The following is a 236,358-nucleotide window of genomic DNA, read 5'->3' on the forward strand; positions in this document are numbered from 1 at the left end:
TACCACTTTAGCTAATGGGGCCTCCCGCTGCCGCTGCGCCACTGCCACGCGATTTCTGTTCTCATCCTGAAGCAAAGTTCTTAACCCGAGGTACTATTTTTGGGTTAGCGGAGTCTGTAACCTGAAGTGTCTGTAACCCGAGGTACCACCGTATAGGCATTCTAGGGTTGTCATGTTTTGAAGAGCAAAAAAGAGGACACATTTGCCGACTTCTACTTGTAACTATACGGGACGCGGGTGGTGCTGTGGGTAAAACCTCAGCGCCTAGGACTTGCCAATTGTCAGGTCGGCGGTTCCAATCCCCGCGGCGGGGTGCACTCCCGTTGCTCGGTCCCAGCGCCTGCCAACCTAGCAGTTCGAAAGCACCCCCGGGTGCAAGTAGATAAATAGGGACCGCTTACTAGCGGGAAGGTAAACGGCGTTTCCGTGTGCTGCGCTGGCTCGCCAGATGCAGCTTGTCATGCTGGCCACATGACCCGGAAGTGTCTGCGGACAGTGCTGGCTAGAGTCTGTCAAGACTGGCCCGTACAGGCAGGGGTACCTTTACCTTTACCTTTACTTGTAACTATGGATCACTAGGACAACTCTTATCATGAAAAAGAGGACATGTCCTGGGGAAAGAGGGCATATGGAAACCCTAGACAGCACCATCTTGATATGTGGACATGATTTAATGAAAGCTTTGTCAGGAGGCCTCTCTAAAGTATTACCAGTTTGCCATGCCAATACCAAACAAATATATGGCCTAAATGCTGAGACATTAACCAATTTCACTTCTATACAGGTACAACCCATTTCATGGTGTAATGATGTCTGTCAACCAGGTTATAGCAAGAGAAAGAAGGAAGGGAAGCCATTTTGCTGCTATGATTGCCTTCTATGTCCAGAAGGGAAGATTTCAAACCAGACAGGTAAGAGAAGTCATGCCCATATTATTTTTCCCTCTAGGACATAGTTTTACATTCGTGTTTACAGACCCCCATTTCCTTCATATTTAAAAGGAATAGTTCACATGAGTGGATAGAGTATAATATGGCAAGTGAATATGGCAAGTGTGCTCTCATGCACAGCACCTAATTTCACCAGGACAAAATGAAATCAAATGAAAATAATTGCAAAAAATCCAAACATCAGAATGGAGGTTATGCTAATTCTTTTTGTAATGTCTAATAAAAGTTTGGCGAAAAACTAGATAATTTTCTTAAAAAAATTAACCAAACTCCAGACATCTACCGAGCTTCAGGTTAACTTTTCCTGTCTTCATACCCCTAAATTCTGGATTCTTCTTAAATCTTTGCTTTGTGTAGATATTTTAAAAAAGAAAAAGTAACATTGCTTGAAAATTATGTGAACTGATTTTGAGTTAGCAGTTCTCATTCAGAGTTTTAAAGAGATGTTTCTGTAATGCACTGAATGCAAACTTCACTGCAATGAAAAAAATGTTTCTTTCCTTAGACATGGAGTACTGTTTGATGTGTTCAGATGGTCAATATCCAAACAAAGGCCAAGATTTATGCATTCCAAAGAATATCAGCTTCTTGTCCTTTGAAGAACCTTTGGGGATCACTTTAGCTGCTTTTACTCTTTCCCTTTCTTCCATCACAGCTTTGGTGCTGGCAATCTTCATTCAGCACAAAGACACTCCCATAGTCAAAGCCAACAACCGGAGCCTCACCTACACTCTCCTCATCTCCCTCCTGTTCTCCTTCCTCTGTGCTCTGCTATTCATTGGCCGACCTGAGAAAGTGATATGTCTGCTTCGACAAACCACTTTTGGCATAGTCTTCTCCGTTGCAATTTCATGTCTTTTGGCCAAAACCATTATTGTGGTGCTAGCTTTCATGGCCACCAAGCCAGGGTCCACTATGAGGAAATGGATAGGGAAAAGACTGGCTGCTTCTGTTGTTCTTTCCTGCTCCCTCATTCAAGCCACTCTTTGCACTGTGTGGCTAGCAACCTCTCCTCCATTCCTAGATGTAGATATGCACACAATGGCTGAAGAGATTGTTTTGGAATGTAATGAAGGATCTGCCATCTTGTTTTACTCTGTCCTAGGCTACATGGGTTTCTTGGCCACTGTCAGTTTCACAATAGCTTTCTTAGCCAGGAAGTTACCTGACAGTTTTAATGAAGCCAAATTTATCACCTTCAGCATGTTGGTCTTCTGCAGTGTTTGGGTGACCTTTGTCCCAACTTACCTTAGCACAAAAGGGAAATACATGGTGGCTGTGGAGATCTTCTCCATCTTGGCCTCTGGCGCTGGGTTACTCGGCTGCATTTTTGCCCCTAAATGCTATATCATTTTGATTAAACCTGAGTTGAACAACAGGGAGCTACTGGTGAGAAAAAATTCAGGCATTAGAAACTAATAACCCCTAATTGTGATATTAGTTATTGCTGGGCTTGAAATGCCTCCTGAACTTTGTAGCCCTATTCTGTTGATGTGAAAGGTTTTGAGGGAGAACCACTTCTTCTTTTCATCATGTACACAGTAAAGATAAAGATAGATTGTGTTAGCTATGCTTTATTGAATCTACATGCAATGTTTAAATCTTGGTAATGCACCCCATTTTTTTCAATCCAATTCAAATCATTGTTTCACATTATCATTTATAGCTGCCAATTAGTCCTTTTTAAAAAATTGATTTTTATTAGATTTTACAAAAATGAGTTTATAACAATACCAAATACATATCCATATAAAGAGATTTCTCTGAATCTCACGACACCTCCCATCCCTTCCATGTGAACATTTTCAACTACAGTGGTACCTCAGGTTACATACGCTTCAGGTTACATATGCTTCAGGTTACAGACTCCGCTAACCCAGAAATAGTACCTTGGGTTAAGAACTTTGCTTCAGGATGAGAACAGAAATTGTGCTCCGGTGGCACTGCAGCAGAAGGAGACCCCATCAGCTAAAGTGGTGCTTCAGGTTAAGAACAGTTTCAGGTTAAGAACGGACCTCCGGAACAAATTAAGTACTTAACCCGAGGTACCACTGTACATATTATTACATAATCTATATTTTATATCCATCCATATTGTCCATATTACCAGCTTCAAATTAGTCCTGATCTGCTGATAGGCACTGACTTCAAGCTTGCTGGTATTGGCTGAACTGCTGAGTTTTGGGTGAGGAGTTCCACATTGCGATCGACCCCTGATGAAAGCAAAACTAACACTGAGAAATGGAGCAAGTGTCACCATATATTTTAAGGACACCTCGCAGCCAAAGCCTTGGGTGCATGTTTACCACTTTCAAGGTGCCTAGCACCACTGGCTATGATGATTAGGAAGCACACCCTGATTTTATTCAGCCAGTCTCCTGTGGTTTATTTTATGAAAGGATCAAGAGGGCCAGACTTCCTCCAAGCACCTTATCCTTGTTCTCACACTACATAAGCTGAAATCAATTTCTCCAGCAGTGCAGATTTTCCAGGGAATATTTACTCATACTTTCCCTGTTTGCTACCGGAGCTACTGGTGGGCACATTTGTACTAATAGGCACCACACTTGGAGGTTCCTTTTGTCACTCTCAGCCCTGGGTGAGAAGTTGGGTACTTCTAAGGCTGTGTAGGTGCTACTGAACACATGGACATGCATTACAGATGTTTTTTTTTAAAAAAAGCAAGACATGGTTTAGCATGACATCTTCATGAAGACCCTGTTTTGCCTTTCCCCGTAAAAGTACTATGGTGTGGAGTTTGCCAAGATAGTTGGCTATCCACCAGGAAGGATACCAACTTACAACTTTATTCCGCAAAGCTGAAGAAAAACATGCCACCTTTTTCATTTTTTTTTTAATAGTATTTTTTATTGCGTTTCTTTCCAAATTTTGTACATTGCAAGCAAATGAGGAGTTTACAAGAAACCATTTTTTTTTTTTTTTTTTTTTTTATAACAAACCAATAAAAATCAAAACAAAAATAAATCCCGACTTGGACTTCCCCACCCCTTCCGATTCTGCGTTCTTTATATTAACCTTGTCAGCAATTTATTACCTTATGTCCTACCTTATTGTAACTTTTACATGTTATGTATCTAAATTCAATATATTATATCACAATTTTTATACCTTTAAAATAAACGTAACATGTTCAATTCATATTATCTCCTTTTCTCTTTTATCACTTGATTTACTATTTACTTAATCATGATTGCTAAAGCGTATCCTTTCCAAATCATGCACAATCTTAAGATTCATACAGTTTATAATACTTTTGCAGGTAGTCTTTAAACTTTTTCCAGTCCGCCTCAATTGTTTCTACATCCAAATCTCGGATTCTGCCGGTCAGTTCAGCTATCTCCATGTAGTCCATCAACTGCGTCTGCCATTCCTCCAGCGTGGGTAAATCTTGTATCTTCCAGTTCTTTGCAATGAGTATTCTTGCTGCTGTACTAGCATACATAAACAAAGCTCTGTCCTTCTTTAACACTTTCTGGTCCACCATGCCCAACAGGAAGGCCTCTGGTTTCTTGGGAAAGGTATACCTAAATACCTTTTTCAACTCATTATAAATCATTTCCCAGAAAGCCTTAACCTTTGGGCATGTCCACCAGAGGTGAAAGAAAGTCCCCTCTGCTTCCTTACACTTCCAACATTTATTGTCAGACAGGTGATGTATCTTAGCTAACTTGACTGGGGTCATGTACCACCGGTATATCATTTTCATAATGTTTTCCTTCAAGGCAGTACTTGCCGTGAATTTCATTCCGGTGTTCCATAACCTTTCCCAGTCTTCAAACATAATGTTGTGTCCAACATCCTGTGCCCATTTAATCATAGCAGATTTAACTGTCTCATCCTGTAAATTCCACATAAGCAGCAAGTTATACATTCTAGATAACAGCTTTGTCTTTGGTTCTAACAATTCTGTCTCTAGTTTCGACTTTTCCACCTGGAAACCAACTTTTTTATCCATTTTGAAAACCTCTTGAATTTGAGCATAATGTAGCCAATCTCGCACCTTATTTTTTAGTTTATCCTGGCTCTGCAACTTCCAATTGTCTCCAATTTTTTCAGTTAGTTCCCAATATTTCGGCCAGTAGGCCTCCATATTGGGTCTTTTTCGGGCCTTGGCCTCCACTGGTGATAACCACCTCGGAGTTTTACTCTCTAGTAAGTCTTTATATTTCATCCAGACTGCAAAAATTGCTTTTCTGACAATGTGGCTTTTAAACAATTTATGTGCTTTAACCTTGTCGTACCATAAGTATGCGTGCCAACCAAAAGCATTATTAAAACCTTCCAGATCTAGGACATCAGTGTTTTCCAACAAGAACCAATCTTTCAACCAGCAGAAGGCTGCAGCTTCATAGTACAACCTCAGGTCCGGCAGGGCAAACCCCCCTCTTTCTTTTGAATCTGTTAATATTTTGAACTTTATTCGGGGCTTTTTGCCCTGCCAGATAAATCTAGATATATCCTTCTGCCATTTTCCAAAGCAATCCACTCTGTCCACGATCTGTAAGGTTTGAAACAAAAATAACATTTTCGGCAACACATTCATTTTTATAGCTGCGATTCTTCCCAACAAGGAAAGTTTCAATCTTGACCAAATTTCTAAATCCTTTTTAACTTCCAACCAACATTTCTCATAATTATCCTTAAATAAATTCAAATTCTTGGAGGACAAATAGATCCCAAGGTATTTCACTTTTTTAACCACATTCAGCTCTGTTTCTCTCTGAAACCCCTCTATTTCTGTAATTGTTAAATTTTTGGTCAGAACCTTAGTTTTTTGTTTATTCAACCTAAATCCCGCCACCCGACCAAATTCAGATATAAGTTCAAGAACTTTTTTTGTACTGGATTCTGGCTCCTGCAGTGTCAAAACTAGGTCATCTGCAAAAGCTTTCAGTTTATATTGTTTCACTCCGACCTCTATCCCTTGTACCAACCGGTCCTCTCTGATCATATTCAGTAGCACCTCCAGGACTGAAATAAATAACAGAGGGGATAGAGGGCACCCTTGTCGTGTCCCTTTTTCAATTTTAAATTCCTCCGTCACCACATTGTTCACTATTAATTTAGCTTTTTGTTCTGAATAGATTGCATGTAATCCATTCTCAAACCCCCGTCCTACTCCCATCCCTTCCAAGTTCTTCTTCATAAACATCCAAGATATGTTGTCAAAAGCTTTCTCCGCATCAATAAAAATTAACACCGCCCTTGTGTTCCTGTTAGTCTGCAAAAGTTCTAAAATGTCAATGATGTTTCTAGTGTTCTCATATAAATGTCTACCAGGGAGAAAGCCTGCTTGGTCTTTATGAATTACTTCATTTAAAACTTTTTTAAGTCTATTTGCCAAAATGTCTGCAAATATTTTGTAATCCACATTTAGGAGTGAGATGGGACGGTAGTTTTTAAGCTGAGTCTTTTCAGATTCTGACTTAGGTATCAATGTGATGAAGGCTTCTTTCCACGTTTCTGGTGCCCTCTTCCCATCCATGATCTGGTTGCATACCTCCAACAAAGGTTGTATCAAATAGTCCTTCAGAACCTTATAATATTTGGAGGTAAGCCCATCCGGGCCTGGAGATTTGCCTAGTTGCATGTTCTGAATGGCACCTTCAATTTCCTGTGAGGTTATTGTAGAGTTCAAGATTGATCTTTTATCTTGAGTTATTTTTGATAGTCCATTTATCTTTAAAAATTGATCTATCTCTGATTCTTTCTGGGGCCCCTGTACATACAGTTCTTTGAAGTATCTGTGGAAACACTTCCTAATTTCTTCTGGTTTCTGTACTATCCTTCCATCAATCTCTAGATTTGTTATCGTATTTAGCTTTTGTCTTTTTTTCAGCTGCCAAGCTAGCAGCTTTCCACATTTATTTGCTGATTCAAAGGATCTTTGCTTCATCTGTTTTATTTTCCATTCAATCTCCTGATTGATCAATTTTGAGTATTCTGCTTGGTGGAATTTAATTTCTCTCAGCACCTCCTTGGACTTTGGTTTGGTTCTCAGTTTTTTCTCTCCTTGGTGTATTTTCTCCAGTATTTTGTCCTTCTTTCCTTTCCAGAGTTTTTTCTTAATTATATTCTGTTGTATCAGAAACCCTCTCATAACAGCTTTGCTTGCATCCCAAATCGTTCTTTTTTCAACTGTAGTATTCAGATTTATCTCAAAATAATCCTTTAATGTTTTTTGGGCCTTTTTCACAATCTCTTGATCTCTTAGTAGTGTGTCATTCATTCTCCATCTGAAGGAACCGGGTTGAGTTAATCTAAATTCTATTTTCAAGGCGTTGTGGTCGGAGCATGTTTTTGGGCAGATTTCCACCTTTTTAGTCTTAGGTGCCAGCCCCCTGGAAGTCCAGATTTGGTCGATCCTTGACCAGGACAGGTGGGCCTCAGAGAAAAAAGTTCCTTCTTTACCTAGGGGGTTCTTTGTCCTCCATATGTCGATCAAATCCAGATTGTCAGTCAATTCGAAAAAAGTTTTAGGCAGTCTGCCGTCTGATGTTAAGTTCTGGTTGTAAGACTTATCCATATGTGTAGACACCACTCCATTCATATCTCCCATCATTATGATGTTAGCATAATCCAGATAGTCCAGCAGCGTCTCATGCAGCTTCTTGAAAAATTCTAATTTCCCGTCATTTGGGGCATAAATTCCTAATATCAATATTTTTTCTCCTTGGGTTTGAATTTCAATTGCCAAAATTCTTCCTTGTTCATCCTTAAATAAAAATTTAGGTGTCAGGCTCTCCTTGGCATAAATCACCACTCCTCTTTTCTTTACTTTGTCAGACGAAATAAATTCTTGGCCTAGTCTTTTATTAACCAAAACCTTCCTGTGGAGCCTGGTCACATGGGTTTCTTGTAAGCAAATAATGTCCAATTGTTCTTTCTTCAATATGTGAAATAACCTCCTTCTTTTCTCCGGGGAATTTCCGCCATTTATATTCCAACTGAGTAGCCGCAGAGACATCCTGAACTATTCTGCCACACCTAGAGCGGTGTGTCTTCTTTCTCCTCTGGTTCCGAAGGTGCAGGTGTTGCTCCACCTGGGTTGAGTATAGGCCAATTAGCTGCTGCTTCTTTTTGGAGATCTTCTCCGTGGTCGTGCAGGAACTTTTGTAGGTCCTCTGGTGATCTTATTTTAACCTTCTTCTGTTTGTAAGTAAATGATAGCCCTTGTGGGGACTCCCACCTATAAGGAATTGTGTTGAGTCTCAGCAACTTAGCCAATTCTGAATAGGTGGCTCTCAAGTCCAATAACTGTTTAGGAATATCTCGGTAAATTTCCACCCTTTTCTCTTGTATCACAATTGAGTTTTTGAAATGTAGGCCTAGTATTTTGTCTCTCTCTTCCCTTGATCTCAAAGCTATTAAGCAGTCTCTGGACCTGTCTTTTCTTACTAATCTTCCCAACCGAAAAGCCGATACAATTTTGAAATCACTTTCTTCTTTTAAGTCCCAGAACTTTGTAAACTCTGTTGTCAAAAGTCCAATCAGATCTTCTTGTTCAATTTCTGGGACTGCCCTTAGCCTGAGGTTGGTCTCGCGATTTTTCAATTCCACCAACGAGAGATAGGTTTGTTGGTCCCCTATCTGTTTATGGAGAGGCTTGACTTCCGCTTTAACTTCCTCGACTTCTTTTTTAGCTGATGTTGCAATTTGAGCGGCTTCCCCTGCCAGTTTACGATTCTCTTCTGTTGCTCCTTGCAATTTTTCAATTGCTAGGTTATGTTGGGAAACCTGATCTGTCAATTTCTGGATCGAGGATGTTGCTTGATCAATTTTTATTGATTGGTTATCAATTTTTTGATTTATTGCTGACAATTGTTCCAAAACTTGTTTCAGTATTCCCTCAGCTCCTCCTGCTGCCATATCTTCCTCTTCAGATCTTTCAGGCTTTTCGGTTTCTACTTTTTGTGTCGCAAGCACAGCTGGAACTGATAATCTACGTCCCTGAGTTAAAGTTGTTTGCAAAAGCTGTGCTTGCTTTTTTGCTTTCTCTTTCTCCTTAGCTTCTTTAGCTTTGGCTGCTCTTGTCTTTCCTGTGCCACTCATCAGTCAATGTTCAAGGTCAAATGTTGTAGTCCCATGGGAAAGGCAAGCCCAAAATTAAAAACAGTCTATTGAGAGAAGATAAACAGAAAAACTTTTCCCAGGCCTCTATATTCCCAATGTCCTCTAGGGGGAGTGCCACCAAAGTTTTAGTAAGAAGAAGATAACTTTTCCGCCATTAAAGTCCCTTTGTTCCAACTTTAAAAACAATTTTAAAGGCAAATTAGTTCCAGCACACTAAGAAAAAAGTCCTGCAGAGCACTTTTAAACATGTAACAAAGTTCCAGCAAGGTGCCTGCAATTGTATCCACTTCAGCTAAGTAAGCTCAAAATTACACTCTCCAGTTACAAAAGTATCTGGAAGTTTGCAACAGTTCCGCAGTTTAAACAACTTTACCCGGCCACCCGGGAATTTGGGGTTAGAATCTTCCCTTGCCCCTTGGGGGACCGCTCCAGGTCAAATTTATGCTGTATTTATTCTTTAAAAGGAAAATTCAAGTGTGCACGAAAGTCCCAGTTTAAAGCTTTAAAGCTTCCCTGTTCACAGCGCTTTCCGCTCTTTAGACCGTCTGCTTTGATCTTGAAAGCAGTGCCGGAAGACGGACTTCCTCTTTCTCGTCTCCCGTTTTTAGCCAAATTTTCCAAATTAATTTGTAGGATCTTGGGTCCTTACTCACGGGTTTGATGTTTCAGCCCGATGTTTCTTGGAAGAAAGGTCAGCGCTCATCCGTGACAGCCGCGCGGCTTCGCCTCCGCAGAAAGAGCGATGAACCCACAGCACCGCTCCCCCTCCTTCACTCCGGAGCCCCTTACGGGGTTCCTTTTGTGATTTCGGGGTCGCTCCAGGTGCCCGCCGGGTCCCACGGCCACGGACTCACTCTGCCCGTGGTTTATCTTGATGGGTTGCCGCTGCGCCGTCGCGAACAACCCTTTTCTGCGGTGCCCCTCTTCAGAACTCGAAGAGGTCCGCCATCACGGTTTCGCGCCGCCTCCGGAAGCATCAACATGCCACCTTTTTCAGTTGGCAATACAAGATGGGGAAAATGTTGAAGAAGAAGAGGAGTTTGGATTTGATATCCCGCTTTATCACTACCCGAAGGAGTCTCAAAGCAGCTAACATTCTCCTTTCCCTTCCTCCCCCACAACAAACACTCTGTGAGGTGAGTGGGGCTGAGAGACTCTAAAGAAGTGTGACTAGCCCAAGGTCACCCAGCAGCTGCATGTGGAGGAGCGGAGACGCGAACCCGGTTCCCCAGATTACGAGTCTACCACTCTTAACCACTACACCACACTGGCTACTCTATGGACTAACTACTCTATGGAACTGGAAGCTTCTGTCTGCTTTTTGAACCTCCTTCTTTTGCCAACAGCCTGATTTAGAAATTCTGCCCAGTTTCATGCCATGTATAGAACTAGAAACTATGCAAAACTTTTCTTCTTTTATACCAGTGTCTTCCTTACTTTAAGGCCTCCTTGACTTGATGGCCTCTTCTTGATGGCCATTAAATAAGAGGCTGCCCTATACCAAGCCAGAACATTGGTTCATCAGACTCTGTACCGTCTACACTAACTGGTAATGGCTCTCCATTGTTTCAGATGGGGATCCTTCATAGCCCAGCTTTGAGATAAAGGTGTTGGGACCAATGACATTGTGCACCCCTCCCTCTAAGTCTCTTGTTATTACAAATAATTTGCTATAAAAAAACTTTTTATGCAATATTATAAACCTTTTTTCTTATTCCCCCGAGTCTGATCATTTACCTATCTATCTGTCATCTGCACAAGGTTTCCCAAACCTGGTATTCTCCAGATGTTTTGGACTTAAACTGCTATCATTCCTAATCATCAGCCATTCTGGCTGAGGCTGATGGGAGGTGGATTCCAAAACGCCATTGGGGAAGGCTCTCTACACGATACTGGCAGTAGCAATCCATGGTTCCAGACAGGAACCCAGCTGTAACTGGAAATACCAGAGACTGAACCTGGAATCTTGTGTATGCAAAACATGAACTACTATCTTTCCCTTCTTTGCCCAACAGACCGATAATTGGATTTCAAGGCTGAACAGAGAATTGATATGACATGTGAATGCCAGACGTAAAAATCAATCCCTCTCAGCCCTTGGATAACATCCAAGCCAAATAAGCAGGATGGCAACATTCATCCTTTCTTCTTCCAAGACACTCTTTGTAGCAATTTGGCCACTGCCCCGTGGACATCCTTGTTCCTCAAGGTATAAATGATAGGGTTGAGAAGTGGGGTGACCACAATGTAGAAGAAAGCAATTTTCTTGTCACTGTCTGGAGTTGTCCCTGACCTGGGTCTCATATACATAGAAATAACAGTGCCGTAGAACAAGGTGACCACTGCCAGGTGGGAAGCACATGTAGAGAAAGCTTTGCTCCGACCTGCAGCTGACTTCATTTGTAACACAGAAGACAGAATGAGTCCGTAAGAGGTCAGGATAACAGAAAGGGGCACTAGAAGGATAATCACAGCTGCTCCAAAAACGACAGCCTCCGTAACACGGGTGTCAGCACATGCAAGTTTCAACACTACTGGCATCTCACAAAAGAAGTGATTAATGAGGTTGGGGCCACAGAAGGGGAAGCGAAGAGTGCAAGCCACATTCATCAGGGAGAGCAGGAAGCCACCTGCCCAGGAGCCTGAGGAAAGCTGCAACTGGTGCCACTTATCCATGGCAACAGCGTAGACCAAGGGCTGGCAGATGGCCACATAGCGGTCATAAGCCATGGCACCAAGCAGAAGAGCTTCAGTGCTCCCCAGGGACAGCCCAAGGTACATCTGGGTCACACAACGGGCAAAGGAGATAGCTCCATTCCCAGACAAGAGATGAGCCAACATCTGGGGCACAGTGCAGGTGACATAACATATCTCCAGGCCAGAGAGTTGAGTCAGGAAGAAGTACATAGGTGTATGGAGGCGGGGGTCGGCCAGCACCAGCATGATGATAACCAGGTTCCCCAAAAAGGTAAATGAGTAGAATATGAGGATGACCACAAAGAGGAGAATCTGTGTCTTGCGGTGGTTGGAGAGCCCCACCAAGATGAACTCTGTGACGGAGGTGAGGTTCTCAGATTCCATTCTTGCCTCCTCCCTGTCAAGAAAGGACAAATGTAAGAGACCAGGCACAATGGGACAACCATAAACTATCATCTCTCCCACAAAGCAGAAGGTTCTAATATGTTTTTAAATAATACGTTTTATCATTGATGTTCTGTAATGTGTTTTTAATGTTGTACACTGCCTTGGGATCCTTGGGATAAAGGGTGGTATATAATTTGAAACTGAAACAACAACAACAACAACAACAACAACAACAACATCACAGGTGAATGCTCTTAGTTGTGAGGACCACCCCTCATTTGACTCTCAAATATTCTTAGGTATTATTCTTTTGCATGATGATTTAGATAGTTTAAGCTCCGTGCACCAAGGTACCATGTAATACAATTTGGACCATGATGCTGATTATGTGAAGAGAAAGATTTAGACTGCAATCCCAACCCCACTTACCTTGGAGTAATTCCTACTTTATTCTGTAGAGCTTGCATCTGAGTAGGCATGGCTAGCATTGCTCCTTTTATTATTTCAGTTGAAACATTTCAGGTAAACAAAAATACATAATAACAAACAAGACACCTATAACAAAACTTGAATGTACAATTAGTTCCAGCCCTGCTTCTAAATGCACATGAAGTATGGGGGGAAATATTGAAGATGAAGAAACAGCAATATGGAAGGTCAGCAAAGATAATGTATAGATTTTAAGTTACAGACCAAAAATCTTTAGATACAATACCAGTCCATAATGGACAGTGGAGATCTGGAGGAAGGACTGCTGCCTGTTTTCGCAGGGAGAAAAAACCTGAAAAATGGGAACCAAATAACTGGGAATTGTTTTAGATTTAACCCCTCTAAGCTGCCTATTATGTTCCATGGCACAGAGTGCATTTATCAGCTTCAGCTGGTGGCCCAGCTGTGTCCCTATCTGGGATAGGTGATAGCCTAACTTCTACCATCTATGCTCCGGGAACCTCTAGGTTAGATTACTGCAACATGTTATATGTGGGGCTGCCTCTGAAGATGGGTTGGAAACTTTAGATGGTGCAGAATTCAGCAGCCAGTGCTCACATGGGCAAGACTTATTCAGCATATAACGCCAATGCAAACATGTGTCCTTTTGGGGGTGGTGTATTTCCTTTCTTTTTTTCCACTGTGAGGTGTGAGTAGCCACTTAACAGTTTCTATTTTGGGGGGCCCTCCAGATTTAGGTAATCCAATTCCTGTTTTCATCTGTCCCTGGTTTCTTCCTTTCTAAAGCTGAACTCTGTTGTGCTTATCTTAGAGTAGATCTGCCTAAGATTGCTCTTCATAGCCTACTCATTCATATATATGTATATGATGTGTGGGGGGGGCACACACACACAAGCTGATTCAGTGGCTTGAAAGAAAAAGGGTGTTATCACCACTCTCATAATGTGCTGCCTGAGCACACTTTCCATAGTGATGGGGCTTCGAGTACTAAAGTACCGGGACAAGCATTAGCACATATACTGTACGTCTCTGTGGGTTTTATTTAATTTCATGGCTACATTGTTCCCTTTATAGTTCTCAGATTCCGAAGAGCCTTTACTCCCATGCCTGGGTCTATCTGGAGGGCCACAGGTTCCCTAACTCCGATTTAAAGGGTAGAATTGTGTCCTGAATTTTACTTCTAGAAATATGGCAACCCTACCACAACAGTCATCTAGTCCAACCCCTGACCTATCATGAAATGCTGGGGGAAAAACCTGTGCCAAAGCATTTGGCAAACTGTACCTCCAACTCAACAATTCTACCAAGGGTTCAGCTTACCTTCCTTTGTCCTCAGCCAGTCTGCACCTGCCTGCCTGCCCACTTAACAACCAGCCTAGCGGATTGCACCACCTGTCAGCTTCTTCCTTGAATGCAGAAGAGAGAAGGCTGGAACAAAACTGGAATTAGTTGGCTCTGCCTGTCATTGGCCCTGGCTCCATATACCATTGGCCTCCCTGCCTTTTGCCCTAAGAGTCTTAATGGGCACCAATCACCAGTTTCTCACATGGAAAAAGAGAAGTCAGAACAAAACAGGAATATGAGAAAATTCCAAAGTTAATTTCCTTGAGATTTGCACTGAGGCACGTTGTCTCTCTCACAAGAAGTGAAAATAAGCGAAAATTGAGAAACTGAATAGAAGGATATATTTTTAGAACCCTCCTGAAGGTGAAAACAAAAGGGAAGATGAAAAGTTGCATGTCCAAACAAAACATACACCCCCTTTCATTCAGCACTAATTGAAAGTAACAAGCTTTCAAGGTGGAAAATATTAACATTAGTGACATACCAAAGAATCATAGAATTGCAGAGTTAGAAGGGACCGCGAAAGTCTAACCCCCTGAAATGCAGGAATCTCAACTAGATCATATAAAACAGACTAGAATCATAGAATTCTGAAGCAGATAGTACTACCAAGCAGGTAAATTTCATCTTAAACAGTGAAATGAGTTTCTTTTCTCCCCTCAAAATAACAGAATATAATCTTACCTTCATGCTGTTCCCAGGTGTTCCTGGTGTGGTGAGTTTATGTTAAGTCGTACAACAGTTGGCTGAGTTAGGGTCAAGCTTCTAACGCCACATACAGAAGGTTCACAAAGATGGATATTGCAGTGTCAAGGGGCTATTGGTGGAGGTCTTCTCTGTGCTGCTTTGAAATGGATGCCTGTGGCACAATCGTGGTGGCCATACTTCTCATGGCTAATCCCTCCAATAGGAGGAGGCAGGGAACATCTAGATTTTACTAGCTTTAAAGTGGCAAGAACTGTCTGAAGATACTCTGATCTTTAAGTACACTGGGAGTCACAAACATATGTAGCACATACATCAGGGATGCTGCTGACCCTTAGCTGGTTGTCTGTTAGAGTCTCCGCTGGGAAGAGGTTGGAAGGAAATCGTGATGCCCAGATTTTTAAAGTAGAGTCCCTGAACTCTAGAGTTGGGAGAAAAGCTGCTTTGTATCAGGTTAGATCACTGGTCCATCAAATAACTGTGGTGTTGCAAATTTGATTGAAGCGTCTTCTACTGCCCTACCTGTGAGGTGTCTGCTCAAGTCTAGCATTGGCTATCTCGACTGGCAGCCAATCTCCAGACAGATGACCTATTGCCACTTAAAGGAGATGCTAGGGATCTTAGACCTGCAAGGCATGTGCCTTTCCACTAAACTCCTGCTTTCCAATCCATTTGGATAGGTGCCCCCCCAGCTTTTAATGCTTTAAATGGGAGAATGAAAATCATCTGGCTTGTTCAGCTGCCTATTCTAAGTGTTAGGTGGTGGCTGTTGTTGCTGTTTCCCCTTGAACACATCAAGAGACTGAGGATTCGGTATAATAATGAAGACTGTGAGTCTACTCCACAGAGACTCCTCAGATTCCTTTGGAGATTTCTTCAGGATTTGTAATAGTCCCTTCTCTCTTGGGCTGCAAGCAGTTAACATACAAAAATGGAAGAAGGCTCTTTGAAACAGGTAACAAAGATGGTGGAAATAAAGAAAGGCAGTAATGTACATTTTTTTAGCCTGCAAGTGAGGTTGTGCACATTCCAAAGCAGGAAAGCGTTTGAGTAAGGATCATTGTTTTTAAGCAAATTATGTTGCATGCATACTGAAAAGTATTCACAGTGCATTTCCTATGTTTTTCATATACAGAAATATTTAATAATTTCTTAGCAAATAGGGGAGGAGCATGAAGAGGAATAAATACATTATCCATAAGGATTCTCTTCTAATCAGGCAGAATCTTCAGCCTCATTTTCATACTTTTCATCTCTTTTGAACTACCAACCACCCAGTGAGGTAGATTAAGCTAAGAGTTAGGGCCTTACCAGACATCATTTTATGTCACATCCATGATGATTTGTGTTCATGAGGTTATTGGAGTGATCACATATGTCCCGCTTTCAATACCATTTGTGCCTGCCAAACTTTTATAACAGCCACACTTTCCATTCTGATCAGTGCACAACCCTTAACTTCCAGTCAGCAACTATAACATTTTATGCCTGGCTTGATTTTCCCCACTGATGTGGATATGAAGTATGAAACCAAATACTAGTTGTGTGAAAGGGTAGTGAAATATACTCAGAGTTGCAAAGTGATTTCATGCTCTTTATTCAGCTCATAGTGGTGAGGAGGAATGAAATGAAAGTCCCCTCAAAGTATCTGCTTTATATACATTATTTACACAATGGGCTGCACATGATTGGCTAATTCCAGAATTCTACTGTAAGCCAATCAGGTTGTGGATTCACTTCTATCTGGAGCATGATTGGGTGGTTCCTGCCAACCAATCATACTGCTGCATTGTTCTAGGACCAATCAGACTGCTGCATTCTGAATCCTATTGTTCTAGGACCAATCAGACTGCTGCCTTTTGGATCCTATTGTTCTAGGACCAATCAGACTGCTGCAGTTTGGATCCTATTGTTCTAGGACCAATCAGACTGCTGCAGTTTGGATCCTATTCAACTCAGTACATAACAGGTAGTGACCCTTTAAGCCTGGCAAAAAACACAGAAAACCACACCTGTCAATGTGAAGAAGTTTATTAGGTTCCAAAAGGGAATTGGGAGAATGATGCTTTAAGAATATAAAGAAAACAATTTACTTCATGTCTACCTATCCTATTGCAGTGCCTTACAAACAGGCTACTGGTCTCCTCGCAAGAAACAAAAGCAGCATTGCCTGTCAGATGAAGGTTGAGGGACAAGTGGCAGTGTTGGCAGCAGTCCATCTTTTAAGGGTTCTTGACCCAGCCAGGTAGGCTCTGATTGACAGATAGCATTTAAAGGACTGCCACATCCATCAGGGAGAAGTTTTGCAGAAAGCTTTACCAAACCTGGTGCTCTCCAATTCCCTTACCACTGGATATGTTGATAGAACATATCTATGTTTTGGACTCCAAAACATCGGAAGCGTGGTAGGTTGGGGAAGGCTGCTCTAAGCCATACTGGCAGTAGCTCTCAAGGGTTCCAGCTGTGACTGGAAATACCCGGGGTTGAACTTGTGTGTTGAAAACATGAGCTACTGCCACTGTGCTAATATCCTTCCATTCTTTGCCCAACACTTCCCAAAGAGCAGAGGTTGGAGTATGCTATCATCCCAGAAAAGGTCCCCAACTTGGGATATAAGCCATCATACCTGAGGCCACTATCTGGAATTCAAGGCTGAACAGAGGTTTGATACGTTGTTTTAATGCAACACTTAAGAATCAGACCAAAGCATCCCTTGAATAACATTGAAGCTAAATAAGCAGAACATCAACAGCCATACTGTTTTCTTCCAAGACCCTCTTTTCAGCATTTTGGCCACTACCCCATGGACATCCCTGTTTCTCAGGATGTAAATGATTGGGTTGAGAAGCGATGGCAATTTTCTTGTCATGATTTGGAGTTGTCCCTGACCAGGATCTCATATACATAAAGATTGGCCATTGGACTGACCCAGTAAAAGCCAAATCCCATTCCCCATCTCATTCTGCTGGATATACATATCCATCCTTAGATTGTGTCATCAGTTCTGCCCCAGCTGTAATTAAGGTCTATTTGAGTCTTTCCATTCTAATCTACTCCTCTGGGATGAGAGCTGGATCTGGCAAACGGAGGCAGTGGTACAAATTTCAATTCCAAATTTTCTGAGAATCAAATGCAATGGCAATAAGATGGTCTTATTGGTTTACCCGACAGCTTCCCCATTTTGCAAATAGTCCCATGTGCCCCAAAAGGCAACTGGCAGCTCCTAGTCAACATGACCACTTAAGCAAGGTGGTGACACTCATTTGTGTTTCAAACCCCATCTTTGCAGAACCTTAGCTGCTGCCCTATGGACATCCTTGTTCCTAAGGGTGTAAATGATAGGATTGAGCAGGGGGCTGACCAAAATATAAAACACTGCAATTTTCTTGTCAAAATCAGAGGCTGTGCCCAACCCAGGTCTCATGTACATAGTGATGACAGTGCCATAAAACACGGTGACAACCATCAAATGAGAGGTGCATGTTGAGAAGGCCTTTTGCCTGCCAGAGCTTGACTGCATTTTCAGTACAGTGGACAAAATGAGCCCATATGAGGTCAAAATAACTGAAAGAGGGCCCAGGAGGATGATAGCAGCTGTCATGAAAACTACAAACTCAGTGATGTGAGTGTTGGCACATGCAAGTTTCAGCACCACAGGTAGCTCACAGATGAAGTGGTTGACACGATTGGGGCCACAGAAAAGGTGGCTGAAAGTGCAGCCCACATTGATTGTTGCAAGAAGGATGCCTACCAGCCAGGAAACCAAAGCCAGTTGCAGTTGGCGCCACCTGCCCATGAGGATGGCATAAAGCAAGGGGTGGCAAATGGCCAAGTAACGGTCATAGGCCATGGCACCTAGCAAAACACATTCAGTGCCACCCAGGGTCAATACCAGGTGCATCTGGAGTGCACAACATGTTAAAGAAATGGCACCATTTCTGGTCAGGAGGTTGAACAGCATCTGGGGCAAGGTGCTGGTGACATAACATATCTCCACCCCTGCAAGGTGAGTCAGGAAGAAGTACATGGGTGTGTGGAGGTGAGAGTCAGTCCGAACAAGCATGATGATCACCAGGTTCCCCGCAATGGTAAGCAAATAGATGTTGAGGACAACCACAAAGAGCAAAATCTGGGTCTTGCGGTGGCTGGTGAGTCCCACCAAGATGAATTCAGTAATAGAAGTGAGGTTCTCAGCCTCCATTCTGGCTTCTCCCCCTACATTGATGGATAGAATAAGCAAGGAGAAGTTAGGATGAATGCAGTCATTTTCTTAAAAAAACAAAACCAAACCAGAGATGGTGTAGTTTTTTCTCCCAACACATACTTGGTTTCACCAGGAACCAACAGTATTCATCCCCACTATCAACCTGAGCCTGTACTAGTTTAAAGAGCAGGTGCAATTTCTGGAAACAGATACTATTGTGAGACTATGTAATGGACTTATAGAGTGGTACTTTGGTTCTCAAACTTGATCTGTTCCGGAAGTCCATTCCAAAACCAAAGCATTCCAAAACCAAGGAGCGCTTTCCCAAAGAAAGTAATGCAAAATGGATTAATCAGTTCCAGATTTTTAAAAACAATCCCTAAAACAGCAATTTAACATGAATTTTACTATCAAACGATCCATAAAATGAAAGACAGTATCGTACATAGATGATAAAAATTATTTTTTTTTCTTACCTGCACTGATGATAGTCATTGTTTGGATGGGTGGTTTTTAAAATCCATTTCCACAGTCACACAATCAGTCAACCAGTAGCTAAACTGGGTTTCACACAGTCACAAAAACAAATTAACTGAAAAAGTCTCAAAGGCAAAACTGCAAAATAAATAGCAAAAACAAAAGCGCCAAACCTAATCCATTCCGAATGTCAGTTTGACTTCTGAAATGTTCAAAAACCAAAGCGCAGCTTCTGATTGGTGCAGTTCCCCCGAAACAATAGCTGACAGCCGCATTGGATGTTCGGCTTCTGAAAAACATTCGAAAACCGGAACACTTAATTCTGGGTTTTTGGTGTTTGAAAACCAAGGTACCACTGTAACGACCACTTTATATTGGAAACTTTCTTATTGAAAGTCTGTAATATTTTTATGAATCCAGCTTCCACCCAGAACACACCACAAAATCCATTGTCTACAGGTAAGTCCTGCAATACAACAGCATCTATCCTGACCCTTCAGACAGAGATTCACAACAGGATTTACACCAGACATTTCTTAGACAGCAGTACCAACCTAAGAACATGAAAAACAAATTAAAAAGAAAGACTGAAATAATCAGTCTGCTATAAGAGAGACCTACAGTGGTACCTCGGGTTACAGACGCTTCAGGTTACAGATGCTTCAGGTTACAGACTCCGCTAACTTTGCTTCAGGATAAGAACAGAAATCGTGCAGCGGCAGCGAGAGGTCCCATTAGCTAAAGTGGTACCTCAGGTTAAGAACAGTTTCAGGTTAAGAATGGACCTCCAGAACAAATTAAGTTCTTAACCCGAGGTACCACTGTAATAGATGAAGTCACATGACACCACTTGATGTCACTTATAGCTCTCAGCTAAAACTTCTTTGATATATATCACCTATAGTTGGGGTAGCCAACATGGTGCCCTCCGTATGTTGCTGGGCTCCAGTTCCCATCAGCCTTAGTGAGCATGGCCAATGGTCAGGAATGCTGGGTGTTCTAGTCCAACAAATGGAGGGCATTACATTGGCTTCCCCAGAGCTACAGGATGTGTGGCTCATCCTGGACAATATTACTTCCCTCTCTGTCTTAGGTCAAGTGTGGGGAACTTTTGGCCCTCCAGATGTTGTTGAATTATATGAGCCCCAGAAAACATGGCCATTGGTCAGGGATGATGAGAGTCATGGTTCAGCAACATCTGGAGGGCCAAAGGTTTCTTCACACCTGACCTAAAGAACACAAGTTCATCCCAACCACCAAAACTGGGAGTGGGAAACATTTATATCCTGCCTTTCCAAAAAGATCAATGTGGTTTAATGAAGAAACAAAAACAACATGTCTATACATAAAGAATACAGTAAAGATACAATCACAATGTAATAAATCATGAAAACGTTATTACATAACAGAAGATACAAGGAAGCGAAGTCAAAAACGTAAGAAGAGCAGTAAAAATTCATTAGTCTCACCTTACTAACAACTGACGACTATCCAACAAAGGGAAGTGTCTACACCATGTGAGAGAAGCATCAAGGAAAAGGAAAAGTGGAGCTCTCTGGGTAGGGAATTCCAAAGTCTGCTTGTGATCACATCTAGGCTTCTGATGAAAGGGGTGTTCACACTGCAGTTAAAAGAGCAAAAATCATGTTGTTCTTGTTCTTCTTGTGCCTCCGTGGGTGAAGTCAAACTGCTGGAGAATCATAGCACCTGCTGTGGCTGGTAACTCGCAACTGCTGCTTCCTGCATTGTTTTTCTGTGTTAGCAGTGCCAAAGAGACCTCCTGGGGCACAAGCCCAGGCAGTGTGTATGGAGGTCCTGGACTGCCCAGACTAGAAGACCCCCCATTTTCTTGTCCTTGTTGATGTGGTCCAAAGGAAGCAGAGCAATACATTTAGCACCAGCTAGGCTGCAGGAGTTGCCAGAAGGAGGCATACAAGGCACCTGGTCATCCAGCCGTCTTATGGACTCCACTCCAAATTTCTGCAGGCTTTACTCCTTAGCCTTTACTTCTCTCAAAGATTTACTCCTGAAGTCTTTCTCAGGAATGATGCTCCTCCTGGCCAATCAGGGAGCGGGTCCTCCCGCTTCCTGATTGGCCGAAAGGCAAACCTCACGCCATTGGCCGAGGAGGAGGCGCCACAGGAGGACTGAGGACTCAAGGTCGGAGACGCGGGGACTGAAGAGAAGCTGCCGTGCGGTAAGTGCACGGAGGGGGGGACCCAGCTCAAAGCAAGCGGGCCACGGAAAAATTATCAAACATTTACCGGTCCGCGGAGATAAAAAGTTTGGGGAGCACTGCCCTAGATGAGCTGCCTTCCCAGACTGACAAGCCCCATCTGCCCCTTCTTTGCCTCTGCTGCAAGTGCAGTGTTTTCTTGACCATTGGAACCACAATTGGTCTTGTATGTTCAATCCACCAGAGCCTGTCTTCAAGTGCAGGGGAAGCCCCTAATGCACTGAGGGTATGAGACCCATCGGCTATCCTCATCTGTTATAGCCAGCCAGTTGAATCCATTCCTGGGTTGTAGCCACTGTCACAGGTGGGAACTGAGTGCAAGGTGGAGACCAAAGGTAGACAAACTACCCCAGAAGGAACACGACGTGTCCCCCCACCTCCCCTAACACCCCTCCACTAACACCCCATGCACCCTAAAAGCATGTGACAGTCCACATTTCCAGTGAGTTCCATCTTATAGACTGAGATGGAAAGAAATGGCTTTCTGCTGAATTGGATGAATAGGCAATCTAGCCTAGCAATCTTTCCATCTTTGACTAGCAACAGCTGTCCATGACCTCAGGTAGATGTCTTTCTATTACCGGAGATCCTTTAATGCCAGATGCATTGGACATGCAAAACATGTGCTCTTACACTTAAGCTACCTGTATAGGGCTCCGCCAACTAATTTTTGATGATCTCCGTGGTTAGACAAAACCACCTGCTCCATCTGCCTATATTTATGGTATCAGAAGATGAACACCATCCTTGCTCCCCCCCCCCTGCAATTTATCAAAGGTCTGAGGTCCCAGTGAAAAAATAAAGATGTTTATTTTACTCTGCAGATCCTGCAATCCCCTTGGTGGTTTCCTGTGGATCATTAACAGCTTGTTGTTTCTTGCGCCTTCTGGGTCCCAAAGCAATTAACATAGCAAAATGCGGAGGGGGAAAACATTCTTCAAACTTTTCAACACAGAAAGTTGTGATGAAGAACGTAACACACAATTCATTCATCCGTTGATCTGTACGCCACTTTCCTGCAAAATTGTGCCTAAAGCAGATCAATTAGTATAACCATTCATATTAGGAATGTATAGGGGAAATCATAATATCAATAAGTATGAAAACAAAATGAATTCATACAGTATTATATGAAACAGTACAATGCAAACAAAACAATAGAAACATGCTAACCTAATTTAGCAATTCAAAAGCAAATATGAAAGAGAATAATGCCTAATATAAATAAAATAGTAATATATGAGTCTGGGAGGGAGGGGTCCACCATTCCAAAAATACATTCTATAGAGAGTCACCACAAATTACTTACCTGCGTGGGATGGTAGCCACACCCCTCACTTTTAGGAGCCATCTTCCCAGCTTTCCCCTGGATCTCCTCTCACAATCACTTTCCCCGTCCATACCTGTTCATGAGCCATGTTTGTGCACTATTCATGTGTACAGCAATTTGGGAGTCACTCGGGAGCAGAGCCGCACATTTAGCCCTGCAACTAACATTACTTGTTGAACTACAACTCCTATCACCCCTAGCTAGCAAGGCCAGAACTCAGGGATGATGGGATATGTAGTCCAACAACACCTGGGGACCCACAGGTTGAGAACCGCTGCCCTAGAGCTTCCTACTAAGCTCACTTTTCACCATCCCAACTCCATTTCTGGAGCCAGTTTTCTCTTACATTATATAGCCCCATTTCACACCCTTGTTTTCACTCCCATGCCTCCTCCCATCTCCTTTGGTGCAATCCCACTTATACCAAACCCTCTGGTGATCTCTTCCATGGTTGATGATCTTCAGTAGCCTAGGAACAAAGGAGAAAGCTATTTCCTTGTTCTGCTGGATCTCTCAGTGGCTTTTGATACCATTGAGCATGGTATCCTTCTGGATTGTCTAGAGGAGTTGGGAGCTGCAGGCACTGTTATGCAGTGGTTCTGCTCCTTCCTCCTGGACCACATCTAGAAAGTGATGTTGGGGGATGAGTATTTGGATCCTTGGGTGTTCACTTGTGGAGTGCCTCAGGGCTCTGTCCTCTCCCCCATGCTTTTCAACATCTATATGAAGCCGTTTGGATAGATCATCAGGGGGGTTGGGATGGGTGTTCACCTGTATGCAGATGATACCCAGTTCTACCTCTCCTTTAAAACAGAACCAATGAATGTCCTATGTGAGTGTCTGTAGGTGGTTAGAGGACGGATGGTGGTTAATGGGCTTTGAAGACACTCAAACTCAGAACACAAGGGGAAAACGTGCCAAGAGGAAGCCACGCTTGGCAAATCCACACCGTGATCAATTTCCACCCAGAAACCAATGTCCCCACTGTGGAAGGACGTAAGGATCCAGAACTGAAATCCACAGTCACTTACGGACTCATTGTTAAAACCGTGTTTATGGAAGACAATCTCAGCTGGGGCTGCATGCAGACGAACGAGAGCCAGTGAAAGGGCTCTTGCTTTGGAGTAAGATCTGCCCCTCCCTGCCTTCTCTCTTTCACAGAAACACAGATTCTGGAATGGCAGCTGCTTGCATCTCTTCTCTGATATACTTCCAATAGTCTTCTCTCTATGCACACGAGTGCTTGTTATGGTTATCTGACTAAATGTTCATTGGGCACTTTAGAGATATAGATTCCCCCCCACCTCTCATTTGCACATTCACATTGTCTTGGGGAAGTGGAGAAATGTGGGGAACATAAGGTGGCTTACTCTCCAGCTCCAGGGCCTGGCCAATCAGTCATCCAGCCCTGCAAAAATCCAGCTTCTCCTGAGGCAGCAGATGGAGAGAACTCAATCAATTATGGGGGAAAGAATACAGATATGGTGTTGAGTTTCCACACCTTTTAGTTGTAAAGTCCTTTGGGCACACATAAAAATGCACCAAACAAAAGCATAATTTGGACCTGTTGTGTGTTCAGTCCTTTAAACCTTCCCCTTAAATAAATTCAGACAAGACTCAAATTTTGGTTTGGTTTTTGGCAGAATTTTTGCCACAACTTTATTGATTACAGCACATGAGTGGTTACATAGGCTCTGGTTCAACTAGCTCCCTGCACAGTTGCAGGTAGCGCTGACCCAGGGCACCAGCATAGATCAGCCTAGGGTGAACACCTGGATAAGCCTAAGGCCAAGAACAGGCTATCTCCACCACCCAGATGTCCCCCTGGACTCAGGCACGGGCACAACCCCCTCTCAGGGGTTAACCAAACCATCGAGTCCCTGGAACAGGTGTGAGTGGTTGGTGGCGAGCGCGGTGCTCGTGTGGTGGATAGGCTCTGGTTCAGGTGATAGGGATGGGAGAACGCTCTCGCCATCCCTATGTGAAATCACATAGGGATGGCGAGAGCGTTCTCCCATCCCTATCACCTGAACCAGAGCCTATCCACCACACGAGCACTGCGCTTGCCACCAACCACTCACACCTGCAACCAATCCCCGCTGACATGGAGGTCAGCCACAAATCATTCCCAATTACAGACAGATGAACCCCATCAAGCCTCTAAAGGGATGCATCACAGAAGGTAATGCCTGGGTGACGGATCACCATCCCGCCCAAGGCCAGAACCTTCTTGACCACGGTGCTCTGGAAGCACCTCCTGGCCCTCTCGGTGGCAGCTGGGCATCAGCTACCACACCACATGCATCACTTCAACAACTGCGACCAAAAAGTTTTGAGTCTAGCAAGAGCTGCCTTCAACTCTTCCAAGTCCTCCTGCATGTGGGTCCGCAGGCTCAAGCGGGAGCTTCTGGCTAATCGTTCTCGCCCAGCTGCACCACCATCGTGAATTTATTTAGGGGGGAGGTCTCTGGACGCAAAAGCTGGGTTTTCCTCAAGAAAACCAATAGCTCTCTGGAGGGCCTCATCCATCGCCCATGCTTGAGGGTCACCAATGCTGTACTCTAGTCTTCTGCTGTACTACCTAGGCTTATGAACATCTTACCTACTGTCCCCCCCCCCAGCCACATCCTGAAATTCCCTCCTTTGCTGATTCCCCTACTTCACTCCACTGAACCACAAGACTGAAGTCAGCTTGTTAACTCTTTTGCTAGTCTGTGTCAAAGATTCAGTTTTAATGGGTGGCAGGTAGATGCCTCTTTACTTAATGAGTGCAACTCACACAACATTCACCTGTAACTAGAAAAATATTCAATGTTTGATACAGGAGACGAGTGGCTAAATAAAGTATGTGACCAATTGACCAATATGATTCAAGTGAGAGAAGGCAGACAGGGTTATGATCAGTTTGTTGAAAAAATAATTATTATTATTGTATATTGGGGTAGTAAGGTGCAGGAAAATATAAATCCATATGCATTGCTGGGAGGCTTTGAGATTGCATGCTACACTCAATTTAGTGAACTTCATTGGAAAACAAATTATAACAGTATTTTTTTCCACTCTTTTTTCCTCCCCTCCCCCCACCTTATTTTATTGGGATCTTTCCTAATATATTATGTTGTGTTATTGTTGTATGATATCAAAAAGATTAAATATTCTTGTATTATGCAATATAACACCTTGTATTCTTTGGAGGAAAGTCAGGATACAAATATAATAAAAAAGTTATATAAACAAGACATTGATTCCATAAAACATATTTTGTTGCACTGTGCAAAATATGAGCAAGCCAGGGCTGAACTGATACTACCCTTGCTGGTACCTTTCCCGGGAAAATCAGAGGCTCACTATGTCAGGTTCCTATTGGAAGACCGGACAAATGCTAGAACATTAGCAGTGGCAAAGTTTTTATCGGTGGTTGTAAGAACCAATGATCCCTATTATTCTGAACAAAATGCTTGTTTGACCTGGAGGTAGGCTGTATGAATTGTGTATTGCTTTGTAACGATTTGTTGGGTCTCTGGACCGTAATAAAGATTGTTGTTGTTGTTGTTTTAGAACTCTCTTGCCTGTTCGTGAACCAGAAGCAGCTCCTCATCATGGACAAAGAAGTAAGTTCATGACCCAGTAGACAATGCAAAAAATCATGAAGTCTGAGCAACATTTGCACATTACTCACACAAGTAGGCAACTCTCAACTCTTTTTCAAAATGGCCAGTCTTCTCAGTGCCTTGGCTGTTGCACCATGAATATCCTTGTTCCGCAGAGTATAAATGATAGGATTAAGCAAAGGGGTGACCACAATGTAAAAGACAGCAATTTTCTTGTCACGATCAGAAGTTGAACCCGACCGTGGAATCATGTACATAGAGATGACGGTGCTATAGAACAAGGTGACCACGATCAGGTGGGAGCCACATGTGGAGAGGGCCTTGCGCAGTCCAGTGGTTGATCTCATTTGCAATACTGAGGAGACAACAAGCCCATAGGATATAAGGATAATCGTCAGAGGAATTAATAGCAATACTACTGATGCCAAGAATATGAAAGCCTCCGTGAGGTGTGTGTCAGCACATGAAAGTTTCAGCACCACCGGCAGCTCACAAAAGAAGTGGTTGATGTGGTTGGCATGGCAGAAGGGGAGACCAAGGGTGCTCCCCATGTTTATCGAAGCAAGGAGGAAGCCACCTGCCCAACAGAGCGAGGCAAGCAGGACTTGACGCCCCCAGCCCATGATACTGACATATAATAGAGGATGGCAGATAGCTAAGCAGCGGTCATAGGCCATGGCACTGAGAAGAAGACATTCACTCCCACCCAGGGCCAATGTGATGTACATCTGTGTCATACAGCATGTGAAGGAGATGGCACCATTGCCAGACAGGAGGTGAGCCAGCATCTGGGGCAACGTGGTGGTGACATAACAGATCTCCAGGCCCGAAAGGTTTGTCAGGAAGAAGTACATGGGTGTGTGGAGGGAAGAGTCTGCCCACACAAGCATAATGATCACCAGGTTCCCCATAATGGTGAGGGAGTAGATGATGAAGATGACCACAAAGAGTAGAATCTGTGTCCTTCGGTCATTGGTGAATCCCATCAATATAAAATATTTGACAGAGGTCAAGTTCTCATCACCTATTCTGACCTCTTCCCTGCAGAGAAAGGGAAACAGTGAAAGAGCAGCGGCACGCTCAGGAAATGGGGCATGTCTCAAACAAGCTATGTTCCACTCATCGCAATATCGGATTGATCCCAGAACAAACTAATCCAAGAGTGCAAGTGCACAATTGTCTCATTCCAAACTGATGAAAAGCTTCCCACAGGGCATGAATAGAGAGATGTTCACTCCATTTGTGTGTCACTTTCAAATAAGAAAGGCTACCAGGTAACATACACTGCTTATCATTGAGTCATACAGGCCATAGTTGGCAAATATAGTTCAAACCATGGTGTCACATCAGAGTTTTTGTGGTTTATATTTTGATTTTGTCCTGTGAATTGCCCTGAGACCTCCAGGTATAGGGCAGTATATAAATTGATTAAAAAAATAAATCATAGGTGCCAACTCCTAGGGGCCGAGGCCCATTCGGCTCCCCCAATAAAATATTTGAGGGGACTGGGACCCCCTAAGTCAGTCATAGGCAAACTCGGTCCTCCAGATGTTTTGGGACTACAACTCCCATCATCCCTGACCACTGGTCCTGTTAGCTAGGGATGATGGGAGTTGTAGTCCCAAAACATCTGGAGGGCCGAGTTTGCCTTTGCCTGCCCTAAGTTGATGGGCATTACCATTCAAATAGTGTGTATAAACCATGTCATGTCATGAATTATGAAGGGTGGAGCTTACCTCCCCTCCCCAATATTTTATTCCAGTTGACACCCCTGGAGAGAATAGTTTACTGGGATAAAATAGATGTTTTAAGGGAGACCACCATTGTATGTATGTAGCCCTTCTTCACACTATCCATTAAAACAAGAAAATAGGCTACATTCACACACACACACACACACACACACACACAAATATCCCATTTCCAAATTGAAGAACATGATCTTACCACTGCTCTTCTCTTTGTTGTTTTTCAGCAACCCCCAAATAGTTATCCATGTCACTGGTACGTGCAACTGTAAATGATAGCTGAGGGGGTTCCAGTCAGCTGTCTTAACGTGAGACGTTGAACAATCAAAGGAATTGTCAGTAATCTCAAGGAGGAACTTGCTGCATCTCTCCTAAAGGGGCTTCTGCTGAGGGAGGGCAGCTCTGTGCTGCTTGGAAAGACTGCCTGTTGCAGGGCACTCAGTAGTCTAATGCCTTGGGGTTTACTTGCAGTTTGCTTCTGCTAACCTTTCTGAAATCAAATTGGTTGTGGGGGAAATTGATCAACACATGGCCCAGCCAATCAGTGCTGTGCCTCCCTGCTCTGAGCAAGTGGGGCTGGTTGCTCTAGGGCTGACACAAGGTCCAAACAATCAGTGCTATGAACATCTAGATTCATCTCAAACAGGAAAATGCATGTTTTCCCTGCCTCCCATCCTAAAGAAAAGGTTATATGTATGTCCTCAGGTCATCAGGTAGTTGTCCTTCTCTGTCCTGTGAACTGGGTTCCTTTAACTGGAGATGGACCACAGATAGACCACAGAAAAAGTCTTGCTCTCCTTCTGATATGCTTCTTCAAGTACCTGGCTAGATGCTTGATGATCCTCCAACCTAGTTTTAATGCCTACTAAGGTGGGGTTCAACACAACCTGGCTTGCTCAACTGCCTATTCCTAACGTTAGAAAATTGGACAGCACACCAGTATTTGTATTCTCCCTATGACTTTTTGCATTCTTTTTCCCTTGTTTGGTATTCATTAAGATAATGAGGACAGTGCATCTACTCCACAGGGACTCCCTTGGTGCCTTTCTTCTCTTCAGCCATTAATAGGTGTTTATTTCCTGAACCTCATGGGGCTTCATGTTCTTAACATACCACAGATATGGAAGAATAATTCTATGCTGGCTTTGAATCAGAATTGTATGCATTGTAATAAAAACAAATAAGCACATTTCACATTTGTTATCTGAATGTATGCAAACTGAGTATATTTGAATTCGTCTCTGTGGGTTTCATGTTTTCCTTAGCATTTAGGGTGCATGGTATGCTCTTGGGAAGTTGCCTTATACTGAGTCAGATTATTGGTCCAACTAGCTCAGGGTCACCTATGCTGAGTAGCAACTGCTCTCCAGAATTTCAGAAAGGGGACATTTTCAGAGATATTTAGTTTGCAGGTTGCAATCCGGATTTGGCTCTGGGGTGAACTGGAATGGGTGCACACCAGACCAGGCCCAGTCCAGATTTATCAATTATGCTGTGCCCACTTGCAATTCCCAAGCAACTGGTATCCAGAGGAACAGTGACTCTGACAATGGAGATGTAATACAGACATCAATATCATTATCCTCTATGAATCTGTCCAATCCTCCTTTAAAACCATTGTGGGAGCATGTTCATTATGAGTTGTTGCTGCCAGCCCTAACTCCCTGTCGGCCTTGCAAGCATTTGTGCCAGACAGGGATGGCATGAGTATCTGATCTGCCTTAGCATTCACCCAATTCTAATTTAGGAGGGTCCAGATTTCCTCCTAAAGCAGCTGTGAAGGTAGATTCTGCCACTGTGTATGCATGCTCCTTCAACCCAATCCCCCTAAAGTTAAAGGTAAAGGCACCCCTGACAGTTAAGTCCAGTCACGAACGACTCTGTTTTTTTTATTGTTAAATATTTATTGGTATTTTCAAGAAACACACAACAAACAAAAACAAGAAATACACAAAACAAAACAGAAAAAAAGCACAAAAATACATAATATTCAAAACTAAACAAAGAAAAAAAATAGAAAAAACCACATAAAATTTCTGATACTTATTATTCTTAACCTTATTTCTCAGACCTCCTCACACCTCCCCTTCTTGTATTCCAATTTAAATTGTCAGTTCAGCAAGTCCTTAACTTATTTCTTTACCTTAACTTAAACATTTGTTCTAACATACTATTGTTTTACTTTACTTCTTTTTTCCATTTCCTCAATTTATTTCTAACAGCCTTATTTTCAATTAATTTAAAAAGAAAAAACCAATTTTACCTTATTAAAATCACACATCAATACTTATACCTCATTAATTATTCTTAAGCCTTTTTCCTAAAGTCGACCAAAATTTCCCTTCCACGATTTACCCAATTTCCTTACCACTAACAAAATATAAAAAGCAAATTATCCTTATGTACCCTTTGGATTCCCAACCTCCACCCACCCTTCTCCCGGTTCCAGTCCCCAACCAATATCCATCAGTCTTTATGTTATTTATTTAGCCTGGAGATCTCACGTCCGAGGCCCTTATATCTCTCTCAGTTCCTTTCTGCCGGTCTCTTTGATAGTCCTTGATGTTAAGCCCCAAGTCTCGGAGGGGCTCCGGCCCAACAGACTCCATGTTGCTTCCAGCCAGTCCTCCATACTTAAAAACAAAGCCTATGGGGTACTCCAACTCTTGTTTCAAATTTCTTTCAGATCCATATGTCCCCAAAGCTCCAGCTTTCACCTTCAACAAATTTGTAATCCTCAGGTCTTCCGATCTCCTCCAAAGGGGATCTCTCCATTTTCCAAAGTCCCATTCAGACCAGGCTTTCCACATCCAATTTTTATTATCCTTTTTTATCATCATGTCAGGCCTCATATTGTAACTCTCCTTTGACTCCTGCAAATCTCCTGCTCCTCCTTCATTTTCTTCAAAAACAACATATTGCTCCATCATATCTACACTTTCAGTTTCATTTATTTGTTCAGTTGAATAGGCTTCCTGTTTCAAGTCCTTATCAAGCTCAAAACTGTTGTTTACTGTCCAGTGTAGTAATGATACCTCTGTAGACAAAGCATTGTATTCATCTTGCAAATTTCCCAAGAGAACGAGTGCTCTGTCCAATTCTGCTTGGATTTTACATACTCCAGCCATTTTTGTGGTGTAGTGTCCCTATTACCCCTCTAGGGGGATTTTAGTTCCTTAATGTTCCTTTCGGCTCAAAACCAAAAGTCCAGTTATTTTGTATCAGCCCTCCTTATTTTCAACAAGTTGTACCAAATAAACCAGCAAAAACAGCAGAAACAATGTTCTCTTTTTCCAGCTGACAGCTCACTTGACAGCTGTCAAAATCCTCAATACAACAGGCTTTCTCATAGGACGTTCCCGGGTCTCGGGGGGGTGAAATTTCAGCTCCCAAAATTCTTTTTATCCTCCAGTAAATCTTCTTATAATGTCAAAACCGTGAAGTCAGGATCTTTCATAAAAAGAAACAAGAAACAAATTCTCTCGACCTTAGCTGCCCAGTCCTTTGCTTTAAATTGTTTACAAAGAGGGGGGGTGGACTTCCTTTTTAGCCCCTTCCTGCTCGTTCCAAATCCAAAATTAAAAATTTTTAAAATTCCAATCTCTGTATTACTCACGGGTTTATGTTTTAGAGTCCAATCGGTCTTGGAAGAAGTTGGCGCTCTCTGTCAATGGCTTGCGGCTTCACTCCGTAGGCGAGGGAGTACTCTCAGCACCACGCCCCACCCTGCCTCCGTTCCGAAGCCTTTAAAAAGGCTCCGTCGCGGATTGGGGGGGCGCAAATGGTGCCCGCCGAGTCTCTGTGTTCACAGGCATCCGCGCCTGTGATTTTAAGGGTCTCCGCTTCGCCGCAGCGGCCAGACCCAGACGCTACGGAGCCGATTCCCTCCGGAGCTCGGAGGGAATCCGCCATTAAACAATGGCGCCAACCCGGAAGTCAGGATTAAGCAAAGGGGTGACCACAATGTAAAAGACAGCAATTTTCTTGTCACGATCAGAAGTTGAACCTGACCGTGGAATCATGTACATAGAGATGACAGTGCTATAGAACAAGGTGACCACAATCAGGTGGGAGCCACATGTGGAGAAGGCCTTGCGCAGTCCAGTGGTGGATTTCATTTGCAATACTGAGGAGAGAACAAGCCCATAGGATATAAGGATAATCATCAGAGGAATTATAAGCAATAGTACGGATGCCACGAATATGAAAGCCTCCGTGAGGTGCGTGTCAGCACATGAAAGCTTCAGCACTATCGGGAGCTCACAAAAGAAGTGGTTGATGCGGTTGGGGCCACAGAAGGGGAGGCGAATGGTGCTACCTGCATTTATAGAACCTAGGAGGAAGCCACCTGTCACGAACGACTCTGGGGTTGCGGCGCTCATCTTGCTTTACAGGCCGAGGGAGCCGGTGTTTGTCCGCAGACAGTTTTTCCAGGTCATGTGGCTAGAATGACTAAGTGAAACTAGAGCAGTGCATGGAAACACCATTTACCTTCCCACTGGAGTGGTACCTATTTATCTACTTGCACTTTGATGTGCTTTCAAATTGCTAGGTTGGCAGGAGCTGGGACTGAGCAACGGGAGTTCACCCCGTTGCGGGGATTCGAACCGCCAACCTTCTGATCGGCAAGCCTCAGTGGTTTAGATCACAGCTCCACCCGCATCTCTCAATCTCCCTAGATGACTTCAGAAATATGACGTTCTCCTTGTCAGTGCCACTCTCCAAAAACAAATCTTTTATTAATATTCTGAGCCATTTCTGTTCTCCATAAATTCCCTTTCTATGCAAGCACTTATAGTTGAAACTCTCCCTTTGGGAGGGTCAAACTATTTTCTTAAGCTCCATCCACAATGTCCTATCTGGCATGGCATCTGTGACTAATATTGCCCTTTTCCAGGTAAAACTTTAAGAGGATCTTTTATGTATCAAAACCTTTGGTTCAATGGTTGACGTAGCATCTTAGATTATCCCAGAATCATGTACCATGTTTTGGGGGGGGGTTGTCTATGGTCACCCTCCATATCAACACACATAATATTGAGGGTATAGTGAAGAGTCTCAGTATCTTATTTTTAGCCAATGTATTTCTTTACTTAAGCCAATATAGTTCAGGGTTACAGAAGAGGAAAAAAATAAGGTTAATCAATCACATATAGAATATATCACCTGACAAGGGAATACAAAAATAAGGCAATATAATCAAGTGTATTCAATTGTAGAGTTGAAGCAAATATATTTAATTACCTGGGAATACAAGTGTGAGGTTATTTTTTTAAGAGAAGACTGAGTTGGTACCAAAAGGGAGCAATGTCTGTACCTCATCTCTCCTTTGAAGAGACAAGACTTAAGATACACACCTAAATTCAATTGCTAACTTCACTACTGTGAAGGGAAGATATAGCTTGGCCCTAAAATCCTTGAATTTCTGCAGGTGCTGCTGGTAAGATCGCCTAGTGCCCTAAACCCACTAGGGCAGAAGTGATGGCATACTGGGAAGTCAAATTCCAAAGTTCCACAGAACGCACAGAATCCACTGGGTTCCAGCTCCCAGAATAACTCCATCAGGAACCAAGAAAGGGCATCAGCAATGCAATTCTGCAGGCCTCGGATGTGATGGGTCACAAACAAGATATTAAAGCATGCCTTAATAACTCTCCAAACCTGTTCTTTGTAGGCATGGGACATGCAGAAGTGTGGGTAAGCCCTGAGTGGGTATAGCATTGCAAATGAAATCTGAAAACAGCCCTCTATCTTGGCTACTGTACCTTGGCTTTGGTGTTCCAATAAAGAGGAAATTATTTTTGTTGTGGGGGTGGAATATTGAAGTCAGAAGGAGGATCTGGTGGGAATTCCCAGCATTCCTGTCTCCCTTCCAGGAGGATTTGGTGCTCAGAACTCCTCATCAGCAGTTATCAAGATTTGGCTGTGAACAATGACCCGTGAAAGGACTAGCAAGTTGAGGAGCTGGCACTGAGGACAGAAGCTGTTCGGTTCTCCTTGATTTTTCTGGGCCTAAGAGTTCCATGCTGTCTAGAGTTTTCTTGGGTTGGTCCTTTAGAGCATGGGAAGACAATATGGTGCTCTGCAGAGGATGCTGAGTTGTTCTGAATGGGGAATGAAAGAACCATCTATGCCACCTTGACTTGTTTGGAGGAAAAATTGGGCATAGAATAAATAAATCAATGGCATAAACTTGCTCTACAACCTTCTTAGAAGCTCCTGCTCCAGAAACAGCTCCTGGTCATTGACAAAGAGACAGCTCCATGTCCCAGGAGATATGTATCTCCTGTGCCAAAACCTGATGCTCAAGCAACATCTCCATATTATTCATACTAGTAGGCAATGATCAACTCTTTTGCTTAATGTCCAGTCTTTGCAACACCTTGGCTATTGCATCATGGATATCCTTGTTCCGAAGAGTGTAAATGATAGGATTAAGCAAAGGGGTGACCACAATGTAAAAGACAGCAATTTTCTTGTCACGATCAGAAGTTGAACCCGACCGTGGAATCATGTACATAGAGATGACAGTGCCATAGAACAAGGTGACCACAATCAGATGGGAGCCACACGTGGAGAAGGCCTTGTGCCATCCAGCAGTTGACCTCATTTTCAATACTGAGGAGATAACAAACCCATAGGAGGTCATGATAACTGAAAGAGGAAGTATGACCCCAAGTGAAGCTGCCAAAAAGATGGCGGCCTCTGTAATGTAGGTGTCAGTGCATGAAAGTTTAATCACCATTGCCATCTCACAGATGAAGTGGTCAATACGGTTTGGGCCACAGAAGTAGAGAGAAGTGGCACTGCCAACCATTAGAGAACCAAGGAGGAAGCCACCAACCCAAGTGACTGAGGCAAGCAGAAATTGTCGCCACCAGCCCATGACACTAGTATATATTAGAGGATGACAGATAGCTAGGTAGCGATCATAGGCCATTACACCTAGAAGAAGGCATTCACAGGATCCAAGGGACAATGTGATGTACATCTGTGCCATACAACGGGTGAAGGAGATGGCTCCATTGCCAGACACGAGGCTTGCCATCGTTTGGGGCAAAGTGGTGGTGACATAGCAGATCTCTAGCCCTGCTAAGTTGCTCAAGAAGAAGTACATTGGTATGTGAAGTGAAGACTCAACCCACACAAGCAAGATGATCAACAGGTTCCCCACAATGGTCAGGGAGTATATGATGAGGACTATCACAAAGAGAAGAATCTGTGTCCTTCGATCACTGGAGAATCCGACCAATATAAACTCTTTCACAAAAGTGACGTTTTCTTCCCCCATCCTCATCTCCTTCCTGCAGAGAAAGGGCAACAGGGGAGACCAGAGAAATTATCTGAGAAACCATAAGTATAGCCTTGTTTAGGGCCCTACAAGACTGGGGTCAAACCATGAACCAACCATGAGCCTCAATTTCATTTTTTTAAAAATCCCAGCAAGTGTCCCATTAATTGAAATTTCCTTTCACTACTGCATGTCTTTGAGTCATTGTGATTGGGAGAACAGCTTGTTTATTCTTTATTTAACAATCTATTGAAGTACAGATAATTTTATTGTGGTTTTTTTTGGTAAACCACTTTGGGTTTTCTTACAATAAATGCTGTATAAATTTATATAAAAGTATATATTTCTTGATGTTCATGGTTTTATTTACTTATTTATGTTAGAGCAGGCATCCCCAAACTCGGCCCTCCAGATGTTTTGGGATTACAATTCCCATCATCCCTGACCACTGGTCCTGTTAGCTAGGGATGATGGGAGTTGTAGTCCCAAAATATATGGAGGCCTGAGTTTGAGGGGTGCCTGTGTTACAGGAATCATAGTGCTGGGACACCATCTTGTTTAGTGACATCAACACCCCGCTGATACGTTGACTTTAGTTCTGTGGATTCGTTATTTTTTGTGGTATATGGTTGCAAGAACTGCCCTGGGATTTATTTATTTTATATTTTTACGAAAAGAACTGTGCAAAGGTGATGATAAAGAAACACATAAGAGTTTTATTTTCTTTGAGGGTCTATTTGGGCTATGTGGAAGGGTATGAGTGGAAAGAAAATGGTTCTTCATTCATAGTAGTGGTGATTTGGTCTGATAAGGTAGAAGGCAGGGGAACCAGGAATAGGAGACCAACTGATTCTAGTTTTGTCCCCAACCTCCTCTTAGATAAGTTTTACAAGGACAACATTAAGACTAACCAAGGGGGAGGAAGAATAAAACAATAGAAATAGTCAACTAACTGACTATACCTGAAGGAGCGTCTCCACCCCCATCATTCTGCCCGGACGCTGAGGTCCAGCGCCGAGGGCCTTCTGGCGGTTCCCTCATTGCGAGAAGCAAAGCTACAGGGAACCAGGCAGAGGTCCTTCTCGGTAGTGGCGCCCGCCCTGTGGAACGCCCTTCCAGCAGATGTCAAAGCGATAAACAACTACCTGACATTCAGAAGACATCTTAAGGCAGCCCTGTTCAGGGAAGTTTTTAACGTGTGATATTTTACTGTATTTTTGGTTTCTATGGAAGCCGCCCAGAGTGGCTGGGGAGGCCCAGCCAGATGGGCGGGGTATAAATAATAAATTATTATTATTATTATTATTATTATTATTATTATTACTACTAACTGACCAGTCTTCATGGCTGCAGCTTAAAGAATTTCAGAGTGATGCCTTTGAGAAATTTGAAAAAGAAAGAAAAAAGAAAGAGGAACCCCTTTAAAGAAGAAACTAAAGACCCAAAACTACATATAATTCTCTGCATACAGCAGAGTAACTTTTCAAGAATGGATAGTGCCCACAAACATTAGGGGTTTCCTCCCCACCCCACCACCAGTTGACTTACAAATTACTCAATATTATCTGACCTTTGTATGCTGCACAGCGTTCACCAGCAGCTGTTAAGAAATTTCTCTTGCAGCAGTGTTTTCTTAAGGCATATGAAAGCTGAATAGTTTTCTCTTGAGGGCTGCAAAAAAACGACAAGGAAGTTCACTGTAATACTGTAATACTGGTGAAAGAATTCTTGCTTTGGAGTAAGATCTGCCTCTATCTGCCTTCTCTCTTTTACAGATGACACCCAGTTCTACCTCTCCTTTAAAACAGAACCAATGAATGGTGGTTAATGGGCTTTGAAGACACTCAAACTCAGGACGCAAGGGAGAAACATGCCAAGAGGAAGACACACTTGGCAAATCCACACCGTAATCAACTCCCACCTGGAAACCAATGTCCCCACTGTGGAAGGACATATGGATCCAGAATTGGCCTCCACAGTCACTTACGTACTCATTGTTAAAATCGTGTTTATGGAAGACAATCTTACTCAGCTGGGGCTGCATGCAGACGAACGAGAGCCAGTGAAAGGGCTCTTGCTTTGGAGTAAGATCTGCTTCTCCCTGCCTTCTCTCTTTTACAGAAACACAGATTCTGGAACGGCAGCTGGTTGCATCTCTTCTCTGATATACTTCCAATAGTCTTCTCTCTATGCACACAAGTGCTTGTTATGGTTATCCGACTAAATGTTCATTGGGCACTTTAGAGATATAGATTCCCCCCACCTCTCATTTGCACATTTACATTTTCTTGGGGAAGTGGAGAAATGTGGGGAACATGAGGTGGCTTACTAGCCAGCTCAAGGGCCTGGCCGATCAGTCATCCAGCCCTGCAAAAATCCAGCTTCTCCTGAGGCAAGAGATTGAGACAGCTTAATCAATTATGGGGGAAAGAATATAAATATGGTCAGTGCTTTTCTTGGGTGCTGCCCCAACAAGTTTGGCAAGTCTTCCAAAATGAGGGTTAATCACAGCCTAGCTTATTCCACTACCTAACTCTTCTCAGGTTTAAAACAGAGAAAGCAGTGGTGAATGATTTCTCTCTGCCATTTTTCAAAGGCATGGTGATTCATTAAGTTAATAAAGACTGTGAATCTCCCACACTGGATCTGCTCCAATTCCTTTTGTCTCTCTGGCCCCTCAGCTCATTAACAATTCTTTACCTTTACCTTCAGCCACTTGGGCCTGAAACTTTTGACATAGCGATTAACAAGACACAAGGGAAAGATTTTCCAAGAAATGAATGGAATGGAGTATTCTAGTAACCTAGCTATGCCATGTGCTCTACTGGAATACTCCATTCCCCCATATCTTTTCTCTCCTGCCACCAACAAATACTCAGTAATCTGTGAAAACTGAGCATGCTCTCTCCATGTCAGGTTCTTTTAGGGTTTATATCCCCCCCCCCTCACCAGTTTCCCTTCCACACAAAAAAGATGCAGATTCCTGCAAGAGCTAGATTTTCCACAAGCTGGTCAATAGCTCCCTCATGTTCATGGGAGGCAACATTTTGCGTAAATAATTACAGTGGTACCTCAGGTTAAGTACTTAATTCATTCCGGAGGTCCGTTCTTAACCTGAAACTGTTCTCAACCTGAAGCACCACATTAGCTAATGGGGCCTCCTGCTGCTGCTGCGCCGATGTAGCATGATTTCTGTTCTCATCCTGAAGCAAAGTTCTTAACCCGAGGTAATATTTCTGGGTTAGCGGAGTCTGTAACCTGAAGCGTATGTAACCTGAAGCGTATGTAACCCGAGGTACCACTGTATTGGCATTCATACCCAAAACACTGGTAGTGTAGAAAATGATACTGCACCCACCATCAGAGGTGAACAAAGTAGGTATAGAACTGCAAATGTGGTTTGAAAACAACCCTATATCAGGATTCCATATTATGTGTTGATTTTAAAAGACTTATTTGCAGCTATCTTGCAAAATATCAGAGTCGTGTACAGCAATATAAAGCAAGGAGGATGTTGCATCACACTTTAAGGATGCATTCCAGCCTGGGAAAGGAAGTATAGGAGGGTGCAGAGTAGGGCCAGTGAAAGAGGAGGCCTTGGCAAACGGCGTTTCCGTGTGCTGCGCTGGTGCTGGCTCGCCAGAGCAGCTTCGTCACGCTGGCCACGTGACCCGGAAGTGTCTCCGGACAGCGCTGGCCCCCGGCCTCTTAAGTGAGATGGGTGCACAACCCTAGAGTCGGACACCTTTACCTTTACCTTTAGTATGCCCTCCACCTTTGACTGAGGCTGAATGGACTTTATTTAAAATTATTCCTGGGCTGGACTAGGAGTTCTGTTGGAAAAATACTGTTTAAAAAGTATGAACTGCTGCTGAACAGATCTGGCAAAGAGGCTGAATTTGAGAAAAGATCTTGTTTTTAACTGTGTGCTGAGGAAGAACTCCAGAGCGGAATTTTCATGGTGGAGTTTGGATATTCACTCTGTCAGTTATTTACAGCTGCAGCTCATACTGTAAACAGCGGGAGGAATCGAATGTGACCTTGTACCATCCAGAAAAAGACTGCAAAGAACTGAACAATGGAAGATAGCAATTAACTCTCCCAGCACACCAGGTCCGGGATAATAATGTATATGAAGGACTACACACGTGAAAAGCATTATTTATAACATGTAACGGAGGTGCTGTCTGTAAGGTGAAAAAAGCAGCCAGCTGGAAGAATGGTTTAATGGCAAGTGAAGGATGTCAACTGGATTCTAAATAAGAAATTATGTGGCTATAAGAGGAGATGATGGTCATATGTTTGGAACAGGATTTTTTTAAAAAATATTTAAATAATTTGGAAAATTAATCAAAAAATAAATTGGAAAAAAGACAATGCAAACCAACAACAACACGTGAAATGTTGGGTTTTTTGTATATAATTTTATTCAGCTTTCTGTTTTACAATTTAAAATACTCATTTTACATCCTTACGTCAATGATTTCCTTTCTCATGGCTCATTTTACATATCATAAATCCCTGCATATTTTACAAAAACGATACCATTCCCTCCCCCTCTTCCTTTTTCCTTTCTCCTCCTGTGATGGAACTCCTATTTGGGGACTTCCCTGGCTTTTTCTGGCCCATGTAGGACCAGTCTGGATAGTTAGCCTTGGTGAAGATTTGACGTTTTCATCCCCAAAAAGGTGTTTGATTTGAGTTTCCATTGAAATGAGGCTGAATTTTAATGTTTTAATGTTGTATTTTAATCTTGTTTTTAAGTTGTATTTCAATAAATTTGTTTTTATATCGGGTATTAGCTGCCCTGAGCCTGGTCTTGGCTGGGGAGGGAGGGGTATAAATAATTTAGTAGTAGTAGTAGTAGTAGTAGTAGTCAGTATTCCATTATTGCATCCATCAAAACTTGTGCACACTGTTGAATTTATCTTAATGCTGGCAGTGTTTTCAGCTGCAACATACATAATGTTTGCGCAACATTTGCACATTATTCATTCTAGTAGGCAACTCTCAACTCTTGCAAAATGGCCAGTCTTCTCAGCACCTTGGCTGCTGCACCATGAATATCCTTGTTTCGCAGAGTGTAAATGATAGGATTAAGCAAAGGGGTGACCACAATGTAAAAGACAGCAATTTTCTTGTCACGATCAGAAGTTGAACCCGACCGTGGAATCATGTACATAGAGATGACGGTGCTATAGAACAAGGTGACCACGATCAGGTGGGAGCCACATGTGGAGAAGGCCTTGCGCAGTCCAGTGGTGGATTTCATTTGCAATACTGAGGAGAGAACAAGCCCATAGGATATAAGGATAATCATCAGAGGAATTATAAGCAATAGTACGGATGCCACGAATATGAAAGCCTCCGTGAGGTGCGTGTCAGCACATGAAAGCTTCAGCACTATCGGGAGCTCACAAAAGAAGTGGTTGATGCGGTTGGGGCCACAGAAGGGGAGGCGAATGGTGCTACCTGCATTTATAGAACCTAGGAGGAAGCCACCTGCCCAACAGAGAGAAGTAAGCAGGACTTGGCGCCCCCAGCCCATGATGCTAGCATATAACAGAGGGTGGCAGATAGCCAAGTAGCGGTCATAGGCCATGGCACTGAGAAGAAGGCATTCGGTACCACCTAGGGACAACGAAATATACATCTGGAGAGTGCAGTGGGTGAAAGAAATAACTCCATTTCCAGACAGGAGGTGAGCCAGCATCTGGGGCAAAGTGCTGGTGACAAAGCAGATTTCCAGGCTTGACAGGTGTGTCAGGAAGAAATACATGGGTGTGTGGAGGGAAGAGTCAAGTCGGACAAGGATGATGATCACCAGGTTCCCCATAATGGTGAGGGAGTAGATGATGAAGACCACCACAAAGAGTAGAACCTGTGTCCTTCGGTTATTTGACAGTCCCACCAATACAAAATATTTGATCGAAGTAAAGTTCTCGTCCCCCATCCTAACCTCTTCCCTGCAGAGAAAGGGCAACAGTGAGTTTAAGGCAAGCCATGTGTTACACATCACAATGTCCCCAAACCAACCAATCCAACGCTGTGTGTGTATACTTATCTCATTTCAAATAAATGCAAAACTTCCTACAAGGCATGAATTGGGTGACACGTGCTCCATCTGCTGGTCACCTTCCAAGGCAATAAAATTGTGTCAACCAATTAACATGCAATGCTTAAACCAGGTTCAACCAAACCTTGGTTTATAAATATCAGGGGTCAGCAAACCTTCTTAGCAGAGGGCTGGTCCACTGTCCCTCAGACCTTGTGGGGGGGCTGGACTATATTTTTTTGCGGGGGGAGAATGAACTCCTATGCCCCACAAATAACCCAGTGATGCATTTTAAATAAAAGGACACATTCTACTCATGTAAAAACACGCTGATTCCCGGACCATCCGCAGGCTGGATTTAAAAGGCGATTGGGCCGGATCCGGCCCCCGGGCCTTAGTTTGCCTACCCATGATAAATATAGTCTAAATCATGAGTTCACATTAGAGTTAACAGCTAAACATTGGTGCTGTTTTAGTTTTTTGTTGACTCTCAGTTGACCTATGGAAACCCATGAGCCTACCTTGGCCATGTTCATTAATATCAATATAGGTACACAGAATAAAAGTTAATTGAATTTCACCCATAATGTGCAATCAGGGTTAAGATAAGTAAAGCATGATTACACAGGTCTTATATCTAATTTTTCGCCTCATCCAGTCAACCCTCTTTACTTGGGTGTCATCAGTTCAATAGACAACTTTGTCAATTCCTGACTGTGACCATTTTCTTTTTATCAAATTATGGATCAAATATGACTGAGGCCAAACAGTGATTTTTACTTCCTTAAAGCTAGAAGTACTGCTTTCTTTGTCCAGATTTCTAACCAAATTTTATTGTGTGGTGTGTATTTTTCTGTTCTCACATTTTATTATTTATCATACATTGCCACACATTCATTTTAATTTTAGTTATTGATATGGGAATATATTTTAGCAGATAGATAGATGATAGATAGAGATGATAGATAGATATGTGCAACATTCACACACAGGCAAAATCCCAATTCCAAGTTGAAGAATATGATCTTACCTTTGCACTTCATTTTGTTGCTCCTCAGCAACCTCAAAAGAGTTTTTCATTCTTGTGCAACTGTGAATTATAGCTGAGTGGGTTCCAATCAGCTTTCTCATGTGAGACGTTGAACAACCAAATGAACTTTCAGTGATCTCATGGAAAAACCTGCTCTACCTCCCCCTAAGGGGCTTCCACTGAGGAAGAGCTGCTTTGAAAAACTGCTTGCTGCAGGGTACTCAGTAAACTAACGCCTTGCAGTTTACTTCCTCCCAGAATTATGAACAAGAAGGAGGTAGATTTTCCTAGATAATGCAAGGTACAGACTGAAAAAGAACAGGAGCCACTGTGTGCATTCTTGCCTTCTGCCAAAATCTGCTTCTTCCTGCTTTTGCTCCTATGCTGATAATTGGCTCCCAAGTTAAAGCTGTTTCCTCTCTCCAACTGGCTTTCCTGCTGGGCCACAGAATTTTCTCTCTCTTGCTCTCTGTCGCTCTCACACATGCAATCTTCTGGCCTTATTTAGCACTTGTTAAAGATTTCTCCCACTTTTAAAGAATCAAATTGGTTGGGGAGGAAATCTACCTCCTGATCAACACATGGCCCAACCAATCAGTGCTGTGCCTCCCTGTTCTGAGCAAGTGGGGCAGGGTGATCTATGACTGATACAAAGTCCAAACAATCAGTGCTGTGAACATCTAGATTCATCTCAAACAGGAAAATGCATCTTCTCCCTGCCTCCCATCCTGAAGAGAAAGCTGTATGTATGTCGGCAGGACATCTGGTGGTTGTCCTTCCCTGTCCTATGAACTGGGATCCTTTAACTGGAGATACCAGGGACCACAGACAAAGGTCTTGCTTGCTTTACCAGACTGTGGATGATTCTCCAACCAAGTTTCAATGCCTTCTAAGGTGAGGTTCACCACAACCTGGTTTGCCCAACTGCCTGCCTAATCCCAACATTAAAAGCTAGACAGCACAGCATCGTTTTTATTGTCTCTGGGATTTTTTGCATTGTTTTTCTGTTGCTTGAGATTCATTAAGATGAATCAACTACACCACAGGGACTCCCTTGGTGCCTTTCTCCGAGCCATTAATAGTTGTTTATTTCCTGAACCTCATGGGGATTCAAGCTCTTAGCAAAGAAATATGGAAAGATAATGCTGAATCAACATAGAGTTCTATGCATTCTAATCTAAAAAACAAAACAAAATACATTCCTCATTCTATTATTTGAATGCATGCAAACTGGGTATATCTGAATGCGCATCCATAGGTTTTATCTTTTACTTAGCTTTTATGATGCAAGGTATTCTCATAGGAACACAGGAACCTGTCTTATAGTGAGTTAGACTAGTGGTCCATCTAGGTCAAGTCTGTCTACGCTGAGCGACGGCAGCTCTCCAGAATTTCAGAACAGGGACATTCCCAGGCACAGCTGAAAATATATGGGATTGAACCTGGGACTTCTGATGCAGAGCAGAAGCTATAGCCTTTCATAGCCAACAGTTTATTGATGACAGTGAAGAATGGGGGAAGATTAGTTTTGGTGTTTATTTAAGAATTTTGGTATTTCTTCATTGGCTGATCCTGTGTCGTCTTCCCCCCCCCCCCCCGGTCACTCCCCATTGCCTGGTCCCACCGCCTGCTACATGTTGGAGTCCAAAGGTCTTCACCATGGAGCTTGCTCCATGCGCAAAGACTCCCTGCACAATTTAGAATGCTGATAGTGTAAGTGTTCTGAATTCTACAGTTCTTAATCTTGTGGGTTAAAGACTCTCCTCCCTGCAAGAGAGGGGAGTGGTTGTGGGCGGGAGCCGAGCACCGCCCCTAGCAGGGGGCATTAGCCCCCTGCCTCCACCTCACCCGGCTGGCGCCCACGCCCCCTCGGCAGGCATCCAACCAGGTGCCTGGGAGGAGGCGTGCTTAGAAGCCTTTTGCTGCGGTGCCAGCCTCTCCCCAGCCTCATTCTTCGTCGTCTCACCGCGAGTCACCCACCCTCCACTCCCTTGAGTTAGGGCTTAGGGCATTGGCCTTGCTATGGACCTTAGGTTGGTCGCCCTGGTTGTCTAGGGGGCCTGGTAGGAGTTTTTCCATTTGGCATTAGGCTTTTTGGTTTTTTCGCCTACCTCGTAGCAATCGTCACAACTTTTGTGGTATTGGTGGGTAGGTTAGGCATTGGAATAATGTGTTGTGGTGTGTTGAAGAGCTAGGTGTGGCCATCGCCTATGCCTTCAATTTAGGGGTATTCTGTTAAGGGAATCTGGCGGTCGTGTATTTCTGTCCGATGCCTGCTTGGCGGGAGGCCATGGCACGACCCCCGGTGACATCAGGGGAGAGCCTATAGTTGGATGAGCATCAACAGGCTCCACCTCCTGGTGAATAAACCCATTTGCTTGAGAGATCCAATGCCTAAGCCAATACCTTTTCACTGCTGTAATCAATAAAGTTGTGGCCTTTCCTTGCCCATTAACCTTACATAACGTGTCCTTTTGTATTTCTTTCCACACTGTGGGGTCGGGTCCTTGAACCACAAGCTGATTTATTCTGATCTAACTGCTACAATCTGCATTAATAAGGTAGTATCAGAGAAGTAAGGTCGTGGACTATCCTTCATTGGTGGTTTTCAGACATAGGTTGGATGGCCATTCTTTAGCTGTAATTCCTGCATTGCAGAGGTTTGGACTAAATGAGCCTTTTGGGACTCTCCCAACTCTGCAATTCTACAGTTCTCAGTTGCAACTATGTCTGTGAGGCACAAAGCAAGGATTCCCATGGTTTCCGGTACTGTCTGGCTTCTCACCAAATCCACCTGCAGAAGCAATTAGAAAAGAACAGAAAACTCTAGGGGTGGAAGTGTATGTGAAAATGATGTATTAATACTAAAGGATCCTGGTAAGCCATTTGAAATTGCTTTAAATTTACTTAAATTATTTTGCCAAATTTGAAAGTTATAAAATAAAATTACAACAATCAGAATGGATTTGATACCACATACCAAAATAATAATAATCAAAAGGACATAATAGGGTGGGGTGGAATTTCCATAGAGAATTCCCATAACATATCAGATATATGAATTGTTTTCATGACTGGAGAATAGAAAATCAAATTCCATGGACAGAAGTCCCTAAAAGGTATATGGACCACTCAAAATTTGGAGGAGCTAATTCAATTTAATCATTTAAAATCAATGTGAGATGTTAAGAAAGGTGTAACCACTGCTTAGGGGGGGGTGGGAGAAATATCTGCCACCTCTTTGTGTAACTATGTGGTGAATACCAACACTTGAGCCATCCCATTCATATCACAGGCAACATTTAGTTTCGCTGCTCAAAGCTCCATCTTCCCAGCACCTTGGCTGCTGCCCCATGAACATCCTTATTCCGCAGAGTATAAATGATGGGGTTGAGCAAGGGAGTGACCACAACGTAAAAGACTGCAATTTGCTTGTCCCGGTCAGGAGCTGACCCTGACTGGGGGATCATGTACATAGACATGACAGTGCCATAGAACAAGGTGACCACCACCAAGTGAGAGGCGCAGGTAGAGAAGGCCTTGTGCCGTCGGGCAGTTGACCGCATTCGCAACACTGAGGAGAGAATGAGTCCATAAGACGTTAGGATAACAGAAACAGGAATTAGCAGGGCCAGCACAGATGCAACGAAAAGAATGGCTTGTGTAACGTGCGTGTCGGCACATGCAAGTTTCAGCACCACGGGCAGCTCACAGAAGAAGTGGTTGATGTGGTTTGGACCACAAAAGGGGAGCCTGAAGGTGCAGGCCACGTTTATCGAACCCAGGAGGAAGCCACCCATCCAGCAGACTAAGGCGAGCTGCAATTGACGCCACCTGCCCATGGCAGTGGTGTACAGCAGGGGGTGACAGATGGCCAGGTAGCGGTCATAGGCCATGGCAGCTAGGAGAAGGCATTCCGTGCCACCCATGCCCAGTGCAATGTACATCTGGATAGCACAATGGGCAAAGGAGATGGTCCCATTGCCAGAAAGGAGGTGAGCTAACATTTGAGGCAAGGTGCTGGTGACGTAACAGATCTCCAGGCCCGAAAGGTTTGTCAGGAAGAAGTACATGGGCGTGTGGAGGGAAGAGTCAGCCCACACAAGCATAATGATCACTAGGTTCCCCATAATGGTGAGGGAATAGATGATGAGGATGACCACAAAGAGTAGAATCTGTGTCTTGCGGTGACTGGTTAGTCCAACCAAGATGAACTCTGTGATAGTGGTGAGGTTCGCCAACCCCATCCCAGTCTCCTGCCTGAAGAGAAAGGGCAACATTGAGAAACCAGAGATGTTCTCTGGGAATGGGACAACCTTAAAAACAGGTGATGTTTCACTTCCTGCAACACTGGAACAAATCCCAAACCAATCGACTTTGCATAATCATCTCAGCAGCAAGATACTGATGGACTACAACTCCCAACACCCCTGACCATTTGCTAGGCTGGCTGGAACTACAACTTCTGGAAGGTTTTATCTCAAAGCACATAAGCCCTGCTTATTCCAATTGTTCCATTTATAACCTGCCTTTCTTCCATTATTCAGCCCAAGGTGATGGAACATGGTTCCCATGTGATCACTCATGCAGGCACAGGCCTGACCCAGACCTTCTTGGCTTCAGCAAGGTAGTGGTCTAGTGTGCCTGCAGACCATACAAGCCATGGCTAGAGAGAGACAACAGCTCCATCTGCTTCTCACCTTACAAGCCAAGGAGCAGAAAATGGCAAGGAAACTGCCTTTGCCACGTTTACGTGATTAATATGCAATTCTTAAACCAGGATTGGGGAACCTCCAGCAGCAAGAGACCCCATGACAAACAGGGCTATTTCTGGATGCTTTTGTTAAGTATAGTTGTTTAACTGATGCTGAAATGGGAATGCCTATGTGTGTAAACAAAGGTTTAACATGGAGAATGGCGAGATGTGTATTGCTAACATTGTGGTTTTTCCACAGTAGTTTTCTAAGTGGTCTCTGAATTTCTTAATGGGTTGATAATTAACTAACTGTTGGTTGTTCTCTTAAACTGAATGCAACCTTTGATCATGTGATGAGGCTACTGAGTTGCCAATTCGTCATCTTGGAAGGGTGGTGGCCGGATTCTTTGCTCTCCCAGGGGCACACAGTCTTGGGGGCTGGAATGCAGGCCATGAAGCCTGTGTGTGAGAAACAGAGCTATGTTTGTCAGCTTTGATTATAAGTTTGCTTAATTTCTAAGATGCTGAGCCTGCGCTGGACAGCACAATATATTGTATGGACGTATCGTTTATGCTTTTGTTCTGTTTTTGAAGAATGTTCTGCAAGTAAATTTTGAATAATATTTTAATGGGTCTGGACAATGTTTCATTCCAAAAGAACCCAGTTTTTTATGCATCCAGTCATTTCAAACTTCACAGTATTAATATCTGCAATAGTTCTGCCCAGGTTTCTAAGCTGTGGTAGGAAGCCATTTAAACCAATTTTGGCATTGTCTCTCCAGATGCGTCTCAGGAGCAAATGTTTTGAGCAAAAAGGAAATGAACTTTAACAGGACTCCCTGTTCATGGCAACTGTTGAATGGACAGGTGTGTGCACAGCATGAGATATAAGGATTTAACCCACCAGAGAAGGCAACAATGGCTGGATTGAAAAGAGGTGCTGAGGGACATGTCAAAAGACCTGAAATCTATAGAATAAAATATTGCCTTTAAAAAACCACCAAAAACACCAATGAGGCAACTTGTCAACTTGGACAGGATACCAAGCAGGCTTAGCTACACAATATATATTTAAGATCTACACTGAAACCAAACATTGCAGTTATGCCAATAGGAGGTTCTCTTTTCTCTTCTCCACACTCTCCCACATCACAATCAGCACTGTGTACAGCCAGGTTTTACTGTACACCAGGTGTGGGGAGCCTTTGGTCCTCCAGACCTTGCTGAACTACAACTCCTTGGCCATTGAGCATCCATATTGAGGCTGATGGACTTTGAAATTCAACAATGTTTAGAGGGTCAAAGGTACTCCATCCCTGCTGTAGACCAACAGAACTGGTCTTCCCTAAGCTTCCCTGGGGAGGATTAGATACATCAGACAAGAAACTAGAAACAAATTAAAAGGGAAGAGGCAGAATTGCTGATATTCTGCACATATGACCAAATGCGTTAAAATCTGTAACTTTTCAAAATAGCAAATGCCCACCCACAGTGTCAGTGACTGGAAGGTGAGGATGAACACAATTCAGAGAACTATGAATTTTGAAGGAAATTGGTTTGGGAAGTGCAAATTGGGTGGGTTAGAGCTCCTGTCTAACACCCTTATTACAGAATATCATCTTACCTTTGTGCCTCTCCAAAATGTTCCTGCTTGACGGGTTCCTGCATGGCACTGCCTTATAGGAAGGTGTGCATCAGGAGTTGGATTAGTTAAGGCAGTTCTCTAATGCAAAATTTTGGGAAATCATACAGAAGGTTCCTAGAGACTGTCAGTGACTTCAGGAGAAAACCTGTATTTCAAATGAGGGCAGCTGATGGAATGTTGCTCTACACAGTTTAGGAAAGCTCCGCAACCAAAGCAGGGTCTTCATAGTCAAATATCTAATGGCTTCTTCCTTGAAGTTGAAATCTGGAACCATGTAGCTTTTCCAAGCTGTGAAATGTCCAGGTCCGAATATCATCCAGAACTAATTATAGACTTTGCATGGGCACAAACACAATGAGCCATTGTAGTATTGGTTGGAAATGGACATCTTAGCTGGGTATTTTTGCCCATTATAGTCTGAATTAGGAAGAGTTTGGAAGGAAATAATCGTGCCTGGCATCTTCCAGTGAAGTCCCTGGATGATAGTATAGTATAGCGATGGGAGCTAGTTTACTCAGTGCTATTTTTCTAGAAAATGAGGTGCTGGAACTCACTATAAACACCTCCCTTGTTCTCTTATAATGGCAATGGGGCCCACCTGAGAGGTGCCAGAACTGAGTTCCGGTGAGTTCTGGCTGAAAAAAAAGCCCTAAGTTCACTCTTAGTTAAAAAGCCCTTTATGTCTAGCTCTATGGATCTTGCTTTCTGGAGCCTCACATAGATGCCCTTCCAGGTTTGTTCATGCAGGTCCTTTAACTATAGATCTTGGAGATATTTTGCATGCAATGCTAGTACACTGTCACTAAGTGCTGGTTCTTCAACCACCTTGACATAAGCGCTACCAAGCAAATCTGTAAAGCTTTCAAAGCAACCATTCTTGTCTATTCTTATCAAAAGAAGATAAACAACAGATTTGCTTTCTCCCCCTGTAACTTGCCAAAGCTCTGAGGGACAGTAAGGCAATGAAGAGTGTGGATGCACACCATAGGGATTGCTTTCATCTCTTCGGAGTTTACCTCTGGATCATTATCAGTTTGTTGCTAGTTACCTCATCATTTTGAGTCTCGAGAGGTTAATTTAGCAAAATTGCGAGAACTTTCCAGCAACAAAGGAGCATAACTTGCTAAACATTATTCTGGCCTGCAGCCAGTACCAGGTGCATTCTAAAGTTTGGATGGCATGCATATTTATGGTATAATAAAGGGAAGGTACATAAAGGATTTCATAATCATATAATTAGGAGATCATTAATTAAAGTATGGGAAAGATATAAAGACCTATTAGAACAAAAAAATGCCATCGTGGGTGGCCCCCACAGAAGTAATTTCAATTAAAAGGACAAATATAGAAGGAAAATGGCCTACATATCGAGAGCTTTTGGTAGAAAGAGAAGGCAAATTAAAACTTAAGGATTATGATCAGATAAGAGAATATGTTTATGATTGGCTGCAACATTGTCAATTAAATGGGGTTTTTAAAGAAGACCAAAAAAAGGGGGGGGATTTGGCTATACCATATCTAGATTCCAAAGAGAAATAGTAGATAATAATAAGCTCTTAAAGAAAATGTATAATCTATTGTTAGAATGGGAGACCAAAGACGAAGAGGTTAAATCTGTAATGATTAAATGGGCACATGATATAGGACACAACATACAAATGGAAGACTGGGGAAAACTATGGAAAGTAAATTTAAAATTTACTGACTATATACAGTGGTACCTCGGGTTAAGAACTTAATTTGTTCTGGAGGTCCGTTCTTAACTTGAAACTGTTCTTAACCTGAGGTACCACTTTAGCTAATGGGGCCTCCCGCTGCCGCAGCACAATTTCTGTTCTCATCCTGAAGCAAAGTTCTTAACCCGAGGTACTATTTCTGGGTTAGCGGAGTCTGTAACCTGAAGCATCTGTAACCTGAAGCGTCTGTAACCCGAGGTACCACTGTATTGTTAAAAGAGAATTATATGAAGATGATGTACCGATGGTATATTACACCTGTAAAAATGGCAAAGATGTATAGAACAAGCGCTAATAAGTGTTGGAAATGTAAAGAAAAGGAAGGTACATTTTTTTCATATGTGGTAGAATTGTAAAATAATTAAAAACTACTGGGAAATTGTGTTAAATATAATGTAAAATCCAATAAAAACCATTGAAAAGAAGGTGCATTTTAAAGTTTGGTGTAGATACCTGCGTTTCAGGCAAACATCACAAAACACATTACATTTAAAAGAGAGAGAGAATAAATACGATGGTAAAGACATGATTCCAACTAGGAATTTCTTCTGCTGCTTCTTCTTTTGAAAGCCAGTTCTTTTCTCTGCTTAAGGCAGGTCAGTTCTTAAGAAACCCTCTGGTGCTAGCCTGGAATGAAAGGACCCACCTCAACTGGAACACCAGAAGCTAAATGGTAGGTATCTCTTCATGCAACTCTCACCACCACCACCCCAACCCCTGCTCCTACCCTCAGGTCCTTGAATGATCCTGTCATTGCTAAATACAGGAGATCAAGAGACACTTTCTATCAGATTTTCTGAGGTCCTATAAATCTATGAGCTTCAGTGAGTTCCCTCACGCCGTCCTGTTCGACCTTCAATATCATAGATTTGTTTGGACAACCACAGTTTGCTAAACACAATGCTGCCTCTCAAGACCACTCAGGCCTTGTGTTTATCAGCTCTATCTTGAAGACTTTAGCCACTGCGGCATGGACATCCTTATTCCGCAAAGTGTAGATGATCGGGTTGAGGAGAGGGGTGATGACAACATAAAAGATGGAAACGTGTTTGTCATGGCTGGGGTCTGTCCCTGACCGAGGCCTCATGTACAGGCCAATGAGGCAGCCATAAAACATGGTGACCACCATCAGGTGGGAGGCGCACGTGGAGAAAGCCTTGCTCCGGCTCTCGCCCGAGCTCATGCGCACGACAGTCGCCATGATGAGTCCGTAAGAGATCAAGATGGTGGCCAGAGGGACTATTAGTATGAAAACCCCCACCCCTAAGATGATGGCCTCTGTGAAGCTCGTGTCGGTGCATCCCAGCCTTATCACCATGACAAACTCGCAGTTGAAATGGTTGATCTCATTGGGGCCGCAGAATGGGAGCTGCATGATAAAAGCTGTGATGAGCCCAGAGAGAAGGAAGGCTCCTACCCACGAGATGGCCGCCAGCATCAAACAGCGTGCCCGGCTCATGGCTACAGCATACACCAGGGGGCAGCAGATCGCCATGTAACGGTCGTAGGCCATGGCTCCCAGCAAGAGGCCTTCGGTGCAACCCAGAGAGCAGGCCATGTACATCTGGAAGGCGCAGCGCCCAAACGAAAGCCTCCCATCCCCGGCGAGCAGGTGAGCCAACATCTGGGGCACGACGGTGCTGGTGAAGCACATCTCCAAGAGTGAGAGGTTGGTGAGGAAGAAGTACATCGGGGTATGGAGGCGGAAGTCCATTTGGACCAGCAGGATGATGAGGAGGTTGCTCGCCATGGAGATCAGATAGGCAACAAGGATAATCACAAAGAGGGCAAGCTGTGTTCTCCGGTGGCTGGTGAGTCCCACCAGGTAGACCTGGGTGATCATGGTGTAGTTCCCAGGCACTGTTCTGTCTTGCATCCTGCAGAGAAAAGAGGAACAGGGAGGGTTAACAAACAAGTTCCCAGATGGCATAACTGGACAGGATTGGCTGGTATATTTGTGTTGTATTTGGTTGATTATGCCCCTCCACATTCCACCAGCTTTGAGGGCAGCCTTCCTTCATGGCAGGGCCCCAAGTGTGCTGTTAAAGGACAAGAAAAATGACACCCACAAAGTAGGAGGCCAGCTGGATATCCAATACTTGGGTCACCTCCAGACTGTCAGTATTTTGCAAACACATACCAGAAAATTTTGTTGCTCTAAAGCAACAAAATCTACTTTACAAAAAAAAATAGACTTTATGTGATTAGGAAAGTGAAGAAGAAATGCGCTGAAAATTATACATGGCATGGAGGAAGTGGGTATAGAAAAGTTTTTCTCCATCTTTCGTAACTCTAGATCTTCTGGACATCCAAGGAATCTGAATGCTGGAAGATCCAGGACAGATAAAAGTACTTCTTCATGCAATGCATAGGGCTCATCTACACTTCTGCTTGTCCTTAGTGGTTTTTCATTTGTCCCATGCTTTGGGGGCCCTGGGTCTGAGCGGTTTTCCATTTGCCCTGCTGCTTCCCCCTGGGAAACCCACTATTTAGCGCTAAATTGGAGCAAACATCAGTCTGGTGCAAAACCCACTTGACAGTGGTAAACAGCAGGCTTTCCCAGGGGTAAGTGTGGACAAGCCCTTAGTTAAACTATGGAACCCACTCCCATAGGAGGCAGTGACAGCTTGAAGTGAATTTTGAAATTCCACAGAAACCACTCAGCATCGGAAGTTAGGGCTTTTATGATGTGTGTAGAATTCAGAAAGCAACGTTTCTACCCCCCAAATCCATGACTATGTGTGGTTCCAATAGGGCAGATCATTTAATCAAGCTGAGATAAGAATATGGGCTTTTATAGTTAACAGAAGTTACAGGGACATGGCAAGCTGTGTTACATTGAATCAGAGTTTGGGTCCATCTAACTCAGTGCTGCCTGCAGTGACTGACAGCAGCTCTCCTGCCCAAAAGAGGTGGGATTGAGCCTGGGACCTTCTGCATGCAAAGCAGATGCTCTCACATGGAGTCATGGTCCTTCTCCATAAGGGAAGGTTCTTCATCCATGATGTGAATCTAGCATTTCCAGGTTTTGCAGCTTCTATGGCAGACAAACAAATCAGTGAAAGTCAACTGAACTTCCTTACCATGTTAATTCAGAGCAGTGGGAGAAAGCCAGAGGCATTCGTTAAATTGCAGAACTGCTCCAGAGCAAGGAAGCTATGAATGTTTAGTTGACGTCATGGGAGCTAGCCCAGCAGTGCCCATCATAGGATATGCTGCAAATTTGTAGGGCTGTGGGGTGTTTTCCCTGCCCCTGCCGCCCCCACCCCCTGATGCTCATTTCCAGAGTTCAGCTCTACTGGGGAGGAAAAGGTATTGTTGTAAGACTGGGCATCTGGACAGCAGAGGCATAACACAGCCAGATGGAACTTGGTTAATTGTATGTTGCCAAGTTGCCAAGTACATCTGTTGCTAGGGAAGGTGCTGGTGATTGATCTCAATAGCAAGGACTTCCCCAAATCTCCTGAATGGGACATAAAGGCATATGTTCCTCTTTCAAGTATGACATAGGCAAAAGGGTGGCATAATCTAGGTCTCTCTCTCTCTCTTTAAAGAAACAGCTGTTTGAATGGGGAAGTGAGACAGGGCATTCCCAGGCCATTGCCATTTCTGGCAAATTCAGGTTGTTCACTTAAAGATGATTTATCACCAGTGCAACAAAGCTGCTTCACTGCAAAACAGACTTTTTGCAAACAGGGAAGTGAAGGGAGAAACATGTGGTTTCTTGATGCAAACTTCCCGCAGACAAGACAGATTGAATGCTCAGTAAATAGCTGTGGCCATTTAACCTCCCTTCAAACTTTGTGCAAACAAATCAGGACAAATACTCAACAGGCCAAGTGGAAGCAACCTGGGAGAAATTCATTTAAGGCTCTGAAACCTCTGGAAAGTGTATTTAGGACTGCTGACTCTAGTTGGGATGTGCTGTTGGACAGTTCAAGCTGTAAATAAGTTCACTCTGTAAATAAACACAATCATTACTCAATCCCATAAGCCTTCAGTGATCTATTTATACAGGAAACTTAACCTGGTCTAAGCAATGGACCTCTGGAACTTCTTGTTCCTCAGGGACCTAGGGGTGAGCCTAAGAGCATGTTTAATCAAACTGGGAACAACTTCTAAGGTGATCCTTTAATTTAGGGATAGCCAGTGTTATGCCCTCCAGATGTTGTCGAGACTACAACTCCCATCAGCCCCAGCCAGCATGGCCAGTGGTCAGGAATGGTGGGAGCTGTGGTCCAACAATATCTGGAGGCACCATATTGGCTTTCCCTGCCTCAGGTATTGTGTTGCTCCCTCCCTGTATAACCCTGCCTTGGATAGTAAGACTTGCAGGGAATAAGCAGTAACCAAAGGATGCTTCAATAGCAACTGTCTGGATTGAGTGTGGATTTCTGGTACACATTGAAGACCTGATTTACAGATCCTGGTTCCTCCTGGATCCCACTGTAAAGGGATCACGTGAGTCTCACAAACCACAAATATGGAGGGCTGGTGTGGTTCACATCAGTATGGAGGAGGGGGCTAGACCCAAGAAGATTCTACTCTCCACTTTTTACACTCAGTAAGAATCCCATCAGATGTTGCTTGAAATGAGACCTTCAGGGAATCCTTCCTACTTTTGACTTGTATTGCCTACATTGATGTGACGAAGAGCTGCAGCTCTGATTTACGTGCAAAAGGTCCCTGGGTTCAATCCCCTGTGGTGGTTCGACCATTACTACCATGCAGATATATGTTAAATGACTTAGAAATCTGTTCCCAAGTGCATATTGGAGTTAAAAATGAGTCTGAAAGGGCTGAAGATGCCTGCTCTCAGGTGCACACCCTCTTCATGCCAGGCACACTGAGCAGACCCATTCGGGCCTCACCGCTACCCCTTTCCACCCATGACCTGAGAGTAGAACCAAGAATGCACATGACACATTGCAAGGTGAAGATCAGCAGGATTGTTGGGAAATCTCGTTTTCAGGGAACCTCATCTGCTGTTGACAGATGTTCCCATTAATAGACACACACACACCTCGCAAAGCTTCTCAAGAACTGCAGGGTTCTTCCAGCACACAGTTTGAAAAGCTGCCACTTCACATCAATCCCAGTTCATTGCAAGACAATTGCATCCCTCACACTAGAGAGAAAAACTTGTGAAATGTGTCTTCCCACCCATGATGGAGATACAATGGACTCAACAGTTTGAAATGCTCTAAAGAAGGATGGGCTGGAATCCTTAAAAGTGGTGCCTTAGACTACAAAGCACATTTCCCCCCCCCCCCTTGGAATTCTGCTCTATGAGGTGCAAACTGTGGCGCCCAGAATTCTTTAAGGTATAGTGGTTGCACAGCCCTGGACATTAGCCATAAAGCTAATTTTACTTTTAACCATTTTTGTGAGAAGGGTGGCATAGAAGAGAAGCAGACATATAACAGAGAGAGGTGATCAGACATACAGATCAAGAGGCAGTCACTGCACTGTTTTATTTCATTCAAGTTCTGTGTTCGGATCAGCCCACCTGAGACCACCACACCTTGCACCTTGGATAATGTCGCCGAGCACTGCCAGGATTCTCTAAGCTTCAAGCTCCTTCAAGATATCTCTATGACGAGTTCTTAAAGCCTTCTAAAGGGAGGGAGACCACCGTCTGTTTCCAGTCATGGATTCTACTGGCCCATTGTTGACCCATGAATTTAGTACAGAATGAACACTTTCTTTCCATGGCTCCTTGCCTAATGTATTACTCTCATCTATTTAAGAGCTCGGTGCAATAATAAACTTTCTAGTTCTGCTCCATGCGGGATCCATCATCTTGCCCCCCAAAGACCATTCCCCTATTTCCATCTGGATTATAAACAACTAATTATTGCACTTAAATCCCCCTGTGTGTGACTTCTGCCTTTGTCATTTGGGAATGGTGCTTTTTATGCTCAGAATGTATTTGAAAGATGATGCAACTGTGGCAAAGATTAGATGCACCCACAGCCAAAGAAGCTTAATTAGCCATGAGTAGGGATAGTGGACGCGGGTGGTGCTGTGGGTTAAACCACAGAGCCTAGGACTTGCCGATCAGAAGGTCAGTGGTTCGAATCCCCGCAACGGGGTGAGCTCCCGTTGCTTGGTCCCTGCTCCTGCCAACCTAGCAGTTCGAAAGCACGGCAAAGTGCAAGTAGATAAATAGGTACCGCTCCAGCAGGAAGGTAAACGGCGTTTCCGTGCGCTGCTCTGGTTCGCGAGAAGCGGCTTAGTCATGCTGGCCACATGACCCGGAAGCTGTATGCCAGCTCCCTCGGCCAATAAAGCGAGATGAGCGCCGCAACCCCCAGAGTCGGTCACGACTGGACCTAACGGTCAGGGGTCCCTTTACCTTTACCTTTAGGGATAGTGGAGAATTTTGATTCAGCTCACGCTGAAGGCAAACCTACCAAATCTGAAACAATATGCAAACCATATTTCTGAAACAATATGCAAACCATATTTCTGAAACAATATGCAAGCCAAAACACAGCCACACTTCATAATTTTCAAGCCTCCAGATTTTACAGGTGCAGGTCTGAAGCCAAGTATTGTGTACAAAATGGCAGCTATTGTGGTAAAGTGTGCATAAAAATGCATGTACTGTATATAATTAAAAACCACATAAAATTAAAATTGAAGACCATCAATCAAGCATTATAGAAATGTGTTTTCTTTTCTTTTCTTTCCTTTTTATATATATTTTTATTAAGTTTTTCTATTTTACATTTTAGAATATTCATTTAAACAACCTTAAAATATCAGTGACTTCCCTTCTCCTCTTTCCATGGTTCATTTTGCATACCATAAATCCCTGCATATTTTACATAAACTAAACCATTCAGTATTCCATTATTATATCCATCAAAACTTATTTACACTGTTGAATTTATCTTAAGGCTGCCAACGTTTTCAAATGTACACAATTTTCACCCATATATTCAATAAACATTTTCCAATCTTCTCTAAACGTATGTTATTCTTGTTTTCTTATTCTATATGTTAAGTCTGCAAGCTGTGCATATTCCATCAGCTTAAGTTGCCATTCTTCGTTAGTTGGGACCTTGTTTGTTTTCCACTCTTGGGCTAACAAAACATGGACCGCAGTAGTGGCATACTTAAATAATCTTTTTTGACACCTGGGAATTTCCATCTGAATTATCCCCAACAAAAAGGACTCTGGTTTTCTTGGGAAACAACTTTTAAACTTTTTTTAAAAAAAATCATTATAAATTATTTCCCAATTCTCTTTTACAAGTCCACCACATATGACAGAATCTACCCTCAGCCTCGTTGCATCTCCAGCAATTATCTGTTTCAGTCTTATACATTTTAACAAGTCTACTCAGAGCTAAATACCATCTGTAAATCGTTTTCAGGTATGTTTTCTTAATCGCCTGCATTTAATTCCACCTCGTCTAAAGGCTGAAACGGAAGGGGCCTCCTGAAAAACAGAATAATGGGGGAAATATTTTAAATGGAGAGTGGGGTGAGAAAGAGAGAAAAAGAGAGTCACCGCTTTGATGGCTATGCTGTACTTTTGTATTTAATTGGACAGAGGCTAGCAAGGGTTAAGATCCTGCCAGAGAGTTGAAACAGGAGCCAGTGGGAGGTGCTCTGTCTGTATCTGTGTGTTTGTGAATGTGTGGTGTATATCCATGGTCACATGATATCCCTCATTTCCTTTCTCTCTCTCTCTTTCCACATAGCAAAACAACTGCTGGCTTTTGCATACGGAATCGAGGTGCTTTTCCAGAGAAGTTGAGCTGAGACCAGGCCAGCAAGCAGGACTGTGGTGAGAGCCAGGATTCCTGGGTTCCCTGAGCTTGGAAAGGGGTTCGGAGCCGTATATGTAGAATCGGAAGATCCATTCACAGCAGCTCAGGGGTGAGGATCCTCCCCGAGTTTTAACCTCGCTGGAATGTGCCCTTGAACTCTGCTTAATACCTCTTTCTTGCATGCGAGGCTGCCGCACAGAGAGAGGAGTGTGTGCAGAAACCAGCTAGCCAAATATATTCTGCCCCTTTCCATCTCTGGCTCTGCTCACATTTGGCTCTCCACCATAAACATGTGGAAGATTGCAGGGAAGGCAATATAACCCTCTGTGTGGAAAAGGTCTCCCACCTGCGAGCTCTGGGAGCGGAAAGAATAGGAATCCCGATCTACCTCCTCATCCTTCCTCATCTACTTCCTGAGTCCAGTACAGAATGGACATTGGACATTACCTGCAACGGATCGGGTACCAGGGCCCCACACAGCCTTCTCTGGAGACCCTGTGCGGCCTCCACCGGTGCCACCTCCTCTCCGTGCCCTTCGGGAGCCTCAGTATCCATTCCGGGGAGCCCATAGTCCTGGAAGTGTCCTCCCTCTACAACAAGATCGTCCGGCAGCATCGGGGTGGCTTCTGTTTTGAGCTGAATGGCCTCTTCCTGTGGCTGCTGCAGGCATTGGGATTTGATGCCAAAGCTGTGGCTGGGCGTGTCCGGAACCGTTTCACCGGCTGCTATGGCCCCCCGTTGGACCACATGGTGATTTTGGTGCAGCTGGGTGGGCGCCAGCTGCTCTGTGACGTGGGCTTTGGTGAAGGCTTCACGGAGCCATTAGAGCTGAAGGCCTCTGTGGAGCAAGTCCAGGAAGGTGGCATCTTTTGGCTGGGCCTCCAAGGGGGCGTCTGGGTGCTGGAACGCCGAGAAGTCTCTGGGAAGGAGGGGAGGCCCTTATATCAGTTCACGCTCGAGGAGAAGAAACTGGACGATTTTACGGGCATGTGTCTGTATCACCAGACTTCGCCCAGCTCCATATTCGTTTGCAAATCCTTCTGCTCCCTGCAGAAAGAAAATGGCGGGCGCCTCACCTACATGGGTTGGCGTCTCATTTCCAAGAAGGGAGAGGAGCGTACAGAGACCACCCTGCAGAGCAACGAGATCCCACTGGTGCTCCGTGAGAAATTTGGGATCAATCTGAGCGGGGACTTCAAGCCAAAGGATGAAGAAATCCTGCCACCCCTTGAGGAAGTTTAATGAGGGATGGTGGAAATTGCTCCCAATCAAGATAATAGCCTAAAAGATGGTTTGTAAATAATTTCTCAGGGTGTAGCTCCTAGCCACTGGTTAAGTGCCGTGATGTCATGGAAGCGTCACAAACATTCTAATCTCTAAAGAAAGGGGAAATTTCATTTGTTTGCTCCAATCCCGGACTTGTCTGTTAACTTTCACACTCTTGCTATTTTGCAAATGTAGTGAAATAAAAAAATTAAGGTCTTATATATATAATAAATGTTCATAGATGTACCAAGCAAACGCACATAAATATATAAACCACATGTCTGAAGCAGCACAGGAAAACAGCCCTGGAACCATTTTGACTCCCAAACTGACCAAATGATTTCTCTGCAAGGTCAAGGAAAATGGAAAAGCCTCCCCATCGTCTTTTCATTCACAAATCCTGTCTTAAAGGTATGTCTGTGTATGAATAGGGTGAGCCTGCGACCTGGCTCAGGAACTAAGTTTTTATCATTACAAAAGACTGGCCAGGCTCCCCAGGGTATCCAATCAAGTAAGCATTAACAGGTAACTTGCCAGACAGGAGGTAAACAACGCACTCAGATTTCTGTTGTAGACTGCCCTTTCTGTGATGTAGGTATGATGTGTCAGGGGGTGGTCTTGAGCTACACCCCTTCTGTGATGTATGTATGATGTTTCTGGGGGTGGTCTTGTACTCCAGGGCGGGCAACTTAAAATGTCTATATAAGGGCGGGCACACCTTGGTTCTGGGTCCTCCTCCTTCTCCTGCGTGTGAAGGGGGCACCCTGTTGCAACAGTTCAATAAAGATCAGGTTTACTATTCAATATTCTCTGGTTGGCCTCTGTTATTTTCTCCAACCGATGGAGAACCTGCAAAGGACTCTATAAGTGCTCTTGTGTCCCCCATAAGGGAATAAGGGCAGATTTACATTTATTACAACAGGTAGTGCAGTTTGGAGTTCTTGCACAAGAAACCTGCTTCCCATGACCTTTAGCCAAAAGAGGCTCATAGAGCTGCTTATAAAAATCAGCTTTAAGATGGTCCCTGCTCTCAGGCTCACAGTCTCAAAATACCATACATGACACCCAAGGAAAAAAGCAGTGGGAGGGAGAAAGCAAACTCGATCACAAGTTTTTAAAGCTGCAAGCAACATCAGTGGCAGTTCTGGCTGAGTCCCCTTGATAAAGAACATTTTCTCCTCAAAAATATTCTTCCCTGCCCCAGATCAGACCCTAGAGCCCAGCAGGCAACAACATCCAGAACAGGGCAGTTGCTGCCACACACAGTTCTTCCCTCAGACGACAAACTTGATGATAGAATCCTTGCAGATGGGAGACTGGTGGAGTCACCCCTCTCTTTTGATGTGACCCTGCAAAGTTGGCCTGGCTGAGAGACCCTGGCTGGCACAAGTTCAACCAGAGAGTTGTGTGACTGAGTGGCGAGTTGAACTTGCGCCTCCTCTTGGTCATAATCTGAAACTATCCATTTTGCTGAATTAGAAATTGGTGTGTTCCGTTTATAGATTGTTCATATGCCTCTTAACACACTCTGTTATGTACTGAAGTTCTCACCCTGAGCCAGCAGGGGGATACTGTAGATAGTTTTCACTCAGGTCCACATATGCAAATAGGGATTGAAAGTGACGTTCAGTGATTGGATAGTTACAGAAAGTGATTACAGTTGCATTGTAGTGGAGCTCTATATAAGTAGGCTGGCTGAACCCTTCAGTTCAGTTCTGTTCTGGCCTGTGAATAAACAAGAGCTGTTTGAAGCATCGCTGTGTCGTCTGATATGTTCACCCACAACTTAACACACTCCTAGGCAAAGTTTGGGGTTCCAATAGAAACCGAGAGATTTGCCGCATCAGCCCCAGACCAGCAGGTCCTCACTGAAGACCAACAAGGCTCAGGGATGGGAGGGACGAGAGGTGCATCAGTTTTTAGGGAAACAGTGAGGGTTTTTTTAAAAAAAACCCACACACATCAGAGTCACAACAGACTAGCTCTGTGCAAAACTCTGATAGCAACCCTCTGGCATATGAATGAAGCAGATAAGGAGGTCCACCTTATTCTCAAGAAGATTGGGTGGTGAGGGAAGGGGGAATCTTGGAGCCAGCCTATGGGAAGTCACCACTTCATAGTTGGTGGAGTTGGGGAGGGAAGAATGAGTGATGATCTGCGAGAGACAAGTGCTGAGGTCGCTTTGAGTTCATGCATAGAGAGGCTTTGGGAGGCGGGGTCACGTGAGAGGGGAGGAGCCAAAGCCCTTAGAAATAAACAAGCCTTTCTGACTTGCATTAACCCAGAATTTCTCCGCCTGCAACTCGCCTGGCGTAAGAGCTGTGAGCATATGGAATGGAGGGAAGGGGGATGGAATATAGAAAAGGAAGGGGAGGTGGGGGTGTTATAGAATATACTGAATAATTGTCAGACGGGTGGGGCTAGGATTGCATAGGGTTTGCCGCTAGGAGGTTGCCTGTGTTTTAAACAATTACATGCCAGGCAGAAAGTGAACAGGTGATGTTTTCCCCAACCACTTTGTCTTCAAATGCTGCACCTGTTAAATTTCTGCCTTGCATTGGAGGCACACAGAAGCCCTGCCATGAAAAAAAAAGTGGTTTTCCTGGGAATGAGGACACTCAGCCCTTTATTGGCGAAATAAAATATACATTGTCCTCATTAGAGGTGTTTAATTCATGCCAACTATGAATCTGTGGCAGGAAAGTGTGGCTGTTAAGTACCTAGTGGGCTGCATTGTACTGGTCTGCAAATAAATGGAGGTGGGCAAAATCTTTCTATTGGACTGTCTTAACTGAGATAGGAATATGCAGGCCTCCTGGTTTTACAGAACTCTTCATTGCACAGAAGGGAAAGGTGGATATTTCAAATGCATATTGGGCAAACTAGATTAGAAAGGCAACAGATCCGCTGGCTTGCTGTTAATGGGAATTTTGCAACACACACCAGACCTGGAGGTGGTTGCTCATTGCGTCATTAGTGTAACATCCAATATGCAAATAAATTGTTGGTTTATTGGGTGATGAATTTGCCCACGTCGTGTGAAAGTCTGATGCAGTTCAGATCTTTTGTAACAGGAGGACTGTGTGTGAGAGGGAGGCAGCACAATCTTAGACGGTGATGGAGCACCTGAACCAGGAAGAGGGCCTTCTTGGTAGTGGCACCCACTCTGTAGAACGCCCTCCCATCAGATGTCAAGGAAATAAACAACTATCTAACTTTTAGAAGTCATCTGAAGGCAGCCCTGTTTAGGGAAGTTTTTAATGTCTGATGTGTTGTTGTTGTTGCTGTTATCATCATCATCATCATTAATTCTGCTGGGAGCCACAGTGGGGTGGGGTATAAATTATTATTATTATTAGTAGTAGTAGTATTTCTAAAAACGAAGTCACTTCCTTTCTCATTCTCTACCCGTTTCTCCTTCTCTGCCCCCTAAAGGTCTTGACTGCGATGGTTCTGCAGAAGGAAGTCCCCAAAGTCCACATATTCAGCACCAGGGCAGGAGATGTGATTCTTCGCCCTGATCTGAACTGCTACCTGCTCCTCTCCGGTTTGCCGACCTCGCCCTGCGCTGAGCTCTGGCCCTTGCACCCTTCCCTGCGCGGCAGCGAACACTATTTCAGCTCCCGTTGGCACAACACCATCTACGTCATCCGGGACAACAAACTCCTGGAAACCCCAAACCTTCACACCGAGCCCAGCAGAGAGCCCCGTCGCCTGCACCCCAGCTGCTGCGCTGGGCAACATTATTTCGTTGTTTCTGGTGGCTCCTTTGGCATAATCTTAAGCCCGGGCAGCATGACAGCAGTCAAGGACTTGACCACAGGGGAACCAGATCCAGACACACAGCCAGGACACCATCAGTGGTCCAACGAGAAGATGGGAAGCCATCGCAGTTACCTCTACTGGCAGCTGTGGGATAACTTCAGCGGAGAAGTCTTCTCTTTCCACCCCAGCGTCCTCAATTTCTTGCCGGGAGGTCTTGGCCTCAGCAAAGGGGATGCATTCAAGGCCTGGGAACTGCTGAACATTTTCCACAACTACTCCGACATCCCTGTCTCCAGGTTACAGGAAGTGTCCCGGAAAGTGGGCTGCGCCACAGAAAAGCTGGCTGATGTTGGGCGCAGCTGGGTGGCAACGGCCCTGCCAGATTCTCCTGAGCCAGGCTCCGTCGCCGTGGCGCTGGCCAAGGCCCAGTTTGCGTTACTGACCGAATATGGCGGTGTGGGCCTGAACACAGAGCAGGAGGAATGGGGGGAAGCCCGTGAGGTGGAGACAACCCTGACGTTCACACTACAGCCTGAAGATGTTGCCTATGTGTGGCAGTATCAGCTAGGGCTAGGGAAGGAGGTCATCTTGTTTTGCAGGGATGTTGAGGTCACTCTTGGCTGCGACCCGCCCACTAAGGTCCCCCTGCCTTCTTCATCCTAAATAACAGCTGGCTCCAGCTCCCCATTGCTTTCCACCCTTTTCCCCTTAGATGTATTTCTGTACACTACCAATTGATAAATGCTGAAATAAATAAACAAACCAGGCATGGGGGAACCTGCGGCCTTCACAATGTTAGTAGATACCAAATCCCATCAACCCCAGCCAGTGGTCAAGATTGATGGGTGTTGCAGTCCAGCAGCATCTAGAAGGCTAAAGGTTCCTCATCCCAGATTGGAAAGAATTCCTGGAGGTGCTGTGTGTCTGTGTGTGTGTATACAAAAGCTTAATAAAATGCTTTTAATGCTTGCTTGAATAGAGGGCCCATCAAATCTCACTACAGATTAAGAATTCCTTCTGTGGTTGTTTTAATAAATAGATTCCCCCCCCCTCCAGCCTTGATGCAGGGAATTAGAGCAGAGTGGTCCAGAGTGGTCAGTCCTGACTCTCTAGGGTTGGCGGGTTTAAGCAGAGGGTGAATAAACACCTATAGGTTGAAATGGGGTTGGAAAAGGCCCAGATGTAGGAAAGATTAGAGGAATAGCACACACAAAAATTTAATTAGGAGCTCAGAGCCCCAGAAATACATGACATGGGCATGTGCAGAGTGCACCTCCCTTGCCAGAGAGGAACCTCTGCATTTGATGATTCCACAATACAGCCGTATTCCTTATTTTTTGTGTTTTATGATTCCTAGTGATGTTGATTAATAAATGTTGATTATATATTGATGTTCCTTGGCTTTATTTCATATGCATTCCTAAGAATCTGGGTTGGGGGTTGACAACTTTATTCATTTATTTATTTAATGTATTTGTATTAAAGATTTTCTTGGTTTACAAGCTCACCAAGGGGTCAAATGAACTCAAGAGGCTTGGGGGACCCTGGAACAGCAAAACCACCAGAGAAAGGGACTGCAGCTTGCTTTCTTTTCTTGGGTAGCCAGTGTTTTACCATGCAAGAATGAATTTGTGGTCTATGACTGTGTTACAGAGCATTGTGTGGGGCTGACTTGTCTTCCAGCCTTTGAATTGCAGATTTCTGTGCTGCGCTGGCTCGCCAGATAAAGCTTGTCACGCTGGCCATGTGACCCGGAAGTGTCTGCGGACAGCGCTGGCTCCCGGCCTATAGAGTGAGATGAGCGCACAACCCTAGAGTCTGGCAAGACTGGCCCGTACAGGCAGGGGTACCTTTACCTTTAAAGCTAAAACAAGGGGGCGTTACTTGGTATGTAAAACACTTGAGGTATTGTTTCACGACACAAGTTTGCATATGCAACTTTATTTGCATAGATGCAAATATAGGATGACCGGGGTAGGTGGGGAGGAACTCGTGTGGGCCCTCAAGCTCACTGGAGGAAACTGAGCCAGCCGCTATGGCCCCATTCTAGCCTGGGATTTCTGCCGCAGGGTCAGTGTCTCCAGTACCCTAGCATGGAGTCTCTTGCCCACTGCATGCTCCAAAGCTAAGCACTCATGAACTCTGAAAACACAAAGTGCTTCGTTCTCAAGAGCATCGAGTGAAAGTTCTGTTGCGTATGGTGGAACTTCGCGGTGAAAACACAAATTAAGACATGCCAAAGGAAGCTCCAAGTTTTTCACCCGTATATTTGCACCGAAAATAACAGCTCTAACTAAAAGGCAGCGTGGAGATCTGTCTCGTTTGTTGCAATACACATGCCTAATAATCATTGCATAATCTTAGCCGGTTGTATAACTTCAGAAGGGGTGTGGCTGCGAAGGGACGCTGCACTTTTGAATTTGCCACCTGAATTTGCCCACGTACACACAACCGGGCAATGTCACACACCAACTTGCCGCCCTCCCCCCAAGCCGAACTACGTAGACTCCCCCCAACTCTCTCCGGCGACGCCCAAAGATCGGGGGTGTGGCCAACTTTTCCGCACGCCCCCCTGCGCCTGGGCTCGGCGAGGAGAAACAAACAGTTCCGCGGCTTCGCTTCACGCCAAGATCCTGAAGGGGGAGCAGATCTAGGCGGAGATCTGCTGAAGGGGGAGCAGATCACCCCCTAGATTTCCTCCTAGGATGGAAGCTGTCGGAATAGAGGCCGTCCTTTGCACCTGCCCTATGCCCCCCAAACGATGCAGAAGCACAGAAAACCCTCCTCCCTGCCCCCAGCTCCGCTACGGGGAGCTCCGCCTACGCAGAAACTTTCCTTGTCTTTACAGCAGGGGTCAGCAAACTTTTTCAGCAGGGAGCCGGTCCACTGTCCCTCAGACCTTGTGGGGGGCCGGACTATATTTTGAAAAAAAAAAAATGAATTCCTATGCCCCACAAATAACCCAGAGGTGCATTTTAAATAAAAGCACACATTTTACTCATGTAAAAACACCAGGCAGGCCCCACAAATAACCCAGAGAAGTGCATTTTAAATAAAAGGACACATTTTATATACTGATTCCCGGACCGTCCGCCGGCCGGATTTAGAAAGCCATTGGGCCGATCCGACCCCCGGGCCTTAGTTTGCCTACCCATGCTTTACAGTGTTTGGTTTTGGGTCTCCTCCCCCTCGGGAGGGAGGAGCCGAGGAGCCCGGCCTTCTCCGCCAGCCCCTTCCGGGAAGCTGCTGTGGCCCGACTGTCAGCGACTGCAGTACGGGAAGCCGCTGCGCCCTGGTGAAATTGGCGCGAGAGCCTGCAAACCAGGTGAGGATTTTCTGCAGCTGCATTTGCTCCAACCGACCTCTGCTGCTTGTTGTCACTCGCTTGCAGGCTTCCTCTCATGCTGTGTTGTGTGTTTGTTTTTGCCCTGCACCGCGCACCACGCAGCGGGGTGCCGTGGGGGGGGGGTGTGAGAGAAGTTTTAGGTGTTCCTACCTGGGGGTGGGGGGCATGGTGACGGCGGTGCTAACAACCGTGAGTTAGAAAGGCCGAATCCTTCAATTTTTGAAAATTAATCAAGGGGCGGGGGCAAAGAAAGAGAAGGAGAGAGAGGTGATGTCATTTGTTTGTTTGTTTGTTTGTTTGTTTGTTTGTTTGTTTTCATGAAAGCTATACACGGCTTGATTGTAAAAAGGGGGGGTAGTTTCAGGTGGTTTCTAAAAATTATTAGATCACTCCTAAAAGCATGTTAGTTTCCTTCCCCATCCCCTCCCTCCCAGCAGAATGACTGGAATGGGGCTTTAGAGGGTATCTTCCTGCTTGAAGCTCCACTACACTAATTTTGCACTGGGAAGTGGAAGGAGGGCTGTGATTATTATTAACTTGTTGTGATGGGTGAAGCACTCTGTGCTCACAGCTTGCGTTTCAGCTTGCTCTATGGAAAATAAAGCCTTGGGCTTGGGAATTAGCCCTTGTGACAGAAGCCCAGGATTCCTGGGTTCCTGGCCCAGTTCCGCCCACAAGGAGTGACCCTGCAGGAATAGAATCCCTCACGCACCATTCCTATGGCCTGCAGAAATGCCACAGGATTCTGGATCTGGGGGGTCCTAGCCTTCTGCAGCTTAAGAAACCATGGCACACTCTCTCTTAAGATTGCCACTTTCTCTTCATATTCTGGCACAGCTTCTTTGCGATGTGGAGAGAGGCAGGAGGAGGAGAAGGATAATAGCAATGATGTTATCCCCAACCTCCTACAGCACGGGGAAAGCTTTTCCTGTTGTGTTTCTGCTTCTTGTGCCAGATCTGGTTAATTGATAGGACACTTGGCGCCTGTAAACATCCAGTGGTCATTGGTCTTCCATAGCTGAGAATAATCCCCCCCAAGAAGCCTGAATTGCAAACCACACTCCTTGATCCCCGGTTTTGTGCCTCTTAAAAGCGCAATCTCACAGGAACACAAGGAGCTGTCTAATTCCGAGTCAGACCACTTGTCTATCTAGATCAGTATTGTTTACACTGACTGGCAGCACCTCCCCATGGTTTCATACTGGGGCTCGTTTCCCATTCCTACCTGGAGATGATGGGGTTCAACCTGGGATCTTCTGTACGCAAAGCAGATGTTCTGCCTCTGAGCTGCGACCTTTCCCAGTATTCAGCTTGTACACACTGTTTGCTTATGAAATCACAGAATTGTAGAGTTGGAAAAGGACCACAAGGGCCATTTAGTCCAACCCTCTGCAATGCAGGACTCCTTTTGCCCAATGTGGGTCTCAAACCTACGACCCTTAAGAGTTTCATGCTGTACCAACTGAGTTGTCTTGTTGAGATTTATAGATAATTCCTGGCGTACTCGGTATTTGCAACTCAAATTGCCACAGCAGCATTCTTAATCTAGGCAGGGGAACGTATAACAGTATATGCATATAACATTGTCTAGTTAGGTGCTGCTAACAAGCCAAATCTCTGGGAAATGAGGCCCTAGGCACAAATGCATATTAAAATTATGCAAACAGGGGAAATGCCCTAGAAAAAAAATATGGCTGGCTTCCAAAGGAAAATGAAATGAAAACATCTGTCATGGCACAGTATTTGCAGATACAACAAAGCACACCTATCTGGATTTGAGATTCGAACACCAGCCCTACTTCTCATAATCAAACTGGACAAAGGGGTACACAAGATTACCTCAGGGACAAATCAGGCTGTTCAAGTATTCAGTAGGAACTTGTTGAATGATGTAGGGTAATGATCTCCCGCTTGAATCTGCCGTAAGGTTAGGGTGCCTTACATGGTGGGCTCAGGTGCAGAATCTAGCTTCCTGAGAATTTCAGCTTTACATATAAGTGTAACTGCGAACACACGTGAGCTTCTGGCCCACAGGTTTGCAAAGATTTCCTTGAGAAAGCAGACGGGTAGAAGAAATCCAAGATCTCAGGTGGGTAATAATCAAATGACATTTCACTGGGCTCTGCACAGCACCTTAGAGCCAAATCAGAATAAATTGTGCTATATCATTGTTGCTTTTTAAGGGGGCAGAAAATAATGAAAAACAAGATGTTCTCAACAGAGGTGTTATTGATGCAGTTTGGATGCCACTGACACAGAATGTCAGATTTTTTTAACACAGCAGGACCCAGCCCTGAGTTAAGGGTCACTTCATTGCTTTGTATAACTAAAACATGTATTTCTCATTTCCCTTTCCCTCTCTACCAGCAACAGCAATTCACATTTTGTGATAGATTGCCTCTGGACCTGGAGGTTCCATTAACCTGTATTTGCTAACACCTGTCGATTAGAACCTCTTCCGCATCTCTCCACCCCGGGACATCCATGGCTGCCATTGTGCCCCGGGCAGACTCCCGTGGCACAGACATCTTTGCTACCCGCCACGGTTTCTTCGTCGTCCGCTCAGACCTGGGTTGTTTCCTCCAAGCGCTCGACTTCCGTTTGGGGCAGGACCTCCAAGTGTGGGATCTGCACCCGGCCTGCCGCAGTGGGGACCACTACGTGGGGGACCCCACCAGCTCCGCCATCTACCTCCTCCGTGGGGACTCGTTCTGCAAAGTGCTTGACCTGAGCTCCGAGCCACCCTCCAGTACCCTCCCGCTGCACCCCAGCTGCCAAGGAGGTGACCATTATGCCTTCTGTGAGGGCCGGTTCTTCATCTTTTTCCTGACACGTGGAGTGGTCCTATCTGTGGCCGACCTGGCCACTGGGGCCACGGCTAAAGAGATCTGCTTGGAGCCGGCACTTCTCAATGGACTGTATTACTATGGTGCTGACGCCAGCCACCTCGCCTGCTTAAGGATGGATGAAGAAAACGGCCTTTGTGGCTACCTTTTTGCAGCGGCAGGGCCCAAGGAGACCTTCTCCGTCCACCCTGATGTGGTCTCCTTCCTTCCTGGGGGGCTGGGCCACACCCACGGGGCTGCCTTTGGGGCTTGGGAATGCCTCAAGCTGATCTCCAACGCCACAGACCTGCCCATGCCCAGCAGCCACGAAATCACCCGCAAAGTTGGTTCCTCGAAGCTGGCTTTCAGTCAGAAATACCGCGTCTCTGGATCTCTGGATCCAGAATCCTTGGCTGCCTCCCTTCTCCAGCACCAGTTTTCCCTCCCCATCGCTTATGGTGGTCTGGGGCTTCGGACGGAGCAGGAAGAGTGGGAGGAGGCAGCTGAGGAAGGAGAGGCTTTGCGGGTGATCTTGCAACCCCGTCAGAAGCTGTACTGGTGGCATTACCAGCTGGGGTTGGGCAAAGAGCCCCTCCTCTACTGCCGGTCTCTGAAAGTCACCCGCAGCCCCTCGCCACCCACCCATATACCTCTGCCACCGGTTGATTCTTGATGCCAGGACTAAGCGACAAGAATCTGATGTTTGTTTGGTTGGGGTTGTGCATACAATAAGAGCGCTGCTTGCTTGCTCCCTGCCCTGCCCTGGCTGTGCTTCCGGTTTGTTTCGTTGTTACACCCATTTCACAGGCAGTAAAACAAGTTGCTGGGCTTCTCTTGATGTAGAAGGGGCCTGTGTAATACTTGGTGGAGGTCATGAAACCACTACTGTTCAAATAATAATAAATGATAACAACATTAAGTCTTCCCGAGCGTTGTCTGGTATGAGGGCTCCTAGGTGTCTATATTTTATTAATTTTGTAATAATAATTTTTATTAATCTTGTAAAATTTCAAATTCTGTCATTCCATGACCAACAAACATGTAGCTTGGTCAAGAAAACAGGTTTATTTTCTTAGCTTTTAAAAACAGTCCAGTTTTGTTTGTTTTTTACATCCCAGGAAAACAAAACAAAATTTCTTCTTTTCCTTGATTGGGAATGGAATTGGATATTTTGCCATTTTCTAAGTAACGGAGAAGAATTTTCTTTTCATTTTTTTAAAGGAAATATATATATATTTGAAAATAATAATTTATCCCAAACTGAAAGAGCACACTATAAAATCTCAGAATGTTTATATATATATGTGTGTGTGTGTGTGTGTGTGTGTGTGTATAAACATTCTGAGATTTTATATATATATCTGAGATTATATATATATATATAGTATATATATAATATATTTACTGTCTTAAAATTCAGGAAGTGTGCTCAACAATGTTTATGGGACAGATTATTTAAACGGTAAAAAGGCATTTCGTTCAGCCAAGACATCATCTAAAACAGTTCCAGTTTATGAATAAGTGCCCTTGCGTGTCGCATTATGATTTCTTCCTTAACTTGGAAGGTGTACAAGGGCCTTCCAAGGAGCTGTCCTTAGACTAACCCTAAGACATCTGAAAACTTCTCTCAAGTTGGTCTGGAATTAATATAACTGCCATGTTATTTTTTTATCCCACAGACTCCTGGGTGGTGTAATATTGTGTGGAGGCTTGAGAATCCTGTCGGGAATCTGCCTCATGGAACATTTCCCACAATTCTGTGGTAGTGTGAGGAGGCCATGACAGTTAAATCAGTTTAAATTCACAGTGAAGACTTGCCCAACCATGCAGGTTGAAGGGCAGGGGCTTATTGCTCTGTGGAGCTTCGGCTAGCCATATAGACTTGCCGATGTGGTACGCTCCAAATGTTGGACTCCCAATTCCCATCAGCCCCAGCCAGCACAACTAATGGTCAGGGATGAGTCCAACAGCATCCAGTAAGCACAACTGTTGGCTACCCCCCAGCACGCAGTATCTTAAACCCTGAGTTACCTTAATGTTAGATGCTTTTTGAACTGATCATTATTGCTACTGGCTAATGAGGAGAACCATCAATGGCTCTGTGATTTTCGTACTAAGAGAGTTCTGAGGGGAAATAACCACACGGTGTTAGATAGCAAAAGGTTCTTCTGTATCCCTCAGGAACAGACAGCTGGTGCTAAAAACCAGTCATACCAGCACGGGCGAGCCCATTCTGGATGCAGCTGCATGGATAAATGCACGACCCCCTTGGGAGACAACAAACGTTTTCTGGCTCAGAAATTGAGGCTGAGTATCGCCTCCGAAAGCTTGTTGAGGTCATGGCAGCAGGGCTCCCGCATGAGCACAAAATCAACCTTCTTGTCTTGGCCCACAAAGATCTCCAGGAGGTCTCTCCTCAGCCGCTCTGTCTCGTCCTTGGGCCGGAGCTGCTCCTCTGGCGAGTTCTGTTTCTGGCTCTTCCTTCGATCCGTAAGCAACCCTCCGGGTGGCTTCCTGTCTCGAAGCTGAAGGACCTCTGTCTGCGATGCACGGCCCACGGGGACAGACGCAGGCACAGACCGGCCAGCGAAGGAGTGGCAGTTTGGGGCCTTGGTCCTGCGATGGTGAAGGGACATAAAGCAGGTTTCAGGAAGGAGGGTCAGGAAGGAAGAGTTTAGATGGTGGAGACAACCCTTTTAACTAAAAGGTTCAAGGCTTCAGGGGAGAAACCCATATTGCAGGGCAAGAGAGTGAGGTGTTCTCTGCCACAAGGTCCCACCCGCCATTTTGACCGTCCCCTCCCAGAGCTGCCTCCATCATTGGCCATTCTTCAAGGCAGCTTTAGAGGGCAAGGTAAAAAGAAAAAAGCAAGGCCCACTGCCTTGACTTTTCTGAGACCCAACTGCTATTTAGCTCCTCTCCTCCCAGAACTGCCTCCATAACTGACCATTCCTCATAACTGCCTCAGGCAGAGAGGCGAGAAAGCGAGGCCCATGGCATTGACCTCCCGGGGACCAGCTGCCATTTGGTTTAATTTTTTCCTAAGAGCTGCCTCCTGGCCATTATGCAACAATATAAAATATCCAATACCTGACTATGTTCACCTTCCACTCCCTATTTTTTCCCTTTTGTATCTTAAAACTCAATGCTGCTATTATAAAATATCAACTGCTGTTTGAACCCTTTTGCAAACCAAGCTGAACTTGGAAGGATATGCAGCAGTATAATTTTCACTCAGGTTTGTTTTAGCTCCATCCCACGTACTTCTCTGGCCACAAGATGGAGCAGTGTCCCCATGCACTGAAATATATATACTTCTGTTTTGTGGTTGGAAAAGGGGGAGACACAAACAAAGGGTGTTTTCCTAGGGACAGCTGCTTGCTCCGGTCCCTGGAGACTTTTTAACATGTTAAATGCCTTTCCCGACTCCACTCAGCTAGATCACTTGTTCCACGTGTGGGTGCATACCTGGGGGTTTTCTTCAGGAATTCTGCTATGGTGGGCCCATCTCGTCCCAAGGGGTCATCGGGAACCATGAAAATATTCCCCACGAAGATGTACTGCAGAAGGCTGGATGGTACACGAAGAAACAGAGTCAAGAAGAGTAAAGTAAAGATGGAGGGGACGTATTAAGGCCCTAATCCAAACCAGTTTGACGGGCACTTCCTATTGCCTAGAGAAAGAAGTGGCATTCAGGCCATATCTGCACGGTTCATTTAAAACATTATTACACACCATTTTAATAGTCATGGTCCCCCCCCCCCAATAATCCTGGGAACTGTAGTTCATTACATGTGCTGAGCTATAATTCCCAGTGTTTGAACCATCATCCCTCTTTCCTAGGGAACTCCAGGAACTGTGGCTCTGGGAGGCCAGTTCAGCTGTTTGAACAATGTTAAGGGTGTTGGGAATAGTAGCTGTGTGAGGAGGTAAACTACAATTCCCAGGATTCTTTGGTCATGTGCTTTAAATGTGTGGTGTGTACAAGTTTAGGCTATTGGTTCATCTACCTCGGTGTTGTTTTTATCATTTATTAATTAACAGGTCACTTCTGTGCCAAAATGGTAGCTTGCAACTAAAAAACCAATACGTAAGTAAAATACACAACAACAGGCAGGTTGTTGTTGTTTTTCCCCAAAGCAATTTCTGGACATGCCAGGGAATGAGCCTCTCACCACTAAGCTGCAGCCCTTTTGCTTAAGCCCAGGGGCCAGAGTACAATTCTTCAACTTCCCCCATCCACCCAGTTCCCAAGCCACAGATCAAACAGCAACCAAAGCTCTCCAGAGAAGGAGGGCTATATATCCACATCCTTTTCCTACTCTCCCCAGCCCTGCTCAGCTGAGGGTGAAAGCCTGGCACAATCGAGAAGGTCAAAAGGAAAAAGCAGAAGGCTACTCTGTCACCAGTTCCCACGGCACCTTTCTTTAATGATTCGGATCCATTTCTTTGACTCTTTCGCAAGATCCCGGAACTGGTCGTTTGTGACGATGACGCCGTTGGTCTGTTCCGCTAGTTTGAGCATGAACCTGCGGGCATAGAAAGGGAAGAAAACACCTGTCAAATAGAATATTTTTTTAAATTTTAGTGGTTTGCCACAGAACCACAGCCATGTTGCAAAGGGTTCTGGGACAGAGGCTGGGCTTAATGCTGTCACTGGCAAAGCCTGTTAGACATCGGCTGTCTCTCTTAAACCGAGGGTTCACCCTAACTTTGTGTGTGTGTGTGTGTGTGTGTGTGTGTGTGTGCGTGTGTAGCAGATCAACAAAAAGAAAACAATGCTATCTTTCAAGGAAGCTTGTCTGCCATTACTGATCTCCTTACTGATAAAGCTACAAGTTTACACAAAAACTGGAACCCAATGAAAACCTACTGCGATGACGTCATCTTCCGTTCCAGGCCAGGATGGCACAGTAGCTAGTGTGTTAGATTTCAACCGGGGAAACCAGAGTTTAAATCCCTCCTAATGTTACCGGACTACCATCATCCATTTGGCCATGCTGGCTAAGGCTGATGGGAGTTGGAGTGCAGCAGTACACTGGAAGGGTCACAGCTTCCCCCATTCCTAGCCCCCTTTCTCAGCCTGACTTACCTCACAGGATTGTTGTGAGGAAATAACGGAACAAAAAGGATAAAAATATACCAAGGAAACGGAACACATTTGAGAATTTGGTTCTGGAATATCAGTCTCTGTGGTGTGACTGACATCACTTCAGAATTTCACTCTATGTCTTGGTAGCCACAACGTGCTTCAGTTCCTTTCTGTGATAACTACCCTTTCATATCTTGTCAGTTACACCATGACTCAAAAATCATGCCTGCCACCCCCACCCCGGGCCCATCTGCTGGCAGAGTCATTTCCTACTTCTGCCCCAAACCCTCGTACTTGTGACCTCATCAAAGCATAGCGATATCTGGTGACTTGACATCTGGAAAGCCCAACCTGGGGGAAATCCCAGGGAAGGTCCAAGTTGAAGCAAAAAAAAACAAAAAACCAGAGAAACAAAGGATATTTTCATCAGTTTCTGCCACACACAAAAACCCCACCACCGCTCGCCTTGAAGAAAGCGAAAAACTGAAACAGCAATGTTTTATTGACTGATCGGTTTAGAAGAGATCAAACCCTTCCACCGACTAATCAAGTGCACAGAAACGTTCTGATTGACTAAAACAGGTTTGGACAGGAAGGAGATTCGATGGTTGAAGGTTTCTGACACCCAGTTGTTTTAACAACAGTTAAGGCAGGCAGGTTGGACAGTGTTCTCAAAGCTCCCAGCATGAGTTTGACCAAACTGCGGGAGGCAGTGGAAGAAAGGAGTGCCTGGCGTGCTCTGGTCCAGGGGGTCACGAAGAGTCGGACACGACTAAACGACTAAACAACAACAAGGCAGGCATAGGCAAACTCAGGCCTCCAAATGTTTTGGGACTACAACTCCCATCATCCCTAGCTAACAGGACCAGTGGTCAGGCATGGTGGGAGTTGTAGTCCCAAAACATCTGGAGGGCCGCGTTTGCCTATGCCCGAGTTAAGGATTCTCTTCCCCACCCAAATCGGCCAGTTGGAATTATTGTTCTGTAGTAACGCAGGTGAAGATCTGAATGTATACATGCATCACAGTGCATGAGCTCATGGGGCGCAGCAGATAATTGGCTCCACCACCACCCCAGCACCACTTTGCATCTGGCTCCGCCCCCAATGTCATTCCTTTGATTTTTTTTGGGTGGACCTTGGTGTTCCATCCAAAAACAAAAGTGGGTCCTCAATTCTGTCCAACCTTTGGCTAAACTCTCAGACCAAACAGACCTTTCGTCTCTCCTGCAGAGCTGTACTGAGCTCCAGCATTCCACTCCTTCCCCACCAATATTTAAAATGTTAGCTGAACGTTCCATGATTCGCAGCAGGTAGACCAACAGCAGGGGGAGATCAGGGAGATCGCTCACACAGGGAACAGCCACTCAGTGCCGACAGGCGAACCTCTGCCATGTCTGATACAGAGAAACGCTGAATTGCCTTTATGGTAAGTTCAGAGAGCTCTGCTGACCTGTCGTCGTATGGCACGATGCCCTTCCCATCTATTTTGCGTGACGGCGTGACGGAGAGGATGCTCAGGTTCTGTAACTCAATCAAAAAGTGCTGCTCTGTGGTTGGGGAAAAGGGAGAGGGAAAAAACCAAAGAGGAATGATACTTGCATTGAAGCTGAGACACCAACATCACATTCAATGACTCCTCATTTCTTATTGGGGCTGCGGCAGTTGCAGCCTGATCTCATCCATGTTTGTTTGGAAGTACCGTATTTTTTGCACCATAACACTCACTTTTTTCCTCCTAGAAAGTAAGGGGAAATGTCTGTGCGTGTTATGGAGCGAATGCCTACGGATGGCGGGGGGATCTGCTGCAGTCGTGAGCAGAGGATCCATGGTTCCCCTTCCTTCCCTCCTCCGTGGCTTGCTTTGAAACAGCAAAGCAGGAGAAGAGCCGCTGAGTGGGGAGGAGAGAGGGACAGAACCTGTTTGCTTTAAAGGAGCAAAGCGGGAGAGGAGAGGAGCTGCTTACACGAGTGTAAGCGGCTCCTGTCCGGTTGGCTCCTTTAAAGCAAGCAGGCTCTCTGTCCCTCTCTCCTCCCCACTCAGCTGGCTAAATAGCAGCAAAGTTTTTCAGCGAGCCAGAGAGGAGGGAGAGAAGCAGAGCCTGCTTGCTTCTCCTCTTATACCCCTCTTCTGCATTATTAACAGCATCCTTCTCCACCCACCCCACGCGTGTTCCTTGTCCCTTGAGTGCTTTTCCTTCCCTCCCCACTTAAAACGTGGTTACAAAGCATGGATCTGTTACGAAAAAGGAGCAATGCTGCTGAGTGCTCCAGATGGCTGGAAAGCCAAACAGGATGTTGATGTTTTAGGACTGTACCGTGGGAAGCAGGGACAGTCTATTATGTGCTCTGAGCACCAGATGTTAGCTCAGAGTGTCACATGACCCTGTACTGGAAGTACATGGGTGGAGTTTTTCTCTCTCTGCAGCTGGGTATCAGAGGGTACAGACATGTTTTCTCTGTACTGAGGAAAGACAGAAATAAAGGCATGTAAATACATTTCTGTCTGTCTCTTTCCCCTCCCTGGGGATGGCAGGGAGTGAGGGAGGAGGAGAGTGGCTGTGTTCTTCTTTCACGTTTGAAGAAGGATCGGCCGATAAAGACCTCGCCTTGTCTTGCCGGGAGTCGCTGACGGGGAGGTCAACATGGAATCAAGCCGGGCACCCGGAGAGTGGCCAAATTCCTCTGAAGATATGGCTTGATCCAACATATGGTAGCAGAAGCTGCTGGTTATCTGATCCATGGGAATCAGCATGAGAGGTGAGAGGTTGATGGATCGTGTGCCATCCTCTGCACCAAGGAAAGAAGATAACGTCTGAAATTGCAGCCAGAAGCTGAACAGACGGCTGGCACCAAGAGGGGGTGTTTTCCAAGCAACGGAGCCCCAAAAGGTATGCTGAATATCGGGCTAAAAGTGTGAATGCAGAATGATTTATTCTCTGGTTCACGAGAGAGCTGCGTTTGGCAAAACAGCTCTGAAAGAAAGGCTTGCATACCAGAAATTCTTGCGGCGAGATAAGGATGAAAAGTATGCACAGTTGCTAAGCAACGACAGTCAGTAAGTGGAAAACTACTGACACCTGGGGCTGGCTCAGTCAGAGCCGGGAAAGCAAAAGTTGTTTTGACTGTGAGATAGCTTGGAGTTTGCCTGCCTGAGAGAGAGGCAGAAAAACAGCTTTTGGATTTTAACTAGCTCGAGGGTGAAGAGCTGAGACTTGGATTCAAAATGGATGCCAAGGACAGGGGGAGGGAAGAACGGAGTTCTAATTCCCCCACTGATGAAGCTACTGGAAAGGATGCTGTAGCTTTGAACGTTGTACAGTGCTACAATTGTGGACAGGCTTGGCATCTTCAGCGGAACTGTAAGAAGCCACGTCAGCCAAAAGGAGCAAAGGGCCGCTCAGCAAAGCCTGAGGCAGCAGGCAAAGGTCATACCAAGTCTATGGTGGAACCTGCAAAGGCCCTGATGGCGAAAGGAACCACGCCAGATGTTGGGAACGCGTTTATTATCGACACTGCAGCGACGGTTCATATGTCCCCGCACAGAGGACTCTTTTCGACGTTTAAGAAGCAAAGCTTCGCTGTGGAACAAGCCAACGGTCAGAAGCTGGAGGCGACTGGGGTTGGATCTGTGTATCTTAAGAGTCTGAACTTGACAATACAAAATGTTTACTTGGTTCCTGAATTGAAGTTCAATCTGCTGAGTGTTTCGCAGATTGCAAAGAAAGGACTGAAACTGTCCTATGATGATAAGAGCTGCAAGATCTTCAAAGATGGAGAGTTATATCTTTCTGCCAGACAGGAAGGTGGACTGTATTTGTTGGACTTTGACCAAAGTGATTACATGGAATGTAATTCTGAGTCTAACATGATTTCTCTTGCAGGTGTGACCAAAACAAGCGCCAAGAAGGTGGCCAGGGTCAACAGAGCATTTCAGCGGGTGTATGCTGATGTGATTGGTCCTCTAGAACCATCTAGAGGCAATGCAAGATTTTATCTTGTGTGTGTGGATCATTTCTCTAACTTTGTCTGGGTTTATGTGTTAAAGAAGCCACAGGAAGCCTTAGAAAGGTTTCAGGAGTTTTGTGACAAGGTTAAGAGTATGCATGATGCTAACATTGATTGTCTTTTCACAGATGAGAAGCAGATTTTTCTTTCACAGGATTTCCAGAGGTTCCTGCAGAAGAAAGGAATTAGACACAAGATTGCTGTTTCAGCGGAAGCGTGGAACAGGGGTGTCTGTGTACGGGTGAACAGAGAATTGCAAAAGGGGATGAATGCGCAATTGCTTAGTTCACATCTGCCACATGAGTTCTGGGCGGAGTCACTCATGTCGTTTAGTCATGCATGGGTGAGAAAGGTTTCGAAAGAGTTGGGAAGTTCTCCTTTTGAGAAACTGTTCCAGAGAAAACCTTCTGTTGCCCATTTCAAGGTTTTTGGGTCTCATGTGAGGACAGAAGCTCCAGGTGGAGTAAAGAATGCCAGAGGCAGTTTTGTGGGTTATGAAAAGAGTCTCTACAGAGTAATTTTGTCTGAATCTGGTCAGGTGATTCTCACAAAATTTCTAGAGAGTGCTCCTGAACAGGAGAGAGTGATAGTACACACATTTCCCACAGAGGACGATTCAGATGATGATGATGATTTCACAGAGTACAGTGGTACTGAGAGCGACAGTGATAGCTCAGAGAGCTCTGTTGTCACAGTCATTGAGAGGAAATCTCACACAATGGATAGACCTTCACAGGTGAAGGATGAACCACTGTTTACCATTGAAACTGGTTCTCCTAAGAGTCCGGAGACTGAACCAGTGAGCAGAGAGGATCAGCACCTCATACGCAGGTCTGAGAGAGTCACAAAGGGTGAACCACCCAAAAGGTACTCAGAAGAGTATGCTAATTTAGCTGTTGCATGTGTTGCTGTTGTACACAACCGAGGACAGGTTGGAGCTGTGTCTAAGTCAGAGACAAAGACACAACAGAGAGTTGCTAGCCAAGGTAATGCAGATGCACTCATTCCTTGGAAGCCAGACAACCAGAGAGGTACACTGGGGAAACCAGTGGCGGGTAGTTCCAAGGGTGGAACTGAAACAACAGGGGAGTGTTATGTGTATAACAACTGTTTGTTTTCTTCTCTGGATCACGCTATGCATGCCGCAACACGCATTGATTCTTTTGGGGGAGGTTGTTACGAAAAAGGAGCAATGCTGCTGAGTGCTCCAGATGGCTGGAAAGCCAAACAGGATGTTGATGTTTTAGGACTGTACCGTGGGAAGCAGGGACAGTCTATTATGTGCTCTGAGCACCAGATGTTAGCTCAGAGTGTCACATGACCCTGTACTGGAAGTACATGGGTGGAGTTTTTCTCTCTCTGCAGCTGGGTATCAGAGGGTACAGACATGTTTTCTCTGTACTGAGGAAAGACAGAAATAAAGGCATGTAAATACATTTCTGTCTGTCTCTTTCCCCTCCCTGGGGATGGCAGGGAGTGAGGGAGGAGGAGAGTGGCTGTGTTCTTCTTTCACGTTTGAAGAAGGATCGGCCGATAAAGACCTCGCCTTGTCTTGCCGGGAGTCGCTGACGGGGAGGTCAACATGGAATCAAGCCGGGCACCCGGAGAGTGGCCAAATTCCTCTGAAGATATGGCTTGATCCAACAGGATCCACATGGATTCTCAGGATTTTTGTACTGGGTCACCCTAAATTCACCATCAGATCACATAGCATGTCCATGGCTACATCTTGCACCAAAAAAATCACGCACCCACTGCACTGTTGCCTGGGGCCGCAGTGGTGCAAAAACGTGGTTACAAAGCATGGATCCACATGGATCCTCAGGATTTTTGCATTGGGCTATTCCAAACTCACTGTCAGATCACATGTCTGTGGCCACAGCATGAACCACAAAAATCATACATCCACTTTTTCGTTTAGAATATTTTTTTTCTTGTTTTCCTCCTCTAAAAACTATGTGCGTGTTATGGTCGTGTGCGTGTTATAGAGCGAAAAATACGGTAAGTGTCCTTGGTTCCAGTTAAGACTTACTCCTCAGTAGGTAGGTGGCCTTTCATGAGGAACACAGGAGGTTGTCTTAAACTGAGCAAGACCATTGGGTCCATCAACCTCAGTGGGTTCTCTCCCAGTCCTACCTCGAGATGCCAAGGATTGAATGCCCGAGTCGTCTTCTTCATGCAAGGCAGATGTTCTTCCCCCAAGTGTGGGGAGGCTTCCCTAATCTAGTGCCCTCCAGATGCTTGCATAGCAGGGGGTGGGACTGGACAACCCTTGGGGTCCCTTTCAAATTTTATGATTCTATGTTGATAGATTAAAACTCTCATGCTGGCATGAGTTATGGGGAAATCTCTAGACCTCCTAATGTTGTTGGACCCCAACCACCAACAACTCTGTCCAGGGTGGTCAATAGTCAGAACTGATAGGCGCTAGAGCCCAATAACATCTAGAAGGCCATAGGTTTCCCCCATCCCTAATTATTTTTAATGAAAATACTTATTCACACTCAAAGCTACAATAGATACATCTGGCACTGTCTTAGAAGAGGTGTTCTAGTTGATCTTCGAAATAGCAGGGAATGTCTCTTTTAAGAATGGAGCATAACGTGAGAACATACACATTGAGCCCTGTTGGACCAGAACCAAGGTCCGTCCAGTCCAGCATCCTATTCTCACAGTGGCCGACCAGATGCCCATAGGAAGCCCTATGCAACAGCACTCTCCTCACTTAGGATTCTCACCAACTGGTCTTCAGAGGCTCACTCCCTCTGACAGCGGGGGGCCTGCAGCCACTTGTCTCTGCATCAATTAAAAGCAGATCGCCCTATCTTTCTTAATAACACACAGATCAATCCAAATAATCAGTTAATGGCTTTTAAAAAGCAACAGCACTGCCCCCCCCAAAATATCGTCTGAGTTCTCACCCAATAGGTGGGAGCCAGCCATCTCTCACCTCTCACATTGGAGTCTTCTTCCATCCGATGTGCAGGTACTAAGACAGTCACCTCCCGATGCCCACGGTCCCAGAAATATTGTACGGCCAGAGCAATGCCCCGGCATGAGAAGAACTGGTTCAGACCGTGCCTATGAGGACAGAAGATGACACTCAAAATGGCAGGACTATAAGAAGAATCACTTAGGTGAATCCACTGGCTATCCCGGCAAAGGAAGCAAGATACACAGCAGATCAAAGAAGGACTTCTGCTTGGGCCATGCATAAAAAGCATGGGTCCAAGCTGTTTTCCGCTTGACCCACACTTTCTAGGCGCAAATCCAAGCAGTTTCCCCCTTGCCCCGCTCCTTTCAAAGGGAAAAACCGCTCTTTAGCGATAGATCAGAACAAATGGCAATCTGGGGAAAACCCAAGATGCTGTTTGCTCCGAATGAATACTAAAGAGCTGTTTTCTCAAGGGAGAGCAGTGGGAGAAGAGGAAGTGTGGATAACCCTGGGGTTAGCAGCATTGCGTGTTTTAAAGCAGTGCCTTCCAAAGGTTCCCCCCACACACACACAGATCACTTGAAAATTGCTGAAGATCTTGGGGAACCACTCAGTGATTTCTCTGCCTGTTGTATGCAGTATAATTTTCAGTTCTATTTTTTATTACTTTTATTTCTCATATAGATATATACAAAATAAAAGTAGCATTAAAAATTACAATTAAAAGTCAATATGAATATTTAACATGATGGATGTGCCATCTCCCATCTTTAAACACAAATCCACCTGAATGAAGCTCACAGGCCACAGGTGGTCCATGGACCAGTTTGGGAACCCCTGTTTTAGAGAACTGGTGAGCTACAAATGTAGATGAGTCTTTCCTTGGCCAGCCAAGGCAGAATTCCTAGAAGGTACATTTTTTACTATAACTGTGTATGTGTGTGTATCTATATATCTATATCTATATCTATATCTATATCTATATCTATATCTATATCTATATCTATATATCTCTATCATCTATCTATCTATCTATCTATCTATCTATCATCTATCTATCTCCAAGATGGAGAACCTGTTCTTCCGATGCTGTTGGGCCTCCCAGCTCACATCAGCCCCAGCCAGCATGACCAATAGTTAGAGAAGATGGGAGCTGCAGTCTTAACCTCTGGAAAGCCACAGCAACCAACAGGGGCTATCGGGGCCTTCAGGATGGTATACTCTACCACAGCCACGCTGGAGATTATACCTCTATGAGGGCAACAAAGGACTCCAAACAACTCTAAACATCCTTATCAAACTATAGTCCCCAGGATTCTTTGTGAGAAACTGTTTAAAGCAGTTATGTGCAGATGGGGTTTAAAAGACACCCCAACAAATTCACCATTATTCGTTTTCTTATTGGTTGAGGTCACACATTATGGTAAGACAATCTCCTTAGATTAAACCAGAGATAAGAGATCCTGCATCCTCCAGATGTTGTTGGACTCCAACTCTTATCAACCTCAAACACCATGGTCAATTATGGATTATGGGGAACATCTGTCCAGCAACATCTGGAGGGCTACAGGTTCTCCACCTCTTGACTTAACATTCTGTCTGAACCTAGGACCCTGGTATGTTTTCCCCGACAAACCACAATTCATAGACCAATACAAACCATTGTTTAAGCCTTGTTAAAGGGAAACAAACCACCATATCAGGTTCATACATAACACTAAGCTATATCCCTCCTTGGTTTGTTTAGGCGCTTAAAAGGGAGGAGCAACAAAGAAAAGATCGAGCTGCACAACCCAGCATGCCCTCTAGAAGTTGCTAGACTAAAACTCACATCATCCTTGACCATTTGCCAGGCTGGCTTGGATGGCTAGGTACTGGAACCCAATAACATTTGAAAAAATGTCCACAAGATAGCTACCTCTGGTTTATGACAACCTCATGTACCACAGCCATACCAATAGGAAGAGCTCATTCCCAGGCTCCCTACAAACACAACACTCACATCATGGCCACATTGCTGCCATCAATGATGATCATCCGTAGGTTCTTCTTCCCTGGTGTGTTGGCCAACTTGAGCTTGAACTCAGTCTGGAGGGCTTCCTCAAAGCGCTGGGCTCCGGTTACTGTAGGAACAGAGCCTTGGTGGGGGAGCCCTAAGCTGGTGCTTTCTGCCGACTGGCTCCCCTCAGAATCGGACGTCGAGAACAGGTGACCACTGGGGGAAGGAGAGAAAGCAGCAACTTCTGGGTTGACTGGGGACAAACTGACGCCCTCGTGGAAAGGGGACCCACTGTCCCCCCCTCTCTCCTGAGGCCTCTGAGGTGAAGATTCCCTGTGATTCAAGATGGCCGCCCTCCAGGCACCAAGGTGTCCTCCATGTTCTAGCTTTGCTGCTGAGGCCCCCATTGCAGCCTCAGCCTCCTCTTGGTGTTCCCCCTTCTCATTGAGCCGCCTCAGCAGACCTGCCAATGGGGCTCCTGTCTGTATCTCTGTGGGGATCTCGCTTGGCGAGTGGCCACAGTTGGCTGCAGCTGCTTTGATGAGTTCCCGGAGATACTCATTTTCATCCTGGTTCTTTTCTGGTGGAGAGAGAGAGCGCTCTCTTCCCCCAGGCTCCATCTGAGGGAGGACAACCCCTTCTTTCTGGGACGCCTCTGCCATCTGGACCCTGTCCAGGATAGTTGAAGGTGCCTCACATACCCCACCCTCCAAGAGTATCTTCTTGACCACCTGTTCCTCATAGCCCATGGTTTTAAAGAAGTTCAGCCTCATTTTGAACTCCTTCTCCGTCCACGATGACAACAGGACATCTGACGATGGCTCCTCTTCACTGGTTTCCTCAGGCAAGCTGGCAGGGCTCGAGTCCCTTGCACAAAGAACATCCTTCCCCTCGTGACGATCCTGCAAAGACTCAGCTTGGCCTCCGTAACCAGGAAGAAACCGAGCCTGTGCATTTGGAATAGGTTTAGGGGAACTCTTGGGAAGTGCTGGCCTCGTGGGGGTTGTTACCTCAGGCCAACCCTGAGGACCATTCAAGCAAGACAGGTCGTGCTGAGGCCTACTGGGCAATTCAGGCTCACCAAAGCCTCTGGAGAAGTCAACCTTTGACACCTGAGGTAGAGTATGGTCTTGAGGCCTACCAACCGTGACAGGCAAGTCAGTCCTAACATCTCGAGGCCTGACAGAGTACTGCGTTTGTGTAGCCTCTTGTGGGGACTTGTGAGGAGATGCTTCAGGCCTAGCAAAGCCTGCAGGCAAATCAATGGTAGAGTCTCCAGTTCTACTCTGTTCTTGGACTCTACTGAGTCCCATGGGCAAGCCAAAGGTATTTTTACTTGGAGACTGAGGCCTGCCGCCACCACCCATGTTAGTTTCCCAGCCCACCAAATGGTCTTGCCCGAGGCTTGGTGCCCAACATCCGTTCCTTTGCCTCTGCTCCCCACCTTCTTCCTGAATCTCCTTCACCAAACTGAGCAACTCCTCCTTGACCGAGGTGGGAAGGATCAAGAGGTCCATAGCGTGTTTGTCATTGTAGGTTTCCACCAGCTCCAGAAAGGCCCGTTTGACTTGGGTCTCCTGTTCCTCGGGCAGCCTGAGGTTCTTCTGGTGCTTTTCCACAAAGTCCTGGATCCGGCTCTGCGCCATGACGAAGGATTCAGCCAAGCCGGAGACTAACAGAGTGCCAGGGCGAAGGAAAGTAAGGTTGGCAGATGTCCCTTGGGTGAGGCAGTCTAGGAACAACCCCTGGGCTCCCAGAAATATGCACTGCATGTCTTTGGGGTAGTAAACCTCTTCACTCAGCTCCGGCGCACAGAGACCTTTGATGTATTCCTGGAAAATAGAGCATATGTGATATTGCAGTTGGTATCCCCATGATGAGCAACCCCTCCACCTTTGGGAACACATACCATGCAAGGTGGTTTGATGACATAGTGAGTTTCTCCACTCCCTGTCATTAGCAGCTGAAGGCCTGTGTACATAAGAATACAATGGTGCTGGAAGTATTAACCTTTACAGGGGGGTTTTGCCATGGTGGTATTCCCATGCAGGGCATAATGCTCACTTCTGCTCTTTACGAGGGGCCATAGTTCAACATCGGAGCATTTGCTTTTGCATGTAGAAGGTCCCAGACCTGTTCCTCACAATCTCCAGGATCTTGGAAGGCAGGCAGCAAAGGAAGACCCCCATGTGAGACCCTGGAAAGCCCCTGCCAGCCAGAAAAGGCATTACTTGGCAGGACAGATCTATGGTCTAAGGCAGTAAAAGGCTACTTCATATGGTGATATATAGCCACGTGCTTTGGGAAGGGCTGAGGCTCAGTGAGAGAGCATCTCGCTTGCATGCAGATGGTCCCAGATTCAATCCTCCGCATCTCCACATAGGGCTGCCCCAAAACCTGGAGAGCTGCTGCCCAACAGTGCAGGCAATATTGAGTTAGCTGGATCAATGGGCTGACTCAGCACAAGGCTGCTTCCTATGCTGGTATATTCCAGATGTGCTAGGTGCTTACTTTAACAGCAGAAAGTGGGTGGCGTCTCTGTCCTGGATTCCAAAGGCTAGTCCATGGGTAGGCAAACTAAGGCACGGGGGCTGGATCCAGCCCAATTGCCTTCTAAATCCAGCCCGCAGATGGTCCGGGAATCAGTGTGTTTTTACATGATTAGAATGTGTGCTTTTATTTAAAATGCATCTCTGGGTTATTTGTGGGGCATAGGTAAAGGTAAAGGGACCCCTGACCATTAGGCCCAGTTCTGACCGTCTCTGGGGTTGTGGCGTTCATCTTGCTTTATTGGCCGAGGGAGCCGGCGTACAGCTTCTGGGTCATGTGGCCAGCATGACTAAGCCGCTTCTGGCGAAACCAGAGCAGCACACGGAAACGCCGTTTACCTTCCCGCTGCAGTGGTACCTATTTATCTACTTGCACTTTGACGTGCTTTCGAACTGCTAGGTTGGCAGGAGCAGGGACCGAGCAACGGGAGCTCACCCCGTCGCGGGGATTCGAACCGCTGACCTTCTGATCGGCAAGTCCTAGGCTCTGTGGTTTAACCCACAGCACCACCTGCGTCCCTGGGGCATAGGAAGTTGTTATTATTTTTTTCAAAATATAGTCCAGCCCCCCACAAGGTCTGAGGGACAGTGGACCGGCCCCCTGCTGAAAAAGTTTGCTGACGCCTGGGCTAGTCGATGGAGACCCACAGAAACCCTTACCGTCTCCCTCCCTCCCTCCCGCTCCTGCCCTCTCGCACCTTTGCCCTCTGCAAATTCTCTCTGCATCCTTGCAGCTGCAGCCAGATCTTCCTCTCTCCCTGGGGGTCCTCGCTGGGGCTCTGTGCCGACCCCAGGACCCCCAGGACATTCAGCTCCACCCCAAAGAGCTGCTCGATCCTGGGGCGCTGCTGGGTCACCAACTCCCGCACCTCCTCGGAGACGGCAAATTCGTCCAGGGTCCTGCCACTGCTCGTCATGGCGGGAGATCACGACCACTGGCTGCAGGGCCACGTTTCCGTTCCGGAGATGAGGCAGGCCGTTACGTGGATAACGAACTGCGGAACGAAAACACGGGTTGAATGGGGGGAGGAAGGTTCTGGACGAAACCTGAATTTGAAATGCAGCAAGGGAGAAGATGCAACTTCTGCAGGTAAAGGAAGACAACAGACAAGGAGAAGAGAAGACGAAGAGTTTGGATTTGATATCTTGCTTTATCACTACCCAAAGGAGTCTCAAAGCAGCTAACATTCTCCTTTCCCTTCCTCCCCCACAACAAACACTCTGTGAGGTGAGTGGGGCTGAGAGACTTCAGAGAAGTGTGACTGGCCCAAGGTCACCCAGCAGCTGCATGTGGAGGAGCGGAGACGCGAACCCGGTTCCCCAGATTACGAGTCTATTGCTCTTAACCACTACACCACACTGGCTCATCGGCACAAGATTCACAGGAGCGAAAACACAAGCTGCAATTCAGCGGCACACAGAAAATCCACAGAATGTGGAACTGCTTGCCAAGCAATGCTTAGCCTTCTAAGGACCTTTATTTCCAATTCTTCTTGCTTTTCTTTTTATAAAGCAATCAAGGTCCTAGTTAAGAAGTAGCCAGGCCAGGCCCACAAAAGCCCAAGAAGCTGCAGAATAACATTTTCACGCCATTCCAAGGTTAGCAAATTTAGAATGAATTATGGAAAAAAATAACTACATAAAAAATGTAAAAAACCACGCAGAAATAGGGTTGTTTAAAAATGCAATGCAAGAGGAATTAGGCAATGCATGACTTGCCAAATCCTCTGACCTACCTGAAGCATGCATTTTTGCTAGAGTCCTTTGATACATTTCTAGTGTGGAGCTGACATGGCCCTGGGCTGTGAGATTGCGAGGTCTGGTGCTTGGTTTTATTTTAAAAAATGGGGAAGAGCGTAAGTGGAAGCAACATGTACAAGGGCTGCTTTGCATATTGTAGAAGCAAAACCAAGAGGTTCACGGCCAGAAATATTGTGACCAGAAGATAAACATGGTCAAAATTAGTGTATAGTATTAAGTACTGTACAATATAAGGGACGCGGGTGGCGCTGTGGGTAAAACCTCAGCGCCTAGGACTTGCCGATCGCATGGTCGGCGGTTCGAATCCCCGCGGCGGGGTGCGCTCCCGTTGCTAGGTCCCAGCGCCTGCCAACCTAGCAGTTCGAAAGCACCCCCGGGTGCAAGTAGATAAATAGGGACCGCTTACTAGCGGGAAGGTAAACGGCGTTTCCGTGTGCTGCGCTGGCTCGCCAGAGCAGCTTCGTCACGCTGGCCACGTGACCCGGAAGTGTCTGCGGACAGCGCTGGCTCCCGGCCTCTAGAGTGAGATGAGTGCACAACCCTAGAGTCTGTCAAGACTGGCCTGTACGGGCAGGGGTACCTTTACCTTTACTGTACAATATAAGGGACGCGGGTGGCGCTGTGGGTTAAACCACAGAGCCTAGGACTTGCCGATCAGAAGGTCGGCGGTTCGAAGGAGCTCCCGTTGCTCGGTCCCTGCTCCTGCCAACCTAGCAGTTAGAAAGCACATCAAAGTGCAAGTAGATAAATAGGTACCGCTCCAGCGGGAAGGTAAACGGCGTTTCCGTGCGCTGCTATGCTTTGCCAGAAGCTGCTTAGTCATGCTGGCCACATGACCCAGAAGCTGTACACCAGCTCCCTCGGCCAATAAAGCGAGATGAGCGCCGCAACCCCAGAGTCATCCGTGACTGGACCTAATGGTCAGGGGTCCCTTTACCTTTACCTTTACTGTACAATACACACAGAAAGAGAGAGACCCAAGTGCTTTTCCTCTTGGGCATCTAGCATTTTAAGTCAATAACAAATGCATACATGAAATCAACTTTATGTTTATAAAAAAAAAAATAGGCACCTAGGGCTTTGTCAACCAATCCAGTGCCTTTGGACTTATGGGCCCAACATTGGCTGGCTGGAGTAACTGGGAGGTATCAGCTTATATATATATACCTCTTTACTTACTTCTCCGCAATCCAGAGGGCCAAAAACTATTTATTTGAAAGTGAAAGCTGAAAAAATATAGGGAAAGCAGCCAGTGGTGTCTTTGGTTCTAATGTGCCACCCTGATCAGCATTTGGGTATTAGGAATATAGGCCACAGTTGGAAAAGGAAGGAATGAACTGCAAGCCCTAAGCCAGTTCAATAATGCAGGATGTGCATATAGTAAGTTAGCTAATAGTCAATACAGTATTTGGACTTTGTCCCACAGATAGATTCTGGGCTTCTTTCCTGAATTTTTGGGTTTTTCCTCTTTTTAAATTAAGTTTCTAGTCCTGTTACAAAGAATGGGGCGGGGGGGTATGTACTGGCAGTAATGTGCCTAATTTCTTAATTTCTTAATAAGGCATAAACCTGCTCTCACATTTCTGAGTTGTGTAAACAGGGAACACTAATTAATGATTGACCCTACAGGGCTGTAGTGAGGGCAGGCCAGATAATTACACTAGAAAGAAGCCAGGGATTGGACAGAATTGATTAGAAAATTGTTATTGGTAGAGCCAGTGTGGTAAAGGTAAAGTTAAAGGACTCCTGAACGGTTAAGTCCAGTCAGAGGCAGCTATGGGGTTGCGGCACTCATCTCGCTTTCAGGCCAAGGGAGCTTGCGTTTGTCCAAAGACAGCTTTCCAGGCCATGTGGCCAGCATGACTAAACTGCTTCTGGTGCAATGGAACACCATGACAGAAACCAGAGCTCATGGAAACGCCATTTACCTTCCCGCCGCAGCGGTACCTATTTATCTACTTGCACTGGTATGCTTTCAAGCAGCTAGGTTGGCAGGAGCTGGGACAGAGCAACGGAAGCTCACTCCGTCGCAGGGATTCGAACCACCGACCTTCTGATCAGCAAGCCCAAGAGGCTCAGTGGTTTAGACCACAGCGCCACCCACGTCCCTAGAGCCAGTACGGTATAGAGTTTTGGACAGGAAGCTCTGGGTTCAAATCTCCACTCAGCCACGAAACTAACCGGGTGATCTTGGGCCAGTCACTCCTAGCTTAGCTTGCCTCACAGGGTTGTTGTGAGGATAAAATAGAGAAGCATGAGAGCCAAAAATGGAGCAAATAAATAAAGTTTTCTTAATGCGGAGCAGGGGAAACATAAGAGGGACAGAGGTTATAGGAAATTGTTGTTCTTGCAAATAAACACTGAAGGGCTATAGCTCAATGGAAGCTATTTGCTTTGTTTGCAGAAGGTCTCAGTTTAAATACCCGGCTTCTCCAGGTGGGGCTGGACACACCTGTCTAAAACAAGCGGGAGAATCGCTGAGTCAGCTAAATGGAAAAATAGAGTGACTCAGTATAAGGAAACATTGCTAAAAGATGAAACAACATTTAAGTCAAGGAGGGGAAAAACCTGTGGCCCTCCAATGTTGCTGAACTCTACCTCCCAACAATCCCAACAGGTATAACCCATGGTCAGGGATGGGGACAGTTGATTGCAACAACATCTGAACCGCCACAGGACATAAATGCAACCAATATCAGAAGGATCAATGTCTACCCGGAGCAAAAGGCTAATTAGCCTGTTGTAGGCAAACTTTAAGAGAGAGCCTGGTGGCACCTTAAAGCCACAATTTATTCTCCCTGGGGAAAAAACATGGATCTCCATTTTTATTTTGTAAAATAAACATGAAATCTATCCTTCAGTGGAAAGAGAAGAGCTTGAATATTTAAACGGACAGCAAAGCCTTAAAAGCGAAGTGAAATCCTGCGGCTCATCCATCGGGCAAAACAACACCGCTGGTTTGTCTCAAAGAAGCTTTGAGACAAAACACCGAGGCAGGAAACAGTCGGATGTACGCAAACAAAAGCTCACACCCCCCGTGACATGCCTTTTCACGCAGAAAGGGCCTTGCAAACAACGGAACGAGCTTTGCTCCTGGAAAACCCTCTCCTGCCTCTGACAGCCCCACTGTTTACAACCGATTCCCTCCCAGCCTAAAATTCTGCGCACCGTTGACCAAGCGCCTGTTGCGCCCTAAGCGTAAAAAAAACCCCGTTCCTCTTTAATGCGCCCCCTCTAAAACACACACCCTTTTTTTAAATTCATAGCTTCACGTCCTTTTACACAATGTAATCATTTTGGGGCAGAGGGGCGATTCCGCGCCCGATCCTTCCCACTCGTGACAGGGAGAAGGATCCTGCCCCGCTTCTCCTTTTTCCAAGGAGACCCCGTCGGTCCCGGGACACCCACCCCCTGACCCCTCCTCACCCGCCTCCCCGACACTTGGCAGCTCTCCTCCGTCTCCTACCCGCTGGTGTCGGCGAGGGAGTCCCAGCAACGCCGGGCCGAGGGTGAGGATCCAGCCAATCCCATCTCTCGCCTCGTCTCGGTTTTGGTTTTGTTTCTCATCGCTTCTCGACCCGAGTTTCAGCTTCCATTTTGGAGCGATGCGGAAACGCTTGAGCAGCCGCGGAGTTTCCCTGCTGGGCGGCGCGTCTCGGTCCAGGGAGGAAGGAGGGCTTTCATTTTGCAAAAGGCTTCCTGTACAAGTTTTTAAACTTCCTCCCTTACAATGCGAAGCGCGTTACTTGCGAAATTCAGGGACAGGGGGGGTCTTCCTCCTCCTCTCTTCCCTAGGAGAGGGAGCCGGCCTCTGAGTATGGGGAGAGTTCTGCACAACCAGAAATTATTGGAGGAGGAAGGACCGTTGCTGAAAGTGGTCGTGGCTCAGTGGTGGCGCACGACCTTTGCGCGCAAGAGATCTCGGGTTCAGTCCCTGGCACCTCCAGGTAGGGCTGGGGGAAATAGCCTGTCTGAAAGACGCCAGAGAGCCCCTGCCAGTCAGTGTTGGCAGGCATAAGCTAGAATGGACCAATGGTCTATCAACTCAAGCAACGCCCTACCTATGTTTCTAAATACTGCAAAAAAGCCTCTGTGCATGTAACCTGGTCCCAAACCAGGGACCAGGGCTTTAAATTCTGCTGGGATAGCTTTGAACCTACAGCATGAGCGAGCCCCACTTTGGGCAAAAGATTCCTGCATTGCAGGGAGTTTGACTAGAATCTAAAATTCTAATATTCTAAATGATTAAGATCATTAACACTTCTTACACCGAACCCAGAAACAAATAGGCAGGCAACCAAAACCAGAGAGAGATGAAAGGCATTCAGAAATATCCTGAGTTCACACACACATCTGACACATGCAAATTGAGTTGTCAAGTAGTACAGGACACTCAGTGAGATCCCCATCCCCACAATGATGGTGATTTGAAGGCAGGTCTCAGACAAGGGGTTGCCATTACCATTATCAAAAGTCTTTCATCCCCCCCCCCCTTTTTTTTAAGCAAGCAAGAACAGGATGACTGAAGATGGTCAAGGTGAGAACTAAGGCAGGAAAGTCTTGGAAGGGATTATGCAAATTGCAGGAACCGCTCATTTCACAGCCCCCCTCCCCCTCTCCATTGACATGCCCTGGCAAAAAGATATTAAAAAGCCATTAGATTCAAAGGTTATCATTTGGCTCTTCTAGCTCCAACAGGACAACGCTTATCCCAGCGCTAAGGACGGGTCTTGTAGTTTATGCCCACATTTCTGTAGACCTCTTAGAATAGTTAGGGAATATTTTACTCTTTAATCGAGGTGTGTATGTGTCGCAATTTGCTACCTGCTTAGACTGCAACTTTGCCATCCAAAGCAGCAGTTTTATATATTTTGTCACTCCTATTTTCTATAGTAAACCAAGCTTTCTTTCTTTCTTTGTGTGAGAGTTCCTTGTGGACGCACACATCCATAACAAGAAGCGCACATCATAACTCCAGCAGGAGATCCTAGACCTCTCAGCAGTGTGCACATGAATAAACATGAGTGTCGGCTGCGCATGTGTGAATCCAGGTACACACTCGTAACACATCCTCTGTTTAAAAGTTTCCCCATGAAGGAGAGCCCACCAGCTTCTGAGGGAGTCCGTCCCACTGCCAAACAGCTCTTGCCCCCAGAAAGTTCTTCTTGTTGTTTAATTCCTGAGTTCTGAACATCAAAGACCTGCAAGCCTTCTGCCGGCTGCTCCCTTTTTCCTGCCCTGTGGTCGCAAAAGGGCAAGATGGGAAATGTTTAGGTGGGCAGAGCCACCTGCTAAGCGCCCCCCACCCAATCAAATCTCAGCCATGTGACAAGCCTCCTCTTTGTCTTAGGGTCAGGTGGGGGGCATTATCACCCTCACACTGGCACCATGCTGCTAGGGGTGGGGGCAGCACTTCTCGAAAGCATGCCTGTGACTGTGGGAAAGGTCCACCACTCTCCCCTCTCCAGCTCTGAACATGAAATTCCTGAGGCGCAGTGCAGAGCCAGGGGTAACCCCTGCATACACTCATACACACACTTGCAGGGAGGAGGAGGACCCTGGTGACCATACCTCTTGAGTTGGCTACTGAGGCCAGCTAAAATGTGTGGAGAAAGTAATATCAAGAGGTAATTGCAACAAAATGTTGCAGTGTGCAGTGCCCTGCTCTGCTGTTCCTGAATATCCACGGTACTCCATTGTCCCTCTCGCCCAGTCCCCACCTGTCCCCAACAGTTAGTCAACTCTTTTGTCCTACTCCAGGCATGTCCAAAGTCCTTTTCGGGAGCCTAATCTGGCCCACCAGTCGGTTTAATCCAGCCCCTGTGGCAGTTTACTTCCTGAGGTAAAATCTGCCAAAAGGCTCAACAACTTTGTGGTAAAACTGTAAAATAAACTGTAAAAAAAAAAAAAGCTCAAGAATTTTGGGGTAAAATTGTATAAAAAGCTCAAGAATTTTGGGGTAAAATCATAAAAAAGCTCAACAACTTCAATCCTTAAAAAGCTCAACAACTTTGGTTGGCCCTCACACATGTTCACTTCATCAAATCTGGCCCTCTTTGAAAAACATTTGGGCACCCCTGTTGCTCAGTCCTCATTGGGCAATGTTCGGGGTTTCCCCTCCCTTTGATTTGTATTCAGGGATTTTTTTCAGCTGGAACTCACCGGAACTGAGCAGTTCAATCACCTCTCAGGCGGATGCCATTGTCATTATAAAAGAGGCATTCGTGGTGAATTCTAGCACCTCTTTTTCTAGAAAAACTGCAGTGCCTGTACTCTAGGTGGGTTTTAGTTGGTTTTTTTTCTTACTTCTGTAAGCTTAAGGTTTCGTGCCAATACCTGCCCCTTGTACGTGGGTGGTGCTGTTTTGGCTACAGAAGGAATGTCTCTTGCACCCGGACAGGATAAAAGGAACATGGAAGGGATGCCCTGCTCTTGGAGACTATTGGAAGGAGTAAGCACGGGCTGTGTTCCATGGACTGTTTTCTTCCTGCTCCTGGCTTCCACCCATGTACACCCACACCTCCGCAGATACATGCCTTTGCCCTACAGACCCAGAGCTCACTGGGGAAGTTCCAGGTTGCAAAATCCTCTGGCCAAGAGGTAGGTGTGGCTCCAGCAGCTACACTCAGCTGGCTTGGGGTTGTTGTTTTTCCCCCTTCCTTTCTTTCTCTCGTCATAACCATTGTCTCAGTCTTTTCCTTTTCTTTTTTTAATTCAGTGAAAGGAAACTCTGACACGTTAAGCTTGGAGCTTGCTGCTGTTTTAAAAGTATGTCCTGTTGCAGGAATTCATGTATAGGTTTTTTTGGGGGGGGGGTTTCCCCTCCAGCAGATATCATGCACATGCAACCCACTACCAAAATCAGCACAATCACTTTTGTGACTTCTGTGATTTGTCCCCACAAAACACTTCATCACAGTTTTTTCCTATCTATTCAAAGGGCCTCTGCAGCACAATCCAAAATGTAGCAATTTACTGATAAATGTATCTGTGTACTGGCTCACTGGGAAAACTTCAGAAATTCATATAGACATGTGAGCTCAGCTACTCAGCAGCCCCTCTGCCTGAGTGATAATCCTGATACCTGAGTGCCAGACAGGTAGCCATTCCAGAAAAAAACAAACCCAGATGAAGACAAAAGGGTGTGATTAACTTGGCTGGGAAACAGGGAAATGTAAATATCTCTTTTGTTACACTTGATGGGTGTTTGGTGGAGGGCAAGGGGAACCGTGGGGCAGGGTCCAGGATGCTCAGATTACTGCCACCAGACCTCCCCTTTCATGATGTAACCATGATGTATTAGTGATGTAGTTTTTTTGGGGGGGTGACATGGGGATTAGCAGCTAATAAAAGTTTGGGTTTTATTTTGTTTGGGGCTTCCATCTTGTTTCACCTTGTGGCAGGTGGGAGACCTGTCGCAACAGTCTTCAATAAAAACCCGGCCTACTGGCTGCTGTTTTGCTCTGGTATTCCTGGCTGGTGTCCTTGTTTTTTGTCCAAGGGAGCCCTCAGATTTCTCCGTTAACAGTCCCTGTACTGCACATTCATGTTCCCCCACTTTGGGCTACTTATGGGGAGCCTCTCACCTTTGTTTATGTAGACCACAAGCAGATTCCGAGGGTCCCTGCTGTTGCCCCTGGTGCAGCACCCAAACAGCCCCCTTTTTACCACAAAAACTTAGCCGAAGCTGCATACACAACATACATTCAAAGCACGTTTTCCTCCCTCCTGCAAGAATGCTGGGGAAAGTAGTTTGTTAAGGGTGCTGGGAAATGTAGCTCCATTGTGGGTGAGCTACAGTTCCCAGGATTCTTTTTAGTGGGGAGAATGGTGTGTGCACAGCCTTAGGCACCTGTTTAGTTCTTGGGCTTCGTCTGAGAACACAAAAGCCATGCTGGATCAGACCAAAGACCCATTTGACACAGCATTCTGCTCTCACATCAGATGCCAATGAGAAGACCAGAAGCAGGACTTGGACACAACAGCATCCTTCCCACTTGAGATTCCCAGGAACTGGTATTCAGATGCATAATTCCTCTGACAGTGGAGCTGGAACACAGCTATTCTTGCTTGCAGCTGTTGATAGCTTTGTCTCCCATGAATCTGTATAATCATCTTTTAAAGCGATCAGAATTGGCAACCATCACTATCTCTTGTGGAAGGTGGATAAAAATAATAATAACTGGATTTTTTATTTAAATCGGATTTTTTTAAAAAAATTAAATCGGATTTTTAAAATAAAATGCCTTGGGTAAAAAACTCTTTCTTAAGATAGTTTTCTATTTCAGTTACATTACAGTCCAAAGCATGGGTCGGCAAACTAAGGTCCGCGGGCCGGATAAGGCCCAAATGCCTTCTGGATCCGGCCTGCGGACGGTCCGGGAATCGCCACATGGATCGCCAGCGTGTACGTTCATTCCCTCTTCCTCCCACTCCCTCACATGGTGCCGGCGCCTCCTCCCTCCCTCCTCCTGGCTTCTCCCCGCCCTGCCTAGAGAAGGAAGGGAGCTGGGCTTTGTTGGTGCCTGCAGCAGCAGCACTCGAGCAGCCGCCATTTTAAGCAGCCCCTCTCCAGAGCCCTTTCGTGCACCGCTCATTGTCCCTCCACTGCCACTGCCAGCTCCTGCCTCTCACAAGACACAGGTAAGCAGCCACCGGGCTGCATCATTCCCCCCCCCCAAAAAAAATATATAGTCCGGCCACCCACAAGGTCTGAGGGACAGTGGACCAGCCCCCTGCTGAAAAAGTTTGCTGACCCCTGGTCCAAAGGCTTTCCATCAGGATGTAAGGATTTGCTTTACGTTTTTCATGTGTGCTAAAACTCGGTCTAAGGTTTTGGTTTTTAAAAAATCCTTTAACCATATCAGTTAACAAATATGGATACATATGCTATAATGTTATTGTTTTAGTTAAATAAATTGTTTAAATTGTTATTAAGAAAATGATTACTTCCAATAAAGCAAAGCAGAAAAGTTGTCCAAATATAAACAGTTAACTTATTAAACCTCACAATAATTTCATAATTATCTGTCAATGTATTTCTATTTTTTTATAACCAAATCAGTAATTTTTGATATAACTGTAAAAACTACTCTGAAAATTTATTATCCCAAAAATGAAACCATCTGGTTTTAAATATGCAAAAATGAGTCTTTCTGTAAAAAAAATGATTTAAATCAAGTCTTACTGACTAGTGATTTAAACTGATTTGATTTAATTCAAATCCACCCTGCTCTTGCGGGAACCAATTCTATAGTTTAACTCTGCTGCAACTATAGCTTAACTGAGCTACAGCTAGGTCCCAGACACTATTTTCATTATCAGGGGTTCAGCCCTGGGACATGCGAAGGAAGAATGAGGCTCAGGAGTATGCTTGAGCATGGGCAGAGTGCTTTCGAACAACTGCACATCAGCCCCTACGTTATTTTAACAGTCACACCTTCTGCCCTGGAAGGTCTTAGGTATCTGTTTGTTCACTTAATTCCATTTATGAATTGCTTCCTGTGCGACATCTCATGGCAAATGCGTAAATGGATGCATTTGTATTTTGCAATTTCATGTTGTGAACTGCCCTGAGGTCAGACATTTTAATTTATAGAATCGTAGCATTGGAAGGGACCCTGAGGGTCATCTAGTCCAACCCCCTGAAATGCAGGAATCTTTTTGGCCAACGTGGGGCTCAAACCTATGACTCTTTAACACCATTCTTTCTCATGGCGTGCCCCACAATGAATGTGGCAGAAACACAAAAGTATTTTCTGAGTGCTTATCCACAACCACATTCCACGATTTCAAGATCCATATCTGAGCTCCCCCTGCTTTTTGCTTTGCTTTGCTTTTTTTGCTCCGGAGCTCTCCTCGTGAAAACCCACTCTTTAAAGCTCAGTCGGAACAAATGTCTATCCACGGAAAATTCAAATTGATGCTTGCTCTGATTCAGCTTTACAGAGCTGGGTTTCACGGGAAACAAACAAACAAACAAACAAACAAACAAACACAGACCTCTGCCTGGAAAAAAACAGGGCAAAAGTTAAGTGTGGATAAGCCCAGAGACTTCTGAGAGCTAACAGGCCAATCATTTGCATGCTTGCTTAAAATTAAGTCCCATACTGTTCAGTTGGCATAGCAGATACAGGCAGGCAGAGAAGGGGAGAGATGCTGGCTGCAGGGGGGGGAATTGCTTCTGATTGCTACTGGATAAGTGCAATGACCACCCACAACGGCAGCAAGAATGCGTGTTAACAGGGTCCCCCTATATGCTAATTTTACACCTGCAGTGGGAAGGAAAAAGCCTTGCTTGAAATGAGGCCTAAAAACACAGAACCAGGCTTACTCGATCTACACTCGCATGCTCTCACAACATTGGCATCTATCCCACAAAGGCTTAGTGCTCTCACAACATTGGCATCTATCCCACAAAGGCTTTTCTCACAACAAAGCTGATAATCTCTAAAGCAGAAGCTGGGAACCTTTATCAACACAGGAGACGCAGTCCTTCCCAGGCAACTTCCCAGGGGCCTGGTGCCAGCAGTGGGTGGAACTACAAATGTGAACTGTTCCTGTGTTTCTACACACAGTCACACACCCCTCTCTTCCATCCAGGCAACCAAGCAGCCTTATCTGAGTTCAAGGACTCTTTCTCTCCTGGCAACAACAGTCAAGGAGGGTTTGAAGAAGAACCAACGGGGAAGGGGGGCCGTGTCCTGGGGAGAGACCTGAGGGCTGGATAGAGAAGCCCTGGGGAAATGGAGTTCACCTGAGGTTCCTTCTCTGCTTTAAAGTCCTGCAAGGCTCTTCTTTTGTCTGCACTATGACAGATAAAACAAGACTACAGTGGTACCTCAGGTTACAGACGCTTCAGGTTACAGACTCCGCTAACCCAGAAATAGTACCTCAGATTAAGAACTTTGCTTCAGGATGAGAACAGAAATCACGCGGCGGCAGCAGGAGGACCCATTATCTAAAGTGGTACCTCACGTTAAGAACAGTTTCAGGTTAAGAACGGACCTCCAGAATGAATTAAGTTCTTAACCCAAGGTACCACTGTACTAGCTAAAAAGGAAAAGGACCCCTGGACAGTTAATTCCAGTCAAAGGCATGGCTGTAGCCAGGATTTTGGGAGGAGGGGGCAGGCCTTTTGGGGGAGCAAGAACCTCAGTTTGCTATGTATTTTTATTTATTTTTATTGATTGAGGGGGACAGCCTCCCCTCCCTACCCCCTTGGCTACACCCATGGTCATAGGTGACTATGGGGTGCGGTGCTCATCTTGCTTTCAGGCCGAGAGAGCCACTGTTTGTCCACAGACAGCCTTCCGCGCCAGCATGACTAAACCACTTCTGGCGCAACAGGACACTGTGACAAGTGCCCGATTGCACGGAAATGCCGTTTACCTTCCTGCCGCAGTGGTACCTATTTATCTACTTGCACTGGCGTGCTTTCGAACTGCTAGGTTGGCAGAACCTGGGACAGAGTGACGGGAACTCACCCCGTCGTGCAGATTCGAACCACTGATGTTCCGATTGGCAAGCCCAAGTGGCTCAGTGGTTTAGACCACAGCGCCACCCGCATCCCTACAAGGCTACTATTCTGGGATTTGTCACCAGGGAACAAAACATAAGGAGAGCCTGCTGGATCAGGCCAGTGGCCCATCTGGTCCAGCATCCTGTTCTCACAGAGGCCAAACAGAGGTCCGTGCGTAACCCACAAGCAGGATCCCAGGGCAAGAGCACTCTTCACCACTGTGGCTTCCAGCAACTGGTATTCAGAAGAATCATCGCCTCCGACTGTGGAGGCAAAGCTCATAAGCCAGTGATAACCTTTTCCTCCCTGAATTCGCCCCCCCCCAAGTGCTTTGCACATGCACAGAAGCTCCCTCGCTTCCTCTTACTCCAGGGCCGCCGGAAACAGGCCCCAAAGCTAAGGTTTGGGGAAAGACTTGAATCAAATTCGGGCAGCTGTAAACACAGCCAATCTTCTGAGGAGCGAAAATCCCACCCCACCCCCCTTTTTGCCATCACCCCAGATTTCTGGGCCCTCTACTTTCCGCCCCAGCGTTCTTACCAGTGACAGCTGAGGTCTCTTTGGGATCTCTTCTCTTCTGCGCACTGACAATGCGGCAAACCAAACCAGATGTGGGGCTGACAGTTGACGCTGTTCCTTTTCTGTGGGAAATTCCCCTTCATAACTCACTGCCCACCCACCCGACCTTGCTCCAGGCAAGTCCAAAACTCTAGTGCCACCTAGTGACCAATTTCACGCAAGAGGGGTTTTGAATTTGTTTTCCCTTCACATGCTAACACAGCTGCCTTAACTTTTCGTACGGTGCAATTTTGCATGCTGCGGGGGAAGTGGATAGAGAAATGCTTTCCAGCCTCTCATGAAACTAGAACTCGAGAATATTCAGCAAAGCAAGATGTTAGAAATTCAAGGCAAGACAAAATGAAGTACCTCTCCACACAGTGGTTAGTTCTACTATAGAATTTGCTTGGCAAGGAATAGCATTGGGCACCAACCTGGGTGATTAAAAGAGAGCTAGACAAGTTAATGGAAGGCAAGGCTGGGTGATATATCAATACAGTTGTACCTTGAAAGTCAAACGGAATGCATTCCGAAAGTCCATTTGACTTTCAAAATGTTCGGAAACCAAAGCATGGCTTCTGATTGGCTGCCGGAAGCTCCGGCAGCCAATCGGAAGCTGTGGAAGCCGCACCGGACATTTGGCTTCTGAAAATCATTTGAAAACCAGAACACTTGGAAGGGACATGGGTGGTGCTGTGGTTAAACCACAGAGCCTAGGACTTGCTGATCAGAAGGTCAGCGGTTCGAATCCCCGCGACGGGGTGAGCTCCCGTTGCTCGGTCCCTGCTCCTGCCAACCTAGTAGTTCAAAGCATGTCAAAGTGCAAGTACCGTATTTTTCGCTCTATAGGACACACTTTCCCCCCTCCAAAAATTAAGGGGAAATATGTGTGTGTCCTATGGAGCAAATGCAGGCTCCTTGGCTTCAGCAATAGCAACACGAAGCCTCCAAAGCGCAGAGGGAGCACTCCCTCCGCGCTCTGGAGGCTACGCGTTGCTTTCGCTGAAGCCTGGAGAGCGAGAGGGGTCAGTGCGCACCGACCCCTCTCGCTCTCCAGGCTTCAGGGATAGCCACCTGAAGCCTTTGGAGTGCAGCAGGAACTCGCGCTGCGCTCCAAAGGCTTCAGGTTCCTTTTGCTGAAGCCGGGAGAGAAAGACTCTCCTGGCTTCAGCAGAGAGGGAGAGCTGCGCAGTGTCCCTTCAGCGAAGCGGGAGGAGAAATGGAAGGGTCTCCGTTTCTCTTTCCGCTTCACTGAAGGGGCGCTGAGCAGAGAGGGGGAGAATTTTTTTCTTCTTGTTCTACCCCTCTAAAACAAGGTGCGTCCTATGGTCGGGTGCGTCCTATAGAGCGAAAAATACGGTAGATAAATAGGTACCGCTCCAGCGGGAAGGTAAATGGCGTTTCCGTGCGCTGCTCTGGTTCGCCAGAAGTGGCTTAGTCATGCTGGCCACATGACCCGGAAGCTGTACGCCTGCTTCCTTGGCCAGTAAAGCGAGATGAGCACCGCAACCCCAGAGTCGTTCGCGACTGGACCTAATGGTCAGGGGTCCCTTTACCTTTTTAAAAAAAAAGAAAGAAAGAAAGAAAGAAAAGAAAAGAAAACCAGAACACTCACTTCTGGTTTCTGATTGTTTGGGAGCCAAAACGTATGAGTTCCAAGGCTTTCAGCAACCAAGGTACGGCTGTATTCCTCCCCAAACCAGTTTGAAATCCATATTGTCATATTGGTTTCATAGTTTTTCCTCCTGGCAATGTATCATGAATCACGATGTCTGTGAGGGTGCGTGCACTATGCAAAAATCACAGTGTGGGGAAAACCGCGAAGCCAGCCAATGCCTCTCTATAGCACCATCCTTATTTCAGACACTGTGATATATCAGTATATCGTGATGCTTAGCTGGTGATATATCACCATGTTGAAAGCCAGATATCACCCAGCCCTAATGGGCACTGTTGGAGACAGGATGCCTCTGAATGCCCATTGCAGAGAATTGCAAGAGCTGCTTTGAGCTGCCCACAGGAATCTGGTCTGCCACTGTGAGAACAGAATGCAGGACTAGATGGGCCATGGGCCTAATTCAGCAGGCCTCTCTTCTTCTGTTCTTATAATAGACAGGCAATAGAGGAGACAGAGTGCTCAGTTCCAAGTCTGAGGGCTGCCCTTCTATGGTTTCACCCCTAAACCAATAGAAGTTGACAGTCAGGGCCTGGAAGGAGAGGCATAATTTGAGGTTGGGGTTTGTTCTAGAGATCCTGCTCATTTGGGGCATTTGTTTGCAGAGAGCTTAGACCAAGCATTTGTTCAGATCTGTTTACAAGGAGGTTAGGTTCAGGAACGCGGGTGGCGCTGTGGTCTAAACCACTGAGCCTCTTGGGCTTGCAGATCGGAAGGTTGGCGGTTTGAATCCCCGTGATGGGGTGAGCTCCCGTTGCTCGGTCCCTGCTCCTGCCAACCTAGCAGTTCGAAAGCACGTCAAAGTGTAAGTAGATAAATAGGTACAACTCCAGTGGGAAGGTAAACGGCGTTTCCGTGCACTGCTCTGGTTTCACCAGAAGCGGCTTAGTCATGCTGGCCACATTACCTGGGAAAACTGCCTGTGGACAAACATCGGCTCCCTCGGCCAGCAAAGCGAGATGAGCGCCACAACCCCAGAGTCGTTCGTGCCTGGACTTAACTGTCAGGGGTCTGTTACCTTTACCTTTTAGGTTCAGGAAGCTGTTATTCCACATTTCCTAGTGCATTTCCCCCTTACGTTCCTCACTCCCCAAACTCCAGCTTTTGTGTGGGAGGTTGTTCCTCAAGAATGCCAAATCAACTTCTGTTCAGTGTTTTGCCACTTGCCCCTTGTCTAGAGAGCGCGGGTTCGGGCAGTTTCCCACTTGTCCCTCACTTTCTAAGCCGGGGTCTGGGCAGTTTTGCCCTTTCCTCACAGCTTTCCCTGGGAAAACCCACTTTTTTCAGTGACAAATCGGTGCAAAACATCCATCCAGAGAAGATCTAGTTGGCATTTACTCTGGTTCAGTAGTAAATATTGGATTTCCCTGGAGGAAATTGGAGGGATACGGACAAATCTGGATGGCCCTGGAAAATAGTGGCAGTTTGTAGTTGCTCAGGCCCAGTGATCTGTCCATGGTCCTGAAAGTCTCCTGTCCAACTAGACTTCTCCATGCCCTGGACCTATGCTAGTATCTCCTCTGTCTAGCTGTCTGTTTCTTTCTCTCTTATGTCCTCTAGGATACTGAACTATCTGCCTCTTGATCATGGACCCCAGACTGCTGGCTAGTCCTACATCCTGAGGCATGTTGTAACTTTCAACCTTCAGGGAGCCGAGGTGCATATGCACATGAAGCTGAGCATGGTTACATCTGTTAGGATATTTCCGTTCCACCTTAAACAGGGAGCAGGCTGTTGTTTGAGTCACAGTCTGCGTATTTCCTGCTCACAGGAAGTTACTGTTTTGTATCTAGCTGTTGTTTTCTCTCTGTGCCTGAACACACAGACAGGCAGTCATGTTTTTTCTTTGTTCTGACCAACGCTGAATAAAGTTGTAAATATGCTCTCCTGAGTGCATCTTTCGTTGTGCAAACTCTGCTGATAGAGCGTGCACCAGTCCTTGGAATGTGGAAAGCTATTTCTGAGGCTTGTGTCGCTAATTGACTGATACTGCGTTTCTACGGGAGATCGATGGATCGTCCGGAGACAGCGTGGGGGCATGATGGCCTTTGTCTCCCTGGCAGTATCCCAACAACATCCAGGTCTTAAAAGACTGAAATATAAACTGACCTCTCTGCCCTTTGCAGCAGGAAGCGATAAACCAGGAAGCCTTCCGTAACCTATGGTTTACCATTTTCTCCTTAACTAGGAGATCATGGTTTAACAGTTTCAGAAGAATTAAGTCAACTTCGACCCATGTTGAACACAGAGACTTAACAAGCAAAAGCTATCGAAAGCAAAAATCAGGAGGCCAAGCTTTGTTTAATATTCTGTATTAGTTTCCTCACCTATTTCAATCACACGAGGATGAAAATAGCCACACACAAAACACAAGGAAGCCCTTAATTTTATCATTTCACTGATTAAAATTGTCCTACATGGGTTAATCAGCTAAAGCTTTCATTGAATGAAACTGATTTAGGTAGAGAGGGGGAATGAGAGGAGGATGCTGAACTACAACTCCCATCGCTGCTGACCATTGGCCATGTCAACAGGGGCTGATGGGAGTTGTAGTCCAACGATAGTTGGAGGGCAGCTCATTGGCTACCCCTGGATTAAAGCTTTATTCAGGGTCCCAGCAACAAATTTTGGAGTCTACGCATGGTTTAGCAGTTTGTTCAAGAAAACAATGCTATTTAATTTTTCATTTCACTGGGTACAGAGACATGAGATGTCAGCACAGCAAACGGAGATCTTCTAAAGTACAGCCATCAGTGCAGCACGTTATGGAGAGGGTAGAGGGATTTTTCTCTCTTCTTTCCACGGAATGAAGCCCTCTTTTCCCTACGGCTCCCTTGGCTTGGTCAAAAATCACATCTTCGTTCTGGAGGTGGTTTCCTTGATCTGCTTCATTAAAACACAAGGAAAAGCACAAGGTCATTTCGTAAGAACTTCAAACAGAGTGTTGGACTTGACCCAGCAGAACTCTTCTTAAGTCAAGGGCGAACGGTTCTGGTCGCCTCAACTCAAAGAGGGTATTCTAGCACTGGAAAGGGTTTAGAAAAGGGTGACCAAAAAGAGTTCCCTTATGAGGAAAGGTTACAACATTTGCAGCTTTTCAATTTAGAGAAAAGGCAAGTAAGAGGAGACATGATGGAGGTGCATAAAATTCTGCATGTTGTAGAAAAAGAGGATAGATTGTTTTCTCCCTTTCTCATTACACTGGAACCTGAGCTCCTTGGAGAATATAGAAATGTAATGAAATAAACAAAATAGAAATCACATTCTCCTAGCTAAATTATTAAGCATTAACAATAATAAGTTTATTACTTGTACCCTGGCCATCTGACTAGGTTGCCCCAGCCACTCTGGGTGGCTTCCAACGTATATAAAAACATAATAAAACACACAGGGCTGCTGCCTTCAGATGTCTTCTAAAGGTTCTATAGTTACTCATCTCCTTGACATCTGATGGGATGGCGTTCCACAGGGTGGGTGCCACTACCAGAAAGGCCCTCTGCCTGATTCCCTGTTCAACCTGCTCTTTAAGAGAGGAAGCATGGTTTTGGGGTTACCTGAGAGATCTCTAGAGTAGATGGCCAGAAGACGCTTCTGGATATGGACTCCACCACAAGCAGCGATGCCAGCTCTCACGAATTCTCTCCCACACAGTATCACAGGCGAGTCTTGCGCTATGGAAGAGACGACCATCGCAAGGCATAGGGAGAGCAACCCGGCTGCAGTGACCTTCTTCATAGTTCAGATAGATAGCGGTGCTCAAATCAGAGTGTGGCAAGAAAGTGTGCATCTAACCCACAATATGGAGTTGCACTTTCTCCCCAGCTATTATATATACAGGACATCCACTCACTCCATTAGATATTCACCATGGTCACCACACTTTGAAGGTCACCATGTATTACATCAGCTTTTCCTTGTAATATCTTAAGTGCCTGGGGGATTTCCCCCCCATGCTTGTTTTACCATGATCATTAAAGTGTATTTGTTCAGCCCTTACGATGATGGAATCGCAACAGATTTGTGAATTTACAGGGTGCAAACCTAGGCGGTGGCGTTAATGTATATTTGCTGCCGATAAATGGGTTTTTTATTGTGTGTGGTGTGTGTCTCACGTCGCAAATGACAACTCCTCCATTGTGTGTGAAGTGAGCGTGTTGGTGTTGTTGGAAGAAGCCACCCACCTCAGCCCAGTATACCTGAAGGAGCGTCTCCACCCCCATCGTTCTGCCCGGACGTTGAGGTCCAGCGCCAAGGGCCTTCTGGTGGTCCCCTCATTGGGAGAAGCAAAGCTACAGGGAACCAGGCAGAGGGCCTTCTCGGTAGTGGCGCCCGCCTTGTGGAACGCCCTCCCATCAGATGTCAAAGAGATAAACAACTATGGAACCTGACATTCAGAAAACATTTGAAGACCAACTAAGTTTGTTCTTGGTATAAGCTTTCGTGTGCATATCCGAAGTATAAGCTTTTGTTGGTATCTGAAGAAGTGTGCATGCACATGAAAGCTTATACCAAAACAAACTTAGTTGGTCTCTAAGGTGCTACTGGACATTTATTTTTATTTTTTTATATATATTTCAAGTTGATGGATTATGCCAAAATGACTACAATGACTAGAAGAATCAGAAATCAGGCAGACCAAAATTTTAATAAGGAATGGGAAAAATTTATAACTTACCTTAAAGATCATTGTAAACAGTTAAAATTGTTAGTAGGGTTGGAATATCACTTGTAGTTTAATGGTGAATTTCAGATACAATGGAGAGGTAAAAGATTTGGATTATTATAAAAGATGCAGGAGGAAATGATTAACAATAGGACCCACAAAGGGGAGGAGGGAAGTCCAGGAGATTCCTTGGAATCTTGTTTTTATGTTGTATGTTGGATAAGTGACTGTAAAGTGTTAATCTGATAAACCAAATAAATATCTATTTTTTTAAAAGGAAATGAAGCAGCATGTCTGGCCTAAAACATCTGCAGGCACAAACAGTACTCACCCTGCTACCATCATGAGCACAAATCATCAAGAATGCACAATAAAAATAATGCCTGGATGGGCCCTTAATCGTGCTACTATTAACGAAGGGAGGCTTGTCCACAAGCCATACTTTCCTCCCTGCTGTTGATAGATCCAAAATCAAAAAGTGACGAGAGAATAGTTCGCTGCCTCATCTACGATCTTGAGGCTAATACTTGACCAGAGTAAATTTAAGGAACCGCAGAAAGATGCGGAGGGAAGTCAAGGTATTATATGTAAGGATTGTTTTATTCTGTTTGAAATGTTTATTTGTTATAAATGAAAATTATAAATAAAAACCTTTAAAAAAAAAAAAGACAAGGAAACGGGAGCAATGTAGGAAATATGGAATGGCAGCCTAGGGGTGGGTAATCTGTGGCCCTCCAGATATTGTTTGGACTCCTGTTCCTGTCAACCCCAGCCAGCATAGCCAGTGATCAGGGATGATGGGATTTGTAGTCCAGTAATACCTGGAGGGTCAAAAGTTAACCACTCGTGGGACAGGCATTACACAGAAGGACAGAAGGATGTTTCCTCTGCCTCTTCTACCCCAATCCAGTGGGTCTAGAATTGAGGGTGCTTCCAGTCTCTTCTTCCTGTGAGCCAAGTAGGCAGTTCAGTCATTTGCTGACATGAAAAAGAGGAAGTTTTATTATTTGCTTATAGCAAAGGATGCCTCTGTTTATGACAAAGACATCTCACCGCCGGTTTCTTCGTTCCCTGAAACTTCCCCGTCCAAGATGGGCCGTCCTCATGGTGTTCAACATGTTTATCATGAGCGAGTGCATGCAAAGGGGGAAGCGTCAGTGTTACGAGTAATGAAAAGGGCTTGTGGAGGGATTAATGCAGAAGGCTTTTCATAAAACCGCAATAGAAGATGCAAAAGCCGTTTCATGAGCCTGGTGGACATCTTAGTCATAACAGATTTGTGAACGGAGGAAAGGAAATGTGTCCTATAAATGGGCCCGTAATTTTATTAGTTGTTTGCACAGGTGGTGCAGAAGGGAGGTTTTCTGGTGAAGAGGTGTTATGTGTTGTACAATACCTCCATAAGAAGCTGCCTTATACTGTGTCTGGCCAATCTAGGCCAGTATTGCTTGCCCAGGGAGACAGCGGCTGTTGAAGGTTTCAGCCAAAAGCTTCTCCCAGCCATGTCTGGAGTTGCTGGGACTTGAACCTGGGACTTCCTGCATGTAGTGAGAATATTTTATTGCAAGGACAAGCAAGAAATATTGGGTGGGTGCCATTGGAAAGTTTTTGAGCAATGCCCGGCATTAAAGATGAAAATGTGATTCAGTTATAAAGTGTGGGACTATATTCTTCACTCCCTGTGTTGTTGTTTTGATTAAAGATTTTTCAGTTACCAAAACACATACATGATACATCGTCTCTGTTTTCAGATAATGAAATCCTTCCTACAGATCAATTATATTTGATGTGAGACATTAATGTTGCAGGGATTGTAGGGAGTATATATAAACACACACAAAAACATTTTTATTTTTAATTCTCTATACAGAGCTGCCTTCAGATATCTTCGAAAGGTTGCACAGTTGCTGATCTCCTTAGATCAGGGGGTCTCATAACTCCATACCCTCCAACATTTCTCCGATGATATCCTAAGGAAAAGTGGGACATTCTGGGATCAAATCAGAAACTGGGATGACTTCTATAAATCTGGGAAAATAAGGACATTTGGAGGGCCTGTGTGGCCTCTCTAGTATTGTTGGGGAGACGGGTGCAATGGATCACATGAAGAAAATACTGATTTCATTTAAATAAATAAAAAAGCTCCAATACCAATTAATACCAGCATGAACGATCAGAATGGAAAGCCTTCTGAGATAATTTGTAAGAGGTGTGGTATAATCAAGTTTGGTTTTCAGTTATTATGGGGAAAAATAACACAAGATTAAGTTGGGGACAAGTTAAGGAACACACACACACACACACACACACATATATATATATATATATATACACACACACAAAATAATAACAATCTGACATTAAAAATAAATTAAAAATATGTAAATAATACTCACATTGGGTTGCATCCAATGCTGTACCTATTTAGAGCAGACCCATGAAGTTAATGGGCATGACTGACTTAGGTACATTAACTTTAATGGGTTCATTCTGAGTACAACTTAGCTGGATGTAGCTCATGGTTCCCGCAGGATAGGCTAATACTTGGTATGTTTAATAGTCCTTAAACCAGTGCCATTTTTCTAGGAAGAGTTGAGAATGGCAATGGTGCCCACCTGAGAGGTGTCGGAACTGAGTTCCGGCGAGTTCTGGTTGAAAAAAAAGCTGTCCCTTAAACTTTACAACTACAATGGCAGACCTACAATTTCAGACCTTTAAATTTCTGCCTTTTCACCGCCTGTTGATTGTGCTGTACAGCCTTTCTTTTCATATCAGATTCTCTTTTTTAAAAAAATCCCAAAAATAAGAAATCCCCCTGTCTGTTTCATCCCTCTTTTTTCTTCTATAAAGCAAGATCCAGAGAGCAATAATGTAAATAATATTGTATCAGCTGCCCGGTATAAATCCACGACTAATGCACAATTATTTTTTCAATGACATGTTGCAGAATGCAGCCACACACAAAGAAAACCCCACTAGCCTGGAGGGGCTATTAATACAGGCAAGATTTCATCCTTGCTTGAATTTTAAAACAAACAAAGAACCATCACATCATCTTCCTAGATTACAATTTTGGTCCAAGCAACAAAACAGAGGTGTATAGCCTCTCCCAACAACACCCAAATGCTCACTTGCTCTCTCACGCAGGAGGGATTGCATTTTGCAACGTGAGACACACACCACATACAATACAAAAATAAAAGTAAAATAGCAGCTCTCTGCCCCTACCTGGGTTAGGGGGCGCAAATTACTTGCCTTGCCCCGGGTGCTGACAACCCACGCTACGCCACTGGACACACACCACATACAATGCAAAAGTAAAAGTAAAATAATTGGCAACAAATATGCACTAACACCTCTGCTGGCACCCTGTAAAGTCATAAATCTGCTGTGGTTCCATCGTCTTAAGGGCCAGATAAATACACTTCAATGGCTGTTTGAGGAAAATAAAAATGGGGAAAGGTATTCCAAAACAACAACAAACCTATGGTTACATGAAACATACTCAATAAACACACAAGACATAACCGGCTGTACTTTTAAATAAATAAGGTATACTTCATAGTATCAAATTGTAGATTTCAACAGAAGTGTCTGTTCATAGAGTCCAATAATTCACATGAAGGGTTGTTACAGTTCCACAGAATCCTTCCACAAAGACAAGGTTTTCCGGAATATTAGCCTTGTTTCGCCATCCTAGGCTTCATCAGTAGTACAGGCTCATATGTAATATTACAGGATAGTGGATCTGATGAAGCCTAGGATGGCGAAACGAGGCTAATATTCCGGAAAACCTTGTCTTAGACTCTGTGAAAGGATTCTGTGGAACTGTAACAACTCTTCATGTGGATTATTGGACTCTATGAACAGACAGGTGGAATAGACACTTATACATGTGTGGACCTTATGCATGAACTGACTAGAGAATCAATTCCACTGGGTCTTCTGCTTTTTTCGTTGAACTTTATGAGACTTCCGTTGAAATCTACAATTTGATACTATGAAGTATACCTTATTTATTTAAAAGTACATCCGGTTACGTCTTGTGTGTTTATTGAAAGGTATTACAAGGCAAAGCTGATGTAATAAATGTGTGGTGACCATGGTGCCTATCTAATGAAATGAGTGGATGTCCTGTATCTATTATAGCGGGGGAGAAAGTGCAGCTCTATATTTGTAGATTAGCTGCTCACTTTCCTGCAAACACTCTGATTACAGCACCACTCTTTCTGAACCACAAAGAAGGTTGCCACAGCCAGGTTCCTCTCCCTTATGCCTTGTGATGGCCGTGTCTTCCATCACACAAGAATCGCCTGTGAAGTTATGTAGGAGAGAGTTCGTGAAGGCTGTCTTCAAATGTTGCCATAGAGTCCATATCCAGAGGCACCTTCTGAGCATTTACTCTCAAGATGTCTCCGGTAACCCAAAACAGTGCTTTCTCTCTTAAAGGGCAGGTTGACCAGGGCTTAATTTAGCTAGGAATATGTGATTTCTATTTGATTTCATTGCATTTATGTCTCTCCTTTCCTCCAAGAAGCTCAAGGTGGGGTATATTCAGCCTCATTCGATGTCCCCAAGTTCTGATATTATTACACCATGCATAATACTATAAAGTAGGGACGCGGGTGGCACTGTGGTCTAAACCACTGAGCCTTGGGCTTGCTGATCAAAAGGTCGGTGGTTCAAATCCCCGCAACGGGGTGAGCTCCCGTTGCTCGGTCCCAGCTCCTGCCAACCTAGCAGTTCGAAAGCACCTCAAAGTGCAAGTAGATAAATAGGTACCGCTCCGGCAGGAAGGTAAATGGTGTTTCCGTGCACTGCTCTGGTTTCGCCAGAAGTGGCTTAGTAATGCTGGCCACATGACACAGAAAAACTGTCTGCAGACAAACGTCGGCTCCCTCGGCCAGTAAAGCGAGATGAGCGCTGGAACCCCAGAGTCATTTTTGACTGGACTTAACTGTCAGGGGTCCTTTACCTTAAAAAAAATTTTAAAATGCTATAAACCCCTATCATATCTCCTTCTAGTTGCCTTTCCCCTAAATTAAACAGCCCCATAGGTTGTGAGCTTTCTCCATATGGCAGTTGTTCTACCCTACTAATCGTTTTGGTAACCTTTTCCAGCGCTTCTTGACGTGGGAAGACCAGGACTTAGACACCCCTGACTTAAGAGAAGTTCTGCTGCATCAAATCCAGAATCTTGCTCAAAGTTCTTATGAAATGACCTCGTGTATTTCCTATGCTATTCTTTTGTTTTCTTTTCTTTTTTTAAAAAAATAATATTTATTAAAGTTTCAAAAAAATTACAAAAATAATTCTTTTGTTTTCTTTTTTTAATGAAGGAGGTGCAGGAAAACAAGTGGAACAACATGCCCAAGCCAAGAGAGCTGTAAAGAGAATAAGACCAGACAGGGATTTCTACAAAAAGTGCTGTCGAGCAGGCTGCACTACAGCTGAACTCCGTCTGTTGTGCGGATGAATAACATTTCACGTCTCTGTAGTCGGTGAAATAAACAAATAAATAAATAAATAAATAAATTTTTAAAATACCAATGTTTTTCTACAACAAACTGCTAAACCATGCATGGGCTCAAAATTTGTTGCCAGATTCCTGAATAAAGTTTTAATCTGTTGGTAGCCAAAATGATGCTGTTCCAGCTCACCCCAGCCCTAGTCAGCATGGCCAATTGTCAGTGGTGATGGGAGTTGTAGTTTAGAAGCATCTGGAGGATCCACATTCTCCAATCAGTTTCATGAAAGCATTAATTGATTGGCTGGTGTTAAGCTGGGCTGACCTGCTGTCAGAAAAGCCCTGCTGACGGTTATCAGAAGCTGTAATCCGAAGAGGGCAAGCGAATTGGCAACAATTAGTTTTATTGCTCGACAACCAGGGAGACAGCATCCACGCACAGGATTCGGATAAGTGAGTCAGTTGCAGAAGCTGAGTTTCTGGCCCCTCTTCCAGGGTGGTGTAGTGGTTAAGAGCGGTAGACTTGTAATCTGGGGAACCGGGTTCGTGTCTCTGCTCCTCCACATGCAGCTGCTGGGTGACCTTAGGCTAGTCACACTTCTTCGAAGTCTCTCAGCCCCACTCACCTCACAGAGTGTTTGCTGTGGGGAAGGAAGGGAAAAGGAGAATGTTAGCCACTTTGAGACTCCTTCAGGTAGTGATAAAGCGGGATATAAAATCCAAACTCTTCTTCTTCTTCTTCCCCCTATTTATGACTCCCTTTGTGCATTCTTCTGCTGCGACTCAGCTTTTCTTATTTGTTCCAGTCTTTTCTCAGCCCTACGTTCTGCGCTGAGAGAGGACGGGAAGCAGCTGAATCAGGACCGTATTGCAGAGCAAGGAGACACGGCCCCATCTCCTTCTCTATCAGCGCCTGTTGTTACAAGCCTCTCCCCTTCACCCCCACTCTCTGATGATGATTCCTCCCTGTCCCACCAGTCTGAACCTGGTTCAAAAACACCTTCCCCATGTGGTACCTCCTAGACCACTTTCTGCCACCACTCTTCCTCATCCAGCCAGTCTCTGACACCTGCCTACTTCAGGTGTAATAAAAAAATTAAGGTCTTATATATATAATAAATGTTCATAAATGTACCAACCAAGCATGTACATAGTTATGTGGACCACATGTCTGAAGCAGCACAGGAAGACTGTCCTGAAACCATTTTGACTCCCAAAGTGACCAAATGTTTTTCTGCAAGGAGGCAGGGGGTGAACCAACTGATGCCCAACGCTGAACTCTGCTGAACAGTGTTTCCTGATAACAACTACTGTTTCATTCAATTCTTCACCAGCCAATTAGTTCAACACTTGGAAGTAGAAAGACATGTGATTTCTTCCTTAACCAATCTTTTTTCGAATAGATATAATGAAAAATACTCTGGAACAGTGCTCATGCGATTATGTAGTCACTGTTGGCTGATGAAGAATTCAACAAAACAGTAGTTGCTATCCGGAAACACTGTTCAGCGGTGTTCAGAGTTGGGCATCAGAATTGGACATTTGCTGATTATACAAAGCTTCACAGCTTGCTCTCTGCCGGGTAAAGTCTGGCACCATGATTCATTTAAGGACTTTCAGAGACGTTCAGAGACTTCAGTTTGTTAGTATTGATGTTTTGTATTATTCCATAAAGTTTTTCACATTGTTATTGTTTCTGGCCATCGTGTTGCTTTTGATATTGCTGACTCATATTTTGCAACACAGGGGTTTGTTTGTTTACTCATCCGCTGATAGGCAGCAGACCCAAAGCTTGCCTTCTGCAGAGATTGAGTTGCAGTGTAAGCCATTCCCCCTAGGAAACTTGCTCACACAGCTCAGGTTTCTATTGGACCGGTGCGCCAGAGGTTCCCAACTCCTGCTGCAAATATAAGGAAGTTGTGGTGGATATGGGATGGGAAGCCAAGGAAGGGATCCAAGGAGGAACATGACCTAGTGAAATCAAATTAGAAATCCCATAAACTCTCGGGTGTTAAAATACTAAATGCCATTGGAGGTCAACTAGTGGCAAATCTCAACTCACTGACATTGGGTGCCATCAGGATGTCAAATACAAGCAGCAAATATTTGGTGGGCATTTCAAAAATATTCAGACATTTGGATACTGCCTGGCGCTAAAGAAGAAAATTATGAGTGAAGCTTTGGGAACAAATTCAATTCCGCCCTAACCTGTTGGACTATATTCTTCAGCCTCTGTATTAAACTTGCTTGTATGAACAGAGTCCATGTGTCCCCTGCTATTTCTGCTATTGCTTCCAGCAGGTGGCACTGCCATGCTGAAATGATTCAGCTTTTCCCCATGGAGGGCTAAAATTCCTGGCAGGATTTACCGTATTTTTCAGTGTATAAGACGCCCCCATGTATAAGACGGCCCCTATTTTTTTTAACCCCAAATTAAGACATTGTTTAGCTTTTGGGGGGTGGGGGAGGTCACTTCTGCCAATCGCTCACCCGCCTGCCTGCCACTGCCAATCGCTTGCCACAGCCACTGCTGACCGCACACCTCGCCGCAGCCGCCAATATCCTGCTGGCCTTGCTACAACCACCAATCGCCTGCCCAATCGCCGCTGCCAATCTCCTGCTTGCTGCTGCCATTAATCACATGACCCCCCCCCCCCCGCATTCACTATCCGGGTATAAGATGACAGCCAATTTTTGCCTCTTTTTTTTTTTTTTAGCCAAAAACATAGTCTTATACACGGAAAAAATACGGTAATCATCTCTGGGTGTCCTTCAAAGGTTTCAGACAACACAAGGCTGTTGACTGGAAGTAGCTAACATCAGCTAAATGTGGGGTGTTCGGTTTTCTGGATTCTTACTGTGTCAGTTGGCTACCGGGGTCAGCCCAAGGATGGACAATGGCAAGGCCAGAGCCTATGCTCGATTTAAACAAACTTTGGTTCACGGCCTCTGCTAATGAATGGCAAAAAAACCCCAAATACAGTGGTACCTCGGGTTACATACGCTTCAAGTTACATACGCTTCAGGTTACACACTCCGCTAACCCAGAAATAGTGCTTCAGGTTAAGAACTTTGCTTCAGGATAAGAACAGAAATTGGGCTCCAGCGGCGCAGCAGCAGCAGGAAAAATTAGCTAAAGTAGTGCTTCAGGTTAAGAACAGTTTCAGGTTAAGAACGGACCTCTGGAATGAATTAAGTACATAACCCGAGGTACCACTGTACTAAATTTTAGGTTTACATAATTGGTTAAAAATGAATAAAAGAAACAGGGGAAACTGACTCCAACAGGGCAATTTTTTGCACAGGAAGCCAATGTTGTCGGGGTAATATTGGGATATATCTAAAGTAGTATAAGGAACTGGGCTCCTGATTGCCAAGCAAGGCTCAGCTTGGCAGAGGGAAAACATGCCTTGAAATCGGTACTATTCTTTTTAAAAAATGGGAAGTGCTGGTAAAGACTTGAGATATAGTCACGTTTGGTTTTTAGTTTATTATCAAAAAAAGTAACACAAGTGGTAAAATTGAGTTGGGCAAGTGAAGTAAGATATTTTTCTGTTTTTGAAAGACTCACATATATATGCTAGCCCGATTCAGAGCAGCCCCATGAAATAAATGGGCATGACTGACTTAGGTCCAATAATTTCTATGCGGTCACTCGGAACAAAACTTAGCTGGAGACAACTCTTGATTCCTACAAGATATGCTAATATGTTCGTTGTTCCTTGAATTGTACGGTACAGCTGCAATTATTAATTATTTCTCTACTTATATTTACTTATTAAATCATTTCAAGAGGTGGGGAAATATTTGTGTGTGTCTTGTACATCCAATGCTGACACACGCTATTTATTTATTTAAGAAATGCTATGAAACGCTTAATTTTCAAAAAAATCTCCACATCACGGACGTGAAACAGAGACATGAATTATCCAATAGAATACATGTAAAATCAACATAATTTCCAAGCAATTACACATGACTGAACTGTGTGCCCATATAGACTTGTTGATATTGATATATCAAGTGGAGGCCACTTAAAATATATAATAAAGTACCTGCCCAAGGTTGAACGGCAGGACGTCCCAAAAGATGGGCTTCCACGCAAGATCGACTTCCCATGGAGCAACATGACGTGGCACTTGCAAAAGGACATGTTCAGCTGACCAAAGAGCTTCAATGTGCACATAAGGAACACGGTGATCCCTTAAGGAATCTGGGTCCAAGCTGCTAAGAGATTCGTGTACTAATGATAAACACTTGGAATTTGGCCCAGGGTGTGTGTGTGTGTGTGTGTGTGTGTGTGTGTGTGTGTACACACACCAAACCCAAGGCCTATCCGACTTGGGCCCAACATTGGGGATCCAAAAACTGCCCGGCAGTGCTGGCATTCGCCAGAGGTGGCGGGGGATGGCGGCCCCCTCAATATTGGCGGGGAGGCTCAGCCCCTTGCCTCAAATTATTGAGGGGCCTGAAACCCCTTGCATTCCCTATACCCGGCGCCCCCGGGCCCATCTTGTCCGGTGTCCTGTTCTCACAATGGTCCTCAGGGCCTGAGTGCAACAGTGCAGTCCACCTTTGAGATTTCAGCAACTGCTGTGCAGCAGAGGTAAAAAAAACCTCGCTGTCTGCACCGGCTCCCAATTAGCTTCTGTGCCCAATTCAAAGTGCCGGTTTTGACCCACAAAGCCTTAAGATGGCTCAGGACTGCAGTGCCTCAAGAACCGCCCATCTTCCAGACTCTGCGTTCATCGTCTGAGGCCCTCCTTCGTCTGCCTCCTCCTCAAGCGGTCCGAATGCTGGCAACATGAGAACAGAGCCTTCTCTGTAGTGTCTCCCCGTCTGTGGAATACTCTCCCCAGAGAAGCTCGCCTGGCGCCTTCATTATCTATTTTTAGGTGCCAGACGAAAGTCTTCCTCTTCATCCAGGCCTTGGGCTGATTAATATTCTATAGCCTTTTAAATGTGTCTGTGGGAAGGTAGGGGGGCATTGTTTTGCTGTTTCGTTTTACTTATTTACTTGTTTTTATCCTGTGATTTATTCTGTGAACCATCCTGGCATTTTACGATGAAGAGTGGCATATAAATCTAATAAATAAATAAAGTAGTTGCTGTGGCTAGTAGCTACTAATAACTTTAGCCTCCCTAAATTTGGCTAATTCTCTTTTAAAGCTATCCAGGTTAGAGCCATCACCAGTTTGTTTGGAGGGAGCGATTTCCATAGGTTTAATTATGGGCTGGTTGAAGAAGTACTTTCTTTTGTCCATCCCAGATATTCCAACATGCAGCTTCTCCAAGTTCTAGTATTATGAGGGAGAATGAAAAGATTCTGCTCCTTCTCCTCACACCAGGCATAGCTTTTTATTGCCATGCATATAAGCCCCAGGTGCTGGAACCTTCTCCCATCCCCTTGATCAATTTCTGACCCCCTTTGTGAACCTTTTCCTGCTCTACAATATCCTTTTTTGAGGCAAAGCAATCAGAACCAGTCGCTCCTGACTTAAGAAGAGTTCTGCTGGACCAAATCCATCATCCCGTAACACAGTTCTTATGCAACAACCTCGTGTTTTTCTTAGGTGACAACAAAGAACATGACGAGCATCTCCCCCCTGGAGCATATGTGGAAGATGAGACAAAGCAGAGCACTTCTAGACAGAAAAAGATTGAACAGGTCCTCTCCCAAACATGGGAGAGGTTGTACTGGTCGGCTGTACTGCAGATGATCTCAAGCAGCAGTGCAAATAGCCTGTGCCCTATCACCCAATGGCGTGAAAAATAAAATTATTGTTGATTTCTAGAACCAACCGCTACACCATATATGGGTTCTAAATTTGCTGCCGTGTTGCTGAATAAAATTTTAATCCAGGAGCAGCCAAAATGGTGCCCTCTGGCTATTGCTGAACCCAAACTAACCAGCTGGCATGGCCAATGAGCAGCAATGTTGGGAATTGTAGTTCAGCATCTCAAGGGTCACCCGTTTGCCTCATTCAATCAGTCTCAGTCAATGAAAGCTGTAATGATTTTAGGGGTTGCTCGTGCGTAAGTTACCGCCACTCTAGGCTAGGTTGCCTGGTTAAACCTTTTCTGTCTGGACAGCCATTCACTTTGTGGCTGTTCAGTCGCTAGCAGAATCCGTCAGTGGGCGTTTCTTGAACCTCTTCCAGCAAAGAAGTTCTTTGACGCCAAGTCTCCGCCTACTCTCCCTGCGCGGAAGTCTTCTGCGCAGGGTGGGTGTGGGCAGCGGAGGATCCGTGCTCTCCTCGCTGGTCTCCTGCGAGGAGTCCTGGAGCCCCCTCTCCGCTTCCCCCATCGGCCCCCCTTTATCCCTGGTGTTACGCTGATTTCCTTCCCCAGCCGAAGAGCTGCCTCTCTCCCTGCTGGGCCCTTCTCCAGCATCGCTGTGGAGCCTTGCCTCCTCCTCTAGCTCCGATGGCAGTTCCCTGACAAAAGCTTTAGTTGTTTAATCATTGTGCGTCAACCTTAATCAGTAAAACGAAAAACGTACGGGCTTGCTTGTGTTTTTTGTGTGGCTATTCTGGTCCTTGTGTGATTGAAATAGGTGATGAAGATCATCTATTACGTATATATATATTGGAGAATGGTGCATCTGTCTGTCTGTTCTCTGTGTTTGGGCACCTCTTGAGATATTGTCATCATATTTATCACAAGAGTTTCCAAGATGGAGGTAGCACTCTTCATCAATGTTTGGTCAGCGACCACCATTTTGAATCAAGATGGAAGACCAAAATGTAAGTTTGGTGTGACTTACCTGTTTTTTTCTTTTGGCGTTGGTTCAGTCACATCTCAAGATATCTTCGCCAAATTTGGCAAGGGAGTTCCCAACATGGGGCAGCAGATTTCGTTGTCATTTGGACACTGGACACCATTTTGAATCAAGATGGCAGACAAACATTGCTTTGATGTAACTTTGTCTATTTTTTGTCACAGATTTGGCTGCCTCTTGAGACACCACTGCAAAATGTGGCACAAGGGTTCCTGAGGTGAGGGTGGGGTGGGAAGCTGTACATTGACGTCTGGGTGCAGGTGCCATTTTGAATCCAGATGGCAAACTGAAATGTGGCTTGGCAGGACTTTATCCATTTTTTGACACAGGTTCGGCCACCTCTCAAGAGAGTCTCACAAAACTGGGCCCAAGGGTTACTGGGGTGAGGGCACCAGTCATCATCCCTGTTTGAATGCCAGGCATCATTCTGAATCAAGATGGCAGACCAAGACATGACTGTGGATTGGGTCCCAGGCAGGATCATCAGTTAGGTCACAGCCGAGTGGTTTAACTTCTGCTTTGTTTGCAAAAGTTCCCAGGTTCAATACCTGGCTGCTCCAGGGAAGGTTAGGAAACACTCCATTTCTGAAATCCTGGAGGGCTGTTTCCAGTCAATGTAAACAGTCCAGAGCAAGATGGACCAACTGTCTGACTCAACATTAGGCAGAAAGTGCGACAGACTTTCCACTCAAGAACAAACAACAGTGCCAACAAATCCCCTTTCCACAATGCTATTTTAACTACCAGCAGCTTTTATTCTTACAAAAGAAAACAAATTTTATGTTTGTGCATGTTCGCACACACACCCTGAGTAAGTGGCTGTGCCTTTTGTCATTTGAACCCCCTCTTGCCAAAGGAAACAGGCACTTAAAGCCTTTGATTGGCTTATTACAATGTGCACACACACACGCACAAATCTGGGGGAACCTTAACGACTTAACAAAAGCGTCGGCAACAATCCGTATTTAAGGTGCCCACGAGCTTCTTTTTCCTGTGTGCGTTGTCAGCAAAAACTAACAGAACCGAAACTTAATAAAGCAGCAGAGTGCGAGGAAACCAGCAGATTTTATCTACCAAGGAATTACCGTATTTTTCGCTCCATAAGACGCACTTGACCATAAGATGTGCCTAGTTTTTAGAAGAGGAAAACAAGAAAAAAAAATATTCTGAACGAAACAGTGGATGTATGATTTTTGTGGTTCATGCTGTGGCCACAGACATGTGATCTGATGGTGAATTTGGGGTGACCCAATGCAAAAATCCTGAGGATCCATGTGGATCCGTGCTTTGTAACCACATTTTTGCGCCATTGTGGCCCCATGAAACAGTGGGTGCATGATTTTTTGGGTGCAGGCTGTAGCCATGGACATGCTATGTTATCTGATGGTGAATTTGGGGTGACCCAATCTAAAAATACTGAGGATCCATGGGCTTTTGCCTCCCCTCTCCCAGGCAGCCTCTGCTAGCATCCCTTATCTCTCTTCCGATCCCACCGATCAGCTGTTTCCTTTGAACACTCCCTTCCCTCTTGTTTGCCTTAGTGTAGTGTCTTTTCCTTAGCTGGAGCAGTTTTTTGCTCCTTGTTTTCTTCTAATTTCTCTCCTTATTGCTTTAGTCTTCCTATTTCCCCCCTTTGCATGTTTGCTGTCTTTACCTCCTCCCTCCCAGGCAGCCTCCTTTATCTCTAGTGTCCCTTATCTCTCTCCCCAATCGGCAAACGATCAGCGGCTTTGTTTCAACACCCACTTCCCTCTTTCAAAAAAAAAAAAAAAGCATGATCTGCTTTTTGCCCCTGGGCAATTTGGCTTCAGGGACCATGCATTCGCTCCATAAGACGCACAGACACTTGCACTTACTTTTTAGGAAGAAAAAAGTGCATCTTATTGAGCGAAAAATACGGTACTACTACTAGACACACTTTTTCCTGGGTCAGGTTAAAATATTCTGGAGGGCAGAGGGAAGATCAGGGAACGCAAAGCGGTAGTTGCTCTCCAGAGTCTGTTTGGGTATCACGCGCTGTCCTTCAAGCAGCATGACACTCCGCTCAGGGCCAAAGATGGCTGACACAGCAAAGCTTGGCAGAGGCAAGAAGGCAGGCCGCTGGAGGGCCGACCCCATAGCCCGGGCGAAGTCCCCATTGGTGGTGGTAACGGCGGATGGTGCAACGCCATTCAGGATCCCCCGGACATCCTCCCGCTCCAGCGCATGGGCCAGGATGCCTACCAAATCGGCCACATGGATCCAGGGAAAAGGCTGGCGGCCAGAAGCGATGGGGCCTCCCAGGCCAAGGCGAAAGGGCCACAACATCTGGGCAACAGCCCCGCCCTCTCTGCCCAGCACCACACCTGGAGGCAAAGAGACGGAGAACAAATAAAAATTATTGCTCAGGGAGTGCAAGCTTACTGGCAAAAGGCAAACACTTATAGGGAAGCCATGCAGGTGAGTTGCACAGGGTTATAGCTTGTACAAGCTTATACAGAAGCATCTCCTGGGCTTGGCTTTACACAGGTCTGGAAGTTAAATCACACTCACAGTGAACAAAGAGGAAAAGCGTGCTGGCCCTATCGGAGCCAGATGGCTGATTCAGCGAGAAGAGCAGGATGCTTACCCTTCCCATCTGCCTCGAGTGTACAATCATTCGTGGCACATCCTTAATAGAATCTGGGAAAGGGGAATGGTGGTTTTGGTGGAGTTCCCATGTGGTCTCAAGCCTGTGGCTTCAGTGGGATCGCTGCAAATCATGCCTTTAGACCACAGTTCTTACAGCTGAATTGGGGCACAGGAGCCTGTAAGCACCTGCTACTCTCACCCACATTGTATGAAGGAATATCAGCCTCAAGAGTCAGACACACAGACACTGAGGCTGTGAGAGCTTTGATCTCACCCTCGGTCTCTCATGTCTCTGGGCTTTCACATGCCACATCCAAGCTGACCCCATGTCTCCAAAGATGCCCTTTTCTCCATTGTCGGCCCTTACCCCCCAACTTACCAGATCTCACTACCACCTGGCGTGTGGCGTCACCGGGGATTTTCGCTGCTGCCTCCCAACGGGTCACCAGGCGAGAAAAGAAATCAAAGTCTCCGCCAGGACTCTCTTCTGTGTATTCAGTGGTGGGGCTGGGTTTGTAGTACCCTGAGGTTGGGACACACCTTTTACCAATAGTGTGACTTATCTTATACCCGGATTTTACCTAACTAGCCAACCCTGAATAATTATGTCACAAGAAACCTGTATTAAGGCTTCCTAAATTCCCCAACTGCTTTTAACTTTGGAAGTGACAATCCTAAAGGGCCCTTTTGTTTCCTTTTATTTCTTTTCCAGTTTCATGTCTTTCTCTTAGGCTTCTATCTCTCTGACACATCCTTCACTTAAGCCCTTCTAAAAATCACTTTAAATCCTTGGTAAGCCCACTCTGCCTTTAGCCAGCTCTGGATTTCCTGCCCTCATGGGACCTCCCAGGTTCCCTGCGTATGTGTTCCCCCACTGCCAACAGCACACCACCCCTCCTTGTCCCCAGGTCCTGTGAGGAGTTATTCTTCACCCCCTTACATAACCTATATTCTCAGTCGGTCATTCTACTGTTGACACCTTCACCTGAGCACACATAATGTTTGTGGGCATTCCATAGCATCCCTAACATTGAAACAGACTGCAGCCTGCATCCTTCCTCAGACTTCTAAGTGTTGGCATACCATTTTCTTTTCATATTTGTAAAATTGCTTGTGGAGTCATAGGACACTGCATGTTCACAAGCTCCCAAGATTCAGGGAATGCACTCTGTCCCCACAGTTATTTCACTACCAGCAACCACCAAGTGGATAGCGAAGCTACAGTTTTAGCTAGCATGGAGGTAAATACCTACGCCGGTGACAAGGATCCAGGCAGAAGGGGGGTGCTCAGCTCCTGCAATGGCTTTCGCCAAAGTATTTGTGGTCTCTATCCGACTGGCAACCACTTCCTGGCGGAAGGACTCATTCCACCTGCAGCATTGGAAGAAACTACCCTTGTATCTCTATACATAACGGCTTTTACACAAATCTCCAAGCAGCTTGCTAATTTTTTGTTCCACATGTGGCCCACAGTCTGGACCACCCTGAGTGGGAGCAATCCCTTTCACCCTCCACCGATCAGGTGGAATTGATTCTGTCCACTAGACCTCTGACAACTGTCCCTTGGACCTGCCCTGTCAACCGCTTGTTCCTTCCCCTCGGCTCAGCTTTGATACTACAGCTAAGAATACAGGTATCAGGATCAGATGCAAAGTCGTATTAATCACCCTGAGTGATCTCGTCCAGGGACCTACCTACGTAGGGGGTTAAGGACATTTTCTCCAGCTAGGTTGACCACACCTTCACAAGGAGGGAGCCCCAAGCGGGAAACTTCATCCTAGGAGGAGGAGGAATGTGTAGCATTAGTCTCTCCAGCTACAAGCACCTCCCCTGCCACTCAAATTTGCCCATCCCACTCCTGATTGGTTCTCTCTACCGATATGCAACTCGGCATCCAGGGGTAGGAGTGAAACTGTCTTTTCTGTTTTGTTCTACTGGCCCCAATACTTTACAGCTACCTAGCATGTGTGTGTCTGGAATAGGATGTGGCCTCGGGAGAAACCCAAGGGCCTAACAGAGAACCTCATAGGGCCACATTTGGGCTTCTGGCCTGAGGTACCCACCCTTAAGTTAAAAGAACAACAAACGGCTAATTGTGGCTCCCCTCCTACCGCCTCTCTGAAGCCTGTTCTGGAGGCCACTTGTAATTTGGCAGTGTAATTTGTGCCTTTTAGGTCATGTCCAGTGTGCCGGCATGTGGCCCCTGGAGGAGTTGGAAGGTGGTGGTGTGGCCCTCGGGGCTGAAAAGGGTTAGCCACCCCCAGGTTAAAAGCACAGCAGCAGAGCCAGGGAATTGTGGAAATTCTGCACATGCTTAAAATAATCCCTCATCACATACCCAGGTAATCTTCCCTTTTCCGGGATGGCGGGAAATCAGGGTGATATCATGCCCTCGGCTCCTCAGCAACTGGGTTAAGACTCTGCCAACAAATCCAGTCCCACCACCTAATTTCAATATGAAAAAAATGTAATTGCATTTTTTATATAAAGGATTTTATTTTTGTAAGTAATGGCTATATACAGAGAAATAATGGGACAGCTCACCAGGCAATCAGAGGAAAAGTAGTGGGTGACACAAAAAATTACCCCCTCCCAAATAATCAAGAGGCTTTACCTTTCAAACTGAGTAAGGCTGTAATCCCAACCCCATTTACCAAAGAGTAAGTCCCACTGAATTTAATAGGACCTGCTGCTGAGTAGATGTGCTTAGGAGTTAAAACAAACAAACAAACAAACAAATCCTGTAGCCAAGTCCTATGCATGTACAGAGTACCTTCCACCCTAAAAATAAACTTTTGATGATGATGATGATAATTTTGTTATTTATTCCCCAACCATCTGGCTGGGTTTCCCCCAGCCCCTCTGGGTGACTTGCAGCTTGTGAAATAGTGTGGGGATGCCTAGCATAAAGGGAATGTTCTACAGGACCTCACCCGACTTTATAAGATTACAGACGAATGCATTAGCTGTGTGAGTGATGCTTAATATCACTGAGAACCTGAGGCAAATCAATAGCCAGGTGGGCAATGGAGACATTTCACTGCAGAATCATAGAGTTGGAAGGGACCCAAGGGTCATCTAGTCCAACATGTCTGCACATACCCCATGCAATGTTTCTGTTTCAGGCAGACCAGAACTAAAAGAAACCTTCTTCTACAACCAAGCTTTGGACTTTAACTAATTGTGACCTTTTTGAAGTGGGTGAGATGCATTTCTTTTTCCTCTTGGTTTTAATGTATCTATTGTATGGGGGTGGTGTGGAGGGTGTTGTCTGCTTGTTTCCTTCACTGTAAATCCCTTTGGCCAACTAACAAATTTAATACATAAATAATAAGTTAGGCAGAAAGGTAACTGTGTCCCTTTCATTCCTTCAGAACCTGGGTAGAAAAGGTGGTAGCCTCTAGCGACTTCCGGGGTGGCGTCATCGGCAATGGCGGACTCCCTCTGAACTGGAGGGACCAGCTCCGCGCGAAATGGGTCGTTCCCGCTACGGCGAAGCGGGGACCCATTAAAAAATCACAGGCGGATGAAGCCTGTGACCATGGGACTCGGCGGGCACCCTTAGCGCCCCCCAAACCGCAAAGGAACCCATTAACGGGCTCCGAAGCGAAGAGGGGGAAGTGGCGCGGTGCCGTGAGTCAACTGCTTTTTCCGCGGAGCCGCATAGCCGTTGCCGGAGAGCGCTGCCTTTTTCCTGGGACAATTTGGCATCTAAAGAATCACCCGTGAGTACTTAAATTTTGAACAACTGGACTCTAAATAAGGACTGGCTAGTAGAGAGGAATTGGACTCAAAATTTACTTCAATTTGGTACTGAAACGGGAAGGTCTAAACAGGAAGTCAGCCTTCCGTTTCTTTGTAGTCAGAATAAAGCAAAGACAACGTAAACTAGAGCTTAGAAAATTACTTAAAGGATTGGCTTTCATCATTTAAAATCGTGGAACCCCCCCTTCGGTAGCAGGAGAAGAAGGGGGATCTCTTTTTGGACTGTTTAAACCTGCAGAAGTGAGTTTAAATTAAAGTAACTTTCCACCGTCCTGATCCTGGAGCGGAGTGTCAGGACTGACGTTTGAAGCTCATTGACCAGAGACAAATGTTTTTGACAGACAACTAAAAGAAAAGTAATATTGTGATTCCATTGTTTCCTTTCGCATTTCAAAGGAACAAATATTGACAGAATATCTTAAAAAAGAAACTTTGTTGCTATTGTTCTGAGAATAAAGAATAAACAGAAGTTTTCCCCCTAGAGGGAGACTGTGAAACTGTAACTAATTTCAGGAGCTTGCAGCTGCCACAGATTACAATCGTGGGAAAGGACTTGTGACCTTGTAGGACAATGTTTTCAGAAGCTCTGTTGGGTGCTTTCTGTAAAATAAATGCCCTATTGGATCAGTTAAGCCAGAAGACGGATTTGATGACTAATGCGGCCAGAATTTTTGAACTGGCAGCAGGAAACTACATGGAGCCTACCCAGGAATTAAAACAGGAGTGTGCTATGACAGCACAGATGAGAGAAGAGGATGCTGTTGAATCCTGGGTGCCAGAAACGGAGGAAGTTGCGGCCCTGCAGGAACATGAGCCTTTGGATCTGATAAATGAATTTGGAAGAAACCAGATTTGGAAGGATAAAGTTTGGTTTGGTTTGGAAATGGGGGGTTGGATTGACCCTCCTATGCAGGGATGTTTGGACTTTCTGAGTCTGGTAATGGGCCGTCAGATGTTTGGAGTTGTGGGGGCTCTTAATTTTGGAGGGAATCTGAAACAGGTGTTTAAATACCACATGGAGTTTAGTCTGGACTATGGAAATAGGGCTGATTTGCTGAAAAGGGTCAAAAACATTACTAAGCCGGAGTTCCCACGAGTGAAAGGAAAACATGAAGAAGAGTCGTGGAAGGGACATGGAAGAGACTTGAGAGCCTCGGATATAAGGATACCAGGTTAATGCGCTAGATCAATGGGACAAAAAGGACTGACAAAATCCAGGACCAGGAGGAAGGGACGTTGGATGAAGATTGGATTGTCTTACCTTTTTTTTATCATTAGGACTGTTTTAAAATAATTGATGAATGTTAGAAGAATGTTGAAATGGAACTACTTGGTTCTAGTAAAAATGTTTAAAGAATTAGGCTAATGATATGGTTATGAGAAGTTGGTAAAAATAAGATTTAAGTTTTAAGTTTTAAGGTTTGCTATAAGACAAGATGAAAATAGATTAAGGTAATGTAAGGACAAAATATTATGAACTATGGAAAGGATTTGCTGTGATAATTATTAACCAGGATACAAGAAAAGGGGAGGAGGAGGAGGTCAAAGAAAGAAGGTAATGAAAGTTAAAAATTTGAGAAGGATGGATGTATTTTTTTCTTTCTATTTTTCTGTTTTGTCTTTTTTCTTGTTTTTTCTCTTTTTTATAATTTTTTTAAAAAATCTTTAATAAATATTATTTTTTTTAAAAAAGAAAAGGTGGTAGCCTCTAAAACAAGCATTGCAGGTGGAAGACGCTATTGTTCCTCGCTTGCCAGGTAAAGACACTTGCCCTTTATTTAGGCGGCACGGCTTTGGTGAAATCGTCAAGAGCTCTGGGCATGGGGCTGTGGGTTCAGATCTCCACTCAGCCAGGGTGTTGTCATGGGCCAGAAGTTGTATTTTGGACTATCCTATTTTGCAAAGATGCTGTGAGAAAGAGGACCATGTCCACCACCTTGAGCTCTTTGGAAAAAGTATAACGATAAATTAAACAGCCAGATCATAGAACTGTAGAATTGGAAGGGCCATTTAGTCCATGGGTAGGCAAACTAAGGCCCAGGGGCTGGATCTGGCCCAATCGCCTTCTAAATCCGGCCCATGGACAGTCTGGGAATCAGCGTGTTTTCACATGAGTAGAATGTGTCCTTTTATTAAAAATGCATCTCTGTGTTATTTGTGGGGCATAGGAATTCGTTCATATCCCCCCCCCAAAATATAGTCTGGTCCCCCACAAGGTCTGAGGGACAGTAGACCGGCCCCCTGCTGAAAAAGTTTGCTGACCCCTGATTTAGTCCAACCGCCTGCAATGCAGGAATCTCAGCTAAAGCATCCATGACAGATGGTCACCCAAGTTCTGCATAAAAACCAGCCAGGAAGGAGAGCCAGCAACATCCTGAGATAATGGACATGAAACCCACAGATTCTGCTCAGGGGTCTGCTCGCCTGCAGGAAGGATATGCTCTCCAGTGGCTCCCGTTTGGTGGTGCCCATGCCCCTGGACTCTGCTTGCCTGCAACTCAAAGCTGGCTGCAAATCACAACCTCCAAACAGCAACCCAACTCCCGGTTTCCTTTGCAACAAAAGCTAGCCAAACCTCTTTTGCATAATAATAATAATAATAATAATAATAATAATAATAAGAGTATAACAGTAACAGTAACAAGGTCTTCTGGACCACCCCCACCCACGCTCCCTTCCCCGCCCAGGCCCCTTCCTAACTCACCCACTAAGACTCTCATAGCTGAAGAAGTTGGCTGCGCACCCGTGCGGCGAGGAAAGACGCTGAACAAGCCCACGGATCAATCAAGCCCATAGAGACGGAGGAGAGGCAAGCGGCTAGACAAACGAGAAGCCCGGACTTCCGGCAAAGGCTCGCTTCCGAAAGGTAACCAAATGGTGCCGCTCTGCTCTTCGGAACCTCTATGGCGGCATCCGCGGAACGCGAGGGAAGCGGATTAATGTCGACCCGGAAGAGTGGAGGGCTTGTGTGTCTAGCGACCTTTTCCTTTTCTCTATATCCTGGGGGGGGGGGGGCGAAGCGTGCACGCACACGTATGCAAAGCAAATTATTTTTACTATTGGAGAATCGTTTTCTCTCCTAAAGGGCGATGTCATTGGGGAGAGGGGTTACCATGGTTTCCACTCTTGGTGACGTCACCGGAAACAGGAACAGGAAGCGGCCGGGGCCATAGAGGCAGCGGGGCGAGAGCGTTTCCGAAGAGGCAGCGAGGACGTCAAAGGTAGGCGATCCTATTCAGGGGCTGTTCCGAGGGCCCAGCAGGTTTTGTTGCAGGGAAGGATGATTCTGATTTGGAGGGGGTGGTATCTTTGTCCCTCCCCACTGGATCCTTCGCTTGAAGCTGCAGTTCCCCTCTTAGTGGCAACAGCAACGAGTCCAGATACTATATCGTTCCTATATCTCCCCCCTCAAAATTATTATTATTATTATTATTATTATTATTATTATTATTATTATTATTATTATTCTGGGGGGATGAGACAATGCGCATTATTACTTTGATTCTCCCTCACCTCAGTCCAAATCTCAAAGTACTGCATGTAATGCCTATTATATGCTGAAAATGAGCTCTTCTTCGTGCTTGGAGCACCCTGCCTTTAGGCCTGACACCAGGCCTCCAAGCAGGCTTGATAGTGAGCAAAAGCTGATACGTGATCAACCCAGCAAGAATGTTATTTGGAATATGTAGCAGCGGTGGCTTAGGAAAGCTTGATGGCGGAAACTGTCCTCTCCCCAAGCCTTTGATGGGGTCTGTGGGTCAAGGGAAGAGAAGGAGAAAAGAATGCAGTCATGGGATGCATGAGTTGGATTGAAAGGAGGGCCAGGCTGGCCTAAGATGTTTTGCTGCAATCAGTAAAATAATAATAATTCATAATAATAAATCTGTAAGCAGATCCTGTGTGTCGCGTCTCCAATAATCATTGCATATAATAATACAGCAGATATCAACAACAATGGGCTGTCACGACGCTCACAATAAGCTACTTCTGCCTAATGGTACTGACAACCCTGAGAAAGGAATAGGATCAGGCTTTCATAACTGTTAGGGAAGCTGAGAATGGGGGTGCTTCGAAGGTGTCAGGGGAGGCCCCATGACAGCTCAGAGACTGTAGTTTGGGAGAGCAGACTGAATGTTTTATCAGGTCAGTAGGTGGGAGACTGGGGGCATTTATCAGTTTAAAGGGCTATTTGGTAAGATTCCTATATGGATTGTGAGGGGCAAGTGATTTCAGGATGCAGAGAAATAGGTGAACGAGAAGCAGGGAAGTTTGAAGGTGGATTTGTTAGATGATCAGAAATACTATTACACAAGTGAAATGGATAGTTTTATCAGGGTGTGCAAGGTGTGTGGGATTGGGACAGAGAAGAGTGTCTTAGGCTGCTGTTGACATTTCATCCTGCATTCTATATGATGCACTTCACGTTGTTTTGGAGATAAGGAATTGAGGCTGAGACCTTGCAATTCATCCTAAACCACTCCGGGAATCTTTAGCTGACATGATCTACAAACCCAGGGTCCTCTTGGCTTCCATTTCAGTGTTAGCCCCTAACTTGAGAAATGATTGTTTTATCAGAGCTGGAGATGGGAAGGAGGCAGGGTACATTGGAGAAGCTTGTGATTTCCTGGGAGTCACTGGAAGTATGTGGAAGGGTCAAGCTGCTTAGGTCTTCAACCTCTGGTTGAGGTTCTCTTTTAGTGTCTGTCTACACCTTCTTTTCTCCCTTAGGCAGCGATGAGCATCCCTGGGGGGCTAGTTACCAACCGCGGACGGCGTTTCAAATGGGCCATTGAGTTGAGTGGTCCAGGCAGTGGGAGCAGGTATGTACTGAACTGGAGGTCTCTATATCGTCTCCCGGTGTAAGCAGTTAGCTTTATTCCAGGGGTAGCTCTGTCTCTGGCGGGTATATGAATTTAGCTCAGATGTGACCCATCCCTTTCTCTTTCCAGAGGCCGGAGTGATCGGAGCGGTGGCCAGGGAGACACCCTCTATCCCATCGGCTACTCAGACAAGCAGGTGCCAGACACAAGCGTCCAGGAAACGGATCGCATCCTAGTAGAAAAGGTAGTGCAGTGCAAGAATGGGGGGGGGGCGGGCTGGCCACTGCATCTCTTGGTTTTCTGTGCTGAGCAGAACACTGCAGCCAGATACCCTCTTCATGTGAGTTTTGAAGAAGGCCAGGTGAACGTGAATAAAGTTTGCTCTTTGATTCTACTTTCTTTTCTCTTCCACCTTTTCAGCGCTGCTGGGATATTGCTCTGGGCCCCCTGAAGCAAATCCCTATGAACTTATTTATCATGTACATGGCAGGCAACACAATCTCCATCTTCCCCACTATGATGGTCTGTATGATGGCCTGGAGGCCCATCCAAGCACTCATGTCCATCTCTGCCAGTAAGTATGTTTTTATCCCAAGCTTTCTTCATTTCTTGCCTCATGGGATTTGTCTGGGATCCCAGTTGAAAAGACTGCATTCTGGGAATTTGAGGAAAATGCAGAACAGTCCTGTACACACCAACAGAAGGGATGGTAAAACTGCTCCCAATTTGGATTGCATCAGTGTACATGAGGAATTGAAGGATTCCTCCAGTGAGGGAGGGTTCTTGCACGTGCATAGCTAGATGTAAGGGGCAAGGTATGGTGGTTTGGTGCAAGCAATGGTTACTCCCGTTTTTTCATACAATCCCCAAATGGTCATCCAGGAACAGTTGTGTGAATGAGGTATGTGTGCGTGAATTTATCCGCTAGAGATGCGCAGGGTTGCTGCAAGAATAAATGCGGTAGGAATTTATGTACAGTATATGGCTCTGCAAACCTTTAGAGGATAACAAGTAATTAGGAGAAAGTAATACAAAAATGTACAAATGTACATTTGTAGTGGTTATTTGGACATACCAGGTAAAAGGTGCAGATCTCAGGGGTTCTTGCAAATCTATTATTGAAGTTAAGCAATCATCTAGCACCAATAGAAGTGGAGAATGCTATGCACTGTGTAGTCTGTTTTAAAACGCTATACATAGGCCTGGAGAATTCATATACAGCGTTTCATCTGAAGTGTGGGTGTTCAGAAGTGGATTCTTCAGTATAAATACCTAATGCTTGATGAACCTTCTGCTCACTAACTTTCCTCAACAGTAGGAAATGCTTAACTGGGTTCATCCATTGTCGTGTGACTGAATGGTTAATGGCTAGGTATCTTTTCTGTCTCTGTGTGGATAGTTTTCTAACATGCTAACAGATGTTAACTCTGTTGTAGTTAGTACAGTGGTACCTCGGGTTGCATACGCTTCAGGTTACACACTCCGCTAACCCAGAAATAATGCTTCAGGTTAAGAACTTTGCTTCAGGATAAGAACAGAAATCGGGCTCCGGCGGCGTGGCAGCAGCAGGAGGCCCCATTAGCTAAAGTGGTGCTTCAGGTTAAGAGGAGTTTCAGGTTAAGAACGGACCTCCGGAATGAATTATTTAACCCGAGGTACCACTGTACCTTGTTTGACTAAATATTCAGAAGTGAAAACAGGCCAGCAAGCTGGGCCTGTGCTGCATGTTTGTGGTCTGCCTCTGACTTATTTTCTGCTGTCCCCACAGCCTTCAAATTACTTGAGAGTTCAAGCCAGAAGTTCCTGCAGGGCCTGGTGTACCTAATTGGCAACCTTTTAGGGTTGGCCTTGGCGGTTTACAAATGCCAATCAATGGGGCTGCTGCCAACTCATGCCTCTGATTGGCTAGCTTTTATTGAGCCACCTGAGGTGAGTATGGAGGGTCTGACATTTTGAAGAATACCTGTTTATGAATGGAGGTGATCTTCTCCCTCCCCACTCAGATGACATGTTCTAACTGCCCATGGTGTACTCTAAAAGGCTGGGGGATGGGGATGTTTTGTACCAATGTCCATGGAACAGCACTTCAGTCCCTTCTGGATTCTTATTGCTACAAAATCTCGGTGCTTAAAACTAAAGCAGTGATGGTAGGATGTTTAACATAGTCTTTGTCCCAGTGCTTGGGGGCCTTATTTTAAGGACCGTGAAGCTATGATGATGCTTGCTCAGGTTTATTGACAACACTTCCTTCTTTTTATGGCCAGCGCATGGAATTCACGGGTGGGGGTCTAGTGTTATGACCCAACCCAGTTCCAGAAACCAACTGCTGCTTTAGATGTCTGGATCGCTACTGTAGAATACTCGTCTGCCATCACTCCTAATAAGACTGCTGGGTCCTAATTACGTGGTGGTGCTATGTGGAATAGCAGATGAAGATGCAGACAGAATGTGAAAGACTGGTGTTCTCTGCCGAGGGAGGAGCAGAAGGCTTATCCTGACATGCTCTTTTCACCTTCCCCGTTGTGGTGAAAGCAGAATAAAAGTGTTATGCACATGTGTTTTAATGTTTACACAGCTTTCTTGAAAATGGGTACAGGATGCTCTACATGCTGATAAATTTAGCATTCATTTTCATGTTACATAATGTGTACATGTACTGATCATACTTTGTGATGGCACACATTCAGGTCTTTACACTCTCCATTTAGAAAAAGCAGGTGCCAGGTGAACTCTAGTGCTGGAGAGCCAAGGACAGTAGCTAGTACAGAGCTAGATGAGCTGGTATAAGGAAGGCTGCTTCCTCTGTTCCACATACCGTATTTACATGAATGTAATGTGCACTTTTTTGCCAAATTATGTCGTGAAAATGAGGGTGCGCATTAGATTCGATGGCATATTACATTCAAGTAAATACGGTGCTCCTGGCTCTTAAGATTCCAAAATAGTCTGGAAAAGGGCATGAGGCACGTGGGGTGAGAGGTGACGCTTAAGTGCCTTGAAAATATTCACAATAAGGTACTATTGTTTCATACACAGCACACAGGGGCCCCCTTCAAATATTAGTCAGATGAAAAGGTAAATTATGTAGAAAAGCCATGCCTTTGAGCACCCCACCTCTGCCTTGCCAATTGTGCATAGTTCCAGCTTCTGGAGAAAGCTATGCATGTAGAGGCCTGTGCAGAAAGGCTCCCTAACCTGACAGCAATATTGGGAGGGTCTCTGTGTTGCCAGAGGCATGGCCCTGCATCTCCTTTGTCTAGAACAGGCAGTCTCCCCGCCTCCTATGACATGAGAACTCTGGACACAACACCTGTCTTCAGGATTAAGCTCAACATCCAATCTGTTACCCGCTCCAAGCACCAGTCTAATATCTCAGCTGCTGCCTCATCCTGATGGGGGAGAGAGCTGTATGCTACCTTGAGTCCCGTCAGAGAAAAAGATGGAGTATAAATAAATATAAAACTGTATTTGTAGTAAAAGAGAGCTAGGTTTCATCTGCATGTTGATGATACTTCATTCCAGCTCTCCTGATAATGACCAACATCATATAGATGTTAAACAGCATGCAGGTGAAGATGGAACCCTGTGAGACACCACATGACACCTCCCATGGTGCTAAACAGTACCCTCCCATAACTACCATATTTTTCTGTGTATAAGACGACCCATATTTTTTGGGACCCCAAATTAAGGAAATGGGAGATTGCCCAGAGTTGTTGAGCTATTTTTTTTGGGGGGGGGGGATGCCGACAGCTGCTCTGACCGCCGCTGCCATTCACATGCATCACCTTTATTCTGGCAAATGTCATCAACCAGGTCAGCCAAGGAAGTTTCAGTGCCATAGCCAGACTGGAATGGACCCAAGTATAGGTATATATGCCAGAAGCTAATCAGTTAACAGATTCACAAAAATAGCGGGTATAGACTGAATGAATGCGACATAATGAATCATCACAACTTCAAAAAAAGAATTATATATAAAAAGTTTATTCTTTACATAATTCAGGAAGCAAAAAATCACACCCCAAAACTTGATGCTGTATGTAAACAAGGTCATTCCCCCCCCCAATAAATTAAAAGACCTCCCCCAAAATAAGAGGTGAGGTACTTAACATGAACTTCCCTTTTAAAATAAAAGTGGAGGAGAGGCTGGAGCTGAATCTGCTTTAAGGCTACCCCCAAGAGGAGTGGTCCCTGCATACTATACTTGAGCAAAGTGGTGGGAGGAGGAGGAGAATTAGACATCCGTCATTGAAATTGGGTTGGACAAAACAGCACAGCACCTTTTCCAGTGTTTGCTTCTGTAGGGGTAGGAAGGACTTATTTCCCAACACTCACAAAAAACAGCAAGTTGTGGGTCCTCGGTATAGACACAGATAGGGTCACAATAGCCTTCTCTGGCCCAAGCTTGAGGGAAGAGAAGGTCAGCCACTTGGGAGCAGGGAGGGCATGTTACAATGGTCAGGAGACATTGCTGCTCTGCTTCTCTTTCTATGGTTTAGAAAGGAGAGGCTGCTGTCTCCTTTTCCTCTCAACCTATAACAGCAACCAGACGCTACAGAGAAGGACCTGGCAAATTGGTTTAGCTTCCTTGCCCAGATAGGAGTGTGAGGACCATAGGGAAAAGAAAGTAGAACAGTTATGTATGTCCCTCCATCAATATGCCACCTGCAGCCTGGCTTAAGAGTCAACTCTTCCCCCCACACCCAGCCAACAATTAATTTGAGTTTTGGAATCCCTCAAGGGATTAGGGTATGAGATAAGTACTGTAAGAGTCAGTTCCATCTTCCTAAATGCTGTCCCTCCCCTTGATTTCAAGGGAAATAAAGCAGAAAGACTTTGGCACTGACCAGAAGAAAGTGGCACAATGGAGGCTGCATCTCCCTCCCTCTAGGTCCTCCAAGCAGCAATCATTTCTCTTCTTGATTCAACAATGAAATGTAACAGTCTCTGCAGTAGGAGGACCCTGTTGCTCCATTTTTGTCATGCCCACCAGAGGGCAGAAGCAGTAGTTAACTCTTAAGGTGGAAGCAACCTATGTTTTTGCTCTGTTTAATCCCTCCAAAGTAATACTTGCCTCACTAGTCCTACGCTTTTTAAAGGGAAGATCCAGCCATCTCCCAGCCCAATCCAGTCTAATCTCCTTTCGTGACAAGCTTATGCAGTTTCCGGCATGTACCTTTACGGAAGGCATGGGGAAATGTCAACTCTAGTCTCCAAATAGGGGAAATTGCCCCATTTGAAGAACCCCAAACTGCCACAGGGAAAAGAAAGCATAGGAGGTGTGACACTGATAGCTGCTCTCCTTGGGAGATCAAGTTGCAGGTGGTGACAGGCAGGAAGCAGATGTCAATTTGACAGAACAGAGTCTATCAGGAGGAAGCCCTCCTCGCTCCCCTAGGAGTAGATAGTGATGACCTCGCTGCCACCACCCCGCACAAGCAGCACACGTTCCAGCCCCTCTGTTAGGACCTCCAGGAATTCCATATCTGCAGTTAGAAGGCAGTCAAGGAAATAGCGCGCTCTCTCTCTCTCTCATATACACACATACCCCAGTCCTGTTGCCACCGCCAATCCCTCTTGCATCCCAGCAAAAGACAGGACCCTGAAGAAAAGGATACAGTTCTCGTCACCATCAGGATTACGTGGTGGGCCTGGCATGTTGAGCAGTACCAGCTTGGCATCGTGGGACTTGTTGACTATGACCTCATTGAGCTTCACAGCTGTGTGCATACGTCTCACGTTGGACTGGTCCCTGGGTCGTAGGAAGGAAGAGACAAATTGTCACCAAGACCAGGCATGCCTATGGATGTACACTTGCAGGAAGCTTTGGCTCAGAGATCTGGCTTCTGGAAAACTGGAGAAAGCACTAAGACACATATGGATTGGAGGAGGGAATGGATACAATATGGCAGCTGCAGCAATCTAAGAGGCCAACAGGGTCTGGACCACACTGGAGATGGGAAACAAACAGAATGGCCTTATGCTGCCAAAATAGAAGCAGTGGAAATAATGTAACATTTGATGGTATGGTTATTGAAGCAGCTGGAAATGTGAAGAAGTAGCAAGGACATTTTTCTCTTTTGACTCCTAACCCTAAAGAAAAGTGTCAAAGGTGGTCTTGCCACAGAGAAGCAGAAGTGTGACCCCAAAGCATGCTAGGATTGAACAAAAAAAAAGAATAAGATTTGTTACTATCCAAGAGGATTCAGGAAGCCATAAAATGCAGGACAGAACTTCAGGAAAGAGTTAAGTGAACAGAAATGGGCTGAAGCGTCCTGGGACTTGGCAGATTCTTACGGCCGCATGTTGAGCAGATCCTGGAAGTTCTCCAAGGTCTTGGGTTTGTGCCCTCGGGATGCCATGTACTTGTCCTTGGTCCACGTCATGTGCACCTTTTCCTGGTAAGTCTCAGTCTCTTCGTCATCATCTGAGCCAATGCTGGTCAGCCGCAGCATTGAGTTTCTGTCCTTCACCAGCTGCGCCTGTATGGGGAGCACCTAGGAAGATCAGTGAAGAAGAAACTAGGAAGTGCTAATCTTTCAGCCCTTCCCTTCCCACTTATCCCAGCCCAGTTCACCTCTCGGTCCCGCTCCGTCTTTGAGAGACGCATTTGCCGCAGCATCTGGCAGCGCTGCTCCATCATCAGCGTGCGCTCATAGGTGTAGGCAGAAATGTCGCTGTCATGCTGTTGGGAGACAAGAAAGTGTAAACTCATACACAGAGTGGGGCCAAGACGATCTGTCCTCTGGCCAGCTTTGGTACATTCAGAGTGCACAAAAATGCCCAGATTTCTTCCTAGTGCAACAAAATGGCAGAACTGGATGCATGCATTAGTCTGTGTGCCTTTCTCTAGGAATCTGCACAGTTGTAGATATGCTCTGAGCAACAGAATGTTGTGGCTTACAAAGCAAGAACTAGTAGTTTCTTTGAAAGGCAGAGAACAAATACAACAAAGATCTGAGTAGCTACGCCCTGTTACTATGGAGGGGAGGGGAGGGGAGGGGAGGGGAGAGATGACAGGAAGACAATTCACAATTTGCCTGAAGTTACAGGTGAACACTGAAAAAACAGGGGGCATCAGGGTATGATTTCTAGTAGATAGGGAAAAGCTTCTTATATCCAACATATGTCCAAGCCCTTACCTCATTTCTCTATTAACCAATCAATCTTCCAAGTCCTGCCCTTGACTATGTGACGCCTAACTTGCTGACCACAGGAAAAACAAAAACCAACTAATGCCCCAACCCCTCCTGGCTTCCTCTGCCTGTTTTGTCTCTCACCATTTCCACCACTTCTACCTCTGCCTCAATGCGGAGGTGATAGAGAAAGGTTGCTAAATCCTTCTTCATCTGGATGCTGTTATCCTCCAGCTGGGCTACAGTGAAGATGCGGATTTTGCATTTACGCCACACCTTTAAAGTGGGAAAAGAGGGTTAGCAGCCCCATCTACCGGTTTACCTTCCCCTCTGATTCATCTCCCCCAGTGATACCCCCCCGCCAGCACCTTGTGTTGCTTGAGGAGGAAAGGGAGTAACATCAGCATCCCACCATCATGAACAATCCACCAGACGTCAATGCTCCCCTCGGGGAAAGGATCTGTATTGCTAGGGAAGAAGGACACGTTCTTTGCCACAAGCAAGGCGAGGTGAGCAGCTGTAGTCACTCGGACAGTGCCTGCAGGGTAGAAAGAGAGAGTAATGCAATATGGATCCCTTGACCGAGGAAGCCCTCCCTCTCACCTCCCTATGGGAGAGGACTTACCAATGAAGGTTTTCCAAGCACGGGCATCCTCACTCTGGCGCCAGGCGTTGGGCCAGCCCATGACAACCGTGTTGTGCTTCATGCCACCCAGCCCACAGGACTGAATGAGGTGGGAGATGCCCTCTCGCACTTTGGCAGCCACCACGATTTGGCAGAAGCCTTTCACCCGCTCTGCCTCCATCAGGTGCTTGATGGTCTGAAACAAGAAACATTAAGGCTGCTGGAGGGCACTAGTATGGAGAGCACTCTGTGCCCCAACCCGGTGAATGCTTTGCCACAGTGAAATCCTGTGTTGCTGAACTCCAACTCACTTAAGTTGGTTAAGTATTTAAAAGTTTGTCCTTCAGTGTCGAAGGCATTATGGAGATGGGATATTACTGAGGAAATGGTCTCTAAAATCAATATACTGGAGGTTTCTGCAGCAGGAACTAATACGGCAATGGAGGTCAATCCTAGGTATTTCCATGTAAAGCAGGGAGAGATCCCTATCTATAACTCTGGAGAGTCACTGCTAGTCAGTGTGAATGATACTGAGCTAGAGGCAACAATGGTCTGACTAGTACAAGTCAGCTTCCTACATTTCTTGCATCTGCTGAATATTGGAAAGGAATAATCCCATTTCATTAAGCCTGAATGACCACAACTGTCCTCTTCATTTAGGATCAGGAAGTAGGGCTTCTAAGTCTGATGGCCTGACTGCCAGATCAACCCCAGTGCCTACACCTCCTATTTGACCTATGAAATCCAGTGAGTAGCAGTGGGCTTCACCTGCTCGGCAGCCAGTGCATCACTGTAACACTCCAGGAAGTTGCCCACCATGACGGAGCCCACGATGGTGAGGCCCTTTCCAGCTTTCAGCTGAGAGGCAAAGGTGAGCAGGCGCGGATGCTTCACGTGCTGATCCTCATCCAGCTTTAGCAGCACCAGCAGTTGTGGCCTAAGAAAGAAAAGAAAGTCCAAAATGCACATACAAGGAGCAAAGTAGCAGGTGGGTTCAGGCTGCCACCCAGAAGAGCGTATTTGTGTGCACGTTTGGAGCACTCCACAGCACATGCACACAAATACACAAGGTCTCTGCATGTGGCACACACAACCCATGGCAAAACGAAGAAGCATCAAGTCTCTTCCTACCTCCAGTTCTTGGTGTGGGGTGGCCCCTCCTCAAGACGCAGCAGGGCGAAGCGGGCTGCGCTGAGGGACAGGCCACGGATGCCATCGCCCCACTCCTTCTCGGCCCTGGGGGATGCAGAAAATGTTCAGCCAAATGAGCTCAAGGAGAGCCAAGTCACTCAGTGCCCCTCCTTTCCATAAGCATTGGCAGAGGGGGAAATGCGGCCAAGGCAATCATGCAGGAGGCAGGAGGACAAGGCTGCATCACAAAAGAGGTCAGGTGTGGTGACTTCCAACCTCAACATTCAAAGAAAGGGATCATGATTCCAAGCCTTCATGCCCTCTGACCTGCATTTCTCACAAAAAGAAAACAAAAATCCTGCAACTGAAGGTAAAAGGCCCCAAAACTTCTGGCTGCAATCGTCTATTTCCTGAGCCTGAGCCTCAGAAACCCACAACTGAACCTTCACCCTCACGATCTCAGCAAAAGTTCCAAAAAGGAAATGATTCCGCTCTCACCCAACTGGAGACTGAGTGAGTGAGTGTGGTTGCAAGGAATTCCCCCGGCTGTGGAGTAAGAGGCTGGATAAAGAGGGCTAGAATGCTAGAGCTCTGGAAGGTTACAGACACTCACCCATGGTACTCAATGTATTTGTAGATCATTCCAGCTATCACCATGGCAACAATTGCATAATACCAGGAGGAGATGAACATGAGTGCCACACAGATGCTCATGCCCATGAAGGAGAGTGCCCTACAAGAAGAGAAAGGGGGAAGGGAGGAAAGCATGCAGACTATTGTTTATTTCGTTTGCTGTTTAAAATGTGAGCCCAGAGTCTCAGGGTGCTGGATTCCATTCAAGAGAACCTTTTGTACTTGTCAGCAGACATACCAAATACACAGGCCAGGAGTCCAGCCCCAATTCCCTCATTTTATGCTAAACCCATTTTGTACAACAGGACACAGAACTCAGGAGTCTGAATTTGCACCCTCTCTCCCCCCTCTGTTTGTAGAACTCGCCAATGTCCTTCCTCCTCCGACTCACTAGGTAGTGTGGCCCTCTTACCAGTGATAGTACCGGAAGCGGGGTCTCCAGTTGGGGCTGCGTAGCAGAGTTTGTAATGCGCAGGCTAGGTTGACAAAGAGATAACACATCAGGAAGAACCTAGGGGAGAACAGAAAATAGTCTCAGCTGTGTACAATTCCTAGAGACTCTAACCCATGATAAATATGGCACTTACATGGAAAGGATGGGTGCTACCATATCCAAAGAGGCAATGAGGATCCCCAGTTCTGCAATGCCTGCTGTCAGAAGCAAGGCCCACGTGGGTTCTCCATTGGCTTTTCCATGGCCAAATACCTAGAGTGAATAAGGAAACAGATTACTTGGGACAAACCAAGGTTTTTTCAGCAGCAAGTCAATAAGCGGTTGTCACTCTTACCCGCAGGAAGGGTATAATGTTGTCCTTGGCTATGGCTTGTAGCAGTCTGGGTGCGCCGGTGAGGCTCTGCAGCCCAGCTCCACACGTGGAGAAGAACGAACCAATGACAATGACCCAAGGGGAGGGCCAGGACAGGGTCCCGACCACCAGATTCCCTTTCACTGTATCACCAAACCTATCCAATAGAAGCAAAAGTGAGGCCATTAGGTATCTGTCTAAGGGCTAATAGTGAGAAGTACAAAGATCCAGCAGAAACAAATGGTCCAGCACACAGAGAAATCAGAAGATGCAGGATTAGATCCAAACTAGGCTAGTTGCATTTGTTCCATTGGTTTCAAAAGGAATAGATGCAACTAACTTAACAGTACAATCCTATGAGTTTAGTCAGTACAATGTGACTTGCTCCCAGGAAAGCAGATATAGGATTCCAGCCTTAGTTTTCTCTTCAGCTTCCTTTCTGTGGGTTGGATCCAGGCTAACAGCATGTATCCAGCATGGCTGAGAAATGAGTGGGCCAGAAATATGTGCCAAAGGGTTGAGACTCTGCCCCTAAAAAGGGCCCCACATTTTTAGTCACAATGACGCATCTAGTCCAGCATCCTGTTCTCACATTGGCCAACCAGATGCCTGTGAGAAACCCACAAGCAGGATTCAAGCACAAGAGCACTCTCCCATTCTGTGGCTTTCATCAACTGGTATTCAAAAGCACTAATGCCTACAGCTGTGGAGGCAAAGCACAGCCATAATAGCTAGTAGCCGTTAACAGCTCTCTCCTCTATGAATTTGTCTAATTTGCTTTTAAAGCCATCCAGGTTGGTAGCCATAACTGCCTTTTAAGAACACAGCTTAAAATTTGAATCCAAAATAGAAATTTCACGTCTGATTTATATCTGAGAACTGTGGCACTAGGGAAAGTTACTACTTACTTATCTCTGAGCACGACACCTTCCACACATGCCCCAAACAGCACTACATTGCTAAGATCTGATGTGTCAAATGGTCAAGGAGCAGTAAGATGTTCTTGCAAGACAGCAAAGGATGCAAAAGGGCAGCCATCCTTCCCACACAGGCACCAAATCCCTCCATCCCACCCTTATCCATCCCTTGTTTATTTGACCCTACATTTGCCAGGAAGGATACACACAAAGGAGGTGGTGAGAATAGCCAGGATGGTACCAATGGGGATAGATTTCTGGGCATCCTTTAGGTCTCCAGAACGATTTGATCCAGCCATGATTCCTGTGAAGACAAAAAAAAAAAAAAAAAAAAAAAAAAGATTTTCTGAGGGCAAGAAAACAAAATTCTGTGACCAAAGGAGGTACTGCTAAGAAACTATACTGAACCTTTGAATAATTTTTGCATATGATCTATTACCCTGATGTAAAAGAAAAAAAATAGTTGATCTTATGCTGGGCAATATGAAGAAAGACGATATTGCATCAAACGGGGCCATTAGAGGGGAACAGCAGCAACAAAGCTGCATCCAGCCCAGCTCACAGCTGGGGCAATATTAAGTCCTTACTCCTAGGCTGAAAGAGGGTGCTTTGCTGAAAACTGCAAGAGTCCACAGAAAGACCTGTGTTTTAAGTACAAGCATCCCAGATTCAAAGCTGGCTATCTACACTTCTGGAACGGTTTGCCTCTGGAGACACCTCTGAACAATACATAGCAACAACGTAGCTCTTACCAGTGACTGAAGGGAAAAAGATGCCCACAAGCAGCGTAAAGGAAGTGGTGATGTCAGCCAGCACATACTGCTGATTCAGGCTTCCCCACACATCAGCTGAATGCAATGATGGTTTCTCAATTATTTCGCCTTTCACCAAGTAGCTGCTCCAAAGATTCTCTGCAATTATCAATACCATTATTATTACCACCAGAACCACCACGATTATTGCTGTCATCATCATCTCACCCTTCCTCCAGTGGTCTACAAACTACTTCTTGCTATCCTATGAGATAGGTTAGGCTAAGAGGTGGTGACTGTCCCAAGGACACCCAGTTGCTATTTATGGCCACTACACAACACAGGCCCTGAATTAGGGAGGGAAGGGAAATAGCTGTTTATCTAGACAGTGTGTAGGACACCTCTTGGATTGTCCCAACATGAGGAAAACCAAGTGTACTGTTGACAGGGAAGGAAAGGTATCTCTCACCTGTGATAATGCCACTGGCCAGCCCTGGGATACCCTGGATAACGGTGACGTTGTTGTGCTGAAAATAATCATCACAGGAGGCATTGTGGTGCTTGGTAGCATTGCAGAAAAACTCCCAGAGGACAGTGTGCTGGGTGATGTTGTCACGCTCCACCGTCTTGGCACAGTCATTAATGTGGTGCCGGGAGAGAGAGCGGTTCCCCAGCATGCACACGCTGAATGGAGAGGAGACACAAAAAGATGAACAAACCTGTTAGGCTATAAAGAGGCCAAGGCATGCACAAACAAATTTGAGAGTCCCAACCCTTAAGTTGCCCAAGGGCATGGGAAACTGAAGTTATCTAACTATGGAGAGATGGTTGCAGTCTTGTAAAAAAAACTGTGACCAAAGATCCCTAACCCTTCACCAGACAACTCTATGCACATTCACAAAACTACATATTCCAACAACTTCTCGTAGGATCTGCGACATCCCAGACTGATTAAAAGAGAAGTCACAATGAATCATATCCAAGTATCACAATTAATCATATCCAAGTATGCTGATAACCTACGGGAAGTCGGGAGGTGCAAAAGAGGACTTGATGGCCCCAGCATAGATGGCCAGGATTGAGACGATGACACAGGCAAGGAAGAGAGAGGCGAACTTATTCACGTAGCGTACACCCACGAACACCACCAGCACCATAATCACTAGAAAGGCTGAGCCATACACCCGCATGTTGTTGAGCATGGCTGCTGGCTCCTTCAAGGGATCCTCACTATGGAAGATGGCTGCCTCAGGGGCAATGTACATCTGAGAGAGGGAAGAAAGAGACACATGTCACTTTTAGAAAGGTCAGCAGATAGGGGGGAAAAACATGGATTTTGCAAGATTAGCAGAAGTGCTCACTCCGCTCAAGGCTGTCAGGCTGCTTGGAAGTGGCCACAGCTGTGTGGAATAGCACCTGTTTCACAACTATGGAGCACTGCATCTCGTTAATTTTAGGGGAGCAGAACACTTACCAGGAAGATTTCAATGGCTCCCAAAATGTACATTGCAGCAGCAAAGGTGGTGCCCAGATAAAAGCAGAGTCCAACAGCTCCTCCAAACTCAGGCCCCAAAGCTCGTGAGATCATGAAGTATGAACCCCCAGCTGTGAAGAGGAAATAAAGCAGTGGGTAGGAGGTCAAGAGACTTTGCAGATAGGGAAAACGGTTATCATTTGCACTTCCTACACATCCTAAACATCCGCTTGTAGAGGAACTTTTTATTTCTAGAATTTTGTCAGGACAGCACCCAAATGAAATTAAACAAACCAACAGGTTATGATCAACTGAGTTAGCCAGTGAGTAGCACAAAACAAAGCAGTGGATCTCAATGGATTTATGTGGATCTCAAATACTGTAAGAAGGCATTGTGTTTTTATGACAAGATGAATGTCATCTGACATAGATAGCATTGGTATCTGGTGAACAAGTTTAAGGAAAGAATTCCACCATTTGGGCACCACCTCAGAAAAGCACCTTTCCCAAGTAGTTACTTGGTTAAGTTCTGATGGTGAGAGCACTCAGGGCTGCTTTTGAAGATGAATGTATTTGGTGGGCAGGGAAGTGTGGGAGAAGACAGCTCTTTAGATATTAAGTACTCACCAGGCACAACTCCATTGGTTGCAATGGCACTCATGGAGATGGCTGTTAGCAGAGTCTGAGGAGGAGAAAAGACCACAGGAGGATTTAGAAGAAAAACACAGAATCTTAAAGGGCTTTCATTCATTAGGTTGTGCAATTATACTCTTGTTAGATAGGACAATAGGCAATTTCCCATAAGATACAACTACAGCTAAAGAAAATCTGACAAGTTGTGGAAATAAAATCTATCACAGGCCTCATGACGCAGCTGGATGCATGTGGGAAGAAGGGTAATCTTATGACTTTTACATTAGGATCTCAGCTGTGGCCTGCTAAAGTCACAAAGTGTGATTTAGCCCCCATCTCCATGCTGTGGTCCAGACTGCTCACTCCAATCTTCTTCTCTAAGCCATTAAAACCCCTAAACCAGGACATGATTCAGACAGTAGGAGAGAGGAACTCACACAGCAACAGCAGATGAGGACAATGGCAAAGGCTTGCAACACGCCAGCTGTACCCACCACCCAGGTGAGCCGTAAGAAGAGAATCACCCCGAAGATGTTCTGCAGGCAAGGCAGATAGACTCCCATGAATGTGCCCATCTGTGGAGACTGGAAGGAAAAGGACAAGCTCTCAAAACCAAACCTACTCCACTTTGCTGCCCCTACCTTGCTCTTCATCCTTTGCATACGTGATTTCCTTTGCATACCTGCGACTTCTCTGCTACTCGGCCTTCAGATAACTTTCTCTTTGACAACCCCACCCCTTTGTTTGAATTCCCAGACAAACCCAGCCCCCAAGTGCAGAGCAGGTAACAGCACTAAACTGCACATATAGTAAGTCATATTAAAAATCAATTGCAAATAGGCAACACATAAAAACTAAAGCCCTGCTCACAGGACTAGGGAAAAATCCTGGGTACCTGGTTACTCAGATACCTCAGAGCTTAATTTGGTGGCTTAGGAATCTGAACATTTTGCATAACTCTGAGTAGGGCTTTTAATTGATCTGATGTATTTATTTTTAACTGGCTCCTACAAATTTCAAACAAATGTCAAGAAATCAAAAATATTTTTTGAGGTTTACCTCATGCTGCCTTAAGACCAGCGGCTAAAATCCATGTCAAACAAAAAGGTGTTTTAAACTTCAAGAAGCAGTTTTTTGTTCTGGAAAGTCTCCAGGAAAGGGAAGCCCCATAGTTGTAGGGCAGCCATGGCGAAAGCATCAGCTCCTTTCAGTTTTGGACATCAACTCATTCACTACCTTCAAATGCTTACCACCTCTAACTGCCTACGTATCTCACTATCACCAAGCTCCTTACCTTGATAGCTTTTTTCTTGCCTGGAGGGACATTCTCAGCCTCCTCATGTTCACGGGCTCCCTGCATCAAGTTGGTGTAATTGGCCATGCGGTTGAGCAGGGAGGACACCTTGGGCCGGGTGTCCATCTCCTCCTGCAAAGTGGAAAGAATGGCAGTAGACATTAAAACTTAATACGAAAAATCTCCTAAGGCAAAAAACCACTAGTCGTTAGCATGGTTATAGTAATTTGGGAATGAAGACATAGGAAAGCAGAATGTGACAGAAATGGGTTGGGTACAAGCAGGCTGGTGTAACCTTGGCATTAAAAAAACCTCCACAACTTATACACCAAAAATTCTGAATTCTGCAATCTGTATATTACATTTTGCTAAATTAGGCAAATTTGCAATCTTTGATCAATTTGCACCTCATTCCTCTGCCACAGGGGTGGGACAACTTTCTCCCCACACCCTGTGGGCCCACCTTGACAAGTAAGCAGGGCCACCCTTGTCGATCTTCTGACATTGTGATGCTGTGGGGTTGTTAGCTATTTTTCTGATTTATGTAGAGTGATACAGAGGTTTCACCCTCAAAGCCCTAGGGATGAAGTAGACTCCACACACAATACTCTGAAGATGACCCTTAACTGGCAGGATGGCCACTATTACAAGTTACTATACATATATACTGAGTTGGATGCATTGTATTTCACTCTCTTGAACCCATGAGAGGCTTTTCTTGCTTCTAAAACTCATTTGAAGCAGTGCAGAAATTATAGCTTGTCTGTCCTTACCAATTCCTCCAACAGTATGTTGTTGGAGTCTCCACACTCAGCAAAGCAACCAACCTCCAACTCCCACCCCTCCTATCACTACCGAAGACACATACAGGCTCACTTTTAAAGGGAGTTAACCAATTAACAAAGCAATGATTCAGCGTTTCTGTGACCTTAATTGGAGTCACAAGATTTTGCAGCTGTTACATTACATTACAGTAGACCCTCGGGTTACGTTACTCTCGAGTAACGTAAACTTCGGGTTGCGAAAGTGGCAAACCTGTAAGTATTTTTCCAGGTTTCACCACTTGCGCATGCACAGAAGTGCCACCTCTGGATACGGATTTTTCAGGGTTTGTATCCAGAGGGTCCACTGTATATTGGTTTTCTTTTCCCCAGCACAATTAATTTTTTTGTAAAACACATCTTCTAACAAATACAGTAAAAATACTAACAAGGCCATCCTATCCACCCGTCAAAATCAGCTTGGGGTTGGTGGGGAGGGGGATTTGATTTGCCAGTGCATTCAGTCCAGTAGGACTCAATACTCTGCTTACCAGCTGATGAGTAAAGGGTTGTATCCTGCTCTCTGCAGGGGCCTGCTTTGCCAGCTCATTCCCCACAGGGGTGGGGTAAGAAGTCTGCATTGCCAGTGCATTCACTGCAGTAAAGCGAAGCAGCCTCCATCAGGATTGAACCTCATCACCCAGTAATGTCAGCTGATTGGCAAGTAGGTGCAGCTTGGGGAAAAAGATCTGATGGGCCAAATTGGGCCCTCTGTGGGTGAAGATTGGCCCATGGACCAGAGCACAGGTTGGACTGCACCTCCCATCAGCCCTGATCACTAGCTAGCTGACTGGAGCTGATGGGAGTTGTAGTCCAGAAAAATCTGGTGGGCTGCAGGTTGTTCACCCCTGGGCCAGAGATTTCTCACCCCTGCCCTGCCTATACATTTCCAAGTCCATCGCTGCAGCTATGAGAGTTAAAAAATAACCTTTAAGAAATAAAAAAGAGACGTAAGATTTCCAAGATGCAGTTTCCCATGTCGCAGTTCCCAATCCTTTGCAACTTTTTCTGTGTTTTTGCGAAATTAAAAACAACAACCATGCATAGCCTTGGGAAACAGAGCAGACATAATAGTAGCTATCATGAAAGGCTATAAGGAAGGATTTAAACCAGTGTTCGAAACTCCCATTGTTCTAGGTGCATTTTGCAATAGGGAATTTCATTAGCGCAGGCAGTTTCTGAGCTCTAGGCACAGCACTGTGCCTAAGATTTCAGATTAAAATTGCTGAGTGGAAGGAAAAGAGGACCTTTTTCTGCCTCCCCACTTCCAGCTACTCTCTGGAAACTGGAGCAGAGACCCTCTTAAGAATTATTAGGGGAGTGGGCAGGGGAAGGACTAGACCATATGAAAAATGAACATAATATTTTAGCTGCAGTTTATTCATTTTTAGCTTTGTATTATTGTTATTGAAAAATTGTGCCTAGACATTCCATTGTTGTGCCCATAACCTAGGTTTAAAGTGCCATTTAGCTCCTAGCTTTCATATCTGTTTCTAACTCCGATTAATACATATATGGACACATATAGTGGAAGGAAGGAAGGCAAAAGGCAGGAAGAACTAACCCACCAACAATGATCTCACCTCAAAAAGTGCCAAATTCTTGTCAAAGAATTCATCGCCATCTTCGTAGTTGATATTGTTGAGATAGGCATTATGAGGATCCTTCTTGTGACCAGGATCTGCAACAAGAGAGAGATCAAATGGAAGGAAAGGAGTAGTCCAGCAAAGAGTTAGTGCTGTGCATACATTTAGATTATTGGAGCTCTATCTGGGCAGTGGGAAAAGAGAAACACCCTATATCAAGGCGGTCCATCACTGCCTTTTTGGTGGCCTACACCCAGCCACAGCCCTTGTGTTGCCTTCAGAAAGCAGGTAAGAAAGGTGGTGGGCTTTGGGAAGGGATGAGTGAAGGTTCAAGGACCCTGACAGGACTTTGTGTCCCCTTTCCAAAGCCCAGCGCCTCACTTAGTGGGCCTTGGGAAGGTAGCATGCACAAGGCAGTATGCGGCTTACTGGTTCCCTGTCAAAGTACTCTTGCAGTCCACTTGGTATGAGACGTTGCTCCCCCCTCCTTACCCTAGATCTTTTCAGATCATGAGCTGCTCAGTTGCTGACACTAATTTTTACCACAGGGCATTTACTATTGTCCCCATATGAGTGGGGTCTGTGGTGAGCAGCAGGCAAGGGGTTTAGGGGAGAAATACGCTACACAGAGATAAGGAATCTGAGGCTAGAAAGATCATCTGGGTAATACTGCTGTCAAGCTTTCACTTCTCCTTGCCTTATACCATTGCCAAGACAGAAGGGATAGGCAAGGGAGTCCATGCAGCTTTGGAGGTTCTTTTTCCCCCTGGTATTTGGAAGGGCAGACAGACAGGCAAGCAGCCAAGTTTAGCAAACTTACATGCATGGTTGTCCTACAGCCTCATATGGAGGAAAAGTTCCCTCAAATGCAATAGTTTGAATTCACCAGTAAGGAAAAGGCTAACAAGCACCACGGCAATGGCAATTTGCATATTTAAATTGCATGTACTTGAAAGCTGTTTGCCTGTAATTTTCAAGAACAGGGTGTTTTCCAAATTAAAGAGGGGCATGTTGTACTCCTCCTGTAAGGTTCTTATAAGGGCTTCAGGTGTGAAAAGCTGCACTCAGTCGTTGAATGAAGGTTAAAAATCACAGCAGTTTTAAATGCTAACAAAGTCTGTGTACACATCATGTATCTAAAGCACATTTAAAGCCACCCTCCACCCTGAATCCTGGGAACTATAGGTTACCACTCATAGAGCTACAAGTCTCAGCATCCTTAAAACCTATGGCTCTGATAATTTTTGTGTGTGTGTGGAAGGTGCTTTACATGTATGTTGTACACGTAGCCTAAGCTGAGCTGCCTCTTTATTTGTTTACAGTCCTTTTTGAAATTTTACCATACTTTCCAAACTTTATGTGCAACTATGAAGCTAAAAACTATACCAACTGTCTCAATGTTTGAGAATAAGGAATTCCAATCTCTACTTGTACCCTGCTTTACTAGCTGCCTTCATTTCTCTCCTACCCCATCAGATCCATATATCCAGAAACAGAACCGCAGAGACCTGGTGCCCATTCTCTAAACCATCAGCATATGCTAGCCCCTGAACTCTAAATCTATCTGTGCCACATGAGAAAACATCCCTCCCTCCCCTCCAGCTCCATCTCACAGAATGCAGATATGTAAGTGAATACTCTAGGGCTGGGTGCTCTTCAAAAAATTAGTAAATCATAGAGACAGGCTTGTCCGCAAGCAAGGAACCACAACATTTATTACTGGGGCCTACCCAACAACCCTGAGGCATGGAATCTTGGCATCTGGCTGTGCTGGATTAACACCCCACCCTGTTTCCCTCAACTTTCAGAACAAAGCAGATAATAAAGCTCAGGAGATGTTTCATCCAGTTCTGGCTACAGGAGTGAGAAAGCACTCATACAAATCATGGCAACAGGCCACCTGTGTATGGGAAAAGGCAAATGAAATTAATGGAAATTATTTTTGGGGTTTTCTTTAAAAAAAGATGCAGAATCCATTATTCAAATCAAGTGTGAGGCTTCTCTGAATTTTTATTATTAGATAGCATCCTCAGTGTATAGGAACAAGGAGTTCCTGAGTACTTCAGCAGCTTACCCCTGCTTACTATGTCTCCAGGGTACCTTAAATGCACTAACTATGACATACCAGAGATAACAATCCTGCTACTACTTATGCAATCGGCTATTCCAAGTCAAGAATCCTTGATCTTTACAAAGATCATTGGCTGTCTTTAAACCATCAAGGATCACTTCCTCAAATGTATAAAATACAGCAGTGAGTTCAAAGGTTGTTATTCTGGAACAATCAAGTAAAGCAGATCCCTGTTAGGACAACACTTCTTAGTGTTAGATGTGATACAGGTCTGAATTCAATGTCACCTCGATCTTCAAACAAGAGCACTGTAAACAGAGAGATGGCTACCATCCCTTGGTGAAAAGAATTTAGGCTGAAATTAAATGCTATAAAAATCTAGTTTGAACAAGAGCATTCCAGGAAGGTTTTTGCCTAAAGCAGTTTTTCAACAGCCTACAAAAATTACCAGCAAGTCTGTACTTGCTAGCAATTTATGGCTTTTAAACAATAACTTCTGTGAAGTGCCCTATTCATCTGGATAATACTTGCCACAGGCAACCAGTAGAGTGGCTATCTACAGGTCTGCCCTAGAGCACACACACAGGGACATTTGTGCCTTCAACATAAGATGGTTATACCATATACCATTTTCTTTACTAGTCATTCTTTCTCACACATGCATTCACACAGAGAACTTATTTTTCACCTGTCCCCTAGCAATGGGGCACATACACCTTTGTCTAACAATGGGCAACACTGATAGACACAGGAGACATATATACTGCACACACACGAAAGTCCTGTAATACTGTACCTAAGAGCTGATACTGTTCCCCTGTGACGGAAGTTTGACTCACATCTGAAAAATCAAACAGAAAACGGGAAAGAAAATGAATAGCAAAATAAAGGGAGAATGAGGGAATAAAGTGATGGGCTAAAATTTCTCTCTCCCACTTCCCCAAGATTCAAAAATGGCTTTCTTCCCCCGCAATCACAATCAGCAACAAAAATGGTAAGGAGTAAAAAAATAATAGTATTAAGCTGTGATTTCAAAACAAGAATAGCTGCAACGGGGTGGGGGAAGGAAATGTAGAATATTCATAAGCCTTTCAAGTAGCATAGAAAGGATTTATCTCCTTTCCCTCCCACACACCATTGAAAACATTCTGTAACTCAAAGGGGAGAGGAGGGCTTTTTCCCCACCAGGCTTTGTTCAGGCTTTATGGTAACGGACAACTGGGGAAAGGGAGTAATTTTTTGTGTTGAGAAGGGAAGCCAGCAAAATCAACAGGACAGAATCATATCAATATCTCCCCCCACCCTCTACCACTATTAAAATATGTTGATTCAGTCTCTGTGAATGAGCTTTGTTTCATGTGCATAGTGGTTGTCACTTGTGGTCACTAGCTAGCATCCTCTCCTCTCCCCAGGACAGAGTGGTTTTCTATAGCTTATGACTTGGCTGGCCTGCTGGAGTGATAAGATTGTAGGGGTGGGGAGTAGTGTGGCCGGAACTCTGGGGTCCTTCAATGTTGTGAAAATGGTGGTGGGAAAGATCAACAGCACTCTTATTACAGTTTAGACATGCAAGATGGGTGTTGACTTCTCCCCAATATCTTCTCCACCTCGGAATTTGATTACTGTTGACTGGGCTATGGGGGAATCTCTACCCACCCTCTCTACCCACTGGAGAGCCAGTGTGGTGTAGTGGTTAAGAGCGGTAGTCTCGTAATCTGGGGAACCAGGTTCGCGTCTCCGCTCCTCCACATGCAGCTGCTGGGTGACCTTGGGCCAGCCACACTTCTTTGAAGTCTCTCAGCCCCACTCACCTCACAGAGTGTTTGTTGTGGGGGAGGAAGGGAAAGGAGAATGTTAGCCGCTTTGAGACTCCTTAAAGGGAGTGAAAGGCGGGATATTAAATCCAAACTCCTCTTCTTCTTCTTTTTTATTTAGATAAACATCATTCTATGTATATTTGTCCTTACCTGACACAATAAATAATGCAGGAGACTAATTCCCTACTTTTGGTTTTATTTTTGAAAGTCTTCCCTTAAATTAAATAAACAAATAAAACAAAATAATAAATAAAATTAATTCCCTTTAGGGAATGCCACACTGTCTCCCTTCTTTATCGATCGGCCTGACTCTGTGACAAATTGAGCCTCAAATTCTCTCGAGAAGTTTATTGTAATAAAAATGCAAACACAGAAGGCAAAGGTTTGGTAATATACAGGTGTAGCGGTGTCAAACCCATTTAACAATGAATTTTTGAGGAAAAAAATCACAACAACCTGATTTGCTTGAATCATTTCATTTTCCTACCTTAAAAATGGATTGTGACAACGAAGGGAAGGAGACTAGAGACAGCACAGTGCGTTTTAGGGTAGGAATAGGGTTTCCATCTTCAAAAAGTATATGAAAAATCGGGAAGGGGTTAAAATTGACTTGAATCCTAAAGGAAAACCCAGCAATTCAATTTAGGGGATAGTTGCAGTGGTTTTGCACCAATCCATTCACACATTCTGTGTACTTGCAAACAGCAGCACAAAACCATTCATAAAGTAATTTGAAGGGACTCCCAACCTGCTCTCCCAAGGAGGACACAGGCCCATTCACTTTTGTAATTTTTTATGTTTCAATAAGTTTTGTTAATACAAGTGTGCTGCTGCAGCTTATATTGTTTATTATTTTGATATTTTATATTGCTTACTGTTTATGCATGTTTACACCTTATGCCTTGTGGGTGGGCCTGGTATTGGAAAAAAGGTGCAAAAATAATAACAAGACAAGGTATGGTAGAAGCAACTATTTATTTTTAAAAGAGGAGAAAGGGGTGGGGAGGCAGTTACATGTTTTCTTCAAAATGTAAAGACATGTACAAGGTCCACATGAATAGAGCTCCAAATGGTGCCTTTGTCTGGGGCAACAGCATGCAGTGAGGAACAGGGGGATGCAAGGCCATGGTTCTAGCTGGAGGCCAGCAAATTCAGTGAAGTGCATCACACCTATCAAGGCCTGCAAAGTCAACATGTGGGGGATGCCAGAGTAGACAGCAGATCATTCAGAACAGACAGATGGAAGCAAAGTCGGTTGATGAGGGATCAAACACAAATTATGTGTTTCTGTTCAACAACCTATCTTTGCTCTTGTCAGCCACCCCAGTCTTGGCAATTTCCCCAGTCCTGTTGGCACCACTCAACCTCCAGCAGCAGAAGCATCCTTTGTTTGTTGAGTCTGCACTCAGTGCCCTACACAGAAGGCATTGTTTCTGTTCATTGTCTGGATAAAGGGATTCAAACTGCCTGGGATAAATAGAGATTATATGGAGAATCCTGGGATTTGGACATTTCCGACCAGGAAGGATGTGTGTACATAGTCTAGGTCTGACTAGAGGTGCACTTCTGTTTTTTTCCATCTTGATAGCAGCACAATAATAAGCAAATCCTTTTGAGACTCTGGTATTTTGGAGGGTCAGAAAAAGGGTTTGAGCTTAGGATTGTCATGCTGAGGGCATGCGATTGCATTACTCAGCCTGGGAGGTCTAATGTTAAGAGGCTTGTTTCTGCCCTTCATATTCCATTCCAAGGTTAACCTTAGCCCCTAAAATAGCTATCCATAGTAGTTTTTAACTTCCAGGTTTCAAAAAGCCCTGCCCTTCAATTCTGACTCATTTTACCAAGAGGTGAAAGACACCATTAAAATGCTTTAAGGTGTGCCACAAAAAGGGAGTTTCTCAAAGCAAGCTTTTGTGTGGAATGACAACCTTAATCTGTGCAAACGGCAAAAATTATGGATCCAAGGGCTGATAGTTATTCAGAACCACTACATCCAAAATAAAAAAGTGATTTGAAGAGTATACATTTTCTCCCTCTCTGTGCACGTGGTGAAAGGAGGTCTTTATGATTCTTATTTTATTTAGAGGGACAGAACAATGTTATTTGCCCAAGGTCAAAGAGGTGCTCTCTCTGCCAGCTCAACATCAGTTTGACATAGAACACGTTTTCAAAATCCCAATGAAAAGGCAAAGGATGTGGGCTCCCTCAAATATAGTAATTGTCAAGTTTGTGCGTGTTCAAGATACAGATGAGCTCTTGAGCAAATTCTGCCAAAAATCAATGGAAGCCCCAGTGAAGAGGGAACAGAAGAATATATCTTTCTTTCTGGACTTTTCCAAGGATGTGATTTAAGCGCGCTCTAAATTTGTTAACGCAAAAGCCCTTCCTAGGACAAAGAATGTGAAATACTACATTCAGTTCCCGGCAAAGTTTTGTATTTCATATTCAGGTCAAACTCACGAAGCTTTGAATTACTCCCTTAACTAACTAATAAGAGGATACACTGTTGAAGATATTGTTTTGCTAGTATGGGCATTCCGCCAGTAGATTGGAGTACAAACAGTCAGCAGTGAAAATCAACAAGAGAATGTTCTATATCAGGTATAGGCAAACTCGGCCCTCCAGATGTTTTGAGACTACAATTCCCATCATCCCTGACCACTGGTCCTGTTAGCTAGGGATGATGGGAGTTGTAGTCCCAAAACATCTGGAGGGCCGAGTTTGCCTATGCCTGTTCTGTATCTAGTTTATTGACTAGTGAAGCAGCAAAAGTCACCACCGCTTTTGAATAAAATATTAACAAGTCAGAGTCAAGCTGATAAGAAAGGAGGAGGAGGAGGAAACTGAGCTCAGCCCACTCCGGAAGTCATTCTTTTTCTTTTCCCATTTGGATTATTTTTTCTGTTTTTATTTTCAAAACTAGTTAAATTGGATAATCTGTTTTTTGTTTTCGTTATGTAACACTAATGTGGTAGGGGATTTTTCTCTGTCTCTCCTTATTTTTGTTCTGTTTTTTGTCTTCACTTTTTTATTCTTTCTTTTTTCTCTCTCCTTTCAACAACAATAATAATGAAATTGCTTGGTTATGGCTATTATTATGTATACAAAGCCAAATTATATAGAAAGATGTGTGTAAGGTATATTTGAGGTGTACGAATAGCAGGCCAAGTAGGAGGCTAAGTAGGCAGTGAAAACAGCACACCTAGGATGACTCTCTTGTGTCCGTTTAGCAGCTGCTACAACCTACTATGAGCTCTTGGAATAAGCTGGCATATAAAGAAAAGTCTCTTCCCCAATGTGAAGGACTGCCCACCTACACTTCCCTCCCTCCTGTGGAAATGCAGGATCAGGTCCTTGGTCAGCAGAGATTGCCGGTGGAGAACAGTTGGGAACTAAGCCAGATAGAGAACAGATGGGAAAGGTGCAGCTGTTGGCAGGATGGTTCAGAGTTCCCACTAGCTGTAGAGGAAAGGTGGGGGCAGATAGGGCCTGAATGGAGTTTCAATTTGACCTGAAGCCCAGAAGGTAGAAGGGGCTGGGAAGGAATTCAAGGCGCTGGCAGGCTAGAGGGTGAAGCGTAAGGCATCAGACTATGCCCCGCTGATTCTTCAACAAGGAACTGCTAAAGGGCATTCACTGGGGGAACAGTGTGTGATGTTACACCCTGTCCCCAATAAAAAAAAAGTAAACTGAACAATCCCATGGTTGTAGCTATTTGTGCGCATGTAGACAGGGACTGAGCACACAGACACCATGCCTTTTGATGAGTGAGGCAGCATCAGAAAGATGAATAGGGTGGGCACCAAGAGTTTATTTAACCTGGGTTGCCAGATCACAGTCAGCTGTCTCAGACAGAACCTAAATCAAATCATCTGGGCCATTGTGCAGCACAAGAACCTTACCCACTGTCAGTACCAAGAGCAAAACCACAAAGGCACATGCCATTTCCAGGCCTCTCAAACACAGCAGCTGGTTTTGCAGACAGCAAAATGCACAGCCTTTCATTACCATAGTCACTGACAAAATTTGAATGATATTTTCATGAATAGGGCTGGTATCCAACTATGTAGCTGGCAGATCAGTAGCACTGGTACCACCTCTTGTTCACATGTCACTTTCCAATTGCAACTGTGTATAATTCAAGTACAGTACATTTGATCATACAGAGGAAAGATGAACACACAAAGAACGTTAAAGTAGGTTGCTGCCTATTGTCAATCCTGTAACTAAGAAATTCCTAACTGACAAATCTTCTTGCCACTTTATTCCTTCCTAAGTAAAAAAAATGCCCAGGAGTCTATGTTCTTAATTTTCCATCTTCTGCAGCCTGGAGTCCTGCTTCATTCTGGGTTCAGATCCCTTCTTTATTAGTATAAGAAAAATCAATGGGTGGCATTAAGCAAGCCGTTTGTCCAAGTTTGTAAAATAATTAATATTTATTGAATTTATATACCGCCCTATACCCGCAGGTCTCAGGGTTCACAGGATAAAATCAGAATATAAAACCACAAAGTACATAATCAAAATAAAAACAACAACCCAATAAGCCCCAATAAATGGGAATAATAGTGAGTTACCTTTTTGGGTGATAGGGAGAAAGAAGAATGAGACAGACCACTTTACAGATCAATGTTAACCATTTCTAGACCAACAGCAATATTACGTGATAAATGCTTGTTGCATTACTAACATCATCACATCCACTTCGTGTAAGATTCCTTTCATTCTTTTATTCATCCATTTTATATACCACCTTTTCTCCCAAGGATCGCAAAGTGGTGAACATAGTTATTTCCTTCCCATTTTATCTTCACAAAAAAACATGTGAGGAAGGTTAGGCTGAGAGACAACCCAAGGTAAGCTTCATGGATGAGTGGAGATTCGAACCTTAGTCTCCCAGGTCATTGTCCAACACTCTAACTACACTCTAACAGAAGTAAAAACCACAGCCAAAACCAGTGAGACTTTTACAAAGTGGTTTTAATCCACATAAAGTGGTTTTAATCCACAGAACAAATAAGAGACAAAGCTGTGAGAAAAAACTTTAGTTTAACAAATCAAAGGTCTTGCTGGTGCTGAGAGAAGGAAAACACTTTGAAGATAAACTATTCAGCCCAATTCCCACCCGGCAAAAGCAAGGCCTTACTAATAATGAGATGGAGAAGATAATGGAAAAGAACAGATATACAACCATTCTTAAGCTGGGACCAATAAGCCCTTTCTTTATATCTCAAGACTCAAAGCAACAACAAAACATGTGGATCCTTATGTATCTAGAACAGCACCTTCTTCAGAGGGAGCTATCTGCAGGCTTGGCAGAACTCCAAGATTTGCAGAAATAAATAAAATGGGAATGAGGGGACACACCCAAAATGGCTTAACAATGACATGCTCAGTTGTCACAGAATGCTGGCTGACTCTTGGAGGGGCAGGGATGGAAAACCACCAGTAAATAAGGGTAATAGAACAGAGTTATCTTGCCTGGAACCCCAAACAGAAGCACTCCACAATGCAAATGTGTGGTTGCAATTCCTACTCATACAGTTAAAACAGGAATCACAAGAAAATTGATACTGGAAAGCAGAAAGACAGTGCAGCATAGGAAAGAGTGTAAAGACAGCAAGGTGCCTGGCAAACCTACTCTAGGAGAAACCTACTCTAGGAGAAAATGTTACACAGGTATCACCTGTTTGGAATGGATATTTGGCCACCAGCTACATGCAACATTTGTGAATGCTAGAATGAATGCAAGCCTAAAGAGATAAAGAAGGGGATATCCTGAAACTTTGCTCAGAAGGTGAGATGCAGAGCAGCTTTAAGGGTTTTTTATGGTACTAGAAAATGTTGTTGCCTAATTCAACGTTACTCTAACGTCTAGATGATATTCCTAAGATTGCTTGGGAATCAGAACCTATAGTTTTCCATTGTTCTAGACAGTTTTCCTATCCGAGAGCTGAAAATAGCACCTAGGCGTCCTGGCTCTTTGTTACTACTGCGTGGATCCCCATTTCCTTCCGAAAGTGGGACAGAGAGCTCAGACCTGGCGCCAAATCTCAACAGCCTCCTCTAACCATTTGATTATATTTCTGTTCCACATCAGTAATCAGCCCCCTGGCATTCAGTTATTGTTTGACTAAAGGTCAAACCAGAGAATTCTAACAAAGAGTCTACCATTGGATTATAGAAGGTCAGGTGGGAGGAATGTGAATTAAAGCAACAGAGACACTGGGAATGCTACTGGTGATGAAGGGAAATCTGGCAATATCTAGCTGGAAACAAAACTAGAGGAGTCACAAAGGCTGCCTACTAGCAGACAAGAAAGGGAGAGTCTAGTAACATGGACTAAACATTACTTCTCCGTATCAAAGCTTCCCAAGTAAAAAGTTGGGGGGTGGGGAGAGAGAAGAGGGAGAAATCTCAAAGAAAGAGATCCAAGCTAACTTGCTTACCTGACCCGGCAGTCTCATTAGGTTTCCAGATCTGCCCTGTGCTGGCTCTTTTCTGCATGCCTTCCTGCACTTCCCCCTCATCATCATCTTCTACCTTTGTCACGGTGAACTGAGGCATGTTCAATGCAAAACTTTCTTCCCAGGCCAGAAACGGAAGAACTGAAAGCGTTGGTAGATCAGGTGACAGGCAACCCCTGAGGAATGGGAGGGATAGGGTGTGTGCTGGTTTGTGTGCGTGTTAGAAAGACACACCTCCACCAGTATGTGAGTGGATGCGTCCTGGTGTACGCATGCCAGAAAGCATATTTACCACATTGGTGCTAAGAGGATTATACCCTCCTCTACTGCTGCCTTCAGTTCAGTGAGATAGGAGACAGACAGCTCCAGAGCATTGATTTGCAGCTACCTTTAAGCTAGGGCAATGAAGTAACAGCCACACAGAAACATTTCCATTGTGGGCTGGGGAGGAAATACAACATGCCTGCAGGCGTGAGAGCTGGTTGGCAACTCTACAAACACCACACACAGGGTACTAGGTAAGGATGAAGCTGGGAGGAGCTGTAAAGGTCATGTAACAGAGGACCAGGAACCAGCATGTACTTGAAGAATCCAACTATGAGTAATTATCAATTATAAAGCAAAGAATAGGAGTGACTTAGGTGTAGCCATACTAGTGGTGCCTGTGGGACAAGAAATGTACTCTACAAAACAAATTTAAGCACTTCAGCAAAGCAAGCCTACTCCCTACCAGAAGACTGTCTAATCTGGGCAAAATGCCTTCCCCCAAAGCCATAATGTGACTCACAGTGCATATGCCTGCATGACAATGGCAATTGAATGCAGAGGGGTCCCTAGTTGCTTTTAAATATTCCCAGAAGCATTGAGCAATTAGTACGGGGAGAAAATCCTCCCAGGTTATAGAAGAATTGTGGGCAGTAGAGAATCGGAGCTGGTGTTGTGATGTTCCTGGAACAGCATTTAGGTGGTTGAACCAAGAAAAAAATATCTGGGAGTTATAAATCCTGGGCAGAACCTCCAGTTCTTAGAAAAGAGTAGAAAAAGAAGAATAGAGGGGAGAGAAGAAGAGGAAGAAAGATAAGCGGTGTTTCTTTAACTTGGGTCTCCAGCTGTTATACATCATCCCTAGCTAGCAGGACTAGTGGCCAGGGATGATGGGATTTGTAGTCCAACAATAGCTGTAGACCTAAGTTTGAAAAACATGAAGATAATGGAATGGGTGGGTGAAAGGTTAAGATATTTTTGCCTCTTCCCAGGTACAGTGGTACCTCGGGTTAAGAACTTAATTCCTTCCGGAGGTCCGTTCTTAACCTGAAACTGTTTTTAACCTGAGGTACCACTTTAGCTAATGGGGCCTCCTGCTGCTGCTGCACCGCTGCCGCGCAATTTCTGTTCTCATCCTGAAGCAAAGTTCTTAACGCAAGGTGCTATTTCTGGATTAGCGGAGTCTGTAACCTGAAGAATCTGTAACCTGAAGCGTCTGTAACCCGAGGTACCACTGTATTTCAAGATACAAGTTTTCAGCAATTTTTTTTTTAATTCTTCTTTTCTGACTCCACACAACCACCTAGAAGCCATATCTGTGGTTCACAACCTGCTCTGTATAACTGATGTACATTTTAAGCTACTGGACAGAGACTGCAATACTTTTATATCTTTATATATAGCCTTTAGCACTCTAAATCAGGGGTAGGCAACCTAAGGCTCGTGGGATGGATCTGGCCCAATTGCCTTATCAATCCGGCCTACAGACGGTCCGGGAATCAGCATGTTTTTACATGAGTAGATTGTGTCCTTTTATTAAAAATGCATCTCTGGGTTATTTGTAGGGCATAGGAATTTGTTCATATTTTTTTTCAAAATATAGTCCGGCCCACCACATGGTCTGAGGGACGGTAGACCGGCCCAAGGCTGAAAAAGTTTGCTGACCCCTGCTCTAAATACTCATTTAGTAAAAGTAGCCACACTCTAGTGGGCTAAAATAATTCAGGCAGGCAGCCAATCTAGAAAAGTCCAGTTGTTCCAGTTCTACTTTCAGAAATCTCACCCAAGCTATTTATACCTTCAAGATGCTGAGATTAGGACCAATGCCATAATCAGCTTAAAAGACAGCTAAACTGGGAATGTGAGGCTAGTACTGCAAACACTCAACCCAGCACAAGCACTATACTTGTCAGGATCAGTGAGACTGGAATCATCTCCATCACTCATGGCTTTCAGAATGGATTTAGAGAGAAATATTTCAAATTGAAAGATGCCACCCAGTGAGTGGGGGTCGGAGTGGGGAGCAGAGCACTGTCTTTGCCAGATGTCATTGGTCAGAAGCGTGGCGTGGTCACCTCCTTTGAGGTGACAGGGGTGAACACAATGAACCAGGTTTATTTATTAAGATTTCAAAAAAAACCTCAGAAAGAAAGAAAGAAACTCAAAGCAACTTACTACAGCATATATATACACACCATGAAATCAAATTAATTAAATGAATTAAGACAACCATCAGAAAACACCAGCATAGTGGCAACCCAAAATTTCCAAAAGAAACAAAAAGCAACTCATAACTCCCAACCCTCAAAAAAACGAAACAAACAAACAAACAAACAAACAAAAAGACCCAAAGTGAAGGCACAGAGAAAGTAGTTTTTTAGCTGAGGTCCTTTAAAAACACTCAGGTTTGAGCCAATGCCTAAAACCATAAAGTGTCAGGATTTGGCAAATCTCAACTGGGAGGGCATTCCACAAGGTGTGCCCTACTTTTTGTTGCCATCTGCCAGGCCTTGGGGAGTTGAGGAATACAGAGAAGGGCCTCGGATTATTAAAGGAGCATGCAGGGAGGAACACATGGAGGGTGGTGGTCCTAAAGGTTGAGTTAATGACTGCAACGATGAGCTTCATAATTCATTCCAGTAACCAGTATGTTAGAATGCAATTACTCAGGGCAAATCCCTTGCTACAAATTACTCTTAAAATCTAGGCTTTTGCTTTAAGAAACGTAGTCTGTACCTGAAAAGGGAAGCTCTGTTTCTGCCTCAAGAGGCAAAGGAGCCTCCATTATGGAATTCAAGCTCTAGTACAGAAGTGACAGTTGCTACAATGCTTTCTTGAACTTGAAATCCATAAGGAAGGCTCCTTCTTTGCCTCTTGAAGCTGAAACCCAGCTTCCTTTCTCAGGTACAGGCTACAGTTTCCTGCTAATTCTACTGATTGCTGTCTCCTCCTCTGAAAATCTTTGCCATCCTGTCATCCCCCTATCACTTGTAAACTCCTTCTGGAAGTGTTAAGCCAGGAGATAATCAGCTAAAATGTTAATGAAACCCCCTCCTTCCTTCTTCCCTCAACTAGCCAAGATGTTTCAATGGCTTGAGGCAAAATATATGCTACTTGGCAGCGAGTCCTGGAAGATATGATTCCTTGTCTTGCAGGACTTTTCCCACCTGGCTTGGGTGGTTGGGGCCGACTGACTGACTCCAGCTACAAAGCTGAGGCTGCAAAACAGTCTCTTGGGGTGGAGTATTGTTTAGGGTGTTTTGTTTTGGGGGTAATGCTGCTGCTGTTATTGATATCATTTTTTGTATCTTTATCTTAGATCTTATGGTTTAGGTGGGAACTGTTTAATTTGGTTGTGTACTTTTTGATATTTTATTTATTGTTTATGCCTACTTTTGTTACATTAGTAATTATGTGGTTTGTTTTTTCATGTTGCAAGGCACCTTGTACATGGTTCTAATAATGGAAAGGCAGCATACAAATAAAATGATGCATGTATGTATGTATGTATTTTCAACTAGTCAGCCAGCCAGCCAGCTGGACAGCAGGCAGAAGATGTTTAGAAACCAATTCTCAAAAATTTAGAACAAGCTCTTCCTGGCTGGCAGTATTTTTAAAAAAACTTTGAATACCATCATATGCAACTATCAGGAAGACAGGATTTTACCCTGGCCTCCCATGTCCTAACCTGACAGTCTAAGAACACTATACCACACTGGCTCTCATGTGCTCACAGCCCATTTCATGTCTTTTCACTGGACTTCTCACCAGCGCCAAAGACTATTTCTTTACCCTTGCCTCAGCCGATTACTTTTTCTCTCTCCACTATTACTATAAAGTCAAAAAGCTCACATTGCAAGCTGCTTTAACACCTTCAGAATCCAACTCTTTGCCAGACCTTTTCCCTGTTCACTTGATAAATGAACTTTGTTCATTTATCAATATCACCAAATTGGATTCTTTCCTTCCCCCCTCCTTCCTTCACTCACACACATATGCACACCTGTAGTTTTTTTTGTGTGTGTTTTGTAGGATGTCGTGCTTTTAAAGCAGCTTTTAGAATCATTACTCTTTATTGTTTTCTGCATATTCCAGTTTCAGAGAAAATTCTGGCTGGTTTTCTATCCATTTTCCTAAACAATTTCCCTTCATCCCAGCTATGGTATGTATTTCTATGCAATGTTTTATTTATGCTAAATCTTTAAAACTAGCCTATTGTTGGTAGGTTGCTTATGAAAGCATGTGCCAATACTTTTTAATAGGTATCCTAATTCTCTTTTTAATATAATAAATTATTTGAATTTTATCTTTGCTGTCCTTTACTGCATTAACCCTCGGGAGCCAAATTCCAGAGCACAGCCAGGTTCAACGTCAAAAGGTCAGAAAACTAAGAGTTAAGGTTGCATGTGAGAACCGTAGACTTGCATGTACACTGCACACTTCAAAACATCCTTGTCACATGCCAGATGGAATCTAGATTGCCTGCAAATAAGAATCCCCTCTGACGCTATGATGGTTACAATATCAGTGCCATGCATCTTCGACAGGTTTGAGTCCCACACATCCCCTCTTCTTATAAAATGTAAGCACTTGTTCAAGATCAAAGTAGAGCTCATCAGAACTGGAGGAAAACTTCATCCTCAGAAAGCATAAAGGAGCCAGAAGTCCAGCTTGGAGACTAGAGCCCAAAATATATCTCCAAAAGAATGTTCTTTATTCAGAACTCATAAAGTTCCTGTGATCCTTTGGCAAGTTATTCTAACCAACAATTTGCAAATCACTACACATACCCTCTGATTATAATCTGGCTGTATCTTCTTCTGCTATTTCAGTGCTGGCTGTTCGAGTTATTCCTCCATTGATCTTTACTCCAGCTCTATAAGCATGTGGGTCCAAGCTAATGCCCCGAAGTGGAACGAAAGGAGACTGAGGTCAGCATGTCACATGCTGAGGAGAGCTATACTATACAGGTCTGAGTAAGTTCTGCCACGGTATGGAGTTCAATGACCCTCTTAACTCTCAGGACTCAAGGAAGCAAGGGCCAGATCCTGCTCTTTATTAATTACAAATTAAATACAGAGTCACCACCATGTTTTATGTCATTACCTCCAATTGCTCAAGAACCATGAGTTCAGCAAAAATTAAAACAGTGGGCTTCAAAAATAACAAAATGTTCTAATGTGCTGTTCTGTTTTAAAACTCCTAATTATGGTTCTTGTTTACTGTTTTGTAAACATTTGTCTTTATTGCTGCATCTGTTGAAACTGAAGTTCCCTGTGGCACAAATATATTTCCACTGTGCAGCAGGAATGCTGGTCTGCAAGTTTCTCTCCCGTTGCCTTCTGTATTTATATCTGTGTAACCATAAATAGTGTAAACCTTTGAGAAGAGACTCTGAAATGTTTGCTCACAATTAGTTATTTTACAACCACTTCTCACTTCTGGTTATTATGTTTAATGTGTCTCGTTTAATGTTCTTGTAACATCAAAACTGTATCAGCAAATACTGAATGCAGTGTCATAAATTAATATCCTATATATTGGTAATACAGCAGGCACCTATTTATGGTGCAGGTGTTCATTCATGTTGGCACTCCCAAGCACTGATCCCTAGTATTGATCTAATGAACTTTGGATAGCTCTTTGTATGGTTTGTTGTTATTTTATTGACTTTATTTTGTAAACTGACTTGTTTTTACAATGAAAGGTAAATTATTTTAAATAAAATCCTTAAAATCTGGTCATGATGGTACTTTCCCACTTCCTAAGAACACTAACATACCTGACAATAACTACCGGTAAGTCTTGATGATAAAAAACTTCTTTAAAACATCCATCCCAGATATTTCTTCCCCATATCAAAAATATTTTCTTACAATCCTACACGTTTGCCTACCCAGAAGGAAGCCCCATTGAGTTCAGTGAGACTACTCCCAGGTAAGTGTGTATAGAACAGTACCTTTAAAGACGTAGATGTGCCAGGTTGTTCCACAACCTAGCATTATCATCATTTTACTCCCACTAATGACCTGGCACAGTTAATATAGCAGATGGAAATATTCACATGTGCCAGCTCTCCTTCCTTAACATTTTGCTGCAATTTACTTGTTTTTACTCTAGATTTGTTGTTTTATATGGGGAAAAATACTATATCCAGTATAATGGATTACCGTATTTTTCGCTCTATAGGACGCACTTTTTCCCCTCCGAAAATGAAGGGGAAATGTGTGTGCATCCTATGGAGCGAATGCAGGCTTGGTGCGCACCGACCCCGCTCGCTCTCCAGGCTTCAGGAAGCTATCCGCTGCGCTCCGAAGGCAGATATCCTCAAGCCTTGGGAGCCCGGCGGGATAGCAGCCTCCAAACCCGACCTGGTTTGAAGGCTGGCGGTGGGGGAAAGCAGCTCTTCTCCCCACCGCCAGCCCCACAAGCTCGGGGGACAACGGGGAGGCGGAGCACCACCTTCCCACTGTTCCCCGACCTGGTTTGGAGGCTGGCGGTGGGGAGAAGCGCTGCTTTTCCCACCGCCAGCCCCAGAAGCTCGGGGGACAGCGGGGAGGCAGAGCGCCGCCTTCCCGCTGTTCCCCGACCTGGTTTGGAGGCTGGCGGTGGGGGAAAGCAAATGACCGAACGGGGTCATTTGGTGCTGCTGACTTGCATCTAGTAAATAACACAGTGTCTAGTTAGAAGATAGCCGCACTGGGTTCAGTGGGTCTTACTCCCAGGTATGGATATGTGGGGCTATAGTGTTTTATCTAGGCAGCCTAGGCTCCTCCAGATGACAAGATCTTTTTGCACCAGGTCAGTGAGGACCACTTGCTTTTTAAAATTCTCCCATATATGCAGAACTCCCTGTGTGCCTTTTGGACTGTATCTGTACGTTTCCTCCTCTGTGTCAAATAACTGGGGTCAAATAAGTGGTTTACTTTTCATAACATATGGAAAATGGATCTCCTTTGGGAGGTTCTGGGCTCTCCTTCCTTGGAGGTTTCTAAGCAGAGGTTGGATGGCCATCTGTCATGGATGCTTTAGCTGACTTTCCTACATTGAAGGGGGTTGCACTAGAAAGGTGACCCTTGGGGTCCCTTCCAGCTCCATGATTTTATGTTTTTCTGCTTCAACAATATTTCATTATGTTCCTAGAATTTTATGTAATTGTATTTTGTATAAATTATAAAATTATAAATAAAGCATGTTCTATTTACAAACAAAACATTTAAATAGCTACCTTTCTTCCAGTTGGACGTGGGGGGCAGGTTATGGGCACAGCCAGGATTTTTGTTGGGGGGGGCAGAATCTCAGATTCGTATTGATTTGTACTTATTGGGGGCACAGGAAAGAAACAAGGTCGGAAGAGGGCCATGGTCAGAAAAAGGTTGGGAAACACTGGACTAGAGCCTTTCTATAAGTTTTGGCCACAGAAGAGATTAAGCAGGATGAAACGCTAAAAAGAAGAGATGCCCATTACAATTTCCTGAGTGTCTACTGAAGTCAGTCTTGTCTTTTGTCATTTTGCCTATTTACAGGAAGACTCACACATCAACATGTTAACAAAATGGACACATTCAAGAGTACCTGGTGTGTGCTGGGCAGTGAAATCAGTCTGCGACACAAACGGGGGGGGGGGGGGAATTCACTCACTCTACTGAACCATGACACTTGCATGACTGCTTCTCCATATACATTTGCAACATTTCCACTTCATCCACATCAGCCAATGTATAGCCCAGCCACTAAAACAGCTGTACCAATCACAAGCTATCATGTTATTTGTTTCATTTGTAACAATTAGCTCAGAGTGTTGTTTATCAGAAGAACCCTGTAAATTAGGTTAGGCTAACAGTTACTTCCAAAGGATGTCAAGCAGTCAGATTCACAGTCACTACATTGTTCATGTATTGTTTTGCATCCCCAGACCATGCTATCCTAGAACTGCAGGTACATTTGTGATTCTAGTTAAGATAGTAGAATTTTAGGCGTAGGCGTAGGGTCATTCTTCTGCTTGTAGAAAGCATTTGGATTTATAGCTGCCCATTTATTAATGATGAAACAACACTACTACTGTTCAGAATATTAAAAAGCTCTTTGTCTTATCTATTTAGTTCTCCAAGAGTCTTTACAGAAAGCATCATACTACTACAAAGGGCCCTGTATTTACTGCTGATTGCAACAGGTGAGCTTTTTGTTCTTACTAACCCACGGGAATCCTAATGGCTCAACAAACTAGCTTCCTAAAGTAAATACACAGATGGCCACCAAATATTTAAGTGTTCAGTTTCAGTTTTGTCCTTCCAACTTCCCACTCTGACTAAATCTGGCTAAATCCAGGAGCACAAAGACCAAAGGCAAAGCCAGGACAGAACGTAATCTTGGTTCTTGGAGAAGTCCAGAGTAACTCATTTACTAATGACCTCCCTGAGCCTAAGTGCATCAGCTACAGCACATCAGTTACATTAGAGCAGAGGCATCAAATGTAAAGCCCTTTAGGTCTCCAAATGCATTCCAACCAATTCAGTAATTTGGGGGACCAAAAAACCACAAATGGAGCTGGTATACTTACAAGGAAATCCAATTAATTGATTTCAGCTTGCTATTCTGAGGCAGGCAAAACAGAAAGACAAGATAGTAAGAAAAGGAGAAAGCTCAGGCATGGGGGGGAGGGGGTCAAATGTAGCCCTCTAGGTCTCCTTATCTGACTCTGAGCACTTTCCTCAGGCCATGCCTCCTCCCCAAACCACACCCCTCATAAGCTGTGCTCTGAGCCCTCCTCAGGTGCTTTTGCCTAGCTGCAATGAATCCTTGAACTTGATAATGTATCTTGCTTGCCTGGATGGAGAGATGTGTGCATGTGTTCAGGTGTGGAAACTTCTGAATTTTGTGTGGCTGGAATGTGACCTACTATACAAAAGTCAACAATTGGTCTGCCTGCGTTTTATCCCTGTCTCCACCCACTACTACCTCTGGCCATATACACCATTGGTATGTGCCCCCCTAAAAAGGTTCTCCATGAGGGAATGTGGCACTTGGAATAAAAAGGATTTCCTGCCCCTAAGGTAGTATATTTTGACAGTGGATACCCTTCAAAGCATTAAGCCTATACTACAGTTCAAAGGCAGTATTATGAAATTGAAAAAGATTCAGCTGTGAAGATAAAAATAAGGGTCTACACAGTAGATTGTATGAGAAAAGGCTAAAAGGTACAGCTTAGGGAAGCAAAGTCTGTCTGTTGGGGAGGGGAGAAGGTATGCTGAATCCTCAAAACAAATATTTAATAAGTTCTCAGGGAAGGGATTCATTTTTCATTCAAAACATGGTGGGAAAAGACAAAAAGCCATAAAATATTCAAAGACAGATTTAAGTCTAACATTAAGAACAATTTCTTAACTATACCTGGATCCAAACACATGATACGCACATGCCAAAAAGGTGAGGCGCTGTTCTTACTACTAGAGAGACAACCCTTAACTGAGCAGGTTCAAGTATAAAGAAAAGCAACCCTCCAAATTACACGTGTTTTCCCACCCACGCAATCCTCCCAGGAACATCATCACTTCTTTGCATCCTATAGTTAGGAATCTTCAGCTGAGTGTGAGCTTTGTCCCTGCATACTCATCTTCTAGCTTCAAGAACAAGGATTTTGTAAGTCCTTCTTCCTTAGGTATATAGGACATCCACATACAGTCTATTGGACTTGTTTCAATTCCATAATTTTGCAACTAGTTCTTTTGTGAAAATCTAGATGACATCTAATGATAGACGATGTATGGGAAAGTGAAATTATGCTGCAACTTGCATACATTTACTCAACAGCACCATATTCATATTTCACAAAAGGCATCCATTCATCTAAGAAGTGTAAGATAGGTAAGAGAGAGAATAAAACAAACATAAACTTCTAAGGACATATTCTCCAAGTTACTACAGGCTGATGGGCTAACCTTTCATGTGCTTTGAATACTTCTTTATCCACAGCGCACAGGGATGTGGCATTCCCCTCACAAGAGGCAGCACCAAAGGGGCACGTGAACTCTCTGATCTAATGGTAGGGATTGGGGGCTAAAGTGCACATCTAAGAAACAACATCTTTCTCCACTCTGGGGTTCTGCTGAGCATATGAAATGAAACAGGCGTAGGCAGCAGCAGCCAAAGAGCTTCTTGTTACAGGATCAAAGTGGGGGAGAAAACAAAAATGGGGGAGGAAAGCAGATTGTTATCTGGCATAAACAAAGAACAGAAGAAGTACGGACACCAGATGCTATTGTCTGGGAAATCTGTGTGGACATGATTAGGTCATAGACAAAATGGCATTTAACATGTGAGCTAGGCAAATAAGCAGAATTCCAGCTTTCAGATTTAATAAAGAAAGTTAGCACTTATCTGTTTGCACCTATCTGCCATGGAGACATATTACTGGAAATGGCACTCTCCATTCTTTCCCAAGATGTCCACTAAGATAAAATTAGTACTGCCTCTCTAGAAGCACAACAGGGTCCTCGGGGTATTCCAATATGACTTCCCTGAGCACAAGCGATCTTGTGCAGAGAAAATGGGGAGTATTATGGACCGGAATACAAAAAATAGTGAGCAATGGTAGGCTAAGGTGTTTGCTCATGACAGAAAAATGCCCATAGAAATATCCAGCGCTGTACCTAAGTGCAAATTAAGAACAAAAGTAAACAAAGCAACCTTTACATACAAATTTACAAACCTGCATCTGGAAACCTGGGGGTCTTTGTGTCCTGAAAACCAAGCTTTGCAACGTCTGTGTGTGCATGTGCACACCTTCCCTACTTGAGTACATATGCTTATATAAGTTATTATATGTTAACCAAATTCTGCATATGTAAATAAGTCCCAAGAGTATATTGGGGGGGGGGGTGGAGCTGACAAATGTAAATTAAGATGTACTGGGGTAGGGGCGGGGGGGGGGGTAATACTCAACCAAGACTAAAGAATTTGTTTTCCCACCTACACACCTACATAGAATATGGCTTTCTTTTACACACATCCTTGACTTGAGGAGCCATCACCCTTATTGCCAACCTCTACAAATCACAAATATTCTCACAACAAGGACACAGCAGCAGAGAGCAGTTTCCCATTTGAAAACGACAGCCGGTATCTCTGAGGAGATAAACCAGCCTAGGCGGCAGGGACATGGAGTCCCTGAAGCACTGGCTGGCTGGCTATGCAACTTATCTAGTCTGATACATGTGCATGTAGAGTTTGGGGGAGAGAAGGCTTTCTGGCTTCATTTACAACTTCAGAAGGGTTGGGTCTCCAATGATAGTGCATTTAACCAGAAGAGAAAAATGACAAAACAGCAGGCACTCTGTCCATTAGGGGGGAAATCCAAAGAGCAAAACATGTTTTTTGCAGGATGACCTACATTTACAGCGTGGGTCTGCATATAATGTCAACATGATCTGAAAGGAAGAGGGAGGTAGGAGTATAAATGACTGCTGTAAACTGATGCCTAGGAAATCAACTGTTTGGGTGGGGGAGGAAATAGTGATTGGCTGATGTAGTACCAGCAAATGATTCCTTAAACCTGAAGGCTTAGACTTTCTGAGACATTGACAATATGCAGGGGAGAAAATGTGCACATTAATGTTCAGCTAAGATAGAAGCAAAAGCTGGTCCACCAACTTTCACTTGTTAACATGCCTCAAAACTGTTTACAGCCCTAACCTAAATGCATTTACCTGTGGAAAAAAATCCCAAAGATATTGCAATTATTGCAGGGCTGCAATAAACTGGAAAAGGTGTCCTCAGCGTTCTGACTGCAATAGAAGGTGAGGTACCGGTACATGTTTTCTAATAAATAAACAAAACCTTAAATGCTACCTTGTCCAATGCTTCAAATATAGGTCAGGACCATTTACAGGTCACGTCAATGCCCCTGCAACCTATGACACAATGTTTTAACCCAATAAAGAAAGAAGAAGAACGTAATGGGATTTAAATTCATTTAATTGTCCTTAAAACACACCTGCAGAAGCTGTGAGCCACCAAGCTGAACACAGCCCACCAGTTATGCATTGAGGGGGGTCATTAATCTCCTGTTTCTACTGCTAAGATTTCAAAAAGTGGGGAAGGAGATGCTGAGCATATGGCAGGCCACAATATACGCCTACTGAGCTGCATCCAGCTTTGTTGGGTCACAAGCTGTGCAGGCCGAGCTTAGAGTCACAGCCTAAAACACCATCAGCTATGGAAGACCTACTAAAGCATGCACATGAACCTGCATACATGCACGTAGGTCCACAAACTAAGCTTCCAGACTTACAGTAATGCCTTAAAACCGAAGGAGAGGTGAAGCGAAAGCCCACATACTATTTTGATATTATGATGTAAGCCAGCCCTTAGATTTGATGGGAATGAGTCCAATTGTTTCCTGAGGTTATTTTAGATCAATTGCTTTTTTGCAGGTAAGATGTAAAAAAGCAAACTAGAAAACAAAGACTGATGCGTAGAGATGAGGTATCATATAGTGGCAGAAAAGGAGTGAAATTGGCAGGCATATACAAAGAACAAATTACAGGTTGCATTAATTACAAGGGTTGCCCTGAAGTGCAAGTTTTTTCTTTCACAAGCATGGTGGAGCCATCAATCAGCCTAGGATAATGGTTCCTAATTACCTGAGGACCCTGTTTTTCAAAACTCAAGCCATGGGCACCCTACTTTTGACAATGTTGTTATCTCTATGGTAGCAATGGACCCCTGGTTGGGTTATGTGGAGCACACTGGCCTAGGACCATCTGGAGAGGCCTTAACCCACAGTGGTGGGCAAAGGGTAAAAGTAATTTATCTTCCCACATCAGGGCCCCAATCTGCTTGCATCTCCAGTGGCTATTTGTGAAAGAAAAATCCTGCATTTAAGGCAAACTACATGACTAAAGCAATGTATAATTTAGCCCTAACTGCTAAGAAACAGAAACTAAAACCTGAAAGTAGTGATGCTCCCCTTGGGGGAATATCAGTTCTAATAATAGGCAAGGGTGTGACTAACCAAGTCAGGATGCTACTGTGGAGCCCAAAGTAAAAGTCCCATGGTTGAGACACTAATTCCCATATTTCCCTTCCCCTCAGAGACACATGATAAGATTAGGAACTGAAGGGATTCCAAGCCACATGACAGACTAGAATCCTCCTGAGCCTAGAAGTCATCAGCTCAAGAAGAGCCAATCTCATACCTATCTACAATGATTCCTGTAAAAGATACTGTACTTCATGAAATCTTTTGTTGTTGTTTAGTCGTGTCCGACTCTTCGTGACCCAATGGACCAGAGCACAGCAGGCACTCCTGTCTTCCACTGCCTCCTGCAGTTTGGTCAAACTCATGTTGGTAGCTTCAAGAACACTGTCCAACCATCTCGTCCTGTTACAGTAAATCTGTTGTCTTTAAGGGGCCATATAACACCCTTCATTGTTTTATATCTCTGTCTGTCCACTTTGTGTTAAAGGCACAAGAGCACAATCAGTAAAACAAATAAAAGGTGGCCACTGGCAAGGCAATAGCACCAAAGACGCCACCAGATATTAAATATTCTTTAGTATTGACTCCTGTGAGTTAATTTTATAACCATTGATCTTATTACCATGCGTCAGCAGAGTCACAGATTCTCTTGGTTTTTGCCTATAGAAGCCAGATGCAAGGTAGAGTGCAGGCTTTTTGCATATAAGACATGTACTGCATTCATTTCTGTAGAAAAGAAGGAAACAGCACAGAGGGTATTTGAATGGGAATTTGTTTTTGTTCTTTGAATAACAAGTACGTCTATGGAAGAAGTGTGACTATGGTGTGGAAGGATAGCTATGGGAAATAGTTCTCGCTAAGAAAGTAATCCTACACACAATAAGCTAGTGTAAAGTTAAGGCAGGATAAATTATGTGTTAATTAGTGTTTGATTACATCACCCTTGTGTGTCAGCTTAATTTATGCTGGGTAGCCAGGTCATGTAACTGAGCTGAACAGGTTTATGTTCCAGTCTAAGTGCCCCCTTACCCCCTAGTCCTACCCCAGAATGCCTCGTTTTTTTAAGGCTTATGCTGGCTTAAGATCCACTGGGCCTGGCTCGGCTGAGCTGGGCCCTGGCTGAGCTGGGATGGGAGATATACCGGTGTACCTTTGGCTGAGCCAAGGATGGGGAGCAATGTCCGCATAGCCCAGCTATCCTGGGAACCTCCTGACTCAACTAGAGATCCCCTGGATCCTAAATCTGCTCATTCCAGTAGATCTTGATATGATTGCTGCCTTAATCAAGAAAATAGGTGCAATAAACCAGGACATTTAGCTGGGTAGCTAAATATGGATAAATAGAGAGGAATCAAATTTACAGAAGCTTTCCTACCAAACTGCCCCGAGGTCATTCTTGCTAATCACAGCTGAGCAAGCAAATTGATATTTACAGGTCTCCCTCCACCTATGGTACATTTTACTGTATGTATATCATTTTCAAAAACTTTCCCATCCCAATTTACATCAACTGCAAACAACTTTATTATTTCACAATCTAGTGAAGCATTTCTTCATTCTCATCTTCAGTTTTTTTGGGGGTGGGGCCATGATCATGCTACTGTCTCACAACCAACACAATCCAGAATAAGGTAGGGGTGTGTGTGTGTGTGTGTGTGTGTGTGTGTGTGGTGTGTGTAAATGAATAGAGTGTCCTATCAATGCCCTTTTATGTGCACATATCTCAAAAACTAAAAAAAAAAGTGTCTCTGAAATATCTATCACAAGATTAGTAAATCTTACAGCTCAGAATCTGGCTGAATCTACAAAGACTGTTGATAGTTTAATGTTGCTATTCATAAACTCCACAGTAGAAGATGTGACTAAGTCAGTGGTGATAGAGCAAAGACCAGTCTGACCTCAGACATATTCTGTCGTTTTAAAATGCATGAGACAAGGAAATCAACAAGATTAGGGGAACTGAAATTCTCCAGAGTCATTTCCCATGAGTCTTGCTCAGCAATTCCTGGCACAAAAAAACAACAACAAAACTGAAGAACAGATAATCTGAAAAGCTGGACAAAGCAGAAGCACAGATACCCTCAGAAAGAAACTATGGCCTGGGGGGGGGGAATTACTTTGCATGTTCCCCATTTTAGAAAATAGGAAGCCAAGAGCTGTTCCCAGCAAGAGGGATGAGGAAATTTTGGTAGTGAAGTATTCTGTCTGCAATACAGCCAAGCCTTGACATAAAAGAAGGGGCCACATCAAGGTTATGTATTTTGGAGAGGTGAATCAAAAAATCCACTCGTGTCTGAAAACACCATCTGCTAGAAAACAGTTGATTCAAAATGCATGCATGAATTGTCAGACCCACAGGAGATCCCCCTCCACCTTCAGTCCCACCTTGCATAACCCAAATCACAGAAGATAGCCTTTTGTATCTGCAGCACAGCCAAGATTTGAGCAGTCCTTTCTGGAACTTCTAAGCTGTAAACTCTATTTAAGCTTTGTGCACCTCCATCAAGTCCCCAAGGTGGTAATAGGTAGAATTCTCCATTAACAAGGTTGCCTCTACCATTCAGATGTCCCCTCTCCCACCCAATATGCCAAAGACAACCTACCTTCAGCCGCATCTGTGCGGGGATTGGTAGTCTTGTCAGTGGCCGGCTCAGCTGCTTCAGTGGCCAGTGAACTGGTTGCTCTAGAGAAGTCACTGGCACCCTCGCTGCGGGTTGTTTCAGGGACACTTTCTCTGGAGCTGAAGCGGACACGGGAGCTGGAGCGGGAGCTGAGGTCTGGGCTGGTATCTGAGAGGCCTGGGATATCATCTATTTTAGTGGGAGTGACCATGAACCGGACAGAAGCCATCTTGACAGCAGGAATGGAAGGGGGGAAATAATTACTTCCTTGGTGACTTTAATCAAGAGTTGTCTGGAGTGCTAAGCAGGAAGAGGAAGAAGACCACTCAAAAGAGCATACACCAACAGGGTTACCAAGTGCTCTCTCAAGAGAAAGATTCATGTCTCGCATTTATTCACAAACGGTCAGACACAACTTTGTATCTAGATATCAATGGTTATCAGATGTATTTTCCACAAGCAGAGCTGAAGACTTAGTGAAGATGCTACCTAAGATTTTGTCAAGACAACAATTTTCATGAGTGATTAGTCTGAAGATTCCCATTTATCAGGCAAGTAAGGCAGTTTCCTGTTCAGAGGGAGCCTATGGATCTAAAGGAACGGTGACTGTAATCTTTGTCTACCAAAGGGTCGCACTGCAAAACTCCTGGAATTAACGTGAGTTGTAACAGACTGTCGCACAGATCCCGGTTAAGTTTTGTTTATGAGGCAAATATCTTTTGGCACAGCAAAATGCATAGAGGTAATTTCTTCCCGCCTGGGAAAATCTCAGTGCAAAGATCTGCAAAGCACACAAAAAGGCTAGAGGGTTCCTTGTGAAAGTTCAATAATAATCCACTTGTTTTCCAGTGTGACATGCAAGGAAAGAGGGTTTTCTTCATTGCTAATATCCCTTAGAATTCCAGCTTGGAAACAATTATTAAAGAACCTTCATATCTCAGTCCAAGGAGAAGAAATGTCCCAGTGCAAGAACTTTGAAAACAAAAACAAACAGAAAGTGCTGTTATGATGTTGTCCCTTGTAAAAATAACGCACTATTACTTCACAGGCTTCTGGTGGCTTTTCAAAGGTCCTGGTATGAGAAGATAACCCTTGGATGGGGCCTAGTACAAGGGTTTGCAGCTCCCCAATAGCGTGAAAAAGAACGTTATGTTTCTTAGGTGGTCCTGGAGAAACAGAGTGGATATAGATGTAAGTCTAGTGTCTTACACAAAATTGAAACTGCAGGGATGAGTCATTTCCACACAGGGACCCCGTGGTGTGTATTGCACCAATCCCCCAAAGTTCCCACACTTGGGCACACACATGCTATCCCATAAGGGCTCGGGGGCAGGTTCAAGACAGCGAGAGCAAGACTGTTCCCGGAGAGCCAAGTTTGGAAGCATGCATGTGCCACCCATTGCAACTCCAGAGGCAAGAGGAAATGTCAATTTGGCATGGCCCTCAAGAGCGCAAAGGGGTGCACGTCTTCTGAGGTGGCAAAGGGGGGGGGGTGCTCTGCAAACCAACCAAAGAGGCAAGCGCATCAGAGAAGGCACCCAAGGACTGCAAGTGAGAGGGTGGTGCGAGGCTGAGCAATGCCAAGGGCAGAGAGGCAAACGGTGCGAGTGGCAGCATGCAAAGACCTCTCCAGCTTGCGCCAGGTGTGCAGGGCAAGGGTAGGCGGGGCGAGGAAGCTCTCCCTCACCCTAGCAAGCAAGCCTGCCCCACATAAATTATTAGCCCCCCACCCCAAAAAAAGCTGAAGTGTGAGCCACTGTGAGAAGGTACAATAATTCTTGGAAAAGATGGGGAGGGAAAGGAGGTGCAGAAGAGGTGTGCGCTCCACACCTGCCCCGGTCACTGTGCAGAAATTGAGGAGGGGGGGTGATGTTTAAACTGCGCGTGCGCAGCCCTGTCTCTTTCGCCACCGCCACCACTAGCCCCTGGGTCGATGGGAGCCCCCCGAGAAAGTAAGAAGCGGCAGTTAAGCGACCGTTAATTGTTTACCTCAGGCGCGCGCTCCGCTGCTGCTGCTGCTGCTCTCGGAACGTTCAGAAGGGTCCCTCGCGTCGCGCGCGCGTGCGCTGCCGCCTCGGCCGCCGCTGTTATGTTCGCCGCTGCGGTGGCGCCGGCGGCAGCTTGCAGGCAGCTCTAGCTCCTGCCCGCGCGCGCAGCTCCACTGCCGCTATCTCAGATGCCGGCTCGGAGGAGGAGGCGGGCAGCGGGCGGGAGGGGGCGGGGAGGTGGGGTTGGCGAAGCGTGTAACTCTCCTCGCTTGTCCTCATCCTCCCCCGTGCCCCTCCTCCTCGTCCGTGCAGTTGATTCCCCGCGCGTGCGCAGGAGCGAGCAGCGGCTGCTGTTGCTGGGCTTTCATCTTCTCCTCAGAAGAACCGGGGGCGGGAGGGAGGCGGGGAGAGAAATAATTAAAATTATGACAAAAAATAAATACTTTTTTGTATGGCTGGCCCTGTGCAGTGTGGCTTCAGGGCAAGACTGCGCCTTTATACACACACACAACACAAAAAACCCCAACACAATATATATACAGTGGTACCTCGGGTTACAGACGCTTCAGATTACAGACTCCGCTAACCCAGAAATAGTACCTCGGGTTAAGAACTTTGCTTCAGGATGAGAACAGAAATTGTGCAACAGCGGCGCGGCGGCAGCGGGAGGCGCCATTAGCTAAAGTGGTGCTTCAGGTTAAGAACTGTTTCAGGTTAAGAACAGACCTCCAGAACGAATTAAGTTCTTAACCTGAGGTACCACTGTATGTCCACATGTGAAACATAAGGCTTGTGGCACCTTTAGAGGCAAGTGACTTGTTTTATTTGTCCATAAGCCTTCATGGACTGCTGCAGTTGTGTGAATTTGAGGAAGTGGGCTGCACACCACAAAAGCTTTATGCTGTAAAATATTCTTTTTTGCTGTCTGTCGTTGAGATGCCACAAGGCACTTTCCAGTTTTCATTTAATTAATATTTATTGCACCTTCTTTTTCCTCTCACAAGGATCTCCAGGCGGTGTACCTGGTTCTTCCCTCCCACCTCATGTAATCCCAAACAACCCTGTGAGGATAGATTGCTACTGCAAATACAGTTGCTGCTTGGTTTGGTTTTTGCTTAGTACAGCTACCCACGCTGGAAAATGTAAAATATGAGCGCCAGTACCCATAAAACTGATTATCTGCATTGTCCTATTGCCTTGTCAGAAGTTCAACCATATCCAGTTGTTGACCCGTATAGGATTTCCTTGCGATATTGAAAGTATAAGTGGGAAGAGGGAGGGCAGTATTTCATAGGAGGGATATGAGAAGCTGGCAGGGGAGAAAATTAAGCATGGCCACCAACCTGGATGGCTTTAAAAGTGGTTTAGCCATCAAGGTTAGCTAGCAGTTAGGAATATGTTCTGCTTTCATTACCAGAGGCAGTTTCCCTCTGAATGCCATTTGATAGGAAGAAGGGTGTGGCGTGCTTATATGTGCTCCACCAACACACACATGGGGACCAGGAACCCCTCCATGAAATGGTATTAGATATCAAAGTAAAAAGTTCTTCTGAACACAGAATGACCACAACTTGTATAAAAAATGTATCTGGAACAGAGCAGGGCTTTTATGTCAGTGATGCAGCTCAAGCCCTGAAACCTCTTAAATAACAAACTGACTTTGAGTTATTTATTATGCTTATTTATACTACCTTTTCTCCAAGGAGCACAAAGCAGCACAGTTCTCCCCTCCATTTTATCCCCACAACTACTCTGTGAGCTGGGTTAAGCTGACAGTGGTCCAAACTTACTTTGTGGGCATTAAGACTGGCTGGGGATTTGAGCCTGGGTCCTGCCCAGTGGAGTCCTATGCTCCCCGAACTACTACACCACATTGGCTCGGAGTATAACCCTAACTGGGTGTTAGGGGAAACATGGAAAGGGTTTCTGCATTTTGTACATGGTCACATGAGCCTAAGGAATATTCCTGACTACGATGGTTCCCACCCTGCAGCAAAGTCAGTCATGTGCAATCTGCTTCTTGCACATCCCAAGCTCACGCTATGCATGCTTGAGGTCACAAAATTATTTCCATTTACACACCCTTGCCAGCAAAATGGCTGAATCAGCCTGAACAGCACAAGAGAACTGCGAGGCTGGGGGCTGATCTGGAAATTGTTAACTCGTTATGCACAGCCTCCATTCAGCCCTTCTGCTTTTTGAGAACAAACAACAGAAGGCTTTCCATTTACAGCTTTTTGATTGGTTTCCCCTACTTCTGCTGCGGTTTCAGTGGCAGGATGTGAGCGAGCAAGAGGCATTTAAAAGAGCTGCTCTTGGGCTCTGACCAGCTGTAAACATCTCGGCTTTGAGACGGGAAATGGAGTGAGGTAACACAATGGCAGAGCATAAAATTCATAATGAGGGAGAAATCTTAATATTCCCCCTCTGAATTCCTGCTTATGTGTTTGCTAACTAGGAGCAGAAAATGCATCTCAGCAGGAACATGTGGCTAACTGTCTCACCAAAGCACAGGGCCTAAGCCTAGGGGTGGTTGTCTTCTTGAGGCTTCGTAGCAAATGGTGTTCCCAATGTTAAAATGCATAATAAGACAAGTGAAATTATTTTGGCACCTGACACAGAAATTCCGATAAGTACCCTTTCCCTTCCTGCAAAAATGCAGTAATAAACAATTTTCTGCCCTTTCATGATACCCCAAATTGGCAGCTGCCAGGACTTGCCCTACCAAAGCACCTTTGGTGTTCAACTATTGGCAGCTTCTATAGGTCACTGAATGATGTCACATTACAAATGAAGGTACATTGGGATTGAGAAAAAGGCACTACTCCATTTTCTTAGGACAAAACCCTGACCAAAAGAGCTAGCATGGCTGAAAGGACGGTGATGAGAAAGGGACACTCTGTATCGACAATAAGATGGTGCCAGTTTAATATTTAACAGGAGGTAATTCCAAGGAGTAGGTTCCTCCACTAAAGGCCCTATTCCTACATCATATTGAATGAACCCCTGGATGCTATCTGCAGGAAGCTGTCTCCTGCAGAGTGCAGCGATCAGTTGGGTATATAAGGTATAATATTGTAAAAAGAAATAAGGTACCTTTTTTCATATGTGGTGGTCCTGTAAGATTGCAAAAGCCTTATGGGAAATGATCCATAATGAATGGGGGGGGGGATGTTGAAAATAATCTGTTAAAAAACTAGCAGCTTTTCTTCTCAGTATACTTGGAGATGCCAAAAGACCAGGAAAAATCTATTTATGTATGCAACCACGGCTGCCCAATGATATATGCCCAAAATTGGAAAGAGGAACTGGCCCCCCCAAAAGATGATTGGCAATTAAAATGGATGGAATACACAAAGATAGTGAAATTTACCGGAAGAGTAAGAGATCTAGATGATACTTTTTGTAACAGAATGGGGGGGGGGGATTTATTGAATATATGAAAACAAATTGTAAACAATTAAAAACATTAGCAGGATTAATATAAATACGAGTAGTAAGAAATTTAAAGGAATTATAAAGGATAAATTTGTAAAAAGAATATTTAGATATGCAGTAAGAAAATGACAGAAAAATAAAAATCTGCAGGAGAGGAAGGGAAGTTGCAGAAAATTTTATTTGTGTAGATTTATATTCATTGCTGAATGCTGTAAATCAGAAAATAAAATTGGGGGGGGGGGGGTTTGAAGCAATCAATGAGAGTAAAAAATGATTAAGAGTATTATATTAGACACCCTGGTCTGAAGCTGTTTGGGCTTTGGGTAACAGCACCATGAATTTAGCCTGGTTGCTAATAAGCAGCCAATTCTTGTTTAATTTACATCATTAGACTTCAACTGGTGAATAAACACCCACTACTGTATCATTGCCAGACTGAAGGTTGGTTAAAGCAGCAGCCATAGAAATAGGTGGTAAAAAAATAAGAAATGGGTCCCAAAATGCATGATTGGATTAAAGGTGAGATGGGTCTGGAAAAGTTGAAACCTGCTGTCTTAGGAACTAACCCAGTCATCACAATCACTATAGGCAAGCAGTTCTGAGACTTCCTGATTAAAATGATGCCATCTGAGACATCCTTGACCAGATGCTCTGACCCTAACAATTCCCTTTCTGCAATTCCCTTTCCTAAGACTTTTCTGTTCAGCAAGAATTCCTATCCTCAGATTAGGAGGTGTCTAATGGTACACAGGGAGCTAGGAGACTGGATCTCCTTGCTGGATTCCCCACTGTGACTGATAAATGAAACACAATAGCTTACAGCCAGCCTGTAACCCAATGTTGCCTAGCAGCTATGTAAGTGACCTGCCAGGTGATTCATAACCTATTTGCAATCCCAGGCAGACAGCAAACTGGGCCTAGGCCCTTGACAAGACATAGGTTGTGGAGCGATATTAGGCCCAGTTATGTTGCCAGCCATGCAAACCACTCAGTAAAGAGGCTAGTATTGTCAATCTGTAGGAATTGATGTTGTCTTTCTTTGTCAGGCAAATAAGCTTGTATTTGATCTTTCAAATTTGAGCCATCGCTCTTCTCCACAGAAAACCAATGCTAATCAGTATTGGTTACATACTGCCTCCCAGAGGGAAGTGGAGAGCTACAACTTGCTTAAAAGCATGACCAAAAGAAAACTAAGGAACAGAAGGCGTGAGAGAACACACACACAAAAACCCAGCCATCTTGTTCTGGGGCTGCGTGCTTCATTTCTTCTGTCTTCATCTGTTGGGGCAAAAAAGTCTGTCATGCACACATCTAGTACATCCATCACCAACCTAACACCCTGAGGGTATTTTGGACTGCAACTCCCATCAGCCTCAGGTAGCACATTGGAGCTGTAGGCCAAAAACATCTGGAAGGTGCCAGGTTGGCAAATATTGCCCTAATACAGGCATGTCCAAAGTTTGTTTTGGGGGCCTAATCTGATTTAATCCGGCCCCTGAGGCAGTATATGTCCTGGGGAAAAATCCTTTAAAAAAGCCCAGTAACTCCAATCCTAGAAAGCTCGAAAACTGTGGGGTAGTAAAATTGTAAAAAAACAACAACTTCAATCCTAAAAAAAGAGCTCAACAACTTTGGTCGGCCCACACATGTTCAGTTCATCAAATCTGGCCCTCTTTGAAAAAAGTTTGGGCACCCCTGCTCTAATATCGCATACTGAACATCTGTGATGGATTTGAATTGTTTGTGAGGCAGTATCAGTTTGCTCCTTCTCCAAGCAAACTCAGCTAGCGAGTGCTGCCAGGACTGTAATCAAAGCAATGTTAATGAGAAACAAGACAGAGCTATTGGCATGGTTCAGAGAACCCAGATGTTTGCAGAAGCACATTTTGTTTTAAACAAAAAGGAGATTGGAAAAGTGGAAGAGGGAACAGAAAGAGGAGTGGAATGCCTTCCTAGGAGAGACCTTGAACATGAGCACTCCTCTTGGGACACTTAGAGCACTAGTTTTCCCACTTTTGAGATATACAATTGCTTCTTCACTTTTCAGATTAGAAGCCCCCTCTGCTTTGTGATCCACTACACAAAATGACCCCTCCCCATATCAGATGCTTTGCTAGAACGAAATCATTCCAGGTTTCCTACTCAGACAACACCACCAGCATTCTTATGTTAAAGGAAGAAAATGAAATATTTCATTTGCTTTATTTCCAGAATCAAGGGGGCAAGCAAGTGCAACTGAAGGAATTCAAGCTCATTTGAAGATTGCAGGAGTTTCCTCGCACATCATTAGTGGCTCTCTAGAAGTCCTAGTGATAAAGTGGAATGAAGAAATGCAGATCTGGTGCTTTTGTTTTCTGTGCCGACATCTTCGGGGCTGCTTTGGAGCTGGAAGCTTGTCTCATCTCCATGGGCTGCAGAGGTCCCTACCAGAACGGCTGGCAAGCAGTTTACACAACGAGCCGAGGCTGCTGGGTCATCAAGACTCCAAAGCGTTTCTTGATGGTGATCCTGTGTCGGGAATATTTGTCATCTGGAGAAAAGCGGGCAGGATGGGCTGAACACGTTGGCTGGCCAGTGGGATCCACCTTCTGCAAAGCAGGGAAGAGAAGGCACAGCAATTTGTGAGCATACAAAATATTGGTTTTAAATATTTATATATATATGTATATATATGTATGTATGTATGTATATATATATATATATATATATATATATATATATATATATGTATATGTATATATATATGTATGTGTATATATATATATATATATATATATATATATATATGTGTGTGTGTGTATGTGTGTGTGTACAGTGGTACCTCGGGTTACATGCGCTTCAGGTTACACACTCCGCTAACCCAGAAATAATGCTTCAGGTTAAGAACTTTGCTTCAGGATAAGAACAGAAATCGGGCTCCAGCGGTGCGGCAGCAGCAGGAGGCCCCATTAGCTAAAGTGGTGCTTCAGGTTAAGAACAGTTTCAGGTTAAGTACAGACCTCCGGAATGAATTAAGTACTTAACTCGAGGTACCACTGTATATGTATGTGTGTAAACACTGTCAGCTGACATTAAGAACAACAAAAATATCCCACCAATCTTGGCTTAAATGTGTATGTTAATATTGGCAGTCTATATGTGAGCAACTACAATCCCAGAAAAACCAAACCAGCCCTAAAAGCTACACATTCCATCTTAAAATCACTTTTATTTTCTTCATGTCCAACCTTTCTTCCAAGGTACTGAAAAGGACATACAGGCTTCTCCTCTTCCCAATCTGAGCCTTGCAACACTCCTAGAGTGCCTTTCATGAAATCAAAACAAGGCATTCCCTACCCACGTGCTTATATTCTAAGAAACAAACAAGTTAATAAAAATACAATTTTTCATGATCGCGATAACTCCCCCATGTCTCTTAAGATTTCAACAGACCACTTAGACCTGTACTGTACAATCTTTTTCCTCCTACACTCCTCCCCAATCCATTCACAAGACCAAAAACAAGTATTTAATTAACTTAAAGGGGGGGGGGGCGGAATACACAAACGAAAGCCATGCAATTACCACAATGTTAAATTATGATCTGGGTATCAAAGTAGCATGCGGATTTTGCACAGATAATTCCACATTTAAACTAATGACGATCTTTAAAGAAACAATAGGGAAAGAAGATTAATTGCAGCCAGATATGGGTGGCTAGGGCAACCCAGCCATATAGGTGGGGTATAAATAATCAAATTATTAGTGTATTAGTATTAGATGGAGCATAACAAGAATTGATATGCATAGCATCTGGATTTGGGGGGCATCAGGAAGAAGAAAGGGACTAAGAATTTGGAGGGGGCGGAGAGACAAAACGCCATTAAAGTAAAATCCTTACCTTGAGAGTGTAGACCCTGTTTCCTTGCTCATCGAGGTAGTACTGCAGAAACATTGCTGCGGGTTATGAAAGCGTTAGCACTATACCTGCAGACGGATTAAAAGAGCTTCCTCCTCCCGATATACACGCGCGTCCATACAACCCACGTGCGCATTAGCCCCACCCACTTCCTCTCCAGCAGGATGCCTTAATCTGCCAATGAAGGAGCTCGTAAAGAAACCGGGCATTCTGGGAGTTGTAGTCTTTCGGCTTCAGAATTCCCGATTCTCATACAGTACAGTACTCCGCTCCAGGAGTCATTGTTGGTTAAATGCATTGTGGGAATTGTAGTCTATCTGCTCTAGCCACACACACTAGACTCAAATCTAGAATTATACTGTACAGTTGGAAGGGACTCCCGGTGTCATCTAGTCCAACCCCCAGCAATGCAGGAATCTCAGTGGAAGCATCCATGGCAGATGGCCATCTAACCTCTGTTTAAAAACCTCCAAGGAAAGAGAGCCCACATCCTCCCGAGGGAGACCGCTGCACTGTGAAACAGCTCATACTGTCATAAAGTTTTCTCCTAAGGTTGAGTTTGGGGTTCCTTCCTTGTCATTTGAATCCATTGGTTCCAGTCCTACCCTCCAGAGCAGGAGAAAACAAGCTTGCTCCATCTTCCAAGTGCCAGCCCTTTAGATATTTGAAGATAGCTATCCTTTCTCCACTCAGTCTCCTCTTTTCCAGGCTAAACATACCCAGAGTTCCCTATTGAAAGTTTGCATCTTTCTCTACTAAAAGCACCTCTACAAATAATGTGTTGACCTGTACCTCTGCAGAAGGGGGTGGGCAGGTGGGTACACGTGCTTGGGGGGTAGGGGTGGGGCAGGTACCCAGAGGGCCCTGCCAAAGGCCTGCCGGACTTAACACTGTCATGCCAAAAGAGCTCGGTGCCTCCCAGCTGACTGGGGACTCCTGCCCAGGGCCTCAGACAAGCTCTGCATGGACTTCTTCAGGCTCAGGGCCACATTACCTTGTGGGCAGCCTTCCAGGGGCCATATGCCATCAGTGGTCAGGGCACGAGTCAAAAGTGTGCAGAATAATAAATGTAAGGCTTGCATATTTAAAGTAGAATTATTTTTGTACCCTGATCTATCCTCCCTCCAGGTATCGTCAGAGTTCAAGGACACATACCTGCCAGGTGAAATCACAAAGAGGGTGTTAAGCGAGGACAGGTGTGGCCTACTGAGACAAGGAGCGCCTTGGGAGCATTCATCCTGATCGGTTTGCAAGGAGGTTAGATCACGTTGCTTCAAGCAACTGCTGTTCCCAACCTTTCCACTGCATTTCTCTGTCATGACAAACAAGCACCTCGAAGGGCCCAAAGGCAAGCTGAGTAGCCTGATTCTAAGTGGTCAAGAAGCAGGCACAGGATTCCAGCAGGAGAGGGCAAAGGAGGAGTTTCTGAAGTGCTGGGATCTCAGGGCCGTGGGTTCGATCCCCATGTTGGGTAAAAGATTCCTGCTTTGCAGGGGGTTGGACTAGATGACCCTCGTGGTCACTTTCAATTCTACATTTCTTTGATTCAAACCAGATGTTAAGCATGCAGTACAAGCAGGAGCCCATGGATGGCCAAACAAAGTTTTACATGCAGAGGAGAGGACAAGAGATAGGCCTAGTTGTGGGGATGGCTGTATGTCAATGGTGTTCTAATAAATCTCAGAGCCAAGCCATATAGAATAGTTAAACCAAAGAATTAAGAGGGGAGATAAAACAGGAGGCGATAATTTAAGAAGGCCTATCAAGTTCTCATTTGGGGATTTCGAGCATGGTGGCATCTGTTTGCTGGTGATACCTGCCTGAGCTTCTCTTTTACATCTTAGTCAGGTGTGGCTGTGCCAGGTGTGGCCGTGCAATTCTTGCATCATTGCCTGGATGCAGTCAGGGTAAATAACCTGAAACTGAATCCTAGCAAAATGGAAGTCCTATGGGCAGGTAGTTCACATGTCTGGGAATGGGAAAGGTCTTCCAGAACTGGATAAGGTTGCACTCTTTCAAAAGGAGAAGGTGTATTCTGGGAGTACTCTTTCATCCATCTTTATTGCTGGAGGCACAAGAGGTCACAGTGTCTAGGAGGGCCTCCAGACCTAGATAAGGATAGCCTAGACAAGGATAGCCTTGTCATTGTGACTCATGTGTTGGTAATGTCAAGGCTGGACTGTGGTAACATGCTCTGTGTAAGGCTGCCCTGAAGGCTAATTCAGAAGTGCAGGATGCAGCAGCTAGGTTGAAGAACAGGGCATCCTATAACACCGACTTCACTCCAGTCTTAAAGCCTCACTGGCCAAAAATAATATGCTGCTGGGCAGGTTTAAGGTTTTAGCATCGAATTAATAAAATCCTCCCAAATGTTGGACCAGGCTGTTTGTCCATATTAGCCTACCCAATCACGAAGCTCATTAGGGGAGGGCCTCCTGGTTGTGCCGTAAACTGCAGAGATTTTTACTGGGGCAACCAGGAAGACAGCCTTTTCAGTTGTGACACCCACTCTATGGGTCAATTCAAAGGGTTTGCTCTGGAAAGAACTTGGTTGGATACAATTCCTGGTTTGCAGAAAAAAAGCAGAAAACACACACACACACACACACACACACACACACACACACACACTGCCCAGGTGAAACTTCTGTCAAATAATCACACCCGAGAGAGAATTCTTCTGGTCTCTTCCAACTCCCCAGTTCTATGATTCTCAGATTCTCAGTACCTTCCCAAAACTTTTATTTCCCAAAGTTCCACAGGGGAAGCCATGGCAGTTAAACAGTTTCAAACTGGTCAAGATTTGTTGCTTGTTGCCCTCAAGTGGCATAACCCTGTGCTTGCATCTGCTGCCCGATGTCAGAGCAGACACAAAACAAGTCAACAGGCACCTCACAAACAACTACTGTATTGCTGTTTTAATTTGGGCTGGATTTGGGCAGGTAGCACCTCTTGCATCATTTCTGGGGATGTGGGTTGGGAGAGGTGTGTATCTTTGGTGTGGACCGATGCTGGTCAGATTCCCCCTGTCACTTTTTCATTTTCAAATGTCTATAGACAGAGGTAGGATGAGCGATTGGTAATCAAGAAAAATCATGCCCAATCTTTACAACAACAACAACATTTTTATTTATAATAATAGTGTGGGTTGGAGACATCATCAAGAGAAGTGTTTTGCAGCATGGAGATTGTCACCTGTTTTGTTATCTCTGCAGATCCTGCTGTTGTTAAAGACCCAGGAGCGGGAGCCAATAGAAAGGTTGACAGCCCACGTTGGAGGTAATGCTAAGATTGAGTGGAACACCTGCTCCTTGTGGAATCCATTAACAGCCCTTGCACATGCGGATACTCAGAAAACAGTATGAAGATGAAATCAGACGTAGCATGCAGAATAGAGATCAGGCCTGCAGGTTAGAACTTTAACTTCCTCCCCCTTATTGGAACCCCCAAGGTGTCTAGGTTCTGGAATTGTTATCCTTCAACCTTCGCACCTAGAGTTGAGTCAACAATGATGGATCTTCTTGGAAACCAAATGGCATCATTGTGAACTTCCCAGAAGGACCTGTATCCGATACGTTTCCGTCAACGATCTCACAACAGGACTTCACGGAGCAAACAGAGACAGGGCCCCAGTTCTTTTGAACAGCTCTCTTTGCTCCATATTCCTTCTCCATAGGGCCATGGCCTCTCAGGCCCACACCCCGGGCCCTGCCCCACCTTCCTGCCCACCCAGCGCCCCCTCGCTGCTCTTGCCCGCCTTCCCTGGGACGGCTCTGCTTGTGACTTCAGCCGATGCCCCAGGGAGCAAGCTGATCATCAAGTTAAAAAGAGAAGGCCCCATGATGGGGGGCGCCGAGGAAATACCCCGGACCCAGACTTTCTTTCTGACAGGGATGCCACTGGGCTGGGCCACCCAGCGTCGGGATGGGCCAGCAGGCCCCGGCATCCGCACAGTGTTGCTGGCGAAAGCTGGCGAGGAGCCAGGTGGTAGGAAACAGAGAGTGCCGGAGGCCATGCCATCTGCCCGAGCGCCCCCTCCCAGTGATGCCTCCTTTGCCTGTACCTCCAAGGGGGTTTATGAGAATTATCGGCGCTGGCAACGCTACAAGGCCTTGGCTAGGCGCCATTTCCCTGCCACACCTGATGCCGAAGCTCTCGCCTGTTTTTTCATGTGAGGGTCTTGGTGGCAAGGATCATTTGGTTTGGGAGACAAGGGTGACCTAGAGTGGGGATCGTAAGCAGATAACAAACTGTGAGGATTGCCAGGGGGGTTGGTCAGCCTTGGGTTACTATTGATTGAGACAGCAAAAGCATTGGTACTGAGATGTGGGATCCCACTGTTTTCTAAAGGCACTGAATCCAATTGACACACAGAATGGTTGAAGTTAGATGGAAGGCCTTGAGTCATGACCAAAATGAGTTTGGTGGCAGAACTCTGCACACAAAATAAGGATTTAGGAGTTCTGAATATTTCTCTTTATGAACCCTTAAGCCCTGGTTGAAATCTGAACTCTAATCCTAAATTTTCCAACACAGGACCTCATGGCAATTCCCATTTTATACCCTGGGGAAATTGTTGAAGTGTGGTATCAACTCACACAGCCATCATCCTAAGGGCTAGTTTTTCCTGTTTATCAGCAGAATCAAGAAGGAACCCCCCACCTGACCACACTACACTTGAATATGCATGCACATTCCCCTGTGAAAAATACATTTCAATTAGAGTAGACATGCAATCCAGGACCTGCAACCTGAAGTGGTACAATTAAAACCAGGGGGTGGGGTGAGCTAGCTTTAGCACTTAATTCTGCTCATTTCATAAGCTGAAAAGTATTGACGAATTGCAATCAGAGGTTGCTACAACTGCTCAAAGTTCCTTCACGGCAGAAAGGGTGCTTTCCAAAGTATTCAAACCCATGTACCAGTGTAACAACAACAACACTCCTTGGCACCTATTTGAAGGTCTCCTCCTCTTCTCCTTTTAACCACTAGGCTATACTGCCTATACTGTCAAGTAAGGTTAAGGACCTAAATTTGGGTTAGAGAAGGCTCCATAAATGTCATGATGGTCAAAGTTGTGGGTGGTTGTGGTGGTGAACGGCTATGAACTACACCCAAATGTGAAAGCACATTTAAAGCACTAGGGAACTGTAGTTTGTTAAGGGTGTGGGGAATTGTAGTACTGTGAGGGTTAAGCTACAGTTACCAGGATTCTTTGGAGAAAGCCATTGCTTGTTGGGAAGCAAAAGATATGGTAAATAAAAAGAAGAATTCCCTGGATGCCTAGATCCAGGTTTGGAGAAATTTAAAACCACAAAAGTGTGGAAATATAGGTTGCTTTAAAATATCCCCTTCTAAGTTGCTTCCAACATCTCCCTGTATCATAGAAAGAGACCATGTGTATGGTAAGTTTAAAACAGTTTACTTATTCAAAGGTCAGATTCATGTGCTTTCCCACACAGCAGTAAGAAAACACAGGCTGTCAAACTTAGTTTCCAAAGTGGTGAATGATTCTAATTTATTTGCATAGAAGCACAAAGATGGCTTGCTTGAGCCATGCGATCTGAACTAGATAACCCTTCCCCAAGGTGAGGGGGCGTGACCTATCTAAGCTTGACAGCACATCTTACTTTATGGTTTTAACCCCTTCAAAATTAAACTTAAGCATGCTGGTTATATGAGGACGGTTATGCCACAGCCATGTGTGTTAAATGTGCTTTAGATTTTTGGTGTGGGTGTGACCATAGAGGCATAGAGGTTGCTGTTCACATTTTAGAAGCTTTGCTCTCACTGATGTGACATCATTGTCCTGCCCCTGCAGCCCCGTCCTCCGCTCACTGGCACGCCTGCGTCCCGACATGACCCTGGAGGATGGGGTTCCCCGTGCAGTGCAAGAATGGGAGCACAGCAGCAACTTTGAGCGCATGATCTTCTATGAAATGGCAGAAAAGTAAGAGTTCCCCACCCACATATGGGCTTACGGGTGGCTAGCGGGTGAAGAAGGTGCCTTTATTTTGACTTCGCCCTCCCTCCTCTGCCCTTCCCTTTCTCAGGTTCATGGAGTTCGAAGCAGAAGAGGAACAACAGATCCAGAAGATGAAGCTCTTGGCCAGTTGCTCTCAGTTCCAGGCCCCAGCTCCCAAACCCAACAAGCCACCTCCGTCCCCTGCCCCTGAGTCTGGGCAGCAGCAAGGTAGTGTCTTCCTCCCACAATCCTCTGCACTTTGAACAAAACCATTACCCATCTAGACCAACAGGGGTGGCTCCTAGGAACTAGTAGGGCAGAAAGCAGAGAATTCAATGGTAGGTGGAGGCAGAATCAAAGACGGCAGAGCCAACCAATTCTAGTGTCTTCCTCCCCACTTCCTCCTCCCTGCTGAATTCTACAAGGGGCAACTCTGGGGCTAAGGAGAAGGAAGATGGCAGCTGGAGCCACCCGCTAGATTGATTGTAAGTCAGAAGGCAGGCAGGTGAGGGCTGGCTGAAGGCAGACAGAGGTTGGTGGGGCAGTGCCCTGTTTTGACCTAATGGATCAGCATCCAAGGCCAATAGGAAGAGGACCTGATGGGGAACTAGTATGCAAATGGCTAATGAGCTCCTTTTCTTTCCTCCCAATAATAATAATAAATTTAATTATTTATAGCCCGCCCATCTGGCTCAGTTTCCCCAGCCACTCTATATTGCTTCCCTGTCTGGCAAGTTTTCACCCCAGGTATCCAGTACGCCTTTGATCATAAAACCCCACATGGAATTGACTTCCTGGTTCATTTTACACACCCTCTCCATGTGCTAATTCTTCCCTATCCCTAGGAGACTGTGTGTTGCCTATTTTAAAATCGCAACTCTTGAGCCATATTCTGTTACAAGAAAACCTGACTTTATACAGATTTCAATACGTTTTATTTGCATATATATATATGCCGATTTAAATACATTTAACTCTGTTTGCTGTGCAATTGATTCCGGTTCCCCTAGTTATGGGATGGAGCTATGCAGCAGCCCTGAGCCCACTTAAATTCTTGCTTATGCTCCTCTCCCCATGAGCCTTGCCTTCTGAGACACCGTCTGGCATTGCCAACATATTTTTGAGCACTTCCTCTTAGCAACAAGATACTGAGAGCAGGGGTCATCAACCATTTTAGGCCTGTAAGGATATGCTGGGGGTACAATCTCCTCTCCCCATTCCAGGCCTAGGCAGAGATCAGCTGCTGCAGGCCCTCTTGGCAGAGTGCTAGCTGTTCTCCCAGTTGCCAACCCAAAGGCAAAAAAGGGTGGGTGGGGAAAGCAGGGCCTGATGGCAGCCCATCTCCTCCCAAAAGTGGACTAAACTTGGACCCATCAGGAAATGGCTACACTCCTTTTGAACTACTGTGATTGATCAGCAATGAGTTGCACACGCCATTCATAGAATCATAGAATCATAGAGTTGGAAGAGACCACAAGGGCCATCGAGTCCAACCCCCTGCCAAGCAGGAAACACCATCAGAGCACTCCTGACATATGGTTGTCAAGCCTCTGCTTAAAGACCTCCAAAGAAGGAGACTCCACCACACTCCTTGGCAGCAAATTCCACTGTCGAACAGCTCTTACTGTCAGGAAGTTCTTCCTAATGTTTAGGTGGAATCTTCTTTCTTGTAGTTTGGAACCATTGCTCCGTGTCCGCTTCTCTGGAGCAGCAGAAAACAACCTTTCTCCCTCCTCTATGTGACATCCTTTTATATATTTGAACATGGCTATCATATCACCCCTTAACCTTCTCTTCTCCAGGCTAAACATGCCCAGCTCCCTTAGCCGTTCCTCATAAGGCATCGTTTCCAGGCCTTTGACCATTTTGGTTGCCCTCCTCTGGACACGTTCCAGTTTGTCAGTGTCCTTCTTGAACTGTGGTGCCCAGAACTGGACACAGCACTCCAGGTGAGGTCTGACCAGAGCAGAATACAGTGGCACTATTACTTCCCTTGATCTAGATGCTATACTCCTATTGATGCAGCCCAGAATTGCATTGGCTTTTTTAGCTGCCGCGTCACACTGTTGGCTCATGTCAAGTTTGTGGTCAACCAAGACTCCTAGATCCTTTTCACATGTACTGCTCTCAAGCCAGGTGTCACCCATCTTGTATTTGTGCCTGTGCATCTTGTATTTGTATTTGTGCATTCGAGTTCACCTAGCCCAGTGTCCTCATGTAGGATTGACTCCATGATCTCCCTGCTTCCCCCAAAGTCTACATCCCCAAGAAGTCAGCTTCCAAGAGCCGCCAGCCTCGGCGTCGCCAGCGGCGTCCGCCCAGCACTTCCACCCCAGGAGCGCCCAGGGAGATCCCAGCCGAGGCGGTGCACCAGTATGCTGAGATCATGGAAGGCCTGGACACGAGTTGGGAGGAGGAAGAGGACGAGAAGAAAGAACAAGGGGTGTGCAGCAACCCCCAAGAGCAGGAAGAGGGGGCCTTCCCAGATCCTGCCCTGCTGCAGTATATCGATCAGTTATGTGATGATGAAGAATTTGTTTGTAAGGTAAACAGTAGTGGCGTTTGCTTCGTGGGAATGGAGCAAATGTAAATCTTGCAGCCCTTCTCTCAGTCCCTCTCCAGGTTGTTGGTTTTTTTGCATGTATACTTTGCAACAAGTCACTAATGCAATAATAGTGCATTAATGGCAGATTGATACAGGACCACCCACACATCATCTGATTTATTAGTTGTTCTGCAATCTTTCCCCAGTGTTACTGCATTATTGCTGTCTAGAGGGGCACCACTTGCACTGTAGCGGAACGAAAGAAGGACAACAAACAAACCGGAATATTTGTAGAATGAAAAAGTTACAGGATTTCAGGAGGGCCATGCACTGATAAAGGAGTATGTCCACCCAGAAACCTTTGTAGGTACAAACAACATTGATAGTGGAATCATAAGTGCCTTGATACCATCATGGGCACACATTATCATGAATGCACCATAAGAAAGGATGTCTGGAGGGGGCCATAATATCATCATCAGGGTAAACCGCCTTGAGTATTGTAAGATAGAAAGATGGTATACAAATTAAAAAATGATGATGATGATCCTGCTAGATGTTAAAAAAGTGGCAGCCAAACACACAACAAACACATGGTTAGCATCTAGCACCAACTTTGACTTTTGTGTCTTACAGCTATAACAGCACAAGCCCAGCTATAATGCACCACTGAGTGTTGCTAAGCAATTATCCAATGCAGCTTTGTATTTTACTCCTCCCTTTATTACTAATCTCTATCATAAACAGATATTTGTAGTCCTTCTCTAGCCTGCTGCCCTCTAGAGATTCTTGGACTGCAGCTCCTATCATCTCCAACCATTGGCCATGCTGTCGGAGGCTGATGAACGTTAGAGTCCTACACATCTGGAGGGCACCAGGTTGGGGAAGGCTAGTCTAAATCCACACCCGTGCCTTGGACCACAGCATCCCATATGCTGAGTTTGTCTTCCTTATCCATTCATCAAGCCACTTCCTTTCCCTGCTTCATGTCTCCACCACCTGAACCTGACCTTAGCTCCACTAACCCTTCCCCTCTTAGAATTCAGTGGCCTCTACCCACCATTTTGGTCTTACCAATCCATGGCAGGTTGGAATCTCCTCTGCTGACAAAGCCTCACTTCCCCAAAGCCTGCATCTTACCCCTCTCTCTGCTGAGTGATGGCAAGAGCCCATGGGGTCCCGGGCACACATACAGGGTCTGTGTCCCTTTGGAGAATAGAAGACACAGTGGATGCTGTTGTGCCTAAAGAAATATGATTTATTCACCTCTTTACACCTCCAGTCTGTGTGGAGGGAGCCCAGATCTTACTGCATAGACATTTCCATAGGCAGCAGTGCAGGGAACCTTCAGGAAACCTCTCTCCAAGATCTATCTCAGCCCCTTTCTCCCCTTCTTCTTCCCATAAAACCCTTTGCTCTCCCCCCAGAGTTATCCTGGCAGCCTCCCCAATCCCTCTGTTCACACCTGGGGGGAAGAAGTTAATGGTCCTTTAGCCATATCTCATCTCACAAGGTTGGCTTGCATAAGCCAGCCCAGGAATTCCCTGTCTGGCACAGCCCTGCAGTTTATGTTTTAATCCATTTCCCAATGAATCAAAATCCTAGCGTTATTCATTCCTAGGTTTTAGGGGGATCTCTCCCTTAACCCAGATCTTTAACAGTATTTTTAAACAAACGAGTTATTACATTATCTCTCGGGTAAGGATTGGGCATGTAGACTTTTGCTCCTTTTCAGCTGGGCTCAATACTACAAGCCATGACGCTTCCCCTTCCTCTCTCTGACAGAACAAAAAAATTTTTTTGTTTTGACTATGGCAGACCAACACGGCTACCTTTCTGTAACTCTCTCTGACAGGTTGAAGCTGTCATTCATCCACAGTTTATGGCTGACTTGCTGTCTCCAGAGAAAAGCCAGGATCCTCTAGATCTGATGGAGGAATTGGCAGAGGAGCTAAACTTAACACCAAATCAGGTAACACATGGAATTCGAATGGGGTGGGAATCGGGACACAGTGGCCAGTTCAGACCATGGCAGCCGTGGTTATGTCAGCTTTGCCACTGTGTCTTCTAGCCACAGCAGCCTGTGGTTTGGAAGTCTTGTGCAGAGAGGTATGTGAAACATGGAAAAGACAAAGAGGCCTCATTTTCTGTTTCCATTTGAAAGCCGCTGTTTGGTCATAACGGCCATGGTGCAAATTGGAGGACTATCTCCTCCCCTTCACCACTGTCAAGACTGTCCCAACCATTTTGTGTTGGTTACTACCCATACAACTGGAAACTGACCATAACACTGAATGGGGACATAGCATATTTCCCATCATGCATGGAATCCTATTTTTGCCACATCAGTGCCCATAAAGTGACATTGGCAGACCAGAACTCATTCCCTCCAAAATAGGCACATCCTATCTCATGATGATGATGATGATGGTACTGTGCTCATCTGACTGGCCCAGCCACTTTGGGTGGCTTTCAACGTATTTAAAACATAATTAAACATTAAAAAACTTCCCTATAAAGGGAATATGTCTTCTAATGGCCTTCAATGAAAATAGGGACATCGTAAGGAAAAGTGGGACATTCTGGGGTCAAATCAGAAACCAGGATGGCTTCTGTAAATCTGGGACTGTCCCTGGAAAATAGGGACACTTGGAGGGTCTGAACCTGCACATGGCTGTGGAGGCACAGAATTATCCCACTACGGGGCTGGGCTGAGAGGCAGTACTGGCAAGACTTTCCCCATAGCTACTCTGAATTGTTCCTTTTTCCTTTCTGTCTACAGCTGACAGAGAAGAGACTCCTGGCGCTGTCGGAAGAAGAAAGGGAGCCCTCTGTCTACCCTACATCCCATTCTGACTCCACCCCCTCGCAGTCTGAGGAAGAGGACGAGGTCAGTGGTAATGGAAAAGGAGAAGATGCATCGTGCCATGCCCTGAAGAGGCCTTTGACTAGCAAAGTCATTAGAAGCAACCAGCCAGAATTGCCTGTGCCAGCCACCAGTTCCCCACTGGCACATCATTCGCAGCAACAAGGCTTTCCGCCAAAAGCAGAGAGTTCTTCTCACAAATGTGGCATCCAGGACTCTCAGGAAGCAAACCTGCTACTCTCCCTGAAGAGCACAGATGAAGAGGAAACCCAGAACTCACAGGGACGAGGCCAGGTTCAAAGTCATGGAAGCTCTTCTCATAGCCAGTGGGCCACACTGGAAGCTACTCCTGGTCTAACAGGAAATGCCAGCATTACTGGAAACTTAACATCTGAAGGGGTCAACAAAGCCAAGCAAGGTATTGCAAGGCCCCATGCCTTGGAACATTCAAAACAAGATGGCGGCCAAGAAGGAAAGGTCAAGCAGCATGCTACAGGGCAAGGCAGCCTTGCTGTCAAAGGACAGTTCCATAATGGGATGGAGCTGGTTTGGAATAATCTAGAACCACCCCACAATAAATGTGGAAAACAAGATGGTATCCAACGAGGGGAGGTCAAATGTCTAAAGAAGGCTCATGCTGTCTGGAAAATACAGGAAGATGATCCAAAAGGGACCGACCATGATCGTCAAGGCCTAAACAAAATGTTATTAGGAGATCGCATAGCAGCAGAAAGGACTCTTAGGATGACTTTGAATGGGCATGGGGGACAAAATGTTGACTCTGCAGAAAAGGCCAGAGATCAACTCCTAGTTCAAAGTAATAGGGGGCGGAAGGAAATCTCCAGTAGAAGAGAACTTGACTGTCAAGGTAATGAGATGACATCTCACCCAGACAACCAGATAAAACAGGAACTCCTGCAGGTTGAATGTGAAAAGCTAAATGGCTGTCAAGGAGAAGTAGCCAAAGATCAACTCCAGTCCCAAGGCATTTATAGAGGGGCAAAACCTACGCCTAATGTAACTGTAACTCAGTTTGGAGGCATCGAGCCATGTGGGAAAAGCTCAGCAGCGCAAGACAGTCTAGCATTGAGCCCTTCTGGACATGGGAATCATCTCAATGGCCAAGAAACACAAGTCAAATCTCAGAAGAAGCCAGAGGCTAACTGGAAGCAAATGACAACGGCATCAGTCAAAAGTGTACAGTTGCCTGCAGATAATATATCATTAGACAAACAACCAATTTCCACCAGACAAGATGGCCAACAGTCCATTGACTCACCCGTGTTGGAAACAGATGAAGGAACTAAAAAGTCACATGTTGAACTCAGCCAGGGAAACAGACAGAAGTTGACTTTATCCAATTCTAGTCGGATAGGGTTGCTTGAAGAGCAGCCCACAGGCACAGATTCTGAGCATGTGCCATATTTCGCCCTCTCGGTACTGGAGCCTCAATCTCCAGGTATCCAGAAGTGCCCTGAGATATTCCAGAAGTCTCAGTGGCCACTCACAGATCAGTGCAAAGTCACACCTTGGGTGGAAAACCTTCCAGATGACAAGCAGAACCCAGAGCACACGCCAAACCCTTCAAGCTACGTTGCCACAGTGGAAGCTGATGGAGGCAGCTGCAGTCCAGCTGGAGCTCACTCTCCTGTGGCTGCCAGTTCTGGAAAAGGGGGAGCAGCGTTTCCACTACAAGGTGGAGGAAGCAGTGGAGGCAGCCATGGAAATGATGAGCCCAGTCAGAGAGCTGAGTCTAGCGATCTGCTCCCTTCTAAAGCCCACAGGGGGCTCATCAGTTCAGAGAGTAACGCACAGAACCCGAGTAAGGGGGAAGGGGGAGATTTGCTTGAGAGAGTCGCCGTGGCAAAAGGCCTGCTTCCAGAACTCCCCGGAGGAAGCGTGGAAGACATCCTTAAATATGGCGCTAAAGAAGACGATGAAGAGGAGGATGAGGAGCTATCTAGCTTCTCCTCCTTGCTTGCCTCCAAGCTCAGCCTCTCCCCTCACAGTGCCCTTGTGCCTCTCGCAAGGGAACAAGGGGATACCCTGTCCTCCTCACCCACGGATGCTGGGAAGCAAGGTGCTAAGACAAGGCATTCCACGAGGGCGCAGGTGCCCCAGAATTCCACCACCCCACCAAACAGGAGTCCGGAAGCCAACACAACCACCCAGCACAGTCACAAGAGAAAGAACAATGGCTCAGGTACACGGAGGAGCAAGCGCCTTCGCAACCAGTAGCAGAGCTCCTTTCTTTCAATGGAGGCTGACTAGCAAACCCTGGGAAAGTCTCTTAAAGTCCCCATTTTGGCAGCTGCCACCTGTGCTGAGATTTCAGAGCCCTGCCATTACTCAAAATATTACGGGTAACAGGGAAAAAGACTGCGCCGAAATACCTTGACCAAGTCACGATCTGCCTAGATATGCTTCCCGTGGGACTTGACAGAGACCCCCTCCCTGCATTTGTTCAAATTTCTTAGCAAATTAAAAGAGATATTGAATCCAACTTGCTTGGCTGCAAGCCTGGCTCTGAAAGCTCCACCTTAAGAGACTACCAGCCTGCCTAATATCGAACTCATGTTATCCTGTGCCGATCTGTTTTGGAATTGAAAAGGAAGGCAGTGCTTGTTTCTGCATACCTGTGGAAACATATACATTTGGTTTAAAAATAAAAATAAATAGGGGGGTGTAATAAAACAGAAGAGCAACCCCAGCCTGAGACAGGCCTGCACTCAGTGGTTTCCAAGCCTATAAAATTTTGAGATGGTCACTTTGGTTTAAAAACAACAGGGATAGATAGGGATTTGCCTTCTTCAGCTGATAGCATCCTGGAGGTGAGCATTAAGGTTGAGAAGGGAGGAGACATGAGCTTTTAAAAATCCCCCTATTTGAACTACACAGGCAGGCTTCAGGAAGCAAAGGGAAGAAAACATGATACATCTGCCCTTTCTTGCTGTCCTGAACCTCCTGGCTATATGACAGGTTCAGGGCTGGCAGCCAGTCCCAAATCTAACCCCATTCCCCGTCTCTGAATAATGCTACAATGCTCCAGTTTCAGGCTGGACAGCCCTGGATAGAATCACTCTTGTTCAGAGGCTGGCAACACAGTGCAACCTTTTGCTCTCATCTTACAGCCGAGTTGAATGCAACCTTGGCACGTAACATTCATATCTGGGGCTGGTAGGGCAGAAGGCAAGGAGACCCACAGGAGGTGGAACCAAACCCATTGACAGGACAGAGCAGACTAATTCTAGTCTTGTCCCCATCTTCCCTATTGATTTCTACAGAGGCAATGCTGAGATTACAGCCGTAGCAGGCAACGGGGTGGGATGCCACTGCTCACTGCTGCTTACTGGGAAGTAAAGGAGGGCAGAAGGTTGGGGAGGTTGGTGCAGTGCAAACGTGCCAGAGGAACCAGAGATTGGTTCTGCCAGCGTGTCTGCGCAGCACTGTGGTTGCTATTGCTGCCGTGCTGCCCTTCCTCCTCCTAGCATGCAGTAGCGATGCGACCAACCAGAGATCAGGTGAGCAGTGATGGTGTCCCATTATGCCAGCCACTGGACAATGGTTGAGGCAGTGACTGGCAGTGCCACCCCCTGGATTGGTTGCAAGTAAGAAGGCAGGCAGATGGGGGATGGCTGAAAGCAGAGAGAGTGTATGCTGGGTCAGTGTTCCACTTGCCCAAATGGACCAACTTCCAATGTTTGAACTAAGAACCTTAAAACCTTCAACTAAAAACCTTGAAACTCAAGGTCTTCTTCTGCACCCACAGCCCAAACTCCTTCCCCCAGTCTTAGCAAACAAACAAAATCAGGAACCACCTTTGTTTTAAAACTGAATACATATATCTTTTTTTTTATTATAGAGATATAGATATTTATTTTATATATAAAATAGCACTTTTTATATTTTACAAAACAGAAAATAAAACGAAAAGCAACAGTATCTCACCCTTCCATCCTTCCCTTCCCATTGTCAAACGAACAAAACAGAATATCAACAACGTAAGATAAAATGATATAATTAAAACATAACAAAAATAAAACTTTTAAAATAAACGGAGAGAAGCCCCAATCCCCAAAGAACTTGCGGCTGTGATTCCCCGGTTACGGTTGCCCTGAGATGGGGGTGTCTCCGCCCCCCTTTGCCTAACCACCGTGGCGGCAGAGAGCGAGCAAGCGAGCAGGAGGGGCGGGGTCTGCGTGGCCAAGGATGTGGCATGGCTGTGTGTGTTTGTGTTTGTGTGTTTCGTTGTATACACATGGCTAAAGAGTTTTCAGGGGGTTTTCAGTCTGCCTTGCTCTTGGGAGGGGAGGCAGGAACGCCATTAGCATAGGTGGGTGGGGGGCCAGGCTTGGACAGAGTGCACGCCACAGGGGGGCGCAGGTACGTGCTGAAGAGGCGGGCATAGTCAGGGTGGCGGAGAGAGAAGTCTTGGAACTCATCTGGGTAAGAGAGAAAAAGGAAAGCAGGGTGAATATTTTACTTCATTGATTAGCTTCATATACCACCCTCCATCTAAAGATCTTGGGGCAGTTCACAAGATAAAAACCACGAGATAAAAAGCACAAATAAGGAATATCAGTGTAAAGTGGTGTATGGGTAGCCCTAGGAGAATCCCCTGGCATCAGAAGTTGCATCAGTATGGACCAGGCGCTGACACCCTTTCGGGACCCATGGGCCCATTTGCAAACCTGAGAAACTCTTGTGGGCTCGCCCGACCGGGCAATCTGACAAACATTGCAGCTATTCTACCAGCTACAGCAGAATGCATCTTTCACAACAAATTTCAGCAGGGAGGGAGAAGATGACTCTGTAGGCGCCAGCGACAGATGCCATGTTGGACATCCTGGGGTTGACACTTCTTCCTGCAACTTTTATCAACCTCCTTACTTTTTGCCCCTTATCATAGCTGTCCCCAATCCTTTTCCATAATCATTCCCATAACCCTCAATCTCCACATTTCCAGAGGGTCTTCCTCGTCATTTTCCCTACCTGAGCTGACCAAAATCAACAAATCGCACTTCTCATTTCATTTCTACCCAATCAGCAACCTCTTTCTTTTTGAATATATATTTAATGCACATGGCTTCCCCCAAAGACTCCTGGCAACTATTGTTCACCCACTCAGAGAGCTGCAATTCCAAGCACCCTTAACAAACAAACCACAGTTCCCAGAATTCTTTAGGGGAAGCCATATGCTTAAAATATATGGTGTGGATGAGACCCTGATCTGTACCCACTTCCTAGGAGTCTTCAAAACCCAACACCCTTCTTCCCCAAAACTTGATGTTAATGTGCCCTTCATTTACTCGACATACGACACCCGTCACGCCTCCCCTTCCATGCCCCGCTTTTATGAGGGATCTCACCTAGGGTCAGTCCATCTTGGCTGTGGTCCCCACAAAGTCGACTATAGAGTTCGGCCCCATCTGCACCTGGTGTGCCCAGCAGGAGGCGCAAAATGGCGCAGAATCCATCTTGGCAAAGCCGACTGTTCTCTGTCTCACTGTCTGTCTCCGTGAAGAGCTGGCGTTGTAGAGAGGGGTGTGCATGTCAGGAACACAGATATGAACTCTGAATGCAACATTGCATATAATGCCCTCTTTCCCGCCACAGCAGAGGCTCCTCCCCTTTAAACCTTTGGTTTGGTCCACTTTGCCCCAATCCCCGCCCCTTTCGTTCTATAGCCCACCCAGACCGACAGAGACACGCAGCCATGTCTTCCATCGCTCAGATTAAAGGTAAAGGTACCCCTAACCATTAGGTCCAGTCGTGGATGACTCGGGGTTGCGGCGCTCATCTCGCTCTATAGGCCGAGGGAGCCGGTGTTTGTCTGCAGACAGCTTCCGGGTCATGTGACCAGCTTGACTAAGCCGCTTCTGGTGAAACCAGAGCAGCGCACGGAAATGCCATTTACCTTCCTGCTGGAGTGGTACCTATTTATCTACTTGCACTTGACGTGCTTTTGAACTGCTAGGTTGGCAGAAGCTGGCACCGAACAGGAGCTCACCCCGTTGCGGGGATTTGAACCGCCGACCTTCTGATCGGCAAGCCCTAGGCTCTGTGGTTTAGACCACAGAAGCACGCAGCCATGACTTCCATCACTCGGATTAACCCCTTTCTAAACTCACAATCCCACTTGTGCTTCACGTAGACAGAAGTCCTGTAGGGACCACCCTAGAACTCCCCTCCCTGAATGCTTCTCCCCAACCAAGATGCTGAGAAAAATGGCTGGGGGAGTGGAATGCAGGGGGGAGGCAACAAGCCAGAAGGGCTAGGCATCACCCCATACCCTCTAGCCAGTGCCATCGAACTCATTGTTTAGATGTTTAGCAGAGAACTGGGTTTCTCTGTCTCCATCAAATCACTAGCTTGACTTTCTCTCCATCGAACTCAACCACAATGGTTACCTTAAAAGCACGAAACATCAGTTCTTGTGGTTTGTGCTCTCCTTCCAATGCCTCTAGGGCTAGGGCCACTTCCCGGGAGTCCATGTTGCCATCGGCATCCTGGGAAGAGATATAAGAAGGAGAGGACTAAATGCATTGCACACTGAACCAGATGTTCTCCTGGCTCAACTTTAACCTCAAAAAGTAGCGACAAATTAGGCAGGGGGCTGGATTACCTTAAAATCACCTTTTTTGTGAAGCTGTTCACAGCCATAGCTCACCCCTGTTTCACTGTTATTTCCCCCATTCTGTTTCCCATAAGATTTTGGCTATGTGCAGGCAAAACAAAGGGCAAGTTAGGCCTACGTAGCTAAGACAATGGCGGCTTTTCCAATGCAGATCACAATGGCCAATCTTAGCCAATCAGGGAGCACATTAACAGTGATTTAGAATTTTTGCAGCCATTTTCACAAAGCATCTCCCCTTGTTTCAGGATATTCATTGAATACCACATCTTTCCATGTCCTTTCTATTTTGGAAAGGCAGTGTGGTGCAGTGGTTAGAGCGTCAGACTAGGACTAGGACCTGGGAGGCCAGGGTTCAAATCCCCACTTGGCCATGAAGCTGACGCTGGGCCAGTCATGGCCTCTCAGCCTAATCTACCTCACAGGGCTGTTGTGGGGATTAGATAAGGAGGGGGAGAACCACTTTGATCTCCATGGAGAAAAAGTGGGATATAAATGCAAAGAGTAAAACGCATCATTATTATTTATTAAATTTCTATGCCGCCCTTCATCCAAAGATCACAGGCTGGTTTACAATATTAAAACAAAAAAATAAATACCATAGTAACAAACAAAAAACAATAACCCCAACACGTTTACAGTGGTACCTCGGGTTACAGACACTTCAGGTTACAGACACTTCAGGCTACAGACTCTGCTAACCCAGAAATAGTACCTTGGGTTAAGAACTTTGCTTCAGGATAAGAACAGAAATCGTGTGGCGGTGGTGGGAGACCCCATTAGCTAAAGTGGTACCTCAGGTTAAGAACAGTTTCAGGTTAAGAACGGAAATCCAGAACGAATTAAGTTCTTAACCAGAGGTACCACTGTACTTGCTACATTTGCATACCGCCGTCCTGCCAAAACCCTCAAGGACATTTCGCATTTAAAACACTGACTTGCGATTGCACAAACCGCTTCTGTGCTTTCCCTCCTGCTCCCACTTACCTGTTGGAAATAGGTGCAGAGCCCTTCGACATCCTCAGGGCAGGCCAGCCCCAGCCAATGAGCCAGCTCCTTCGGCCCTAGCTGCCCTGATGCACCAGCAGGCAAGGAATCCAGCTGGCTCTTGACTCCCCCTGTCGGGCTGGAAGGGGGGGAACCAATAAGGAAAGCAAGGTTTTCACATTTACCGTAACAAGTACAGTCACACCTCATGTTACGTTTGCTTCAGGTTGAGCGTTTTCAGGTTGCGTCCCGCGGCAACCCGGAAGTACCGGAAAGGGTTACTTTCAGGTTTTGCCGCTTGTGCATGTGCAGATGCGCAAAATGACGTCACGTGCATGTGCAGAAGCGGCGAATCGTGACTCACGCAGGCACAGACGCGGGTTGCATTCCTTTCAGGTTGCAAACGGGCCTCCGGAACGGATCCCGTTCGCAACCAGAGGTACCACTGTACCCTTCTTCTGGATTTCCCCACATGCTTCACTCTGCCATGGATGATGAGGGGGCATGTCCGCCCGTCGCGAGAGGAGACTGAAGGGAAAGTTAGCTGCCATCAGAAAATGGCAACGTGGCATCCTGGGCACCACCGCTGCTTTGACCATCATGCTTTGGCTGGCCCTGATGTGGGACCCTCTCATGCACTCTTGAACTAGTGGCTTTCTCCTGCCAGTGACGCACAGCCCTTGCTGCGTCAGAACATCTGCTTTGCACATAGAAGGTTCTGGGTTCAATTCCCAGCATTTGCAGACAGGGCTGGGAGAGACTGGGGAGCTCTGCCAGTCAGTGTAAACAACACTGAGGTAGATGGACCAAGAGTCTGATATGAGGCATCTTCCTTTGCTTCCTGTGTGTTCCCAGCCCCCCCTTCCTTTTTTTTAAGAGAGAACAGACTCATCTAGACCAGTGTCCTTTTGCTCAGAGTGGCTTCCCGGGATCTCAAGCCAAGATCTCTCCCAGCCCCTACTTCCTGATCCTTCTAACTGGGGATGCTTGGAGCTCAACCTTCAACCTTCCTGCACACAAATGCGGCCTCTCACCTGGCCTTCCGAAGCGCTTTGCCCAACTCCCAGATGCGTGGTTCCAGGGCCACTCTCAAGCGCCCCACGACGGTGACTGGAAGGTTGCCCACAAACTCGCAATCTGTAGCTGGGATTCCCAGGGCTCTGGCCAAAAAAAAAAGGGAGAAGGGGCAAGAGACAAAGGAAAGGAGGGGGGAAAAAGGTCTAAGTAGCAAATTGAGGCCTCGCCTGATAAGAGGAGGGGTTTCCCATCAGCTTGCGTCAAGGGCCAATGCTGCAGTCACACTTCCTGCCCACAAACATCCTGATCGTCTCCCCCAGACATTAACCACCAGGGACTTGAACCAGCTCCCTAAGGGTGGTGGGTTTTTTCCCTGCTAGCAGAAAAGCCTCTCTCTTTCTCTTTATTTTACCTGCTGCTTCTTCTTGTTCTGACTAGAGCTACCACGTTCCCCATTTCCCTCCGGTTTAAATGCTCACAGTCCCTGTGGCTGCTTCTGACACCTTTCAAGCAGCAGAAGTTTCCACACTGTAATAAAGTGGAATGGAGGACTTTTGATTGTGTCCATGCAATCTGTGGGGCTGTAGTGGGGGGGAGTGCCCTTGATTTGGGGCCTGGGTCTAGTTTTTTCGCCTCATCTCTTCCACACAGCCACTGCCTCTCCTCCTCATTTCTGGGCCTCTTTGGTCGTATCCGTGCCACACACAGAAAGCACATCGCTTCCCCTCAAAGATTCCTGGCAACTGTAATTCCAAAGATTTCTGGGAACTGTTAAGGGTGCTAGGAATTGTCGAAGGGTCACCTTCACTTCCCAGAATTCTTTGAGGGGAAGCAAGGACTTTAAACAGGATTCCGCCCCATGCCCAGCCTACCAAAGTCCCTCACTCCCCCAAAACTATGAAGACCTGCTCCCTCTCCATACTTACTTGGCCATCACTTTCTGGACATTGTTAGCGTACAGTGTGGGGTTCACAGCCTCCTCAGCGCTGGGCTGATAAACTGGGAGGAACTGAAAATGACAGGAAGAATTATGAGCCCAATCGGGGAGAGATGGCTTGCTGTGGGTCTGATATGCGATTAAGAGTTGGGATGGTCCACGAAACCTCCTGGGAAGGAAAAAAAACCCACAGCTTTCCCCCTACTTTCTTTCCCCACTCTGCTAGGACTTCCCACCCCCCATTTTTCCAGTAGGAGAGAAATTTCAGGGAGCCTTTACTTAGGAGTGAGCTCCACTGAAAAGTGGGCCCTGTCTCTGAGTAAACATCCTTACGATTGCTCTGTACATTGCATGCCATCCCTGCTGCTAAATAGTGCATACTATGCAGTTAAAGTAGTAAAATGAGTTCACCTTTGGCAAATGAGTATTGCATATATTTCAATTCCCCTCCTCAAAAGTTCCACCCTGTTTTCCATAGAAAAAAACAGCAGCAAAACATTTCTCCCTCTCTACGGCTTCAAATTTTCCAGAAATTCCCATAATTGCGTATGATAAAAGAGTTATACCATGTTAGTGGTGGGGATGAGGGGTGTTGAAAAACTACTCCCTTCAGAAATTGGAGTGGGTAGCTAACTGAATCTGAACTTATGGATTCTGACTCTGAATCCTAAAGAGTTCGGGCAATCTGAGACTTTGCATTAGGAAGCGTGGCACAGTAGGGGGCGCTGCAGTGCAAAAAGAAAAGGAAAGGAAAGGAAAAAGAGACATTTCCTTACCTCTACTTCCACTGTTGTGCAGGGTTGAGATGCTGTTAACCAGATGACTTTTAACCTGAAAGGACAAAAATGGAAGGTGACGCTTGGCTACAAACCGAGCCCCCATCGGCCTGCAGCACACCCCACCCCACACATAAATGCACACAGTGTTCCAGATTTGACGCCCCCTAGTCAGTTACTCACACTCCAGGTCCTCTCCATGCCCATGTCGTCGAATCCTATAAAGAAAAGAAGCACTTTTAAAATAATATCTAGGGAGGTTTGTCATGGCATCGAACTCAGGTGCACAGCTGTATGCATGTGCAGAGGAACTGAAATACAGCCTCTTCAGCTGCCTCACCATCAGTACCTTTGGGAACATCAGCAATGGAACGATGCAAAGCCAAAACATGGGGTCTATATAGCTTAGCACCAACTGATAGTGGTTCTCCAAGGTTTCAGACAGGGAATATTTCCTAACCCTACCTGGAGATGTCAGGGATGGAAGCTGTTTAATGTTTGATGTTTGATCATGTTGTTAATATTCTATTGGGAGCCACCCAGAGTGGCTGGGGAAACCCAGCCAGATGGGCAGGGTATAAATAAATTTATTATTATTATTATTATTATTATTATTATTATTATTATTATTGCCAACCAGATGTTCTGCCCACCCTTCCCTAATGTTCTTGTAGACTCACCAGAGAGTTTGGGTATCGAATGAGGACCGGCTGGATGGGGACACCAGATATGAAGGCACCTGAGGACGAAGAACACACACCCTCAAGACTTGCTCTTGTGTCCTTCGTTTCATTCTTTTCAAGTCACTTTTAATTTGTGTACCGCCTTTTTGTATTGCTATACACAAGGCGGTTTTGCGAGCTGAAGAAACAGCAAAATAGATAGCAAAGGCCACACACCTAATAGCAATCTGACCCAATACTGTAAATATATATATATAATAAAAACGTAACTTACAAATAAACAACTTATATCAATTAAAGCAATATTAAATAATCCTTTGCAATATAACAGTAAACAGAAAACTTAAATGTCTGCAATTTAAGTTATTATTTACACTTAACACTTAAATGTCTGCAAATTAAATTATTATTTGCACCTACACAGTTTACATTTAAGATTACAGTCGTACCTTGGATTTGAAATGCCTTGGCTCCCAAACAAATCGGCTCCCAAACAATTGAAACCCGGAAATGAGTGTTCCAGTTTTCAAATGATTTTTGGAAGCTGAACATCCGGCGCTGCTTCCGCAGCTTCTGACTGGCTGCAGGATCTTCCTGCAGCCTTTTCAGAAGCTGCGCTTTGGTTTCCGAACGTTTTGGAAGTTGAACTTGCAAGGTACGACTGTACAATAAAGAATTGCTAAACTGCCAAGAAAACTCCATGGACAAAAAGCTTGACCAAACTGCAGGAGGAAGTGGAAGACAGGAGTGCTCTGGTCCATGGGGTCACGAAGAGTCAGACATGACTCAACGACTAAACAACAACAAACTATAATCAATGAAAATAAAAGCAAGTCATCCTATGGGTGGCTGAAGGTAAACCCAGGCTGTGCCCCCATTTTTGCTGGATTGTCTGCCCAGGTGGCGCTGTGGGTTAAACCACAGAACCTAGGACTTGCTGATCAGAAGGTCGGCGGTTCGAATCCCTGCGATGGGGTGAGCTCTCATTGCTCGGTCCCTGCTCCTGCCCACCTAACAGTTTGAAAGCACGTCAAAGTGCAAGTAGATAAATAGGTACCGCTCCAGCGGGAAGGTAAACGATGTTTCTGTGCGCTGCTCTGGTTCGCCAGAAGCAGCTTAGTCATGCTGGCCACATGACCCAGAAGCTGTACGCCAGCTCCCTCAGCCAATAAAGCGAGATGAGCGCTGCAACCCCAGAGTCGGCCATGACTGGACCTAATGGTCCAGTCTCCAGGCCCAGGCTCCAGGCCCAGTCTCCAGGCCCAGGCTCCAGGCCCTTTCCCTGCCCAGCATGAATGAGAGGAGTAGAGTTCCTACCACAGCTAAAATGCCCTGCACCCACTTCTGTCCACAGGCTCATCTGCCCAGCTCCCCACAGGCTCTTACCTGGTTTAAACTTCAGTAAGGCTTTCTTGTTTGAGCAGGTTCCCTCTGGGAAAAAAAGTACCTGCAAACAAGAGAAGGGGAAATAAAGCAGATTATCTTACTCAGGGACCCAAACCGGTAACTCAGGAATGCAAACTGCAGCTCCTGTAAAAACCTTACTTGCGGCCATTTCCCCTGGGAAGTTGCCCGTTTCTTCACTTCCTCCACTACCTTCTTGCGAGAAGCCGGATCGTGACGCGAGACCAGGATGGCCTGGTTAAACCTCAGCAGGGCTAGTGGGGGTGGAAGAGAAAGAGAAATGGGATTTGGAAGAGCGGGGTGGACTTAGGGGCATCCCTGGGTCGTTGCCAGACACCTCAATCCTGGTAATTGGCCTAAGGAAGCTTTCCCTAAATCTGAAATCGCTGTGGCGATCTGAACGAGTGTTTCATATGAAGAGCCCAGCTGGATCAGACCAAAGGCCCGTCTAGCAGAGCTTCCCAGCTTCCCCAGAAGTCTTGTTTTATTTTAATCAACTTATTTAAGATCTCTGGCCCACCCTTAGCCACTAGGTCCCAGGGGAGGTCCTGGTGACACAGTCATATATTTATCCTTTAAAAGCAAAACAATGTATTAAAAACACACACAATAAAACAAACTTGTTCCAACCTGAATAGTGTAGATTCAACAAAAGAAGCACATCCCAGTACAGTGGTACCTTGGTTCCCGAACGGCTTGGCTCCCAAACAAATCAGCTCCCGAACGCCACAAACCCAGAAATGAGTGTTCCGGTTTGCAAACATTTTTGGGGGGGAGCCGAATGTCCAATGCGGCTTCCGATTGAGTGCAGGAAGCTCCTGCAGCCAATCGGAAGCCGCGTCTTGATTTCTGAACGGTTCCAGGAGTCGAACGGACTCCCGGAATGGATTAAGTTCGACAACCAAGGTACCACTGTAAATACTTTACTGTCGAAGTAATCTTCAAGTTACAAGGCAGGAGATTCCGACTAAACATCGGGAAGAACTTTTCTGACAGCCAGAGCTGTTTAACAATGGAACGGTCTCCCTCGGAAGTTGGTGGACTCTCCAGGTCGCCACTTCCCATGCTTCTGGCAGTGGCAGAACTGCCAAGAGAGCTGTCTATTATAAGAACATCAGGAGGGCCTCCTGGATTAGGCCAATGGTATTCATAAGCACTGCTGCCTCTGACTGTGGAGGCAGAGCACAGCCATTGAATTGGTCTCCAATTTCTCCATGAACTGGTCCAATCCTCTTTTTCGAGCCTCCCAAGTTAGTGGCATGCAGTGTGGTCTCAACACCTTAGAGAGCCTCATGGAGGTGGTCCCATCGAAAGCCCACCAGCGAGGCAGGAAAGGGACGTCCACCGCCCACCATTGTTTCTCAGCCCCTTGTTTATTATTATATGGTGCTTTACTGACACAGACATTACGAGGCATTCTTTATTTCCCAAGCACCTTTCCCTCCTAAGCCGCCCGATCTGCTGAAATTAAAGTCTTTGCCATCAAAGCTTCAACACGAACATGGAGTTATCCAACAGTAAAAACCACCCCCTTGCCAACCCTCCTCCCCAAACCTTGAAAAAGTTGAGATTTTGGGAGAATCAGATGAGTGAGTATACAAAACTGTCTTAAAGTGAGGGCCAAACAAATTGTCACAGGGGAGCCACATGCATTCATTCACGTATCTGCTGTGTTTACATTTAAAGGCCTTTCTCTCGACACTTCCCTGAACAGAAAATGGATTGGGAAGACCAAACCAACCTTCCTCACCTCACCTGAATATGCTTTGTAATTTGAAGCTCCCCCCCCCCATCCCAGGAATGAGACTGGAAGTTAGTCGGACTGAGGAGAAATTTGCTTCACTAGGAATGACACGGGGCAGGGCAGCACATAGGATTTATTCCTGCTAACCCATACACATCATTTCATGAAAAAAGAGGCTCAGCCCATCCTGGGGAATAAAATGCCAGGAGATGAGACAGCTGATATGGGTGTAGCATTTACAATGTTTACTTAGGTATGGGAAGACCTGGGCCCCACCTGCACTACACATTTGAAACGGTATCGTGCCACTTTAAACAGCCATTATTTTCCCCAAGGAATCCTGGGAAATGTAGTTTACCAAGTGCTAATAGACCCCCCTATTCCCCTCACAAAGTGGTGCTACAGCCAACCGCTCTTCCTAGAACACTCTAGAAATCACAGCTCTGTGAGGAGAATTGGGGTCTCCTAACAACTTTCAGCAGGGGTGCAGAATAAAATATGGGGGGGCGCAAAGGTAAGCCCCACCCCACATAATCGATCACATGATATGGCACCCACCCACCATTTGAATGGCAACTTGGGGGAGGGAGGCCCCCTCAAATATTTTATTGGGGTGTGGGCAAAGGGACCTCGGTCCCTAGCAGTTTGCTCCTATGACTCTCAGCATCCTTAACAAACTACAGCTACCAGAATTCTTTGTGGGAAAGTCGTGGCTATCGAAAGTGGCATAGTACAGCTTCAAATGTTTAATCAGATGGGGACCTCGTTTCAGAGGCATTGCTCCGAGAGGGCTGCAGAGCAACCTCTTCCCGCCGATGGTTTCCTGTTTGCAAGGCCGCCCCATTCCCTTCCCTCCCCACAGCCCTGGTCTGTTGTGCTGGAGTCACTCACCTCCAATGACGGGCACGTGGAGATTTTCGGTGCGAGAGACCACCTTAGGGAGGTCGCAGGGCAGCAGGATGATGGGGTCAAAGAAGGTCGAGTGAGGGGCCGCCACCAGGATGGGCGCTTCCAGCCGTGAAGCCCTTTGACCCCGGACCCGTATCCTCATGAAGCCCAGCAAGAAGAACATCAGGCGGCTCAGGAAGTAGACAGAACCGTGAGAAACTGTGCTGAAAAGGGGGGAGAAATGGGGAGGCAGGAAACAAAAGGAAGGGGCATTAGGAGAGCTGAGCACAGCAGGGTCCAAAGGTCCAGGCAACCCACGGAGCGGGGCCCACTACTTACTTTCTCCAACCAGAAAAGGGCTCCTGGAGGGTCTCCTCCGGCAATCCCACCACCTGGAGCAGCGCAAAGGGCCAGATGAGGAACAGGACCACGAAGGCCAGCGCGACACGGATCGGGGCCAGCACAGCTCCCAGCACATAGAACTGCAAAGAGGCAAAGTCAGAGGGAGGCACGTCGTAAGAAGGCAGCCCAGGTCAAGTCCCTTGTGTCGGGCTGTTTTTAGGAGAATATAGGAAAATCATAAGACCGGAGGGAGCACCAAGAGGTCCTAAAGACCAGCCTCAGGTCAGTCTCTCTCCCTGCATGAGGAACCCGCCTCAGGGATAGGCATCACCTTAAGTCTGGGGCGTAGATAGGGTGGGCGTGGGGGTGTAATATTAATATGCTTATTAAAATCTCCAGATCTAAAATTGTAAAATGGAATAATTATAGGGGGATTTGCTCTGTTGCTTGTTGGTTACGTACATAAAAAGGATGATAATACACAACATTGTGAAATACACTTGAAAAAGTAAACAAAACAAAAAAAAAAGGAATTAGAAACTGCAAAACCCTCTGAGATGCAGAGGGTGCTAAAAGCAAACTGCGGAAGGCAACCTCAAAAAGACTGCTGAATTTATTTTACTCAAGGATTTCAATGCCACATTTTGAAACAAGGCATTTCCCCAAGAGGGCTCTCAGTTATTTTTATTATTATTGTTATTTAGAATCGTTTCCACACCGCTTAATATTTTAAAAATCTGTTTAAATACAACATAAAACAAGACAATTGTAGAGTAACACTGAGATACCAAAAAGGAAAAAGGAAAACAGCATTATAACAACAGGAATTCGATAACAACAGAGTCAAATCTTGTGGGTCCAGGGAAAGCCTGGGCAAAAAGATACAGTGGTACCTCTAGTTGCGGACTTAATCCATTTTGGGGTGCCGTTTGCACCCTGAAAAGTCCGCAACTAGATTGCCTGTTCTGTACATGTGCGTGACGCGATCGAGCGCTTTTGCACATGCGCAAAGCGCACATATCACTTCTGCGCAAGCGTGAAGCGCACAGATTGCTTTTGCACATGCATGCGTGGGGAACCTGGAAGTAAACACTTCTGGGTTTGCCGCATTCATAAGCTGAAAGTCCGTAACAAGAGCAGAACGCAACTAGAGGTACCACTGTACATCTTTACAAGACGGCTGAAGTTCGATAACTGGTGGGTGATGTTTAGCCTGGAAAAAGCTGAACCATGAGCCCAGGATCAGTCAACATGCGAAGCCAAACCGTGGCTTAGATCAGTGCAGTGGAGGGAGAAACAAATTGGCTGCATTCTCCTCTCCAGGAACCTGTTAGCTCACACTAAACTATGGTTCGGCTTTGCATTACACACAACTTGGACCTTACAATGGCAAGTGGCTGACCCAGCTAGCTGATACCAGAAAAGTTCACAGCCAAGGGACAGGAGGCAGGCAGGCCAGTGCTGGTGGGCAGCTGCCGGGGTGCTTGGCTCCTAGCAGCCACCCAAGGATGCTGGGTGCTGCCGCCAGCCCAGCTCAGGCATCTGACCTCTCATTAACAAAACCATCCTTGTTTCACTTTGTGAGCCATAGGAAATTATTTCTAATAATATCTCATGCTCCGACTTGCAGGCAGGCTGTGCGGTTGGCATCGAGTTAGGCTAATCACGTGTACTCTGCAGGGACCACCAGCCCTGATTTGCACGGATTACAGCCCCGGCAAAACGGTGGCATCTGCCAGGGCACATGTTAGATTTATTCAGTGTCCTGATGGTGAGCCATACTGCCAGCCCGGCTTTTTTCATCTGTCCCTTTGGAACCCGGTAATGACTGGATTTCAATCCTTCCTCCTCTTTGGCCTGATTCCGTGCTTGCTGACAAAAGGACAATCCACAGAGCCTGTCTGTCTGAGCGAGCGATTCCACATTTTGCGAACAGAGAAGCTGAATTCTGAAATCCGGTCTTAGTTATTCAATTTAAGAAGAGTTTCCAGGATATTTCCTTAGCGTAAAAATGTATTCTGCATCTGCTTTCTCAACCTGCCCTCCCGCTACCAGTTTGTGAGATACGTGCTCAGCCACACACTCCAAAGTGTTTCTCTGAAGTCTTAAGGTTTGGAGACTTATTTCTGTTTAACAAAACAGCAACAAAACTTAAGGCAGAGATTCCCAAGATGTTGAATTTGCTATGCACAACAACAAATTCCACACTTCAGGGGCACAATCATGGAACTAATGATTAGTGTGTTGGTGTTGTGTGTGTGTGTGTGTGTGTGTGTGAGAGAGAGAGAGAGAGAGAGAGAGAGAGTCTGTAGAGTCCCCAGTGATTGTTGTAATGCTATAAAATAACACTGCAAAACTGGATTTAGAATTTCTGCAAGAACTCCAGACTTCAGTGAAGGGTGGAATGTTTAGCTAATTAATTGGCTAGATGAAACCCCCATGAAAACCCTTTCAATTAACTCTGATAAAAGCATTCTTGATTAAAAGGGCAACACATTTTTTATATAATTGTTTCTAATAAAAGAACTTTAAAAATCTGTAGGTGGCAGGCTCCATCACTGAAAAGGCAACCCCCCCGTCCCTGAAAACACCCTATTTCACATAGGATGGCATGCATCTTCTAAGATAGCTCCCACTGTGACAAATACGTACATCCTTTATTAACAAAGCGGGGGGAAACAAAATGCTTATTCCATTAATATTTTAGTGTAAACAAATTTAACTGATTTAGCATGCAGTCCTATATGTTACAGTCCTATATGTTTACTTTGAAGTATATTTGATTGTGCCTAATGGGTCTTAAATCCTGTGATCCTCTGCAAACTTACTAGGAAGTGAACTCCCACGTGGAGCTTACTTTTGAGGAGGAAACATAGGCTCACTCTAGAATTTACTGGTAAGGCAACCATCCCATGTACATTTATTTGAACCCAATAGGACTTGGGGCCCTCTAAACTGGTGCTTTTAAAGCAGATGTATTCTGCAACATGTCATTGGCACAACAGCATACCCCACAACTGTCCTGGGCAAACTAGAACATACTGCTTTTCCCCATGAGAAAACAACAGCCAATTTAGGAGCTGTGCTCTCGTGCAATTTCAGGATGCAATCTCACCCCCCAAAAATGATTTTCCAGGGCCGCAATCTTGTGCAGCATCCCAAATTGTGTGTTTTGGGGCACTGTGCCCAGAAAAAGTGCTTTTATCGGGGCCACGATCTCACACAAGAGTGCAGCCCCGGAAGACAGCATCCCAGTGTTCCTTGTTATTTCTTGTTCTGCAATCCTTCCTCAACTGCACTGCACTATTTCTGCCTAGAGGATCACTCCTGCGGTGCTATTGCGCAACAAAAGCGCCACCAAAAAATAAACTGGAGCATTTGTGGTATGAAAAGTTACAGGAATTCAGCAGGGAGGTATGGGGACATGCGCTGACTAGAAGCAAAGTGTCACGTCCTCCCTGAAACCTCTGCAGGCCCAAATGCTATTGAAAGCAGGGTCATGTCTAGCCACTCTGATACTATCATGAGCACAAATAATCATGAATGTACAACGGAAAGAATGTCTGGAGGGAGCCCTTGCTTCTGGAATGCATTGCTGACAACCATAATAATAATAATAAATAAAATATACATATACAATGGTACCTCAGGTTACATATGCTTCAGGTTACATACACTGCAGGTTACACACTCCGCTAACCCAGAAATAGTGCTTCAGTTTAAGAACTTTGCTTCAGGATGAGAACAGAAATTGTGCTCCGGCGGTGTGGCGGCAGCAGGAGGCCCCATTAGCTAAAGTGGTGCTTCAGGTTAAGAACAGTTTCAGGTTAAGTACGGGCCTCCGGAACAAATTAAGTACTTAACCTGAGGTACCACTGTAGTTTTAGCTCATGGGTAGGCAAACTAAGGCCCGGGGTCCGGATCCGGCCCAATTGCCTTGTCATTCCAGCCTGCGGACGGTCTGGGAATCAGTGTGTTTTTATTTAAAATGCATCTCTAGGTTATTTGTGGGTCATAGGAATTCATTCATTATTTTTTTCAAAATATAGTCCGGCCCCCCACAAGGTCTGAGGGACAGTGGACCGGCCCCCTGCTGAAAAAGTTTGCTGACCCTTGTTTCAGTTCCATGCACTTATACAGAGACACTCTTTGTTTTCATGGCAGTTGTCCCTTGTTCCCTGCAAACACATGGCTAGAAGGCAAAACGAGCGACCAGGAAAGTATTTTTCTGCATTGCACTTAAGATGGGTATGCCATTGTCTTAGGCAATCTGTGCTTTCCGGGGATCCAAGACAAGACATATACTTACAAGGCAAAGCCAAAGTAGCATCCAGATTCCCTGCCCCTTGCCCCTGCCCCCCAAGCTAAATTAGCTTTATTTTCTCCATACAAACCCCACTCAATACAGACACAGAGCATGAACCGAGTGACCAGGCACGCGAGACAGTTTTGGCGCAAATGCACCCAAGTCCCACAACAGCCAAATGGTATAAAGTTTGTGAAGAATGAAACAAAAAGGAAGAGGGCAAAAGAGGCAGGATGTTGCTTAAAAACAAGAAGAACCTTTCCATTCAGGTCTGTCTCTCCCGATATATCTACTGACAAAGACACCATTGCTAACTGTACGAATAGTGTCGCGTCGAGCTTTGGCCCTGAGGCTGCATTCTCCGCACCACTAACCTGAGGGTAAGTACCCGCTGAACGCAGGGGGATCCAGCCCTCGCTCAGCACGTGCAGCAGAGCAGGATGATACAACGGACTGCACCACTGAAACTGCAGCTGACAGGTCACATTTTTTTGATGCTTCCCTGCGCTGCTCACAGACTCCTCTATAAGCAGAAAACCCGCACAAGACAGAGCGAGCGTTTTTCTCTCTTCAGCTTGCAGGGAATTGTTGCTGGGGAGGTTAGCACTAGGGGAGGGGGGGGATGTTTAAACGCAGTTCTCCACCTGAAGGCCAAAGTGGTACAGTTCACTCTATAACCTTGAGACTTTGCCACAGAACTTTCCAAACTTTTCGTGTTGGTGACACACTTTTTAGACACGCATCATTTCGCAATACAGTGGTACCTCGGGTTAAGTACTTAATTCGTTCCAGAGGTTCCAGAGGTCCGTTCTTAACCTGAAACTGTTCTTATCCTGAAGACCACTTTAGCTAATGGGGCCTCCCGCTGCCGCCGCACCGCCGGAGCACGATTTCTGTTCTTATCCTGAAGCAACGTTCTTAACCTGAAGCACTATTTCTGGGTTAGCGGAGTCTGTAACCTGAAGCGTATGTAACCTGAAGCGTATGTAACCCGAGGTACCACTGTACAGTGGTACCTCAGGTTACAGACGCTTCAGGTTACAGACTCTGCTAACCCAGAAATAGTGCCTCGGGTTAAGAACTTTGCTTCAGGATGAGAACAGAAATCATGCAGCGGCAGCAGCGGGAAGCCCCATTAGCTAAAGTGGTGCTTCAGGTTAAGAACAGTTTCAGGTTAAGAATGGCCCTCCAGAATGAATTAAGTTCTTAACCTGAGGTACCACTGTATAGCAATTCAGTTTTACTAGCAAACCGGAGGTTAAACTAACCCCTTTCCAGCTCTGGGAGGAGTACAGGGAGCCTTTGCACACTGCAGCCGACACACTAACATGTTGTGACACACAGTTTGGAAAGCTCTGCTTTGCCACCTCATTCTGCCAGGACGAAGGGTGGGAAAGCCCTAAATCGGCGAAGGCTGGTCCATTAGGGCAAATTGGGCACTGACACACTGCAGGACTAGTTTTCATTTAGTAATGCTGAAGTAACAGTATGTACGTTGCTCAGTGAACTGCCTTTTTGGGATTAATGGCGTGCACTATTAAGTATGAATCAAAAGTGAAAACATGAAAGGGGGCTCCAGTTTCAGCTTGGGAGTCAGAGGTGGGTCTAGGCAGTGGCGTAGTGTGGGTTGTCAGCACCCGGGGCAAGGCAAGTAATTTGCGCCCCCTAATCCGGTAGGGGCAGAGAGCTGCGAGTGCGAGCGCCCCCCCAGATGTTGCGCCCGGTGCGGCCGGCCCCCCCTGCACCCCCCACGCTACGCCACTGGGTCTAGGTCTGGAACAGTTGAACAAAGCCAGTATAGTGCAGTGGTTAGAGTGGCAGACTAGGACTTGGGAGACCCGGGTTCAAATCTCCACTCAGCCATGAAGCTCACTGGGTGACTTCCGTTCACCCTAACCCACCACATAGGGTCGTTGTGGGAATTAAATGAGGAGGGGGAAGGACCATGTATGCCACTTTGAGCTCCTTGGAGAAAAAGGTGGGGTAGAAATGCAATAGAACCATAGAATCACCAAGTTGGAAGGGACGCTGAAGATCATCTAGCTCAACCCCTTGCAATGCAGGAGACTTTTGCCCAACAGGGGGCTCAAACTCACGTTCCTGAGATTAAAATTCCAATGCTCTACTGACTGAGCTATTCCAGCAATAAATATATTAACTCATCTTGACCCTTGGTCATACTGGTTATGGAGTTGGGAGTACATAACCTTTTGAGTGGGGTGAGCAAGTTGGCAAGGACTACTTTATTGAATTCTCTTTTAAAAAATCAACCAGTTGCAAAGATTACAGTAACCTCTTTATAAGGTAAACGTAAAGGACCCTGGACGGCTAAGTCCAGTCAAAGGCGACTATGGGTTTGAGGTGCTCATCTTGCTTTCAGGCCGAAGGAGCCAGCGTTTATCCACAGACAGCTTTTTGGGTCATGTGGCCAGCATGCTTCTGGCACAACGGGACACCGTGATGGAAACCAGAGCGCACGGAAATGCCGTATACCTTCCCGCCACAGCGGTACCTATTTATCTACTTGCACTGGTGTTCTTTTGAACTGCTAGGTTGACAGAATCTGAGACAGAGCAATGGGAGCTCACTCTGTCAAGGGGATTCGAGCGGCCAACCTTCTGACTGGCAAGCCCGAGAGGCTCTGTGGTTTAGACCACAGCACCACCCGTGTCCCTTTTAACCTCCTTATAACGGGACCTTGGGAAGGGTTTGGAACGGAACACAAAATAGCTTCCCTGTGGAGTCTATATTGTTTTAGAATTGCCTTTTCCTTTCCCTATGACGATAATCAGCGAGAGGGTGGGGAAACCCCAAAATTAAAATAAATAAATAAAGGAGCAGCCTTAAATTGTGAGTCTGCAAATTAAAATGTGCCCATCCGTTAACTAGCATAGGCTGGCCGGCTCACTATTAAAAGAATCAGGCTAATATTGTGTGATCACACCGGCGGCTGTTCTCACAAACGAGCCACAGGAGGAAACAACCCTACCCCGTGTCCCAGTGGCCGTTGCTCTGGAATTCCTGGCTTGCAGAGAAGCTGGTCCCACTCTGGACTCCCCTCTCGGGCCTCTCTGGACATAAATACCCCCCAACGAACTTGCGCTGCACTGACCGCTAGTAACCTTTCCCCTGGGAAGTGTCTGCGTTGTTTACGGGAAGGAGGGAAGGAGCTTGCGAGGGCTGAAGGATGGGAAGGGGAAATGAGGGGAAGCTTGGAGGGGGCAACGGGAAGGCATGCAGGAGAAGCAGGCATGGAATGGTACCAGGGCTGCAGGACAGTGGGCAGATCTGCAGCAATAAATCTGGCAGGAGACAGGTGTGTTTGTGTGTAAGAGAAGGAGCTCGGTAAAATCTACAGCGTGTGTTCAATGGAAGAGCAATCTTTGGAAAGGAGCAGGTGGCAAATAAGCATTCAGCAAGGCAGAAGCAGCATGGGCGGAGGATAAATAAAGCCGTGCTTTTCCGAATGTCAGACAACACGCAGAAATCGTTATTTAATAGAAGGAGAGGAACACTTAACAGCCCCCCTCCTAAGGGTTTTACTTTTAGAGTATGAAAAAGAAAGGAATTGCCGTTCTCAGTGGAGCCGTGCTTCTGTATGCGTCCTGAGTGAGGCCCCCTGAATGGGTAGAGATGAGCCCAGGGCAGTGACTCATACAGGGTTGCATCAGGCAGACTCTTCCATGAATGGGCTTTTCTGAGGCCACTGCTACATTGGGTTTGACCAAGTGACCTAGTCACACCTAGTGCAAATGCAGACAAAAATAAAAGGAATAAATCGTTAAGAGATACAGTGGGCAGCCTCCTTTGTGGAAGAGGTCACAAGGGTGTTAAATTATAATCCCTGACTGCTTTTGACTAAAGGGGGTGTATTGTTTTGTTGTTTTTGTTTTAACTATTTACTTGTGTTTTAACTTTGTATTTTTACCCTGTGAACCACCCTGAGATCTTGTGGTGAAGGGCAGTATTTAAATCTAATAAATTATTATTATTATTATTATTATTATTATTATTATTATTTCAATGGTCCTACTCTAAGAATGGCTAAGACTGGACCCAAGCCCGAGTTATACAATACGAACTGTCCACAAGAGCTCAATCTCTAAATCAGGACAGGAGTGAGGAACTTTTTTCATCCTGAGGGCCACATATGAGTGGTGGGTGGAGCCAAGGGCCAAAGGGGCATGACCAGGGGTACGTAGCGCAATGGATGTGACTCTTAACCTGTGTACCAGGGATGAGAAACGTGGCACCCTACAGACATTGTTGGACTACATCTCCTAGCATTCCAGACCCTTGGCTATGCTGGCTAGAGGCTGATGGGAGTTGGGAGTCCAGCAACCTCGAGAGCAGGATTTCCCAAACTTGGGTCTTGCTGGACCACAACTCCTATCATCCCTAAGTATAGCAGGGCCAGTAGTCAGGGATGATGGGAGCTGTAGTCCAAAAAAACAGCTGGAGACTCAAGTTTAGGAAATACTGATCTAAAGGCTCACAGGTTCTCTATCTTCGCTTTGTGCAACGGATGACATTCCAGGCAAACAAATGTCTTTCCTCTCTCTTCTAAACAGACCCGTCCCTATCCTCCCATCCAGAAAAGCAAGAAGAGTTACTTAAAGTTCAAGGACACATTTCAGTCAGGCCAAAGCACTTGGGGAGGATATGGAGGAGGACCAGTGAGGGGGGGGCATGGTCTGGGAGCATCCTGAGCGCCTGATAAATAGCATTCAGTCTCTGAGCCTGAGAAACCCCACCCTAAATGCTTGCTATGGAACCCCTGAACACTGCAAAGGATTCTAAAGCAGTGGTCTCCAAACTTGCCCCCTCACACCCCATCTAAAAATTGTGGAGTGTCTACGCAGACCATTATTTCTTTTTTCTTTTTGCCTGTTGTAGCAAAACATAACGTGCTGTGCTAGATGCTGTATGATTTCCAATTGTGTTTTTTTATTGCCTTTTATATATCACATTTTATTGAATTCCACAGAATTCGGATTTCAATGCAACAAAATAAATAAAAGAAGCAGTCAAAAATCAGTATGTATATTAAATGCAATGGGTGCGCTCTCTCTCCTGTCTTCAGCCACAAATCCACAGACACTTCTCAGACCACCTGAAGGAAGCTTGCGGAACACGGTTTGGAAGCTCCTGTTCCAATGTGCACCACTCTTTCATAGTCCCATATATGGACAGAAAAGCATCAGGAATGACCTTGCTTTGAGCTGGATTTCTAAACCGGAGGTCTCCAAACTGCCTGAAAACGTTGACAAGCACTTGGAAAATAAAACCCCAAGGTGGTTGTCACCAATGGAAGCGAAGGCTCAGAAAAAGCTCAATATGGAGGCCAAATGGCCGAAATATTGGGAAATTTTGGAACAAGAAGGAGATAAACTGAAATTGCAGAGTTTTGAGAAATTAAAAGATAAAGTATGAGACTGGCTTCATTATTATCAAATAAGAGAGGCCTATAATTTGGACAAGAAAATTGGCTTCCAGGTGGAAAAATCAAAATTGGAAACAGAATTGTTAGATCCCAAAACTAAGATACTTTCAAGAATGTATAACTTGCTGTTGAAATGGAATACGCAGGATGAAACGGTTAAATCTGCTATGATTAAATGGGCACAAGATATTGGTCATAACATTATGTTTGCGGACTGGGAACAGTTGTGGACCACCGGTATGAAATTTACGGCATGTAATGCCTTAAGAGAGAATATTATGAAAATGATATACAGGTGGTACATGACACCAGTCAAGCTTGCAAAAATATATCATTTGCCCGATAACAAATGCTGGAAATGTAAAGAAAATGAAGGTACATTCTTTCACCTTTGGTGGACGTGCCCAAAGATTAAGGCTTTCTGGGAGATGATCTATAATGAAATGAAAAAGGTATTTAAATATACCTTCCTGAAGAAACCAGAGGCCTTTCTCCTGGGCATAGTCGGCCAATTGGTGCCAAAGAGGGATAGAAATTTCTTTATGTATGCAACAACAGCAGCAAGAATACTCATTGCAAAGTATTGGAAGACACAAGATTTACCCATCCTGGAAGAGTGGCAGATGAAGGTGATGGACTATATGGAATTAGCGGAAATGACTGGCAGAATCCGAGACCTGGGAGAAGAGTTGGTGGAAGAAGACTGGAAGAAATTTAAAGACTATCTTCAGAAACATTGTAAAATTAATGAATGTTAAAAATGATGTTGGATTGAAAATAAGTGGCATTAGCAACAAAGTTAACAAGAGTATGCAAAATTGAACTGAAAATGGATGAAAATATAGAGTTATAATATGTTAAGATATAGAGTTAAGATAAACGAAAGAGGGTAAGGATTTGCTGATTTGATTATTTAAATGGGGATACAAAAAGGGGAGGTGTGAGGAGGCCAAGGAAATAAGATAATGAGTTAGGGTTACAAAAATGGATTTGTTTTTATTCTTCCTTTTCTTATTTTATGTATTTTTATATGTTTCTTTTACTGTATTTCTTTCTTTTTATATGATCTTTTAAATTTATGTTTTTGTAAAACTCCAATAAATATTAAAAAAAAAAAGAAAGAAAACGTTGACAAGCACAGCTTCTCCCCGGTGGTAAATAAGGTCTCATTTCATGCCTTCCGGCGCTGCACAGATCCCAAAGAAGGGGTTTTTTTTAAAGGCAGCAGTAAACTGTGAATGTGGGTAGGGACAATGACTCAGGGATCTCGTTTCTGTTTGGATTGCAGGGAGGTCAAGAAGGGGAGAGAGAATAGGATGTGAGTCAAGCAGGTTTAAGCTACTACATTCCTTTGTTTTGAAGTGGTTTTCTTCCCGCTCCACCCCACATGTGCAAGGCAGGAATGGGAAACAAGAAGAGAACTGGGCATTTTCTCTCTCCTTCATAATGCTAGAACGAGCATTCAGCATTGCCTTCCACGGCAGGCCTGCTGAACTTCCAGCATCTACTGAAAACTTTTTGAGAAATCCCACTCATTCATTCAACTTATTAGTTGCTTGTAACCCAAAGGCAACTATGAAGATAAAGCAAAAAAAGAAAAAAGACATACAGTACATAATATCTTTGGGGGGAAAGTGGGGGGGTGGTCATATAACACAATGTTGGCGGTTCAAATCCCTGTGATGGGGTGAGCTCCCGTTGCTCGGTCCCAGCTCCTGCCAACCTAGCGGTTCGAAAGCACGTCAAAGTGCAAGTAGATAAATAGGTACCGCTCCGGCGGGAAGGTAAATGGTGTTTCCGTGCGCTGCTCTAGTTTCGCCAGAAGCGGCTTAGTCATGCTGGCCACATGACCTGGAAAAACTGTCTGCGGACAAATGCCGGCTACCTCGGCCTTTAAAGCGAGATGAGCGCCACAACCCCAAAGTCGTTCATGCCTGGTCTTAATTGTCAGGGGTCCCTTTATCTTTTAACATCAATTTAAAATGAAAACTCTATACTCAAATAATAAACAACGCAATAATCACACCCATCAATTAAGAAATAAACAAAAGCAAACGGAACCTCAACACACAACCCCCCCCCCAGTCCAGTGGGCATGCTAAACCAAATTCTGATTTTATAGATTTGACAGGTTTTTATTTGCATTGTATGGCACTCCCTGTATGCTGCTAAGAGATGGCTGTGTTTAAGTTAAGCAGTATATAAATTGTCTAAATAAACCAACCAATCAGGAACCATCCAATGAAACTCACAGCAGGAGCTTTGAGACATATTTCCTAACACACCACAGAGTTCATAGATGGAACTCACTGCCACAAGATGAGAGAAGCAAGCAAAGGCAAAACATCCCTCAGGCCTTAGCAAGAGTCCAGGCAGCTAGGCAGTAAACAGGTAGGAGCAGTTGCATTTCAGTCTATGGGCCAAGGGCAGATGCGTAGTCAAAGCCACGCATGGGCCAAGATCGAAGGTGATGTTCTAATACCAGAGACTATGAGTCCCTTTGGACTGTTGCTATTTTGTGGGAGGGACTCAAGCACAAACCGAAAATTTAGGTCAATGTAATGAAAGTGGGTTAAAGGGCCCTGTCGCCTTAGCGCAACAAATTCACTTTTTGAAAAAATGAACCAGACTCTGTGGTGTTTGGAAAGAGACCACGAAATTCATGGAAAAGTGTGGGGTCCATGAATGACAAAAGGGAAGAGTGCCCCACAAGCAAATGAGGACAACCCAGAACCAGTGTTCACTGTTGTATAACCGCCTTGCAAACTAATCAGTAAAGACGGAATATAATCTAACCTTCACATCAACTTTGTGTGAGCAAACCAGGAGGAATGCTCACCTGGGCAAGCTGTAAACATGCATTCACAGCCCAATCCTATGCACGTCTGCTGAGATGCAAGACCGATGGGACTTATTCCAGGTAAGTGAAAATAAGAATCACAACCTAAACCCCAGTTCCCCATTTTGGACATAAGAGGAAACTGTAGTTTAAGGCAAGGAGGATCAGAATGCTGCCACAGAGGAGGTGCTCAACAATGGCTTAGCAAGCTATGAAATGCATGTCGAAATCAGGCCACTGGGCCAAAGGGTGTGATAAAGAGTCATGGAGGGAAATGGCTTGGGTCCTAAGAGACATTAAGTGAAATAAGTTTCCCCTCCTTTCTAGCCCACTATAGGGCTGGGCCCTCCGGAACAATGCGGGAGGGGTATGGAATGGGGATTGCTGCTCGGGGAGAAATCGTTCCAAAATCAGGCTTGGGTGGTAAAATAAGTTAAGGACATTCAAGGAAGGAAAATTTCCTGTCTCCTCTGATCCTTCCCCGCCACATAGATCCTGATCCCCATCCCACCCAATTCATTTTTTAAAAATATTTTTTTAAATTAGTTTGACATAAAAGTTGTGCACAACAAACATAACTATTTCAAAAAAATTTAAAGGGTTCTTTTGAACCGTCAGATCTCTTTCCTTTCCTCCATGGGTTCCATTTCTAAATTTTATTCCTGCATCTTTTACTTTAATCTACCGTAGATTCCGGTGTATTAGGCGACTGGGCGTATAAGACGACCCCCAACTTTTGCTGTTCAATTTTAGAGTTTTAGAGTTATAGAGTTTGAGCGCCGCCAGGGGCAGAACCCGCACCCCTCCGCTGCCTCTGCCGTCGCAGCAGCAGCAGCCCGAGGTGAGGCGATTGGCGGGCGGGCGAGCGAGCGCCGCACTCGAAAGGACTTTCCGCGTCCCCTTCTGTGGGGAGGGAGGAGGAGCGACGGCAGAAGGGGCGCCTCTGCTCACCGGCTCCCTCTCCTCCTTCCCAACGCGTATACCCGGCGTATAAGACGACCGCTGACTTTTGGGGTGATTTTCCAGGGATAAAAAGTCGTCTTGTACACCAGAACATACGGTATCTATTATATGACCATAGTATCCAAAATTCGTGTTACTTTACAAGTGTCATGTGTTCCTGCCAATGATTTCAGCTGTTTACAGTGGTCTCTCAAACAAATTAAAAAGTTAGTCCAGTCTTTTAAGAATACTTGGTCTTCCTGGTTTCTGATCTTTCCCCCCACCCCACTCAATTCAGGAGCTCCCCAGACCCTCCAGAATGGCTTTTCAGGGCTGCAGGAATAATAGACTTAGAATTGCAGAGTTGGAAGGGACCCCAAGGATCAGCTAGTCATCTAGTCCTGCAGTGCAGGGATCTCAGCTAAAGCATCCTTGACAAATGGCCATTACAACCCCTGCTTAAAAGCCTGCAAGGAAGGGGAGTCCACAACCTCCCGAGGGAGACAGTTCCACTGTCGAACAGCTCTTACTGTCAGAAAGAAGGTGTACAGTAAAAGAAATATTCCTCCCTGAACTTCCTTAACTAACCATCCACACCATTTAAGGCGCATGTATAGCACATCAACAGTCACAGCTTCTCTCAAGCAATCCTGGGAACTATAGTATGCACCCACAAAGCCCGGTGCCCCTAACAAACTACAGTTCCCAGGGTTCATTTGTGGGAGGCCATGTGCTTTAAATACACAGTGTGGGTGTGAGACACTCTCCAGGCTTGAGATCAAGCACTCTAAATATGGCAGGAACTGATCACATAGGGCTTTGTTATCATGGGCTCGATACTGGGGACTCACAAATCATTGCACCTTCCGGCACTGGGAGATATTTCCTGCCCGGGCAGAACTTGCATGCTCCCATTTTTTAAAAAAAATGTCCTGCAATTTGCTCAGTTCTCAAATTGTGAATATTTACTCTCCGTAAGCAAACAAGGACGTTTCCTTTATGTCTTCTGGAAGCATAAAACAAGCAGCTCTCCCCTTGATTCGGGGCTCTTTGTCGCGAAACAGACAAAAGCTTCAGGGAGTTGTTTCTTTTTATGGTTTAGCTACTCTGGATTTCGGTTTGCATAGCAGGAGTGTGACTCAATATGGGAGAAATGAAAGAGGAAGTCTGCTCTCTGTCAGTGCACCTTCTCCTTGCAATTTCACCTGCATATTTAACTGTCAACGGGCTTTAGGGATTAGATTTACCAATCAATATGCATCTTTTTAAAAATAAAAATAAGAATATATATGGATTACCGTTGGAAAACTTGATTTAAACCAGCTTCTCCCTCATTTAGTGATTTGAATCATAATCTAAATCGCCGATTTAATTCAGTCCCCGCCCTGCTACCCTTCAGTGCTGAACAGCATCCACAGGAAGGCCTGACAGACTGAGGATTTAGAACGAAACAGGACCTTCCAGGTCACACAATAAATGGCTCCCAGGCAGATCGGCATCCCAGCAGCTGTTCATTTTGGAAATTAAATCAAAACTCCCAGGATGAAGCAGGCGAGAAGTGAAGGCCAGAAGGAGAGACTGGCTGGATCAGGCCGATGATCCAGTGCAGCGCCCTCTTCCAACAGTGGGGTGGATCCACATCTCATCATATTTAGTGTCAACCTGCTGAAATTAAATGAAGCTTTCTTTCAATCACTTGTGTATCTAGCTCAGTACTGTCTACACTGGCTGGTAGCAGCTGCCCAGGATTTTAGACAGGGCTCTCCCCCACCCAGGGATGCCACAGACCAAACCTGGGAACATAGAAATACAAAGCAGATTCTCCGCCACTGAGCCACGGTCCTCGTTACGCCATGGTACTGCACCTATAGTTGGCAAAGGCAGCTGATTTCAATGGGTCTACTCTGAACACAACTAAATCTGGATCCAACCCAGTGACTCCCAGTCCGGACATGGAATGCAATGGTTCCCTTCCTGTTTTTTTTTGTCTCCCCTGGAATAGGTATTCGGAGGTAGACTGCTTTCGAACACGAAGTCTCCATTTAGCCATCCTGGCTAGCAGCTTTTGGTTGACCAACCCTCCTCAACAAATTTGCATCCTCCCCTTTTGAGACGGATCCAGAACAGCAGGGAGTTCCACAAAAACAATTCAGGTGTTGTGCAAGGTGTCTGTCCCAATTCTGCTGCCCATTAACTTTATTGGGTGATTCTTAGTTCTAGTATTTTGAAAGAGTAAGGGGAAAACCATAGGACCATGCGACCTGCATGAATCTGCTGTCTGCTGCTAGCTGCTGATGGGCAGTGCCCAGGCTTCTCCTGCTCTCACTTCCTTAAGGATCTTTAATCCAGACTTGGACCAGATTGCTCTTCATGCTGAAGCCACTTGCAAAGAGAGCAGCCTCCCCCGAACCTGTTGCCCTCCAGGTATTGATCGACTGCAGCTCCTACCATCCCTGCTCACTGGCCACGTTAGCTGGGGCTGATGGGAGCTGGGAACCCCACAACATCCGGAAGGTGCTAGCTGGGGAAGGCTGAGCTAGAGGAAGGCCCTCTGAAAACCAGGCCACTCTATCTCTCTTAGAAATCTTAACATTGCCACTTCCCTTCACCTGAGTCATTTTTTTCTAATGCAAAAGCCCCAATGCTTTACCCTTTCTGTATGGAATAATGTGCTCGCTCTCTGTCTCTCTCTCTTTCTGTCCATCTCTCTCTCCCCCCCAGCTTTGATAATTTCTGTCCCCCTGTTCCAGCAGTGTTCCAAATGTGGCTGGCCTGTATAAACACATTACAATACCGCCTGTTTTATTTTCAGATCTTTCTCTAATAATCCCCAAGCAGGGAATTTGCCCTTTTCGCTGTTGCGTTCATTGCCTGATCTCCATGACCTCAAGATCACTTTCCTAGAGAGTTGCTCAGACCCCACCAATGCGCAATTATGAAGTTGGGACGGTGGTTTCCCGCCCCATATGCACTAATGGGGGTCTGATCTGGTTGAGATTAGCCATGAAAGACAGTGTGCATTCCTTATGCACCTGCCATTTCAGTTATACAGTGGTACCTCAGGTTACATACGCTTCAGGTTACAGACTCCGCTAACCCAGAAATAGTGCTTCAGGTTAAGAACTTTGCTTCAGGATGAGAACAGAAATCGTGCTCCGGCGGCACAGCTAAAGTGGTGCTTCAGGTTAAGAACAGTTTCAGGTTAAGAACAGACCTCCAGAACGAATTAAGTACTTAACCTGAGGTATCACTGTATTTTCATTGCGGGGGGAGGAGAGAGAATTTTGGACTCTATATTCCATCAAATTCCACCTCAAAAATTCCACTTTTTCCATGAAGCTTTTCTCACAACCTCCTAATCCTCATACCCAATTGTAATTTAAGCCAAATAACTGGGAACTGAAATAATGGCACATTGTCCCTCCATTTCCTGTCCCTTCTGCTGTTTTCTGTCTGCTGCACCTCAGACCAGCCTTCCCCAACTTGCCCCCACTCAAAATGTTTGGGACTACAATTCCCATCAGACTCTGAACAGCATGTCTAATGGTCAAGGTTGGTGGGTGTTGCAGTCCAAAAACAGTAGTTTTCAGCATTTTTCACAATGAGAGCCAGTGTGATGTAGTGGTTAAGAGCGGTAGACTTGTAATCTGGGGAACCGGGTTCGCATCTCCGCTCCTCCACATGCAGCTGCTGGGTGACCTTGGGCTAGTCACACTTCTTTGAAGTCTCTCAGCTCGACTCACCTCACAGAGTGTTTGTTGTGGGGGAGGAAGGGAAAGGAGAATGTTAGCCGCTTTGAGACTCCTTCGGGTAGTGATAAAGCGGGATATCAAATCCAAACACACTCTCTCTCTCTCTCTCTCTCTCTCTCTCTCTCTTTCAAGCCAAAGATCCTGAATTAACCCAAACATGCATTTGGGAACCAAATTCTCCTTTTTTGATGCTCACCTTAGATCAGGTGTTGAGTTGACCCCAGTAGTGGGTCCCAACCAGTGTTAGAAATTCAAATATATAATCTAGGTGCCAAATGGCTCCTTAAACCAGGATTACGGTCGCCAACATGGATTGCCTAGTTGCCATTTTTGTGCCAGATGGCTCAAAGGTTGTATTTTTCAATACGACTTTTTGGTTCCTGAAATTCATTCTGATGGCGCAGATAAAATATAATGGATAGACTTCTACAGGATGCGTTGCTAGTGTGCGGAAACAGCCAAGACCCAAGGATCCCCAGGCATGCACCTCCAGATGGTGGAGACGTCAGAAGACATCCTGGCACCTGGACCATCCCTCACTTGGTCTCAAGTGGCTGATAGCCAAGGTGCAAAATGCACCTGTCGAATTTCGAATGCTGGTCCCAACACAACAGCTGAAGACCATTGGTCCAAAACATCTGGCTAGAGATGGCTGTTCTGCATTGCTGGCCTTAGGGCAGGGATCTGCCTTCCTACCTCTTTGCAAACTTTGTAAACACATAGAAGATAGGTGCATTAGAACGACGCAGGAAACATGATTACACTGAGTCAAGGCATTGGTCCATCAAACTCCACTCAGCCTACACTGACTGGCAGTGGCTCTTCGGTTTCAGACTGGGAGTCCCCCTCCCCACCCCCATCTAACCTGAAGATGCCAAAGGTTGACCCTGTTGCCTTCTGCATGTAACCATATTCTCTGCCACTGGGCTACCAGCTCTTCCTACAGCAGGGGTAGTCAAACTAAGGCCTGGGAGGCTGGATCCGGCCCAATTGCCTTCTCAATCCAGCCCGCGGATGGTCCAGGAATCAGCGTGTTTTTACATGAGTAGAATATGTCCTTTTATTTCAAATGCACCTTTGGGTTATTTGTGGGGCCTTCTTGCTGTTTTTACATGAGTAGAATGTGTGCTTTTATTTAAAATGCATCTCTGGGTTATTTGTGGGGCATAGGAATTCGTTCTCTCCCCCCCCTTCAAAATATAGTCCGGCCCCCCACAAGGTCTGAGGGACAGTGGACTGGCCCCCTGCTGAAAAAGTTTGCTGACCCCTGTCCTACAGCAAGGCTCTCTTTTACTTCTGCACCCCCAGCCCTTAAACTGGGTGGGGGAACCTCGTTTCAACGTGAAGGACCAATGCCACTGGGGGAGCAGGCAGGGACAGAAGCAAAAGTGAGTGGGGACGACAAGTGTAAATATTACTGCCCTTCCTTAGGCAGATTTCTACAAACATACCCTTCTCGAAGCTACCAGCATGAGTTTGACCAAACTGCGGGAGGCAGTGGAAGACAGGAGTGCCTGGCGTGCTCTGGTCCATGGGGTCACAAAGAGTCGGACACGACTAAACGACTAAATAACAACAAACCCTTCTCTTATCTCCCATCCAGACAACCAAGTGGCCTAAACAGAGATCAAGGACTTGTTCTGCCCTGACATAGACCCTCAGGGTGTGAAGCTGGGGCCACAGATCTCTCAAGGGCCACATCCGACTCACAGGGGCCTCAGGTTCCCCTCCCCTGCCTTAAGCTGGGATAGCTCCGTCAGTAGAGCATGAGGCTTTTAACCTCAGGGCCGTGGGTTTGATCCCCATGCCGTGTGTGTGTTTGTTTATGTATGTTTGATGGTTTATATATAGATATGTGTGTGTGTGTTTATACATATAATTTGGGAATCGTGTCTCTGCACTCTCAGCGCTATGGGAACTGAAAAATTCAGTTTAAATCTGTCCAGCTGACAAGCACAAATGGGAATATTTAGCACCAGGCGGCAGGCGGGTAGTGGGGGGGAGGAGAGAAGGAGGAGGAGGACTCAGCAATAGAATAATAAAAGAGTTATTGCAGGGCAGGATGGCAGGGGGAGCTTGCATACTGGGGAGTGGGCATACGACCCACCGTGGGGAGGGGAGAAGGGGCAGGGGGGTTTCATGCCAAGGCTAAGAAGAATAAAGGCCAGCAAGGCTGGATGTGAGGAAGAGGGGCACCTGCCCTCGCCCTCCAAACAGTCCCTCTTGTTGCCAAGGAGAGTCTTAACAACTGCGAGAGCTAATACAGAGTCACGGAAGCAGAACTAGGAAGACAGCAAACGGCAAGGGCTGCTTGTGGTGGGGGTGGAAGAAGAGATCAGTTGCTGCTGCCTTCGCTCTGTGGTATTGCTTTTTTTGGGCCACACTGCCGGTGTAATCCAACCACCGGGCTTCTTTCTCTCTGTCTCTCTCTCTCCCCCCCCCGCCGCTATGGGGGTGCACCAAGATCCAAGCCCGGTGCAGCAACCCCTGGAAAGACGCACAGCACTCCTGCTTCAATAGGCCTCTCAGTCATTCTCCACTGCCTCCCTTTTCTCCTCCGCACCCCCCTTCAACAATGCCGCATGGCTAAAGCAAAAAAGGGGGAAGCAGCAGAGAGTCATCACTTTGACTTTAATTCTCCCCCATCTCCTTTCTCCAAAAGCCAAGAGGGAAACCCCCCCCCCAAAAGTGACCCTCATAAGGAGGCATCATGCACTTGCTCTATATAGAAATCCTCTATTCTACCACTTTTTGTCCCCAGTGGTTTGGGGGCGGGTCTTTTCTGCATGTGTAAAACTTGCCCTGCTTGTTTGGGGAGAGGGGGCAGACCCTACAGCAACCTTGTCGCTCGCTAAGGACTGCATAATCACCCACAATGCACTGCAGCGGCCCCCACAAAGCCCTTGCCCTTTCCTGACCCTATAAAGCACTCCCGAATCTGCTGCTGCCTCTCTGAAACAAACGGCGCCTGTCCAACAGCTTAGAGGCTCTGCAGAGATCCTGCTGGAGAGGAATCCCTAGGATCTTCTGGACCCCCTTGGCGCTTCTTCTGGACCTATTCCAGTCCCCTAAACCCGATATGGCCCTCTTATACGGGACCCCCCTTCCATGCTGTCTCGCCCTGCTAAAACTCCAGTCCCTCGAGGAATCCCATCCATCATCATGACAGGCCTACAGTAGCCCCCTTTAAAAACACACACACAAACACTCCGGCAATCTATGGGTCCCAGTGTCACACACAGCTCAAAGTAAACTCCTGCTGGAACCCCCAAAACTGCAAAAATCTGGGAGGCAAACCTTGCACACACACGCCGACACATCCACCCACCCAGAAATGCCTTGTCCTCTGCACAAAAACCCTTTTATACAACTGGTCATCGCCTTTAAAGCCCTATAGTACCCCCCCATCATGCCCCCCCCGCTCCACTAAGGGCATCCCAACTCCAGAAGACCTATATAAGGCAACCCGCAGCTTGACAAAACTCTCTTTCATTTCTAAGGGCACACCATAGCAACAGAATCACCCCCCCCCCAAAAAAAGATAAGTCAAGCTCCATAAAATAAAATGCTACCTGGGGATGGGGGAGGGAAGACTCCCTGCGAGACCCATCAAGAAATCGCACCAGCCCCCATATGCGCTGCAGTTCCTACAGGACAGCCCACGGAGGCACGAACAGATCGCCCGCAGTCTTAAACAACAACCCTGCCAAGACCACTGAAACTCCACCAAAACGCCCCCTCCAGGGGTCTCCTCAGATGGCCCACGGGGCTCCCCTCCAAGCGCCCTTCACTTCCAGGAGACCCACAGCCGAGCAAGGCCACTTCAGAAAAAAGCCCCACATCTTCGACCCACGGAGCGCTGCCCCCACCCGTAGGGGAAAACACAAACACTCCACACAGCAACCCCGTCCCCCTACAGGGGACCGTTCTTTCCTAGACGACGCCACCCCCGGCACCCCACATTTCCAGAGAGAACCGACCGATCGCCGCGGCCCCATATATTCCCCCCCCCTCGACGTCCACCAACAGCTCCCCGCTGTTCCCTTCCCCCGGGCGCGCCCTTGCGCTCCGCCCGCCCCGTCGGAAAAACGCGCGTTGGGTGCGGGGAGCCTCCCTCGCTCGCCGCCGCCGCCGCCGCAGCTCACCTTGACTTTCTGCAGGCGGGTCAACTGCAGCTCGTGGACGAAGGGGTTGGGGGCGGCGGCGGCGGCAGCCTCTTCCTCCTCCGGGGCTGCCCGGCTCGAGGCCCCCTCCTCCATGGCCGTACCCCCCTTCCAGGCTGCCCTTCTTCCAGCCTGGGAGCTGTCCCCGCGGCCGGAGCCCGGGGCCCTGGGCAGGGAGGAAAGGATGGGGGGAAAGGATGGAGGGATGGATGGATGGGACAGGCGGGCGGCTGGACGGACGCCCTGGCACCGAACCACGGCAGGAGGGAGCCAGGATGCGAGGCGAGCGGGAAGGCGGGGCCACGGCGCGGTCGTCACGGCGACACCGCCGCTGGGGGACGGACTTTCGCTTTGGAGGGGCCGGATGGAGAAGGGAGGGAAGGAGGGAGAGAGGGAGAGAGAGGGCCCAGGCTCCAGCATCTCTCCATCTCTCCATCATCAGTCCCTCCCTCCCTCTTTCTCTCGCACCTGCATCTCCCCACTAGCAAGAAAAGATGGGTTTTAAGCAAGGGAGAAGCACCCGTCGATTGGCTCCTTCTCAGAGACGTCTGAGCAGTGCAGCGGTGCTCACTTGTATAACATATTGGGGGGCGGCAAGGTAAGCCCCACCCCGCATAATCGACCACAAGACGCAGCACACGCACACTATTTGAATGGCTGTGCCCATCAACTTTGGGGCGGCCCCCTCAAATATTTTATTGGGGAGTAGGGAGGCGAAGGGACCTTGTCCCCTAAGAATTGGGCTCCTACGGAGCAGTGTGTCCCTGTAATCCCCACCTCCGCAACGATAAACCTCAGATCCCCCCCCCCAGAGAAGACTAAAGTTGTATCATTTGCAGAACCTCAAAAACTGAGGCAGAATGCACACGCGCTATTATGTATCTAGATCAAACCGATTTTATGTAACAAACCAATACAGATCCCCAGCCCCCAAATAGACCCATTCCTTTCCCCGTGGAACAATATGTACAGCCAGTGCTGGGTTTACGTATAAGCCCCCCAAAAATTTAAAGGGAAAAAAACTTTGATAAAATACATATCTTTTTATGTGCAAATGGCTTTCGATACCTATTCGGTCCATAAATTACCATACAGCATATACTCAACACAAAAAATAGCAACAATTTGTTGTTGACAAAGGATAGCTGGGCATATAAAGGGCCCTATTACCTTCGGTAGCTTAGGGCCTCATCAAACGTAAATCCGGCCCTGTGTACAGCCACTATTTTCCCTCAATTTGTGTGTATGTGAGAAAGTAGCCTGCTTTCCCCCACTTTAATGTCTTGCATTGCCCGCCCCCCACGGAAAAATCATGCAGACCCCCCTGCACCTCCTCTCTCTGCCCCCCGCCCCCGCTCTTTTCGTTGCACGGCTATTTCCCTCCTACTTTCTTCTTTCTGCTTTGGGAGGTGTAATCCTTTGTATATATTTGGGAGACTTTGCGAGTTCTGTGTCACCGAAGCTCATTACTATGCCTCTTACAAGTAATGAGGCCGGTTTTTTAATTGCCGTTATCTGCTGATCCTCGCCACAGCCTTGCAAGGTAGGAACGAGCAGAGGCGCTTGTTGCTGGCACCAGGAAGGGCGGGGAAACGAGGTTAAAGTTGTTATGCACAGGGCAGCATCAACATGTATAAGAGGGTTCTTCAGCCAATAAGACTCAAGCAGCCTGCAGGCTGCAATTACATACGGGCATAGGAAGAGACTGCTGGATCGGGTCAATGGCTCTTCTAGCTGGGGCTGTTGGGAACTGGAATCTGGCAATGACTGTAGGGCTATAGGTCCCCCCCGCCCCTACGTTATATCATTATTATTTGCAGAGAATGAGAGAGCAGCTCCCTGCCTGCAAGGGGCTTACAATCTAGGCAGTGACACAAGGAGTAAAATAACAGGAGGGCAATGGGGGAGAATGGGGGTGCTTCTGAACTGAGTGTGTGTGTGTGTTAATATTACAAACACACCATTTAAATATTGCAATTGCTGGCATCAGGTGTTTCCTTTTTAAAATTTCCTTTTAAAATTTTTTACTGGATCCTCCCCCCCCCCCCGAAAGGGTAGTGTGGGAAGGGGGTTGTAGTTTTGTTCCTATGTTGTCATATGGACTCTGGAGGTGGGGAAAGCACCTTGTGTGTGAGTAAAACACTCACCCCACACTTGTGAGGAAGCAAACTCTGTGACTGACTGGTGGTTGTCCCAAAAGCTTTACAACTGCTGAACAATAGTTCCTCCACCTTCCCCAAAATTTCACTGATAGCCCCGATTATAAACCCTATTTTACAGGTGAGGTATCTCAGTCTGAGGCAGTTTGATGAGATTCAATGTTGGCTGTTAATAATAATAATAATAATAATAATAATAATAATAATAATAATTTATTTATACCCCACCCATCTGGCTGGGTTTCCCCAGCCACTCTGGGCCGCTTCCAACAAAATATTAAAATACAATAGTCTGTTAAACATTAAAAGCTTCCCTAAACAGGGCTGCCTTCAGATGTCTTCTAAAAGTCTGGTAGTTGTTTTTCTCTTTGACATCTGCTGGAAGGGCGTTCCACAGGGTGGGTGCCACTACTGAGAAGGCCCCCTGTCTGTTTCTCTGTAACTTGGCTTCTCGCAGCAAGGGAACCGCCAGAAGGCCCTCGGCACTGGACCTCAGTGTCCAGGCAGAGTGATGGGGGAGGAGATGCTCCTTCAGGTATACTGGACCGATACTGTTTAAAATTACATAAAGTAGATTTTTTTGTGTCTTGAATAAATCTGGGTTTTATTCCGAGCAGCTGTTTTAGGACTTGGTATTGAGTGTAATGAAGGTGCTTGCTTGCCTTTCTTGCCGAAATAGCCTACAGTAGCAAACAAGCAAACAATAATACAATTAAAAGATCTGGAAACAATCCCACTACTTACGGAAGTAGACTATATTCTATGCAGATTTTAGATAATATTAAAATCTTCTGGAACCAGTCATTACTGGAATCAGTCATCCTGCACTTTTAAATAGTGCCAGCAAGCGGCAACTTGCATTACAAGCTGCACCTGTTGGACTTGAGTCCTTTACACAGCTAAGAAAGTTGAAGAAACCCTGATCTCTTTTGCCTTGAGGTGCTACATGGGCAGCAGGAAGGTAAATGGTGCTCAGCACATGCTCATGCAAATCATCACATGTGCCTTGGCTGAATGTCCCAGCGTTCAAACAGGTTTCTTGGAAAAGACCTAATGATCTTTGCTCCTGAATTACATCCTGCTCTTCGTTCACACCCTTCGTCCACCCTAAAAGTCTGGTGGTTTGTTCCTCATTCCACCAGCTTCTCTCCTTCCTGCATGTCTGATGATCTGAACCTTTAATAGTTGTGCAGAAGAGGGAAGATTCAACAGGTGTAGCTTGGCATGCAAATTAAACCTGAATTTCCTTCTTCTACACAGGCCATCCCCCTTTGTCACTGTTAAGAAAGAGATAAAGAGATAAAAGTGTAATATGAAAACTTCAGTAAGTTAAAAGTGATGTTGTGTAATTTTCCATTACTATTTGTTGTTGTTGTTTAGTCATTTAGTCGTGTCCGACTCTTCGTGACCCCATGGACCAGAGCACGCCAGGCACTCCTGTCTTCCACTGCCTCCTGCAGTTTGGTCAAACTCATGCTGGTAGCTTCGAGAACACTGTCCAACCATCTTATCCTCTGTCATCCCCTTCTCCTTGTGCCCTCCATCTTTCCCAACATCCAGGGTCTTTTCCAGAGAGTCTTCTCTTCTCATGAGGTGGCCAAAGTATTGGAGCCGCAGCTTCAGGATCTGTCCATATTGTTAAAATTGGTTAATTGTAATGAATTGATGTTGCAATTACTGTGGTTTTTTCCTTTGTTATTGGTGAATTCTAAATAAAGTATTTTTATTTTTTTAAAAAAGACGAAGGTGCAGTGTGTGCTTGTGTGTGCACGCATGCTCAGGAGAACTTCTCACACCTCCTTACTTTCCCAACTGCTGCACAACAGCACTGCAGTGTAGGCAATTGACTCTTCTCTGCTAGTTGCTTCTACTACCCACTTCTTTTTCACCCACAGCTAAGGTTGCCATATTTGAAAAAGTGAAAATCCTGTAACAAAAGATTTTGCAAAATCTCCCCACCCCCCAAATTGAAGTTTTAAACCAAATTGCCAAAAATAAATACTTCTGATATGAGCTGCCATACACCCAGGGTTTCCCGGACATTTCCCCCCTGCTTTTCTAAAATTCTGCCCAGGTGCCATTTTCGACAGATGAATCCCAGCCATATCCAGGAAATTCTGGACATATGGCAGCCCTAACCACAGCCCCAGAAGCACGGGGGGCGAAATGGAGATGTATGATTAATGGCTAAATCCTAAGATGCTGAACCTGTGATCCTCATGCCTACAGCCAATCCCTTGCAGTCTACACAGAGTGTAATGCCAGGCTCTCGAGCCCTCTTCTTCTCCCTGAAAAGGGGGCAAATTCTTGGCTTTACCATCCCTGGTGGCCCAGGGAAAGTGAAGGAGCCAAAGCTGGTTTTCAGTACCAATACAGTCGTACTTTTGTTCTCGAATGCCTTGCGACTCGAACGTTTTGGCTCCCGAACGCCGCAAACTGGAAGTGAGTGTTCCAGTTTGTGAAGGTTTTTTGGAAGCCGAATTCCCGACGTGGCATCCGGTTGAGTTCAGGAAGCTCCTGCAGCCAATTGGAAGCTGTGCCTTGATTTTCGAACGTTTTCGGAAGTCAAACAGACTTCCGGAACGGATTTCGTTTGAGAACCAAGGTACGACTGTACTTAGCCAGGGGACAACCTGTCTAGCAGCTTAAATAAAATGTCTCTGAGCATGCACAAAGTGAATTTCGGCCAGTATTAAGTGCCCACAGCCTTCTTTACTCACCCAGGGATTAGACTTTCGGG

At 45.4% G+C, this 236,358-nt stretch overlaps 17 protein-coding genes across 38 annotated transcripts; 5 read left to right on the plus strand and 12 right to left on the minus strand.

The window, feature by feature from the left end:
* Positions 1 to 10,901: 10,901 nt before the first annotated feature.
* Positions 10,902 to 12,632, minus strand: LOC310747126 (putative olfactory receptor 2B8). Its single transcript, XM_083581461.1, has 2 exons — positions 12,558 to 12,632; positions 10,902 to 12,138 (listed from the first exon to the last, which is right to left on the minus strand). The coding sequence occupies exons 1-2, from the start codon at positions 12,614 to 12,616 to the stop codon at positions 11,181 to 11,183; spliced, it is 1,017 nt and encodes a 338-aa protein (XP_083437587.1). The 5' UTR covers positions 12,617 to 12,632; the 3' UTR covers positions 10,902 to 11,180.
* Positions 12,633 to 17,154: 4,522 nt separating this feature from the next.
* On the minus strand, positions 17,155 to 21,270 carry LOC310747133 (olfactory receptor 2D2-like). The gene is made up of 3 exons (XM_083581484.1): positions 20,778 to 21,270; positions 19,308 to 19,597; positions 17,155 to 18,842 (listed from the first exon to the last, which is right to left on the minus strand). Exons 2-3 carry the CDS (start codon positions 19,324 to 19,326, stop codon positions 17,887 to 17,889), a joined length of 975 nt encoding a protein of 324 aa, XP_083437610.1. The 5' UTR covers positions 19,327 to 19,597; positions 20,778 to 21,270; the 3' UTR covers positions 17,155 to 17,886.
* A 4,850-nt stretch (positions 21,271 to 26,120) lies between these two features.
* On the minus strand, positions 26,121 to 27,555 carry LOC310747166 (olfactory receptor 2J3-like). Its single transcript, XM_083581520.1, has one exon. It carries the CDS (start codon positions 27,469 to 27,471, stop codon positions 26,569 to 26,571), a length of 903 nt encoding a protein of 300 aa, XP_083437646.1. The 5' UTR covers positions 27,472 to 27,555; the 3' UTR covers positions 26,121 to 26,568.
* A 7,024-nt stretch (positions 27,556 to 34,579) lies between these two features.
* Positions 34,580 to 35,530, minus strand: LOC310747138 (olfactory receptor 2G3-like; the record flags this gene model as incomplete). The annotated part of the gene is made up of 1 exon (XM_083581489.1): positions 34,580 to 35,530. The coding sequence occupies one exon, from the start codon at positions 35,528 to 35,530 to the stop codon at positions 34,580 to 34,582; it is 951 nt and encodes a 316-aa protein (XP_083437615.1).
* A 4,990-nt stretch (positions 35,531 to 40,520) lies between these two features.
* On the minus strand, positions 40,521 to 41,540 carry LOC310747125 (olfactory receptor 2D2-like; the record flags this gene model as incomplete). The annotated part of the gene is made up of 1 exon (XM_083581460.1): positions 40,521 to 41,540. The coding sequence occupies one exon, from the start codon at positions 41,538 to 41,540 to the stop codon at positions 40,521 to 40,523; it is 1,020 nt and encodes a 339-aa protein (XP_083437586.1).
* Positions 41,541 to 45,911: 4,371 nt separating this feature from the next.
* LOC310747327 (olfactory receptor 2G3-like) lies at positions 45,912 to 46,856 on the minus strand (the record flags this gene model as incomplete). The annotated part of the gene is made up of 1 exon (XM_083581693.1): positions 45,912 to 46,856. One exon carries the CDS (start codon positions 46,854 to 46,856, stop codon positions 45,912 to 45,914), a length of 945 nt encoding a protein of 314 aa, XP_083437819.1.
* A 4,367-nt stretch (positions 46,857 to 51,223) lies between these two features.
* On the minus strand, positions 51,224 to 55,836 carry LOC310748355 (olfactory receptor 2D2-like). The gene is made up of 2 exons (XM_083584078.1): positions 55,710 to 55,836; positions 51,224 to 52,563 (listed from the first exon to the last, which is right to left on the minus strand). The coding sequence occupies exon 2, from the start codon at positions 52,560 to 52,562 to the stop codon at positions 51,597 to 51,599; it is 966 nt and encodes a 321-aa protein (XP_083440204.1). The 5' UTR covers position 52,563; positions 55,710 to 55,836; the 3' UTR covers positions 51,224 to 51,596.
* Positions 55,837 to 58,341: 2,505 nt separating this feature from the next.
* LOC310747235 (arylamine N-acetyltransferase, pineal gland isozyme NAT-10-like) lies at positions 58,342 to 60,540 on the plus strand. Its single transcript, XM_083581573.1, has one exon. The coding sequence runs from the start codon at positions 58,900 to 58,902 to the stop codon at positions 59,710 to 59,712; it is 813 nt and encodes a 270-aa protein (XP_083437699.1). The 5' UTR covers positions 58,342 to 58,899; the 3' UTR covers positions 59,713 to 60,540.
* Positions 60,541 to 61,841: 1,301 nt separating this feature from the next.
* Positions 61,842 to 64,892, plus strand: LOC310747236 (uncharacterized protein). Of its 3 annotated transcripts, none has more exons than XM_083581574.1 (2): positions 61,842 to 61,912; positions 63,172 to 64,892. In XM_083581574.1, the coding sequence occupies exons 1-2, from the start codon at positions 61,880 to 61,882 to the stop codon at positions 64,162 to 64,164; spliced, it is 1,026 nt and encodes a 341-aa protein (XP_083437700.1). In that variant the 5' UTR covers positions 61,842 to 61,879; the 3' UTR covers positions 64,165 to 64,892. The 3 variants fall into 3 exon arrangements, with proteins under 3 accessions (XP_083437700.1, XP_083437702.1, XP_083437701.1); XM_083581576.1 differs by lacking the exon at positions 61,842 to 61,912 and adding an exon at positions 61,913 to 62,048; XM_083581575.1 differs by lacking the exon at positions 61,842 to 61,912 and adding an exon at positions 61,939 to 62,057.
* Positions 64,893 to 66,711: 1,819 nt separating this feature from the next.
* On the plus strand, positions 66,712 to 70,591 carry LOC310747127 (uncharacterized protein). The gene is made up of 2 exons (XM_083581462.1): positions 66,712 to 66,826; positions 69,215 to 70,591. The coding sequence occupies exon 2, from the start codon at positions 69,332 to 69,334 to the stop codon at positions 70,343 to 70,345; it is 1,014 nt and encodes a 337-aa protein (XP_083437588.1). The 5' UTR covers positions 66,712 to 66,826; positions 69,215 to 69,331; the 3' UTR covers positions 70,346 to 70,591.
* A 123-nt stretch (positions 70,592 to 70,714) lies between these two features.
* On the minus strand, positions 70,715 to 100,169 carry KHNYN (KH and NYN domain containing). Of its 3 annotated transcripts, none has more exons than XM_083581394.1 (8): positions 100,074 to 100,169; positions 86,950 to 87,246; positions 83,706 to 85,534; positions 81,719 to 81,849; positions 76,215 to 76,311; positions 74,094 to 74,201; positions 73,141 to 73,242; positions 70,715 to 72,288 (listed from the first exon to the last, which is right to left on the minus strand). In XM_083581394.1, exons 2-8 carry the CDS (start codon positions 87,166 to 87,168, stop codon positions 71,967 to 71,969), a joined length of 2,808 nt encoding a protein of 935 aa, XP_083437520.1. In that variant the 5' UTR covers positions 87,169 to 87,246; positions 100,074 to 100,169; the 3' UTR covers positions 70,715 to 71,966. The 3 variants fall into 3 exon arrangements, with proteins under 3 accessions (XP_083437520.1, XP_083437521.1, XP_083437519.1); XM_083581395.1 differs by lacking the exon at positions 100,074 to 100,169 and adding an exon at positions 91,439 to 91,743 and having other exon boundaries at positions 71,333 to 72,288; XM_083581393.1 differs by lacking the exon at positions 100,074 to 100,169 and adding an exon at positions 91,479 to 91,742 and having other exon boundaries at positions 71,333 to 72,288.
* Positions 100,170 to 119,415: 19,246 nt separating this feature from the next.
* SDR39U1 (short chain dehydrogenase/reductase family 39U member 1) lies at positions 119,416 to 127,998 on the minus strand. The gene is made up of 6 exons (XM_083581522.1): positions 127,757 to 127,998; positions 123,626 to 123,732; positions 122,982 to 123,064; positions 122,537 to 122,658; positions 121,667 to 121,810; positions 119,416 to 121,022 (listed from the first exon to the last, which is right to left on the minus strand). The coding sequence occupies exons 1-6, from the start codon at positions 127,770 to 127,772 to the stop codon at positions 120,607 to 120,609; spliced, it is 888 nt and encodes a 295-aa protein (XP_083437648.1). The 5' UTR covers positions 127,773 to 127,998; the 3' UTR covers positions 119,416 to 120,606.
* A 130-nt stretch (positions 127,999 to 128,128) lies between these two features.
* EMC4 (ER membrane protein complex subunit 4) lies at positions 128,129 to 132,430 on the plus strand. Its single transcript, XM_083581539.1, has 6 exons — positions 128,129 to 128,273; positions 129,781 to 129,872; positions 130,002 to 130,116; positions 130,293 to 130,446; positions 131,641 to 131,801; positions 132,137 to 132,430. Exons 2-6 carry the CDS (start codon positions 129,787 to 129,789, stop codon positions 132,170 to 132,172), a joined length of 552 nt encoding a protein of 183 aa, XP_083437665.1. The 5' UTR covers positions 128,129 to 128,273; positions 129,781 to 129,786; the 3' UTR covers positions 132,173 to 132,430.
* A 1,413-nt stretch (positions 132,431 to 133,843) lies between these two features.
* On the minus strand, positions 133,844 to 176,227 carry SLC12A6 (solute carrier family 12 member 6). Of its 12 annotated transcripts, none has more exons than XM_083581379.1 (28): positions 175,892 to 176,101; positions 173,885 to 175,068; positions 171,904 to 172,007; positions 158,021 to 158,214; positions 150,551 to 150,595; positions 147,681 to 147,778; positions 145,277 to 145,408; positions 144,420 to 144,566; positions 143,977 to 144,031; positions 143,350 to 143,480; positions 142,899 to 143,140; positions 142,345 to 142,559; positions 141,876 to 142,034; positions 141,329 to 141,427; positions 141,115 to 141,172; positions 140,189 to 140,363; positions 139,988 to 140,106; positions 139,813 to 139,911; positions 139,381 to 139,500; positions 138,768 to 138,872; positions 138,405 to 138,573; positions 137,637 to 137,832; positions 137,380 to 137,549; positions 137,156 to 137,287; positions 136,453 to 136,560; positions 136,173 to 136,372; positions 135,494 to 135,627; positions 133,844 to 135,361 (listed from the first exon to the last, which is right to left on the minus strand). In XM_083581379.1, the coding sequence occupies exons 4-28, from the start codon at positions 158,136 to 158,138 to the stop codon at positions 135,270 to 135,272; spliced, it is 3,318 nt and encodes a 1,105-aa protein (XP_083437505.1). In that variant the 5' UTR covers positions 158,139 to 158,214; positions 171,904 to 172,007; positions 173,885 to 175,068; positions 175,892 to 176,101; the 3' UTR covers positions 133,844 to 135,269. The 12 variants fall into 12 exon arrangements, with proteins under 12 accessions (XP_083437505.1, XP_083437506.1, XP_083437498.1 ...); XM_083581380.1 differs by having other exon boundaries at positions 136,173 to 136,357; positions 175,892 to 176,098; XM_083581372.1 differs by lacking the exon at positions 158,021 to 158,214 and having other exon boundaries at positions 136,173 to 136,357; positions 175,892 to 176,093.
* A 5,289-nt stretch (positions 176,228 to 181,516) lies between these two features.
* Positions 181,517 to 183,374, minus strand: NOP10 (NOP10 ribonucleoprotein). Its single transcript, XM_083581549.1, has 2 exons — positions 183,209 to 183,374; positions 181,517 to 181,916 (listed from the first exon to the last, which is right to left on the minus strand). Exons 1-2 carry the CDS (start codon positions 183,260 to 183,262, stop codon positions 181,776 to 181,778), a joined length of 195 nt encoding a protein of 64 aa, XP_083437675.1. The 5' UTR covers positions 183,263 to 183,374; the 3' UTR covers positions 181,517 to 181,775.
* NUTM1 (NUT midline carcinoma family member 1) lies at positions 181,815 to 197,105 on the plus strand. Of its 7 annotated transcripts, none has more exons than XM_083581363.1 (8): positions 181,815 to 181,949; positions 184,355 to 184,483; positions 186,442 to 186,636; positions 189,048 to 189,176; positions 189,280 to 189,419; positions 191,447 to 191,736; positions 193,592 to 193,708; positions 194,519 to 197,105. In XM_083581363.1, the coding sequence occupies exons 3-8, from the start codon at positions 186,566 to 186,568 to the stop codon at positions 196,838 to 196,840; spliced, it is 3,069 nt and encodes a 1,022-aa protein (XP_083437489.1). In that variant the 5' UTR covers positions 181,815 to 181,949; positions 184,355 to 184,483; positions 186,442 to 186,565; the 3' UTR covers positions 196,841 to 197,105. The 7 variants fall into 7 exon arrangements, with proteins under 7 accessions (XP_083437489.1, XP_083437491.1, XP_083437490.1 ...); XM_083581365.1 differs by lacking the exon at positions 181,815 to 181,949 and adding an exon at positions 183,514 to 183,778; XM_083581364.1 differs by lacking the exons at positions 181,815 to 181,949; positions 184,355 to 184,483 and adding an exon at positions 185,428 to 185,742.
* A 1,316-nt stretch (positions 197,106 to 198,421) lies between these two features.
* LPCAT4 (lysophosphatidylcholine acyltransferase 4) lies at positions 198,422 to 231,894 on the minus strand. The gene is made up of 14 exons (XM_083581553.1): positions 231,442 to 231,894; positions 210,012 to 210,154; positions 209,676 to 209,896; positions 207,182 to 207,294; positions 207,023 to 207,083; positions 205,634 to 205,692; positions 205,137 to 205,171; positions 204,954 to 205,008; positions 204,167 to 204,249; positions 203,258 to 203,383; positions 202,224 to 202,362; positions 201,013 to 201,111; positions 199,972 to 200,128; positions 198,422 to 199,044 (listed from the first exon to the last, which is right to left on the minus strand). The coding sequence occupies exons 1-14, from the start codon at positions 231,877 to 231,879 to the stop codon at positions 198,887 to 198,889; spliced, it is 1,887 nt and encodes a 628-aa protein (XP_083437679.1). The 5' UTR covers positions 231,880 to 231,894; the 3' UTR covers positions 198,422 to 198,886.
* Between the last annotated feature and the right edge of the window lie 4,464 nt (positions 231,895 to 236,358).

The sequence above is a fragment of the Podarcis filfolensis genome, assembly GCF_964270895.1.
Source record: "Podarcis filfolensis genome assembly, chromosome: 13".
NCBI classification, from domain to species: Eukaryota; Metazoa; Chordata; class Lepidosauria; order Squamata; family Lacertidae; genus Podarcis; species Podarcis filfolensis.

Excerpts from the sequence above, each read along its gene's own strand:
- LOC310747126 (XM_083581461.1), bottom strand. The coding sequence starts at position 12,616 with ATGCTAGCCATGCCTACTCAGATGCAAGCTCTACAGAATAAAGTAGGA. Across the intron at positions 12,139-12,557 it reads AAAGTAGGAATTACTCCAAG|GGAGGAGGCAAGAATGGAAT; the intron begins GTAAGTGGGGTT and ends CTTTCTTGACAG.
- LOC310747166 (XM_083581520.1), bottom strand. The coding sequence starts at position 27,471 with ATGGGATTCACCAATGACCGAAGGACACAGATTCTACTCTTTGTGGTC.
- LOC310748355 (XM_083584078.1), bottom strand. The coding sequence starts at position 52,562 with ATGCAAGACAGAACAGTGCCTGGGAACTACACCATGATCACCCAGGTC.
- LOC310747235 (XM_083581573.1), top strand. The coding sequence starts at position 58,900 with ATGGACATTGGACATTACCTGCAACGGATCGGGTACCAGGGCCCCACA.
- LOC310747236 (XM_083581574.1), top strand. The coding sequence starts at position 61,880 with ATGAGTGATGATCTGCGAGAGACAAGTGCTGAG. Across the intron at positions 61,913-63,171 it reads TGCGAGAGACAAGTGCTGAG|GTCTTGACTGCGATGGTTCT; the intron begins GTCGCTTTGAGT and ends TGCCCCCTAAAG.
- LOC310747127 (XM_083581462.1), top strand. The coding sequence starts at position 69,332 with ATGGCTGCCATTGTGCCCCGGGCAGACTCCCGTGGCACAGACATCTTT.
- KHNYN (XM_083581394.1), bottom strand. The coding sequence starts at position 87,168 with ATGACGAGCAGTGGCAGGACCCTGGACGAATTTGCCGTCTCCGAGGAG. Across the intron at positions 85,535-86,949 it reads AGAATTTGCAGAGGGCAAAG|GAATACATCAAAGGTCTCTG; the intron begins GTGCGAGAGGGC and ends TCTATTTTCCAG. Across the intron at positions 74,202-76,214 it reads ATCGTGCCATACGACGACAG|GTTCATGCTCAAACTAGCGG; the intron begins GTCAGCAGAGCT and ends CTATGCCCGCAG.
- SDR39U1 (XM_083581522.1), bottom strand. Across the intron at positions 121,811-122,536 it reads GATCCTTGTCACCGGCGTAG|GGTACTACAAACCCAGCCCC; the intron begins GTATTTACCTCC and ends TCCCAACCTCAG. Across the intron at positions 121,023-121,666 it reads CCAGGTGGTAGTGAGATCTG|GTGTGGTGCTGGGCAGAGAG; the intron begins GTAAGTTGGGGG and ends CTTTGCCTCCAG.
- EMC4 (XM_083581539.1), top strand. The coding sequence starts at position 129,787 with ATGAGCATCCCTGGGGGGCTAGTTACCAACCGCGGACGGCGTTTCAAA. Across the intron at positions 130,117-130,292 it reads ATCGCATCCTAGTAGAAAAG|CGCTGCTGGGATATTGCTCT; the intron begins GTAGTGCAGTGC and ends CCACCTTTTCAG. Across the intron at positions 131,802-132,136 it reads CTTTTATTGAGCCACCTGAG|CGCATGGAATTCACGGGTGG; the intron begins GTGAGTATGGAG and ends TTTTATGGCCAG.
- SLC12A6 (XM_083581369.1), bottom strand. The coding sequence starts at position 174,131 with ATGGCTTCTGTCCGGTTCATGGTCACTCCCACTAAAATAGATGATATC. Across the intron at positions 140,364-141,114 it reads GGTGTCGTGCTCAGAGATAA|GTTTGGTGATACAGTGAAAG; the intron begins GTAAGTAGTAAC and ends TCTATTGGATAG. Across the intron at positions 140,107-140,188 it reads ACATTATACCCTTCCTGCGG|GTATTTGGCCATGGAAAAGC; the intron begins GTAAGAGTGACA and ends TATTCACTCTAG.
- NOP10 (XM_083581549.1), bottom strand. The coding sequence starts at position 183,262 with ATGTTTCTGCAGTACTACCTCGATGAGCAAGGAAACAGGGTCTACACT. Across the intron at positions 181,917-183,208 it reads ACAGGGTCTACACTCTCAAG|AAGGTGGATCCCACTGGCCA; the intron begins GTAAGGATTTTA and ends CCTGCTTTGCAG.
- NUTM1 (XM_083581362.1), top strand. The coding sequence starts at position 186,907 with ATGGCCTCTCAGGCCCACACCCCGGGCCCTGCCCCACCTTCCTGCCCA. Across the intron at positions 189,177-189,279 it reads TTCTATGAAATGGCAGAAAA|GTTCATGGAGTTCGAAGCAG; the intron begins GTAAGAGTTCCC and ends TCCCTTTCTCAG. Across the intron at positions 193,709-194,518 it reads TAAACTTAACACCAAATCAG|CTGACAGAGAAGAGACTCCT; the intron begins GTAACACATGGA and ends TTCTGTCTACAG.
- LPCAT4 (XM_083581553.1), bottom strand. The coding sequence starts at position 231,879 with ATGCTGGAGCCTGGGCCCTCTCTCTCCCTCTCTCCCTCCTTCCCTCCC. Across the intron at positions 207,295-209,675 it reads CCACGTGCCCGTCATTGGAG|CCCTGCTGAGGTTTAACCAG; the intron begins GTGAGTGACTCC and ends CACCCCCACTAG. Across the intron at positions 201,112-202,223 it reads TCTGCACCTATTTCCAACAG|GATGCCGATGGCAACATGGA; the intron begins GTAAGTGGGAGC and ends ATCTCTTCCCAG.